At 51.4% G+C, this 229,320-nt stretch overlaps 63 protein-coding genes and 1 non-coding gene across 64 annotated transcripts; 34 read left to right on the top strand and 30 right to left on the bottom strand.

Moving 5' to 3' along the window:
• Positions 1-1,695: 1,695 nt before the first annotated feature.
• On the top strand, positions 1,696-2,764 carry PC9H_010397 (uncharacterized protein; the record flags this gene model as incomplete). Its single annotated transcript, XM_036779890.1, has 4 exons — positions 1,696-1,723; positions 1,792-2,279; positions 2,340-2,654; positions 2,690-2,764. 4 exons carry the CDS (start codon positions 1,696-1,698, stop codon positions 2,762-2,764), a joined length of 906 nt encoding a protein of 301 aa, XP_036627273.1.
• Positions 2,765-14,150: 11,386 nt separating this feature from the next.
• PC9H_010396 (uncharacterized protein) lies at positions 14,151-16,334 on the top strand (the record flags this gene model as incomplete). The annotated part of the gene is made up of 7 exons (XM_036779889.1): positions 14,151-14,402; positions 14,454-14,583; positions 14,633-14,735; positions 14,795-14,937; positions 14,989-15,911; positions 15,976-16,014; positions 16,065-16,334. The coding sequence occupies 7 exons, from the start codon at positions 14,151-14,153 to the stop codon at positions 16,332-16,334; spliced, it is 1,860 nt and encodes a 619-aa protein (XP_036627272.1).
• A 96-nt stretch (positions 16,335-16,430) lies between these two features.
• Positions 16,431-16,898, bottom strand: PC9H_010395 (uncharacterized protein; the record flags this gene model as incomplete). Its single annotated transcript, XM_036779888.1, has 4 exons — positions 16,431-16,483; positions 16,544-16,727; positions 16,780-16,828; positions 16,882-16,898. The coding sequence occupies 4 exons, from the start codon at positions 16,896-16,898 to the stop codon at positions 16,431-16,433; spliced, it is 303 nt and encodes a 100-aa protein (XP_036627271.1).
• Positions 16,899-19,052: 2,154 nt separating this feature from the next.
• Positions 19,053-20,286, bottom strand: PC9H_010394 (uncharacterized protein; the record flags this gene model as incomplete). Its single annotated transcript, XM_036779887.1, has 2 exons — positions 19,053-19,307; positions 19,375-20,286. 2 exons carry the CDS (start codon positions 20,284-20,286, stop codon positions 19,053-19,055), a joined length of 1,167 nt encoding a protein of 388 aa, XP_036627270.1.
• A 1,820-nt stretch (positions 20,287-22,106) lies between these two features.
• Positions 22,107-22,803, bottom strand: APS2 (AP-2 complex subunit sigma; the record flags this gene model as incomplete). The annotated part of the gene is made up of 6 exons (XM_036779886.1): positions 22,107-22,208; positions 22,253-22,305; positions 22,357-22,477; positions 22,538-22,609; positions 22,669-22,728; positions 22,780-22,803. 6 exons carry the CDS (start codon positions 22,801-22,803, stop codon positions 22,107-22,109), a joined length of 432 nt encoding a protein of 143 aa, XP_036627269.1.
• A 1,974-nt stretch (positions 22,804-24,777) lies between these two features.
• On the top strand, positions 24,778-25,084 carry PC9H_010392 (uncharacterized protein; the record flags this gene model as incomplete). The annotated part of the gene is made up of 3 exons (XM_036779885.1): positions 24,778-24,805; positions 24,865-24,929; positions 24,980-25,084. 3 exons carry the CDS (start codon positions 24,778-24,780, stop codon positions 25,082-25,084), a joined length of 198 nt encoding a protein of 65 aa, XP_036627268.1.
• Positions 25,085-25,578: 494 nt separating this feature from the next.
• Positions 25,579-27,276, top strand: GLO3 (ADP-ribosylation factor GTPase activating protein, ER-Golgi transport; the record flags this gene model as incomplete). The annotated part of the gene is made up of 6 exons (XM_036779884.1): positions 25,579-25,647; positions 25,713-25,831; positions 25,889-26,089; positions 26,140-26,781; positions 26,833-27,184; positions 27,241-27,276. 6 exons carry the CDS (start codon positions 25,579-25,581, stop codon positions 27,274-27,276), a joined length of 1,419 nt encoding a protein of 472 aa, XP_036627267.1.
• Positions 27,277-30,078: 2,802 nt separating this feature from the next.
• PC9H_010390 (uncharacterized protein) lies at positions 30,079-30,908 on the bottom strand (the record flags this gene model as incomplete). The annotated part of the gene is made up of 4 exons (XM_036779883.1): positions 30,079-30,165; positions 30,230-30,634; positions 30,693-30,814; positions 30,869-30,908. 4 exons carry the CDS (start codon positions 30,906-30,908, stop codon positions 30,079-30,081), a joined length of 654 nt encoding a protein of 217 aa, XP_036627266.1.
• A 200-nt stretch (positions 30,909-31,108) lies between these two features.
• On the bottom strand, positions 31,109-32,002 carry PC9H_010389 (uncharacterized protein; the record flags this gene model as incomplete). Its single annotated transcript, XM_036779882.1, has 1 exon — positions 31,109-32,002. The coding sequence occupies one exon, from the start codon at positions 32,000-32,002 to the stop codon at positions 31,109-31,111; it is 894 nt and encodes a 297-aa protein (XP_036627265.1).
• A 1,048-nt stretch (positions 32,003-33,050) lies between these two features.
• PC9H_010388 (uncharacterized protein) lies at positions 33,051-35,299 on the top strand (the record flags this gene model as incomplete). Its single annotated transcript, XM_036779881.1, has 9 exons — positions 33,051-33,175; positions 33,233-33,359; positions 33,399-33,501; positions 33,732-33,844; positions 33,896-34,067; positions 34,444-34,577; positions 34,647-34,777; positions 34,826-35,034; positions 35,082-35,299. The coding sequence occupies 9 exons, from the start codon at positions 33,051-33,053 to the stop codon at positions 35,297-35,299; spliced, it is 1,332 nt and encodes a 443-aa protein (XP_036627264.1).
• A 392-nt stretch (positions 35,300-35,691) lies between these two features.
• Positions 35,692-36,616, top strand: PC9H_010387 (uncharacterized protein; the record flags this gene model as incomplete). The annotated part of the gene is made up of 3 exons (XM_036779880.1): positions 35,692-35,811; positions 35,873-36,045; positions 36,097-36,616. 3 exons carry the CDS (start codon positions 35,692-35,694, stop codon positions 36,614-36,616), a joined length of 813 nt encoding a protein of 270 aa, XP_036627263.1.
• Positions 36,617-36,668: 52 nt separating this feature from the next.
• PC9H_010386 (uncharacterized protein) lies at positions 36,669-38,780 on the top strand (the record flags this gene model as incomplete). Its single annotated transcript, XM_036779879.1, has 8 exons — positions 36,669-36,793; positions 36,850-37,194; positions 37,311-37,435; positions 37,499-37,573; positions 37,627-37,769; positions 37,832-38,397; positions 38,452-38,660; positions 38,701-38,780. 8 exons carry the CDS (start codon positions 36,669-36,671, stop codon positions 38,778-38,780), a joined length of 1,668 nt encoding a protein of 555 aa, XP_036627262.1.
• Positions 38,781-39,403: 623 nt separating this feature from the next.
• On the top strand, positions 39,404-40,291 carry CPA1_2 (Multifunctional pyrimidine synthesis protein CAD; the record flags this gene model as incomplete). The annotated part of the gene is made up of 7 exons (XM_036779878.1): positions 39,404-39,453; positions 39,519-39,531; positions 39,593-39,748; positions 39,811-39,886; positions 39,937-40,016; positions 40,075-40,104; positions 40,157-40,291. The coding sequence occupies 7 exons, from the start codon at positions 39,404-39,406 to the stop codon at positions 40,289-40,291; spliced, it is 540 nt and encodes a 179-aa protein (XP_036627261.1).
• An 80-nt stretch (positions 40,292-40,371) lies between these two features.
• On the bottom strand, positions 40,372-41,004 carry PC9H_010384 (uncharacterized protein; the record flags this gene model as incomplete). The annotated part of the gene is made up of 4 exons (XM_036779877.1): positions 40,372-40,474; positions 40,523-40,600; positions 40,650-40,868; positions 40,922-41,004. The coding sequence occupies 4 exons, from the start codon at positions 41,002-41,004 to the stop codon at positions 40,372-40,374; spliced, it is 483 nt and encodes a 160-aa protein (XP_036627260.1).
• Positions 41,005-41,212: 208 nt separating this feature from the next.
• Positions 41,213-41,643, bottom strand: PC9H_010383 (uncharacterized protein; the record flags this gene model as incomplete). The annotated part of the gene is made up of 2 exons (XM_036779876.1): positions 41,213-41,558; positions 41,618-41,643. 2 exons carry the CDS (start codon positions 41,641-41,643, stop codon positions 41,213-41,215), a joined length of 372 nt encoding a protein of 123 aa, XP_036627259.1.
• A 330-nt stretch (positions 41,644-41,973) lies between these two features.
• Positions 41,974-43,973, bottom strand: PC9H_010382 (uncharacterized protein; the record flags this gene model as incomplete). Its single annotated transcript, XM_036779875.1, has 11 exons — positions 41,974-42,210; positions 42,265-42,300; positions 42,359-42,583; positions 42,633-42,731; positions 42,795-42,923; positions 42,971-43,064; positions 43,118-43,150; positions 43,205-43,482; positions 43,533-43,599; positions 43,653-43,716; positions 43,778-43,973. 11 exons carry the CDS (start codon positions 43,971-43,973, stop codon positions 41,974-41,976), a joined length of 1,458 nt encoding a protein of 485 aa, XP_036627258.1.
• A 1,253-nt stretch (positions 43,974-45,226) lies between these two features.
• On the top strand, positions 45,227-48,587 carry PC9H_010381 (uncharacterized protein; the record flags this gene model as incomplete). The annotated part of the gene is made up of 3 exons (XM_036779874.1): positions 45,227-46,397; positions 46,443-46,931; positions 47,005-48,587. 3 exons carry the CDS (start codon positions 45,227-45,229, stop codon positions 48,585-48,587), a joined length of 3,243 nt encoding a protein of 1,080 aa, XP_036627257.1.
• A 1,569-nt stretch (positions 48,588-50,156) lies between these two features.
• Positions 50,157-51,044, bottom strand: PC9H_010380 (uncharacterized protein; the record flags this gene model as incomplete). The annotated part of the gene is made up of 1 exon (XM_036779873.1): positions 50,157-51,044. The coding sequence occupies one exon, from the start codon at positions 51,042-51,044 to the stop codon at positions 50,157-50,159; it is 888 nt and encodes a 295-aa protein (XP_036627256.1).
• A 4,434-nt stretch (positions 51,045-55,478) lies between these two features.
• KEL2_2 (Negative regulator of mitotic exit) lies at positions 55,479-57,920 on the bottom strand (the record flags this gene model as incomplete). The annotated part of the gene is made up of 6 exons (XM_036779872.1): positions 55,479-55,538; positions 55,822-55,888; positions 56,585-56,728; positions 56,865-56,955; positions 57,055-57,210; positions 57,503-57,920. 6 exons carry the CDS (start codon positions 57,918-57,920, stop codon positions 55,479-55,481), a joined length of 936 nt encoding a protein of 311 aa, XP_036627255.1.
• Positions 57,921-58,684: 764 nt separating this feature from the next.
• Positions 58,685-59,111, top strand: PC9H_010378 (uncharacterized protein; the record flags this gene model as incomplete). The annotated part of the gene is made up of 2 exons (XM_036779871.1): positions 58,685-58,757; positions 58,843-59,111. 2 exons carry the CDS (start codon positions 58,685-58,687, stop codon positions 59,109-59,111), a joined length of 342 nt encoding a protein of 113 aa, XP_036627254.1.
• A 617-nt stretch (positions 59,112-59,728) lies between these two features.
• PDI1_4 (protein disulfide-isomerase precursor) lies at positions 59,729-61,469 on the top strand (the record flags this gene model as incomplete). Its single annotated transcript, XM_036779870.1, has 6 exons — positions 59,729-59,883; positions 59,945-60,082; positions 60,134-60,220; positions 60,285-61,037; positions 61,085-61,165; positions 61,226-61,469. The coding sequence occupies 6 exons, from the start codon at positions 59,729-59,731 to the stop codon at positions 61,467-61,469; spliced, it is 1,458 nt and encodes a 485-aa protein (XP_036627253.1).
• Positions 61,470-62,160: 691 nt separating this feature from the next.
• On the top strand, positions 62,161-64,470 carry PC9H_010376 (uncharacterized protein; the record flags this gene model as incomplete). The annotated part of the gene is made up of 4 exons (XM_036779869.1): positions 62,161-62,294; positions 62,349-62,695; positions 62,750-64,124; positions 64,185-64,470. 4 exons carry the CDS (start codon positions 62,161-62,163, stop codon positions 64,468-64,470), a joined length of 2,142 nt encoding a protein of 713 aa, XP_036627252.1.
• Positions 64,471-66,506: 2,036 nt separating this feature from the next.
• Positions 66,507-67,078, top strand: PC9H_010375 (uncharacterized protein; the record flags this gene model as incomplete). The annotated part of the gene is made up of 3 exons (XM_036779868.1): positions 66,507-66,645; positions 66,720-66,868; positions 67,007-67,078. 3 exons carry the CDS (start codon positions 66,507-66,509, stop codon positions 67,076-67,078), a joined length of 360 nt encoding a protein of 119 aa, XP_036627251.1.
• A 539-nt stretch (positions 67,079-67,617) lies between these two features.
• PDI1_3 (protein disulfide-isomerase precursor) lies at positions 67,618-69,440 on the bottom strand (the record flags this gene model as incomplete). Its single annotated transcript, XM_036779867.1, has 6 exons — positions 67,618-67,852; positions 67,927-68,007; positions 68,062-68,871; positions 68,936-68,947; positions 69,079-69,216; positions 69,283-69,440. The coding sequence occupies 6 exons, from the start codon at positions 69,438-69,440 to the stop codon at positions 67,618-67,620; spliced, it is 1,434 nt and encodes a 477-aa protein (XP_036627250.1).
• Positions 69,441-70,405: 965 nt separating this feature from the next.
• On the top strand, positions 70,406-72,551 carry PC9H_010373 (uncharacterized protein; the record flags this gene model as incomplete). Its single annotated transcript, XM_036779866.1, has 6 exons — positions 70,406-70,588; positions 70,639-70,713; positions 70,858-71,129; positions 71,172-71,642; positions 71,685-71,755; positions 71,836-72,551. The coding sequence occupies 6 exons, from the start codon at positions 70,406-70,408 to the stop codon at positions 72,549-72,551; spliced, it is 1,788 nt and encodes a 595-aa protein (XP_036627249.1).
• Positions 72,552-83,568: 11,017 nt separating this feature from the next.
• Positions 83,569-85,598, bottom strand: PC9H_010372 (uncharacterized protein; the record flags this gene model as incomplete). Its single annotated transcript, XM_036779865.1, has 7 exons — positions 83,569-83,691; positions 83,750-83,776; positions 83,829-83,925; positions 83,981-84,307; positions 84,352-84,365; positions 84,424-85,231; positions 85,282-85,598. The coding sequence occupies 7 exons, from the start codon at positions 85,596-85,598 to the stop codon at positions 83,569-83,571; spliced, it is 1,713 nt and encodes a 570-aa protein (XP_036627248.1).
• A 125-nt stretch (positions 85,599-85,723) lies between these two features.
• Positions 85,724-88,849, bottom strand: PC9H_010371 (uncharacterized protein; the record flags this gene model as incomplete). The annotated part of the gene is made up of 3 exons (XM_036779864.1): positions 85,724-88,671; positions 88,726-88,761; positions 88,822-88,849. The coding sequence occupies 3 exons, from the start codon at positions 88,847-88,849 to the stop codon at positions 85,724-85,726; spliced, it is 3,012 nt and encodes a 1,003-aa protein (XP_036627247.1).
• A 582-nt stretch (positions 88,850-89,431) lies between these two features.
• PC9H_010370 (uncharacterized protein) lies at positions 89,432-89,911 on the bottom strand (the record flags this gene model as incomplete). The annotated part of the gene is made up of 2 exons (XM_036779863.1): positions 89,432-89,824; positions 89,894-89,911. 2 exons carry the CDS (start codon positions 89,909-89,911, stop codon positions 89,432-89,434), a joined length of 411 nt encoding a protein of 136 aa, XP_036627246.1.
• Positions 89,912-91,538: 1,627 nt separating this feature from the next.
• Positions 91,539-93,105, top strand: PC9H_010369 (uncharacterized protein; the record flags this gene model as incomplete). Its single annotated transcript, XM_036779862.1, has 4 exons — positions 91,539-92,030; positions 92,124-92,202; positions 92,302-92,427; positions 92,507-93,105. 4 exons carry the CDS (start codon positions 91,539-91,541, stop codon positions 93,103-93,105), a joined length of 1,296 nt encoding a protein of 431 aa, XP_036627245.1.
• A 6,176-nt stretch (positions 93,106-99,281) lies between these two features.
• Positions 99,282-100,958, bottom strand: PC9H_010368 (uncharacterized protein; the record flags this gene model as incomplete). Its single annotated transcript, XM_036779861.1, has 6 exons — positions 99,282-99,610; positions 99,666-99,947; positions 99,997-100,476; positions 100,518-100,646; positions 100,702-100,741; positions 100,854-100,958. The coding sequence occupies 6 exons, from the start codon at positions 100,956-100,958 to the stop codon at positions 99,282-99,284; spliced, it is 1,365 nt and encodes a 454-aa protein (XP_036627244.1).
• A 269-nt stretch (positions 100,959-101,227) lies between these two features.
• On the bottom strand, positions 101,228-101,789 carry PC9H_010367 (uncharacterized protein; the record flags this gene model as incomplete). The annotated part of the gene is made up of 3 exons (XM_036779860.1): positions 101,228-101,299; positions 101,441-101,589; positions 101,651-101,789. The coding sequence occupies 3 exons, from the start codon at positions 101,787-101,789 to the stop codon at positions 101,228-101,230; spliced, it is 360 nt and encodes a 119-aa protein (XP_036627243.1).
• Positions 101,790-109,621: 7,832 nt separating this feature from the next.
• Positions 109,622-110,641, top strand: PC9H_010366 (uncharacterized protein; the record flags this gene model as incomplete). Its single annotated transcript, XM_036779859.1, has 3 exons — positions 109,622-110,163; positions 110,222-110,484; positions 110,538-110,641. The coding sequence occupies 3 exons, from the start codon at positions 109,622-109,624 to the stop codon at positions 110,639-110,641; spliced, it is 909 nt and encodes a 302-aa protein (XP_036627242.1).
• A 497-nt stretch (positions 110,642-111,138) lies between these two features.
• On the bottom strand, positions 111,139-112,908 carry PDI1_2 (protein disulfide-isomerase precursor; the record flags this gene model as incomplete). Its single annotated transcript, XM_036779858.1, has 6 exons — positions 111,139-111,409; positions 111,469-111,549; positions 111,597-112,358; positions 112,414-112,500; positions 112,547-112,684; positions 112,751-112,908. 6 exons carry the CDS (start codon positions 112,906-112,908, stop codon positions 111,139-111,141), a joined length of 1,497 nt encoding a protein of 498 aa, XP_036627241.1.
• Positions 112,909-113,305: 397 nt separating this feature from the next.
• PC9H_010364 (uncharacterized protein) lies at positions 113,306-114,281 on the top strand (the record flags this gene model as incomplete). The annotated part of the gene is made up of 3 exons (XM_036779857.1): positions 113,306-113,337; positions 113,407-114,119; positions 114,184-114,281. The coding sequence occupies 3 exons, from the start codon at positions 113,306-113,308 to the stop codon at positions 114,279-114,281; spliced, it is 843 nt and encodes a 280-aa protein (XP_036627240.1).
• Positions 114,282-116,226: 1,945 nt separating this feature from the next.
• Positions 116,227-117,560, top strand: REX4_3 (3'-5' exonuclease; the record flags this gene model as incomplete). Its single annotated transcript, XM_036779856.1, has 6 exons — positions 116,227-116,265; positions 116,324-116,637; positions 116,697-116,884; positions 117,043-117,131; positions 117,185-117,334; positions 117,399-117,560. 6 exons carry the CDS (start codon positions 116,227-116,229, stop codon positions 117,558-117,560), a joined length of 942 nt encoding a protein of 313 aa, XP_036627239.1.
• A 728-nt stretch (positions 117,561-118,288) lies between these two features.
• On the top strand, positions 118,289-119,903 carry REX4_2 (3'-5' exonuclease; the record flags this gene model as incomplete). The annotated part of the gene is made up of 6 exons (XM_036779855.1): positions 118,289-118,345; positions 118,404-118,669; positions 118,725-118,918; positions 118,982-119,070; positions 119,124-119,273; positions 119,346-119,903. 6 exons carry the CDS (start codon positions 118,289-118,291, stop codon positions 119,901-119,903), a joined length of 1,314 nt encoding a protein of 437 aa, XP_036627238.1.
• Positions 119,904-120,942: 1,039 nt separating this feature from the next.
• Positions 120,943-122,264, top strand: PC9H_010361 (uncharacterized protein; the record flags this gene model as incomplete). Its single annotated transcript, XM_036779854.1, has 4 exons — positions 120,943-121,046; positions 121,103-121,116; positions 121,168-121,619; positions 121,701-122,264. The coding sequence occupies 4 exons, from the start codon at positions 120,943-120,945 to the stop codon at positions 122,262-122,264; spliced, it is 1,134 nt and encodes a 377-aa protein (XP_036627237.1).
• A 6,475-nt stretch (positions 122,265-128,739) lies between these two features.
• PC9H_010360 (uncharacterized protein) lies at positions 128,740-129,366 on the top strand (the record flags this gene model as incomplete). Its single annotated transcript, XM_036779853.1, has 2 exons — positions 128,740-129,108; positions 129,166-129,366. 2 exons carry the CDS (start codon positions 128,740-128,742, stop codon positions 129,364-129,366), a joined length of 570 nt encoding a protein of 189 aa, XP_036627236.1.
• Positions 129,367-137,348: 7,982 nt separating this feature from the next.
• PC9H_010359 (uncharacterized protein) lies at positions 137,349-139,957 on the top strand (the record flags this gene model as incomplete). Its single annotated transcript, XM_036779852.1, has 17 exons — positions 137,349-137,468; positions 137,532-137,572; positions 137,625-137,657; positions 137,718-137,815; positions 137,904-137,911; positions 137,965-137,987; positions 138,046-138,139; positions 138,189-138,218; positions 138,272-138,295; positions 138,347-138,380; positions 138,437-138,551; positions 138,628-138,754; positions 138,863-138,893; positions 138,997-139,061; positions 139,201-139,304; positions 139,380-139,390; positions 139,497-139,957. 17 exons carry the CDS (start codon positions 137,349-137,351, stop codon positions 139,955-139,957), a joined length of 1,419 nt encoding a protein of 472 aa, XP_036627235.1.
• Positions 139,958-140,608: 651 nt separating this feature from the next.
• Positions 140,609-140,680, top strand: PC9H_010358. Its single transcript has one exon. It is a non-coding gene; the product is annotated as a tRNA-Thr (tRNA).
• Positions 140,681-141,398: 718 nt separating this feature from the next.
• Positions 141,399-142,877, top strand: PC9H_010357 (uncharacterized protein; the record flags this gene model as incomplete). The annotated part of the gene is made up of 2 exons (XM_036779851.1): positions 141,399-141,564; positions 141,649-142,877. 2 exons carry the CDS (start codon positions 141,399-141,401, stop codon positions 142,875-142,877), a joined length of 1,395 nt encoding a protein of 464 aa, XP_036627234.1.
• Positions 142,878-143,174: 297 nt separating this feature from the next.
• Positions 143,175-144,565, top strand: HIS1 (ATP phosphoribosyltransferase (ATP-PRTase) (ATP-PRT); the record flags this gene model as incomplete). The annotated part of the gene is made up of 5 exons (XM_036779850.1): positions 143,175-143,207; positions 143,466-143,541; positions 143,594-143,699; positions 143,756-144,126; positions 144,183-144,565. The coding sequence occupies 5 exons, from the start codon at positions 143,175-143,177 to the stop codon at positions 144,563-144,565; spliced, it is 969 nt and encodes a 322-aa protein (XP_036627233.1).
• A 1,468-nt stretch (positions 144,566-146,033) lies between these two features.
• PC9H_010355 (uncharacterized protein) lies at positions 146,034-146,562 on the top strand (the record flags this gene model as incomplete). The annotated part of the gene is made up of 3 exons (XM_036779849.1): positions 146,034-146,202; positions 146,258-146,336; positions 146,385-146,562. 3 exons carry the CDS (start codon positions 146,034-146,036, stop codon positions 146,560-146,562), a joined length of 426 nt encoding a protein of 141 aa, XP_036627232.1.
• A 103-nt stretch (positions 146,563-146,665) lies between these two features.
• On the bottom strand, positions 146,666-147,933 carry PC9H_010354 (uncharacterized protein; the record flags this gene model as incomplete). The annotated part of the gene is made up of 3 exons (XM_036779848.1): positions 146,666-147,211; positions 147,269-147,705; positions 147,765-147,933. The coding sequence occupies 3 exons, from the start codon at positions 147,931-147,933 to the stop codon at positions 146,666-146,668; spliced, it is 1,152 nt and encodes a 383-aa protein (XP_036627231.1).
• A 265-nt stretch (positions 147,934-148,198) lies between these two features.
• DIS3 (exosome catalytic subunit dis3) lies at positions 148,199-152,187 on the bottom strand (the record flags this gene model as incomplete). Its single annotated transcript, XM_036779847.1, has 17 exons — positions 148,199-148,418; positions 148,469-148,733; positions 148,797-148,965; positions 149,022-149,145; positions 149,206-149,475; positions 149,525-149,631; positions 149,685-149,863; positions 149,914-149,982; positions 150,030-150,490; positions 150,547-150,736; positions 150,798-150,948; positions 151,011-151,100; positions 151,148-151,470; positions 151,524-151,579; positions 151,629-151,789; positions 151,842-152,032; positions 152,091-152,187. The coding sequence occupies 17 exons, from the start codon at positions 152,185-152,187 to the stop codon at positions 148,199-148,201; spliced, it is 3,123 nt and encodes a 1,040-aa protein (XP_036627230.1).
• A 991-nt stretch (positions 152,188-153,178) lies between these two features.
• Positions 153,179-155,029, top strand: SUB6_3 (subtilisin-like serine protease; the record flags this gene model as incomplete). The annotated part of the gene is made up of 14 exons (XM_036779846.1): positions 153,179-153,395; positions 153,454-153,562; positions 153,615-153,742; positions 153,794-153,820; positions 153,854-153,870; positions 153,927-153,976; positions 154,028-154,063; positions 154,112-154,148; positions 154,198-154,238; positions 154,299-154,319; positions 154,377-154,491; positions 154,547-154,573; positions 154,633-154,845; positions 154,901-155,029. The coding sequence occupies 14 exons, from the start codon at positions 153,179-153,181 to the stop codon at positions 155,027-155,029; spliced, it is 1,167 nt and encodes a 388-aa protein (XP_036627229.1).
• Positions 155,030-155,909: 880 nt separating this feature from the next.
• TRP4 (anthranilate phosphoribosyltransferase) lies at positions 155,910-157,063 on the bottom strand (the record flags this gene model as incomplete). Its single annotated transcript, XM_036779845.1, has 2 exons — positions 155,910-156,644; positions 156,698-157,063. 2 exons carry the CDS (start codon positions 157,061-157,063, stop codon positions 155,910-155,912), a joined length of 1,101 nt encoding a protein of 366 aa, XP_036627228.1.
• A 1,145-nt stretch (positions 157,064-158,208) lies between these two features.
• Positions 158,209-159,431, bottom strand: PC9H_010350 (uncharacterized protein; the record flags this gene model as incomplete). The annotated part of the gene is made up of 4 exons (XM_036779844.1): positions 158,209-158,524; positions 158,572-158,932; positions 158,982-159,207; positions 159,264-159,431. The coding sequence occupies 4 exons, from the start codon at positions 159,429-159,431 to the stop codon at positions 158,209-158,211; spliced, it is 1,071 nt and encodes a 356-aa protein (XP_036627227.1).
• Positions 159,432-160,184: 753 nt separating this feature from the next.
• Positions 160,185-160,798, top strand: PC9H_010349 (uncharacterized protein; the record flags this gene model as incomplete). Its single annotated transcript, XM_036779843.1, has 3 exons — positions 160,185-160,299; positions 160,386-160,457; positions 160,575-160,798. 3 exons carry the CDS (start codon positions 160,185-160,187, stop codon positions 160,796-160,798), a joined length of 411 nt encoding a protein of 136 aa, XP_036627226.1.
• Positions 160,799-162,982: 2,184 nt separating this feature from the next.
• Positions 162,983-164,044, bottom strand: PC9H_010348 (uncharacterized protein; the record flags this gene model as incomplete). Its single annotated transcript, XM_036779842.1, has 4 exons — positions 162,983-163,192; positions 163,271-163,596; positions 163,673-163,751; positions 163,844-164,044. The coding sequence occupies 4 exons, from the start codon at positions 164,042-164,044 to the stop codon at positions 162,983-162,985; spliced, it is 816 nt and encodes a 271-aa protein (XP_036627225.1).
• A 2,801-nt stretch (positions 164,045-166,845) lies between these two features.
• Positions 166,846-167,237, bottom strand: PC9H_010347 (uncharacterized protein; the record flags this gene model as incomplete). The annotated part of the gene is made up of 2 exons (XM_036779841.1): positions 166,846-167,074; positions 167,125-167,237. 2 exons carry the CDS (start codon positions 167,235-167,237, stop codon positions 166,846-166,848), a joined length of 342 nt encoding a protein of 113 aa, XP_036627224.1.
• A 9,035-nt stretch (positions 167,238-176,272) lies between these two features.
• Positions 176,273-178,299, bottom strand: PC9H_010346 (uncharacterized protein; the record flags this gene model as incomplete). Its single annotated transcript, XM_036779840.1, has 4 exons — positions 176,273-177,743; positions 177,794-178,015; positions 178,071-178,162; positions 178,219-178,299. 4 exons carry the CDS (start codon positions 178,297-178,299, stop codon positions 176,273-176,275), a joined length of 1,866 nt encoding a protein of 621 aa, XP_036627223.1.
• Positions 178,300-178,581: 282 nt separating this feature from the next.
• PC9H_010345 (uncharacterized protein) lies at positions 178,582-180,835 on the bottom strand (the record flags this gene model as incomplete). The annotated part of the gene is made up of 7 exons (XM_036779839.1): positions 178,582-179,613; positions 179,662-179,932; positions 179,982-180,044; positions 180,099-180,228; positions 180,284-180,389; positions 180,445-180,630; positions 180,683-180,835. 7 exons carry the CDS (start codon positions 180,833-180,835, stop codon positions 178,582-178,584), a joined length of 1,941 nt encoding a protein of 646 aa, XP_036627222.1.
• A 350-nt stretch (positions 180,836-181,185) lies between these two features.
• On the top strand, positions 181,186-184,159 carry PC9H_010344 (uncharacterized protein; the record flags this gene model as incomplete). The annotated part of the gene is made up of 9 exons (XM_036779838.1): positions 181,186-181,236; positions 181,274-181,314; positions 181,418-181,505; positions 181,553-181,739; positions 181,791-182,297; positions 182,355-183,142; positions 183,194-183,612; positions 183,657-184,076; positions 184,141-184,159. The coding sequence occupies 9 exons, from the start codon at positions 181,186-181,188 to the stop codon at positions 184,157-184,159; spliced, it is 2,520 nt and encodes an 839-aa protein (XP_036627221.1).
• Positions 184,160-184,568: 409 nt separating this feature from the next.
• Positions 184,569-186,987, bottom strand: PC9H_010343 (uncharacterized protein; the record flags this gene model as incomplete). Its single annotated transcript, XM_036779837.1, has 7 exons — positions 184,569-185,022; positions 185,074-185,282; positions 185,333-185,661; positions 185,729-185,882; positions 185,930-186,450; positions 186,502-186,616; positions 186,670-186,987. The coding sequence occupies 7 exons, from the start codon at positions 186,985-186,987 to the stop codon at positions 184,569-184,571; spliced, it is 2,100 nt and encodes a 699-aa protein (XP_036627220.1).
• Positions 186,988-187,920: 933 nt separating this feature from the next.
• Positions 187,921-189,896, top strand: PC9H_010342 (uncharacterized protein; the record flags this gene model as incomplete). The annotated part of the gene is made up of 9 exons (XM_036779836.1): positions 187,921-188,004; positions 188,061-188,813; positions 188,874-188,942; positions 188,995-189,057; positions 189,231-189,302; positions 189,363-189,578; positions 189,632-189,694; positions 189,748-189,793; positions 189,847-189,896. The coding sequence occupies 9 exons, from the start codon at positions 187,921-187,923 to the stop codon at positions 189,894-189,896; spliced, it is 1,416 nt and encodes a 471-aa protein (XP_036627219.1).
• Positions 189,897-189,924: 28 nt separating this feature from the next.
• On the top strand, positions 189,925-191,572 carry PC9H_010341 (uncharacterized protein; the record flags this gene model as incomplete). Its single annotated transcript, XM_036779835.1, has 6 exons — positions 189,925-190,011; positions 190,065-190,106; positions 190,254-190,307; positions 190,356-190,415; positions 190,575-191,487; positions 191,547-191,572. 6 exons carry the CDS (start codon positions 189,925-189,927, stop codon positions 191,570-191,572), a joined length of 1,182 nt encoding a protein of 393 aa, XP_036627218.1.
• A 4,332-nt stretch (positions 191,573-195,904) lies between these two features.
• PC9H_010340 (uncharacterized protein) lies at positions 195,905-196,562 on the bottom strand (the record flags this gene model as incomplete). Its single annotated transcript, XM_036779834.1, has 5 exons — positions 195,905-195,991; positions 196,051-196,245; positions 196,312-196,388; positions 196,439-196,451; positions 196,509-196,562. The coding sequence occupies 5 exons, from the start codon at positions 196,560-196,562 to the stop codon at positions 195,905-195,907; spliced, it is 426 nt and encodes a 141-aa protein (XP_036627217.1).
• Positions 196,563-197,686: 1,124 nt separating this feature from the next.
• PC9H_010339 (uncharacterized protein) lies at positions 197,687-199,658 on the bottom strand (the record flags this gene model as incomplete). The annotated part of the gene is made up of 10 exons (XM_036779833.1): positions 197,687-197,885; positions 197,944-198,010; positions 198,066-198,122; positions 198,174-198,402; positions 198,453-198,537; positions 198,598-198,794; positions 198,855-199,228; positions 199,279-199,382; positions 199,442-199,544; positions 199,634-199,658. The coding sequence occupies 10 exons, from the start codon at positions 199,656-199,658 to the stop codon at positions 197,687-197,689; spliced, it is 1,440 nt and encodes a 479-aa protein (XP_036627216.1).
• A 1,623-nt stretch (positions 199,659-201,281) lies between these two features.
• On the top strand, positions 201,282-203,753 carry PC9H_010338 (uncharacterized protein; the record flags this gene model as incomplete). Its single annotated transcript, XM_036779832.1, has 6 exons — positions 201,282-201,462; positions 201,513-201,560; positions 201,613-201,693; positions 201,744-201,819; positions 201,867-201,886; positions 202,003-203,753. 6 exons carry the CDS (start codon positions 201,282-201,284, stop codon positions 203,751-203,753), a joined length of 2,157 nt encoding a protein of 718 aa, XP_036627215.1.
• Positions 203,754-209,201: 5,448 nt separating this feature from the next.
• PC9H_010337 (uncharacterized protein) lies at positions 209,202-209,769 on the bottom strand (the record flags this gene model as incomplete). The annotated part of the gene is made up of 4 exons (XM_036779831.1): positions 209,202-209,249; positions 209,305-209,460; positions 209,515-209,595; positions 209,659-209,769. The coding sequence occupies 4 exons, from the start codon at positions 209,767-209,769 to the stop codon at positions 209,202-209,204; spliced, it is 396 nt and encodes a 131-aa protein (XP_036627214.1).
• A 2,841-nt stretch (positions 209,770-212,610) lies between these two features.
• ROT1 (Reversal of tor2 lethality) lies at positions 212,611-213,443 on the top strand (the record flags this gene model as incomplete). Its single annotated transcript, XM_036779830.1, has 4 exons — positions 212,611-212,730; positions 212,789-212,853; positions 212,905-212,954; positions 213,004-213,443. The coding sequence occupies 4 exons, from the start codon at positions 212,611-212,613 to the stop codon at positions 213,441-213,443; spliced, it is 675 nt and encodes a 224-aa protein (XP_036627213.1).
• Positions 213,444-216,015: 2,572 nt separating this feature from the next.
• On the bottom strand, positions 216,016-217,841 carry PRE7 (Proteasome subunit beta type-6; the record flags this gene model as incomplete). Its single annotated transcript, XM_036779829.1, has 6 exons — positions 216,016-216,162; positions 216,411-216,530; positions 217,130-217,236; positions 217,304-217,433; positions 217,487-217,568; positions 217,627-217,841. 6 exons carry the CDS (start codon positions 217,839-217,841, stop codon positions 216,016-216,018), a joined length of 801 nt encoding a protein of 266 aa, XP_036627212.1.
• Positions 217,842-223,646: 5,805 nt separating this feature from the next.
• Positions 223,647-225,254, top strand: PC9H_010334 (uncharacterized protein; the record flags this gene model as incomplete). The annotated part of the gene is made up of 6 exons (XM_036779828.1): positions 223,647-223,703; positions 223,755-223,978; positions 224,027-224,075; positions 224,127-224,186; positions 224,593-224,805; positions 224,886-225,254. The coding sequence occupies 6 exons, from the start codon at positions 223,647-223,649 to the stop codon at positions 225,252-225,254; spliced, it is 972 nt and encodes a 323-aa protein (XP_036627211.1).
• Positions 225,255-229,320: the final 4,066 nt, after the last annotated feature.

Below are 229,320 nucleotides of genomic sequence, written 5' to 3'. Positions count from 1 at the left end.
CGGGTGTTGCGCGTACGCTCGGCCTCCCCGTTCCCAGTGACGCTGGTCGATGGCCTGCGCGAGGGAGCGGAGCCGTGCAAGCGAGCCCGGCTTCGAGTGGTTCAGAAGAGCGTCCTTGATTCTGTCCGGGAGACCCTGGTAGTAACGGTGCTGGAGAGCCGCGGGGCCCCAGGACACCAACGCAGAGTGCTGCTGGAACAACACATTGTACTTACTTATACGTTGCCTGTCCCCCATCTTGAGTTGGTCCAATGCCGCTTCAGCCTCCGCGGTAGCGTCAAACGCACCAAAATTCTCTTGGAGAACTTGAACGAAGGTCGAGTAGCTATGGAGCCATTCGGGATCCGCGGCGTCATCGATCAGCTCGGGCTGAAAGTAGGCGAACGCGTTTCCCTTGAGGTACAAGCAGGCGAACGTCACTTTATCCTCGTCGGAGGCGAGTGCGGGGGTGGCGTTGAAGTAGAGCTTGAGTTGTACGAGGAATGTGTTGAGTTTCAACGGGTCGGACCCGTCGTAAGGGCCGGGGGTGCGGGGTTTGGGACGGGAGGCGGAAGGAGCGGCAGGGGTAGCGGATGACTCACGATTATGGATGTCCTTGATTTCTCTGCTGAGCGTGGATAGCGCGTGAAGGAACGCGTGGTCCGCAGGGCGGAAGTGGTCTTCGGAGCCATTGTCGGAATCCCAGGGGTGCCGCGGTCCGGAACCGTGGAACGAGGGTTGCTTCTCCTCGTCCGCCTGTTCTGACCCATGGTTGCTCGCCGGAAGCGAGGGAGCGCGCTCTTCATTTGAAGGGATCGAGCGGGAATGGATCGGGGACAGGACGTTGAACGGGGGAAAGGACTGGATGGGTTCGGACTTGGGTGTCTCTGGAGGGGGCGCGGGTTGCGGGGCAACTCCCGCGGCGACCGTAGGGGAGCGGAACGGAGGAAACGACGGTGAGGACGTCGCACGCAGACGCGGAACCGCAGGAGCTTTTCCTTTGTTGGCATGGCTGCGCGCGTGGGCCGTGGTGTGTAGCGGAGAGACGAGGGTGGCGGCGGCTTGTTGGCTCACGCGAGTAGGCCGCGATGGGCCCGCTTGAGTGCCACCAGCCATGATGTTGACAAGGACTTGCGGGGACGAGAGCAAGAGCTGGGTTGTGAGTTCGAATATACTGTTAAGAGCCACACTCGCAGGGGGGGGCTCGGGATACGCGGACCCGCGGGTGCGCGGTTCCACGTAGACGCGTGGGGGAAACGGGGGAAACGAGGACGTACGGGCTTGGCTTCAGCTACTGGCTGCGCCTCCCACACTCTTGCGTGCCCTGTATTTCCGGGAGGAGTCCTACGCGGGTACCGAGGGTACGGGCGGAGGCGAAGAGGTGCGACAGGGGAAGAACCCACTAGAGGGGCGAGATGCGAGTGCGGAGAAGGAACTAATATTCAAACTAAGGTAGCTGTATGTACAATACAGGACTATATACTAAGGAACACGCGGTGTCCGCGCGTTCACGAAACAGTAATGAGTTCGGTCGTAGTAACTACAATGTGCTCGAGTATGTACTTAGTCCGTAATCCGGGAAGTCCGCGTGGCCGCGTGTCAGCGCGGCCCGAGCCCATAGTCGGGAAACGCACGTGGGCGCGCCCCTAGTAGCCCCTAAGGGGTTCCTTGGACGCGCCTATAACATCAGCGTTGTCTCTAGTTTGCCTTATGTAGATGCTTGAAATAATGAAGCGACTAGAGTGTGAGTTTATGTTAATTGAGTTGCGCTGCCCTTAAAGAAACACCAAAGTCCTTTGGATTTCCATACAGTGGCTCACATTTTCCAACTCGATATCAACAACGGCGAGGTTACCAACACCCCGGCAGGAACCTCACTATGTACAATTCTCACACAGTCTCGTCTCACTCAGAGGGCTGAGGCCACTGGCACCTTTCAGCTCGCCAGGGCTAACCTATTATTCCTGATCAACCTACCCTTGGATGAGGAGTTATTGACTGCCTGCAACAATGACTTCAAGGAACTCTTTACCTTTCCATCTATACTGCAAACGACAACTGAAGAAGATGGGACCTCCAACGAGTTACTAGGAGAGGTATATTTGGAAGTAGGGAATAGCTGGCGCCTCTTGGGGAAACTATTCCACCAGGGTGGCAAGAATGGAGAGGGCCAACAATCTTGTCGCTGCCTAAGAGGAATCCCTTTCATAATCAGAACGAATAATGCATTCATTGAGGGAAGTAGGGACCCTGTCCTGATGGCGGAGCCAACATGTATTGGACTGGCAGATAAAGGCAAGGTAAGCCCAATTGTGTTCTCTTTTTTGTGCCCTCTCTCCTGACTTTCAATGTGTATACAGACAAGGTTTTTCTTCAAGCACAACTTACATTTCCCTCTTATCCCTGCGCCCATCATTGCCCCTGCGGTCACCTCCACCCCTGCAGTCACCCCCACGCCTGTGGTCACCCCCTCCATCGCCCCCGCCTCCGTCGTCGCTCCTGCACCTGTTCCTACTTGGTCTGAACAAGTAGTGACCATGGTCTGGCGAGACACATACATACCTGGGGATGAAGTCGCTCTCCAAATGCTTCTTAACGGAAGCCACAGCAGCGACGTGGGCTTTTCAGTTGCCTTGGTCATCGGGCTAACCATCTTTCATAGAGAAGATCCAAAGGTAAATGTTTTATCCTTATCTAGAAGTTACTTTAGCTAATGTGTATCAAAGGGATTCCAGGCAAACTTTGCCAGCTTGGGGGCAAACACAATGAAATTTATCATAATTGAGTGCAAAAATCTCAGTTCAATGATACTACTGGATTTTTTTTCACAGTTTTCTCATTTTGACTATCAGACTACTGATCTGACCCGAGTCAGATCGCACATAAGTAAACCGGAAATCAGAAGTGCATTGCACGTCTTCTTGAAAACTATAACTTAGCATCTCATGTACTGCATAATCCATATCCATATCTATCACTAGCAAATGAGATAAGACTTGCACGCACGACTGGTTGTAAACACCAAGATGGTACTGGAAAACTGCATCTAGCGGCGTTGAACCCAACGCCTCATGTCTGTGCGCCTGGCCTGCATCGTTGAAACGCGGGGGTTTGTCATTGCGAGCCTCGTAAATGTTATAGAAGATGTCGAAGGAGCGGAAGCGCATGGTAGGGAATCTTGAAGCAGAACTGTTGAAGTAGTTCCTGAAGATAGTGAAGCGCATCTTGCCTCAATCACGGTCGGCTTCCTTCGTTCCGCCGTCAAGGAGCAGTGTTATGGTCCGATGTTTCTTTCTTTCTTTTCCAACTATCTTTCTTATCTTATCAGGCACATGATGTATTACGACTTACTACTTACGTCATCCGGGCCATCTGACTAATGGTCTCAGTCAGCGCCTCGCTGCTACTGCATGGGCGCAGTCAACAAGCGTCATACCACATGCAGCTGAGCTAAGCATTCCATGGAAAGACGGCAGGATGCAGCATGTAGTTAGACATGAGGATGTAGCATGTACAGTAGTATATAAGTGCCCTAATAGACACCCAGAGACGTTAACTCGTTCTCTTGGGAATACCACTAATACTAGTGCCTAAGTCAGCGTCTTCACTCTCGCTCTCCTCATCTCTTAAAAACTACTACTTCTCTCACTCCTATTCTTGTTGGGTCTGCATACGCCTTGTTGCATATTAGCGTCGCCCTAACAGAAGAACGAGTTACCTTTGTACGCCCGCCCAGCAGTGTTACCTGCGAAGAACCGACGACGAAGCAGGATACGTTTCACCTATCCCATTTCTCTAAATTCCTTAACACTTCTTCCATTTCATTCGATAGCGCCGTTAGCGCTTGATTGTTTATTTCATACCCCTATAGCCGTGCACCCTATTCGAACAACCGACTCTATACTCCAGCGGGGTAACGTTTAGACGACCCTCCGAGTGAGTCTTTAGGTGTTGACTGATCACCAACCCTCGGGGAAGGGTCAACGCGCAGAGTGCTGGGCAGAGAAAGAAGGCCCTACTCTGTTTGTTCAGCAAAACGGTGTACCGCTGTCACACTCAGTGGGGTTTCACTGAAATGTTTTGGATGTAGTCGGATCAGTCTAGATAGATCGGACAGTCACCCAAGTTGCTGCAGGCTGACTGTAAGGGCAACCTCAAGATGGCCGACAGCGCAGGCCTAGCAGAGGGAGAATCCAAAGAAATGAATAAGACTAACTACAATACATGAGAGAGCTGCTCACCTAGCAGAGGGAGAATCCAAAGAGAACAGGATGGGGATTCTCCATGCTAGGAAGCGAAGTATATACTGTAGTAGCGTGGGAGGAATGAAGGGTAACTGTACAGTACACCAGCCACAGGTACGAACGAATATCACAAGGTACGAGGGGGCATGTGATAATGAAGTGGAAGGGGAATGTACAGGAGTCGTGCCAGCGACCTGGGGAAGTGGGGACAAGGAGTAATGAAGTGGGAAAGGAGGATAGAGGTAGCCCGGACGAGCCCCGAAGTGTATCTACGAGTCCGAGCGAGTCTGAAGCGTCTGAAGCGTCCGAGCGAGTCCGAGGCGAGTCCGAAGTGCGGGAAGACTCCGGAGTCACCGGACGGGGCTCGGATGCGAAGGGAGTGAACGGAAGGGAAGCGGAAAGGTAAGGGGACAAAAGGAAAGGAGAGGGAATGAAGGAAAGGGGAAAGGAACGAGGAGGAAGGGGGCAGGACAGGGGGAGTAGGAGAAAATAGGAGTGTCCCCTTACACTGAGGTGTGTTATTGAAAGAATATTCACTGGGATTCTACAAGGTAGTAGAAAGGGAAATAGGGGATGGATAGGGATAGGGGTAGAAAAAGAGTGTAGGCTAGAAGTCAATAATGGCTTCACGAGGATGAGGAAGAAGGATAGAATACTATACAGTACTAAAGATAAGTTGAAATGAAGTATGACAATAAGACTATGATGAGGAAATATTCTTTCCCTAGGATACGTTGTATGACTCCACAATGAGACAAAACTATGAAGCTCTAGATCAGACGTTTCTGCTAGATCACTTCCGAAACTGAAATAACAATAAGACACCCTGCAGAATCGTTCTACAGTCTAAATGTCCAGGTTACGACAAAACAATATGCGGTGGAATCAATACACAGGTATCCAGAATAATGTAGACACAAGCTACCAAATTACTCTGTTCGCTAGTAAAGAATGCTTTCACTGATCTGAGTACTCAATTATCAATATAATCAAGACTACTAATACAATGAGACTATACAGAAGTTCTATATAGAAGCTAGGATAAGGACAAACTTTATCCTACTATGCTGAAGGTATTCATTCTCAGGGAACAGCTAGATCAAAGAGAACTAATAAATTGAACTTCACTTTGCATTGCGTTCGATGATTTGATAATGATTTCTATCTACTACAATTTGGGGGGTATTTATACTCTACGAATACTAAGGCTGTGCAAGGATCAAGAGTAGTAGGCTGTGCAAGGCTGTGCTAAAGCTGTGCTAAAGCTATGCTAAGACAGTGCTTAAAACCTGTTTCATCAGTGCCGAGCCTAAAACCAAGTACTTGCTTTATAATTGCTGAGTAAGGAAGAAATCAAATTCTTCTACATTCCAGAATATTCTTCCAAGTTCTACAGGTTACTGTATTGTCCTACAGTCTCCTATAATCTTCTTCAGCTTGTCTGAGTGAAGTGTAGTAATTGGTTGAATAATCCTGATGTAGGAGTGAAGGATAGGAGTAAAGGGAATTAAAGGGGCTTTGGAAAAGGGTAATGTAAGGTAAAATAAAGTCTGTGACCATAACACAAGATCCATAGGACTTGATTCAACTTGCGAGGTGATGTCTATGGATTATAGCAGTGTATGAAGGAAGGTATAAAACACTAATATTCATGTCACTTACTACAAATCCCAATTTGGAGTATGACACCGCTTCGCCCTTAGTTGCCGACGAACCCTACCTCGTTAATTCCATTTGCTCAGGCACCGGCGCGTGCTAGGTTGAAACTTGGAATTAATTGACAGGAACCACTACATGCCCCCATCCCGCACACACCTCACCCGTTCCCACATCTACACTGTTTTCCCTTACTACCTCATCCCCGACCCGACTCTTAACCGACGAAACCAACGAACCGCCATCCAGGCATTGAAGAGCACCCCACAACTCTTCGAAACTATCATCATCCCGGTCTCCCCATCTAACCTCCGAAAGCCACCCCGTCACACTCCCGCTCGCCACTTCTTTAACGGAAACAATGTCATACTCGACGACAAGACCGATCGCCGTGCAGCCTTACGACAGGCAAAGGAGGCCGGCGCTTCTCGGGAGAGATACGTCAGCGGACGCCGCCGCCGCCGCGGGAACTAGTATTTGGGGAGGAGGAATGGATCCCAACATGCCAGCCACTTTTGTTCCCAACCCACCGACACCACCGCAACAATCGAATGACATGATGGCGGCAATGAGGGAAATGATGGAGAGTATGGAGGCAAGGATGGAGGCCCGGATCCAGCAAGTGCTGAATCAACGAAGCAGACCACCCAGCATGGGTAGTCAAAGGCCGCTTCCCCAAATACCCAGAAGAGCACCGCCACCACCACCCGGACCCTCTTTATCGCCGCCACCCCCAACACCGTTTGCAGACACTCCCGACGCGCCCCAAGCCAGAAATGGCCTGAAAATGGCGCGCCCAGAATCGTTCGACGGAGAAAGGGCAAAGTGCCGGACCTTTATCCGGAATATTGAAGTATACGTATTCGTGAATGCGTACCAGTTTCCCAACGAGGCCACAAAAGTCCTCTTCCTTCTTTCCTACATCCAGGGGAAGAAGGTAGACAACTGGAAGAATACAATGACGGGTAGAGTGCTAGACTGGGTGAGAACGCGAGTGCCGGACGAGCAGGTCTCGAGCCTCCGAAGAATTTGCCGAAGCCTCCAGGAGGCGTTCGGAGACCCGAACCCACGGGACACGGCTATCACGGCCCTGGCCCACCTGCACCAAGGATCGGATACGGCGGAGGACTACGTTATGAAGTTCAATGCCTACAAGGACGACACAGGCTACAACGACGTGGCCTTGGTCGAGCTATTCAAGAGAGGATTGAACACGGGTTTGCTAACCCGGATATACAGTAGGAGGCCCCTACCAGGAAGATGCGAGGAATGGCAGGAAGAGGCCATTGCCTTGGACAGACAGTGGAGAGAGGCTCAGGCCTACGCCAAGGCGGCACCGGCCAAGCCAGCGGCCAAGACGACGACGACGCCACAGAACCAGTGGCGCCCATATTACCAGAAGCAGACGCCGCCCCAAAACCAACAACAGCAGCAGCAACAACCTGCAAAGCCCACACCCCCGGCTCCGCAGATCGCAGCTAGAGACCCGAACGCGATGGACGTGGATAGGTCACAGAGGGGGCCGATCCGTTGCTACAAGTGTGGAGGGTTAGGGCACATGGCCCGAGATTGCAAGAGAAGGTTGGACGTGAGGCAGATGACGTACGAAGATCAGCAGGAGTACTGGCGGGAGGAGCTGACCCGCCAGGGTTTTTCCGGAGGAACCCAGGAGGCGTCGACCTGAGTTCCAAAAATAAGTATGCAGCACTCGTCTCGGAGCCGGACTCCTCTTTTGTCGCTGAATCCCCTGTATCAGTAGTTACGAACAATATATCTATCCCTTCGACATCAGACGAGACACCTAAGACGCAAGAAAAAGAAAAAACAACCAAAGATATCTATGTGCAGAGGTCATTCTCAAGCAAAATTATGTACCAATCTCCATTTCCCTCGAAACACTCGATAGCCTGACAACCTTGAACCCGGAGTCAATGCTAGACTGTGGAGCATCGGATTCATTTATTGACCAGGGATTCGTCAAGAAAAACAACATAAAAACAAAAAAACTAGCAAACCCGGCGGTCATCAGAAATGCGGATGGCATGTCCAATAATGCAGGAAGAGTAACGGAGAAAGTAGAGATACGGATGATGTTCAGAGGACATCTAGAAGTCATGGTGCTCTACGTGACCAACCTAGGAAACGTCGATGTGATCTTAGGGTTGACCTGGCTGAAGAAGCACAACCCGGAGATTGACTGGAAGATGGGAGAAGTAGTCATGTCGCGATGCCCAAGGCAGTGCCTGAACTACCAGGACTGGCAGGGACAGCTTATGCAAGGAGAGCCGTATCCAGGAGAGGACGAATCAGAGGAAGACGTGGAGGAAGCAGGTGAGGTACTAAAACCCAAGCTGGGCTTGAGGAACATATCGGTAGCGGGAGTAAGGCAGTGGAACCGCCTCAGAAGTGGATACCTGCGTGAACTGGACGACTTGACCAACCAATACTACGAGTCGGTCGCCCGGATGTATGTCAACCGGATGTGGAAGACGCACATGCATGTTGAAACCGAAGAGGAAGAGGAGATGCATTTGAAGGCAGTAGGAAAATACGACTATGTTATTGAACACGATCAGGAGAAACTAAGGGAGCAAAAGGAAAAAACGGAAGAAGAGATGGTACCGGACTACTATCACGACTTCATGAAGGTATTTAGGAAACGAGACTCGGAGAGAATGCCGGTGGAGAGACCATGGGACCACGCCATTGAACTCACCCCGGATTTCGAACCGAAGGCCTCTAAGGTTTATCCATTGTCGCCGGTCGAACAACAAGAGCTCAATGATTTCCTTGACGGAAACCTGAAAAAGGGATACATTAGACCCTCAAAGTCCCCACAGACGTCGCCGGTCTTCTTTGTCCAGAAAAAAGACGGAAAAAAACGATTAGTACAGGACTACCGATATTTAAATAAACACACCATGCGGAACACCTATCCTTTGCCGTTAATCTCGCAGTTGGTGGACAAGGTAGCGAAGGCGCGATTATTTACAAAGATGGACCTCCGATGGGGGTACAACAATGTACGAATAAAGGAGGGAGACCAATGGAAGGCCGCCTTTCAGACGCCAAGAGGGGCGTTCGAACCCATGGTCATGTATTTCGGACTTAGCAACTCCCCTTCCACCTTCCAAACCATGATGAACGAACTTTTTAAAGATCTTATCGACGAAGGACTTGTAGTTATATACCTAGACGATTTACTTATCTTCACGAACGACGATGTACAAAAACACCGAGAAGTAGTACGCAGAGCGCTAAAGATTCTCGAGGACAATGATTTATATGTGAAACCAGAGAAGTGCGCGTTCGAAGTAAACGAAGTGGAGTTCCTGGGAGTAGTGGTGAAAGATGGCGAAGTGCAGATGGAGGAAGCAAAAATTGAAGCGGTGAAAAATTGGCCGGTTCCGAAGAACGTGCAACAAGTACAGCAGTTCCTAGGATTTAGCAACTACTATTGACGGTTCATAAAGGACTTCGCCACCGTCGCTCGAACTCACAAAAAAGGAGGAGCAGTTTGTATGGAGCGAAAAGAGGCAGGAAGCTTTTGAAAGGCTCAAAACTCTATTCACGGAGGAACCGATCCTAGTCCTACCAGACACGGATCGAGAAATGAAGATTGAGGCGGACTCGTCCAACTACGCATCGGGAGCAGTGCTCTCCATGCTATGTGGAGACGAAAAATGGAGACCCTGTGCTTTCCTCTCGAAAGGGTTCTCGGAGACGGAGAGAAATTATGATATTCACGACAAAGAGATGCTGGCTATCATTCGTGCCCTGGAGGCATGGAGACACTACCTAGAAGGAAACAGCCGTCAGTTCACCATTTGGACGGACCATAAAAATCTGGAGTACTTCATGACAACCAAAAAGCTGAACAGACGCCAGGCACGTTGGGCATTATACTTGTCAAGGTTTAACTTTATTTTAAAACACAAGCCAGGAGCTTCGAATATGAAGGCAGACGTCCTGTTGAGACGACCGGATCTTGATAGGGGGGAGGATGACAACACGATGGTCCTTTTAAAGCCAGAATATTTTTGAATCAAGGCCATGCAGCAAGGTCATGTCCTAATCGACGGTGCGGAGTCACCCATTCTGTCAAAAATCAGAAAATCAAAAAACTACGATGAATCAGTAGTCAAGGCAGTGACCGAACTAAAGAGGTCGCCAACCAAGGTGCTGAGAGAAGCGGAATGGTCGGAAGAGCAGGATCTCGTACTGTATCACGGAAAGGTGTACGTACCTAAGGATGTCGACATCAGAAGGGAAATCGTAAAATTACACCATGATTCAACGGTCGCAGGACACCCAGGAAGGTGGAAAACCATTGAGCTGGTCTCGCGTAACTATTGGTGGCCGGGAATGAACAGATTCATTGCGGAGTACGTCAAGGGATGCGACCAATGCCAACGAAGCAAGGCCTACTCCCGACAACCGCAAGGCAAGCTTCAACCGAACCCCATTCCATCTGAACCGTGGACAGACATATCCGCGGACTTCATCGTCAAACTTCCCAAGTCGTCTGGATACGATGCGATCCTAGTAGTCGTCGACCGATTCACCAAGATGGTTCGCCTCGTCCCAACAACTGAGGAATTATCAGCCCTTGGGCTGGCTAAATTATACCGGGACAACGTCTGGAAACTTCACGGACTCCCTAACACCATCATATCAGATCGAGGACCCCAGTTCGCATCACAAGTGATGAGAGAACTAAATAATTTATTGGGAATTCAAACAAGGCTGTCCACGGCCTTCCACCCGCAGACGGATGGACAGACGGAGCGAGCGAATCGAGAAATCGAAACCTACCTCCGAATGTTCATCAACCACAGGCAGGACGACTGGGCAGAATGGCTGGCCATCTGCGAGTTCTCACTAAACAACAAAACCCAGACGAGCTCCAGGCAGAGCCCGTTTTACCTTAATTACGGAAAACACCCCCGCATGGGCGTCGAGCCGCGGAAAGAGTCCAAGATGGAGGCGGTGGACGAATTCGCGAAACGAATGAAGCGGACGTGGGAAGAGGCGCGATCCGCATTAGCAAAAGCAGGAGAGGAGATGAAAAAGTATGCGGACCAACGAGTAGGAGACACGCCGGAATACCGAATTGGGGACAAGGCGTTCATCTTTACGGATAACTTAAACACGACCAGGCCGTCGCGCAAACTAGAGCAAAAGAAAATCGGACCATATGAGGTGATTGCGGTGCCAACAAAAAATGCGATAACATTAAAACTCCCAAAAAATTTATCTATCCACCCCACCATTTCCACTCATCGTACTGAGAAGGCGAACCAGCCCACTATCCCAGGGCAACGAGTCCCACCACCGCCACCGGTGCGAGTACGAGGAGAAGAGGAATTCGAGGTCGAGGAGGTGTTGGACAGTCGAATGAGGCGTGGGCGCCTCGAATATTTAATTAGGTGGAAGGGCTACACGACGGAGCACGACTCGTGGGAACCGGAGAGGAATCTTGAGAACGCGCCGGAGCAAATTGAGGCGTTCCGCTCCCGACATTCTGGAGCTCCACGGCGCATCTCTCGAGCTCTCTTTGAACAGCTCGCCTGGAAACCGAAGTATGTATTTACGTCACCAACCTACACCACAAAAACAAAAATATACGAACTGAGTGTGGAGGCGGAAGCCGGCAACGAACAACCCGGCCAGCACCACGACCACCACCATAGCAATGATCCCATTGCATTCGTTGGAACTAAGACTATTCCAGGTGGCGAAGTAGGGGACAGTAGTATTCATATCGAAGAAATAATGTCGTCAAGTGGAATTGACGAGTCGTAAGAGGGGGGTGATGTTATGGTCCGATGTTTCTTTCTTTCTTTTCCAACTATCTTTCTTATCTTATCAGGCACACGATGTATTACGACTTACTACTTACGTCATCCGGGCCGTCTGACTAATGGTCTCAGTCAGCGCCTCGCCGCTGCTGCATGGGCGCAGTCAACAAGCGTCATACCACATGCAGCTGAGCTAAGCATTCCATGGAAAGACGGCAGGATGCAGCATGTAGTTAGACATGAGGACGTAGCATGTACAGTAGTATATAAGTGCCCTAATAGACACCCAGAGACGTTAACTCGTTCTCTTGGGAATACCACTAATACTAGTGCCTAAGTCAGCGTCTTCACTCTCGCTCTCCTCATCTCTTAAAAACTACTACTTCTCTCACTCCTATTCTTGTTGGGTCTGCGTACGCCTTGTTGCGTATTAGCGTCGCCCTAACAAGCAGGGATTTGTGGTGGCTTCGGATGATGTTGTGTGAGAAGGTCACATTGTCTGTGCGGTCTTCGCAGTCGAACTATCCTAAGCAGGACGGGGTGACTCAGAATCCACCAGAACACTCAATACTAGTACAGTACCTACCGTAAAAGCGATCTACCTATGCGAATATGCACGATGTAAGCGTCTCGCATCAAGCCTTTGAATATAAAGACAACTGACCTGCCACCCAGGCTCGATAATATCCAGTTCCGACAGTGTTGTACCTATTGCGTATTGCCTTGGCCCTTGAAGGATGTGGTGCAAAGCTTTGAGATGCAACGCACCTTTGGGGATAGACACAAACATACCCGTATACGCCGTTGGCGCGAGTGCGTTGCTAGTAGTTTTAAGAGATGAGAGGTGAGAAGTGAGAACGAAGACAATGACTTAGGCACTAATACTAGTGGTTATCCCAAGAGAACGAGTTAACGTCTTTGGGTGTTTATTAGGGTACTTATATACTACTATACATGCTACATCCTCATGTCTATCTACATGCTGTATCCTACCGTCTTTCCATGGAACGGTTAGCTCAGCCGCATGAGGTATGACGCGTGTTGACTGCGCCCATGCAGTAGCGGTGAGGCGCTGACTGAGACTATTAGTAAGACAGCCCGGATGATGTAAGTAGCATATTGTAAGTAACTATGCTTAAGTAATACATCACGTGCCCGATAAGATAAGGAAAGATAGTTGAAAAAGAAAGGAAACGTTGGACCATAACAATATCCCCTGATCGTCAAGGATCAGGGGCATTGCTTTTCTCCGACAATTACGGGCGCCTATCGTCTGCTCTATGCTCTACTTCTCTTTGACCTTCGTCCTTCACGTCCAGACCGGGTGTCGGTCGACATCACGGCATTTGGCCGCAAATCAGGATGAAGCAGTATGGATCGCCATTTGGCTTGACTGCGCCGCAAGTAGCCGCGAAGGAAACAAAAAAAAAGACAGACTTCAGTCTCAACGTCCCGGATCCCCACTTGCAGAGCGAATAGGCCAAGGTGGGCGAGTTGTCGGTGTCGAACGCATACACGTGCTAAAATAATGCATCCAGCGCCCTCGCTGTCCGCGAGTATCCACCCCGTAATCTGGCAAAGGTTTATTGAAAGACATCGGTGAACTGAGCATGCCGTACTGTCGACAGTGAGCGACTACAACCCGCCTACTGCTACGCGTCGTGCCTTCTCAAAGTCAATAAAGGGTTGACGTTGAGAGCGATCTCGTTGAAGCCGAGCACGGTACACCATGAAGCAAATCCAATCCGACGTAGGAATCTGGGTGCAGAATGTTGAGAATCACAACTTCACACTACTCAGTACTCAGGGGCTATCAGTGTTCAACTTCGTGACTTCGGTGTTCTCGTATGAACCACGGTCGTTGCTCACTCCGATGGCGCGACGGTATATCCCGAATCACAGTCAATGCAAGTAGACGAGAACTTCACTCGGTACGTTCAACACCCGAGCTGTCTGCTTACTCGCGAGGTTTGTTCACACGATCCCATAGCTTCTCTTCTTTCTCCTAGAAGGCCAAATTGATGGTCGTTGAGTATCAAAAGCAAGCAGCGCGAACAAAGTACTAACGAATATCATGATCAGTTCTGATCGGAACAACCTCATCAATGGACCGCATTGGGCGATGCATACCCTTGTCATTGGACGATGCGCTATCCACTGGCTGCAAGAGCCACTCAATTAGCGAGTCAATTACCCATACCTCAGCGATGGTGAGAACCCGCAGTTGTGATATAAATGATCGAAGTCACGACTCACATCCATGCTTGGAACAGACAATAGATAAACATCACCGCCACATTATCTACCCGACTTCTCCCAACCCTTCTATGGTCTGTTTTCTTCCACGACGACCCGCTCTATAAAGGTGACTCCGGACACGCCTCCAAAACGGCCTTCTACGCACCGAAAAACGTTGTCTTCCAGAATTTCACCCACTGTCCCTAGGGCCTTCAAGCCTAACGAGCGGACGATGTACACCGCCTCCTCAGTCTTCCTCCAGACACTAGCCGATGTCGGCATCACGCACGCATTCGTAAACTGGGGCTCAGACCACCCCGGCATCCTTGAAGATCTCGAGCGCCAGCGTGTCGAGAACGGCCGGACAGCGCTCAAGATCGTCACATGCCCGAACGAGATGGTAGCGCTCAGCGCGGCACAGGGCTACGCACAGGTCTGTGGTAAACCTGCTGCAGTCATCGTGCATGTCGACGTCGGCACTCAGGTGGGTTGCTTGTGCTCATTGGTGCCGAGAGGCTGAGGGTGCCACCCCTAGGCGATGGCAGGGGCGATTCACAATGTGGACAGGGGCCAGACCCCTGTCTTGATCTACGCGGGCGCGTCGCCGTTTAGCATGCATCGCGAACACGAAGGCGCGAGAAACGAGTTCATTATGTGGATGCAAGGTTCTCGCATGACCCCTGTTCCCCTGCTTTGGCTCACATTTCTGATAAGATATCCCGGACCAGGCTGCAATCGTGCGCCAGTACATGCGGAATACGACACAACTACACAGCGGCAAAGATATGCCTTCGGTGATTCGAAGATCTTTACAGATGTAAGCTACCGCCATATATGATCCTTTTCGAACATTTGATGTCTAGTTCTTCTGCTCAGCGCGACAAGCGAGCCGAAAGGACCTGTTTACCTTTGGGCGCGCCGGGAAGTAATGGAAGCCCACATCAATCCTGATGAGATACGTGCAGCACTCGATGCGAAGGTTTGGCCTGCAGTTAGCCCCGCTGCGCTATCCCCCTCCGGTTCGTATACCCAACTCACGAAACCCGCGTACTAATCCGATATGTTTGCAGCCGTATCCACGATATCCTCTGCCCTTCTTTCGGCCAAGACACCTCTGATAATAACATCATATCTCGGTCGCAACAAGAATGCCGTTCCAGTCCTTATGGAGCTGTCCCTCCTGCTCGCCATCCCAGTCGCCCTTTCCTGCCCGTCGGCCGTCAATATCCCCTCCTCCTTCCCCAACACCTCTGTCGTCACGTACCTCTGGAAGGGCACCCACCACCCAGGCCTCGAGACCGCCGACGTCATACTCGTCATACACAGCGATACCCCTTGGATACCCGAAAACACAGCACCCAATGCGGATGCGAGGATTTTCGTGATCGACGGCGGGGACGTGCTGAAGAAGACGTTTGGGTACAACCACTCGACGAATGTGGAGATGGTGTGCAGCGCCGATGCGGAAGTGGCTCTGAAGCAGATTGTAGGTGGGGTGAAGGACGTTGACGAGAAGGCGCACGAAGCCGGCCTGACCAGGACTCTTGGCGGCGAGCTCATCCAACAGCGCGCTGCAAGCCTTGCAGCCGACCATTCGCGAAGGGTGCGCGAGCTAGATATAGAAGAGGATACCTGGCCCGCCGCGAGCGCCGACGGCTCTCCGACTCTCCGCGCCCCAAACGTCATCGGCGTCCTCCGCAAAGCAATCCAGGAAGCAACGCCGAGTCGAGGAGCGAATGTGCTCATCCTAAACGAGGGGATCAGCAATTACCATATCGTCTGGGACCACATGCGCAGCGACGCGCCGGGGAGCCATCTTACCTCTGGCGGCTCGTCGCTGGGCTGGTCTCTCGGCGCGGCGATTGGGGCCATGCTCGCGGAGGAAGCCCACCCCGAAGCGGCGCATGACCTGGTCGCGGTCATCGTCGGCGACGGCTCGTTTCTGTTCTGCGTGCCCAGTTCTACGTACTGGATGGCGCAGAGGCAAAAGACGGTGAGTGGTGGCATGGCGACATTGCTTGGCGGGTCATAGTGCTTATAAGAGCGCCGTATGTCAGCCATATCTGACCATTGTCCTAAATAACGGCGGTTGGAAGGTGCGTGCTGGAACCCACTTCGTCGCGTCATATTGATGTTCGCTCTCTAGTCTCCCAAAATCTCTATGCTTGGTGTTCACCCATCAGGCCATGGAAGTGCCGCTAGCGGTGACAGGCTTAGCGTCGGATTCGGTCCAGTGTGTCCCGACTACTCCCAAGTTGCCGTCGCGGCCTCCGGAGGCTGGGCGTGGGGCAGGAGAGTGGGCTTAGGCGAAGATGGTACCAAGGAGAAGATTGAAAATGTCTTTAGGGAAGCACTGAAAGTTGTGTTGCAAGAGAAGAGATGCGCGATTATTGATTGCGTGATCGAAGCGATTTAATGTTTAGATGTACACTTTCGTGAATCCCGGTTGATCTACATTTGCGTTATTCTACATTATCCCTGTTGTACATAATTATTCGGTCTAGCGATGCAATCAGGGCTCGTTAACGCGCTGCTGCAGCTCGCCTTTCTCGCGGCGGGCTTCGCCTGACAATGGATTGTAAGTAATCTTTGAACTGAGTGTGTACATCGTGAAAATCAACGTACCGGCAGCTTGCTTGGTCTTGTCGCCAGTAAGGGCGCCCACGACGTTGTCTGTGTATCCGCCAGCGCGGTCAACGGTGCCCTCAACGTAGCCCTGCGCCTGTGCGGCCTTGTACTCGGCTTCGCCTGCAGCGTGCTCCTGCTTGCCAGAAGTCTGCCATTCCGTGGAGCCAGTGATGTTGCCGATCTACAAGATATATATGTCAGAGTATACGTGAGCGGCGGGTGGTGGTACTCACGGTCTCGACAATCGTGCCCTTGGTAGAGTGGAACTGGCCGGTGGTCTTACTGCACAGAGAATGTCAGTACACATGGGGATATATTGGGATATCGAAGCTTACTCGGGGGAGTTCGTCATAATGAAAAGGTGTTTGTGAATGGAAGAAGTGGGGATTTCTTGATGAAGAAATTAGAAATTAGATCCACCAGGCGCACTTTTATACGCCTGCCGCGGCTGCGAGGCGTCATAAGGCGTTCGTCCGGGTTGGATGACGTTCGTCGCGCTGAATGATGTCAGTCGACGTCATTGACCTTGCTCGACTTGACAGATTGCCTGTTGCGGTGATCAGGGGCTAGGAGCTAGGGCTTTTATTTGTTTCACCTCACAATTCACTATTCTGCCCCGAGCCAGATAATGGCGTTCTTCTTCGGGCTTACTTACTTGATTTTGATGTGGCCATTAGTATCAGTTGGGCATTCAAGGCGAATCTGGCATTCTTGCATGATTTGTCATTTCTCTGGCTGAAGGACACACACAACGTAAGCCATAAACGTTTAAACAACAAAGCAGGGCATAACACATAAAGGTTAGCTCTGGAAACACACACACAAGACACTTACTTATGTTCCGTTCTTCTTGTACCACTGCTGTAGTGATCCTAGTTAGGTATAGTTGATGCGTCTGCCTCCGGCTAGCCCTAATATCCTTTGTAGACAAGGTTAGTGTGGATTAAAAGAAAATTGACCGTTTGATCTGGCATGAACGTTAGTGTCTGAGCGCGCAGGCGTGTTATCGTTGATGGTGTGGGACAGGCGCAGGATTGGTGAAGGCTGTGGGCAAGCAAGCTGTTTTGCAAAGGGCCGTGGCCTCAGGCCATTCGCTGTCTCAGGTTCAAGGCGGGTGAGAGATGCAGAATTTTTCAGGCAGGAATACACGGGCGCTGGAAATCACCTACGAATTGCGGCCGAATGGAAGCCGTAATTCATCGGTAGGATCGACGGGACGACAAAAGACGCTGACTATCCGTCGGATACAGAGCGCGCGAACACGACGGCGAATACGCTACCGTGCAGGGCAACGGGTAGTGAGAAACTCGGCAAGGCTAGTTATACCGGGCGATCCATGAGCTCGGGAAGTTGAGGCATGCACAAGCATGCACAATATAGTCGACGTGATTGACGTGAGGGGAGTATAAGGGACGCTCATGGCTTCGCTTCGGTGGCCCGACAAGCATTTTTGCGGGGTACTATAGTTATAGGCGAGCTTCTATGAAGGGCCTGGGAGAGGGGCTGTATCGTGCATGTGCACATCGCGGCCCACTCGCGCAAATGATTCATGAACTTGACGCGGCGAGCTTAGTGAAGCGTGGCGTGAGCCCAGGCTGACCCGCCGAAAGCTAACTTTGATAACGGGAAGTGAGGCACATCGTGGTATGTACAGCATGTGTCACCAATCACGCATCAAGCATCCTTCCTCGCTGATGATGTCGAGTCTTTGCCAGGTGACCGTGATGTTTGAACGGCGCCGAGCGCTCGAAGCTGGGCAATTTGGAGGCATCTGAGGTGCTGTAAATCGATTAGAGTTAGCAAGACCAAGAAGTGCGAAGCGGGAAGTAAAGTAAACTGACTAATCGTTCCTGACACCGACGACCAAGGCGAACGCGAGGAAATGAGGCCGGGATATCGAATGCCTGCAATATCCTGTGACCGCCCGTCCGGCTATACGAAGAACGGCATACGCACTCACAGCCTCGTGCCGTATGTACGTGATCGTTCTCTTCATCTGCGTTATCAGCCATTCATCGGTGCAGAAATAGCTAGCGTCTGGAATCAGGATCCATATGTGCTTGCGCTTATGGAGAGAGACTCTCACTCTGCGGCCGCCTTTGCTGGGCAAGCTATATGGGTGAACGAGCAGTTGGGCCGGAGAGATTCTTCCGGGGCTAGGGAGGATGGAGAGCAGCGAGGTGGAGCGGAGAACGGGATATCAGTGTGTATCTAATATCGCAGGTGGAGTACGAGGGCACAGATAATAATAAGACTCATACAGTAGTACATATATATCGTCTGGAGAATTCTTGGGCTACAGCGGGTATGTGGTATGAGAACAGAAGCGCGAAACGAATGACGAGGGTGCGAAAGCTGGGAAACTGTGGTGGCGAGGCGGGTCACATGCATCGCGCGCAGCAAAATAAAGGTTGGAGGTACCATAACCAGTTAGTAAAGGCGACGATGACGAGCCAGAAAGGGAAGGGAAGGGAGAAACGGACCGAGAGAGGGTACTAATCATATCTTATATCTCACTCCATAAGATATCCGTGCTGGTATCGTGGTCCAGCACACACAGGCCGTCGACGACCGAGATCACGGTGCGGTCGAACTCGTACACGAAGACGACGCGTGTAACTGTGGGACAGTACAGCCGGAGCTCCAGGGTCAGCGCGCGGAAGGCTGTCAGCGCGGACGGCGGGGGCTCCCAATGCGTGACTTCCACTTCCACGCACTGCACGCGCGGCAAACGCATCAGCAGCCCGTAAAACTGCAATCGCTTTATACATAGCATGGGAATGGGAGTGAACATACAGCAGCCGTGCGCTGAAAGAGGGTGGACAGACCTCTTGACCGCCTATGGGCAGGACCAGTGTCCCGAGGTACCGCAGCTCGGTGACAGTCGCCCTGGTCCTTATCACGTGCTGCAGGAGATCCATGCTGAAGGTCTCCGTGTATGACGAATCGGCGATATCGAGGGCCTTCAGGCGGCGCGTCGAGAGTTTGATCTTGGAGAAGAGAAGGGACACTTCCGCTTGCTTCTCTTCGAGGCGCGTGCGGGAGAAGCAGGACTTGAGGTGGGTGACAGGGCGACCTGGCACGAGAGCTACAGCAGCTTCGGAGAACGTGCATTCCAGAGTGGACAGCTTGGGAAGCGCAGAGGGGAGAAGACGGATCGGGGAGTCGGTAGATGATACAGTGGGTTGCGGAGCGTGATTGGGGTCTTTATAGTCTAAAATGTAAAGATCGTCCAGGTCGGGCTGTGTGTTCAGAAACGAGACTAGATGCATATCCCAGTCAAGGTCGCAGTGGAAGCTGCGGAGGTGGAAGGTGCAGTTATTGAGTATCCATGCGACGGCGGTGTCCGAGTTGTGGATGTGGATGTTGAGGTACCGAAGGCGGACTGTCTGTCGTAATGCGGGGGCAACTGCCGCCCAGTACTCAGAGACGGACGGCGGTTGGGACGACGCTTCCCCTTCGTCTGACCCTGATTCGCTGGAATCGTCATCGGAACCGCCCTCTTGTTCTCCGGAAAAGGAGATCGTGAGCGCGTCGACCAGTGTAGCGAGATGCGGCTCACGAGCGAGGAGGCCGCACAGAGAGATGGTCGAGCGAACGTTGCGCAGGTACAGCGTATTGTAGAGTGCGCGCTGGGCGACGTACCGAAAGCCTTTGGAGACCCTGCAAAGCATCGCGATGTCGGAGCGATTCCCGACATACTTCACTATATTGCGGTAGGCCTCCAATGACAATTCCATGCACCAGGGATTGGCATAACACTGGAGATACGAATGGGTTGGGCGTTGGGTCGGTGTAGTGGAAGACTTACAGGCACCTTGAGAAGATAACGGATTGGGCCGTCGATGCACCCACTCAACTTTGCAAAGACGGAGAAGCGAATGAGCGAAGGGATGTTCGAGAGGAGGGGCTTATATTAGTTCACGGCGTTCACATAGGAGGAAAAGAACTCACAGTCAAAGGACTTGGTAGATAGCGGTAGACGCGGCGGAAAAGGAAGGCGTTGCAAAATAGTCAATGTCTTCATATGACGGTCCTAACACTATTTATGCAGCGCTAGCCCACACCCCCGGATTTCCTTGGGCAACCGTGGAAACATCCTTCCAAGAGCTCGGAGGCATTTCGGAAGTGAGGGGATCTCCGGTTTATGCAGTCATTATACGCGCCAATTAATTCCCAGCCCTGCTCGGAGGCCATTCTCGGCCACGGCTCTGCTCAACTCTCTTCGTTGTGGTTGACGACGCCTGTCGGGCTTTGATAGCGCGCATTCGATTCCGTTCCTCGTGGGTGCCTCGTGGATGCCATGTGCTGGGTCGGTCTGCCCGGCAAGCAACCCACCCATGGCAACATCGAGAAATTGGATTACAAGAGGAAAAGAAACGCGACGTTGCCGCCCCGGGGCCTATGGCCTCAGGGCAGTCTAACCTCGGGGTCTCTACATAATCAGCTTTCCCAGGTGGAAGAATTAGAGGCGAGGAACCGTACCATCGTGATCCCCTTTACCCGGTCGAGATGTATCGAATGCTCCCCGATCTTCTATATATCTGAGGTGCCTCACGGTGCTTACTGTTGAACGGCGAGCGCTGAAGAACCACCTATTAGCGCCTGACAATATTTTTAGCGTTGAAGCGAATATGATTCCTCTTGGAGAAACTCCTTACAGGCCAGGGGTCATGATCAGTCGCATACCGGATCTACTCACGCCAGGGCAAGCCACTGTACTCCAAATGATGTCGTTGGACCGTAAATTATAACGGGACCGACCATATCGCGGGGCAGCCGCGCTGCATTCTTAAAGTCTGTAATCACTAGCCGGTTTCAATCATTCTGCGTGAGGGGTGAATATTTGAATCCAAGACGCGACCAACGAGTCTTCGCCAGTGTGTAATGCCGGCCTCCATGCGACATGTGGAATGGAGCTGAAAGGAGTCTAAGATTTCCCGGCAAGAATGGGATGATAGTTTGAGTGGAGGGAACTAGGCACGTATACGAAGGCAAAGTCTCGTCCCCTGCAAACCGTATGGGCTGCGGAGGGCGAGATGATCCGCATCATAGGTTGCTATATCAAGATAACCGCAAGATATCAAAGAGAAGAGGTCTTAAACAGCAAAGGCGGCCGGTCTGGATAAGCCTCGGGGGAACAGGTCAATATAAAGTATAGACTAGACACTCAAATTCCCAAACCTTGGCAAGGCTGTCGGACAACGAGGAACCAACTCATCGAAGATAGGCTCTTTCCTTCCATGGATGAGTGGATTGATGACGGAGGAAATACGGCAAGTCAGGCAGCTGCAGAAGCACAAGGAACAAATTCAGAAACATGACATGTTAATGCCGAACGGGTGGGGGTAGAAGCAGTACTTCAGTCGCAGTTATAACGCCGACAACGAATTAAACGTCGACCTAAGAGCTTCGGAACCGGCTGAAAAGAAGTCCTCCGCAAAGTTGCGGTCGTACCTATACAATTACAGCTGGATAGAATGATGACTATGTGGCTTGGGAAAGTCAGGCAAAGGGTGATTTTCCGAGAGATCATATGAGAACTAACCTCTCGTAAAGGCTACTCCAATTTCTCCAACTCTTCGAGTCGCGCCAGCACTACATCCTTGCTTGTCTCTTCTATCTCGCCAGCTAGGAATATTTCGTCGAGTATGGCATATACCTGGACACATTAGCAGGCATCAAAGAATATAATCGGATTCATACTTTGTAGAAGTTGAACACGAGGTCTAGCTCGCACACGTTATCAAAGAAGGTATCTTATTTCGCCGTGAGTCTGAGATAAAGATGAACGGCGAAACACACGCTACCTAATACCTCAACGAAAAGGTGTATCGCCTCGAGATAAGCCAATTCATTGTCGTTCGCATCGACGCAGACGCAAAAGAATAGGCCAGCGTATCGCCGATATACTACCTTGTAATTCCGAAACTGAGGATAAACGTTCTTTAGAGACCAGTCCAGAACGACACGGTAACTCGTAGTACTGACTTCAACAAAGTTGGACTGATATTTCTGATCTCGGGGGGCTATGAGCCGGTGTACCTCTCCACGGAGCCTGACCTAGGCACGAAACGAAGCGACCTCAATCGTAGCAGCAAGTCTGGAAGAGCTTTGCGAACCTTCTCATCGTCGTCGTAGGGAACATACCATTTGGCAAGTCGTGTTTTGCCCTGGCGATTCTGTGCGAGCCTGTGAGCCCCTTTGAATGAGACGAAGAGAAGGAAACTGACCTGTACGAGGATGAAACGTATCATCGTCGTTCATCCAGAACGATCGAGTTTACCTTTTCCACGCGCGGTACCGCGCGGGCGCTATGGCTGTGGACAGGAGTACCCCTTTTCCTTTACGCTTTCAAAAGAACTTATAAATTGCATGAAGAGCCGCAGTTTCTAAGCAACTTTGTTGACAGCACTCGTTCTTTGCACCATTGAAACAAGAGCAGAATCTTGTGTACTTGTACAATATCGTAGAATTCTGCCATTGTGGTGGACCCTGGGTCGGCGGTAATTAACAATATCTATGATTTGTGGGGATCTAATATTACATCTTCCTTGAGGAAGTTAGACATTAAAGGTCCCATGTAGCGAGGGACACAGAGATAGTTGCTACTGAAATTTAGACCCAGCAGGTGAAGCAGGCGTATTTGTTTGTTGTAATCGATGAGCCAGCACGGTCAATCACCCTGTACTGACGGCTTGCCCGCCCAAGAGAACAAGGAGGCCAAAATTCTGTGCCTCTACGCATACCGTAGGTCGAGACCTCGAGTTAAGCACCCACCGATTCAACATCCAGCCTTGTTCCTACGGGACTCCCAGCCCCTTTGTACCTTTTGACTACTTGTCTGGCGCATGAAGGTGACATGCAAGTCCCAGCTCGACGGCCCCAGAAATAAATAGACTAGCATTGGAAATGGTTCAATAACCACGGCATCAATTTCATCTGGGCGTAGTGGGAAAGGACATAGAAGAGTTCCGACTAGTAATAGCACCTGTGAGCGCTCCAGGCATTGTCGCTCTGATTATTAACACTGGCAGTGGGAAAAATACGAATTTCGATCAATTGAGGAACCACTTGGTTTATATGTCTGATGACTGGTGTTAAATGACGGAATCATAGACCTTATTTGTGCAAAGAGCAACCATCGACAACGGACGAGGCATGACAACCGTAATGCACAATTGCTCGCGAAAAGCGCAATAGTGTCCGGCGTACAACGCAGTCCAATTGGAGCGCCAAAGGTCAAACTTGTGACCGAGCCAACCGACAAGGCTGATGAATCAGGAGTTGGGCGCCGGTCGTAAGTAGTGTCAATACATCGGACGGTAGCTGGGAAACCACCACGAAGTAGCCTGATTCAGAATGATTGACAGGTGAAATATGAGTCAATCAAGTGAAGTCATACAGCTGAGATCAAAATGACAGGTGTCGCGCGACGAGCGTGTTGGGCGGGGCACGATGACTGAGTGTGGCCTCGATAATTCGTGACGGCCATGAGTCGTGCAGACATCAGGATCTGTACAACACGAGTTTTATCTCGGTCCGTGAATGATCTCCCTCATTGGCTCGTTCCACGACATCCATGGCACTGGCTGATCAGATTGGCGTCCAGTGGGCACGCGATTTACCTTGATATCGCACCGTCCTCGCCTTCTCGCTAGAACCCGTAGCTTCTAGCAGCAAAGCAGCGGTCTTGCGGCGCTCAACCTGAGCCTGCCTCAGTCATTTCGGGAATATATCGGTCGCACTGGCGTCTTCTTGCATGGCTCTGAGATGACAAAAATATCAAGCTCAGAGGCTAATATGATTTACCCGAACGATCCACTCACCTCCACGGAAGGGTCCTGCTTGATCACTGTCCACAGCGTCCCATTGGGGAAAGCCTCTCGGCATCGTGTTAAAGGCGATATGACGACTAACGCCGGATTCAGAGCATACTATTTTTGGGAACCTATCCAGTCTCAAACGTGAGCAATCCGCCGCGAATCGGCGCCTTTGAGAACCAAGTTACCAGTCAGCTTCGTGTCATTGTCGGATCGATGGAGGTTTCATACAAGCTGCAGGGCTTAACGCTATTGACGGATTGGCCAACGACGAAGTATAAGCTCACAACCGCTACTGTGGCCATTAGCTTCCGAGGGAAGTGGTAAGGCTATAAAAGAGAGGATGATTGTGAGTCGTTCGACCAGCAAGCAACCGTTTGAGGCACTACTAGTCAGATATCAGCATCAATGGCAACGAAGAAAGTACTGAAGACACGTATGTATTCCTTTCGCCCGTCGAGTTCGCCGCCGTCCTTAACGCTTTGGCATGTGTAGCTGGAAGCCCACTAGGTGGTGGCAAGAAGCCCGCCCCAGGCCCAAAGGCTTCACAAACTGGTGTCGTAAGTCGATACTCCGTGCGATGGTCGATAGTCGTTGACGTGAGCTACAGCCAAAGCAGGAAGCCAAAGCAACCGGTGTTTCCCATAGTGCCACGGAAGTACCTGGTAACGCAAAGGCTGGTGGAAAAGCCCCCAAACCGAAAGCAGGGAAATAGAATTTGCAAACCGAGCGCAGGGAGCATATATCCATAGCTTTGTTAACTGCAATGTAATAAGTCATGTGGCTGCTCAGCGCTCAGCGCTCAACGTTCAACTCGCATGCATTTGATCCAGCTAGCCAACGCGAGCACGGTGTTATAAGGAGCAAAGACTATGCAGATCAATTGTGGGATCATGGAGTAGGGTCCTTCAGCATCAGATATATAGAACCTGAAAAATCAATTATGAACCGAGGCTTATCAACCGCAGCCAGTGGTAGAACCTATACTTACGTGATTCACCTGGGATGAATGGGATCGTCGCCATCCTTGCAAGGTAGTTGAAGTTCAAAATACTCCCACGGTCTATGATCAGTCCACGAGGACCTACTATATCTCAGGTGACCTGAAACTGACACGCCGGCGCTCAGGTGGCCACGACGAAACTTTCAATCATCCGCTGCGACGACTCACGACGACTGCGATCCTGTTAATCATCGACATATCACAGAATGGCCGAACCCACAAAGCAGGAAACAGAGCAGGTATTCAAAGTTCTGCGGTCCCAGAAGGGCAACAAGGTTAATATGGGATGAGTACTGAGATTGAGCGTTGATTGCTGATACATTGAATTCGCTCGTGCTAGACATGTTTTGATTGCCAGGCGAGGAATCCAACGTGGTCGAGTGTCACCTTTGGAGTGTACATATGTCTAGATTGCTCAAGCGTGCATCGCAACATGGGTGTGCACATCAGCTTCGTTCGGTGCGTGGTCAATACGCCCCGCCACGCGCAACTGCTAAGCTATAATGGAAATTCTAGTTCGACGAACTTGGACACCTGGCAGCTCAGTCAGCTGCGCAATATGAAGGTTGGAGGGAATACTTCAGCTACGGAGTTCTTCACGAAGCATGGAGGATCATCTTTGCTTACTGAATCTGACACGAAGAAGAAATACTCGAGCCGCATTGCTGAACTATACAAGGAGGAACTGTCTAGACGTGTGAAGGAGGATGCTGCCAAGTATGTGATCACCCAAGCCTACCATCACCCTTCGTTAAATCGTTGTTTAGGCACCCGAAAGGGATCTTTGTAGATGGCGCTGAAACATCGGCCTCCCCAGCCGTTAAAGAAGAGGCTGAGGAGGACTTTTTTACCTCGTGGTCCAAGCCAGCTACCCCCAAGGCCTCCGCGCCGTCGACCCCGCGATCTGGTACTCCTTCGTTAGGTGCGAAGAATGGAACCAGTGCTCCTTCAACAACTGCCCCCGCTGCCCCACGTACAATTACTTCCGCCAATAGGGCCGCCAAGCTAGGCGCAACGCGACTCAACTCTAGTTCCTCCACGACTTCTACAACTTCTACGACGGTCAAGAAGTCCCGGTTGGGTCTTGGCGCGGCTAAGACCAAGCCCGTCGACTTTGCGGAAGCCGAGCGGAAAGCTTTGGAAGAAGCAGAGAGGATCAAACAGCTCGGTTATGACCGACAGAGGGAGGAGGAGGAGGAACGAATCAGAAAAGAAGCTGAAGCAGCTACGGCTGCTTTAGCCGCCAAGGCAGCAGCACTCGAGATCGGATCGAATAAAATCGCTGTTAGTAGCAATGGCAAGGCAGCAACGCCTGCAGCAAAAAACGCAGCTTTCCCAAGATTAGGTTTTGGAGCTATCCCTGGGGCAGCAGCTGCTGCTGCTGTCGCCGCCACAACGTCGAAACCTAGGTACGTGCGATACGTTCGTTTATCGCGATAAGGTTCTGAACACATTTATAGCACTTCCACTATAGTCGACGAATCACCTACTGCGGCACGCGAACGTTTCGGAAATCAGAAATCCATCTCATCGGACATGTATTTCGGGCGCAACGCATATGACCCTGACGCCGTCAGCGAGGCTCAGACTCGTCTTCAAACCTTCCAAGGTGCAACGTCTATCTCTTCCAACCAGTACTTTGGACGGGACGATGAAGACGACTCTGGACTTGATCGTAGCGCCGATGGCAACCTCCTCGGCGATGGCAACCTTGCCAACATCGAAGCAGCAGCGAGGGACGCTGTCGCCAGAGTCCTGGCTAACCCAGACGTTCAGAATGTCGGAGAATCAATCCGTGCTGGCGCCTTGAAGGTATGTTACCATATTGCCTACACTACGTCCTTTCGCTGATTGAGGACGAACTCAAGTTGTCCGACTATCTCGCCCAAATGTCTGAGCGGTAGCTGCTGTTTACCGCATGTTCTACACTTTGATTCAGCTGTTTGCCCCTACACGTAATTTTTGTAATCTGGATTCTGGGTTCAATTTTATGATTCTTTCTTCTATTCTTTTACCCCTCAGCTTATCCGCGTCGGCGCTTTAGACCCTGTTATCTAACTTTTTGAAGTTTAGGATTGAGTTATGGATAACCATTCTACGGGAGGGAAGGCGATATGCCCGTGCATGACGCTCAGCTTATTTCGTCGCACGTATGGGGTGAGCGAACTTGTCTTGGCTTTGAGAGCATCGCGAACATCAAGCTATCTTGCGATCCGTTGAGCGTACGTGGCTCAGCCTCCGGTCACCTTTTATTGACATAGGATCCGGCAGGTGCCTGTTCCACACATTTCCCCAAACCTCGTGGGCGCCGCGTGTAGTGACTCGTGGATGGCTATTCGTTTCACACCCTCGACGTCAGGATGAATGTATCGAACTCCTGCTTTAGATTCCAGGGAATTGGCTGAAAAGTTTACTACTGCTAATTGACCGGGCAGCCCCCTTTGTCGTCACATATACCGATGTTATCCGAACGGTCGAGACGCCTTCCACCCATCTGGAGGAGAGTATCCCAGTATGCGGCGCTGTTGGTTATCAATTTCCGGCTGACATCCCTTGCCTGTCTGGAACTTACAATCACCGGTATACGATCATCGCCTGACCGTGTTGCATCCTACTGACGTCTAGACCACCGTGCTAGCTTCGTTGCCTACGTTTTGGATCTTGCTGGATCTAACGTACGGCAGAATATTACCGATCGCGCACACCACATGCTCGAGGTTTAATCTTCCTCATAAATATGGATCCATCCTCCTATTGGATATAAAGGTTTGTCTAAGCTCAGACCCGCGTCGTGAGCGGCGGCAGGAGTAGCATCCATCGCGGTTAGCAAACATGTTCTCCAGGGTGTAACCGACGTCGCATCTATGGTCGGACACCATAATTGCCAAACCCTGCTCTATCGATAGATAACGTAGTCTTGCTGATGGAGAGACAAAAGCACACTAAGTTACATGCCCCCCGAGCCACCAGGGTCAATCTGGGCCCGCACTCGCACTCTGCCGGGATGGTTACAGGAAATTACTATATGTTCAGACGCCGGGGAGAAGGATGGCAGTACGCAGCGGAGATGGAGAACTGAGATATGTGCCTAAACGGAGAATTTGATGGGTATCCAGCACTGATTAGTTTACCTCATGACATACACACTCAAGTTTTTTTCGTGACTAGGTCCTCCTGTTCATCGTTCCTCCGAGTTTGCGTAGAATGAAGGATAAATCTTGATGCGAAGGGCAACAAAAGCACAGCAAAGACTTGGTGGCACAAATTAAAGGATAAATTATCCGCGTTAGAGCCTCTCGAGGCATGCAGTTACGTTCGCCCCGTATGAAAAATCTAAAAAAACGCCTTGATCATAGCGGGTGGTAACTCGCGGATGGCAGGTGGACTTGACGTACGTACCCTTGAAAGGCTACTCAAACGCTTGAAGGTAACGGAGACTTGCTCCGTCCGTCCTCGGAATCTGTTGGCCAGATAACAGACTGTATTTCCGCATAACCCGGAGGTAGTTGGGCACGACCAAGAGAGGGCTTGCAGAATCATCTGATCACACTAGTTGGTTGCTCGAGAGTAAAATTTACGCTCAATACCGACTCCTTGTGTAAATAATACGCAACGCCTAAGATATAAAAGCAAGGGGTATTGCCTTGTACTTGGTCACAAACGAAAATTCCCCCTCCTGTGAGGTCCGCATTGCCCACCAATCCTACGGCAGCACCCCTCCAACGCATTATTTGCTATGCCACCAGTGTGCCTAGTTGTCCGAGCTCTTTGGAGTCTCCTTCACAAGTACACTGTTCATAGCCACAATAGTGCGTTGGAGCAGTGTGAGCGTTAGATGCGGTCGCTGCGCCGCTCAGTCATGATACGTCTCAGAGATGTTCCTTAGTAGCATTCCCCTCTCATCCCAGCCATACAGCACATGCTTCGAAGTCTTATTGTATATCTCGAGATTCCATAGACCGATATCCGCGTAGAACGATATTCTAATGTTAACGTTACTCCACTCCTCCGTGCACATATCATCTGATGCTGATCTCAAAATTTGCCGTGAAGTACGTAGGTGCCATCCTCCAATGCCCCAGTCATCTTAAAGTAGTATGAAATCGGTCCGGGTATATGGAAACTAACCTCGCACCTACGCAACGTGTCGTGGTTATTGTGATTGCTATTGCTCTATAATAACAGCCATAGCGTCACGATCGTACCAGTGCCATCCCAATGTACACGAGACCTTTGTTGGTGTCTTTGTGTGGCTCAATGGCTGTCATAGAGAGGAGATCGACAACTATTGGACGGGAGAACGTATGCGATCCAGGAATCCGTGTAGATGGAGCCGGGTTGAGCCGGAACCAGTAATGGAATCCGTACTAAGTGTCGGCAGTGTGAGCTGATAATCTTGGCGAGATGCTACAGAATGGAGGCAACATACCTTACCCGTGGACTACTGAAGTAGAGGTGAGATAGACGCGCGGATCTTAGGTATAACGTCAACGCCCTGAGCACGCCTCCGTTGGAAGTGATGAGTAAAGGTATACTGCGGGAGAACTGAGGCCATCATTGGCCGGGAACGCGCGATCATAGCCAATGATAGGCAAAGGACCTAGTCGCCTGACCTTACTTGGTGGATATGTAAGTCGGACAACCGTCGACCAGTAGAAAAATGCATTCATGATATGAGCGCTGACACATCTCCGCGGAAAACATCGTCATTTGAGTAATTCTTCAATAACCCTGTCGTCTGGGATATTCCGTATATTATTTCCGCGGTAGTTGAGTCGTCGGAGAGCATCGACCTTAAGAAAAAAGAACGTAAGTTCACCGACAGCATTATTCTCATTCTGAACGGTTCAAACGTACCACTTTCGCCTTGGGGAAGCCAAGCTCCACGAATCGGTCGACGTGGGTATGTTCTAGTCCTGCTATCGCCACATCATCTCCTGAGTTTAGCTGTTTCGCATCCTTTGATCCCGGACCCCCGGCATATATGTGCGTCCAGTATGTCGCAGTTTCTTCGAAGCTAGCCTTGCTAGTCATGTAGTGCTTAGCGACTTCGGCATCCTGTGGGTCATTCGGCTCGGGCGAGCAGAGCAAACTCTGTAGCGAGATCAATGTCGATTTCAATGTGAGGACAGGGGACCAGGCATCCTTGAGGATATCGAGGCAGATGGCTCCTGAAGCTGACGAGACGTTGGGATGGTACACTTTCGTGATGAATTTCATCTTCACTGGCTGAAATGGATATGACTCCGGTATTACGATATCCTAGGAGCCGAAGCAGGTTGGGATCGAATGCGTGGATCGTGGGTGACATGGTACATACTATCTCAAAGTTACCGCCTTGGTACGGAGTCCCCTCAGGACCAGGGAAAGAGCCTTTGAGATGAAAGGGTGATTCATCGATCGTCTCTATCTTGATACTGGAGGTCTTGTCGTTCTTGCAGTCTAGGGTAAAGGGCCCTTCAGCAAGCGCAAGGTAATTTCCAGTTCAATACTTGCCAGCGATTTCTCTGGTAACGCGTCGTAGGCGAGCATCCATGGTTTTAAGAGGAAGTGCTTAATAGAACGAGAAGATGCCTATGGGCGCTTATTCAAACTGACTAGTGTCGTGTGAGCTTCACCAAGGTACCCCTGAGATACATTGTATTCCCGAGCAAAAAGTTGGGTAAAATTTGAATACATGGACTAAATAACAAGAAAGCACGGAGCGGGGGTTAGACGTATACCTAGAGTAGTAGCTTAAGCTTTGGCAGCCCGAGGTCCGAACACGACGCTGCTTCGACGGTCTGGCTTCTTCGAGCTACTACTTGCACTATTGCTTGCCGTATTGAGCGATCCCATCGGCCCTTTACTACTGGTGGTGGGCGGTTTAGCCTCATTTTGAATGACACTGCTGAAGGAACTGTATTTCGCGGCTCCTGGAAACTCGTGGTGAGCGTAGCTCGGCGGCTCAGAGGTTGTAGGAGAACGATTAATATCCGCGCCAGGTGGTGAAGGCGTACTCGCTGCGGACAATATCGGTGCTGGAGCAGCTGCACCGCGAGTGGGCAGTGTTGCTGCATGCGCGTGTTGTGCACTCGATGGTGGCGTCTGCAACGTGTCTGTGTCTACAGCAGGCAATATGCCGGTCGCCGCGCCGGAGTCTACGTAAGAAACTCGTTGATGGGTTTGTGGAGGTGAAGGCTGAGACCAAGCCGAGGAAGAGGTAGATTCGCTAATCTGTGTCAGCGGCGTTCCATGAGTAAACGGTCTGCTTGAAACAAGCGCTCCGGGGCGAAGATTGTGAGGGGGTGATGTGGAGATAGGGACGTTCATAGATGCGCTGGCCTGGCTTTGGTGGCCTGGGGAACTTCTCGCACCACCCCCAATACCTCCTCCGTACCAAGAACCGTATATTGTCCCACCAAAGTCTGGATTTGTGGTACTCGAGTTAAGTTCGGAAGCATTGATAGGCATCCTGGGTTCGGAAGACGCTGCAGGCATGCGGGCTTGCATCGTAATGGACGGTTCCGTCCTGATGGATTCGATATCGGTTGTAGTAACGCCCGTGTAGGAGTATCCACTCGTCGTCTTCGTGCCGCGATCATACGAACCAGCGGTTGAACGCAACTTGGAACGACGTCTTATAGCCATGTCTTGATTTGATACGGTGCCAGTGCCTTCTATATGAACAAATCGACATTCCAACATCGCAAAGGAATGAGCGGTCCCGCTCTCGCTTACTTAAATGAAAAACTCGCCTCGATCTTTGCCCAACGAGTTCAACGCCGCCCGCCTTCCAAAATAATGACCAAGTAGGAAAGATATGAAGGCAGTGAGCACCAACGCTGTTGCCCCGAAACCAACTGCTAGGCCGAGCGTGAGCTGAGGGTCGGATCGCTTACTGAGCAGATGGGACACTGTAGATGCAGCTTCGTCTACCATGAGGGCTTTCTGCTAAGTGCCGCTATAGTCTGTGCTGGATGAGAGCTTGGAGGGAGGGTGACGACAGCATCAATTCATACGCATTCGCCCGTCAAAAACTAGTACAGCCTCAATGCCTCATGCGTTGATTGGATTCAATACATTTGGAAGCGATTTGGATGTCTGGACTTTTGACGCACAAGTTTGACCCTAGATACAGAACATTGACAGCGACAACGGTGCCTTCAACGTGAACCACTGAGAACGGAAGCTTACGCACCACGTGGTATATAGGAGACATTGCTTCGAACTTGCACCGTGGTTAATCTTCTTCCCCCATGTCAGACAGAGTTTTGACTTCTTTTTTCAGCATACCCCGACCTGGCTCAATTGTATCCCAGGTCCAGCCCCGGGAATCATCATAGTTGGTGCACCAGTTCAACTCTTCTGGTAGGATCAACTTCGTTGGCACTCGTATTGATATTTCGAAGGTTTTTGCCGCGACAACTATAAACCAACCTCTGCAGCCTCGCGTTCTCCACGGGGTACATTGTCATATCTCACGGACTACTCACGCTCTGAACAGCCTCGCCTTCGTCACTTGTGGTTGGTATGTTCCACGGCCTAGCAGGTCCGCGCAACGCAACTCTTTCTTTTTCCTATCAGCATCACGATGGTGAGGGAGATAGTATATATTATAAAGAATCGCAGTCAACCAGTGCGCACTGGCGGTGATCCCAGTGATCCAGACACTGCAGCGCCATGCCAATAATGGACCATGGCCGTTCGCCTGTTCCCTTGTCGCGCGGAGGTCTCTCGGCGGCTCAAGTTCAGCGCCAAGGCTGGTCGAAACAACGTCATTGTATCCGGTTTACCTCGCTCCTTGCTCACAGAATCCGTAAAGTACGTTTTGGAAAGTCTCTTTCCCTTCTTTCTAATCTTGTGAATCGATTTCTCTAGGCTCGAGGCCAATGGCGCCGCAACCATTTCAGAGGTCACCACTTCATCGGTTCCAGTGGACTCAATGGCGCGAAGTAATCCTGATAACTCCCTCAACTTTAGCCGCAGAGAGGCGGCAGAAGCTCTTGTACAGTGATGTAACCGTTCAAGTGCCTTCTTAGATAAGTATATGGAGTCGATCGCCTCACCGGCTAATGTTGCACAAAACGGAGCATCCCTGTTGGAGAAGGCGCTCTCAGAGTTCAGCATTCAAGCGGCTTCTATCGATGGTCAGCTTGCAGATGCAAAGCGTACCCTCAAGTCAATACAGGCACAAATTAGCTCCCTACGGGGCCACGTCGTGTACTCCCCTAATTCGGACGATCTTCAGGAGTTCGAGCATAGCGTGCAGATGACTTTGCTCTCGGAGTCGGAATCGAAACAGAACTCCTCGTGACGTACTGTCGGTGCTGCTCAGGGATAATTCTTGCCACATGCTGACCTCCCCAATCCTATTTAGGTGTCACCGACGCCTCCTTGACCCCGGAGTACGAGTTGCGGGCGAATACCACGTCAGCAGAGAAGCAAGCCACGCTCTTATATAGGGCTTCTATCAAACAAACCACGGGGGAGGTACGTATTTCTTCTTACTCTCCGTACACCTGTCTATTCACCCTCTTCTAGTCCTGGGACGACGTCGCCCTCATTCTAGAGACTGCTACGCCATCGTTTGACACTGATTTACCGACACTAGATCCTTGGATAACAACAGCATCTGATCGCAGGGGATCCCAAACCGACGTCTCCATAATCCCGCCCCCACTACGATCTATCTCAGGCGAAAGGCGTGCCAGGAGTCGGTCAAGGAGTCGGTCAAGAAGCCCGCCGCCTGGTTACCATCGCATGAGAGTCTCGGGAAATCGAAGAGAACGTCCTCGCAGCCCTAGTCTAACACCGTCCCGACCTTCTTGGTACCAGCGCCGGCGAGACTCACAGAAAAGCGTCGCGTCGCGCCGAGTGAATGATTCCAGTTCGTCTAAGACTATGGACGCAATTCCGTTCTCGAACCCTTATCCTTCCTATCCCCTCTCTAATGACAATGCATATGGACCGTATGAATACGACCCCTCTAGACCTCGAAGTCCGTCCAGGACCCGAGGATATCCGATCTCAAAATTCTGCAACAATCATCCGTAGACCCAGGAGCCACTCCGATGACTCTCCATTTACAGATATATACGCTACATATCTCGTACCTGGCAAAGTCAGTGTACCGAACGGCGGGAACAACCTCGACGTCACCATCACGCAACTAGAGCTCGACACCAAACTCACATGGATAACAATTCCTAAGAAGGATGCAAGAGTTCATCTACAGGCAAGCGGGTTCATCAGTCCATCTGAATACGGCCATACTGACGCGCTTTGATTTCAGGCGACTGTCCGAAATGACTCCGAATTTATCTTGATCCCGGGCCGAAATAGTGTCTACGTTGACGGCAATTTCGTCGGTAATGTCTCCCTTCCCATGGTTCACCCTCAAGAAACCTTTGATTGTCCCTTGGGGTTTGTTCTACCGCCATTGCTACACTAGGGGTGCCGACTCACCCTCAGCATCGACACTGCGATTAATGTCAACTATCACCCACAAACCAAGAGGACTTCCAAAGCCGGATTCCTCCAGCGTACCTCAAAGGCAGTCATTCATGAGTACTCTCAACAAGTCACAATCACGAACTCGGGGTCCTCAAGTATTCCCGAACTCATTGTGATAGACCAGATACCCAAAGCCGAAGACCCTCGAATCAACGTTAAGCTGCTGAGTCCGCCCCTTGGCACCCATCGCCACGCTCGAGCTCCTTATCCCTAGCATCACAAAAGCCTTCTAGCAGAATTGATATCGACGAGAACGTTAGCGCTCAGTGGTTTACCGCAAACCCAGGTGCCCCGGAGTTGTCGCCCGCCGATAACGATGGTGTTGATGGTAGACTCTCCTGGCGCTGTTGTGTCCCGCCTCAGCGTAAGGTGCGCTTGCACCTACAGTGGGAAATAAGCGTGCCGTTCAATACGTCTGTTGTTGGTCTGTGACCTTTCTCGATTGGCTAACGTACGCTCCTGTGTTCTGATAACTCACGAGTCGTAGAATATGAATAGTCCGTTCCTGTGTTCGCTGCTATCCCCTATATGACAAATGACAACGTACCTCCTGGTTCAGCACTGCTTCCTTCGCAGACCTCGACGCTAGATGGGAATTCGATTCCCCGTCGAACTCCTATCCGGGAATCAGAAGCTGTCCGAATGTAGGACTCGACGAGCGTCTCGATCCCTTTCAGGTTCAAGATTCCAGTCGCTAGGTTGTTCGATTTCTGCATTAGGTTGAGGCTTCTATTATACTTCATCAATGGACCCACGATGCAGTGCGCGGCACTCTCACATAAGAGGCGTGGCGAAGCTGTTGAGAATACAACCTTTAATTCAGCATGCCCCCTCCAGACCAGCAAGTCGAAATCGATTTCCCTCCTCCTCTCATCCAAGCACCTGCTGTGCCGGTGTTTAACCACGAGAAATACTACCTGGATGATGGGGATTTCTACGTACTGGTAGGCATTGCCGTCCTTGGATAGGGTCTGGCGCTCACGTTTATCGCTTTGTCACGAACAGGTAGAGAACAGCTTGTTTCGTGTCCATGTGCACTTCTTGCAGAGGCATTCAGGCGTGATCAAAGAGGAACTCCAGTCGCCTTGTCCCACCGGAATGCACGAGCACGATGCGTTCGTCTTGAAAGATGTTACTGTGGAAGATTTCGCCCTGCTTCTATGGGTTTTCTACGACAAGTGAGTTGCAATTTGCGGTGAGAGCTGTTTTACTAATAACTGGCTATTTAGGTCGCTCGAACGGCAAGCATCGGGGGACGAATGGCTTCGTATCCTCCTTGCTGCAGAGAGTTTGCGAATGCCGCATGTTCAGAATCTGGCACTCGATAGACTCAAGGGCCTCTCGGTTTCCGCCGATCCCATCTTAATCATCTCCGTCCAACAAAGGTATCGCCATAAGATCAGTCGTGCATGGGCACGAGCCGCATTCGTTCATATTTGTGAACGCCAGGGCCGCCTGACAGTTGAAGAGGGTGAACGCATTGGGATCCTCGCCTCTGTTCTGATCGGGCACGCCCGAGAGGAGGTTCTGCTTCTCAAATCGCAACCTGAAGAGCAGACTGTTCAGAATATTGTCCAGCGCATCATCATTCATGATGACCCTCCGATCGCCCCTCCAAAGTACGAAGTTCTCGACGATTCTAAACCGTTTGAGTGCAATGTAGAAGGCGCAAACGTGGTTGTCTACGTCAGTTACTTCACCGGGCTTCACTCTCATCCATCTAACTTGCGTACAGGCAGGGCAACATAAATTTAGCATCCATCGACATTTTCTAGAACAACAATCACCCGTGATCAGCCAAATGCTTCGTCCAATGACGCCTGGTCAGGATCAACAATGGGACATGATTGAAGGTTCCAACGATACGATCACATTGAATGTCGACAGTTTGCACTTTTCTTGGGTTCTTTGGCTGCTTTACAACGAGTGCGCCGATTATTCTTATTCAATGACCGCAGTCTGATCGCTATCGATTGATCCAGGAGCCTCCTCATAAGCCCGTCCATCGAGCAATGGTCCGCAATCCGTGCTGTTGCGAAGCAATACAAAATGGACTTGATCGGCGCGTATGCGACAAAACGGATGGGAAAGACACTGGATCTGGTTGAGCGCGTCCTATCTATCCAGCGTTTCGGTATGCAGGATCAATGGACCAAAGACACATATGATATATTCTACCAGAGGGAGGAGCCAATATCGGCGGAAGAGGGCGAGCGGTTGGGTTTTAAGACGTGGGCCGAGCTGAATGCGCGAAGAGAACACTTTCTGAGGAACATGTCGACGCAGAAGTCGTCACTATCGGGAAATAAGTTGAAGAAGAAGAAGAAGTGCTCGTGTCGGTGAAAAGTTTGAAGGGACTGTTGTACTTAGTTAGGCCCTAAGTAGATTTAACCAATAAGGATTGAGTCGATTGATGACCAATCAAATTCACACAACTGTACAGTACATCGGATATTGCCGAAACCTTCCAATCAACGGCATTCGAACGTCCCAAATCATCAAGACCGACCTCAAGCTCCTCGACAATGGCCTCCCGCCCAACAGTCAACGTCCGCTCTGCCTCTGGAGGTGGCCGCAATCATGTTCTCGTTCAATGGAGCGTTGCTGATGCACTTTTCACTTTTTGAACAGAGGCTTCATCTTCACTTCCGCTTCCTGCTGTATTGACTGCTCCGATTAGGCTCGATGTCGTCTCGCAGGTTCACAGTGAGTAGATCATATACGTTGCGCAGGGGGAAATCTCTGAAGGTCTTTGTCAGAGAGCATCGCAAAGAACCGCAGGCAAGCATACTCTGTGAGCGAGAAGGCTGGCCACCAAACTAGCGCTGAATCCTGGGGTACTGGTCGCGCTGTTGCCCGTATTCCTCGTGTAGGTGGCGGAGGAACCCACCGATCTGGCCAGGTATGTCTGCCTCTACTGTAGATGGTCTTGCATTCTCAAGACCCCCCCCTCCCCCCCGATAGGCCGCATTCGGTAACATGTGCCGTGGTGGACGCATGTTCGCCCCCACCAAGATCTGGCGCAAATGGCACGTCAAGGTCAACCAGAACCAACGCCGATTTGCCGTAGTTTCTGCCCTCGCCGCTTCTGCCCTCCCTTCTCTCGTCCTTGCTCGTGGCCACCGCATTGAGCAGATCGAAGAAGTCCCCCTCGTCGTCAGCGCTGCCACCGAGTCGTTCAAAAAGACAAAGGAGGCCGTCACACTCCTCAAGGCGCTCCACGCCTACGCCGACGTCGTCAAGGTTTCTAACTCGCGCAAATTGCGCGCAGGCAAGGGCAAGCTCCGCAATCGCCGCCACAGACAGCGCCGCGGCCCCCTTGTCGTGTACAACGAAGACAATGGGATCGTGAAAGCGTTCCGCAACTTGCCCGGTGTAGAGTTGGTGAACGTGAGGAGGCTGAACCTCCTCCAGCTCGCTCCTGGTGGCCATCTCGGCCGATTTGTGATCTGGACCGAAGGTGCATTCGGGCTCCTTGACGAGGTCTACGGAACCTTCGACAAGGCGTCTGTATACAAGAAGGACTACCTGTAAGTCCCAATGTCACTGCCGTTAGGCCTCTTATCTAATTATGCGTCTTCTAGCCTCCCCACTGCCAAAATCTCCAACCCCGATGTCACGCGCCTCATCAACAGCGACGAAATCCAGTCTGTCGTTCGCCCTGCGGGACAGAAGGTCCAAAAGCGCCCTTGGACGCAGAAGAAGAACCCGCTCACGAACAAGACCGTGCTCTTCCGCCTCAACCCCTACGCCAAGACGCTTCGCAAGCAAGAACTGCGTAAGTTCATAACCAGTGATTTTACCGAGTTATGCTGATCTGTGGTGTTTTACAGTCAGGCAAGAGCGCGGGGAGAAGAAGAAGAAAGAGTCTGCCGCCGGCGAGACCTTCTTGCAGACTCTCCACGCTCCTTAATTCTCTCGATTGTTCGTTGTCTAAATGTGACGAAAGTGCGAGGTGTCCATATGCATTACATACATGTCGAGATATGCAAGCAATCCATGATATACGCTTATGCCAACCTACTGCGCTGTTATTTGACTTCTGAGACCGGGGGGCCTCTAAATTCGTGGTTTGTAGCATGAGCAATTGATGCGCCAACGACAGTGCGCCCAACATGATTGTTTGCCGACTAAAAACTTACACGACGCTTCGCGACGCCTCAAGATTCAAACTCGCTAGGGATCAGATTTTAGTATGTGTCCCTTCGGTGCCGCTAATCTGGTCCATTGCTGGTCGTGGCAGCATATGAATCCATGAAACGTCCCTTGAACCCAACGACTATACCCGGAAAAAACAATGAACAGCCTGAATTTCGGGGTGCATTCCGGCGATGTTCATATGCTTTCGTGTCATTTCACGACCTCGTACTTTGTTCGCGCATATGGTTGCGCGCAAGGCACATACCATGTGCACCCCTTTTGGGGTTTGCCCCTAAGACTAATTCACGTGATGCATAGAACTTCGTGATCACACGCGTCCGCTTTTTCAGCCCGACACCTTCCTCAAAATATAAAAGCTCCTTCCAATACTACACCATGGCGTCCTTTCTTCGCAGATTCAGCTCGTCGGCCTCTGTCAAAAATATGTCAGTACTTCCATTGCCAATTCCTCGCGCTTTCATCACTGAATTATTGGGTTTCGTGTGCACAGGTCAAACGTTTTCGTAAGTCTCACAAGAATACGAATGTACCGTTGGGAAAGCGTCTAAACAACCGGATGTACAGTTCGACATTGCAATCGACTCCCAGAATGCGGGGCGCGTAGTTTTCAAGCTGTACGACGACGTTGTGCCCAAGACTGCAAGGAATTTCCGGGAGCTTGCAACGGGCCAGCATGGGTTCGGTTACGCTGGGTCGAGTTTCCACCGTATCATCCCGAATGTACGTACTAGGTGGCTCTGGGATGCGCAATTTGACGGCTGACTTGAGGTTTATGTCTTCAGTTCATGTGCCAGGGTGGTGATTTCACGCGTCACAATGGAACGGGCGGAAAGTCGATTTACGGAGAGAAGTTCGCAGGTGAGTGTTGCTGGATTCAGTGAGTGCGGCAAAGTCCTGACAAGCTCCAGACGAGAACTTCAGCCTTCGCCATACCAAACCTGGCTTGCTTTCCATGGCGAATGCCGGCCCGAACACCAATGGCTCTCAGGTGCGTACCAAGTCTCTTCACGGCTTTAGTCCCTTTCTAATTCCGTATCACCGTACAGTTTTTTATCACCACCGCGGTCACAAGCTGGGTACGTCTCGAATTTCAATTTCTTAATGTCACTGGACTGACCGATCCCCCAGCTTGACGGGCGACACGTCGTTTTCGGCGAGGTTCTTGAAGGAATGGACGTCGTGAAAACGATCGAAAGGGCTGGCACAGCCGCTGGCACGCCCTCGAAAAAGGTCACCATCACCGCCTCCGGTACAGTAGCATGAGGTTTACGGTACATTTATCTAATACTACATACAATACTTAATGAACCGTTGGCGTCGCATCATTCAGTCATCCCTTTTGCTTATGGACCCAGACCGTAGGGCAAGACTGCGTCAGCATTCGATTCTTTTGCGGAGGTACCAACAGGTTGACCTTCAGCAGACGTCGTCGATGTGCCGACCAAACTGGGGTTGGCGTTAGTGGGATGTATAAAGCAAGCAGCATCCAATCACCTCTGCGGTCTCCGGTGGAACATGATAGGCCCTTTGCCAAAGAGGGGGTTCCATCCTTTGATTCCAGTTGTTGGGACGCTGGATCGAGACGTCAAGATGTGCGGTCTTCGATCCCACGGCTTATTACCTTTCCTCTGGTGGATCTCCCTGTGCGACATCCACGCCTTTGTTCTTGGCATCTGCCAGTTTCTTTAACCTAAAGTACCCTCCTTGATCAACAGTGTTGACATAGCAGCATAGGACCAAGTCATACTCCGCCTGGTGCTCAAGAATGGGACGAACCACAGGTCCTATTCCGAACCACGGTTTCCATCCAGGCAGCCCATGGATGAATGGATCGTATTCCCTACACCCCTTAGTATGCTTCATCTTTCTCGGTGAAAGTCCACAATTGCTTACTTTGCAGGAACGGGCAGCGCCACTACGTTGCTGCTCAGGAACGACCAGAGAACAACAGCGAGCACGGGCGACGCTGGTAACATGGCGGTATGTTTCAACAGAATGACCTGGCAAGGTAGCTATTTCATATGCCTGGCAGCTAGCAGGATGCTCTAGTAAGATGTTTCTGGCGTATGGAAGTTCGGCATGCGGCTAACCTTATGTAGGCTGGCTAACCATATTGAAAAGTAGCTGACAGATAGATTGTTTTGTATACTAGTACAACGATGAGTTGGGCAGCGGAAGAGAGCCTCAAGTTTGCTGCGCTTTCCCTTCGACCTTCCCTCCTTCATGTGAGCAAGGCTCTACAAGCGTGTGCCAGTCCGGCGCAGCGTGTTCCGAGGACGGAAGGTGCTCGCTATGAGCGGCTACAGCGATTGGATTGCGCGGTAACGGCACTATGGGCATTCCTGGATTATGCGGCTGAAACGGGGGTTTGGGGAGCGGGTGGAATGTACCAATGTGTCCAGCAGCGCCTGAGCCGGGGTGTCTATGACCGAGGTCGCACAGGTACTCGCTGACTGGATCGTCTTTCGCCTCTACTGGAGCCCCTGCAGTAAATGCTGCGAAGAACATGACAACGCAAAGTGTGAACCATCTGTTCGTATGGGCGACGTATGAGAAACCTGTTGCGAGCTATGCTTTGCAATCACTCACGTTAACTTCACTTGACTCGACAGCATTGTGAACCAGCGACGGGAACAAGTGGTGTGCGTCTGGTGCAGGAACCACGCTGGAGGAAGCGATAGCACTGGTGGTGCCTTACTGGCCCTATTCATGGCTTTTGTAATTATGCTAGCTAGCAATGGTCCTTCAATGATACCTGTCTGCGTGCGTAGGCTGCACTCCTGAAAACTCACCCCCGAGCTAACCGCTGCTCTAAGAGTCGATGGCTAGAATGGTCAAGCTACCGAATGTCGAGGTTTGTCACTGAATTGGCCAATAACGCGTTGAACTTCCTAAACGAAAAGACAAGATTTTATTCACTTTCATATTTTACAAGCCGTGCGTAGTTATGTGGAGCTCAAACTAGAGTTGTTCATAATTTGAGTAAAGAATTGCAGAGCCGCCTGGCCAGCTGGCAGTCCTCCAAACTTATAGGCGGGGACTTCATGGCCTGCACCGTAGATGCGTAGGTAAGAAAATGTTCCGGCGTTCTTGAATTGGCCAGTCGTCTTGCCGCCGACGGCGAATGGTTGGAAGGCTTGTTGTTTGTAGAGAGAAGTGAACTTCGTTTGCAGAGCGTCGACCTAAGTTAATAGAAGACTAAGTAGATGCGGGGAAAGAGGAAAGAGGTGACGGACCATCGCTTCGACACCATTGAAGTTCAAGATGTAATCCTACGTATCAATCGTGAGTAACGTGCTGCCTCGAGAATAGTCGAGCAAGGAGACTCACGGCATCACCATCAAAGATGAGTGTTCTAACTCCAGCGTTGATGACTGTTTCCAAATCAGGACGCGAATTCCTCATCCAATCACCAGTAGCCGCAAAGTTGCTATATACTTTGTTGCTGCTTGTAGTGTAGGTGACCTCGCCTCCAATCTTGGTACGTACAGAGTTCAACCAGGTGGTGAACGAGGGCGGGTATGGGTCGGGATCGGTCGCTAGCACGTAGTAAACCTGTTCATGTATGTCAGAACCTGCTCTTTGGAATAAGGCGTAGCCTCACATCAAAGTTTCCGGCAAGCGGAGAAAGAATGTTGTTGTTGCAGAAGCTCTGCGCTCTGGAGCAAACACTGTTGGTTCCACCAGCGTTGCATTGGGTGATCTGGCAATGAAGAACAGAGTGAGGGTCCACCCCTGTTTAATCAACGATAAGAGGGGCCCCCACCAAGTCACGGCAGCCACCCGATTGCGTCCAGGCAGTGGTAGCGCGGGTAATAGTGGATTGAGATACTAGAGGGTGGTACGGGTTGCTAGCGGCGTATGCCAAGTATCCTGGGTATTGATTAAGGGGGTCCTGGAATAACGTTGGGTCCGCGGATCTGCAAAAGTGGATGAGCTTACTGTTAGGCCATCGCCAACACCTAAGACCTTTAGGTTGAGGGGGAGGCCAGTAACGGTACCCGCTGAGATGGCTGAATTCTGAGCCAAGAAATGACTACGTAAAAGGTGAATGAGAATACAACTGAAGTCAGCAAAGGAGGCACGAACGCAGCGAAGGTGGGTCCGTAGTGTCCACCGTATCTATGATTGACATCTAAGCAGGTTCATTTGTGACGAAAGAAGAACTGAGCCTACGATTCGGTCCAGATAGCCAAGTCCCTCTTTTGCAAAGAGGCAAATCGCGAGTCCTTGAGGAATATTTGAAGGAAGGACCATACGTCCGCGGCAGCTTGTTGACTGGTGCCGACGGTCGTGTCGCCGTGAGAGAAACCAACGCCGACGGGTTGGTCAATGAACAGCAAGTTTGCGTTAGTATTCCATGAGAAAGGATTGTTGATAACAGTCGAAGAATCGTTGGTAATACGGCATGGCCCGTTCTCTTGGAAAAGACCAATCATCGATGAAGATCCAGGCTGGATTGTCAGTCAGCAGAAGTAACAGACAAGTGGGTCGAAATGCATACTCCTCCATTGAACCATAGTGCGAGGGGAGCAGTGTCTGGATTGTTGCGAGCGGCAAAGTACCAGAACCTAGGTCCATTGTGGTTAGCCTTGAAAGAGAGTACGACAAGGAAGCATCTTACCATATACTCTTGGTAGATGTCAAATCGCCGTAACCAGAAGCTTGGTACACTCCCGGGGTCGTTTCTAGGGGAAGATGAAAATATCACCATTTCTCTGCAGTGTAAGGTAGATTGAATAAGCTTACCACAAACACCATGATTCTCAACGATGCGCAACTGGCCGGGGGTGGTGGCAGCTGGCGCTAGGACCGAGTCCGCCTTTTCGGTGAGATTGAAGGTTGCGGGTACGCCACCAATCACGCCGTCGACCACAGGTATCTGTCCTGCATCTGCCAAGGGGATGAGAGCAGGAAGAATCGCTGCCAAAGCACCGAATATCATGGCGAATGAGTTTGAGAACCAGAACGTTCGGGGGTTCAGACCCTTTGACTCAAACTCTTTATCCTGAGCATCGCCTAGCGGAAGTTCCAGCGAAGCACGATTGATAGAACAGAATTCGTAGAAGTGTGCTCTGTCTGACGGTGTGTCCTAATCGGATGATGCGTGCACATGCACACTGGATTCCGTCATGATAAAGCTTGATGAGGACAAGTTCGCGTGTGTGTACTTGTGGCACAATACAACCCTCGTCCCCTCAAGATACAAAGTGCGAGTGCATCTCCTGTACGAAGCCCGAGGGCATACCTAGGAGAAATACATATCTCAGTGTGAGGGAAGCATGCGTGTATCGAGATTTAAAAAAGAAGCAGCACCTAGCGCGCGGAACGGGTGAGCGTTAGTTTGAGATGGCGGGTCTGCTTGATATACTGATAAGTGATCAATGGAGCTTCTGCCGTCGTAGTGTCTGTCTCCTCTGACATGTGGTGTCGGATATACTGAGGAGGAAGAACACAAGAACCACGCAAAGAATTTGTATGACCCACGCTGAGTTCCATAAAAATAGCTTTCATACGGGTGGCTGCAGCATATCTCACTAAGAGCATGTTCGCACTAGATCATATGAGAGGTCCGTGGAAGGCGGGCGAACAGCTAGAGAACCCGTGGTGATAATCAGCAAGCTTGCCATTTATTTACGACGTTTACAGATCTTACCTACTGTCATCGCTGCGGTACTCAAGCTCAAGCTCGGACATCTATCCCGCTTTAGATTAGGCGCCCGTCAACGATGCTCTTCCGTTGGTACTTCAAGAGTTCGCCGTCGTCACCAAACCCTGAACTTTGTAGACGGAGTTAGCTGGGCAGCTTTGTAGTTTGGGGAATACAGGGTCCTGCAACGGCTACAGTACTGCACCATTGCGGCGCGCAAGGTCAAAACGTTGCATAGCTTCGAGCCGTTGCTCTGATCCCTGGAAGATTATCTGACAGATGACAGCCCCGGCATTAGAAAAAAAACACAGCCGATTTGATACGACGTACACAGTCCTTGCTTTGTGAGTGGCAATTGGCCTTTCGGCGCGTCAAAAAGAGTCATCGGACCATTGTCGGACTCAATGTGTTGTCAGGGTTGCGGACTGATCACATGACTTACCATAGCCCTTAGTGTGGGAATATGTGGGAATGCGGGGTAGTTCCGCCCATGGGCTCCCTTCATCCTCCTCTCCTCCATACCACCACCACCACCTTACCACCGTTGAATGGACATTCCAGCGAAAGTCGTAAATTCTCCAAACACCGTAGCTTCGTCGCCGGCAGCCTTATTTCTGAGTGCTTTCTCATCACCATCATCTTCGTCTCTCTCGCTTTCCAATTCCTGGAACACACTCCCTCCGCCTGATTCCCAAGGCCAAGTCATCAATGGATACACTCTGGGCGCCGTTATTGGATACGGCTCGACATCAATAATCCGGTTAGCCACGGCTTCTTCTGGTGGCGTTGTCGCATGCAAGATTGTCAAAACTCAGAACACCCTCGCGTCGAAGAAGTCTGCTTTGAGAAAAGAGGCAGCGATCTGGGCCTCACTCTCTCATGAGCACATTCTACCTCTCTTTTCGTCTCATTTCAGCCCTCTGCCTGCATCAGGTCTATCGTACGCATTCTTCTTTACGTTGTACTGTCCGGCCGGGACCCTGTTTGACATACTGCAGAATGCTAAGAGTCAACGCCGACAGGATGACAGCGCAGCTGGAGGGCTGAATCAAGATGACGCCGGTATGCTCTTTAGACAAGTCGTGCGTGGTCTGCGATATATGCATACTGTCGTTGGTTATGTCCACCGGGATATCAAACTCGAAAACGTGCTGGTTGATGAACAAGGTCATTGCCGCATATCCGATTTTGGGATGGCGAGGCGAATAGGGAGCAGGAGTGGACACGCAGATAATAGTTCTAGTGACGAGAGCGACAATCTGGATGACGAAGAAGACGATCTCGAGAGGGAAGATGCGGGTATAGTCGCCCTCACTCGTACCGCATCTCTCACTATACCCAGCAGCTCACAGATCATTCCGCCCCCTCACTATCACATACTCAATCGCCATCTGTCTCTCAGGCGGAGTTCGCATTCGCTCCATAAATCCAACACTCTTCCCTCCCGCTCACGTCGGCGGACCACTACCGATGTCTCGAGTGATTCGCCTTCACAAGGGAAGGTTCAGCCGGGATCACTGCCATATGCTGCGCCCGAACTCTTGATGCCTCCCTCCCTTTCTCTTCCTTCCGCACAGAGCCATTCGAGACGGCTCCTGGACGGCGTGAATCCCGCCCAAGACATATGGGCTCTAGGAGTTTTGCTCTATGTTTTGCTCACGGGCCGTTTCCCATTTTCAGATGCCTTCGAGCCGCGCTTACAGATGAAAATCCTGAACGGTAAGTTCGCTGTTAATCTATAAACATAAGCTGACATGTTTTTAGGTGCATATGATATTCCACCGGGGATTGGGCGTGCCGCCGAGAATGTGCTGCGTGGTTGCCTATCGAGATCAATTCGATCTCGGTGGACAGTTGACCAGGTGGATGAAGCAGGATGGGGCGTTGGGTGGGGCGTTGAAGGGGATCGTATTCTGGAGGGTGTTGAAGCTGAGAGAATGGATGTCTGTTGGCCAAATGTTACTCCGACTGTCGAGGATGATAGTTGTAGAGGAGATGTGGACACACGCAGACACAGATCGGCAAGCGCTGATAAGCATCCGTTTATATCCCTTGCAGATACGACAGACGACCTTGAGGAGATGAAGAAGCCCATGTTGAAGTCTTCTGAGGTGAGTGGGGATGGAGCGATTGAGCGGACCAGGCCTTGCCTGTCAGCTTTGCATAATTCGATTTTCCGTGGCTCCTCACCGAGTGCGTCAAATCTGAATCCGTCCCCACCAAATACGAGTTCGAGACCGAGGAATCTATGTGGTACGTTACCTCAAGTTTTCAGCAGTCATAGTCGTTTTCTGTAACAGCCTTTCTTTTCAATTTGTGCGTGTAGTTGATATTTTGTCTCCAACGTCCTACCACGGCCAAGAAGATTCCGATTCGGCCTTGGTTGTGTCGCCGCTTCCGACGTCTATAGGCATGTTGTCTCCGCTTACGGAGGGCGTGGAGCAGGACGGCTTCACTTCGAGCGATATCAATTCCAGGCCGCGAAGTACGGTCCATGACGCTCCTCGTACGCCTCGTCGCCGAATTGCATCCCCACTGCCGCTCTCTCCCCTCAAGGGCTTTGTCGCGCCAGTCACATCCCCTGTATCCTCTCTTTCCTTTGCAATTCCGCTCTCCTCATCACGGGAAAGATCTACCTCCCCTTCCCCGGCAACCTCCTCCACTTCTCCCAACAACGAGTTACCGCCGTCTCCGCTGCTCTATAAGGAAGACAATGGGCCACTTCCCGCCCACCTTTCGATATCGAGCACCTCTTCGTCTCCTCACGTTCCCCTAGCAGGATTAGGCTTCCCTCCTGTCACCGTGGAACGGGGCCGGCCGTTACGCAAACACTACGCTGCTTTGTCTCGCTCCCCCAGCCCAAGCGTGCAGCCCAGAACGCCCTTGGACACGGGATTCTCTGCTACGTTCAATGGAGGGCAAGGAAACACTACTCGCCGGTCGAGCGGTAGTGGCGGTAGTGGAACTCGCGCGAGGTCAAGGGCTATGGAGTCTTTAGAAAGTTTGCAGGAGAAGGACGCTTCGAGGGGAAGATCAAAATACGTGAGGTTGCGGCCGCCAGGGGATGTACTAACTTCGTTCGAAAGCGGGATCGAGATCATGTCCAGAAGCGACAGTGGCAGTAGTGATGCTGTTGTTGGGATGGAGCACGATCGGATCCGCCGGCCTCTGGGCATGGATACGGTGAACGAACTGGAAGGCTGGGCAGGAGAAAGAGCCTCGATGGCGGACAGCAAGATGGGCTCTTTGGCAGCAGGGACTACTGCTTACGACCGCCTATTTTCTCCTGAGAGGGGCGTCATCTCGCCTGAGAGAAGTGGAGGGACCTTGGATACCGATGCCTCGTCACCACTATCGAGCGGTCGTTCTGCATCTCCTCGACACCACCATTCTTTCAGTTCTGGTTTTGGGTTCTTCAAAGTCGAACGTGACAAGGGGAGCCGACGTGGACTTGGTGATGACGGCGCCATAATGGCAAAGGGCAACTGGGCATCGAAGGGCAAGGATGCGGAGGCTGATAGGAACTTGGACATCAATGGAATCGTACGGAGTCGGAGAGCGGGGAGCACGCCACCCACGTCGGTTTATTTCGCAAAGGATTCGCACATCCATTCGTTGCATCATTTACGTCCGCAATACGCTCACCCTCACCCTACGACACACCATTGGACTCACTCGCACACCCCTGTGTTCTTAGGGTCCAATCATCCACAGAAGCGCGATCATTTCGGCCTTGGTTTGGCTACGACGCCGATGCCTCTTACGCCCGCTGGTATTCACAGTGGACAGCATACACCTGTTGCGGCAATGAAGAGCGCCCCTGCCCACGCTGTAACGGTGAAAGTGCCCGTTTGGGGGAAGGGGATTGGAGTGAGTGGGATGAGGAGCAGAAGTCTCGGCCCATTATAATCGAGGACCATAGTATTCGATGAAAGGCCAGTTTCTCTATGGAATTTGGGCGAACAGATGAAGAAACGAGCGTAACGCATATGCTCCAGGTCTCAACTTTCGGGGAAAACGCAAGACATTATCGTTAGGGTACCCTTGATTCGGATGATATCCTTGTATCTATATCACTATCACTGCAGCTTTTCCCTACTTCTGTAGTTTTACAGCATCCTGGTTTCTTCTTGCACACTGATCTATGTTGTTTGCATACCCCACATCTATCTTCCTCATATCATTCTCCAATCATCGTTACCTAGTTCATGTATCCCTCCTATCATAGGTATATTAGGTACAATCGGGCCATTTACTATCACACAGTGTCTAGTCTTGACCAACAGTAAACCCGTCACTAATGATATCTTGTTCGGCGTCCTGCGCACTACGCCCATTGTGCGCCTTACTAACGGTTCTTGGAAAGCCAACGGGCTTCAAACGGCTAGACTTACTCATGGCGCCATTGCTTGTGAAAGAGACGTGATTGACCGTGGCAATTGGACCCCAGGTTCCCGTCTGATAGACCCTCCTCTTGGACGATATGATTTGGTTAAGGGATGGGGTGGTCAGCGGGGATCGCTAACGCCATTCTACGCCGGGCTATCGCAATTCAACGATTCCAAATATATACAGTGTTGGACCGGCCAATGGCGCGGTTTTTGGTGCACGTCTGATTGCGACGAATTCCCGTTGCCTGTTCGGGCCAAATGAGTGCTGTTGAGCATGTACAATATAGACACACCTACTGCGAATTTCTCAGATTTTTATCTGGTGGTTAAAGCTATGTTCTGACCTCGTTCACGAAACGGGGCCTTCACCACCCAATGGCGCAGTGACACGGCCGTCACAACTTCCCCAGATGGGTGTTCCCCCGTATTATGTCAGCATGCACACGCTCCTTTCTCCCATCGCGTCGCGGTAGCCCATTATCATCCAAGATGCCTGACGCGGCTCCTGCACTCGGTGAGCATCCAAATTGGCTCGCTTTTGGCTGTTGTATAACCTTACTGTCCTTTCAGATACAATCACTACACATCTCTCCCGGCAATCTGATGCATCTGTGACCTTTGAAATGGAAGAAAGCAGCTCATAATGAAGGAGATGGGTTATCGGAGAGCGCTCCAGGTGCGTGTACTTATTGTATTATCTATCCAGCTCATAATTTTACTGTTAGTAGCCGAAAAAACAGCTTGCGAGGCGGCCTGCAACTGCCACTCACTCGAGGCACAACTTGACATGCAACGGGCATATTCCAGGACAGTCGACGAAGAGCTAGACGATCGCAACGCTGAAATACGCTCCCTGAGAACGCACCTTGAAGACACTCGCTAAGAACTGAATCAGCTGCGCCAACAAGTCATCAAGTGGGGACGAATCCTTGTAGACCATGCGCGTCTGGGCACTGGTCGCGGACATATGGACTCCATCATCACCGACAGTGATTATGACAGCGCGCCGTCCCACTATTGCTCGAGCCCCTTCAGTACACAGGAAGAGTAGTAATGAATTTTTGTTTTAATTATTCTATCTATCCATTCAGTCCTCGTCATCGTCACCATCTGACTCAGAGGTCTCTCCATCGTTATTATCTGCATCTTCTTCCCCATTTGCCCCGTCGTTAGCATCCTCGTTGTCGCTGTTACTAGAGTTTCTTGTGACGAACGTAGGTTGAGGAATAGGTGGAAGGAGACGATCCTTGATTTTTGGTTGTGTCCAGGCAGGTCGACGGTGTTCGCGCTTCGCTAAAGCCTGTTCCTCCTTCCACTCCTCGAGATCAAGCTGGAATTGAGCCCGGATAACCTTATTCTGCGCCTTCCGCTCCTTCTCCAACTCTTTCCATTCCTTCCTTGCCTTGCTTTTCTCTGCCCGTGTCGCTCGGCGCTGCTTCAGTGCTTCCTCTTGATCCTCCGCGGCCTTATGAAAAGCCTCAACACGCCTGAGAAACTCACGTCCTGTGAGTAAGCGAGGAAGGCCATCGCCTACCAGTCTCCCCTTCTTGTTACGCTTTCGACTCTCCTCATGAGCCTCGAGCTGTCCACGGACAACGTCACAGTAAGCACCGTTTAACACCAGCATTGACTGCATTGTAACGAGCTGATCTTTTCGCTCCTCATTTTTCTCGATGAGCTTTCGAAGCGCATTCTGAAGGTCGGCTTCAAGAATTGTCGATGGGATAGGCTCGAGAAGGTCCTTGTATCTTGGTTTCCTGGGTGAAATGGTAATTGATGCATATGGTGCTAGCTGAGACGTCGATTGGATAGGCGATGATGAGACGAGGAATGATGCAGATGTTGAGGCCTGCAGGCTACTGACGACCTCGCGGGTAGGGGTATCAAATGGATTGGGTGTAGTGTTATCAACAGAATCGTGAGTGTCGTCCGATTGACAAAGAGCCTTGGTGCGCTGACAAACACTATACAGCATATTCGTTACAGCGCGAACTGGCGTACTTGGCTCAACAGGCAAATGACCTCGGAAGGATGTTTCTAGGCTAGGCGCCATCATCTCTTGGGTAATAACGCTTCGGTCGAAGGGGTAAACTCCGGTTTTACGAAAGGCTGCTTTGATGTTCTCAGGAGTTAAGGCTCGGATGTGCGCAGCGCCATAAATAGCCAGAAAGTTGCTCTTGTTGAGACGCTGGCGCTTCTCCCGTTCAAACTTCTCCTTCTCCTACCCCCAAAAGGTCTTCAATGGGCCGAAGACAACGACATCAAGGCCCTGATATACATGTGTGGCGTGGGCGGGATAACATAAGATGTGAATCCGATGTTTGCGAGCAAAAAGGAGGAACGCAAGGGTGTAATGTGAGTTGTGGCCATCGACGATGAGTACGCATGTCCGCTCATTAGCTTTGGCCTTTGTCTGCTCATGGAAATCCTTGATAAATTCCACTCCAATCTCACCGTCCGTCCAACCTTTCTTGGAGTGTCCCAAGCTTATACCATAGTGAGCAATTTAATCCTTGTGTACACTGATATGAATTACTCACGAAGCATCAAGAGGGTTATCCTGATTCCATCGGACCTGGTAATGTGTCCCTTTGAATATTACGACGGGCTTGATGGAACTGCCATCAGCGCAGATGGTCACAATGACGGTAGTATTGTCTCGATTGCCATCAGATTGCTGATGTTGTGTTGTTCTGCCAGCCGGCCCAATTACGCGCTGCGTGGAGCCATCAGACGGCTGGAAACCAGATTCGTCGCTGCCATAAAGATTCTCCGGCAGGATGGGCTCAGGTGGTGATGTGGATCTGGAAGCACTGGTTCCCGCTGTTGGCGCTCTTCCTTCTGTGTGCTGTTGATGTTCCTCGTCGTTGTCGTCTAGCAGATCCACCTCCTCAGTCACTCCAGCAACAGCCGATGCTAATAGGTCTTCATCGAACTCATGATCCATCTCGCCATTCAGTGTCTTTTCCAGCAGGTCATACCATGCTTCATTTGTATTGGGGTTCACTGCTCGCCCGCGCTTGTTATCGAGAGAGTGGCTCCAATATCGACAACCGTGTGCGATGTTTTTCGGTGAAGCGATCCGTCCAATTCTTGCCGACTCCGGTTGCGGGAAAGGCATCGCCAAGACGTGCGCAAACAATGCCATCGACATGCTCCTTGAGGCGCCGGTGGGTCAGAGGAAACCCGCGAAGCGCCATTTCTACTGCGAAGCGAATGACGATCTCCACTTCGCCCTCAAGAAGCCAACCTCGCATTGCATTGGACTGGCTCTTGGGGATGCCGCCATTCACAAGCCTTCGTAAAGTTGAAGGCGCGAGTTCCACTCTAGGCTTTTTGGTTTGCCTCTCGTAGTCGTCCGCAATGAGTTGACAGACTTTTTCGTAACCTCGGGGCTTAGGAACATCTGGGGTGGCCTGAAAAGTATCACCATGTTCCTTGCGATAGAATTCCACGGCCTGTTGGTAAAGTTGATCTTTGATCTTCCGCTTTTTTCGTGTCTTTGTTGTCTCTGGCTCTGCGCGGCCGGGCATGGTGAGCGAGGAAGGGATTTTTACGATAGGGGCTACGGGATTGCCATCTTTGGGTTGTGACAGTGACAACGGTGGTCAAGGCTTGGCAACGACTAGTCCCAGCAAAGCTTTGTATCCTCATGTCCACACGAGGTTCCAAACACTGAACCAATGCTGCCAGAAGGTCGTAAATACTCTCCTAGGCTTGCCTGCGGGGTTTTAGTGTGTTACGCTCTTAAACGAAACAGCACGAGACTGATTAGTGGCATGATTCATACCAAATTGGGCCTATCGCTCCAAAAAGATTTTTTTTGCACGCCGTACATACAACAGACATGTATACTATGTTGCACATAGGTTACGGAGATCAATGGCAGTCTTCATAAAAAGTTTCAGAGTTAGATGTGAGGATTTACGGCCGTAGGAGCCGTTCATGCCATTGGCCGGTGCCACACCATTGGCCGGTCCAACACTGTAGGCTGCGAGGTCATGAACTCTCGATCATGAAATACTGGTTCCTCCTATCCTCCTACTACTAGTCTCCTAACCACCACACTCCACCACCCTCATTAACCGACTGATGTTGCCCCACTTCTTCTATCCAAACGACTCACAGAGCGGCTCTAGCCCTCTGTATCCCGGGGTGTACGATGTCCCTACTGGAACAGAGTCGCGTGGTGATAGGGAGCAACGCCGCGACACTCGCACCAGTGGAAAGCAGCGCGGTGTGCAATCAGTTAACACTGCGAACTCAAGTTCCACGCGAATCAGTCCCAAGAGACCCTCTACCTAAACCATTAACTCTGTCTTAGTGAGCACTAGTGCTCAGCCGTAATGGTACGGGTTGTCATTTAAAATTGTCGGACTCGGACTCAGCATCTGTCTCTAGAGTCCGCAGTTGCGGATTCAACTTGGGTGTATCGTGTATCAAGGCTCGAAGTTGTTCATATTTATTTCTGCGGATGTGTATCCAAAATTTCTATTCAAGGCGCTGTATCATGTTGTAATATATAGAGTGTACGTGTATCGATTCACAAGTCGTTATTCGCAGTGATGGATGGAGAGTCAAGCAAGTGGCTTGTGATACAGTGAACGGGAAACAAGTCGAGGAAGAATCCTACGACACGGGCTTGATAATAAATTGTATCTCAAGTAACGCCGTAGAAATCTGAATGGGCGAATCTCCTCTACGTTGCGCTCAAGGGCCCACCGAAACACACCAATATTATTATAGCACCGAGCTAGACGCCAACCAAACACCCTAAGAGTTAGCATACCAAAATTAAGCTTCGCCGAGCCACTGCCATGAACCCGATTTCGCCTGAGACTCCTTCATCAAACCTCCGCCAACTCGCCAACATAATCCTTACAGAATCAGGACGTATCATACCCTACAGTCGACACACTTTACGAGAAAGAAAGCCGGTCTGAAAGATTCACGATCCAGCCAGACGCCGCCGCCGACCTAGCGAGCAAGGAAGCATTCGGGCCTGCAGCTCGTCGCGACCTTAAGCTTCCGTGCCTTGTCTTATTGGATCGCGCGAATGCTGTTCGTGAATTTGTTAGCGAGAGTTTTTCGTGTGCCATAAGGATCGTGGTGGAAGCCAGTCCCAACGGGCTCCATGTCACGGATATTGCATCCAAAGTTGGAGTCGAGCCGATAATCCTAGGTACGCGTCATATGCCTCTCCAGGGTACGCAGGATTTGACCAAGTATGTATCCTCAGGTCGCTCAATTCGCATGTTGGCGACTTACTACGTTTTCCGCGAATTAAGTCATCTTCGCAGTGGCATGGCGGGACCTAAGCAGACGGCCGTGTATCTAGGCGGAGCTAGTCGTCTTCGTGGATAATCGGGTCTCTTCGCTGGTGCATTCAGATTCAGGGAAAGCCAACGTGGACACCTTGTGATCACTCAAGTACGTGTAGGCTTGGCTCTTCTCGTTGATCAAGGTACCTGAGCCGTGTCTGTAGGAAGAAAAGAGAGGGTGGTGCCCAAAGCCACGGCATCACCAACGTACAGAGCGATAAATATACGGAAACCAATGGTATCTCAGCCCTTGTTGAGCAGTGGTCAGCCAAGATGCCACGTCTGTAGGTCTAAACGCGCTCACCTCAGTGATAGCATGGGCGAAGTCTTTCAAACCATCCGCCTACCTCCCCGATATCGTCCTTTCCGATGATTACCCCAAGTCGGCTTTCCAAAAGGCTCTCCGATTCGATGGATCGATGTCTTTGGTGTATGCAAATGGCGATGGTAGCCTGGACGAATCTCCGCGCTCACCAAACTAACCCGAAAGGTAAGGAGTAGGAATAAGACACGGAGTTGTGAGATATATGATTATCTTGCCTTCAGGGCTTGAATGGGAGAAGCTTCAGCCTGGCTGGGTGATAATTGACGTCGGCGGAGGAAACGGCTCTGAAGGATTTGCGATTGCAAAGAGAGTACCCAATGTGCAAGTGATTGTCCAGGATCGAGAACAAGCCATTCAGAACGTTACTATGCCGGTAAGTCATCGGTGATCACCACTGTATTCCTGTACTCTGCATCTGCCTCTAATAACGAGGAGTGCAGACCTTGCAACGCGGACCCGGACAAGAAGGAGCTGCGAGAGTCTGGGCGGGTTAAGTTAAGCTTGAAGGTGCGTCTTCGAACGATAGGGAGCGAAAGGTGTTACGATGAATACACTTAACACGAATCACATTTCTAACTAGGCCAAGACTTTCTTTGAGAACCAACCGAGTCACCTCACACAATGCATAGAAGCGAGTCCCGGTGTTCTTCTTGCGCCTTGTCATGCATGACTGGCCGACCAAAGAGGGCGTCCATATTCTCCGGACACTGCGAGAAGCCGCTTCACCAACGACGAGGCTCGTGATCGTTCTCCAATTTGTCTCCTAGTACGCTGGGTACGCATGCTCGATCCCAAGGCGCTGGGTGAGATCGAAGGAGCGACCCTGATCAAGACTCCAAGCCCGTTACTCGCAAATCTAGGAGAGGCCACCTCGGCCGCCTACATAACTGATTTCACCATGGCAGCGCTGCTCATCCCTCAGGAAAGGACGTTGGGCGAGTTTAAGGGATTGGTCGAGGGATACTATACTTTTTGACTTGAGCAGCCGAGATACTTTCAAGGACAATGTTCAATGTTCGACGTTCAACGGCGAAGTAACGTGGCACGGTGGAACGATGGGTTGTCCGATCTAGTGTACATAATCGTAATCGTAATCGTAATCTCACCTCATCTCGCCTCCTTCCTTCCTCATCCTTCCATACTTCCACGTCGACTCTCCAATATCTCCAATATCTTCAATATCTTCAAGGTTCACCGCCCAGCACTCTCCAGCACAGACAATCCTCTAATCCTCTAAATGATCCCCGTTGAATGTCGCCAGCCCTAACCCCCCGCTCTTTCGCGTTAGGGCGCCTCGCGTGTTTTGAAGTATCGGTTAGAAAGCATCGCCGGTGCCGCCATCGTGCGGCATAGGCGCTTTGTGGTGAGGGGGGTACGTTATGCGTCCTGAACGTACAGAATCCCACAATCAACACTCGTCACCATAGGATTGAACGTCGAACACCCACCCGTATCTAGAACGTGGACGACATCCGTGTCGTCTGCGTCTGCACCTGCACCTGCACCTGCACCTGCCTCTGCACCTGCACCTGCCTCTGCACCTACGCCTGCACCTGCGTGCGACTTCCCCGAGCCTCGCGCGCGCGTCGCAGACCCGCCTAGGGCGACGACCCTGGATCCCACCGACGCCATCGCGTGCCCCCATCGCGCGCGAGGCCCCGGGCCCATATTCCGGAACACGAACCACCGCCGACCTAGAAAGGCAAGCACGCTCGTCAGCACCACCTTAACACCCAACACTCAACACCACATCTTAACACCCAACACCCGAGCGAGCGAGAAATCGCACCAGTTACATTAAGCGCCACAACATCGCCCAGCTCCCCCTCGCTCCCCCCATCCCGCCCATCCCGCCCCCCGACGACGTACATCACATCCCCCACCAAAGACGACGCGTGTCCCGCGCGCGGCGCGGGGATGTAGCCGGTACACGGCAGCGCGGTCCACGTGCGCGAGCGCGTGTCGAATGCCCAGGTGTCGTGGTAGTGGTATGTCCCGTCCGTCCCGCCGAATCTGGGTATTGGTAAGTTGAGAAGTTGATAAGTTGGTTAGTTGATGACATCCAAATTCTGATCAGAATGAATGGGGCAGGGGGGCAGCGGGGCAGAAGGGGAGAGGGGGAGGGGCGGGAGGTAAGAGGCACACGTACACGATGACATTATCGCCGTGCGCAACGCAGGAATGGCCGCTCCGCGGCGCCGGCCTGTCTCCAGCGACAGGTTCGCAGAGCTCCCAGGCAACTATGCACATGCATGCACCAATTTCGATTTCAATTTCGATTTCAATACGACCATCACGTTGGACATTGGGTGGAAGAGCAAAAAAACACTGGGACGCACGTGTGGTGAGGGTGAACACCCAGATATCGTTGAAGAACGCCCCGGTGGCGTGGCCTCCGAACACGAAGAACGACGCGCCGATCGAGGCAGCGGCGTGCCCATACCGCGCGCTGGGGGCAGGGCCGTGGACGGTAGCTCGTGTCCATTCATGGGATACTGAGCAGAAGATCCACGAAACGCAAACGCAAACCCAAACGCATCAACATCAACATCATCGCTCAGAGCGACGAGACGGAGATCAAGGATGGTTTCGCACCTAGATCGAGGAGGTACACCCCACCGTCCAACACTCCTGGTTTTGATGTTGATGTTGGAGACGCTGATAGTATTGCTTGTGACCGTGGTTCCGGGGTATGCGCGGTATCGATGTGCGTCTGTCCGCCCCATATAACGAGTACGGAGGATACGATTGCCCCGGCGTGATTGACGCGCGGGGACGGGACCGCACCCCCAGTCTCGAACAGCGAGGCTGAGATCGAGAGGGTGTCGGTTCCATCGCTGCTGTTGCCGCCATTGCTCTCCGCGAAAGCGGCGCGGAGAAGATAGACGTCGTTTCGAAGGCGCCCGTCTACGAGGCCGCCGAAAAGGTACAGATCGCCATGCGAAGCAGCGACCGAGTGCCCGTAGCGGGGGAAAGGCGAGGGCGACTCGGGCGACTCGGGCGACGCCGATAAAGGTGACGGCGGCGTGGGGGAGCACGCTGGGCCAGGTCTCGAGGTGTTGGTGCTGACAGTGGGCGGGAGGAGTTGGAGGGGGTGGGTTGACCAGGGGTATGGCGCAGGCGTTTGTTCGTGAGCCAAGTCGAGGGAGGTCGGGGTCGGATTCTTCCCGAAGAAGCGGGGGAATAAGTTGGAGATGAAAGACATTTTCTGGCGGTGCAGCGAGCTTTCGGACTAGAGGATATACGTATGTATACGGGGACAGAGATGTAGAAATGGTGCTCGAGTATGACTGGACCGTTAGCGAGTGGTGGAGAGATAAGTGGGAAATGCTATGAGTAAATATATACATACGTACCTTTAACCCAGTTGCCCTTCAGTTTCTGTCCTGTCGCCGCAAAGGCAATTGTGGGATCAATCGATCATATCGGTGGAGCTGCTTGATCGTTGCGAGAACAACGTCCTGCTTCGACCTTGGGACATACGATGACCTATTAATATGACTATGTGTGATGCTGACGACGCCATTGTTGATGAGAGAAAGATCCAGAGGCTACCATTGATCTTACTGTGCTTCCAGAAGTGAAAACCGATTGGTTGAAATGGTTTGATCAGAGTTACACACTTCAGGTCAGCCATCAACAGCATCGACGGCGCCGTAGGGACCACGATACGGCGCGGCCGTAGTATACTCCCCTCAATCAGCGTCACATACATACGGCCGAAAGGATGGAGCACCGTCAGAACGGAGAGCAGAGGCCTGCAATGAGGCGAGAAACAGCGGAATTCTGAGGAGGGAGGAGGTGCGCACGGCGCCGAGTGGCAGAGAACCGAGGGGTATATATAGGGGTACACAGGGGCGGCGTGGTTAACGGATGTTACACGAACGGCATGAACAAGTGCATATAGGTTGTTTCTGAAGGGAATCGATTGCAAGAAAAGGGCGCTGCACGCTAAGTACAAGCAGCACAATGAGGCCTTTCAAGAAGGTCAAGCGGGTCGCGGCGGGTGTCCCACGCCCAAGTACCAACAAACAAATAGCCCGTGCGCGTCACGCGTATCAGCCCCCGCGACGCCGCGATTCTGTCTGAGTCTCTGCTGCGCTGCTCTGATGCGGCACTCTCACCAGCTGCCAAGACCGCTATCGCAAAAAACGCAGCCATCCACCAGCAACAGGCAATGCAAGCCCAACTTTGCGTCATCGATCCACCAGTCATCGTTGTTCAGGCCGCGTCGCCCATTTTGACGCAGAGCTTCTGCGCGCCGCAGGCGGCCTCCGCGAAGAGGCAGGAGCGCGGCCTCCATGTGTGCCCCCAGTTCTTCCAGTCCTCGAAGTCGAGCACGGGGGGAGGCTGGTCCGCGATGCTGAAGGCGCTGTCGGTGCAGAGGGGGGGGTAGTGTTTCGATATAGTCGCATGGGAGGGTGTGAGGGCTCTCGGTAGCCCGAAATATACCGTTCGTGAAGCCAGTGTCGGCAATAGAGATGCGCATTTCTTGGGTCACGAGGAAGGAGAGACGTTCAGTCGAATATTAGAGCTCCGCTGAAGACATTGATCAACATGGACCACTTGTTGGTCGTTCGACTCCATTTCCGGTTTCTGGATGAAGGTACGAGCTCTTGAAGCGGAGGCTTGTCGTCGCCTTCTTCGGTAATTTATGTGGTTGTGAATGTGAAGGCGAGGCTACAGCTGTAGCTGTGATCGTGTCCCCATGCAAATCCGTGCGTGGCATTCGGGATGTGGTCGGACCATGATTACACAAGAGCCAGAGTGATATATACGAGCGTCCTGGTAAGCAGTTGAATTTGGATAGATGTTGTACCAGGAAACGTCGGTTTACTCACTATGGTTGCTTCTCCAAGACTGCAAACCGACCCTCATATTCGGGAATTGTGACCACTACAGGCCAAACGCAGCGAATTCTATGTAAGTGGTCCATAGCGGAGATTGCGGTATGGGGTCGTGAGAGCGCAAGCGCCCAGAGTACTAGAATGCATCTCACTTCGTATCCCAACTATGCACCTTCGTTCTTTATTGTCTCCCGGCGCTGCCCTCGTACTGGTTTCGTTGGCAGCTGTGACATCTGCTTCAGATGTTACTCGCTTGACCGCGCTTTCTTTTGAGAGTATCGTCCCCACAGAACCACTAATTCTTGTCAGATTCTGTACATGGTGCGCCGATCATTGTGATTGACGTTTGAATTTTAATGTTTAACCTCCAGCTTCTCTTTAGGAGCGGCCAGTGCAAGGCTCTGACACCGCACTATGAGCAGGCTGCGACTTCGTTGAAGGCCAGCAATATTAAGATCGCCGACGTCGATTGTTTGGAGGATGCGGATTTCTGCGAGGCGCACGAAGTCCAGAGCTACCCGTGCGTCTGCTTGACCTGTTCACAATTGATACCATTGTCTCACTACAACAGGACGCTGAAGGTATTCCGATATGGTTTGTGGGTCAGCGATTACACCGGACCCCACCAGGCTGATGGTATCATCAGCTACATGCTGGAGTAAGCCCACCGGTCTTGCCATGCATGGGTACTCGTGACCAACCGCTCATTGACACCCTTCCAGGAAATCCTTGCCTGCGGTCTCCGAAGTTACAGCCGCTAACCACCAAGAGTTCCAAGAACAAGCTGGTGATAGCACGAAAGTCGTGGTCATAGCCTATCTCACCTCCCCGACCGAAGCACCCGCAGACACATTCATCGCGGTGGCAGACAACCATCGTGACCATAACTATGTCTTTGGTCTGACCACCGATAACGACGCAATAGACGCGGCGGGCGTAACACCCCCTGCTATTGTGGCTTACCGTAGCTTCGACGATCCCATGACTGAATACCCCCTCCCCGTCTCGGACGCCACAGCCGCTGAATTGAAAGAATGGATATCCGACCTGTCCATCCCCCTCATCGACGAACTCCGCGCCGAAAACTACGCTACATACACCAACAGCCCGAAGCCCCTCGCCTACCTCTTCCTCAATCCCTCCGACGAAAGGAAGGACGCGCATATCGAAAGCATGCGGCCTATAGCGCAGAAGTACAAATCGGAAATCAACTTCGCGTGGATGGATGCCGTTCCAGTTGGGTTTGGCGATCACGCCGGGGCGTTGGATTTCGAGCACGCGGAATGCAGGGAGGTTACGTCCGAGTCCGCGGAGGACTGGCTGCAACAGCTCCTCGAAGGCGAGCTCCCCGAGCCGAAGAGTGCGCCGATCCCCGAGACGCAGGATGGGCTTGTGTTCACCCTGGTGGCCAAGCAATTCGACGAGGTTGTCTTCGATGACTCGAAGGACGTCTTCCTTGCGCTGTACACCACTCAGTACGCACAATTTCGTTTGCACTTTCTGATGCTCATGTTTCTTTCAGGTGTGAGGAGTGCGAGCGCATGAAGCTCGCTTGGGATGCCCTCGCCGAGGAGTACGCGCCCCTCAAGGATACGATCATCATGTACGTACTTTCTATATCTCGACGACCGCCAACTCACCAACTTCACCGACCTTGACTTAGCGCCAAGATGGATATGCAAGAGAACGACCTCCCGGTTTCGGCCCCCTTCGTTGTCAATGGGTTCCCCACCATCGTGTTCAAACCCGCGGGAACGCGCACATTTATCGACTACGATGAAGACCGCAGTCTTGAGGACTTCATCGTGTTCGTTGAGGTGTACACAGGAAATGGTGCTGACATCCCTGAAGTAGAGCCCGTCGTTCCTGAAGAAATAGAAGTTGCGCAGGTGCCGCTGGGTGCTTAGACCCGAGACACGGTGAGAGTGTTGATTGTAGTGATTGGCGGATCCGAGTGCGCCTCATCTTTGTTTATCTCTAAGTTATCTACCAGCCATTTCACGTCGCTCTTTATTTATAGTTGCTACGAGTCTGTATTTCATATGAGCCGCACATCCAGATATACCACACAAAAGTATACTCCGGACTTTCTGCATGCAAGTCTACTTTGCGTTCGTTGAGGACTACGCAGCAAATAGTCTCGAAGCTCTGACTCACAAAGTTGATCCCGTCATTCCCGAAGTCGCGCAGATGCCACTGGGTGGGGCCAGTGCTGAGGAGTGAGGGCATGGATTGTAGTCGTTAGTGACTCCGCATGAACAAGCGTACCCCGTTTTTTGTATTTCAGGGGTACAATTCGAGATGGTGTGAAATTGCTCTTACATATCTTATCTTATCTACAGCACTCACTCGAACATCCATCGTTACTACCAAGTTTACGTCCGTTATGTGTAACTACCACCATTCTGAAGTCCTCAACCCCCCGAACAGTCTGGCGAACTGCACAACGAGCCGCTGGGGCATTCTCGAAGCTCCAGCTTACCACACCCCCTCAAATGCAACGAGGAGGGTAGCCGTTGAACGCATGTAATGTGGGCATGTGGGCACCACATCAACATCCGTAGCCCTCTTCTCCAATACCTGCCTTAATCGACATACATGAGCCTTAGCAAAGAAAAGTTCTACGCACATCGTACCATCCAGGAGTACGCGGAGGCGATACGATGGATCATCTCCGACTTGGGGCACAGTTGGGCGACAAGAGTTTGTCGTAGGACGGCATACGACGCTAGGTAAGTTATCATCCGCCCCGTGCTGCTCGTACTCAAGTTTCTGTAACTCTATAGTTGCCCGCCCTCTCTGTGTTTGCGTTGCTGGGAGAGGCTCTTCGGGCCCCATGGCTGGCTCGCCAAGGCACTCACCTCACCGTCGTACCGCAAGTTAAGGCGAAAGTGTGAATACCAGCAGAGTTTCCAGGAGCTCGAAGGCGCTGACAGGGACGGCTGCCATTGGTGTAGCTTTGTCCTCCGCGAATACCATAACGTGCCACAAGCGGAAACTACCAACATCTCCCAACCCATCAAAATCAAAGTAGAGATCTGGAAGCGAGTGAATATGAATGGCCACCTGCAGTCGCTGAGATTGACTTTCGCCGAAGAGGAACGTCTGGGGTATTTCTTCTACGCTGAGCACGGTATGTTCTGAGACGTTTCCGTCATCAGCTCTGGCTGACGTTGTATGTTCGCAGATGACCCCGCAGCTAGTTTCATCTTTGCAAGAAGCGAAATCCACGACGTGAACTCGCCTCGGGCCCAATCACTGGGCAAGGAGGCCATCGAAAATTGCATACGCAATCACCCTGGTTGTCCACGACTGGCTGCGAATAACCCGCTGCTTCCCACTCGAGTCATTGATTGTCAGGATCCAGCGTATCCGAAGCTGGTCGAAACTGACGGCCGCCACGAGCAGTACATCGCCCTAAGCTACGTTTGGGGAGAACCGCAACCACATAGTACGACTACGGACAATCTTGCAAGTTATCTCAACGGTATTGACGCCCAAAGTCTTCCCAAGACCATCTGCGACGCCATAGCCACGGTTCATGCATTCGGCATGCGATACCTCTGGACAGACACCTTGTGCATCATACAAAATTCCGATAAGGACCAGATTCGCGAGCTGCGTCACATGGCACGAATTTATGCGTCAGCCTATTTCACCATCGTCGCTGGGAGTGCTCGAAAAGTCAGCGAGGGATTCTTACACTCGCGCTCACCGCCATCGCGGGGTGATCCTTCCTTCAAGATCTCTTGTCCTACTCACGCCAAGGCATTTGGGACGTTCTCCCTGGGGCGCGATATCAACTATTATCGTCAAGAACTCCAGGAGTTTTCGACTGACGCTGATCCCGTTCACAGTCGTGGCTGGTGCTTGCAGGAAATTTTCCTCTCGCAGAGAACTCTGGTTTACACATCACGGACTCTGCAATATCATTGTCAGACAGAGGTGATCAACATTGGCCGCTCGGTCTACCAATCCGATCGTTTCTCCGCCACACCCAAATACTGGAGCCTATCGTATCTTGCTGAGCATGACTGGGAGACGCCATTGACCCCAGGGCCGATGCTTGTGGGATCACCGTGGGAGAGATATGCGTCTGGCGTGCTTGAAGGCTGGGCGAAGGTCCTCCGGGAGTACACACGGCGCTCAGTCACCGTGTCCACGGACAAATTCCATGCAATTTCGGCTATCGCAGAGCGCTTCCACCAGTTCCGAAAGAGCCATTACTTAGCGGGATTATGGGAGGACACGCTCCTCTTAGACCTCCTCTGGACAACCGTCACTGACGTGGCATCGAACCGCCCCAAGGACTACAGGGCACCCTCGTGGTCCTGGGCAGCACTCAATAATGAAGTTAAATTGTACGCGATGCTACATTTCAGGGATGTACAGTTCTGCGGTGGTGCGAGATGTGAGGTGGAGCTGAAGACTACGGCGCTTCCCTTTGGGGAGGTGGTGTCGGGGGAGGTGATCTTGCAGGCGTCGATGTTGCCAGTCGTTTTAGGGAACACTATTTCTGATTACGGTGCTCTCAAGCTGGAGCTCTACACAATATGGCCACAGTGCGTTTATACCCCAAAGTTTCGGCGTATTGATTGTTTACTAGTATTCAACCGTTGCAGGACGACGCCGACGACGTACACGCCGATTGGAGACGCGATACTTGATGATTACGAAGACGCAGGACTCGTCGATATATGGGCCGTTCCGATATTCTTCAGCCCTAAGAGGGATCTGGTGGAGGGCTTGCTCCTCGTACCTGTAAGCCCGAGCAACACCGCAGGTGTGACGTATCGACGGATAGGACGATGGTCGGTCCCTCAGTATTTTCCAGAGGATCCGGAACGTGGGTATGCCTATCCGTCGTGCATTCACGATGCTCCGCTTGTCGAGATTGTGATTATCTAGCGAACCTCGGGAGCTTTGTGTTCGGTGCATTCTTGGACTACGAGGAGAGAGTCGTGAAAAGACGGTCGTCAGCGTTTCGTTTGTGTTCCCAAGCGTCATTTGAGACATAGAGAGAAGGGGATGGCCGTATTCAGATCGCCAGTGTCGGATGAGGGGATGTGTGTGTGGGGGGGGGGGCGGCACGAGGAATGGATGCCAGGTGTCAATCTCACCAACTTTTCGAATCAAAAAGCGACCGTCATAACTTTTCAGCCGGCCTATCAACGCCTGGGTCGGCTCGGTGTCCATCGTGCCGGCCTTTCGTACCTCTTCACCCTGTGCTAGCACTCCGTGTTGGAGCGCAATCCGCGATGTCGAAGATGATAAATGAGTCGGGGGCATGACTACTACACGATCTTTCGAATTCCTCCCCCCTCCTCTTCGCTGGCGCTCCCACTTTACCTCTTTGGTAGGTCGGACTCGCGGGGATAGGGTGAGATTCCGCAGGACCATGTATCAGCAACTCGTTCAGCTAGTATTCTCCAACCCACGGATTAGAAACACATGGTTCCTATAATGGGGAAGCTCTCCACCATTCCAGTGGAAGTCAGGCCGTGATAGGAACGCAAACGACGTGCTACGCGACGACACAAGACGCTAGATATGCCCGACACTGGTACTGAATAGTGGTTGTTTGTCTTGACTGGTCGATAAGTTTCGTCTGACGTTCTCAAGAAGCAAGAAATGAGTGCCCTCAGGAGGTATGTCATGCGCGTATTTCACCCGAGCTTCTGAGTTTCCGCTGATTCGTCGATCATCACTGAATCCCTCCTAAAAGCCTTAACCGAGCGTTCCACTGATGTATCACGATCATAGAACCCCCGACAGATGTCAAAATTAGACATCCGTTGATGGAGGAGCGGAGATGGGGAGGAGATACTATCTTTGCCGTTCGGCCTCGCAAGCACACTTCACGCCTCCATCGACTTCAAACTGGTGGGCGGATAGAGAACCAACCGTGCGTACACCCAAATAATTTAGGCATCGAACACGGCCGAAGGACACGACGCTCGACACGGAGAGCGGTGACCATCCCTTGTTCACGCGACATCGTGAAAATGTTACGAGTACCACGGAAGGATGTTTTTGCAGCAATGATCATGCAAAAGATCGGCCGTTTCAGATTGGGGTGAATCGCTAACACACACTGAAGGTCTCTTAATCTCTGATGCATCTAGGAGTGTACCCATAGTGGGTTGCACGCCGATGTCAATATATACTACACGAAGGTGCGCACCTCGTCCACACCTGCGCCATGAGTAGGCTCTCTGGGGAAAACGTCAACATCATGCTCTAGATTTATATCACAGCTCGAGCGAAGGTGTTCAACGGTGAGCCGTTTATATTTCGATGAACTTCGACGCAATCTTTCCTCAGGTTCTAATACGCATGTTCTCAGACCGCAAGGGATGCTAGGAGATATATAGCTGTAAACCACTTCCCTTTGACAGAAAACACGTTTTAGGATGCACTATCACCGGGGCAGTAGAGTCTCGAATACTCCGTCAAGTGTATGTTCAGCTTCTTTACCATTCAAAGTCGGCTGAACCATACAACACATCTTCGATCACATAGATAGGTACCCGCCTGTCGTTTACATTGATATGGACATTCACAGGACGTGATCAATCTTCAGCCTCGACCTCTATAGCCAGACACGATGGCAAGCCTATCACAACTCACCAGCTCGTTCGATCTCGTTCAAGCGATAGCTTCTCCGGCTTTTACGTAGACAGCCTGTCGGCCACCGGCCTATGGCTGAAGGAATAACTCAATTCATGGGTCACAAGGCTGATGAACGATTCGGCGGTGCGTAATAGTAAGAGAAATCGCTGCGTCGAATTCCGCTGAATATTCCTAATAACGGTAGAAGAGCACAAGTGAACTCCGCTGCAGCGTATAAATACAAGCCTCATTCAACCTGGAGAACCCAGTAGCTATACGAACAGTAGCTCTTCTACCCGCTTCAATTCGACTTCTTGCAACGACAAAGGACTATGCGCTTCATCGCATCTACCCTCGTCGCCATCGGCATGTGCGCGACTGTATTCCAGCCTGCCGTTGCAGTGAACCCCGGGAACAACTCTCTCCACATCAACGCTACCGACAACTTCGAAGTCGCCGTCTTGAAAGAATGTATGTGTACAACGTCGTCACTTTGAAGCCTAATCGGTGACTCACTCAGTGCCTATTTCTATCTCTATTCCTAGTCGGCCAAGATGTTTTCGACGGTCTCGCGTCGGATTCGTGCAACGTCTGGAACTGTCTTGGCGAAGTCGCGACGCTGACGCCCTGCCTCTTGAAATGCGTAATCGAGGGCAGTGTTACTTGCGTTATCGGCTGCGTAGGTGCAACCAACGTACGTCCAATGCTGATTTCGCCACACCACACCACACCACACCACACCACCTCCCCTCCCCTCCCCCATTCTCATTTTAAGCTCTACTTACTGCACAACGGCTAACTGGACTCACGGTACACCCGCGCGGACTTACAGATCTGCCCGTGCATCAACTGCTTCCCGAAGAAGATCGTCGATATGCTGCACAAGGTTGGGATCTGTGGTTGAGTCAGGTAAGTACGACACGCCCACTGCCGTCAACGTCGGCTGAATCATGAGTAATGAGTAGGGATAAGGCGGGGTGGTGCGTGGAAGCATTAGTATATGGGTATTATGTAGTGTGGTGGTGTATGTATGCGGTCAGCCGGTGTGGCGACAAGTATGTGCGATGGTATGTGATGTATGATGATACGATTTTATCCCGGGATTGAGAGACGATGCACATGAGTGGCTGGCACATTCAACCGATGGAAACAAAGTAGTAACTACCCTGGTTGAGGTTTGTCGGAGAGAAGTTTGAGTAGGCTTCCGATCCGCGTTTCCTTTGATCTATTATTCAGTTCGTGAAAGGGTCTCTTCGAAGCGATTTCAGAAATTTCGCCGTTCGTAAATTTGTCAAGAAGTACCTCATGACCCGTAGGACGGAACACTGCTGAAATACCCACCCGGAGTCCAGTTTGTAGTGTGAATCGGTGTGCTGCATACTGGTATCAGTTACATCGTAGATAAAGAGCAAAGGGAACGAATATTCAACAGATATCTAGATCTCAACGTTCAACACCCAGGCGGATCTGCCCACCCTCTGCTCCTGCAGGAACAACGGGGGCCAGGCTATTCGCCGCATGCTCCTCGACGAACGCAACAAAGTCCTCGAGGGTGCGCGGGCGCGCGTAGTCGATGAACGTGCGGGTGCCCGCGCGCTTGAACTTGATGGTGGGGAACCCAGCGACGCGGAAGGGGGCCGACGCCGGGAGCTCGTTCGCAGCCATTTCCATCTTGGCGCTTTGAATCAAATCAAGGGACTTCAGCAGGCGGTCTGGCAGGCATAGGCATAGTGATAGACGACAAGTACGTACATGGTGATCCTATCCGTGAGGGCGGCGTACTTCGCGCCGAGGGCATCCCAGGCGGCGTGCATGCGCTTGCAGTGCCCACACCTAAGGAGACCATCAGCATTGGGGGAAAAAAACAGCGCGGAGGAAGCGGTGTACCAAGTGGTGTAAAGCGCAAGGAAGACATCCTTCGAGTCATCGAAGACGATCTCGTCGAATTGCTGGCCGACCAGGGTGAACACGGGCCCGTCCTGCGCCTCGGGGATCGGCGCGCTCTTCAGTGGCGGGTCGAGCTGGCCTTCGAGCAGTTGCCGCACCCAATCCTCCACCGACGCGGGTGTAATGTCCACGCGTTGATCGAGCGCGTATGTCCGCTGCTGCCTGCCGAAGTCTTGGATAACGAACGCAGGCCATTTCGCGTCCTTCAGATTCAGCGCTCTGGCGTGTTCGCGGAACTCGACGGCGTCGATCCACACGAAGTTCACTCTCGACCTGTACTTCCGCGCTACAGGCCGCATCGCTTCGAGGCGCGCGTCTTTCTGTGGGTCAGAGGGATCGAGGAAGAGGGAGGCGAGGTACTTCGGGCTGATGGCGTAGCTGTGGTAGTTTTCGGCGCCGAGTTCGGCGATGAGGGGCACGGAGAGGCCGGTGATCCATTCTTCCAGTTCGGCGGCTGTGGCGCGCGAGACGGGGAGGGGGCATGGGGTCTTGGGGTCGTCGAAGCTGCGGTACGCTACGATAGCAGGGGGTGTGACGCCCGCGGCGGCGATGGCGTCGTCGTCGGTGGAGAGACCGAAGAGATAGCTGCTGTCGCGGAGTTTCTGTGCAACCGCGCCGAACGCGTCTGCAGGGGGTCCAGTCGGGGAGGAGAGATATGCGATGGCGACGGCCTTCTTGTTATGAGCGGCTTGCTGCTGGAACTCTGCGTGGTTCGCGGCTGTGATCTCGGAGACTGCAGGCAAGGATTGGCTGGCGTGTCGGTGAAGAGAATAGTCAGTCACGATTGTCCATGACTGGCCAGCCAGAGGCTTACTCGAGCATGTAGCTGAAGATACCATCAGCCTGGCGTGGGCCCATGTTGGGAGCCATGTCGGAAGATTTTCAGTGTCCTGTTATAGCCATGAATGCGAGTGAGAGGACAGCACCAACGCTGGATGGTAAGCTAAGGAGACGCACGGGTAGCCTCTGGCTTGATGTACCTCGCAGAGATCGGGTTCCTCCACACAGTCAACATCGGCGATCTTGATATTATAGGCCTTCAGCAGCGTCGCGGCCTGCTCGTAGTGCGGTGTCAGAGCCTTGCAGTGGCTGCTCCTGAGAGAAGGTGGGTGTTACACGTAAACGTTAAAACTCAAAAGTCAATCACAATGATCGGCGCACCACGGGGTACAGAATCTAAGGAGAATGAGGGATTCTGAGGGGACGACGGTGTCAAAAGAAGAGGCGGTCAAGCTGATGATATCTGAGGCTGATGAAGCAACGGCCAACGAAACCACCACAAGGGCAGTGCCGGGAGACACTAGAGAACGAGGGTGCATGGTTGTAGGCTTGTAGCAGGATGAAGTCAGGAAAACATAGACTATTGGTACGGGCGTTCCCTTGGGAACACCCGCTCCGTACTCCTGGTGGTAGGCACGAACCAAGCACGAGTTGGTGAACAAGACGTAACATTGCGGTTGTATGAGGCTTTCCAGACGGGGGATGCCAATGACTCACGACTCCAGCAGGGCGCTTACACAGCACCATGGTCATCGAGGCCAGGAACTAGCGGATCAGCACATTCTCGAGCAACAGTAAAACTACAGCAACGCAGACGACTCGAAGATACAGACGCTCTTCTGGATCGACGGTTGCAGTGATACGGTAAATGCTCACTGCACTAGTGTGTCTACCTTTTTCTCGGTCTCCCTGTACGGTTGTCCGTCTGGTCTGTCACAGGGAAAGCAATGGTCAGTGACCCTCTCAGCACGGTTCTTTCTTTCCCGTCGTCTTCCTGGCCTTTCGTTTCTCCAAGTTGTTTGCCTTTCGTCGCCCTCTCTGCAGTCCTGTCTCAATCTACGCGATGCATCTCGATCGCGTCGCGTCACCCTCCCCAACCTCCTTTTCCAGTTTTCGAGTATCGCGCGCTGGTATCTAGGTATATCTCTCCCTTCCAGCTTACTGCAAGGCATAGCATGATAAACCAAGAGTCAAGAATGGCTCGAAACTCTACGAGGCCCGCGTACCAAGGAGCGCCGGAAACTGGAAGCGCTCAGAGATATCATAGATCCTCTCATTCGTGCTGAGTACCAAACCCCCAGGCCAAAGAAGCAGTGTTTTGACATCGGGTCTGATCGTGGTGCGAGATGGGACGCCTTAAGGCTTAGTGCGTGGTACCATATTCAATGTTCTTATAAGCCTGCATTGACTCGTCTCAGAACAGGTCTTTCCTCCAGCCACTCTCGGCGCTAAACATATTATTCGCTCCATCCTGCAATCCTGACTTAACCGCTGGGTCTTAACCATGGGCACGTTATCGCAGCATGATGCTATCGCTGCTCAAGGTACTGCGACCTTAAGATATCATGAAGATACCATTCAGAGAGACGGAAGCACTGCTCTGCAAGACGCTTTTGGTGGCCCTGTTGAGCAAGACGATGTCTTCGTTCAATGGCTCGAGATGTACTCCAATTGGGACATCTATGCGGTGCGCATTCACTTATGATCTCTGGAACTCAGCACTGATGTATTACTTAGGCGGTGAGACTCCATGTCTTCAACTCGCAATTGAAACTCACATCGATGTTGATTTACACCCCCGGCAAACATCTAGTGAGCCCGCTATCAATTTCTATTGTATACACCGCTCTGATAGGTCTTTCAAACAGGTATGATATGTACATATGGGAGTATGTCCAAAACTGCCCCTTCCACCTCTTTGATACAAGACGACAACGGAACGTTACTCGCTGTCAGCTCAAGGATGATATTTCCGCCACCCTTAGGGCCTGGCTCGAAGCCCCCTTGAGCTGTAGCGAAATCATGGACGTCTTATTAGAAACGGAGAAGCAATCATCACGGGGCTTGTATGACTCGGAATGGCAGAAGGAAGCATCGTCCAAAGATATCGAGCGATCGAAGGAATTACTCCGTCCATATATTTCTGCGGCGATGCTGAAGAACCCGATGGCCGATGGCCCAACCGCCTTCGTATTGGGCGTCATTGACGAGCTGCGACAATTCAACTTGTCGTTGTTCCCCCCAACTAGGAGCCAGCGAGGCCATCACAGCCACTCGCGCTTTCGGCGCTATTCCATCAAGCACCGCGTGCTTCACGAGCTAATCGCACAGAAGCGCACGCAGACGCCAACACCGACCATCCGGGAGGTGCGAGAGCAGATCGCGCTGTTCGGCCAGTACGCCATCTTGTCGCACCGCTGGTCCCAGAATGGCCAGGAACTATCCTTCGCGGATGTGCTCGCCGGGTTATCCGATCGAGTTGTGCAGGAAAAGGAGGGATATAAGAAGTTGATGGGGTTTTGCACGGCCGTCAAGTCTATCTACGGGTGCCGCTACGTCTGGATGGACAGTGTGTGCATCAGCGAAGACGACCGGAGTGCCTCAATCCCCCGTATGTTCAGCTGGTATCGCTATGCGTACGTTTGCTTGATCTACTTCGCCACTTCCCCGAAAGTGGCTGAGGATCCGTGGTCCACCAGAGGCTGGACCCTCCAGGAATTTCTCGCAGCACGCAGATTCAGGTGTTTCAAAAACGACTGGTCGCCCGTGATCCTCACACAAAGAAAGTTCCACGCGAACCGCGAAGTAGAGAGAACCGTCGACGATGTGTACAAGAGGCTGCAATCCGTCTCGGGTGAGCTGACTCACATTTACTATTCATGCGGATGCAGAGGGGGGATTTACCTCCATACAAACGAATGAATGAATAAATAGGGCATCTGAACTGGCTTGGGTACACACCGGGGGTCGCCGAGGTCTACCCGCTGTTCAAGGCGATGCGCAACCGGGAGACTACGGTGCCGGAGGACATGGTGTACGCGCTCCTGGCGGCGCTGGACAGCGACTGTGGCGTGGAGTACGGCGAGGGCTTTGACCGGGCCTTCTACCGCCTGCAGGCCGCATGCCTCGCCCGGGGCGGCGAGCGGCGGCTCCTCCTGTGGGACCCGAGCGCCAGCACAAGCCCCAGGCCGTCCCCGTACAACTCGATGCTCGCGGGGGACTTCACGATGTTCGTCCCCCGGCCCGGCGACGACCAGTTCAGGGCGCCGGTTGAGCTGCCGGACGCGTCCATATCCTTTGATGCGCACGGGGCGATGCGCGTGATGGTCACCCTCCACTGGCCGCCGTCTCCCGGTCTGTGGAGAGCTGTTACATTTCCGCTCAATTACGTCACGGGCACTGTGTTTGCGCTGCTTCAGACAGACTCCCATGGGGAAGACGGATATGGTGTGTTGTTGCGGCCTGGCCCTCCCCCCAAAACCGAGAGTCTCACGAATAATGTGCCGGGCGGAGAAGGCCCTGACAGTGACGGGCAGTTTTGGAGGAAAAAGAGAGTGGTGTACAAGCGGATTCAGTATTTTGAATGCAAGCTCTCCGACATAATACCAGCGTATAGCTCGGCGGAGCCGGAATGGGTGTACATCAGGTAGACGAATAAGAATAAGATTGTAGTTGGGTATGAAATCGAGTTTCTTCGTGGGTTACATTCGAGCGAGGGATAGTTGACGTTGAGCATCTATTTAAGTAATTGATCGTGAAAACATCCTGCCACGCACCTTCTCTCGGCGCTCTACCAAGTAAACGTGTGATGTGCATGTTAGTGCTCTATATATCTTCTATATTCTACTCAACGATACTTTGAAGTATGGTTTTAGTGGTGTTCGCGCACACGATCCAAAAGGTGGCACGAAACTCAGAAATCTCGATATCCCGTCCCCGCATAAGCTGCTGCACACTGTTTCGCCCCTCGAAGAACCCCCACCCCATGCCCATGTTATCGTGCTAACGCGTCCCCACTGTTTCTGATCAAACGAACTCACCATTTGTGACAACCTGCGCGCTGTCTGGGGGTGAACCAGGCGAGTTGGGGTACTGAATGGGGGCCCTATTATGTGCTGGTCTCGCCTCATGGAATACCGTCCAGTTTCTACAAACGTGAGTCAAGTGCTTTGCCCTTCGTCCCGGTCTACTGAGTATTCACCTCTACTCGCGCAGGTCACACCCTATGATATCAAGCCTGTTTCACAGGGCGTTGATGTTTGTGTCTGCGTACGCTAGTAGACGCCAAGTCAAGGAATGATTTGGTGCGCCCACGGCGATTCTATAGAGCTCGAGCTCTCGTCGGGCCGTACGGTTCTTTTCGTCTCGTTTTCACCCCCACTCACGCCCGTTTTCGTTTTGGTGCGTCAGATATGTAGGGATATATAAGGTGACATCCCAAGCGGCAACTTATTGCACCTTTCTCAGCCAGCTGAATCGTGATTATTGCAATGAGGAAGTCCCACTCCAGCAAGTGTCGTGACCGTGTCAGGAACTAGGACGATGCTTATGTGCAGCTGCACCGCTGGCTCGCAGTTATCTCATCCTTCCCTGGACAGCTGTTGCCTGGAGCCTCAGGAAAACCCGCGCAAATATGGCATCGAGGTTCCGAGCGTTCACTAATAAGGCGCTGAGAGTCATCACTGACGTCCTCCTCCTCCTAAACGCCTCACTCGACGTTCCCCTGATTTATCATTATCACAGACATAGAACACCCGGAAAGGGCAAGCCTGAACGTCCGCGATGAAGGGGCGGCGACGACGGGAGATACACTCTGTGCCGTTCGGCCCACTCCTCAGCAACACACGCCCTCGTTGTAAGGGGACACTCCTATTTTCCCCTTTTCCCCCTGTCCTGTCCCCTTCCTCCTCGTCCCTTTCCTCTTTCTTTCTTTCCCTTTCCTTTCCTTCCGTCCCCTTTCCTTTCCGCTTCCCTTCCGTTCACCCCCTTCGCATCCGAGCCTCGTCCGGTGACTCCGAAGTCTTCCCGCACTTCGGACGCCTCGGACTCGCTCGGACTCGCTCGGACTCATAGATACACTTCGGGGCTCGTCCAGGCTACCTCCATCTTCCTTTCCCACTTCGTTATTCCTTGTCCCCACTCCCCCAGGTCGCTGGCACGGCTCCTGTACATTCCCCTTCCACTTCATTATCACATGCCCCCTCGTACCTTGTGATATTCGTTCGTACCTGTGGCTGGTGTACTGTACAGTTACCCTTCATTCCTCCCACGCTACTACAGTATATACTTCGCTTCCTGGCATGGAGAATCCCCATCCTGTTCTCTTTGGATTCTCCCTCTGCTAGGTGAGCAGCTCTCTCATGTATTGTAGTTAGTCTTATTCATTTCTTTGGATTCTCCCTCTGCTAGGCCTGCGCTGTCGGCCATCTTGAGGTTGCCCTTACACTCGTGGATGGGCAGGTGCCCGTGGCCAAGGGGTCTAATCGTCGCGCGCAACGACTACCGCGCCCTATATCATACGCATCATACGCAGGGGCGATTCCAGCCTACCTCTTGAGGCCCCCAATCCTCAGCCATCCCCGCGACGCGACGAAAGTGTTGCGGGCACCGCGGAAGCGGTATGCAGTATTTGGCAGCAGGATCGCCTGTCAGCTCGACCATCCACATCGCGGGGGCTCAGTGCTCATGCTGGTATACCCTGCTACTTCCCCAAATCTTCGATGCATGGGCGAGCGCCTCCCACCCACGACGGCGGTGATACACCGAGCCTCTTCATACTGCATACTGCATACTGCATACTGCATTTGCATCCACATAGGTACGTATCTCGTCGGCCATGACACCTGCTTCGTGTTCAGGCTCTACTCTATGAGAAAAGTGACAAACATACTCTAGATGTATATCACTGCCTGAACAAAAAACAAAAAAGACGACTCGAAGCTATTCGACGGTTCGTTCTTTATGTTCTATGTTCTGATGACCTTCGCCTTCGCCTTCGCCGCCCGTCCAGCCTTCTCCTCGTGCTCTCCATCACATGCTATCGAGCCACGAGGGACATCTGCGGGCCCTCCTGCTAAACCTAAACGCACTGGTCTGGGTACACAAGGCATGCTTTAGGGCGTGCTATTCGCGGGCCAAAGTCTCGAATCCTGCGCCCCATCGTACGTCCAGCTTCTTCACCATTCCGAAGTCGGCTAAACTAAACCGTAAACTGTTGCGCATGCACCTCCACATGACCATGACCATCAGGACATGAGTCAGACACGCAGTCCGCAGTAGAACTTCATAGAAGTATCTTACTAATGACGTGAGTCATACCGACTCATACCAAGTCATACTGACTAGGTATTGACTGCGCATCTATTTATATCTTAGGTAGATAGTAGTATATAAGGAGCCTGTATCCGTCTACAATCTACCAAGTGCTCTACCAGAGAACTTACCTAAGTGTGTGCATCAAGACTACCTAGCTACAAGTAGTACTAGTTTTATAACCAGTGAGTAGACACTAGTCTTTCACTCAGCGCACACTCGTCCTCCCCGTTAGGGTTGATGGACAAATGCTCGCTCAACAGGTTATGGGCCCTGGAGACGCCCATTGGTGGACCCTGCACTCCTAGGAAACTAGCGGCAGGTACACACCGGTGGTGACTATGTCAGCCATAACCTAACCCTGGGTATAAGCTAGCATGGCGTTGCTATTAATGCCGCCTATATGCTCGCACCCCAGATCTCTTGATGAGATCTGAAGGGGTTAAAGCCACCTGGTGCAATGTGTTTCAGCTTGACGCGTTACACAACTCACCCCCGGAATAGCTATTTATTTATTTATGCTATATCCGCGGAAAAAGGGACTTTTGTTGAGAGCTTCTTTCGATTGCTCTCTATGGATCGAAGTTCAGTTCGCTGACATGTTTTTCCGTTCGCAGGCTTACCAACCTCAAACCGAACAAACAATGTCGAACCAAACTGAGAACCATACCCAGACCCTTAAGGTCTTGACCGGTTCCAACTGGAACGCCTGGGAGGGCCCCATGACTGCATTCCTGAAGTCTAAAGGACTTTGGATGTATGTCGATGGAAGCTACCCGCTTCCTTCCCCAAAGGACGCTTCCTCTTCCACCGCAGATGAAGTAAAACTCATCCGCGAATGGAAAAAGGAAGACGGCATGGCCCTCGGCTATATTACTTTATATATAGCCGTGAATCTCAATACCCATGTGAAGGACACTTCCAAGGAAACTTGGAAGAGTCTCAAGGACACGTACGCAGGCACTAATACTGCCGCTGCGTTTGAATGGTTGAAGCAGATCATGAATTTCAAGATCAGCTCCCATTCAGCCCCACATGCGGATATTGCTAAGTTTCAGACCGCACAGGCAAAACTAAAGGAGTTGAATCAACCCATATCGAGTCAACTCCTCGCCCTGATCATGCTCTCGGCTCTGCCCAAAGAGTATGAATCAGTTGCCCAGGCCCAGATTAACAAGAAATTGGAAAATCTGGACCTCGATGAACTCATTGCGTACATCGAAGCCGAATGGCAGCGCAGACAGCTGAACAAACTGCAGCAGCCAAGGCAGGGCAACGCGAATAAACTTTCTGCTGTAAAAGGAAAAGGCAAAGCACCTCAATTCCAGCAGCAGAAACAGCAAGGCAACAAAAATGCCGAGGCTGGCCCCTCTAAGCTTCCGCAGTCTGATGGACAGCAGAAGAAGAGGAAGCGTGTTCGCAAGGGCACCAAAAGTCAAGGACATACGCATGCTCACGCTGCTATTCCTGACTTGCCTAGCGGTGGATTCGCCCAGATGCTCAATATGAGCAGGCTTCCAATAGTCGAGGATCAGAGGCAATTCCCACCTCTCTCGACTGATCCAGCTCGCCGCTTGATCAATAGGATCGTGGCACCTCAACCGCAACAATGGTATGAAAGAACCACACCTAGTGCGGGTTCATCAAACCAGTCGGTCCCCCAATTCGAATTCCGAGTTGGTACTCCACCACGTGAACTGGTTGGACTAAACGGACCTGAGTTGACAGCTGATAAACGCCCGTCCGTCTTGATCTCCGGAAGTACAGCAAAAGCTGTTAAACTTGCCAGACTTCACCAGATTCCTAAGCCGAAGTTTTTCAACAATAGGCATAAGGAAGAAACACCCCAAAAGTATCAAGGCACTAACAAGCCTACATACCGAGGTGGTGATTACGAGACGCACCACAAGACGAGACAACTTCTCGACTTGATGCCTGGGATTCCCCAGAGTGCGGAACGTATCAGAAGACTGGAAAAGATAGCCGGAAAGCTTCCGGAACTATCCAACTCCGACATGGTAGAGAAATCTTCTCCCAAAATTGTCGAGATTCCAGATACTCCTTCTGATGGTGAAGATGAAGAGATGGAGACCACGCCTAGAAAACGGCATCGGTCCGCCACTCCCTACCCTGAACAGGATGTGGAGATGGAATCCATCTTTGGCGACTCGAAAGAACCGAGTCCAGAACCTAACTTCTTGGATGTTGCACTCCAAGAAGAAGACAGGTACGAAACCCTTAACCAGCTCTTTCCATATTCGGAAGACGTTCTAATGAAACTTTTACTCCAGTGCTCCCTTCTATTACGAAGAGCCCGCCGAAGGCCCCGCGCCTATGTAAATGTACCATTAGATACATTAGATTTGTCTCGCGCCATTGATCGCTGTAGACAATTTAATGATTTGTATGCCAATAATGTATACAACGTTTCCGATATCGAAATTGAAGCTGCACCAGACATGGATTGGTGGTTACACGACTCAGGTTGCTCACAACATGTGACTGGTAATAAGTCTGACTTCGTCGACTTTACTGCTTTCAAAACTAAGGATCACATCCATGTGAAAACAGCCAGCACACCTGCTTTCATTACTGGAGTCGGAACGATTTTACTCAAGTACGAACAACTCCGAAATGACAGGAAAGGCAACCTCGTGAGACTATTCAAAACCATGAGGCTTTACCCGGCATATTACATGCCATCCCTCGGTTCCACTCGATTGTTGTCCACTGGTACCATCTTAATGAATCCAGAAGTGACACTCGAAGGAAACCGTGATGTTTTGCAGTACATCAATAAAACACTGCACGATCGGATATTCTTAACTGGATACCACCGTGGTCTAGAAGACCAGTGCTATTGGACTAGAGCGTCTTCCACAAATCTCCAGTCTCGAAATGGGTCACATTCAACATCGTTTGACTGTACTCCGATAGCATTGAATAGTGTAACCTTTGACACTTGGCATCGTCAATTAGGACATCCGTCCAAAGACGTATTACGCCAGTTCAGGAAGCACACTGAGAATTTCCCAGAGTTGAAATTCCCTGAACGTGAGAAACCATGTGATGGCTGCGCTAAAGGCAAAATGCCTGCAGACACGTTTCCACAATCAGAATCGAGAGCCCAGGAACTCTTTGAGAAAATCCATTCGGACCTCAAAGAATTTCCTGTGATATCGTACCATAAATATAGGTACTATATCTCATTCTTTGATGACTTCTCCTCACATGGCTGGATTCGCTTATTAAAGCACAAATCCGAAGCTGTAAAAGCAGCTCGTGATTTTATCGCCATGGTGAAAACCCAACACGGTACTACCATTAAAACTTGGATGTCCGATGCAGGGGGAGAATATAAATCTAAAGAATTTGATGAATTGCTCGCGAGTAATGGAATTCTCACTCGACAATCAGTCGCCCACACACCACAACAAAACGGGCGTGCTGAGCGATTTAATCGCACCATCATGGATAAGGCTGAAGCAATGCGTCATCATGCTTGCTTACCAAATTCCTGGTGGGAATTCTCAGTCGAGTATGCGGTACATATCTATAACCGCACACCTATACGGAGATTAAAATGGAAAACTCCATTTGAAACTCTGTATAAGAAAGCTCCTGACGTAACTCATCTCCGAGTTCTCGGATGTGGCGCATATGTATACCTACCTGATGCAGTTAGAAATAACAAATTACACCCGAAAGCCGAATTAATGATATTCATTGGCTTTACGGAAGGCATCAAAGGATACAAATTTATGCGTATCCACAATAATAGCATCTTTCATAGTACCAAAGCAATTTGGGATGAAGATCTATTACCGAAGTGTCCTACGGCTAACAAGCCTAAAGATTACACACACGGTGACCATCATAGTGATGATGACGATCAACCAGACCATGGTAATGGACCAACGGGTGGTGGAGGATCACCTCCAACGGAACCCGATGACGATGATGATAACAATCATGACCATCTTCGTCACGATCCCCCCCGTTCTCCTTCCCCTAATCAAGACGGTCCAGAGGATGATCAACCTCGAGATCGCTCCCCTTCACCTGCGGGACCTCCAATAGACCCGGAAAGAATGAACTTCAATCCGAGGCGTGAGGACAATGAGGAATTTAGAAATTTGCCACGACGCAATCCTCACAGGTTGAAGAGGAATCATAACAAACGAGACAATGTGTATAACGATCCGGGAGACACATGTCTACCATCGGAAATACAAAGAGACATCAATAGGGATAGGACTTGGCGACGACAAGTTGGGGACAATGAACCAGGTAGCTCCCGGTTGCCCACTAGTACGTCACGCAGGAGAACCCGAGCTCCTCGCAACCAAGAACCTACCAGTAGCATCCCTAAAGAGGAATACCCTCCGTCCGATCCTAATGTCGATAAAGACTGGGATATGTCTGGTTCTGATGCGAACTTAATCCGCATTACTCAGGAAGGGGGAGTAAGTCTGATGAATTTCCTGCTTTCTAAAGCGGTTGAAGATTCTGAGACAGAGGATGGATCTGCGTCAAACCTGATGACAAACAGTTCAGATCCTAAACCCGATAACGTCCGGGAATGGACATACCATGACATCATGCGTTTACCGCCTGATCAACGAAAACCATGGATTGATGCTTGCCATGAAGAGCTCAAATCGCTCCGTGAGCGTCAGGTTTTCAGTCTGGCACGACTCCCTAAAGGTCGAAAGGCTATCAAATGCCGATGGGTCTTTGACATTAAGTCAGATGGCCGCAAGAAAGCTAGGCTTGTTGCCAAAGGCTTCTCACAACGAGAGGGAATTGATTTCAATGAAATCTTCTCACCAGTTGTTCGATACGAGACATTCCGCATGCTTCTTGCACTCTCTGTGCTTGAAAAATGGCATATAGAAGGCTTAGACGTAAAAACTGCCTTTCTGTATGGGAAACTCGATGAGGAGCTATATATGGAACAGCCGGAAGGCTTCAGAGTCCCGGGCAAAGAAGACTATGTCCTCCGCCTATGGCGTGCCCTCTATGGACTCAAACAAGCAGCTCTTTCCTGGTGGAAAGAACTCTCCAAGTCAATGGAAGAGCTTGGATTCAAACGTGCATCCACTGATAGTGGTGTATTCATTTACCATCACAAAGGCTTGATTGTAATTGCAATTGTCTATGTTGATGATGCACTATTTTGTGGCTCTAACCGGCAGCTTGTGTTAAAACTAAAAGCCGCGTTTATGAAGCGATGGGAATGTCGCGATCTCGGCGAAGCCAAAGAATTCCTTCGAATGCGAATTCTGAGGAAGGGCTCCAAGATCTACATAGATCAAGAAGCCTACTTGCAAAAAGTTCTCAGGAGATTTAATCTCTCGAACGGCAAGACCGCCCGGACTCCACTTCCCATGGGATACAAACCGCAACCCTACAAGGGAACTGTGGACCCCGCGCTTCGATCAAAGTTCTAACAGGTCATCGGATCTCTGTTGTACATTATGCTAGGAACTCGCCCCGATATTTCCTATGCAGTAATTAAGTTATCCCAGCAAAGTGCCAATCCATCCAAGGATCACCTTGAAAAGGCATTTTACATTTTGCGCTACCTCGCAGGGACTCCATATTACTCCCTTTGCTTTGAGGATGAACAAGAGGGATTGCTTGCGTACACAGATTCGGACTGGTCTAGTCCACGATCCACGACTGGGTACTTTGCTCAATTAGCCGGTGGTATTATTTCTTGGCAATCACATGCTCAGAAAACCACCGCGCTATCATCCACTGAGGCCGAATATATGGCACTGTCCGACACTTGTCGACAAATCATGTGGATAAAGAATCTCTTCAAAGAGATTGGAATGGACATCAGTCGTATACCTATTTACGCTGATAACCAGGGTGCAATTTTCATTGCATCAAACCCTGTGTCTGATAGACGAACTAAACATATTGATATCCGCTATCATTACATTCGTGATCGCGTGGAAGCCAATGACGTTCAATTATTTTTCGTCAATGGTGCAGAAAATCCTGCAGATATGTTTACCAAAAATCTTGGTTATCAAAAGTTCGAGCTATTCAGGTCCATGCTCGGAATCAAATTCTTTGATTCCACACAATCCGCTTCGAAGTTCAGAGGAACATCTTAGCGAGGGGGAGTGTTGCGCATGCACCTCCACATGACCATGACCATCAGGACATGAGTCAGACACGCAGTCCGCAGTAGAACTTCATAGAAGTATCTTACTAATGACGTGAGTCATACCGACTCATACCAAGTCATACTGACTAGGTATTGACTGCGCATCTATTTATATCTTAGGTAGATAGTAGTATATAAGGAGCCTGTATCCGTCTACAATCTACCAAGTGCTCTACCAGAGAACTTACCTAAGTGTGTGCATCAAGACTACCTAGCTACAAGTAGTACTAGTTTTATAACCAGTGAGTAGACACTAGTCTTTCACTCAGCGCACGCTCGTCCTCCCCGTTAGGGTTGATGGACAAATGCTCGCTCAACATAAACCGTATACCTGCCCTTCGGCCATACAGATATGCACCCGCCTGTCGTTCCCAATAACGCAAACAGTCACAGATGCAAGCTTTGACGTCCAGCATCAGACACGGGGGCGAGGGCCCTCGCGATGCACCGTTCTCCCATCCTGCTATCCTGTTGAAGCAGAGACTTCTTCCTCGACAGGTCGGCTGGCATGGTCGCTAAACTCAATCTCAATTCAGTGTATGGGAGGCCGTGCCAAACGCACGGTTGGACGGCCCGATATCGCGATGCCAAACGGTTTTACTCGATCTTTGTGAATTGTGAATTGGTGAATATTTGCGATAGCGAGAGAAGTTGAAGGAGCGCGGGCGGGTTAGGGTCCGCTGCAGCGTATAAATGCAGATGTTGTTCAGCTGGAATGCACGGCAGCTACAGTCGCATATACGTAGCTCGTCTTCACATCCTCTTCCTCTTCCTCTTCGACTCCAACTTCAACTTCAACCTCAACCTCAACCTCAACCTCAACTTCAACCTCACCGACAAAGAAACATGCGTTTCATTCCATCCGTCCTCGTCGCCGCCGCCGCATGTGCGATCGTGTTCCAGCCTGCCGGTGCGGTGAACCCAGGAAACGACTCCCTGCACATCAACGTCACCGACGCCTTCGAAGCCACCATCCTGAAAGAATGTACGTGCCCCTCCGGAAATCTAGGAATGCGCTCTGACTTTGCCGACTGCTCACTTCATACTGCCCACTTCATACTGCACGCTGCATGCCGTGTGCTTGGACTGCTACCTGCTCACCTGCTACCTGCTACCTGCTACCTTCCACCTTCCACCTCCCCCCTCCCCCTCCCACCGTCCAGTCGGCCAGGACATCTTCGACGGCCTCGCCACGGAATCGTGCAACGTCCTCCGCTGTTTCGGCGTAGTCACGCACCTGGTCCCCTGCCTCGCGAAAGGCCTCGCGCCGGGGCAGGCTCGCCTGCGTTCTTTCCTGCGTAGGAACGACCGACGTACGTCCTATCTTAAAATGCCGTGAAATGCCCGTTCCTTCTTTTCTCTTTTCTGCATGGCACGGGAGTCTATACACTTACTGACTCAACGCAACGCAACGCAACGCAACGCAATGCACGGTGTGGTGTGCGCCCGTCTGTACAGGTCTGCCCCTGCATCGACTGTTTCCCGGACCCCATCATCGCCTACCTCCGCAAATTCGGCATCTGCGTACACGGTAAGCACGCCCCGCCCCATACACATACACATACGCGTCTATCGCAGTTGGCTGAGTCGAATTACGCATGTGACGTTGAGGGCAGGGCCGTTTGTTGCGATGGGATGGAGTGGATTGTGATGTGATGGTATGTGATGTTACGCATCTGGTGCAAAGTTATGTTGGGAATGTTGGCGGTATCAGGTATCAGCCGCGTAAGGCGTAAGGCGCAAGGCGATGCGATGCGATGCGATGCGATGAGAATTGCAGGACGCTGGAGGCGCTGGAGCCTGAGGCCCAGTCAAAAATCCCTAGGCTGGGATTGGTTGGGATTGGTTGGGATCAGTGTAGTGTCAAGCGCTGACCGAAACCGATGGTGGCTCCTCTAATGGGCTCTCAGCCGATGACGTTGGATGTTGCGGCCGGTTTGTATCAGTTTCTATTAGCATACCTTTGTACCGCTAGCTACAGCCAATAGAAACCTTTTACTCGCTCATATCAAGCTGAAGAATAATGAGACGATGATTTATTGGGTACGGTAGGTTTGTACCAGTTACTGTAGGGCATTACCGGTAATTATTGTAGTACGTGAAAGCCAGGCATCCAGCTTGTTCCCCGCCACACTTCCCTTCCATTTCACTGCCTACAATCACTCAATTGTCTATTCACTGGTCGTTGACGCCATGACGACGGAGTCGTTGGCATCAGGTGCGGCTGTGGAACCTTTCATAGCCGTGACATTGATTTTTGCTGCGCTGTTCATGTTCTCTTTATTGGATTTCTTCTGGTAGAATAGATAGGTCAGGGCATAGCAGGAAGGTAAGAGTAGCTGCATCACATACCAGTTCTTTCTCTTGAAGCCGATATCGCTGAGGTGGTCGTGGTTACTACAGGGCAACTTGATGGATTGAATAAACCTACCTGCCGCTCTACCTCTGTTAGCGCCTTATAATAGCCCTCGAATTCGCCTTTCGTTCCATTGGGATGCGACGCATTCCATTCCCTTCCACATATAGACCTAGTACAGAAGGTATGAAATGAGTCAACTGGTAGTGTGATTGAGACGAACGTACTTCGCTGTATTGCTAGTCTTGTTTGGCACGAAGAGCTGCGCACTCGCTGGCTGGCGCTTCGGAGCAGATCGTGTCGCCATGCTTGCCTGATCCGCCGCTCGGGAGGTGGAGGCGACAACTGGTGCCAAAGGTTCTGTTCCGGGGGGAGCAACTGGAGCAAGGTCTGCAAGGTCTGCGATGGCAATGGAATCGGTTGCAATTGGGGCATGCACACGCTCGGGAGAGGGTTGGGAGATGCTGGAGGGAGTTTTCGTTGTCGAGCTGGTAGGTGGTATGATGCTGGGCTCGTCTGTCGTCTTGGTAGCCGTAGACATGCGAAGGCGGGCCCTAGAAGATGTTAGTTCAGGAGAAATGCAGGCAATGTCACGTACAATGGATTGATGAGCTAAGGAAACGAGAACCTCAGTGAGAGTACAAGCGGCGATTGAGATTAATTAACTTACCTTTAGTGGGGCCCTTTCCTTGCCCTTGCTAGTGCTACTAGTATCATCCATTCGTCCTGCGCTGGGGGTGGGGGCAGACGGGGTCTCGGCAGAGAGACGCGGCCGCTTTGGAGAAGGTCCCTTGGGCCCCGTGTTCGGACTTGCGCGTTTCGCAGGAGGCTCGAGTTCGTTATCGGAGATTTCGATCGGTTCGTCCATGTACTCGAGTGTGAGCTCGGGGGAGTCCTCCTTGACTGCTGCTGTAGCCACGACCTCAGTTAGTAAGCGTTCCGTTTTGATGTCCATCTTTGAGTCACGGCTGGCTGGCTTCTTGAGATATGTTGAGCACGTCTGCTTCCAGAGTTCGTCAGCCTTCCAGTGATGCTCGCATAGCCGAAGGAACCAGAAGTCGGCCTCAACAGAGGTGCGAAACCGTTTGATGATGTCCAAGTTTGTGTCTCGAAAGTTTGTCACCTTGATGCCAGAATCTTCTAGAGCTTTCCAGAATGCGAATGCATGGTTATAGAGGCGTGAGCGTAAGGACTTGCTTATTTGAGTACCAGTGTCGTCCTCCAGATACATCGTAGTTTTCTTGCTGTCTTCTTTTTGCCGCAGTGTAGTGTCTTCCTTGTCACGCTTCTGGTATTCAGTTTGCCGCCAGTATCTTACATTCGGGTAATCCTTTTGAAGAAGCTGTGGAAGCGCGAGAGTCGGAGAGACACCAGAGACTGGTGCGGCAAAGCCTGTTGTTGGTATGGGTAATCCTGGGGGGGGCGTTACGAATTGGAGGAGTTGCGGAACAGCTTGAATGAGTGCAATATATGCGTCACTACAGGGCAAATTTGTCACTGGTATAGTAAGCTTAATGTCTTTACACACCGTAGGACCATATATTGCGCATTACAAACCCTTGCTTCTTGCTCCAGCTCCATGCAGCGGCGCATATAGTCCACCTGTCCTCCCATTAGGCCCGAGTTCGATGCCAGAGGTCGATAGGCAGTTTCAGCCACCCCAAGAGACGGATCTAATGGGAACGTCACTTCGAGATCTTGAGTTGAAGCCATAGATGGGCCGTTAGGTGAATATGGCAATGTTCCAGCCAGTTGCAATCCAGTCGGGCGCAGAGAACCAGATCCGAGTGTCCGTTGACCATGCTGATATGGAGAATGAGAGAAGCTGTGGCCAAAGCCCGACATACTAAGATATTATTGGAAGACAGTGTGAAGTGTGGTGATGGTGAGAGTGAAGATACTCAGGAAACGCGAGGCCAAACTCAACCATGGCTGTGTGAACTTCTATATATGGCATGTTGTATTCACTACTACTCTTCGTTGTCATCGTCTTCACTGGTATCTACGATGGCGACATTGTGACTGAGCTGCTCTACCATAAAATATTTCCCTGGTTTCATCAAATGTCCCTCCGCAAGGTCGATAACCGGCTTCCATTTATATGGCACCATTCTGATGACTGACTCCACTGATTTTGCATCAACGACGCAAATAGCTGTTCCCGCGGCGGGGAAATCACACACCCACAATAAATTGGATGAGTCTTCGAGTATGGTGGGATCTGGAGTTCCATATAGAGTCACCATTGCGAGGGAAAGGGTGAGGCCGTTCACATGAAACTTGAAGTAGTACATCACCTCCGCAATTTGAACAATGCTGTTGGTGATCAGCTTGACATTGCGAGAACGACGTGGGATTTTGGAGGTAAACTGCTCTACCCAGAGCGAGCGTGCTGTGTGCCCATTCGGTAGTCGTAATCGAGCCCATCGGATGACTCGGAGTTCCTGGATATTGTCGTGATCAGGTTGTATATGATCTAAGTAAGTGCGAAGGGCCGAGGCTTCGTGTGAATCCGGATGCAAGAGATGAGATGTGTCTTCAGTTTTGTGAAGCAGTGTATAGCCGTCACCAATATCTTGACCTAGATGTGATGGACCAGTTTCACTTTTGACGAATCCAGGGACCAGCGCACGAAACGCATTGAGTTGGCACCGTAGAAGACTGCGTTGAGCCAAATTTGCGTAAGGATTTTGATGCTGTCGGATTTCGGCACCTAGATTACCAATTGTCCTTTCTAGAACCCACTGCGCTAGTAGGGCATTCGGTCCCAGGCGATGGGTTTCAGGTCCTCGGTGGAGAAGAAAATGGATAGACGGCCGAATAAAGTGTAATCGGTCCATGCGGCGTTGATAGTAAAGCAACTCGAAGTCCTGGCAGTAGTCGATAAGCAGCTTGTCCGCCGTTGATACAGCTTCTGAAGAGATAGAGCGCTGCGAGAGAAGGTGAAGTGCACGGACAAGTTTGCAGAAGTGTTTCCAGAAAGCATGTGGTAGAACACCGTGAAGGAGGGCTGGACAAAGTGCGTAGACGTAAACAAGGTACTCCGAAGCCTTGAAACCACTTGATATCTTCTTTTCGGGATTCCGTGGTGGTCGCTCGATGCAATTAGGAAGATAGGGCCTTGCATCAGCAACAAGCTCGCCATGTTGTACCCAGGTATCTTTATCATGAAGGACAGCCCACTCCCAGTTCATGACACTGTCCGATGTGCTAACAAGGTCACTTTCACCGCGAAAAAGTCCGATGAGAAGGTCAGGTAGATTGAGCCCGTCGAGATGCATCATATCACCAGTGAAGCAAAAGGGTGGAGGGAACACAAGCTCGATGCCGAAAAAGATGGAGACACCAGATAATCCAGAATCACGACGGCGACGCTCAAATTGAGTCGGATTGGGCGAGGTGATAACAGAGCGGAGATTGTCAAGGAATTGTGCTGCTGAACCGTTGGGAAGTGCTGCTATGCTTACATCGCCATGAGAATTTGCAGGAAGACGACCATTGGGGCGAAGGAGAGCAATAAAGTAGTGGGGTGCACCTGGTTTGTGCCGTCCAGGAAGACCACAGAAGATTCGGCATGGGAATCTACCAAGATGGCCAACCCAGCGGGCGAGTTTAGCCAGTGCCACCGAATCGGCAGTGACAAAGACAAGGCGTAGTCGAGAGGAGCTTAACCGGCGCTGGCCACCATCCCAAATGCGAAGCCCACCTTCGTTTTGAATCGCGGCAAGGTGATAAAGTGATGGGAAGACGAAGGAATCTATGTTCTTCGGGGAGTCGGGCCCAGGAATCGATCCAGCAGGAAGAACGTAGCGAACCTTGTACCGCTTGTTTGGATCAAGGTTGAGGATAACCCAAATGTACAGCCAGCAGTCTGATTGCTTCATGCGGTAGAGCTGGGCGCTGTCCATGGAGAAAATCAGCAGAGTATCGTCGTTGGTAATGTCGCCGTTGATGACAGCCTCGAGATAATCGCTGCCGCACAGGAAATCATCATATACATCCAGTTTTCCACCGTTCTGACGAAGCCTTTCAAGCAGCTCGTCGGTACGCCGTTGCCGGTATCGCATATCATTTGCGCCTTCTTCCGAAGCCCATTGCGCTTGAATTTGTGGACCAATGGGATATGTGGTGAATGTCTTGAATGGATCGTGATAATGGTTTCGACGAGGATGTAGGCACTGGGGGCATTCTTCAAGCAACTTGTATAGACCTGTATAGGCGATGCAGCCGTTCGTGCACATGTCGTGCTTTATGGCATAGACGCCGCTGATGCGTTCCAGCTGGCGCTTGAGCTGATCCGCTGAAAGCATCTTGGTATCATCTGTATTGCGTTCGATAGCGGCGCAATTCCTTATATAAACAGCCTGCGCTGCTGTGATGTTTGCCAAGAAGACATCCAAAGAGAACCGTAGGTTTTTGTCGAAATCTTCTTGGTTAACTGGCTGGGGATTTCGAAGGGCATCCAGTTGAGATGCTGTGAGACCAGAGTTATCCAGGGTGGCTTCACGAAGGAGTTTCAGCCATTCCAGCGACTGCTGAATATCAGGAATTTGAGATGTGGCAGGAAGTCCAGATCCTCGGTCCAAAGTATCAGCAGGTGGAGGAGAACGAGGCGGCAAACGAGGCGGCGAACGAGGTGGCGAACGAGGCGGCGAACGAGGCGGCGGTCCAGGAGATCGTGAATTAGGCGGCAATCCAGGCGGTGGTGAACGAGGTGGAAATTCAGGGGGCGGTCCAGGTGGTGCCGGTGAACGAGGTGGCGAACGGGGCGAAGAGGGACGAGGCAATCCAGGCGGCAATCCAGGGGGAGTACGAGGAGGAGGAGACCCTGGATTTCGAGAGCCAGATGGACCTGCTGTTGCTTCGTTCACTTCAAATCGACGTCGCTTTGCTGCGGGCTGTTCTGAACCATCCTGATCTAGCAATAATCCCAATCAGTATTGTCCAAACGAAACCGTGCGCATACACGTACCTCGAGACTGGGGAGCAACCCGTGCTATTGTTTCAGCTTCACGAAACTCACAATGTCGGGTGTAAGTTGAGGATGAAACTTCTTTACCTCCCTTACATCGGTGCTCACATGTACACACAATCATTTGTGTAGCTGAATGAGGTTGATTTGACACATTGCCAATCGACACGGCAGTATGTACTTGCTAACCTGCTACAACCGATGACGCCTGGTACCAACCGTGTGAACTTTTCACAACCGACGGCAGCTTCCCGACTTTTGACTGGGCCTGAGGGGCCGGACGTCGGACGCATCCGCGCACCAGCATCAACACCCTCTCGCCGCTCAGGTGGCATGTGCCAAAAAAGCTGCAACAAGCTGCAAGTGGCAAGTTGCATGTTGCATGTTGCATCTGGTCCCTGGTTGGCCGGCCAGCGTCACTCGTAGCTCGTAGCTCGTACTAGCACAAGCTGGGAGAAATGAGTATACGAGTAGACCCCCGACCTCTGGCCTATGAATATCGAGACGGCCATAAAAAATAAAATACCGACACGCGGTCCCGACTCCCGACTCCCGACTCCCGACTCCCGACGCCACCGCCAACAGCCAACAGCGTGCATATCCAAGTCGGGTATTCATACGCATATGTAGGTGATGTAGGTGTCCCGAGTCCGAGTCCGAGTCCAAGTCCAAGGATGCTGCACTGCTACACTGCTACGCTACTGCACTACTGCACTACCGCACTGCTGCGCGATATCGTGTCGTGTCGTGTCGTGTCGTGTCGTACACAGATAGCATCTGCGGCCCGACGCAGCACAACCCCAACCTTTGCGAGGGTCGGCGCGGTACCGCGGCAGGCCTGGCGCGCGGTACCGTACTCGTCCGACTTCCCGTGCGCGTGAATATCGATATCGATATCGTACGCTCGCGTACGAGGACTCCCTGGCAGCGGTCCTGAGCAGCGGCGGCGGGGGGGGGGGTCGATGCAGATGGCCGGAGGTGCCTTGGCCTTGGGATTGGCCTTGGGATTGGGATCGTCTATATTTATCCAGGTGGTGGTGTAGAAGTAGCTGGTAGGGAGCTCAGATGGTGTAGGGACTGTGCTGTGCTGGAGTGTAGTCTGTATCATTAGGGCGACGTGTCGTCAAGCAGCCGTTGCATCTCGTCGCCGCACCGCACCGTACCGTACCTGGGCAGGTGCTGACATTGCGCAATGTCATGACATGAGGAGGTATGCAGATAAGTAGCAGCAGATGCCGATACGGATACGGTCCAGGATAGTCCTGCGACCATGTGGAGTGATTAATGATTGACGATCAATGAGGGCCGGGTGCAGAAGTAGGGTTAACAGTGCCGTTACTATACTGCATACTGCATTCTGCATTCTGCGTTCTGCGTTCTGCATACGACGGTGACCATGCTGCGTATGCTGCAGCACATCCTGCACGATACACGATACTTACCGATACGATGGTAGAGATGCGTCGTACGATTCACACTGGGTCACCGTCTGCAAAGTCTTTATTTGCCTTTGTTACTTTTCAAGCTCTGTTTCTGCCAAATCAAGCGCTACACTGGAGAGCTCGCGGTCGGGCACAAGGCCGAAGCAGGACCATGGCGACATCCGTGTGTACGCCACAGACATCGTCACGCCTGCTTGATCAAAATTCGAAAGCACAGCTTCATCAATAATCGTTAATAGCCGTCAGCAAGGCCACTCAAGGGGTACTTGGTACTTGTTTGCACGTGTTGTTGCAAGAGACGTCAGAGAAACGAACGTGCAACACTGCAAGATATGGACATACCGACGACGTCCGAACGCCAACGACATAGCAAGTATCCCAACGACATACGTGCCCGAGCGTCGGTGTATGCGCGTCAAGCTCAAGCCCTGAACAAGGTCGATGGCGCCATCCACCGTTACGCCGCAGCCATCATCGAGCCTGTTCGAAACTGCAAAACTTCACTTTCATCAACGTCAATAGACGTTAGTGCGCCTTGGGATGCGCACGGGATCTCAGGAATCAGTACTTGCAAGGGACAGGGGATCATTGAGGGGCACCGCCGCACCGGTCGTCGCTCGCGTGTGTCCAGGTGTTGGGCTGTCGACGTCGTTGTTATTGAAGGAGGTTTTGATCGCCGGATGGACTGGCATCACTACAACGTGTTTCAGCAAAGACTAACCTGATCGCCCAGGTACGTTGTCTTCGTCTTTGCGTTTCGGATCGGTGGCCCTTCCCTCCTCGTTCATTCCGCCTCGTCTCCCTCTGCGCTCGTTCCCATTCCTCAGTTGCTGATTCCACTCGCCGATTCCCATGCCTGACGTCTCCTCAACAGCTTGTAATTGCACCCACATGCACACTCACTGCGAAATAAACATATGATAACGAGATAGCCCAGCGCAATCAATAGTGCTAATGGCTGGTGCGCCACTATTCCGAGTCGACATCTCCTCCATGGCGATCAACCCATCATCGTCTGCCAGTGGCGTCCTCCCCTCTCACATGTCTCCTCCACATCCACCGAGACCCTGCACCTCACATAACAATCCGTGCCTTCTTCCCAACCAGCCACCCCAGAGCCCAGCCCGTGCTCGCCATCCGACCGCCAACTCCCTTATCTCCAGGAACTGCATGCACGACTCTGCCAATCCCATATGAATCCCGTCCTCATAAGCACCCCTCGAGTATCCCATTGACACCCCCCCTCCCCCTCCCCAACCTCCAACTTCCGTCCTCGCATCCCCTTGGATCTGCGTTGGACGCCCCGCCCCGCGCCAGGGATACCTCCGTGTACATATTGCATATCACCTAGCGCGCCTCTAACCACCCACGATGGCCGACTTCCCCATCGACACCGCCCAGATCGTCGCCCTCTTCCTCGAGTCCGTCCTCTACGGCGTCTACCTCGTCACATTCGTCGCCTGCCTCCGCGTCCTCCTCATCGCCCCCGCCGCCGCCGCCGCCTCCCACCCCGCCTACCCCTCCCTCCACCTCCCCCCGCCCAGCCACCACACCCACAGCGCGAGCCCCTACAACGGCTACGCGACCTCCTTCTCGCTGCGCGACTACTTCAAGCCCCTGCGCCACATCAACACCCCCATGCTCCTCGCCGCGCTCCTCATGCTCGTCTTCGCGACCCTCGACGTCGCGTTCGGCCTCCACAACAATATCCTGGCGTTCGTGAAGACGCCGCCCGTGGTGATTGGCGCGGATGGCGCGGAGGAGGGCGGCCCCGAGGCGGTGTTCGACGATATTGGACGGTGGACGAACGTGATGAAGATGGTGAACTATGTCGCGCAGACGTTTGTGGGAGATAGCATTTTGGTGCGTACGTGCACATGCCCGCGTTCTTCTTTCGTCTCCCTCCACACTGTCCATCCGAGTATGCGTGTGCTCACATGTATTGTTGATGTATAGCTCTACCGCTGTTTCGTCGTCTACGACCGCAACTGGTGGGTCGTCGCCTTCCCCATCCTGCTCTGGCTCGGCACGACCGGTAAGCCATCTCCCTCCCTCCCTCCCCCCTCCCCCCTCCCTCCCCTCCCCCCCTCGGGAAACTCGTATACTAATGGATATGGGTATGGGAAATGTCCAGCCTGCGGCATAATGACCTCCTACTCCGAAGCGGCCGTCGGCGTCGGCACGCTCGACCAGTCTGTCATCAAGCCCTTTATCACGAGCATGCTCGTCCTCACCCTCGCCACTAACATGCTAACCACCGGTGCGTACCCCCCTTTCCCCTTTCCCCCTTTCCCTACTCCCTTCTCCCTTCTCCCTCCCCATACTGACCCCCCCCTCAGGCCTCATCGTCCTGCGCATCTGGAAAGTCGACACGCGCGCGTCGCACTTCCGGCCGACCGCCTCGCACGCCTTGCCGCGCGCGCCGCCCTCGCCCCTCGCGCGCGTCATGCGCGTGCTCATCGAGTCCGGGCTCATCTACACCACGACGATCCTCGTGCTCTTCGGCACGTACCTCGCGGGCTCGAACGCGATCCTGGCGCTCTCGAACGCGGTCGTGCAGATTATTGGGGTGACGTTTAATCTTATTATTATTAGTACGGATCGTGCGCGCCGGCATGGGGCGGGGACTAGCGGCGCGGGCGGGGGCGGGGAGAGCACGGGGGAGTATTTGGAGCATGCGGGCGGGGGCGGGGGCGGGGGAGGAGGGGGGAGGTCGCATGCGCTGCAGTCGATCAACCCGACCGTGTCGGCGGGCCTGCCGATGCATATGCTGAATATCCACACGGAGGTGTCGGTGCAGCGCCACCGCGACCCGATACCGGACAGCCGCCGCGGGGGGGATATAGAGATGGATATTGCGAGCTCGATATCGACGAGCAAGCAGCTGGAGCAGGAGCGCGAGGAGGAGGAGGAGCTGGAGAAGGGGAGGGGGTGGTGACCGTGTGTGACCGTGTGTGATGAGCGTGTGATGAGGTGAGGTGTGCTGGGTGATTCCCCCCTCTACCTTCATTCACCTTCTGCATTCCTGAATCCTGCACTCCGCTGCTAGCTGCTATAGGGTGGCGGGAGGAGTCGATTTGTTCATATCCTGTGGGCTTGCTTGGGTTTAATGGCGCCATACTACACCTACCACCTAACTGTTGTCGTGTAGTCAAAACTGTAAACTAACATCATATATCGTATGTCGTATACCATTAACCATTAACATTAACATTACTCTTAACGCTTAACGTTTAACCATCACGCATTACGATTACGCATTATACATATATATATCATGTCATATCATGGCTTCGAACCACGAGAATGAATGAACATTGGCGGTGACGTTGATGATAGGGTCTACAAGTGGACATCTATCGATTCGAATGTGGGGGACCGGCCCGAGGGGCTGAAAATCGGGAAATCTAGTACAGGAGGCAGGAGATGGGAGGGTCACCTTCAATCCGAAACACCAACTCTAAGCTCTTCTCCCCTACATCGACTCGACGATTCGACAGGCGCCAGACAACAGACAAAAGCGTACATATGTGGCTGGTCACTGGTGGCTGGGAAGACGCTGCGGCTAGTGGCTAGTTGTTGCTGAAACAAGTTGAGCATCGCGCATCGACATCTTGAAATCTTGAATCGTTGATGCGGCATTGATGGTTTTGGTTTTGCGCTGTTTTGCCGCTTGCGGCGTCCTTGTTTTTCTGACAGTGACGGAATTGGATTTGTTTTGTTTTGTTTTGTTTTGTTTTGTACGGCCGACTGCCGACTGCCGATCTAAGTAGAGTCCTTCAACGACGAGCGACTACCGGTGCCCTCAATACCCCTTGAGCGGTCTCGTGGACGCCCAAGACCAAGACAGCGAAAGCGTACTAACGTCTATTAACGATTGATGCATATGCATATGAAGCTGTACTGTAAGTAATTTTGATCAAGCTTGCTGGTGACTGGATGACTGTGGCGTACGGACGGATGGCGCCGTGGCCTTGCTTCGGCCTTGTACCCGACCACGAGCTCTCGAGACTCGAGTATGGCACTTGGACTGAGGGTTATGTTATTGGGAGAAGCGGAGGCGCGGATTGTGTATGGGTTATCGTGTCGAGATGGGCTGTTTCTTCCGTTGACGTTGCCCCCGGGGCTGCTCGAGCTTCCAAAAGTACTGTAACAGTGGCAAATAGCTCCTTCAGACGGCCACCTAGTGCGAGTCGTACCATCTCTACCATCGTCGGGTCGCATCGTGTAGGATTAGCTGCAGCATAAGCAGTGTGTTGCTGTCGTATGCAGTATACAATACAGTGACATCGCTGCTAACCCTCCTTCTGCACCCGGCCCTCATTAATCATTAATCATTCCACATGGTACGCTGCATATCTTCTGATGTTATGACATCGTAGCACCTGGTCAGGTACGACGGCGAGATTGCAACGACGGCTACTTGACAACACATCGCCATAATGATACCGTCCTCTTGCGAATTGAATAGCGACGGAAGGGCACTGCGGTTTGCGGGTCGGCACCTGAGGTATGTGCCTATCTATAGGATCCCTCGTGGCCTCCTCGTGGACTTCGCGATGACCTACCGAATTCAGGTCCCACCAGGCCCCCCACCGAAATCGCAGTGTGCGGATAGTGGTGATAGCTGCTCATGGGCACCCGAACACTTGCCTTGCTTGTGCTCGTGAATATCACTCATCGGTTTGTAAGTATACCAAGACACAGCCACAGCGGCAGCCCGCTCGCGCCTGCGGCGACAAGATTTGGGGGGAGTGGTTAGGAAGGGTTGGGAGTGGTATGATATCGGGCTCGTGTCGCGATAAGATCGACACCGGTACCGGCGTACGTGCCATGCCCAGCAGTGCCAAATGCCATCGCCCTACCGGCTACTACTGCACCACTTCGATAAATACAGACAATCCTAATTCAAGGTACCTCCGGCCATCGACCCTCAGGCCAGCTCAGGACCTCGGTCAGGGAGTCCTTGTACTCAGTATGCACGGGAAAGTCGGACGAGTACGGTACCGCGCGACAGTCCTATGTGCCGACCCTCGCAAAGGTGGGTGTGAAGCATCGGGACCGCAGATGCTACGCCATATTGCGGCATCCGTGGACATCCTAAATACCGGATATTCACAGCTGTTGTCGCCGGTCGATGGGCATGACCTTCCTCTTCTCGACTTCAACGCTCTGCGTACGCCCGGACATGACCCCGGTGCCGGTGTATGTACGTACCCCGACCCATACGCTCGAATGTGTACTTACTTGGGAGTAGAAGACATGGAATCCGAAGGAACACTCGGCACCCGCCCTTCTATTCAGTATTCACGGGGCGGCTGGGGTGGGTGCGGCACCGCGCGTACGTTGTGGATCCCTTCTCACCCCGCTTTGGCCTCTTTCAGGTGGTAGTGGTGCATCGGGACTGCGTGTGATTATTCAGTTTTATTGTTCATGAGGCCAGAGGTCTATATTTCTGCCTGCTTTAGTGACTAGGAACCAAATGCAACTTGCACATGTCACCCGAGAGTGTGTTGATAACTGGTGCCGCAGATGCGTCCTACCTCCCCAGCATCCTATGGGAGCTGTCTGTTTCCTACAATTCTCATCGCCTTGCGCGACTGATACCCGCGACACATCTCCTAACTTTGCGTCAGACCCGTAACATCATAATTCATAGGTTAATATACACTGTGCATCGTTTTCACCTCGCCGGTGGACCCCATTGCAAATCATCGGACGACATACCACTAGGACTTCAATATTAACAATTTGTCTTACCCTTAACCTGTATAATCCCAACTCGGCTAAATTCAATGGATGTGTGCGTTTCGTGCTTACCATGTACGCAGATGCCAAATTTGTGGAGGTAATCGATGATGGCTTTCGGAAAGCAGTCGATGCATGGGCAGACCTATAAAGGGCGTACACCATGCATTTAGTCAGTAAGTGCGTAGACTTCCGTGTCATGTAGAGAAAGGAATGGGTACTAGGGGGAGGAGGTACCTAAAGACATTTGAAGTTACGACGTACGTCAACAGTTCCTACGCAGGCAAGAATGCAGGAAACCCCTTGTCCCGTTTCCAGGCATTTCATGAGGCAAGGGATAAGGTGTGTGATTACGCCGAAACAGCGGAAAACGTTACACGATTCTGTCGCAAGGCTGTTGAAGACATCCTGGCCGACTGAAATATAAGCAAGAAGATATACGTGGTCCGGGCATGCAGTCAGCAAATTGAAAGAGTACTCCTAAATCGGTTACGTACATTCTTTCAGGATTGCGGCCTCGAAGGCGTCTGTAACGTTGATGTGCAGGGAGTTGTTTCCTGGATTCACTGCAACGGCAGGCTTGAACACGATCGCACATGCGGCGGCGGCGGCGAGGATGGATGCAATGAAACGCATAGCCCTTTGTCGTTGAAGCTGGAGTCGAAGTTGGAGAGGATTCGAAGACGAGCTATGAGAGTTTAGCTGCTGTGCATTCCAGGCTGAACTAAGGCTGTATTTATACGCTGCAGCGGAGTTCACCCGCGCTCTTTCTGTCGCTATTGCTATTGCGAGTATTTAGCGATTCGCAAAGATCGAGTAAACAAACTGTTTGGTGTTGCGATTTCGGACCGTCCAATCGTGCGTTTGGCACGGTACTTCCATAGATTGACTTGAGTTTAGCTACCATACCAGCCAAAGGCCGGTGGCCGACCTGTCAGTAAAGAAGCCCTTGCTTGAACAGGATGAGAAAACGGTGAATCGCGATGGGCCTCGCTCCAGTGTCTGATGCTGGATGTTAAAGCTCTCGCCTTGTGACTGTTCATGTCATAGCGGCCAATAGACGGGTACCTATCTATGTGGTCGAAGGTCAGTTATACGGTTTAGCCGCCTTCAGAATGGTCAAGAAGCTGAACATACAATCGAGAACGAGCATTCGAGACTTTGGCCCCGTAATAGCACTCCCTGAAACACGTCTTCCGTCCCCAGAGATCCCTCGCGGTACGATAGCATGTGATGGGGTGTGCGGGGAAAAGATTGGGCGGCGAAGGCGAAGGTCATCAGAACAAAATTAATGAACCGTTGAAGTTGTCTTTTTCGTTCAAGCAGTGATATAGATCTAAAGTATGTTTGTCATTTTTCTCATAGAGCTGGCACACTAGGTAGGCGTGGAAGAGATACGTACCGATGTGTGCGTATGAACCGACTCGGAGTATGACCGCCGTCGTGGGTGGCAGGTGCGCACTCCTTGTTACATCGAAGATTTGGGGAAGTACTAGCCTGAGCACCAGAGTCCCCAGGATTTGGAACCGTCAATGTTGTGGATGATAGATGATCTCTGCTGCCAAAGTCCTGCTTCCGTGGTACCCGTGACATTATCGTGAACGCCTGATGTTTGAGGATCTCGCTGGAGTGATCCTTTCGCGTGACATGAGGTGGCGTCGTAGTAGTTGCGCGATAACATGGTACGTTGGGGTTTGAGCGTCATAGTGTGCTGTACCCATCTACACATGAGGCCTGAGGTGCGAGGCCGAGCGGCGAAGATTGTATCTCCCTGTCATCTCTGCCCCTTCATCAACGGACGTTCAAGTTTTCCTTTGCTGGGGTGTTCTATCTTTGTGATAAATCAATAACATCAATTGAGGCCTTTAGGAGGGATTCAGTGATCAGGGTCTTATCAGTGAAAGCTCAGAACCTCGATACCATATTCGCGTGGGTCTTCCAGGCAACAGTCGGCCAGTCAAGGCTGAGATAACTGCGAGCCAGCGGTGCAGCTGCACATAGGCATCGTCGTGTAACGTGTCGTGCTAGTTCCTGACACGGCCACGACACTTTCTGGAGCGGGTCTTCGTCATTGCAATAATCACGATTCAGCTAGTTGGTGGATGTGAACTGAGAAATGTGCAATAAGTTGCCGCTTGGCACGTCACCTTATCTATCCCTACATATCTGACGCCCCAAAACGAAAACGGGCGCGAATGGGGGGTGAAACGAGACGAAAAGGATCGTGCGGCCTGGCGAGAGCTCGAGCTCTATAGAATCGCCGTGCTCGCAGATCAATGCCCCGACTTTGGCGCCCACTAGCATACGCAGATACAAGAGTCAAAGCCTTGTGGAAAGGCCTGATATCATAGGGTGTGGCCTACTGAAGTAGGTACGTGTACTCAGTGAATCAGACTGCAAGCAAGGACGGATCGCTCACCTCGCGTTTGTGGACGACGTTCTATGAGGCGAAACCAGCACACGCTCGAGCCCCCATTTAATACCCTACCTCGCCTGCTATACCCCCAGACAGCGCGCAGACAAGTTAAAACAAATGGTTGATTCACTTAATCAGAAACAGTGGGGACGCGTTAGCACGATGAATGGGCACGGGGGTCCCGCTCTCAAGAAGGACCGGGAGATTTACGGGATCGTGCACGCGAACACCGCTCGATTCCTACAACTATGCTTAGTCTCGTTGAGTAGATACTAGAGGATATATAGAGCACTAACATGTACATCACACCTGTAGAGTCGATGTTTACTTGGTTCCGAATGAAAGAGCGCCGAGAAGAGGTGGCCCTGCCAGGTGTGTGGCAGGGCGTTCTCACGATCAATTATCTAAAATGCTCAACTACCCCTCGCTCGAACGTTTTCGTGTCACAGCTGGATGCATTGGACGGCGACCACGCCTCGACTAGACAACTCACTGGCAGAAATCCACGAAGGAACTTGATTTCATACCCAACTACAATCTTATCTGTCTACCTAATGTACACCCATTCCGGCTCTGTCGAGCTATACGCTGGTATTAGGTCAGAGAACTTGCATTCGAAATATTGAATTCGTTCGTATACCACACTCTCTTCCCTCCAGAATTTCCCTTCGCCGTCAAAGCCTTCTCCTCCAGGTACATTAGTTGTGAGACTCTCAGTAGGTTTGGGAAGGTTTGAGGGAGGCGGAATTCGCCGTAATAAAACACCATACCCGTCTTCCCGGCGGGAGTTTTCCTGAAGCAATGCAAACACAGTGCCCGTGATGTAATCGATAGGAAAAGTAAAAACTTTCCAAAGCCCAGAAGACGGCGGCCAATGAAGGGTAACCATGATGCGCATCACCCCATGCGCATCAAAGGATATGGATGGGTCTGGAAGCTGAATCGGTGCTCTAAAACTGGTTGTCACCATCTATGGGGATGAACATCTTGAAGTCCCCTGCGAGCATCGAGTTATACGGGGATGACCTTGGGTTTGTGCTTGCACTCGGGTCCCACAGGAGTAACCGTCGTTCACCCCCTTGGGAGAGGCATTCGACCTGAAGGCGATAGAATGCCTTATCAAAGCCTTCGCCGTACTCCACGCCAAAGTTGCTGTCAAGAGCCGCCAAGAGCGAGTACACCATGTCCTCTGGCACTGTAGTCTCCCGGTTGCGCATCGCTTTGAATAACGGGTAAACCTCACTGATCCCCGGTTTGTACCCAAGCCAATTCAGATATCCTATTTGTTTATATGGAAGTAAATTCCTCTTCCGCATAAATGTGATTCAGCTCACCTGAAACGGATTGAAGCCTTCTGTATACATCGTCCGCTCCGCCTACTTCTCGGTTCGCGTGGAACTTCCTTTGTGTAAGGATTACAGGGGACCAGTCACTTTTGAAACATCTGAATCTGTCTGCTGCAAGAAATTCTTGTAGGGTCCAGCCTCTGGTGGACCAGGGATCCTCGACCACTTTCGGGGAAGTGGCGAAGTAAATCATGCAAACGTACGCCCAGCGATACCAACTGAACATACGGGGGATCGAGGCATTTTCGATCGTCTTCGCTGATGCATAGACTATCCATCCAAACGTAACGGCATCCATAGATAGACTTGACGGTCGTACAAAACCTCATCAACTTCTTATATTCCTCCTTTTCTTGGATATTTGGATCGGATGAGCCGGTGAGCACATCCGCGAAGGATAATTCCTGGCCATCTTGGCACCAACGATGCGACAAGATGGCATACTGGCCGAATAGCGCAATCTGCTCTTGCACCTCCTGAATAGTCGGCAGTGATGTCTGTGTGCGTTTCTTTCTGATTAGCTCGCGAAGCACACGGTGTTTGATGGAATAGCGTCGAAAGCGTGATCGGCCGTGATGGCTTCGTTGGCTCCTAGATGGGGAGAACAACGACATGTTGAAGTCTCGTAGCTCATCAATGACACCCGATACGAAGGCGGTTTGGCCATCGACCAACGGATTCTTCAGCATCGCCGCAGATATATATGGACGAAGTAATTCCTTCGATTCCTCGATATCTTTGAACGACGCTTCCCTCTGCCATTCCGAGTCGTACGAGCCCCATGATGATTGCTTCTCCCCTTGTATGTAATATGTAATAAGACGTTCATGATTTCGTTACAGCTCAACGGAACTTCGAGCCAGGTCCTGAGGATGGCTGAAATATCGTCCTTGACCTGACAACGAGCGTCTTGTATCAAAGAGGTGGATGGGGCAGTTTTTGACGTACTCCCATATGTACACATCATACCTATCAGCAATGTCTATCAGAGCGGCGAATACAAGAAAAAGCGAAGCGGGCTCACTAGATGTTTCCCGGGAGTTGAAGACAGGGAGTCTCACCGCCTGAGTAATACATCAGTGATGAGTTCCAGAGATCATAAGTGATTGCGCACCGCAAAGATATCCCAATTGGAGTACATCTCGAGCCACTGAACGAAGACGTCATCCCGCTCACCGGGGCCGCTAGACTCGTCTTTCCGAGCAGTGCTTCCGTCTCTCTGAATGGTATCTTTTTCCTGCGGAACTCGCTGTAAAATGGCGCTTTCGTCAGGCCATCCATTGACGAGTACGAGTTTCGCTTTGACCTTGCTTTGAATGTGCTAGCCACTCGTGTGTATCGTCTCCCAATCCAGGGATAAAATTGTATCATCATAAACCATATATCATCGCACACACTTGTCACCACATCGGCCGACCGCGCATACACATCACCAGACTACATAATACCAGGCTTCCAATCGCAACAACCCGTCTTATTTCTACACTCATGATTCAGTCGACATTGACGGCAGTGGGAGTGTCGTACTTACCGCGTACGAAGGTCCCGACTCAACCACAGATACCAAACTTGTGGAGCATATCGACGATCTTCTTCGGGAAGCAGTTGATGCACGGGCAGATCTGTAAGTCCGCGCGGGTGTACCGTGAGTCCAGTTAGCCGTTGCGCAGTAAGTAGGGCTTGAAAATGAGAATGAGGGAGGAGGGAGGGGAGGTGGTGTGGTGTGGTGTGGTGTGGTGTGGCGAAATCAGCATTGGACGTACGTTGGTTGCACCTACGCAGCCGATAACGCAAGTAACGCTGCCCTCGATTACGCATTTCAAGAGGCAGGGCGTCAGCGTCGCGACTTCGCCAAGACAGTTCCACACGTTGCACGAATCCGACGCAAGACCGTCGAAAACATCTTGGCCGACTGGAAATAGAAAGAGGAACTGAGCATCACCGATTGGACCTCAAAGTCGTTGCATACATACATTCTTTCAAGACGGCGACTTCAAAGTTGTCGGTAGCGTTGATGTGGAGAGAGTTGTTCCCGGGGTTCACCGCAGCGGCAGGCTGGAATACAGTCGCGCACATGCCGATGGCGACGAGGGTAGATGCGATGAAGCGCATAATCCTTTGTCGTTGCAAGAAGTCAAATTGAAGCGGGTAGAAGAGCTACTGTTCGAATAGCTACTGAGTTCTCCAGCTTGAATGGGGCTTGTATTTATACGCTGCAGCGGAGTTCACTTGTGCTCTTCTACCGTTATTAGGAATATTCAGCGAAATTCGACGCAGTGATTTCTGTTACTATTACGCACCGCCGAATCATTCATCAGCCTTGTGACCCATGAATTGAGTTATTCCTTCAGCCATAGGCCGGTGGCTGACAGGCTGTCTACGCAGAAGCCGGAGAAGCTATCGCTTGAACGAGATCGAACGAGCTGGTGAGTCGTGATAGGCTTGCCATCGTGTCTAGCGATACAGGTCGGGGCTGAAGCGCTGAAGATTGATCACGTCTTGTGAATGCCCATATCATTGTAAACGACAGGCGGGTACCTATCTACGTGATCGAAGGTGTGTTGTATGGTTCAGCCGGCTTTGAATGGTAAAGAAGCTGAACATACACTCGACGAGCATTCGAGACTCTGCTGCCCCGGTGATAGTGCATCCTAAAACATGTTTTCTGTCTCAGGGGGGTGGTTTACAGCTATATATCTCCTAGGTATCGCTTGCGGTCTGAGAACATGCGTATGAGAACCTGAGGAAAGATTGCGTCACGTCAAAGTCGAAGTTCATCGAAATATACACGGCCCACCGTTGGACACCTTCGCTCAAGTTGTGATATAAATCTAGAGCATGATGCTGGGGGTTTCCCCAGAGAGCCTACTCATGGCGCAGGTGTGGACGAGGTGCGCACCTTCGTGTAGTATATGTTGACATCGGCGCGCAACCCACTATAGGTACACTCCTGGATGCATCAGGGATTAAGAGACCTTCAGTGTGTGTTAGCGATTCTCCCCAATCTGTAACGGCCGATCTTTTGCTGATCACTGCTGCAAAAACATCCTTCCGTGGTACTCGTAACATTTTCACGATGTCGCGTGAACAAGGGATAGCTACCGCTCTCCGTGTCGAGCGTCGTGGACTTCGGCGGTGTTCGATGTCTAGATTACTTGGGAGTACGCACGGTTGGTTCTCTATCCGCCCACCAGCTTGAAGTCGATGGAGGCGTGAGGTGTGCTTGCGAGGCCGAGCGGCAAAGATAGTATCTCCTCCCCGTCTCCGCCCCTCCATCAACGGATGTCTAATTTTGACATCTGTCGGGGGTTCTATGATCGTGATACATCAGCGGAACGCTCGGTTAAGGCTTTTAGGAGGGATTCAGTGATGATCGACGAATCAGCGGAAACTCAGAAGCTCGGATGAAATACGCGCATGACATACCTCCTGAGGGCACTCAATTCTTGCTTCTTGAGAACGTCAGGCGAAACTTATCGACCAGTCAAGACAGACAACCACTATTCAGTACCAGCGTTGGGCATATCTAGCGTCTTGTGTCGTCGCGTAGCATGTCGTTTCCGATCCTATCACGGCCTGACTTCTCCTGGAACGGTGCAGAGCTTCCCCATTATAGGAACCATGTGTTTCTAATCCGTGGGTTGGAGAATATTAGCTGAACGAGTTGCTGATACATGGTCCCATGGAATCTCACCCTATCCCCGCGAGTTCGACCGACCAAAGAGGTAAAGTGGGAGCGCCAGCGATGAGGAGGGGCGAGGAATTCGAAAGATCGTGTAGTAGTCATGCCCCCGACTCGTTTATCATCTTCGACATCGCGGATTGCGCTCCAGCACGGAGTGCTAGCAAAGGGTGAAGAGGTACGAAAGGCCGGCACGATGGACACCGAGCCGACCCAGGCGTTGATAGGCCGGCTGAAAAGTTACGACAGGCTTTTCGATTCGAAAAGTTGATGAGATTGACACCTGGGATCCATTCCTCATGCCCTTCCACATCCCTCATCTTACACTGGCGATCCGAATACGGCCACCTCCTCCTCTCTATGTCTCATATGACGCTCCGGAACACAAACGAAATGCTGATGCGCGCCTTTTCACGACTCCTCGTAGTCCAAGAACGCAAGGTTCGCTAGATAATTGCAATCTAGACAAGCGGAGCATCGTGAATGTACGACGGATAAGCAGATGCAAGGAGCAAACCCTCCACCAGATCCCTCTTAGGGCTGAAGAATATCCGAACGGCCCATATATCGACGAGTCCTGCGTCTTCGTAATCATCAAGTACAGTCGACTCTGTCATAACCCATGACCCTCGGTGGACGTGCTGGGCTATGGGTTTTGAGAGAGTATGGGTTAACTCAAAGCGCCTATTTGGGCGTCTAAGAAAAATCGCCGTCGAATTAGTCGGTGGATTTATTTACAGGACTACAGCTGTAACTATAATATATACGACAAGGAAAGATTAAAGCAAGACTAAAGTCTACTATAGTTAGAGAGGAAAGCCATGAAAATGTCAAATGCTAGCAAAGTAGTCGGAAATCTTTGTTGCTTTCATGGTGCGAGAAACCTTGTATCGAGTCTGTATGCCGAACGACGCGAGGGAGTCCTCCAATCTACGGAAAAGCGGAGAATCGAGGTCACTAATATATCTACGAAGAACCGACGCGGCCATGACCTCCGTAATAGGCTTCTTTTGCTGAATGCGAGTTTGAAGTTCCTCTTTCTGATTCCTAGTGGCACGTTGGAGGATTTCTAGCCTCCTTTACAGGGAGCTCAATCATGTAGAGTGTGGGCTCAAAAGTGAAAAAATAATGGTTTTTAGTTTCATAATTCAACTGCTTACAACGAATCTATATTATTAAAACACAACGGTCCATAATGTTATGTAATCAAATTTAATGTTACATAATCAAAAAAGAGCGCTCACCTCAGTGCTTCACAGAGCCTCACAGGGGGACAGGGGATAGATAGGGAATAGGGAACAAGGAGTACCAGACTGAACTCTGGACTGTTAATGCTACCAGATCATGATAAGGGTAGCCATAAAGGCATCATGTCTTCACTCCCTCTGCATAACATACTTTAACAAATAAGCTTCAAGTACTCAGATTAAGCAATTCATCAAAACATTGAAGCAGGATATCAACAAAATGTAGACTGTAGGATTATGCAGTTAGTATTCAATTGGAGCTTTGATCATTTATCTACAGCTGTGATTAATGTCTGAGATTGGTTGTGGGATATCTTAGTTATTATTTTTTAGCCAAAGGTCTGTACCTATGGGAGTAGCAAACTAAGCTATACAGAACTACAAGTAAGAGATATGACTAATAAGAAGGGATTAGCATACCTGAGACATGTCCTTGCATGCATGCAAGTTTCATGGCAGATTTACTGTATTGAATACAGAGTGTTGGTAGGGGTGCTCACTAAATGAGGGTTCTGGGACACAGTGGCTGTAGATAACCATGGGGAGTGCTCTGGCAAGCATGATCAATGACAACCAATACCTCTCAATGTAAATCAGGGTGAAAAGTCTACTAATGTATTGAATATGAATCTTTTAGATAGACATATGTTATTGAGATCAGAACAGTGGCTGGGATTAGTAAGGGCACACCAGAAGGCTGTGGATGAACAGGAAATAGGAAATAGGAGAGGAACTACTTAACTGTAAATGACCACAACTTATTGTAAGTATACTTCAGAGCTTTTGCATAGGATATTTCAATTATCAGTCAAGTTGAGGGATCAGAATCAACTCTTCCCATTGAATCTCAAGACTCATGGTAAGTAAGCTGCTTATGTAGCAGAACATTTTTAAGATAGTCAGAAAACAGGGGGGCAGGGGTGGTGAGAGCTCATGATCAAATAACTTGGATTTTGATGGTAATGGGGTGGGATAGGAGTATGGTATTCAAGTATAGGAGGAGACCAGGGAGTATGAGTAGAAGAGGAGAGGAGAGATAGAGGAGAGAAAGGGAGTATGGAGGAGAGGGGAGGAAGTTGGAAGTTAGATGAGAATATTAGTACCCATTTACACATCTGTACAGTAAACCTCTCAGAGTGACTTACAACTTAACTATGATTTTGTGGTAGTACAATTGGAAGGTTTTACAATGTAACAATTGCATGATTAGGGGTTGTCAGAATTAGTGTAATGGTTGAAACAAAACAGTCAAAACACTACACCAGATATGCTGAGTTCCCCAAGCTGTTTGCCACCTGAAACTGTCACTGCAGAGAATGAACTTTTGAAGAATGCACTGTGGCAAGCAGGTCTTTGTTGTTCCATTTGTTTTCACCGTATATCACATCTGGCCTGTATACATACTCACTGAGTCACCAATCTACACCACCGTGGATGTCACATTGTTATTGCTTTCAGCCACAGCTTACATAAAGCTATTTACTTTTGAATTACACCATATGGTATGCTATGGACTTACAAGCCTGCCCCTAAGCTGGAATTAGTGCTTATTCTTTTGTTTCAGTTTGTTAAGAGCCACACTTGCAGAGAGACTCGGGATGCACGGACTGCAGGTGCGCAGTTCCACATAGAGGCACAGGGGGAAACAAGAGAGCAAGGATGTACGGGCTTGGCTTCAGCTACTGGCTGCGCCTCCCACACTCTTGCGTGCCCTGTATTTCCAGAGGAGGTCTGTAAGGGCAACCTCAAGATGGCCACACAGTGCAAGCCTAGCAGAGGGAGAATCCAAAGTAATGAATAAGACTAACTACAATACATGAGAGAGCTGCTCACCTAGCAGAGGGAGAATCCAAAGAGAACAGGATAAGGATTCTCCATGCTAGGAAGCGAAGTATATACTGTAGTAGCGTGGAAGGAATGAAGGGTAACTGTACAGTACACCAGCCACAGGTCCGAACAAGTATCACAAGGTACGAGGGGGCATGTGATAATGAAGTGGAAGGAGAATGTACAGGAGTCGTGCCGGCGATCTGGGGAAGTGGGAACAAGGAATAACGAAGTGGAAGAGGAGGACAGAGGTAGCCCGGATGAGCCCCGAAGTGTATCTACAAGTCCGAGCGAGTCCGAAGCGTCCGAGCGAGTCCGAGGCGAGTCCGAAGTGCGGGAAGACTCCGGAGTCACCGGACAAAGCTTGGATGCGAAAGGAGTGAGTGGAAAGGAAGTGGAAAGGAAAGGGGACAAAGGGAATGTATGTAAGAGTCCGTGGGATGAAGGAAGGGAGAAAGGAATGAGGAGGAAGGGAGGGGGACAGGGGAATAGGAGAAAATAGGAGTGTCCCCTTACAAGGTCCTACGCAGGTACCGAGGGTACAGGCAGAGGCGAGGGATGCGAAGGAGAGACCTCAGTAGAGGCGGAGGTGCAAGTACGGAAAGGAACTAATATTCGAACTAAAGGTAACTGCATGTACGGTACAGGAAATATATACTGGGGAACACGCGGTGTCTGCGTGTTCACAAAACAGCAATGAGTCCAGTAGGAATAAGTACAGCATGCTCAAATATGTACAAATCCAAAGTCCGTGACATGTCCGTGTAGCCACGTGTATGCGCAGCCTGAGTCCATAGCCAGAACACCCATTAGTAGCCCCTAAGGGGCCTCCTGGATGTGCCTATAACATGGTTGCATTATTGGGGTGTCAGAGCTGAATCCTTTGTATTGGTGGAATCATAATGTTTTGACCATTTTGTTTTGACTGTTACACCAACTCTGACATCCCCTATTATGAAGCTGTGCAATTTTGAGAGGATGCAAGTATGTTGGACTCTTTTCTGAGTTCCCAAATCTCCAAATCTCCAAGTTCCATGAAAGTGTTACTGAGCAAATAGAACAGGTAAACATCAGGACTGTATAGCATGTATCAGCCCTTAGGGTAGCTTAGTTGTAACGGGCCATGGTCAGTTGCCAGGGGCTGCATAGCAAAAGCTGTCACAGTGGTTTGGAATAATACTGGAGAACACTCTGACCATTGTTGATAACAATGACTGATATCCCTTAGAGCAATTTAGGGGCATGAAGGGTAGATATGTATGTTAGCTGAAGCTTTCATGTAATACTTCCAGGCAAAGTGAGTGGTTAGCAGATTAGATGTATAGTAAAGATGAGGGATTATGAAAAGTCATATTCACATATAAACTCTGCCCCAATGACTCCCAACCCCTTTTTTTCTATAAATCTGAGGAAAACTGTGTGATAAATGAAGTGACTACCATCCCTGATTCAATGGGAGCACAAAAACAGGGGAGGGTGGAAGGGATTGTCACGCGCCAAAGGTGCAGGATGTAACAGGCGACTTCCGAGGTCCGCAAGACAGAGAAGAGAGCTGAGAGACGGTGAGTGAACTGAAACCTGTGTTGACGAGATGAAGGTACAGGAGTTGAGCGGTGGAGTACAAGTACAATATACGGGAAACGCCAACATGAGTCCGTAGTGGTAACAACTACAAGCATAGTGCATAAGAGATACAGGTGAGTGCATAGTAATCTACAAAAGGCCGTGAACTAAGTAGAATGTCCATAAATAGCTAGAACAGCCGTGACCACAAAGGGCCTGACCCTCACACAGGACATCAACAAGATTTTAAGATGTATTCAATGAATGGTATTACGAAGCCACAGTCCCTGATTTGAGTTGTCTACATTATATCTATCATAGAAGCCTGAGTCTCATGCGTGACGAAGTCACGGGCCTGAAACTTGTTTAATTAAATATAAGACAAAAATTACATATACATATGGGTTTTGACATCCCCAAAAAGTATGGGTTATCAGGTATCGCAGAGATATGGGATTTCCCTGCGAACCAACTTGGTGGATGGGAAAATGTATGGGTTTCGGCAGAGTATGGGTTATGACGGTCATGGGTTACGACAGAGTCGACTGTATCGCGTCTCCAGTCGGCGTGTACGTCGTTGGCGTCGTCCTGCAACTGTAGATACTAGTGAACAATCAATACGCCGAATTTTGGGGGTATAAACGCACTATGGCCATAAGAAATGGTGTTCCCTAAAACGACTGGCAACCGGCAACATTGACGCCTGCAAGACCACCTCCCCTGGCACCGCCTCCCCAAAGGGAAGTGCCGCAGTCTTCAGCTCCACCTCACATCTCGCACCACCGCAGAACCGTACATCCCTGAAATGTAGCACCGCGTACACTTTGACTTCATTATTGAGCGCTGACTAGGACCACGAGGGTGCCCTGTAGTCCTTGGGGCGGTTTGATGCCACGTCAGTGACGGTTGTCCAGAGGAGGCCTAAGAGGAGCGTGTCCTCCCATAATACCGCTAAGTAACGGCTCTTCCTGAACTGGTGGAAGCGCTCCGTAATAGCCGAAGTTGTCCGTGGACACGGTGATCGAATGACGTGTGTACTTCCGGAGGACCTTCGCCCAGCCTTCAAGCACGCCAGACGCATACCTCTCCTACGGGGAACCCGCAAGCGTCGGCCCCGGAGCCAATGGCGTCTTCCAGTCACGCTCACCGAGATACGTTCTGAGCTTCCTTGCGCCCAGTAAATCCACGTTGATAACATCAAGATCTGAGTTAGTCGAGGAGGCTAGTTCTCTGATCAGCGAATAGTTCGTTTGCAGGGCTCCACCGGCGTGGGCTTTACGAGGGAAACGGGTTGACGGTGCATTGTGATTGGGATCAATGGGCGGTTTAGGAAAGTTGGCTTGGTCCACACAAGCCGTGGATACAGTACTGGATGGCGTGAAGTAGTAGGGGTCGTTATGAAATCCGGCACGGTATAGCCTTCCGTCAAAGGATTCAATATGCTCCATGAACTTCACCCGCAAAACCGAATCTGTGGCAATTTTTAGGAAACAGATTGCCGTATACAAGATGTTGGCCTTGGGATTGGTGGAATTGTCATCAGATGCGTAAAGGCGCGATACATAGAGCCGTTTGCGGTGAAGGGGATGTCGGAACACGAATGAACTTCAACACTCTCCTTCCACATGACCCAAGAAATGCGCATCTGTGTTGCCGACACTGGCTTCATGAACGGTATACTTCGGGCTACCGAGAGCCCTCACACCCTCCCATGCAACTACATTGAAACATTATCCCCCCTCTGTAACGACAGCGCCTTCAGTGTCGCGGACCAACCTCCTGCTGAGCTCGACTTCGAGGAGTGGAAGAAATGGGGTCATACATGGAAGACGCGATCATGCCTCTTTGCGGAGGCTTCTTGCGGCACGCAGAAGTTATGCATCAAAATGGCGATCAACCTCGAGAAGGAGCAATACAAAGACGACCCAGAGGATTGTCTCGAGCCATCCAACGTCGCCGTTGCCCAATGTCTCTTGAACGAGTGGAGCTTCTACAACGACCGTCTCCGAGACCTGCAGGGCACTCTGGTTCCGCGCCATTATGGCCTGTGGACGTGCCATTCGTCGTGGGGCGGGGTCGTCCTATTCTCAATTTTCGAATGGGCGGGTGTATCTGCGTATCGACTCTTGCGACAGGACTGGAAAGACAGGGACACGATGGACTATCGGTACGTCTTTAACTTATCTCTTGTCAGCATCCCTCTTGGCCAACGGTGGTCTTCGTAGCCTCGAGTGTGTTAGTGCTATCCGCGATCTCCACCTCAGTGGAATCCTGCATGGTCAGCTAGTCGGCTTCAATGGAATCCGGCATATTCTCTTTGATCCGGATACCAAGAAAGCCCGACTTATCGACTTCAGCCACGCCAAAGTCGGCCACAAGTGTGAGAGATCTACCTTCCCTACGGCGAGGGGCGACTACTGCGACCCGGGCTGCTGCATGGAGATTGGATGGGTGTGTCGCAATCTGAATATATGGAGCCCATATCACTGTGCGTCCGCAAACGCTGCCGCTAGTTTCATCGCTAATGTTCTTGCGCATCAGTCGCTTTCGGACCCGCCGACGAGGAAGTTGCATGCGGCCCTGACGTCGCGCCTACATCCGGCCAACATGCACCCCACTCCCCTCATATCGCAGCGTCCGGTTAGACGTTGATTCCGCAGCCTTCGGCCCCGATGCCACACAATCTGCCATGATCTCGTATACCCTCCAGTTTGTACACGGCTACAGTCAAATTGTCTTTTTTTTCTTTTCTTGAGGGTGATTGTACAGGCCTATAGTAGCTTATAGACCTGCGGCGCATGCGGATTCATCAACGACTACAATCCGTGCCCCCGCTCCTCAGGCCTCAGCACCCAGTGGTATCTGCGCGACTTCGGGAATGGCGGGATCGACCTTGTGGGCCGGAGCTTCAAGACTATTTGCCGCGTAGTCCTCAACGAACGCAACAAAGTAGACCTGGTCCAGGGTATACTTTTGTGTGGTATATCCGAACGTGGAGTTCATATGATCATGAAATACAGACTCGTAGCAACTATAAATAAAGAGCGACGTGGAATAGCCGTAGATAACTTAGAGATAGACGAAGATGAGGCGCACACGGATCCACCAATGACTACACTCAACACTCAACACTCACCGTGTCTCAGGCCTCAGATCTCAGATCTCCGGTCTCAGCACCCAGCAGCACCTGCACAACGTCTCCACCTCCAGAAACGACGGGCTCCTCCTCGGGGACCTCAGCCCCATTTCCCGTGTACATCTCAACGAACACGATGAACTCCTCCAGCGTGCGGTCCTCGTCGTATTCGATGAACGTGCGCGTGCCTGCGGGTTTGAACACGATGGTGGGGAACCCGGTGACAGCGAAGGGGGCCGAGGGCGGGAGGTCGTTCGCCTGCATATCCATCTTGGCGCTAAGTCAGGTCGTTGGAGTTGGTTAGTCGGCAGTCATCGAGATATAGAAAGTACGTACATGGTGACCGTATCCTTGAGGGGCGCGTACTCCTCGGCGAGGGCTTCCCAAGCGGGCTTCATGCGCTCGCACTCCTCACACCTGAAAGAAACATGAGCATCAGAAAGTGCAAACGAAATTGTGCGTACTGAGTGGTGTACAGCTCAAGGAAGACGTCCTTCGAGTCATCGAAGACAACCTCGTCGAATTGCTTGGCCACCAGCGTGAACACCAGCTCCTCCTGCGTCTCGGGGATCGGCGCGCTCTTCGGCTCGGGGGGCCCGCCTTCGAGGAGCTGCTGCAGCCAGCCCTCCGCCGACGCTGACGTCACGAATTCCCTGCATTCCGCGTGCTCGAAATCCAACGCCCCGGCGTGATCGCCAAACCCAACTGGAACGGCATCCATCCACGCGAAGTTGAGTTCCGATTTGTACTTCTGCGCTATGGGCCGCATGCTTTCGACATGCGCGTCCTTCCTTTCGTCGGACGCGTGGGGATCGAGGAAGAGGTAGGCGAGGGGCTTCGGGCTGTTCGCGTACGCAGCGTAGTTTTCGGCGCGGAGTTCGTCGATGAGGGGGGTGGACAGGTCGGATATCCATTCTTCCAATTCGGCGGCTGTGGCGCCCGAGACGGGGAGGGGGTATTCGGTTATGGGATCGTCGAAGCTGCGGTAAGCCACGATAGCGGGCGGTGTTACACCCGCTGCGTCTATTGCATCGCTATCGGTGGTCAGGCCAAAGACATAATTCTGGTCACGATGGTTGTCTGCGACCGCGATGAATGTCTCTGCGGGTGCTTCAGTCGGGGAGCTGAGATAGGCTATGACCACGACTTTCGTGCTATCGCCAGCCTGTTCTTGGAACGCTTGGTGGTTTTCGGCTGTGACTTTGGAGACTGCTGGCAGGAATTGCCTGGAGGGGTGGAGTCAATGAACGGAGTCGTCGGTGGCGAGGCTGGTGGGCTTACTCGAGCATGTAGCTGATGATACCCTCAGCGTGGTGGGGTCCGGTGTAATCGCCGACCCAGGAACCATGTCGGAAGACCTTCAGCGTCCTGTTGTAGTGAGAGGACGATGTCAGTTGTGAGTAAGCAGACGCACGGGTAGCCCTGGACTCTGTGCGCCTCGCAGAAATCTGCTTCCTCCGAACAATCGACGTCGGCGATCTTAATATTGTTGGCCTTCAACGAAGTCGCAGCCTGCTCGTAGTGCGGTGTCAGGGCCTTGCAATGGCTACTCCTAAAGTAAAGAGAAGCTGGAGGTTAAACGTTAAAATTCAAATGTCAATCACAATGATCGGCATACCGAGGGGCGCAGAATTTGACAAGAATGAGTGGTTCTGTGGGGACGATACTCTCAAAAGAAAGCGCGGTCAGGCGAATAACGTCTGAAGTAGATGATGCAGCCGCCAACGAAACCAGTACGAGGGCAGCGCCGGGAGACAATAGCGAACGAAGGTGCATAGTTAGGATGAGAGGTTGGATGCCGCGCTCTCACGACCAAGTTACCACACCCGGAACTTGCTAACGGCGGTATCATCAGGCCTTCCCGTAGCAGACATTACTCGCTCCTCAACCAAAGCGATTATGCCCCGTTTGAACTCTGTTGCTGCACATTCCATGCGCCTTGGTGAATGCTCAAGCGCTCATCGACATCACCGGGGATTTCGGATCCTTCAGATTAACTCAACTTCTTAGAGTAGAGATTGCCGCTTAGTGTTATAAGAACACCTATGTCTGGCCCGTACGGCGCCCTTCTTGCTTCCCAACCCCCCCCTTTTTGCGCCATGAAGTCCGCCGTGTTTCTCTGGTTCACCGTGGCCTTCTGCCTCGCAAGCCTTGCGTGGGCATTACCACCTCCATGGAAGGACGTGGTGAGGATACCAATGCGTTGTAAGCGTCCCAATCTCCCCTCCGTGTTTGAACAACATACCCACCTATTTCTATCATTTCCATCAAAAGGGTTGGCGATGTCGAAAGGTCAGTCTCTCTGTTGTCTAGCACCGGCACTATCTGGATCGACGTCTACACAATTAGCTTCAACCCTGGACCAGGCGGCCGACATCCGGGCTACGGTGCACCAAGCCAAGCCATCCCTCCACAAATACGCAGACGACCTCTTCGACACCGCCGCAAAACCACCGAGGACGTCGCAGCCCGCGTGAACCTCATCAGCGCCCTCCTCCGCGCTGTCAAGGACGACATCACAGCATTCCGCAAGTCCCTCCGCGTCCCATCCCCAGCGGACGGCGGATCGCGGGTGAATGCTAGCTCGGAGGGGCCGTCTCTGGGCCAGGTATCGAACGATATCGACGGGGCGTTCGAGGAGATCCTCAAGCGCGTGCACGAGGCGTTCCCCGCACCCGACGAAGCCGCGCACCACGCCGCCCGCCAGCGCCTCATCAGTCACATCTTAGAGGGCGCAGAAATCGAGCTCATCAAGATCCTATGCGCAAAGCACAACCTCGTAGGCGAAGACGCCCTCCGCACGTTCTGGCGCGGCGTCAGCCCGGTCATCGAGAGCGCTGTCGTCACGACGGGGGACCTGGCCGAGCAGCACCCGAAGCTGGCCGCATTCGTCATTGCGGGGGTGATCGCCATGCTCATCCCCGAGTCGTGGTTCGCCAAACCGCTGCTGCGCCTCATCGGGTTCGGGCCTGTAGGCCCTGCGAAAGGTGCGCACGTACTTGCACTTCTGTGTTTGTTGTGTTGATGACTTGCGGTTTCGGGTCCGGGTAGGCTCCCCCGCGGCCTGGGCGCAGCGCGTCTTCTACGGCGCAAACGTCCACACAAAATCCGTGTTTGCGAGCCTTCAGCGCGTCGCTAGCAGGCTATGAGAGCTAGGGACCCCCGATTTTTATCAAGCTTGGAACTCGCCCCGAGCACGCTCATTGTGCTGCATGTACTTAGCGTGCAGCGCCCTTTTCTTGCTATTTATTCCCCTCAGAAACAACCTGTATGTACTCGCCCATGCCGTTCGTGTAACATCCGTTAACCACGCCGCCCCTGTGGATCCCTATATATACCCCTCAATTCTCTGCCAGTGCGCACCTTCTCCCTCCTCAGAATTCCGCTGTTTCTCGCCTCTGCTCTCCGTTCTGCGGTGTTCCATCCGCTCGGCAGTATGCATGTGACGCTGATTGAGAGGAGTATACTACGGCCGCGCCGTATCGTCGTCCTTTCCTTATGGCGTCGTTGATGCTGTTGATGGCTACTAACCTGAAGTGCGCAACTCTGATATCATTAAACCATTTCAGCCAATCGGTTTTAAATTTCACTTCTGGAAGCTTCCAGCACAGTAAGGTCGGTGGTAGCCTCGGGATCTTTCGTATTACAAGGATCTTTCTCTCACCAACAATGGCGCCGTCAGCATCATGATCACGCATAGGCATATTATGGAACGTGGAGCGCGATCACTAGCAATGGGTCATCATGTGTCCCCGAGTTGAAGTGGGACGTTGTACTCGCAACGATCAAGCCCCACCGATGTGGTCGATTGATCACACAATTGCCTGACGCACATCAATACCGAGCAGACTCCGGAAGCACAGTCACAATCAAAACTACCAGCGTCTTCAGCACCAACATCATATCCAGAAATGCTGAACGATGGGGTGTACCTCCCCAATCTAGGTGCGAAACAATCCTTGATCTTCGTCGCTCTGGAACTCTGGTCGACGATGATGGGCGTTTCGTAGATCTTCTGGGCAGTATCTCATGCATGGACACAAGCTACCGTCCACGGCCTTGCCCCCGGTGCGCGGTATGGGCACGCTGCTGCCTCGATCGGCGCGTCGTCCTTTGTGTTTGGAGGCCAGGCCAGTGGGGTGTTCTTCAACGATATTTGGGTGTTCAGCCTCAATACATGTGAGTCCCGAGTGCATCCGTCTTCCAACCAATGTGATGGTCGTGTTGAAATTGGTTTATAGTATGCGCATTGCGTCCGGTCTCGTCGATAGGGGCATATGGCGACCAGCCTAGTGTGCAGCCGGCTGGCTGCAGTCCTGGGCAAGGGGTGGTTTGCGGAACACCGGCGTAGGTTGGCCACCAGCGTACTTGTGAGGGTTTGAATATCCGGATTGAGCACTGGTGAACGGCAGGGCGTCGTTGTTGACCCAGGATGGAACGGCGACACTGGTCTTCGATGTAGAAGTCGGTGCCAGAAACCAAAGGCTGACGGGCTGCGCCGCGGTGTCGATGATGCAGAGTGTTCACTACTTGCGACGGGCTGAGCTGGTAGGATCGTTAGTGTGGTCCTCCATAATCGCCGCCACGGGTCCAGAAATCTTGGGATGAACGTCGCAATCGGCAAACCGATGAAGGTTATTGCCATCTATACATATGAAGCAGGTTGATTAGATGTCCGTTTTGACGTCGACGCTGTACACCCTGCCATCGCCGCAGTGGGAGAAATAGGCGATATTGTCGTAGACGATTGCAGCGCCTCCGCCGTACTCGTGGACCCCTGCAGGTTTATGGATTCCTCGATAAGGTCAAGAAGCGAATAATAAAGCGAGCAACCTTCTGTACATGGATGTTGCGTGGATGGCAAGACTGAACTGAACGACGCATCCTATTAACGAAACTGAGGGACGTGTGGTATCGGAAAGCGCAAGGAGAATGGTGCTTGCATTATTATAATGGCTTTGAAGCCGTAGGTGTACATGGGAGCACCGAGTGGCGCGGCTGGCCGAGTGATTGGATTAAAGAAGATTGTGCAAAAACGCAGTGAGCGCGGGAAATTATATTCGCACAGTTACACCTTCCTGCCAACCGTCAACCATGCGCCTCAAGACATCATCGTCTCCGCATCCCAACAAGGTATGATATGCACGACGACATGGTGGATGGCTGGATCCACTGACCGCTCACCACAAAGCCTGACAAGCGCAAGAAGCGCAAGGATCGCGAGGACGACCAAGTCGAACCCAAGTTTCCCAAGCGCCGCAAATGCCGAAAGACTGTAGACGATGATGGACATCGACCCCTACTAGCACCGCCTGAGGCTGGTCCGAGTCGTATCCCTCTTGCTCCCACATCAGCCGATGAAATAGATCCACATGGACGAGTAAATTCCCCACTGCCTGCTCCGATCAATCCTTCTCCAAAGGCTCCAAAGGGCGCGGAGAGTTTGAAGTCTACATTACAGGCCATGGTCGAGGGAAACATATCGTACCGGTACAAAGAGAAACTGTGAGTACAGATGGCCTTGGCCATTGGTCTGCAGCGCTAATCAGAAATCCGAGTCACAGGTTCACCAAGTATCTTGCTCTCGACTGCGAGATGGTCAGCGTTGGGGCCAAGGGCGCACAGCCGTTGGTGGCGCGGGTCAGCATAGTCAACTACTACGGCGCGGTGCTGCTGGACGAGCTCGTTCGGGAGCGCGTCGTTGGTTATCGCGCTCGACATAGCGGTATAAGCAGACGCGACTTGGTCAAAGGTATGATTTACTTCCTCCGCCCCTAGGCTGTCGGGCTAGTTCTGTCGTTTCGAGCAACTTCTTGTTGGGAGGAAAAAGATTGAAAAGATCGTACTCGAAATAACCTGCGTCACCTGGCGCTGTACTAATTGGATTGACGCTGATTGTGACCGTTTCAGCTAAATCGTTCGACGAGATCCAGAGCCAGGTAGCAAAGCTGTTGAGGGACAACGTCGTCGTCGGGCATGCTGTTCTTAATGACTTGAAAGTGCGCCCTTACTTCGCCCCGCCATCCTTGCTCTCAATTAACCTCTCTTCTAGGCGCTATCCCTCGAACACCCGCAAACCCAGACCCTGGATACACAATTCTGCGCATGGCGCCACAAAGTCTCTACGGCCAAACACATTGCCCTCCGGGATCTCGTAACGCAGGAACTCGGGTTCACGATGGGCAGCGGGGCGCATTCTTCTGTGAGCTGGCCCGTCGACTGGGACTGGGGGCTCTCTAAGCTGATGATGGCGATGCCGGTTGCAGGTTACCGACGCGCGCGCGGCGATGGCCGTCTTCCGTCTCCACCAGCGGAAGTGGGGGAGGTACTTGCGCGCCGCTGCGGCGTCGAGGAAGCGTCGGAACAAGAGTAAGCGGAAACTGCAGACAGTGGACTGGGAGCGGTATTGCGACGAGTGGGGTTGGTAGGAAATTGCCAGCAGTATCTGACGTCTACTTGCTGCGGTCTACCAAGTCCATGCTCGACTGCGGTACTCTGCCGACGTTTGATCACCTCGTTTGTACTACCACACACATTTTGCTATCTTGTACAGTATCCTTGTTCCTGGTCCCCCCTATCGTTCTGTATGTGAACATTGATCTATACGTCGTACATTTGCTCCCTCCACAGGACATTTTTGGTCGCTTTTCTTTTGCTTTCTGTTGCCCACTTGCACTATTACTCTGCCGCCTTGTATCCTTGATACCTTTACGCATGTCGTCCTGGACGTTCCTGCTATGCCCTGTACAGTTCTGCCTTCCAGCTCCATTCATTGCTCGATATCACAATAACGAGGACAGGAGCAATTATGCCAAAGCGTCTGGTCACTGCGAATTTGCTAGCCTGACTCGCGGAAATGGTATCTTTTACAAAGGAAGACGAGCGCATCCTCATACAGCTATGTAAAAGAGACATCGTACCTCGTCATGGAGTACATCTCGTGCAAGACAACATGGACACCAGGATCGAGCACGCGTTGGCATGGCCCTCCTCCTTTCGAAGCGACAATTTGGGGCCCGTAGGAGGGAGGTATATTATACATGGATTCGTCAACGACCGTGACGGAGAAGCGCTCTATCTTCAAGTCGCGGAAAGTTACGTGAACTGATTGTGAAAACATGCTCACACGGTTACGACTTCCCTCCAGCCATCGATCATGCCCAAAAATCGCTGTAAGAACAAATCGCCATCGCATCGGGTATCCCCCAAGAAGGTATGATATGGGTAATGGGACGGCGGGTGGCTGGATCCATTGACCACTCATTACGAAGCCTGCAAAGCACAAGGATCGCGAGGACGAACAAGTGGAACCCAAATTTCTTAAGCGTAAAGGGCAAAACAGCACAGACGATGATGGATCTCAAGCTCTACCGGCACTACCTGAAGCTGGACCGAGCCGTATCCCTCTGGATTCCACAGTACCTAATCCAGTAGATCCAGATGGACCGCCTGCTCCGATACAGCCTTCCAGGAATTTGAAGTCTACATTGCAAGCCATGGTGGAGGGAAACGTATCGTACTCATACAAAGAGAGACAGTGAGCATGCACAGTGTTCGTCGTTAACTTCTGAAGCGCAAATCGGCGATCGCAGACCGAGCAAGTATCTTGCTCTCGACTGCGAGATGGTCGGCGTTGGGCCCAGGGGCAAGCGATCGTCGGTGGCGCGGGTCAGCGTAATCAACTATCACGGCGCGGTGCAGCTGGACGAGTTTGTGCGGCAGAAAGAGCGCGTCGTTGATTACCGCACGAAACATAGCGGTGTACGCCAACGCGATCTCGTCAATGGTATGGCTTATGTCCTTCATTTGTATGTGGACACGCGCTGATCAGTAATTGTGACCGTTCCAGCCAAATCGTTCGACGAGATTCAGAGCCGGGTTGCGAGCCTATTGAAGGACAGGGTTTTACTCGGGCATGCTGTGTTCAACGACTTGAAGGTGCGTCCTTGCTTCAAGCTGTCGTCTTTGCGTTCTCCTGACCTTTCTTCCAGGCGCTATCCCTCGAACACCCACCAGCCCAGACTCTGGACACGCAATCCTATGCATGGAAATTCAAAGTAGCCAAGGTCGAATGCATCGCTCTTCGGCATCTCGTCAAACAGGAACTCGGGCTAACAATCCAGGACGGGGAGCATTCCTCTGTGAGTCACGCTCATCTGAGCCGTCGGGCTTAGACTCTCGAGTCGAACTGACTACGGTGATGCCTGTGATAGGTCACTGATGCTCGCGCCACGATGGCCATCTTCCGTCTCCACGAGCGGGAGTGGGAGAAAGCCATAAGCTCAGCTGCAGCGCCGAACACAAACACGAATAAGAAGAAACGGAAATTAGGCTCGGAGGAACAACATGACCCGCAATCCCCAGTGGAGTTGGCGCGGGGTGGTGGCGGGCTGAATGCGAACAAGACTCAGGATAAGAACAAGAATAAGAAGGGTAAGAAGGGTAAGAAGAATATCAAGAACAAGAAACCGGACGCGCAGCCTCGATTGGCCTGCGCATGGGGCAGGCCCGAACCCGGACCGCCACTGGGTTTGGGATCGGTATGGACTTGGGACCCCGAACCAGGACCGCCACTGGGTTTGGGATCGGTATGGGCTTGGGACCCCGAACCAGATGTGTGGGCGGGATGGGACGAACCGCCCCAATCACGATCGGGGTTGGGGTGGGGTGGAGGTGGAGGAGTACTATCAGAGGATCGGGGGTGTGCGTGGGATGGTGATGATGATATAGAGCACTGGGGTCGCGACGCCAGTAAAGGATGGAGTTGGTAGGAGGTCATCTAGACAGCGACGGCCTCCCAAATTCAAGTTTGCAGTGACTCGCCTCAGGCCTCCGAGCTCCAGCACTGGGCAGTAATCAACTCATCCATCATCCATCGTTCAATATTCAACATTCAATATCCATATCCACCACCGCTCGGGAATCGTCAACCAACGCTATCGCCCAGTTGCCTGCGTACTATGATACATTGTATCACTCCCCCACACTTTCGCCGCCATGGATATTCGAACGTTTGTATTACCACGTCTCGTTCCTCGTCCCTCAGCGTCATTCGTACCACCACGCATGTCATTTGCCATCTGGACCAATATTGCTTTCGAATTTCGGAGTTCTCCCCTGGCTTCCGCTCCGTCGTGCACCATACCACTTTTCCTACCTTCGCCGGATGTTTTTGCTATCTTGTACAGTATCGCGCTATCGCTTTGCTTTGCTAAATTTGTTTTGCTTTCTGTTGTACACCCTGGTCCCCCTCTTCAAGTGACTTTGGACCAACACAGTTAAGCCCTCGCTCAAGGCCTGAATCCCTCGCATCGCGTGGCATGCTCTGATAATCCACTGGCAGTTTCGCATCAAGACAACTTTTCCGAACTACTCAGTAAACGCCCTGCCCATCCGCAGGTTGGTTAGATGAAATGAAAGCAACCAATCACCGTGATCGTTGCTCCTTTGCTCCTCCAGCGTACGCGAAAGGGATAGTACTGTGCCTGTAGGTGTGTCTTCTACATAGCTACCTCCTGCACCTCGTCTACTAGCTTCGCAGTGTGATCCGCAGCCTCGTGGTCATAGAGCCCGAAGACTTCCGAGTCGCCACTTGCTCGATTGTCGATTGTATCGAGGAAGTGGAAATTGGCTATGCATTTCCTCGTCGCAACGGCCCAGCCTTTTGCGTACCCAACGGGGGCATCATGCCGCGGACGAGTGAGCCCCATTTAAATAGCCTTTCTCCCCACAAGACCCCAGCCCACAACACCCTTTCCCTCTTCCACCGACAATAACAGTGTTGCCCTGCTCATAATATCAGACCACTAAATGCCCTTACCCATCCCCCGAAGCATCCAGGATGGACTCCTGGAGCGCGTGCAAACCATCGACAGGCCCGCGCCCTCTATCACCACCAACGAATCCAAAGTCAGGTCACAAACATAGAATATATAGGATCATACAACTGGCTGGATCGTAAATCACCTAGCCTTATCATCCCAGGTGTGCTCCATCGTTTGTTTCTAGGGCCGAACATCTAATGTCGACCTCCAGGATCCCCGAATGAATGGGTAGATAAGAAGACACCTTTCACCCTTGGGCATGATACCGGCATCGTTGTCGCAGACCAAAATGCCTACCGTGTCCCAGATACACCCCTCCTTCCCCTCTTTGTTGCCGTGAACGTAAAATCCAGCCTTGATACCGCTTCCTCTCACAATTCCCCCTCTGGCGCTAGTCCACCCCACTTTGACCGGCCCTCCAACGACTTCATAACCGACCGCAACAACCTACGCAAGCTCCTCCGCTGGATCAACAACTCCCCAGACTCGGATTTCCGGATTGACGTGCAGCTGGCAGGCAAGAAAACCATTTTAATGTCTCGCTATACGACGAACGTGCGGGAGAAGGCTGCGTATGGCTTCGGCCACAGTTTCGAGAAGGCGTGCACGAAACCCGCCGCGCAGTGCGAAGGCGGTGTGAGTCATCACCGGATCATCAGATACGTGAGTGGAGATTGAGGGTGCCACACTGTTTTTCTATTTTATGATTAGTGCCAATTACTGATTGGCTGACAATTTGTGAAGGACATGAACGGACTGAAGATGATCGTGCGGTATGAAGTTGACGGGTACCTGCCTGATACCAGTCCATACACGCATTCCTGGCGCCAAGCTGCGTCCGCCACTGCCCCCACTGCCGTCAACAACCTCCCAGATACCCCCGCCAGCGTCAAGTTCACTGCGGCCACCCCAGAGTCTACACCCCCCGAATTCAAACCCAAAGCCGAACCCGTGCTACACGCCGGGCTCACCGTCTACCCAGGCGGATCGTGGTCGGTCCCCCAGTCCTCCATCCTCGAGATGAAGACCCGCTCCCAGCGCAACTTCGACATGATAAATTGGTCGGAGCTGCACGGGCAGCTCTACGTCTCGCAGACGCTCCACTGCTTCATCGGGATCCATCAGCGGGGAACGTTCACCACCCTTGTGCGGCAGAACCTGCGGTCGGCGGCGATGGAGAGGGTGAGGGCTTCCGAGCAGCCGAAGCTGAAGGCGCTGAGGTGGGTGCTGGCAGGATCTGTTGGTCAAGAGGGGAGGGAATGCCCGGGTGAGCCTAGTTTCGGAAGCGGGAGTGTTGGGGGTTTATGAGTGCAAGACCGACGGGGATTGTCTGCCTAAAGAGATCATGGAGTATTTTGATTCGGATCAATAATTTCTAACTTGGTGTTGTATCCTATATCAACGTTATACAGTTTTTTTTGCAAATGACTGCACACTTGGCGGTGTCATCTTTACTGAAGGTCTGAGTCCAATTATGTGATTGATAGCGAAACCAGCCACCAGATGACCTCCTCCCCTGAGGACGTTACTTATTGATGGTGTGACGGAGCGTGCTCGCGTTTGCCTTGACTTCCATCCACTCGATCGTTTTGACAAGTATCTGTTGAGCATACTGCAGTGGGACTGGAATCCCTATCCGCTTCGATCCTGTCTCGTGGGAGACATCGACACTTGCGATCAACGATGCCATTCAGAGCGTGAAGGGTGTCTTTGACGCGTTTCTTGCCACTCCCGTGAGTATTGTGGTTGGTTTATGGAAATCGAGACTTAACGCATGTGGTCTGACACGGATTCTCACAACTCATGAGGATAAGACTTACAAGGAGAATTCACGCCGACGTGAGTCGTGCACATTGTTGACTGACTATGCTTGGGCCTGGACTGGAAGTTTAAGTCCAATTATATCATCGATAGTAAATCTGGAGTCTTGAGTGCTTAAGCTTGAGCTTGATTCGTATAACACTCTTGGGGAATCGTGCGTAGTGGTACTTAAGACCTCCCCACGCGAAAGCGGGGTAGGTATTAGATTAATAGCCACCGGGCGGCCTCCTCCCCGGAGGATATTAATGAAGGGATGACGGAGCTTACATGGATCTGCGTGCTCGCGTTCGGCCTCGACCTCCACGCTTCATGCATCATCCTCGAGCTTCAGGATGTCTGATGCCGCTTTCCTTGCCACTCCCATGAGCGTTATCCTTGGTATGCGGGGATGGAGTGGGTGGTCCGATTCGGATTCGCATTGTACAAGTGCGTACGTGTACACAGCCTTATATGAAAGATTGAAGCGAGATTAACCAGAGAGGAAAAGATTGGGGATAATTAAGGAGAGGACTTACGAGAACTAAGGAGGCGACACGCTGAGAGGGGAAGAAAGGAATACCCGAAGGAAGAGGTCCAGCGGCGATTGGTTGCTCTGGATGCTGATGATTGGACATCGGATTGTCACGATGCCTCCACTGATCTCATAAGAATAAATGAAAAACAAGGTCAGCCGTGCACAGCTATTCAGCCATGGATGAATATTATAGCCTGTAGCCCATAGCTGTACACATATTTTTATCTTTGACCCGTATGGGCCTAGTGGCTGATCCGGTTGATAATAGGTACTTAATGGTCAGAGAGGGTTGACGTTGAATTCAGGTACCTACGTGAATATGGTTTCCTACCCCGGAATCTTTTATGCAATTTACTTCCGTCGCGACCCCTTTGGCCGCGCCCATGCGAGGAGCGGGAGAACGATTGACGTGCTGCGCTCGAGTGGCGGGTCTGGATGGCAACGTGTAAGTATATCATTGATAGTGACATCAAATCTGGAGTACGAGTCCCGACAGCTTGAGCTTGTCGTTTGGGTATACAAAGAACCCCAGACGAGACCCGGGGGGGGGGTGAGATAGGTGAACTGATCAAACAGACGTGTAAACGCCGGAGAACGATGATGAGGGAGCTTGCCTGAGTCTACGCCCGACTCGAATCCGACGCCGCGAGGGCACAAAGCTTGAAGTATCACCCTCGGCCTTCCGGCTTCAACTGTTGTTCTTGCCGCTCCCCTTTCGCTGCCCTCGCGTTATCCCTTGTTTTCTGAAGGATAAGCCGGAACTCGATATGGGTGGTCTGATACAGATCCATGAGACACTGACCCACATTGCGCGAGTATGTTGGTGGTACTCGAACGCAGCTCTACATGGAGCCTTATACCTGATATATTGGAGAGATTAGAGAGTGATTGGGGAGAGAAGAGAGGATTAGGAATAATTAAGGAGAGGGCTTACGAGAGGGCTTACGAGAGGGCTGACAGGATTTGTGCAGAATCCAGGGTTCCAGCGGACAGAAGCTATCAGACATCATGATGACAGAAGGCACTAACTATAAAGAGAGACCCAGCGTCCATTGGGGTCTATTCTAAGCGCCGCGCATTGAACAGCCTACGTTGGACGGATTGGATTGCCAGAGAATGCGACATCCAGAACGCAATATCGATGCCGTGCCAATACACATGCAGATGGCCGAACGATATCACGGTTCTCCCGTCGATGTTGCGAAAAAACAAAGCTTACCGTACACAGCTCTTCAACCATGTGTGATGTATTTATGGCATCAGCGCTATAGCCTATAGGTCCATAGCTGTACGCATATTTTTGTCTTTGAACCTTATGGGTGGGACCTGGATGGTAGTGGTAAGAGAGGTCGTCTCGTTAACGTTGAATTAATGTGCCTACCCCGGCACTATGCCATATGATTCACTTCCGTCAGGGCTTTGCAAGAATCCAGCATCCACGCGAGCAGGAATGGCGAGCGATGAGCGTAATTTTTTACTGCCGACCGCTCGAGTGACGAGTTGGACTGTGAAGAATAAGTATAGCATAAGCACGAGTACAATTATACCGTTGATAGTGAATCTGGAGTCTTATGAGCTTGAGCTTGCCATTTGCGCGAATCCTGAGATGTTGTTGACGGAGCTTACCTGAATCTACGCCGACTTCGTGCAAAAGCTAGAAGTATTACCCTCGGCTTGAAAAATCTTTCAAAATCGGCTTGCATTGTCCTCCCATCATCCTTGTTTTCTATAGCCTCGGCGCTGGGTTATGATGTAGATCAAGACACGTTTACGATACGAGAGAGTAAGGCGAGGATTGGGGTGAATTCAGGGGCGGGTAAGAAGAGATTAAGGAGAGAGAAGCAATCACGCACAAGAAACGAGACATCACAATGATAGAGGGGAATACCCATAGGTCCGGTGGCGCATCTGATGATTTGTTTTAGCTGCTTTTTTTGACGGACTGTTGATTGGAACTGAAGCCGCGAATGCACAGAGATGTCAGCGTCGTGTAAATAGTGCAAGCCAGACGGTCGGTGAATATCATGTTTGATGTTGGATCGCGACCCAGAATCTGTAGTCAAGAAAGCTTGAACTTGGGCCCGCCGTATACCCACAATTATCGATAGTACCCAAGGTCAAGCCCTAAGATAAGACCTCGACTCGAACGAGGAGGAGATCGATCGAGAGTAGTACAAACTGGCCAGCCGGTGACGGACTCACCGGATAATGCTAACATTCGAAGAAGTGTACCTGAATCTACGTCCGACCCGATGCTCGATGTAAAGCTTGAAGTATCACCCTCGCCGTGTTCCATTCCTTTATCCCTTGCCTTCCCTTCGAGAATCGACGCGCCACGCGTGGCGCTGGTCTGATGCAGTTGCACATCGCACGAGGTACGTTGATGATACGCATACGTTGTTAGCCTTATACAAGAGATTAGATGGAGATTGAGGAGAGACGAGAGGATTAGGCATAATTCAGGGGAGTTACGAGAGCACTTACGAGACAACGGCCTGAGGAGAGGTCGACATAGAAAGCCTGAGCGACCGTAACGGAGGTTCGACGCGCCGGGAGGGGCTGCGATACTCACGATCGGCTTCTCGTTCAACTTCTAGCTGTTGATGCTGATTCGATTGCCCGAAGATCGTGCTATCGGGTACATATTTATGGTAGACGGCCGTGTTCGGCTTCTAACACATATCTGATATCGCTGTTGATCTCGTGAGTAAAAATGAATGAATGAATATTGAAATATAGGAAGCGAAAGACAAAGGCAGCCGTACACAGCAAGCCAACCACGCGTCGCGCGTTTATGGCATCCACAGCCGATAAGCCTTTGCGGTGCACTTATTCGATTTTGCACACGCATCCATATGTTCGTCTTGGAGCTATATGGGCCCTGTGCAATGATGGTAAGAAACGATGGACGCATTAACGTGGAATTCGAAGTTGATGTGCCTACCACAGACTGGTGCCCGCGTGCTACGAGCAAAAGCGCAGCGCCCTATTTACACATCCATCTGTAAGGCGACGTATACGAAGGCAACGGCAAGATCATTTTACTGTTTGACTAACTGAGCTCGATCGACGCGTCCTGACAGCTTAGGCTTAGGCTTGCTAAGACCTGGGGCACGGAGCTTACCTGAATCCAGAATCAATATCTGAATCCTTTGTGAACCTCCTCGACGTCTACGCTCGGCTCGATCCAAAGCTAGAGGCATGATTCTCGGCCTTCGTAAGCTTCCGTATCCCATCGACGTTCCTTTGCTTTGCTTTTTGAAGGTTCCTTTCAAGGACTTGCGCGTTGGACTCGCGTCAACGCGCCACGCGTGTCTGACGCGGGTCCACGTTGTACAGAGTACCTTGATGGTACGCGTACGTGTACGCCACCTTATACATAGCCATATGCCAGAGATCAGGAGATTTCGGAGATTGGAGAGAGATCAAGAGAGATCGAAGGTGAGGAGGGGATCAGGCATAATTCAGGAGGGGGCTGACGAGAGTTACGAGAGTCAGCACGAGAGAATGAGTAGGTATTAAGGGGAAAGAGGAGAGGATTATGGAGAGCACTTACGAGACGGTAGGTAGAATGAGCAGAAATTAGGGCGAATTAAGGGCTCCAGGCGACAGAAGCGGTGCCAACGGGAGATGCGGTGACGAGATGGTAAAGGAACGACCATAGAAGAAAGAAGGAGAGTGAACGTCCATCGGCGGTTTGCTGGTGATATCATGATAGAAGTAAGATCTGAATTGATTTTCGTTGATCAGAATCTGTAATCTGCATCCCCTTCGATGCAGCTGTGCTCTGCTCGGCGCTCGGCGCTCGGCACAACTGCAGGCGCACGTAGCGGCCTTGTATGATTACCCTCGGCCTTTACAGCTCCCATCGGCTTCCACCTCTCGTTATCCTTTGTTCCGGGGTCGGAGTGCCTGTGTCTGTGAAGTGACATCGTGGCTGGGATCTGAGAACTCGAGCCATACATTCAACATCAACGACAACGCTAGTGTGGCTGAAATTAAGGAGAGAGTATGGAAGCGCTGCCAGCGAGGTAGCACGGAGTGCGACAGGGGCGACAGGGGCGAGATCGTCGAGCGAACAGAGGAACGACCGTACAGCAGAGGGAGAAAAGAGGTCCAGCCAGTGGCCATTGGCTGTTGACGTTGATTGGACTGCTCGAGAGCTCGAGCAAGCGACATCCCGATGTTGTCGCCGCGTAAGAGTAAGAGCACACGCAAACGGCCGAGCGAATGTCATAGCCCGAATGGCTGATATCATATCATGATTTACCGGCGCTCACCAGAAAAAGGAAAAGAAGATATCCTTCGGAAGGAACGAGTGAGTGATAAATGAGAAACGCGAAACGTGAAGCCGGAGACACGGATTTGGGCAAGCATTGCCGAACGCAGCATCCACTCATCCCTACTATAGACATCTATAGCTTCTTTAGACCTAGATGATAGTTAGCACATATTTTTGAAGCGTACTCCGTACGGCTGGGACCTGGGCTAGATGCTGAATGGTGATTTAGTGATACATGTTCCATGATGAGAGTGTGAAGGCGCACGCCACTGATGGAAGATGGGATCCTGCCAACGTCCTGGGACACGGAGGTTGCCAGTGGGTCTTTGGGAGAAGCTGGAAGGCTCCTAAAGATTGTCACCGCGGTCCATGAGCCATGCATCGGTGGTCAGTATCTCGGAGAGCAATCTCATGAGCATTGTTCTGGAAGAGGGGAAGAAGGATCGAAGTCCCGGTGCCCCGACGGAGCTACTTGGCCAATGGCTGACGTTATACCGCACCCGCCGAGGCTCGGAGTCAACAGACATTGATTAATGCATAATGATCCCCTTGTACTCTAAACGTCAACGTCGAGCGTTTCAAGCTCCCAAGAAAAAGAAAGAAAGCGCACTAGCGCTTCCTCGCTGGCCTTCGAATTCCCGCCTGCTTCCTGCCCTTGTCCTTGTATTATTTTCGCGACGGGCCAATCAGCGCTGGGCACACTGGCATGAACTGGCTGGGAGGGTGACAGGAGCTGAGATGACAGGAGTATAGTAGCGTGTTAGCGATTCCGTGCCGCTCCAACAGCGCACGAAAGGACTCGGGTCTAGGCCCTGATGGAGGGTGCCCCCTTGGCGTGCCTTGCTCTCCCAGCGGGTCGTGATTCGAGGACTCGGACACTCTCGCTTAGCGTTTACGCGCATCGAGACTCCAGAACTCACGAAAGGGTGCTTCTCCCCGGCGGGCGCTAAACCATGATCAACAGCCACACCCAAAACTCCACACAAATCATAAATCATAAATAATGCATAATGGATATGTATCCTCGCTCCAAAGCCGGGGGACGGGGGCCTATTTAATAGCGTTTGCGAGACGAGCTTGGTTAGTGCCGACTTGCGTCTTGCTGATTGGTGCTATATCTGCAACCGTGCCTGTCTCCGTCCCTGTACCCCGCCTTCACCTTCGCCATGATTCGCTTCGACACTCTCCCTCCCGAGGTCATGCAGGCTATGTGCACCCCGATGCACCAGATCCTCCCCCCTGCGCCCTCTCCCTCCCCGTCGGGATCGTCGGCGGCGACGACCGGCGCACTCTACGTCGGCTCCATCTCCGCGCTGTCTGACAAAGACTATCTCCTCGCGCACCACATCACCCACCTCGTCCAGGTCCTCGATGCCCCGTGGATCCCCCTCTCTGAGAAGGACGGGTTCAACTGCTATCGCATCCAGATCCTCGATGCTTCGAGCGTGGATCTGCGACCGCACCTAGAGGCCGTTTGTGAGCATATCGAGGCGGCGTTGAGGAGCGGGCGGAATGTCTTGATACACTGTCAGCAGGTTCGTGATCGTATCTTTCCTCCACCTCCATACCCACACCGACATCTATATCTATAGGGCGTATCCCGCTCCCCGGCCATCGCCATAGCGTACCTCATCCGCAACCTCGGCATGACCTACGACGCAGCGCACGCCCTCCTCAAGCGCAAACGCGCCTGCATCAAGCCGAACTCTGGCTTCGTCAGGGCCCTCCAGGAATGGGAGGGCATCTGTGGCAGACAGCGCAGGCCGAGCAACGTCAGGAGGTTCACCACTTAAGCTCCGGCGTCGTCAATGGGACTTGGATTTGGACTGGACTTGGTGAGCACATTCCATATTTCTGCAGCGCGATGGTCGGTTGAGTTGACCGTGCAGCAGTAGCCTCCTCGCTGTCGTCGTAACGATTCGTATCATCGGAAGAAAGCCGCCTCCCCGTCCCGCCTCCCGAACTGTGACGTCATCGATCACCATCGTCGACCCGTCCCGACTCCCCGCCTTCCTATCCCCTCCTTCTCCACCTTCCCTCCCTTCTTTTCCGTCGTCGTCCCCTTTCGTCTCTCTCCTCGCTGTCTACGCGTCGTTACGATCCAACTCAGTCCAATCCAGTTCAGTCCAACGCAACTCAGACTAACATATGCACTAAACACTAAACACGCTCGTTACGGTTCGTTTTATTAAGTATCTAGGACTCTTCACTCGCTTCCATCTACATTCGTTCTATGTGTCTTCTTGCTTGTACTCGTTCCTGTTCCTCGTCGTCGATGCAGATATTTTTCTCGTTTTTCTCGATCCCGTGTATACTCTATAGCTCTGTATTATAATCCACTTCGCTTCTTTCTTCTCCTTCTCCACTTTCAATCGTTGTCTGCACTGTCTTCTTCCTTATTTAAATATCCGCCGCTCCTTCGTTTACTCCTTCGCCCAATTTTGACTCCACGTCCGTACAAGCTATCCGTTTGTCTGTTTGCCTATTTACTGTATCTATTCGTCTTTCCCGTTGCCCCTTTCGCTTGTTTACTGTATCTTTTCCGTCATCCAATTATTGTTATCGAAATTTGTTCAACTTCCTGCGTTTGCTTGCTACATATACAAGAGTCACTGGCACGCATACCCAACCTCTCGCTGTTTATTGGTATCACTCGTGTTTATGTTTATGGAATATTATATTTTCTGTCTCTACCCCCATACTTATCCCCATTCTTATTCCTTGATTCCTTGAGCCCAGCACTTCGGGCCATGCGCTTCTCGAGACCCTCCACGTTACTCTACAGCTTCTCCAGGAACAAATTCGATATGGCGAGGCCGTCATCATGACGGCTCGGTATCACACGAGCTGTTCTCTTGATGCTTCCTCCTCCGTTCTCGAGTATTTTTCTGTTCCGGATGATGGCACGTCTTAGCTTCCCCACATATGAAAAGTCACGTATACGTAGAAGAGTGACCAAAGATCATGCATTATGCATTATGGATCAAGGCACCGACGGTGACTTACCGTCATTCCATATTCCATAATGATGTAGGAAGTCGCTAGTCAGCCTTCGATATCGATCGGTGCTCGCGTTCTCAGAAATCAGAATCAGCGTCACGCGGGACGCGCGTTGTATTTCGTATTTCGGTGGTGGTTCTGCGCTCTTGGTATGCCACGTTCTTGCTTTGTTTTTCGACATATTGTGATTGAGAGACACCATTCTGCGTGCTTCAGAACCTGCGGACGCGTCATGATGTTAACAGCCAGGCACGCAATCTGAGGCCCCGCGACTCGGACGATCTAAGGGAGAACAGGTGAAAAGACTTTAGTGGCATGTCGTATGTAATACCGTACTCGTAGGAGCTGAGGTGTAGAAGGTGTAGACGCAATCAGCATGTACTACCACGCAGATGAAGAGAGTTAAGCAGAGGATAGGAGCGTATAGGGGATAGGGAAGCGAACAGGGGCTACTACTCACAGATACCTTCTGATCAAGGCACCATTTGCTGCTGACTTTCCGAATACTACCAGCATAATAGTATTTCCATTTCGATAGTCATGCCCGCTCACTAATAACTCAGACCTGAGTCCTGAGGCCGAAATGCTCAATTTGTTTCCGATTACAATGATCATCATTTTCAAAGCCTCCGAAATGAATTCCATTTACTTCACTATTCCATCTATCCATTCCGTCCGTCCATGCTTCCGTCCTTTCTGTCGCCCGTCAAACAGCGTACCTATGTCCTACAAACCAGCAAATTCAATGCAGATCAGTCAAGCGGTGGACACGGTGCCTGGGCGCTGAGCCCTATTGTACCATTCGACGTCGCGTACCTGACTGACCCAACACTTACCGCTTATGTTCAAGGAAGTATCCATATATGTTATATAGGGTGCACGTTTTAGCATGTCTTAATGACAGTCAATGTGCCTTAAGTACCCCAGATCCCGACATGTTGGCATCTCGCGTGGTCCACGGGGGAAGTAAGGGGGAAGTAACATATAATAAAGCGATCGAGCTCGTTTACTTCCACCGTGGTCCTGGTGCTCGATCGCCTGTGTTGTGCGCGCCACGGCACCTATGATCAAGAGATCAGGAAACGCTCCACGGATGCTTAACGCAGAATAAGGCCATACCGTACACGTGCATACGCATGGCGCAGAAGGGTATGGGTATGGGTCTCCTGCAAATTTTCGCTCTTGATTCTCCTGATTCTCCTCGGCAGTTAGCAGGAAGACGTGTCGTTTGGACCCCGCGAGGGTGACGGTCGATTGATGTTGATTCACGGCGAGGACCAAGGGATACCAAGTAAGTCAAGCGTTGACCACGCGCGCGAAACGGCTTGATGACGGCGAGGTCGCTCAACGGTTTTGGAACTTGGAACTTATGTTCTGATCGAGATTTAAAAGTCAGAGCAAACGCTCCAAGCGTTGAGGATCCTTAACGCAGAATAAAGGCAGGTGTACTAGAACTGGAACATACCGTAAGCATGACATCAAGTCCGACGGGCGGCATCATGCATGTCACGGCTCTCTTGAATTTCTCTGGTTTCTTCTCAACTCTCTCTCTCTTCGGCATTCGGCAGGAAGGCAGGGAGACAGGGAGGCGGCTGGAGGCGGCGTCGTTTGCACTGCCTCACACCCGCGATAGCCACGACCTGCGAACGATGACGGTCAAGCAACTGTCATTGACGTTTATATTGACTCGCGGTACCACACCAAGGAGAACCAAGCGAACCGCCGTCGGACTAGCGATCGGTGAACCACCGATGAATCGATGACGGCTTGCTGACGGCGTCCATAGCAGGCCACCCAATCTTCAAAGGCCGTGTTATTCCCCGTCATTCCCCGCTCTTCTTCGATATTCGCTGCTATCCCTGCATGTTATCGCTGTTCTTATTCCCCGTTCGTCACAAAGCACCGGAATGAACAGGGTAAGAGCGTGAGGATTGAAGACCATGGGTATCGGCGAGTCGGCTGCTGCTATTTGGCGCGCGGGGGTGGAGCGAGTGCATGTGGTCAAATCCACGCATAACAGATAACGAAGGTTTTAAGCATCGAACAAGGCGCCTCGAGGGCGAGGGCTCGTCACTGTGGGATGGCTAGCAAGTCTTGGGAAGGTAAGTGAGCCGTGTACATCACCATCACCAGACGGGAAGCGTACGGAGTCGGAAATTGGACGGAATGATACTAGTCGAGCTCGGCTCAGTGCTCGCTTTACTCGCGGTGTGGAGTGGGAGGACTCCGTAGATTTTGAGTGACTTGTTGTATTTACTATTCTTGTATTCAAAATTCGCGCCCCCGTTGCGGCACACGGGGAGTTCCGATTGGGTTCTTGAAGCTTGAGTCTTTGAGTTCTTGGTCCTCGGACTCGGTCAACTTGGGTGTGGTACGTGTATGGTGGGTGTGTCCTTGATTGAGGATTCCTGTATTCGTGTTGGGAGAAGGTAGGAGGTGAGCCCCGGCCGGTCATGAATCGTCATGACACTGCAGAGTGTATGCTCGAGCGAGCTGAGTAGAGTTCATACGAGGTTGAAACACTCACAGACCGCAGGATAAAGAAATGCTTTGGGGGGGAACCCCACCGGCCGCCACCTGGGACCCAGTCCTAACCTCCGACAGGATCCCATCTTCTTCTATCAGCCTGATAGAAGAAGATTAGTATCACCCTCATCACGCATCATGTATCACCAACTATCCCAGCTCCCAGCCGTACGGCGTACGCTTCAAACATACGTGTACAGCTATTATCTGGGTCTAACTATTGGATTCCGGCGTGGTTGGTTAAGAGTATCGACTATCATACTCTCGAAGAGAGGCTGGTTTATCACCCTGGCCATTGGCCTGGCTTGCGTTTGGGCGGAGTGACGAGTCGTCGGCGCGTACAGAGCACGGGACCGGGCGCCTTTTCCGAGTTTTCGTTCTCTCGTACTTCGCGCCACGGCTTACAGCTTATTTTGACACTACTCGTACAGATGCATGCAAGGCTCGATATTTGTGCCTGGGAATCCTTGCTTCGCGCCTTTCCGACTTCGCGTTGTCGTTTCTCACCTCACTCATTTCTTCAAAAATCTTTTTTCTGGCTAGTGTTCATCAATCCTGGATCGTGCCACGATCATCGTGATATAATAAGAGATCATGAGAAGTGCTCGGTCGTTCCGAGCAGTTATTACACAATGAGGCCATCAGGCTTCTTCGGGCTCTCGCCAACCATCGTCAGCCAATCGCCGCTAGCTGGACCCATTCACTCCCTCTAACTATGGTCGTTCTTCAAGCTTTCTATATCTGTCGCCAACCGCCACTTCGCGTGCTCGTCCTCTCGCTAGCCGCGCTTCTCTCTCCAGGGGCCCTTAATTCCCTCGTAGCTCTCTCTCGTCCTCTCCTCGCTCCTGAATATCTGCCTGGTTCTCCCAAATATTTTTGCAACTTTCGTAAGTGCTGTCCTGAATCATCCCTAATACTCCCCTCTCCCCTGAATCTCTCTTTCTGATATCTTGTATAAGGCTGCGTATGTGTGCGTAACATCAATGTGCCTTGCATAACGTGCATCCGTGACTTGTGAATCCGTATCAGACCCCCCGCATCGAGTCTCGAGTTCTGGAAAAGATCGCGCGGAAGATAGCGAAAGGGCCAAAAGCTGTTGAAGCCGGAAGGTCAAGGGTAATCCTTCAAGCTCTGCCTTCACTGCAGTAGACCGTCGAGTCGCGTGTAGATCCAGCCAAGCTCTTCTGAACAGGTCACATTAGCGTCCTACGGCGGCCCAGTGCCCGTTGCGCCCCTCTTAATCAACTAACCTACCCCGCAATTGCGTTCGAGGTCCAGTCTTAGGTGCTATCTCTCTTTCTCGCGTGCGAATGGATAGCAAGCTCAAGCTCAAGGTTTCAGGGCTCCCGAATAACCATCAGTGTTATAATTGGACTCGAACTTCGCAATCGAAACCCATGACTTGAGCGCAGTCGACAACTCTCTCATCTTGCCGCCCGCGTGGGCGTAGGCGTTGGATTCTCTCGACTGGCCTTCTGTAGGTCGCCCATGGAGTCAGCGGTAGGGGTATTGATCATGTCAATGATATACCCTACTAATACTATGACATCAATAACACTGTCATATACTATTTACGCGACACTGACATCTCTATCCTCGAATTTAGTTCTAACTAGGGTCAAGTCAACACCTGGAACAACTAATCGCCGTTGGATCTATCGTTTTCTCTTTGATCTTTCCTTTCCTTCAACGTGTCTCTCGTGAGTCGTGATTGCTTCTATCTCCTGAATTATCCTTAATCCTCCCGTCTCTCCTTATTCTTTCGCAGACGTGCCTTGTGGATCCGTGGTCGAGTCGCGAGCCTTCCAAAGGAAATGAACGGCTACGAAAGCTGTTCAAACCCTAAAGCCAGTGGTAACATATACGGCTTTGCGTCGTAGATTCAGGTAAGCTGCATCATTATGAAGAGAAGAGAAGGTAGACCAGTGGCTAATCAATCTGCCTACACCGCGTTCGCGTTCTTGTTCAAGGTCCCACGTCCCATTCATCGGATTCGTCTGCAAATAGCAAGCTCAAGGTTTCAGAACTCTAGATTCACTGCCAACGGCATAATTGCACCTTAGAACTACACTTCGCAGCCCACGCTTGTCACCCAAGCTCAGCCAACAGCACTCATCCCTCATTGCTCATCGCTCGCTATGCGCATAGATTGTCATCCTCCTTGTCCTACGGAAGTCGACGTAAATAGGACACTCTCTGGTTGCGTGGCTTGCACGTGTGCACCGATCAGCGGCAGGCACATTAATTATGAACTTGACGCCAACGCGTCGGCACTCTCATATCATTACCATCCAGGGCCATACGGTTCGAAGGTAAAAATATGTGTACAGCTATGGACCTTGCATGCTATAGACGCGCGACGCATGGCTGGATAGCTGTGTACGGCCATCTTTGTTCCTCGCTTCCTATCTCTCGTGTCCTCTTACGCGACGAGATCTCCGAAGGAATCGTGACACGATATCAGATCTCCGGCCGTTCGTGTGTAGTATTTAGGCGGCATCGATATCGCGCTGAATTCAATCAACAAGAACAGATAACCGAGGCAGGGCCCCTCGAAATCCCTCTTCGGTCATTCCTCATGTAGATCTATCACCACCGGTTGTTTCCCGTGTTCGCGCTCTCGCTGGTACCGCTTCTGTCTCCTGGCCCCCTTGGATTTCCCTAATCACTCCGCAATCTCTCGTAATTATCGTAAGCATTCTCCTGAATTAATCCTAATTCTCTCCTCTCTGCTCAATCTCTGCTCAATCTCTCCTTATCCACTCGCATAAGGCTACGTATATGTACGAATAGCATCAACGTACCTTGTGTACTATGGCTCCGTATCTCGTGGCTCCGTATCAGACCACCCGCCTCTAGTCGAGAGTCCCCAAGAAAACAAGGGATAGTTGAGGCGGCACGTCGAGGGCAATAGAACAATATCTATACGTCACATTCAGCTCGCCATCGACCTGTAGCATGGACGTCAAGGAGAGCTCCGCCGAGCCGAGCGTAGCTTGAGGTAAGCCGCTCTGTCATTAACGTTCTTCAGAGCAGAGGTCACCCTGTGGCTAATTGACCTACCTACCCCGTGGTCTCGCTTTAGGTCTCATTTTATGTGCTACTCATTTTGTGCAATAGCCCCGAATTCATCCTTATATAGGCGGATAACGTTCAGGCCCAAGCTTTCAAGGCTAAATTCGTTATCAATACTCTCAATGATTTGGTTCTCATATCTTTTGTAGTCTAGGGTCAAACTCATTCAGCAACGGCTCTCGCGTCGGCGTGTATTCTCCTTCGTGAGTCTCCCCATGGATTGTGATGGAAGTACACGCAAATATGACGAAAGGCGCAGGGCACAGGACGTACTTCCCACATCGCCGAATAGCTGTGTACAGCTATCCTTGTTTCTCGCTTAGATCTCACTTACGCGACATCGACCACCTTGATCTTCGGGTTACAAGTCATTGCAGGCCTCACTGCGGCGCATGCCAATGCATATATTGCGGGCCATGCAGGTGAGGTTCCCAATGATCTCCCTGGAAAACGTAGGAAGGTCGCCGAATTGGTTGGTGTATCAGTCTCATTACTTAGGCAAAGGTTTGGCCAGGTTTAGCTCAAGCCCTCCCCCTTGTACATCATCTCTTTGTGGTATCCTACTTCATGTATCTCCCTGCCTTTTCACATCGCCATCTACCTGTGTAACTTGTGGTCTGACCTGGATTTACTCTTCCCTATGTCTCGACTTCACTAGCCCCCAAAACGGACACTTTGTCAAGCAATACATATAAAAGGTTGACAGCTTTCACTATGCCAATACCCACATATCCAGTAACCCCGGTACACCGAGGTACTTATGAACAGCCTCTCCTCCGTCGCTGACACTTGTTGAGTACAAGTTCAAAGAGGGGCAGAGGGGCAGAGGTAGAGCCACAAGATTGCAAGGCAAGCACCGGCTGCCAAGTAATCGAACCCAAGAGCCCGAGCTGAACGACAAGCACGCGATTTACGCCTTCACCGATCATATTGCGGGTTGAGCAGGACGCCCCGACTCTTGCGCAGCGGCTGAGCTATGAGCGAAACATTTGAAGTTTGAACATAGTTGAGTTTAACAAGGTGTTGAGTCGGAGGGCGCGTCGAGGCGCGATCGTTTGGGCAAAGCAATCGTTGGCCCGGAGGCAATGCCTCGAACAGATCACGTGTGCCACCAACTTGTGTCTCAAGGCTGTACCTTACGCGACGTCTTATTCTTCCTGCTCATCACCACATCATGACATGCGCTGCAGAAAATGCTGCCAGCGTCGACCAGTCGCACTTCTGGGACGGTGAAAACCTCAACTGGGAGGCGCACAGGATCGGGTGGGCCATTGCTGGCGGATGTGCCGTCCTGGTGAGTCGCGCACTAAACTGTGTTCCTTATCATATAACCCTGAATATCTGGATACTCTCGTAGACGTTGATCATCACGACGCTCTCGGTCGGCCAGCATTGTCGGTGCGTAGCCTCGTCTCCTGCGGAATTCCGCTGACCGGGTGATCCGCTGCAGGAGCTACACGAATCCCGCTGAACAGAGACAAATGTACGCCCCGCCCATCCTCTGCTACCGTGGTTTCAGCCCCAACGTTCACCCTCCATATAGACTACGAATCTTGTACATGCCTGCAATATACGCAATCATTTCGTTCTTTTCATATCGCTTTTTTCGGAGTTACACATACTATTCGTTGGTCGAAATCGGTGCGTGCGCTTCACTCTCTGCATCTGCGGACCCACAGCTGATCGACATTGTGGCCTGCTCTATGCGTGCTCCTGGACGAATCAACAGCCTATGAGGTACGCCGTGATCGCCGAATGCTGCCCTTGTTGAACGTCCCACCGTGTATCAGGCCATCACCCTCAGTGCATTCTTGTTCGTCGTGTTTCGCCTTCTGCGCCGCTCGACACTCAATACCCTATCCCGTGACCAGGTTATTGATCATAGAATACGTCGCAGCCACTGCGTCGGGGCACGACGCGCACGCCGCCATCGAGCGCAAGGACAAGTCCCCTCTTCCTATTCCCGTGCGTCCATAAATCACTCCTCGGCTGCATACTGAGGATTGCTTGACAGTTCTGCTGCTGGCGGTACAGACCGACCAAGGTGGGCCCGTACTCCCCCTGCTGCTTTTTCAATGTCTCAAACATCATCAACAGGCCTACTTCATGTACACAGTCAAAGTGCGTCTCCCTACGCGTGGTTTCCACGTTCACTGATGTGTCCTTTCGCAGTGGTCCGTCCTGCAGTACGTGATCATAAGACCAGGTATGCACTCTCCGACGCGCTGGAGTGTCGACTGATATGAGCCCGCGCTCCCGCAGCATGCTCGGTAGCAGGTATCATCTGCGAGAAGATGGGCGTCCTCTGCGAGGCGGAGGGCTTCGACCCGCGCTACGCCCGCGTCTACATCGAGGCCATCAACTTCGTCAGCATCAGGTACGTCCCCCTCCGCATCCGCATCCGCGTTTCGTGCGTGCGTGCGTGGCGCAAGCTCACGCGCATTACGGGGTAGTGTCGCGCTGTACGGGCTCCTGCTGTTCTACGACCTGATGAAGGACGAGCTGCACGGGCGCCGCCCGCTCGCGAAGTTCCTGAGTATCAAGCTCATCGTGATGTTCACGTTCTACCAGTCATTCGTTGTATGTGTTCCTTCCTCCCTCCGTCCTCCGTGCTTCTCTGCATGCCGTGCACCGTAATGCGTTGTTACTGACCTTCTCCATGCATGTGCACCCCGGACGTATCGACAGTTCACTGCTCTGGAAGGGCACGTCATACACGGTGAGTACAATCTTCCTCCTCCATCCACCCATTCCATTCGCTGTGAATATTCTTGTTTGGGTATGATCCATTGAACTCGCTTAACACTGTTTGTTGGATGCAGAAACGCAGTATTGGACGGTGTCGAATATCAAGAATGGCCTGAACGCGTTGGCGATTTGCATCGAGGTGCGTTGTACCCCGTCATCACGCACCATCACATCAACCCCATCCACCCATCCATCCACCCCCCTCCGCATCACATCTCCGTACCTTCTCTTCCATCCACATCATCTCCCCGCCGTCAGATACTGACCTCCAACCGCAGATGGTCTTCTTCTCCATCCTCATGTGGTGGGCCTACACCCCAAAAGAGTACAAGCGCAAAACGGGCGAGCCTCCGACGAGCGTGTGGCGCCCGCTGTGGGATAGGTCAGTCTCCCCCTTCCCTCCCTCCCTCTCTCCGTGAAGAAACAGAACTGACGGTTGACCATTTTGTTCGTGTAGCATCAACCTGTGTGAGTGTTCATCTATCATATCATATCATTTATATCATCCCATCGCACTACCCCTCGCCTCGCTACGCCATTCACACTCACACTGACCCCCTTTTCTCTCCCCCAGCCGACTTCGCCGCCGAGATCAGCGGCTCCTTCCGCTTCTTCATCGAGTACCTGCGCGGGAAGCCGCACACGCGCGGGCACGGGCACCGCGCGCTGAACACGTCGGGGCGCCCAAAGATGGACTTTGGGGAGGCGTTCGGGGTGCGCCCGGGCGTGTACCCTGTGTATCCCGTCGCGGCGCCGATGGATACTGGTTTGGGAGGTGCAGGTGGTTTGGCTGGCTCTGGGGGCGGGGATGGTTATGGCGGAGGCGCGGGTGGTACGGCGGGTGGGGCAGGTGGGTATGGGTACGGGGGAAGGGGGAACGGAAGGGGGAGAGGAGGAGGAGGAGAGGAGGACGCGTACGCGTATGGGTATGGTGGGTATGGGGGAGACCCCGACTCGGATGCGGATAATATACGGCTGTCGCCGTATACGTACGCCGGGGTGCCAAATGCGTCCAGCCCGAACGTGCGGACGTAGCGCGTTCAAGTGCGTTTGCGTTTGCGTTCGGTTGGTGTTAGGTATTCGTTACGATGGTGTTGGGGGCGCGGGCGCCCCAATGATCGTCTATCGTCTACGCAATCCGAGTATATATCTATACATCGCTCTACCTACCTACCCACCTACCTCTCTACGTACCTATCTCTCCGCGACACATCTCTCTCTCCATTCTCCGCCTCCCCCCTCCTCTTCCTATCTCTCACATATCTCTGCGTATCTCTCCCTCCCTCCCTCTATCCGCATACCGATCTCCGCGCATATCATATCCATATCCACATACCTTATATACCCTCTAGTCCTGCCCTGTTCTATTCTATTGCATTGCCGTCTGTGCTGTCCGTGAATCGTGATGTTGTCGCCGCTCGTTACAGTTTGTTATTTTGTGAATAGATGTCCGTTCCTTTTCTCCTTTCTCCTTCCTCCTTTCTCCTTTTCGCCTGCTGAATCGTGGATGATGGATGTCTGGGGTTGCCAGGCAAAGTTAGAGGAGGCAGACGAGTAGCGGAAGCGTGTAAAAATAGACTTGCTGAAAGACGCAGTGGTGGGCAGAGGGATGGATTGAATCGTTGATGGAGGTGCACCGCGTAGACGACGGGAGACTAAACTAGAGACGGCAGAGTAACAAGCACCGCCTCGGTGGCTCAGTGGTAAAGCGTCGCACTCGTAATGCGAAGATCCCCTGTTCGATCCAGGGTCGAGGCATGTAGGATGTTTGATCTTCGTTTTTTTCTTTTGGTTTTTAGGTTTTTATTTTTTGGCGGTTTTGTGGGTTTTGTGTGGAGGTTGGAGACGTTGTAAAGGTGTGTTCTCCTTCTTCCCTATTATCGCTTTCTGGCCGCGCCGATAGAGCTATATAGCTATATCCTCCATCCAGCGTGCCCGAATAGCCTCTTCTTGCTGCATGGCCTTGTCCTTGTATCTGCGCGTTCCCGTACGTACTCTGTCCACCTCCCGCGTGTAAGTACACGCATACCTTCGTTCCTTCGCGTTCACTGTAGTACGTACTCACTGTGTTATTCATGCGACGCGAAAGTTACGGCTGAATCTTCGATATTCGATATTCAGTCGGCTGACTAGGGACTCCCACAAATGCGCTCTCAGATCTCAGCGCTCAGCTCTACGGCCTTGCTATTCGCTATCTGCTCGACAAATCGCGATATCATCGAACTTCGCAGACTCGGTACGATGCGCAATGCGTCGTGTCGCGGGCGTATCGCCACGACTTGGCTGGTACATCATGGGTTATATATACATCGAGCGCTGGGGAGTCGGGACCCACACTCGGACCATATCTAGTGAGCTTGTTCTGAAATGAACTATTTCGAGGAGCCCAGTTAACCTTTCTTCCCACAAGACACGCTTGGTGTCGCCTCCACCATCGATAACACAGCACTGCCTGTGCCTTGGTAACTCGTAGCGAATGTCCTTACCTGCCGCGCGAAGTATCAAAGACGGGCTGCTGCAGCGCGTGCAGACCATCGCCAGACCATCCGCGGACGCCGCACCCGATGTCGAGGTAACGAACGTCGAATACATCGGGTCGTACAACTGGCTGGATCGCAAACTACCGAGCCTCATCGTCCCTGGTGCGTCCCATATTGTGTATATATATCGTTTTTGGGTGTAGAGGGGTATAGAGGGAGAAAGAATTTAACCATGCAGACGCACAGGATCGCCGAAGGAATGGGTGAACAAGCGGATGCCGTTTACGCTCGGGCGTGATGTCGGCATCGTCGTCGCAGACCAGAACGGCTATCGCGTGCCCGACGCAGTCCTCCTCCCCCTCTTCGTCGCCGTCAACATAAAATCCAGCCTTGACGCCGCCCTAGATGCCCCCACCCTCGATGCCCCCACCCCCGATGTCGACCCCTCCCTGCTGACGTCGAAGCCGAAGCCGGCCTTCGACTGGCCCGCACACGACGTCATCACCGACCGCAACAGCCTGCGCAAGCTCCTCCGCTGGATCGTCGCCGCCGAGGACGCCCCCAATTCGGACTTCCGCATCGACGCGCAGCTGGCGGGGCCGAAGACCGTCCTGCTCTGCCGCTACTCGACGAACGTGCGGGAGATGGCCGGGAACGGCTTCGGCCATAACTACGAGCAGGCGTGCACACAGGCGGCCCCGCAGTGCGAAGAGGGCGTCGGGCATCATAGGATTATCCGCTATGTGAGTAAGACTGAGGCGGGCCTTGCTGTGTGTCTGGTTAATGTAACTATAACTGATGTGGTGGTGGGAATTTTTCTTTTGAAGGATATGAATGGGCTGAAGATGATCGTGCGTTATGAAGTTGATGCGTACGTACCCGATGGTGCGCTACCCGATACCAGCCCTCCCGAGCGTTCCTGGCGCAAAGGCCCGTCCGCCAACACTCCCGCGAGCGTCGACGACCTCGCAGACACACTCGCAAACGTCAAGCTCGCGCCCACTACCCCCGCCCCCTCCCCCAAAGCGGCCCTCCCCCCAGACAAAGCCTCCTTCCACTCCGGGCTCACCGTCTACCCCGGCGGCTCGTGGTCCACGCCCCAGTCCGCCATCGTCGAGCTCACGACGCGCTCGCAGCGCAACTTCGAGACCATGAGCTGGACGGACCTGTACACGCAGCTCTTCGTGTCGCAGACGCCGCACTGCTTCGTCGGGATCCACAGGCAGGGCACGTTCACCCGCCTCGTGCGCGAGAACCTGCGGTCGGTGGCGATGGAGCGCGTGCGGCGGGCCGAGCAGCCGCGGCTGAAGGCGCTGCGGTGGGTGCTGGGGGCCATCCAGGATTTGCTGGTCGAGAGAGGCGGGAGTTCGCGGGTGAGCTTGGTTTCGGAGGCGGGGATCTTGGGGGTGTATGAGTGCGAGAATGAGGAGGATGTTCTGCCCGAAGAGATCATGGAGTATTTTGACGAGGAGTGAGCATTGAGCATCCCTGGTTCGGCATTGTAGTTGTATCACGTGGTTAGAGAAAGTGTAGCCTCCTATGGTTGTGGATTTGGTCGCAGAGTTCGTGGAAAGTCCTGCCGTCTGAGGACTATTTATGATGAGTAGCTTAGGTGCAGATCTTCCAGTCTTTCTCGCGCCGGCGGCATAACCAAGGGCACATCGAACCGCGAAGGTACATAAACTTTCTGTGTGAAGTCAGGTTTAACATGCGTTTTGGGCGAGCGTGCCCTCGATTCACCCCCGTATGTGTAGTTATAGTTCATTTACACAATGCGCCGGGCTCACTGCGCTGCAAAGGTGCCGGTGAGGCCTCGGCGCTTGTGCCCCTATCTTGTCCAGTCACGAAATAATTCCGACAAAAAACAAACATGGTGCCAACCTTCCGATTCCCGAGCTTGAGCCTGTCCACCTTTCACCGTGCTACAATTCAAGATTCACATCGCTTCGTCTCTGGTGGTTCTATTGGGGTGCCGATAAGCCCACATAAGTATCCGCAACCCCTAGATCCTCAAAGGTAGAATCATGAGTGCGAGCTCTTATCCTGTATATACCCCTAGCCAGGAAAACTTATCTCCGCTCACAGTCTTGGACCCAGCTGCGCTGGATGGCAGGTTGCTTTTCGCGATCCCGAAGAAAGGTGAGCCGATATTTCTGCTCGAGCTGAATCTATCCTGTTTGACGAGGCACAGGGCGCCTGCATGAAAAATGCGTGTCCTTGTTAGCTGGCGCCGATATACAGTTTCGGAGGCACGATCGCCTGGATGTTTGCATCGTCAAGAACCACCCGATCGCACTGTGAGTACCACGGTATACTTAATCGGCGAAGATCAGAATTTTGAACGGGAATGCAGCGTCTTCCTCCCTGCGTCCGATATCCCCTCATTCGTGGGTAAGGGGAACGTCGATCTGGGCATTACGGGCCACGACGTGATCCTCGAGTCGCAGATGGAGCAACACGTCACCGAGGCGCTGCGTCTCGGCTTCGGCAGGTGCGCTTTGCAGGTGCAGGCCCCCGAGGCGTCGACGAATATCCGGAGCGTCGACGATCTCGCGGGGAAGAGGATCGTCACGAGCTTCGAGTGGCTGGCGGGCAAGTATTTCAAGGACCTCGATGAGAGACTGGGTCTCCAGGGCGAGAATGCCACGCAGATTGAGTACGTCGGGGGGAGCGTCGAAGCTGCTTGCTCGTTGGGACTTGCGGACGGGATCGTCGATCTCGTTGGTATGTCCCCCGTTCACGAGACTGGGCAAATATATGGATTTAATATGGACTTGCAGAGTCGGGCGATACAATGCGTGCTGCGGGACTTCACGCAATAGCTACGGTTCTGGAGACGGAGGCGGTTCTCATCAAGTCCTCCACGCCAAAGCACCCACACCTCTTACCCCTCATCGAGGTTATCACTTCCCGCATCCAGGGGGTCATCGCCGCCAGCAAATATGTCGTTTGCGAATACAATATCCATCGCTCTAAGCTTCCTGAGGCGACTGTTCTCACTCCCGGCCGACGCGCGCCGACGATATCTCCCCTGGAAGAAGAGGGCTGGGTCGCCGTCAGCGCTATGGTGGAGAAGTCCAAGGTGGCAGACATCATGGACGAGCTGAAAAAGATTGGTGCGGAAGATATTCTGATATTTAACCTAGACAATTGTCGTGTTTGAAGTTTTGATGGAATGGCGGATTTGAATTTTAGATGCGAAGTCCAGCAGATGGGAAGGCGGCGCCTCGTGTTATCTTATCTTATCTCCTTATTCCCAACAATGTTGATGTCGCGAGTAAAACCTCACAGGACTCTGTGCCGCCTCCCACGACAGTCGCACCCTCGAAATTCGTTTTGACTCGTTTCCATCACCCGGTACAAGAACAAATGGACTTACTTGTCGGTGGTATGCAGCGGATCTTCCAGCTAGCCTCCATAGCCTTTTGGAATGAGGCAACCAGTGCTGGCCAGTCTCCGTATGCATATCCCCATCTACTATCCCCCCTACATCGGCCGTCGGCGCTCCCGCGCTGCTCCGCTGAACGACTACAGACCCATGTGTTGTGGCGAGGTTCACAAACGATGCCTCCCATAGCATGTCATCGGCGGCTCTAGGATAGAACAATCGCATTCAACTTACACGCGTCTTCAAATCATCGCATGGCTTTTGGCCTTCAGAATGAATCTCTCCACCCAGGCGCTCATTGAACATTTGAATGCCAACTTTTAGGCTACCCACGTTTGTTCGTTCGTGAGAGCGTCACGCCCATGCACCCCCGTTGTCGCTTGCCTGCTGAATCGGATCATGGGGATAGCTTCTTCTTTTACTCACTGCTCGTGACATGGCAAATACCCTAAACGCGCTATTTTCGCCGCGCTGTGAATGCCCCGATTGTTACCAACAACTCAATATCAGCAAGATTTGTCGTCTCGGTCATTTGCCGTGCCTATTACTGTGCTCGAAGTTAACGCAAGCACGGCAGAAGTTCAGTGTTCGTTATGATCCAGCATCATTCCTAACCACTTCCCATCTTTTCCCACTCGGTCCCGTCAAGTAAGCGTCCACTTGCCTTTATACAGTCCTTACCGAGCTTGAGTTCGATTGCATCAGACAGCTGCGAGCTTCTCTTTCGGAGTTATTCTGTGCCTTTCCCAAGGAGAATCCGTTTGCGCCCTTTCTGCGAAACAAGCCCTGATTGTTTTGATATGTAGAGCATAATCATACCGCCCCCATAGGTCAAGTAAACAGCCCTTCCGTCGTATGCAGCAAAGTTTCTCTCACTGTTTGCCGTGCTGATCGCCTATATAGGTAGGCTTTTCGGTCTTGGCTAAGTATTTTTAGCCCTTCAGGCAACTCAATATCCCACTTGACTTCATTTCATTCGTAATGGCCGTCGTCTGAAGAAATAGGCGGCGTCATATACGATGTTCTGACCAATGGCTGCGGATGCGGACCATGAGGTGTTTCTGCCTGATCTCTCACAGCGCCTTCCTGACGCGGTTGAACGGCCCCCAACGGCAAGCAAGGGATTGTATACGACGCGCTACATCTCCAGGTATAAAAGCTGCCCATGGCGAGCCTCTATCAGCATCAGCATTCCAGCTTGATATCGACTTAGTTCTTCAAAGTCATCCTCTCAACTTTCACAATGCGCTTCACCTCCATCGTCGCCGCTGCTCTCGCTGTTGTGCCCAGCGCCCTCGCTGCCAACTTCGCCGTCAACGTTGGCCAAGGCAACACCTTTGCCTTCAACCCGACATCGATCACGGGTGCCGTCGCTGGTGACACCATCACTTTCACGTTCATGTCCAGGAACCGTAAGCCGCTTCAGCCAAATGGTTGTGCGATCCAGCTCACGATTTCGCCTCCCAGACTCTGCGACCACGACCACTTTCACTACTCCCTGCCCACCCCCCGCTGGTGGTGTCCCAGGAGGCTTCGACACTGGATTGTAAGTTCGCCTGCCGCATGTTATTTCACAACGCTGATCAGTCATTAGCCTCTCTGCTACCGGCACCACCCAACCTCAAGCTGTTGTGACTCTCGCCTCTGGCAACACCCAGTGGGTCGCCTGCCGCCAGGCTGGTGGCGCTCACTGCAGGATGGGTATGACCTTCGCTGTCAACCCGACTGCCGAGCAGACTTACGAGCAGTTCTTGGCCAACGCCCGAGGATAGTAGATTCTGCCTTAGCATGAGGCTTAAACGTCCCCCATATATTATTTAAATAAGCAAATGTTATGAGTAGCTCCGTGGTTCAGACAAAAAATTGATTATGATGCTATACCTCGAATAAGTTATTTGTGGCTGTCATAACACTTTCTGGTATCAAAGCACCCGACATTCTGTAGTGCAGCCCTAGGTCACCGCCTTGACATACCAAGCTCATATGTCTTCCTCGGTCCCCTCGTTTAATGACTTCTCCCCTTATCAACTTTAGCAACTTCGGAAGCTTTTGTAAAGCCTCTGCATTCCTCCTATGAATGCCTCGCGCCACTAGTGAATCCAAGGTGTCATGCTGAACTTCTGTGATTGTTCCGTTGTCGTGGAAAGCGCGGTAGCTATGCGGGGTCTGGGAGAGGAATAGCTGAGGGTAATCCTTCTTCCATTTCGGATAGTTCAACGCTTTGGTGGTTTTGAGCTCCACGAGGGATGACTGGGGTACTTCCCAAGAGCCGCCGGATCTGATCTTCAGATCATAACCAGATAGTCGAAGCTCTTCTGGTGCTGCAGTACAGTCGCTCTTGGCATCAGGCTTGGTGGCGTCGGGATCTTGCAGGTAAGCATCCACCTCGAAACGGACTACCATCTTCAACCCCGCCATGTCCTATTAGGGTGAGACTATGTCAGCTTGACTATATATCTCCGGCAACGACACACTCACATATGAAACGATTCGGTGGTGGGTTGTTGTATTCTCACAGCCTTCCGCCGGCCTTGTAAACATGTCTTCGAAGCTGGATCCAAACGATCGGGGGTAGTGGGTGTTGTTCATCTCATACCTGCTAAGAACGATGGTCTCCGATCCTAGACGTTGCATATCGATCCTGAAAGGTGGGCCTTTCTTGGTGCATGCCCAACTATGCAGTCGCCGAAGGAGAGAGCGATCGGTGATGAAGTGGAACGATGTCCAGTCGAACGGCTCCTCATAGATCTGAGACCCGCGAATTCTAGCAAGATTCACGGCAACAAAGAGCGGCAACATATGAGGCGAAAACATCTCATTCCGTCCTGACCCTTGGCTGGGCCCCTCGCCATCAGCTATCAATTGTATAGATCCTGGGGTGATAGAGTTGATGTCCTGGAGGACGTTAGGGGACCCTGGCAAAGTGGGTAATGCTTAGCGCCGGGGAACATATGAGATAGGATGTGGTCCACACCTGGGATGATGATAGTCGATCCTTGATCATGGAGCCAATTGTAGGATGAGAGGTATTTGCAGTCGCTGATTTGAATGTCTCCTTCTTCAACCACTGCCTCTACCTTGCGATGTTTGATCGTCCAGCAGCAAGGTGCCAAACCTGACAGAAGATGGTACTGTATCGGCATGGAGGATGGCGGAGTAAGCGTCGAAGTGTATAACAAAGCTTATATCTGATCCACTGTGGTAAGGTTACCTAAGTCCATTATCGACAGTGTGGGCGCGCCAGAGCGCCGGCGGAATAGTGCTCTCGATCTGTAGTCCCCTGCATATATAGATGAACAAACAGTAATCCTCTGAATCGAAACGCCGGGGACAATAATAAAGACTCAAATTCTCATGACAGGGAACAGCGGTGTGGTGGAACACAAAAGAACCTTCAAACTATGCATCCTACAAGGCACTCGAATCCACGGGACGAACTAGAGTCATCTTCACTTTCCCTCGCTGCGTGTTTTTGTCTTTCTCTACCTCTATGCGAACGGTTACTTTATCAAAGACGCCTATATCAACGTTCCCCGTTCCTCGTGAATCCGGTATTGATATCGTGTAATTGTCCGCATCAAAATTTGTAGCGTCGCGTTTGAACATGACGATGCCTTCGATACCCAGCCTGAGGGAGCACGAGTCAGAAACACCCCGCAGTCAAAGGAGATACCATACTTGTTGACGAAGACGCCGACGCCATTCCTGAACGTTCTTATCACAAATGCTTCTTCCTGAACGCCCGCTTCGTCGGGGGCTTCACCTCGCTGTTTCAACGCGAGACCGACATAGAACTCGACACTAGCCCGACTGGCCATCTGCGCCATGCGATGCCTTCGGTTTACTACATCTAGTATTCTGTCGACATTTTGAGCGGAATGCAGTGATGGGTGGAGCGTGGTGTAGCCGATCGCTGCAGCCAATTGACGATGCGCGAGAACATCTAGTAATAACGGACATGTAAGTATATGTGAGCAGTATTGCGACAAAGCAAGGTCGAACATACCGGCATAACGACGGATAGGACTGGTGAAGTGAGTGTAGATGGGACTTGCGAGACCGTAGTGACCAAAGGTATCTCTACTCACGCTGCCCGAGCAGAAGTATTCCGCAGACAGCATGCATCGAGTCGCCATGATGCGCACTAGAGTGTTGAAAGCAGGTTCAGATGGATCCTAGGCAGACACGTTCAGTGGGTTTGTCAGAGCACTACGGGACGCAGAGTACTGACGAGACAAAGATCCAACGACGCCGCGAGAGAACCGGAACTTGAGACATCGAGACTCAGACCCTTGCGCTTCATGAGGATATCCTGGAGCTTCTCGAAGTTCCCCTTAGGTGGAGGCATGTGCCGCCTTCACCCAACAACAACGTCAGAATAAATACATAAAAGAGAAGCTAGAAGTTTGACCTACCGTAGGACGGCTGTCTGGGGGAAAGTTTCCTGTATTTTCTGCGCCACACTGACATTAGCGAGTAACATAAACTCCTCGACCAAGCTATTCGTTTCTCTCAGCTCTTTTTGTTCCACGTCGATGGGGTCGGAAGATTCGGCGCTGTCGAGGTGGATCTTCACCTCTGGGGAGGCGAGGTTCAAAGCGCCTGCGGCCATCCTCTTCGCCTTTAGCTTGATCGCTAGTGAATTGAGTAGGCGGATGCCAGTCGTGAGCTCGTCTTGGAGATGTCTGTGAAATGTAAGTCTACATGGGCAATGGACAGTGCAAGCTAACTGACGGGTCGTCTTTCCTGATCTGCGCCTCTTCGTATGTGAAGGCAGCCTTGGACGCGATGACTGACTTCGTGAACCTGACGTTCACGATATCGGCGTCCGGGGTCAATTCCTACAGATATCAATGGGTCAACAGGGGAGTAGACTACTCGCGCAAAGGCTTACCCAGATCGCCGAGAAAGCCAGCCTTTCGACGTGTGGGCGTAGGGAGCATAGGTTGGTGCCCAAAAGGGCAGGCAACATGTCCACTCGCTTGTCGACGAGGTAGACGGTGGTACCCCTCGATGCCGCCTCGGTATCCATGGGTGTATCAGGGAGAACGAAGTTAGATACATCGGCAATATCTGCTCCATAGTCAGAGTTGGAAAAGCAAGCAAGAAAGGCGGGTACGTACGAACGCCAGCCTCGATGTTGCCATTCGGAAGATGTCGCGCATGAAGAGCATCGTCGATATCCTGGCAACCTAAGGGGCGGATGGGTGGCAGCAGAAGGCAAAGAGAGGAAACGTACCAGGAGGATCGATGCTGCAAATGATCATGTCCCTCAGATCTTCCCTGTCTCTCCATATAGTCTTCGCCTTCACATCAACATCACCGTGGTCCGGCCTAGGTTTCGGCGGCACGACCCACTTATCATCCTCTTCCGGCAAGCACTCCATGACCCTCTTTCCGAACGGCGCATAAACCACTCCGAACTCCAGCATCAGACTCTCCTGCTCCGTGTCTTTATCACCGACGGCGCCGAGCCGGCGAACGAGGTGGCCTTCGGGGTTGCGCTTGTTGATGGGCCAGGTGTCGATGGCGACGAGGAGCTTCTGGCCGATGAGGGAGGGGGCTTGGCGCGTACGGATGCGGATGCGGGGGAGGAGTGGGGATGCGGGGATGGCGAGGAGGGGTGTCAGGCCGCGCGAGGTGGACGTTCCAGACGCCAAGGCCGGAGGAAGGGTGATGGGGTCGATGTGACACACGACACTGGCGCGGAGGAGATGTTAGATGATAGGTCCACACAGAGGTGAGAGGATACGTACGGACGCCAGTTCCGCTTGATGATACCGATGACTCTGCCGGTTGGCTGCCTCTCTTGCTGTCTTTTGAGGCGTTCCTCCTCCTGCTTTGCCTCGAGCCTCGATTTCCGCCGCTCCCTCTCTATGACATCGTCTTCCATCTCTTCGCCTTCTTCGTCCTCTTCATCCCCCGCGTCGTCGTCTTTCAAGGTGGCTAAAAGAAAGTCAGCGTCACCTCCAGAAAAGGGTTCCGACTGTGAGGGGTGGATACGTACCATCCCTTTCAACAACCTCGTCTCCTGGCGCTCTCCATTCGCTCTCGGGAAACACTTCGATGCACACCATATCACCCTGCACGGCTCGGTTCATATTCATCCTCCCGATGATTAGCACTGGCTTTTGGAATGCCGGGACTGATACGGTGCTCTATGTGGGTAAGGTAGTGAGCAAGCGGCTGTAGTCTCCGTAGGTGATTGACAATTACCAACCTCGAGATAATTATACTGGTTAGCGTTGAAATGGCCTTGATGAAGAGTTTTGGCTTTAATGCCGGCGAGGAGAATAGAAGCAGGGAGGTGCTAGATGATCGTCAGACAGGATCCCACCAGCAAAAGAACGCACGCACTTCCTCATAGACCTCTTTTCTAGCCGCTTCGGCCTCAGTTGGTTGGATCTCTCTATCCTCCTTCCCTTCATCGTCTTCGTCAACCCCGGTGGCTGCTAGAAGATCCATAAGCTGCGTCGCGTCTTTCGCGCCCTCGATATACCGGCGAAGAGAGGAGCAAGGGGTCTTCTCCTTCTCCGCCTTGCGCCGATTGGCCACATCGTTGGTAATGAGGACTACCGTCGGCGCTGGCGGGCTGCTGCGAGACTTTGAACGTGTCGAAGTGGTAGCGCGGCAATGAGTTTGTATGTGCTCGTTATACCATGATGTCGCCTTCCTAATTCCTTTGACATCGGTGAGCCGCGTTGCAAGCCCTTGGCCAACTCGAAGAACGTACCTCTATCGTTTCGATCATTCGGCGTCTCTTCCTCCTCTCTGACGACAGCCGTTTCGCTACTCCGATGTCAAGACGGCAAAGAAGAGTCAAGGTGAGCGAGCTCACGATCTGAACTCGTTGTAGAAAACCCATATCTTCTTTTCGTCGCCATGGATCAAGGACTTCAACCGATTGAACAGAGGGAGTGATCGATGTCGAATTTCTTCCATCACAGTCTGTAAAACGATGATCGGAGCACGAAACAAGGAGGATTCGAGTAGATCCATCTGAAAGAACATAAGCGGGAGTGCACGCAAGTCATGTAATGCGGTCACCCACCTGAGCCAGGAAGATATTCGTGTCGGGCAGCACGAAATGGCCATCGGGGTAAGATGAGTGAGATTTGTCGCCGAATTGTGGAAGTTCCGCGGACGTAGATGAACCTTCAGAGAAATGGTCTAGCTGCGAGCATGCCGAGCAGTGCTGCACTCCGCAGCTCACATCGGTGCGCAAATAACGCTCCCGGAGAACTATTGATTGTAACAACCGTCAGTATCTTGTAAACTAGCTAAAACGCATTTCGTTCACCTTTGATAACTTTCCCCCTCGCGGTCTTCCTGAAGAATTTGCGCTGGGTGATGACTGCCTCTGCCTGGGGTCGCTTTCGAATTGTGATCTCGGGCATTCTAATCGCAAGCGGCAAAAGACAGAGAACAAGCGGAACTGATACGATTGGTCAGTTATTGATCACATGATTCACAGTTGTCTTCAGGGGGTTTGGCCTCTCCGCATGGCTTCCAGCGATGAACTTGCATTCCTTATCGCAACAAACCATCATATTTGCCCCAAATATGCATCTGAAGCAAAGTGCTGCGTCCTCTCCATTTTCAATGGTAATTCCGATGCTCCGAAGGGTCCTTCGATGTTGCACGAAACGTTGGGATGCATTTGATCCCCCAGCCTAGTGCCACAGAGGCAGCGACGATGGCATCTTCAAGCACTTCAAAGTGTACTGCAGCGTTTCGGTGAGGCTATCATAAACACTGAGCCTTGTGGCATGCCTGGAGGATTAACGATCTTGTAGCCATTTTGGCATCGAAGCAGTCGTCAGACCAGCCATGTGTCCTGAATCCTGATATGTTGCACGCGTGTTGTCTTCGATCAAAATACTTACTATATCCTGACGCTATGTTATCCCCGTACAGGCCTGACGCAAGTTTCTTGACTGTGCGGGTCGCTATCAGCGAACTTCCACACGGTATTGCTACTAGAAGACCGCTTCTCAAAAGAGGCTTCCCAAGGAACCATACCTGAGATCTGCCTGCAAGCTTATATTTGCGACATCCATCCCTTATATTGCTCTAGAGACCCTGTCAAACGCGATGTCCACCTGTCTGCTTGCTCTCTTCGCCACAGGCCTCATGAAGTTCGCAGACCAACGTACCACCTGCTTCTCTTCGCCCCCGGATGCTGAGCATACTTCCAGTTCTCAAGTTCTTCCTATCACAGCGGTGAAAGTATTCCTAGCCCCTCGCCCCCGCATGCTCCATCACTTGGCTCAGAAGCCCACACTCGCAATGCCTTTGTTTAAATAGCCCCCGAAATCCCCTTTTTTTCTTCAGTGTTCAGCAACAGCCTCTTCACTTCAATCGCAACTTCGCCTTCTTCTTGCCACAATGCGTTTGCTCTCCAGCGTGCTCACCTTCTTCGTGCTTTGCGCGCCGATCTTGGCCGTCCCGACTACGCTTAAGAGCGTCGAGTCATTCGCTGGCGAACGCAACCACGGAAGCTACATCATCAAGCTGAAGCCTGGCGTCGCGAAGAACAATATCCTCAAGTCGCTCGGCGAGAAGGCCACTCACCAGTGGGATGCTGCCTTGAACGGCTTTGCTGGTCTGCAATTTTGTGTCCCAGTTCCCGGTATACGGTGCTGACGCTGGTCTTTGAACAGGAAAGTTCTCCGACAGAGCGTTGAAATTTTTACGCGCCTCTCCCCTCGTTGAGTCTATCTCAGAGGATGGCATCATGCACATTTTCCAGGACTCAGACGTCGTCACCCAGTACGCCCAATCAGCTCTTATTACGCCCGCAGGCTAACGCACAATGGGATAGAACCGATGCACCCTGGGGCCTTGCCCGAATTAGCTCTCCGACTACCGTTGAGGGACCCGCGGCAGGTCTCAATTTTACGTACACCTATGCGCCACCTGCAGGTGAGGGCGTTGACGTCTACGTTGTTGGTGCGTATTTCACTTTGGCCTCGGTGTTAGCCGACTAACCTCGATAAATAGACACCGGTAAGATCTTCCAAGACTTCGGTAAATGAGACTAAAGTGCACTTTTTCGTGCAGGTGTCTTCACCAATCATGTGAGTTGGTGTCATTCTGGGGACTTGGAAGGGTTTGTTGATGCGATTTTCAATAGACACAATTCGGAGGTCGTGCCCGATGGGGTGCCACCTTCGGTTCGTACAAGTGAGTACAACGAGGAGCATATGCATTCCCCTCCTTACCTCCTGCATCAAGGGATGCCGACGGTCATGGCCATGGCACACACTGCGCGTGAGTACTCCTCCTGCGCATTGCGGTCAGGCATTGATGCCCCGATAGCGGTACTGTCGCCGGGTCTACCTACGGCGTCGCCAAGGTTAGTCCATCTCTCCAATGGGGCCGTATAAACACTCAACGTGATGTAGGCTGCCAACATCATCGCCGTCAAAGTTCTCAGTGATGGAGGGTTCGTATCGCTGCGCTCACAGCTAATAAAATCACTGATTTCAGTGCAATGATAATATAGAAGTGGAAGTGTTGCTGATATGTACGTTGCCCGAATGATTCGCACTGTCGGCCGCGATTCTCATCCCATGCGGCATAGCGTATCTGGCCTCAACTATGTCCTCGACTCCTACCAGGCCTCCGGCCGCCCAACCATCGTGAGCATGAGTCTGGGTGGTGGCAGGTCTACTCCTCTAGACAACGCCGTGGCAACTGTACGTCCTACCATCCAGGCAGTATCCTGTTGGCTTACGAGCCATTCTTCAATAGCTCACAGCCGGCGGCGTCCACGTCGTCGTACGTTGACATCTCGTTCAGAAGGAGGCTTTCTTTGATTGATCATTTGATATACCTAGATCGCCGCTGGTAACTCCAACACCGATGCTGCTAACACCTCCCCTGCTCGCGCACCCTCCGCTATCACCGTCGGTGCTTCCAACATCGCCGACGCCCGCGCCTCCTTCTCTAACTACGGCGCCGTCGTCGACGTCTTCGCACCCGGCCAAGACGTCATCAGCTCGTGGATCGGCAGCGACGACGCTACCAACAAGATCTCCGGCACCAGCATGGTGAGCCTATACCCCAATTCTTCGCCTGCAGAGACCTGTATTGATGCTTGTGAAGGCCACACCTCACGTCGCCGGCTTGGTCGCGTATCTGATCAGTGTCCACGGAAACAAGACCCCCGCTGAGATCGAAGCTTTGGTCGTGGAATTGTCTTCCAAAGACGCCCTCACCGGCATCCGTGAGTAGTCACCATCATCCATGTGTTGCACTAAGATGAAACTCACGCCGTGTCTTGCAGCTTCCGGCACCGCGAATAGAATTGCCCAGAACGGCATCGCTGCCTCCGCCGTCCTTTGAACATCCCCGTCCGAATATCTAAGCGCAGCGCAGAGGCTTGATGCCCATGCCCATGCCCAAATTGTACATATTTCGCATTTCAAGTGTAGTCGACATACGCGAGGTCCTGTGTATCTCTGCGTAGACAAATTTCAATGTGTTTGACAGAACTTTGAGGCCGGTACTTCGCGAGCCGATGTGGGTCTACAAATAATCAAGATTCAAGACACCAACATTGAATATCCGTGCACGCAACCATTCACCCCGCTGTACACTGGGTGAAGAACTCGTAAGCCACTGACTAGATAGGCTCTTCCACCAAGACCCATATTGGACACCCTCCCACAAATGGCCTGCACACTGTAGTAAAACCGCATTAAATGTAGCGGTGTGTGTACCACCCCAGGTCGCACCGACGGTAGGGAGTGAGTCAGGTTTTAGAAGATTTTGACGTTCCTATCTGATATTAGAGCCTTGTCCGTTAAGTCGCTGACTAGTGTGTCTTCTTCAACTATCTCCTCAGCCAGGTTGTTTCACCCCAGTGTACAATTGGGGACGAAAGCTGGACGCATCGAGGAGTGGGATCTGGGAATGAAGACAGCCCCGTCAATATTAACCTTTCCTATTCCGCAGTATCGCCGCTCATGTGAACGCCTCCAGTGAGGTTTTGATTGATTCTTGGATCTACCAGGATAGTGGACGACTAAACTATATACATCAGTGTTCGAATTTTCTTCAAGTCTGCGCGAAGGTGTGAGTCAGTCTCTGTGCAGAGTATGATAGAATAGGCTTACCAAACGTCTGATGTTGGTAACGGCGGTAGGGCTTTGCCTGCATCGCGGAATAAGGCGAGAGCCTCCCATGCTTTCCCCGACTTTATACTCGTCATTGCCAGTTCAGTACCATGCTTCAGATCCTGCGCAAGACCAGCAACGAACAGTAACGCAGACGCGTTCATGCATACCCACTCCAGCAGAGGGACCAACTCCGATGGAACTTCATCGCCGGCGTTCAGCAACTTCTTGAAAGTGGCCGCATTCTCGTCTGGGCCGCCTCCCGCGACTGTTGATAGCGGGTGTCTCTTCAGCCCGAAGTCCTCGGGCGTGAGCGTTTTCTCGGTTACCTGGCCGTCTATGAGTTCCCAGGCCCATGTGGGGCCGGCGCAGCTGATCTCATCGAGACCTTCGTACCCACACACCACGAGCGCACGCTCGACGCCGCCGTCTCGGAGAGATTGCGCAAATGTGGCGCCGATTTCTTTCTCGGCGACGCCGAGGACCATTCCCCGGGGGCGGGCGGGGTTGATGAGGGGGCCGAGGACGTTGAACATGGTGCGGAAGGGTAGGGCCTTGCGGTACGGCGCGATGGAGGCGAGGGCAGGGTGATAATGGGGAGCGAGAATGAAGGTGAAAGGGACGCGCGGGATGGGCATGGGAGTCCCGGGCGTTGGGGCCACGAAGAGACAATCGAGGGCCTCCAGCAAATCTGCAGAACCGGACGATGAAGTAGAAGCCCGGCTGCCATGCTGAAAGAAAGATAAGATAAGGGATCGGAAATTCGAATCAGCAAAGCGCGTACCTTGATCACCCGAGCCCCCGCGCCAGCAGCCACGATGCCCGCTGTGGTGCTGACATTGAACAGGTTGTACCCATCGCCGCCAGTACCCACGATATCCACCACGAAGTCGCCCTCCGCGTCTTGGACGGCGGCCTTTAAGGCGCGATCGCGGAGAACTTGGGCAGCTGCAGCGAGGGACTCTGGTCTCCTTTCAACACGGTTGACGTGTAACGCTGTCAGAAAGGCACCGATTTGGGCTGGGTGCAGAGCGTCGGGGGTGAAGAGGAGGTCGAGCGCCTTCCGCAGATCATCCGCGCTAAAATACTCTGGCGTCTGCACCAGCTTGTTCAGCAGCGGTTTGAAGGAAGCTGCCGGGGCGGAGTCCATGGGAGTTCAGCTGCGTGTTGGATAAGGCAAATACGCAGAATGAGGCCTGCACTTTATTAGAGGGGCAGCACTGGAATAGAATGATTTCAATCACACACCTACCTTCCTGTGTATACGGGGAGCTGCTTTTGGTATCGTGTATGGTCGCAGGCATGTCAAATATTCCCATCTTGTATGGAGGGCGATATTGGGTGGCCGGAAGAAGGTTGTTCGTGGCGGGGAGATAGGATCAATGTGGGAGTCGAGATGCGTTGGCCACCGGTCAACAACTGAAAACATAGCCGAACATTATCCGCACTCACTTTAGCGCGCCTGACATCGTACATCCAGCGGTCGACTTTGTGCATATCCATCGTTGTGGGTGAGTGAGTTGGATATTTACCCTAGTACACTGAATTTATAGCTTAGCTTCAAAGCTCCCGACGAACAGGGACCTCGGGCTTGATTGATGTATTGATGAACGTCATGAGCTTGCTGAACCGAGACATGAGGAGACCTCAGACAACGGCTATGCCTCTGATCCGTGCTCGTGGCGCAATTGAAGAGAGGCACCGTTAAAGAGGAGGCTCATACCCTGGCGAGTCGGCTATGATCCAGAGTATATGTTCCTAGCAGTCCGGAGATGTAGATAAATTCTATAATTGAATCGTGTACGTGAAGAAGGGGAATGAACAACGGTGCATATATTAGGATAGTGGCTCGATTATGGGTACATAACTGGCAGGACCCGAGTTAACTGACTCATCACGAGTACAAGTACTCGGGACGTTTCACGTCTTGGGAGGCAAAGCGAGTTCCATACGAATATCTAGATACGTAAGGACAAGCGGCAGAGCGGTATAGCTCGCTTGAAGACAAGACAAGGATCGGTGCAGTGATCTTGACTCAAGGGATGTTCGTACATCAGCGGCGATTGCGCTACGCTTCGATAGAGTCGCCGGTCTACACGGAGAAAGGACTCCGAGTTCAGGACTCGTCGATTGTATCGAAAGAGTAGCCAGAGAGAGCGCTGCCGCGTGTTGCCGTCGACCATTAACCCAAAAGTCGAGTTGACGGAGTGGTTCAGTGGTCAAACGGGCGGCGGTGTACGTAAGAGCGAGCAGGAGTGCAACGAGTCTCCGATTGTAGCGAACGATAGACACCGGCTACTGCTGCCCTCCTCGTACACGGGCCACAATCGCGGAGACGACGTTGTGGGGGTCGTTCCGTTGCACGTTTACGCCAATAATCTCGTCCATCGCGTTCTCAGGAAACCCAAGTCCCTCCAACGCGTCCTCTGGATGAGTGGACACTGCAACCGAGGCAAGTTTACGCGTCGTTGGTTCGAAAATCAATCCGATGGTGAGATCGAACGGGGGAGATGAGTCAATGCGATATTGGAGCCGGAGCTCGTTATCGGAGATGCTCTCAGCGGCGACGAGGCCGTGGATGGAGCGGTGGAGCGCCAGTGAAGACGTGTACCTACTCACGCCCGATTAATAGACAGTTTCGTGATGGAAGGTGTTAACACGTACCAATCATACAGCGACACCAACAAACGCTCATTCTGCGCATCCGCGGCAGCTCTGTCCTTGATCTTCCGCACCGCGTGCTCCGTCTCGGCCCTCTCCATCCGCAGCCTCTCAGCCTCGCTCGTGCCGGCTCTGATTCGCTCTTTGACCTTGTGCATCTGGCGCTGGGCCTCCTCGAGTTCGTCGTTGAGGGTTTGCATCTCAGCCACTTGATCGACGAGTTTCTGGTCTGCGAGGGGGATGGTGAGGCGCGGGTGGGGGTGGGTTTGACGGAGGCGGATCAGATCGAGCCGAGCGTCGATGATTTTCTGCGATAGCGCGGAAGCGCGCATAGTCAAGTTCTGAGCCTTGTCGTATTCTGCACAAGACATGAGAAGTGAGCAGGAACGATCACAAGTTGGGCTCACCTTGCTCAACGGTGGGTGCCAGCTCCCGGATGTTCTTCTGCGTCTGGTAGAGACTCTCCTTCGCGGATTTCAGTTGGTGTTTCATCTTCTCGTTGGAAGCAAATAGCGCTTTGTTGTCATCGGCGGTTACGATGGGCGCATCGTCGATGTCGCTCACGATGGTCTTCACATACTTGTCCTTCGCGTTCTGCTCCAGATACGCGAACTTTAACTTGCGAAGAAAGGCCTATTGGGTTCATTAATGAGCATAATCGTACGTGGCTTAGTGCAACAGCATCTTACCGTCTGCGCGGCTAGATCTGACGCGACGAGTGCTGGGTCTTTTGCATCTGCGGATTCGTCTTCGGGCGAGTTGAATTGTTCGACGCTCTTGACAATGTTGAGCTGAGAAGACGCCGCTGCGAATTGAGCCGCAAGGGCCTCGATATCTTCCGGTCTGAAAGTCGACATAATGGCGGAGGACAATGACTGGAACAAATCAACTGAATCTGATCGCGACGCGCCGTATCACGTGCGGTTATCTCCTGAGCTCATTATAGGGGTGACGGTGCCAGATGAGCTCCGAATTTTGTAGCTATTCTAGCCTCGGTACGTCCTCATCTGAACTCCATGTTCCACTTACTGTAATGGCAGTATACTTGTTTTAGATATTCTACCGCAGTGACCCGTTCGAGGGAACTAAGCCGCTCTTGCCGGCTACTCAACTCTTCGTGAGAGTTGCCACCCGCCTAGACCTTTGTTACGAGGAACGTTTCTTCCTCGAGGATGCCGTAAAAGAAGCGTGCATTGGTTCACAAGCATAGAGCTACGCTCGTGCTGGTGGATATTCGTGTTTTATTCACAGGAACTTATTTTGTAGCTGACCTTCGAAGCGCCAGGTGGGAATCGCGACGGAGGGGTGAAATTTGTCGCAAGTCAAATTATCATTGCAATTGTACGGAGTAACAGAAACAATTTTTTTCGATGGTTTAACGTAGGTGTCAAACTCCTTTCGTGACGCGATCTTGAAGAACAATTTCTGTACTGTGAGTTCTCGCGCGTGGCCCCTAGTCCAGCCCCCTGAGACCCTAGCGGAGGCCAATAGCCGAAGAACGTGCGTGAAAGTGAATCATTCACGCTTTGCGACTGCAAGACGTTGCCTTGGGCCAATTGTTGAGCCCGGCGCTTCGGCACTCCCCACCATCGTCGGATACGAGCAGCGGAATGAACACCAAAGGGCGCGCCACGCCACGCATCGTCTGCTGCGCCATCCCCATCGCAAGGTCGGCGGGCAAGGTCCTTGTGGTCACCAGCAGAAAACGGCCAAATAATTGGGTCCGTGAGTAGCGGTTTTCACCTCGTCGTCTGCGCCGAGTACTCAACGACGTGGTTTTTATCATTTTTCAACGCCTATCTTGCATTCAGTACCAAAAGGCGGGTGGGAGCCGTCGGATGGTGTATTGGAGGCTGCTGCGTTACGGGAAGCCTTGGAAGAAGGTCTCACCCTTTGTCCCTCTCTCCGTCTCCTCACCTCCTGATCTCTCGTCCTCTTTGCGCCTCCCTTTTGCAAACCGTCCTGGTCTTTACGCATCACCGGCATTCTGATTCACGAAGCCGGGGCCCGTGGCGAAATAACGCGCTTCGTCAAGACAATATACTCGCCGTCGGCGACCTATCACTTCTACGAGTTGGATGTGTCGACGCTTGACTCTGATTGGCTGGAGGCCAGGGAACGGAGAAGAGAGTGGGTGGATTACGCGGAGGCCATCAAGCGCCTGGAATGGAAGCAAGAGCTGTCGGAAGGCTTGAAGATGTCGACGTTGGCCCCGCGCCGTTAGTCCCAGTCCCCAGACGGTCATTGAGCGAGTCTCGTCCGTGACATCTCCTTTATTTCCCTGCTGACTTGACGTCCTTTCTCCGCAGCTCAGTGGCCTGACCTCCCTTCGCCGTTCGTACTCTACAATAACTTAGACGTAGTTATATCTTATTAGTCCGTTCCAGAAAATCCAAGCGGATTCTTCGAGTATCGCGTGCGGGGGTGTCGGATTTGGTGGCTGAAGAAAGTCCCTCGCGACCAGCTCGCAGCTTGCGTGTATCCGGTACCTGATGGTTTTTGATAGGCTCGGCTACACGGGTGAACTGCGTCGGTGTGTAAAGTTCGGATTTCTCTGCTTCACGTGCGAGCGCTTACGTTAATCTTAGCGCCGAAACGTGGCTCACATCACTTTGACAATTCTGTCTACCGATGGTCGTTTACTCGGCTATGTTTCGCCGCGAGGCATCACCATACGAACAACTTGGCAAGCTGGAGATGCCTCCCTTAGGCACCCAAGTAACCGGGAAACGCTCGCGCTTGAAGACTTTGGGTTGAAGAGACACGTCCGTTGTCGGTGGCGCAGATGAGAATACCGCCACTATCAAGAAGTTACTGGACCCCCACGAATATATTCCATGGGAATCGATCCCTCTGCTAGAGTGGGTGTGCATCAACGCCTCCGCGTTACAGTTCGCTGATGCTGATCTTGTGCAGGATTCGGAGTATGGTGCCGAGTTGGCAATCTCGAGGGTAAAGTCGCGGAAAGCATGGGTGCTCTCGCCTTATTCTGTGGCGCAGTGGAATCCCTACCGCCGTTATCACGTTCGGTACGCGCGTTTGGCGCAGTCACCGACACACAAAAACTGACTCGCCCTTCATCGAACACTGATGTATTTAGTTTAGTTGTGCGCTGTTCTGGTAAATCCAAGCACCTCCCAAAAGCTTATCTCATGAGCGGCGATACTGCGGGATAGGAAAAGTTCATATTGACGACACTGTCTTCCTTCATTCTCAGATCCCGGTCCCCGACGCACTACGCAGTATGCCTTTCTTTCCAGGTATAAATCTTCTTGACTGGGTTAATACGAATGTAGACAGCCGTGGAAGAAGTCGTACAGATCAACGCCTCCGTGGACAAGATTTTGATATCAGATATGAACACGCAAAGCTCCTTGGATGTGTTTGTTCACCATTTTCGTCCACCATTATGGGGTTACGAAAAGGGGGACGAGCTCATCCAAAACATTATTTTCTATATGTTTCACAGCCATCAGTAGTCGTCGACACTTGATGAAAGATTTCCTCAGGCGTCGGGCAATTTTCAAATTCTGGGGTAACAAGTGCGCCGATATCTGGCGGTATTCATTCTACGTCTGCCAAAAACATCGGCTGCATACGACGCACAGCAGTCATCCGGGCATAAGAGTTCAACGTTCATCTTGAGAACAGCAAAGCCCGTTCTTGCCGAAGCGCTGAAATAAACGCACGGCGCTGTACTCCAATTTGGCAAGCACCACATCTTGTGCACCTTCATCAACCATAAAGCCTTCCGACAGCGTCGCGAATGAGGAGCAAATCGCGCCCAAACGCCATCGAGGCTATGGCTGCTGTTGGGTGGTTACGCCCTTTATACCCTTCGTATAGGCAGCAGACTCAAATTCCTGAATCCTCCTGGTTCCACTCGATCGAATGCCTTCTCAGTTACCGCTCGATGAGGCGCTTTTGCTGGGGCTTTGGAGGGTATAACGTTCAATGCCATAGCTGTTCGTATAAAGCTTCGTATGATCAGGGATTCCACTACCCACTCGCAGGTTGATCCCGTGCAGACGATTGGAAGTATGCCCATGAAACGGATCACGGTAGACACCATCACGGAGATAGATATAGGTGCGGGAGAAGCGAAAGCGAGAGAGGGAACTACATAATCCACGATTGTCGCCAGCTTCCAAAACTATACGTACACCGCGATCGTCCAAGTGCCCCGTAGGGCTTCGAAACAATGACAAGCCCTTGTACCCAGCGATGGATTGGACATCAAACCCGCGAACGCATTATCCGCGATCCCAGGCTCTCTCAGGTGTAAGAAAGATATAGTACGATTGTGAGCCTTTGGATATGGGGATGTACTGGTACAAATTTGACTAATGAACGTCTGGAGTGAATGGGGGATGTTGCGAGCTGGGAGCAGAACTGAGGGGCTAGTATCCTAAACTGGTGACCCATGCAGACTCTCCTTCGCGGCTGAATCTGCATCTGCATCATCCTCCACTTGGGTAGTGATATCAATTTTGATACGCTTCATAGGGAGACTCCCAATGGTCTGAACGACGGGCGATCCTGGTTGAGAAGACGAGTTGTGGCTGTTGCCAATCGCGCGAAGCTTAATCCGTATGCTTATCGCGTTGAATGTAATCCCCTGGAATCCGCAGCCGCCCGTCAGAACCATTCTGTCCAAAACGCCCCTCGAAGGTTAAGCTTGGAAAAGACGACTCACCACTATCGGTGCGATCAGCAGCTGCGGTATACGTTGGGCGCTGTTGTTGCTGGAGTACAGCGCGAGCAGCACGATTTCTACGACAAGCTGCAGGGCCGCCGATTCGATGAGTATGCGCAAAATTGGTATCAAGGCGCTTTCGGTTCGGTATTTCGCTGATTTTGACGATGTTCGGTAGATGCGGAATGCCATAAGGCCGGTGGTGATGATGTTTTGGACGACGGCGATTGAGTAGAACGCCTTTATCCATGACTGGAGATGGCTTTCAAAAACGTAGAGCGTCGGGTCGATTTGCGCGAATAGAGCGCAGACGGTATATCCTGAGACTAAGGAGGGTGAGGCGTCGTTAGAACTCAGCGGGACGGAGATGGCTTGGAGCGCCACTGGGCGGTGGGCACCTACCAATGCTAGCGGTCAGGAGCATCAGCGGGAGCGCGATTACTCGCCAGTCTTTATTCCACAGGATAAAGCACCTATATATCTGAGAAAACAGAGACAATTGAGTACGGCAACATCACAAGAGAGAACGACCTGCACCACACAGGTGTGGAAGATCAAACATTGTGTACTTACCGCTGCCGCGCCGCCCAAGATCTCTTGCGTTGCATATAGAGTGTTTGTCACGACATCGTCCCAGCGCCTCAGGTTGTTTATATACCCAATCGCACCACCCTCATCTCCAACATGGTTGACGAAGCCGTAGAATACGTGATATCCGTTCATGGCGAAGTGCCATGTCGATATGAAGAACATGACCCAAGAGAACCCGAACATAACCTTCGAGGGTCCATGGTTCAACGGGGACTAGCCAGGGCGAATACACGTCGTACACACCTTGCCATGGATGTCGCTGCGGTGCCCGCTCCCAAAGGTGAACAATAGTGTTCCGCAGAAGAGACAGAGAAAGAACCCTGTTTTTACGAGTTAGGTGCTAGGATGTGAAGCTTAAGACGTCTAATCGCTGGTGATCCAACGGTCAGACGTTCATTTGGAGGTCTGACCATATGCAAGAGACTACATGGAACCAATCAGACCACGGCAATGACTGTAATTCTGTGCACGGACCTCTAGCCAGACAGCGAGCAGGAACACTTGATTGAACGATACCTGCTCGGACATAGTAAATGGGGGGAAGCCTCAGGCCGTCCCACAACCATGCGCATGGCTAGTATAAGAGCATTCGTGGAGAGTACCCAATTTACCCAATTTATCCCTCGTGAAAACGTAGGAAGGCATCTTTAATTTTCGGCGCTGATGAAGAACTTTCAGCCACATTGGCAGTTTACCGGTTTGATGCTATCTCCTGCGAAGTACTTACTTTCTCGTCAGTTATGGCCAATGGCGACGGCGAATTTTTTGTCTCACAGTTGTCCTGTCATGAGAGTTGAATCTAAGCGCCCAAACTCTGATCCTTCTTTCCTTCTTCGCAACTTCTTCGTCTACATTCCTTCCGACTTGAGGCCTTGAGGCTTCTGGCTTACGAGAGTACCTTGCCGTACAAACCTGTCTTTCAGCCTGACGACTCTCGGTGCTCTACAACGAGAGCGACTCGGAGCTGGACCACAGAGTACTAGCAGTTCGTCGACGCGATGCGACTTCCAAGTTAGCGTACCTGGAGACGTGTTGATGATTGATCCAACAACTCATCACCGCTGCTGTCGGATAATCAGCTGAGCGAGTACTTCGTTATCTGATGCCTTCCCCCATGCCACACCGGGCAACCTCAGCTTGCTCTTCCGACCAACTCTTCATTGCGCAAGGTAAGGTCGATTATCAAATCCTCCGGCCATCTCGCGTTCAGATAGGAACCATTCCTGATGTATATTCATTGAAGGTGCAGTGTTCCCAGGGTAAGACGTGCTGTATCATGTTGTCCTGACGCCTGTTACATGTAGACCTACGGTGGTTTGGTGCTGCCTTGGACGTCGCATTCATAATGGGCGTCATTTGACTGACATATCCTGTGTTAGAGCCACCATTTTGACATGTACGTCTGCCATTACTTCAACAGCACATCGGGCCTGTATATGTTCCAATCACAATCACAAGAACTTCCACCGCGCGCTCTGGTTGAATTCTGACGTGACGGCATCATTATCAGATTCAGGAGACAAAATGGAGTACCCATGGTACTATTGATGATCACACATATGGGTCTGTTTCTCTGAGTCCCCGCTGATCACGCTAGCGAATTGTGGCACACGGTCGAAGTAAATAAATCAAGCCCCGTATGCGACCCCCCTTCGCCCATACCCACTTCCGCTCAGGCCCATGGCGGACTCTATCGAGTTATACGACGTCCATCGTCAACACTGGACATCGAAACGAAGCCGTATATTCGTGCGGAACACATGCACGCTTAATCCCGTACATATTTTCCCAACGCTAGACGTACCAGGGAGCCCTCCTTCCCATCATCATCGTTCCCCGTCTGCGTCGCGATGTCTGGCTTGATGATAGCCATAGCCCTCGACTAGAGCTAGAGCACGGCGATCTCCCTATGGACATTGAAGGAAGGGATCAAATGATACCCCACTCCTTGATATATCTCTAGAAACGGCCGTAAGTTCTCTAGTATACGATCCATTCATTTAATACCTCATAGGTGATAGATGGTCAAGCCACAGCGGATTCGAAATGATATGAAGCAGCTCCAGTTTCAGCAACGACGGATTGCATGAATCAGAGAGCGGAGCCTTACAGCGAGTATCGCGGGGGAAGTTGGTAAGAGTCATCTTTGTCCTATGCCCCAGACCCCAAACGCCTTGCGAGTCAGTGATCGTCCCCCGCCCGCTCGTGGAATTCCTTTGCGATGGAGCATGTTACATTCTTTGTTTGATATTCAGCAAGTACAAGAAATTAGGTATCTACAGCGACATCAAGTAAGTAAGAAGTAAATAGTATTGAATGGGGTGTCCTGAACGAAAAGAAGTCGAAGATGAAAGCCACGCATGAATGAGATATCAAACTGTGGCAGGGAGTCGATCGTTCGAGCCTCCGTGCAGGGCAGGCTTTCCATCTGTATCGTCTTCTATCTCCCTGCTGATGTCTACCACTGCGGGCAAATGCCCATAAAAGCACGAGTGATACGGAGATGGTACTGTGAGGGTAAAACAACACACTTCTGCTTATTCCCACCGTAGATACTGTAGAGTAATTCAGTTTATTGTTCAAAATATATATTATCATATCAATCCAAGTTGTAATTTAAATATTTCTCAAGTATTGGCACTGGTATTATGGGGGAATAAATGAGATTAATACCAGCCTTCCACCTACAAAAATAACATGATGATCTTGAAGATGTTATTCTAAAAATCACCACAGTTAGTATTCAGATTATCATGAGCCCTTTATCTGTCGGAGATAACCTGATGATATTCTAAATATCATTCCCGATATAGTTAACGTATCCCTGATAGCGTGTATTTAGGATGTAAACTACGATATCTCCCGCATATCGACGAAGGCAGTATTCTAAGTATCATAGGAGATCTTACGTTGAAAATATACTAGAATGTATTCACAATAATGTACATAGGTTGTATGATGAATTTATAGCTGCAAGCCAAGTGCTACAAGAAAAAAAGACAAATGGTGTACGCGATCAATACATGGAAAGGATCAATTTCCATGTAATCCTGCGGGTTGAACGGCACTACCTGGTGCCCAAACCCGCGTCGGGATACCAGATTGTCGTCGTCGTCGTCGATCGTGATGGTTAGAATCCAATCGCCGCCGTTTTGGCCGCGAAAAACGTGGATAGATGACGATAATGCGCCTGCAGGCGTCACGGAAGCGTCGCTACAAATTGGTGTGCGTTAGCGTAGTAGAAAAGAATACAGAACACTTACACGATGACAACGTTGTCCATAGGGCGAAGGACGCCGAAATTGCGTACCAGGACCTCTACAAAGGCCAGCCAGGCGACAGGGCGTGGAGTGTTAGGCGAATACCAAGCTCGCATGTTTGTTTTTTTTGAGATGCTGGGTTGAAATGTGTTAGAAAATGAGGTTGAGAGTGGTGCACCACTTACTTTGTACTGATGATGATGGTGGTGAGAGGTGGGCACGATGACGGCGTCGAACTCGCGCGCCAAAGCTGGCGGGACTGCTTACGGCGTCGAACTCTCGCGCCAAAGTTGGCGGGACTGCTTACGGCGTCAACGTCCTGATTATGCGCACTTCACTATCCGTACGTCCCTCTCTCTTTATGTTCCTCTTCCTCTCTCTTCTCTCCCTACACTCTATCCGCGTATCCGTAATCCTCGTCGTCTTCATGGTCTCGCACTCGCATTCCAGTCGCCGTGTTCGACTCGCCAATCGCCACAACGCTCAACGTTAACGTTCGTGCAACTCGACTGGGGGTGTATCGAAAGGAACACGAACACGACGACGGTGGTGATGTGGTGGTGATCGCGATGATGCGCGTTCTCGTTCATCGGTGCGTATTCCCTTCGTTGGGCGTCGAGTTTCTTCTCGTTGGTTTCTTTCTATCCGCGCTGGTTCGTCGGTCCTCGTACCGTTTACCATTCGTCCTCAATCATTTGTCGTTCACCTGTCCACCCGTTATATCGTCGTTTGCTTCTAGTCTCTCCATCGAGGTCTTGTGGTTTCGTTGGTTTCGTGGTTTCGTGGTTTCGTGGTTTCGTGGTTTCGTGGTTTCGGATCGTGTTATCCATCTCCTCACCACCTCTCCTCCTCCTCCTCCACCTCGTCGTCGTCGTCGTCGAGTTATCGTCGTCGTCGTCGAGTTATCGTCGTCGTCGTCGAGTTATCGTCGTCGTCGTCGAGTTATCGTCGTCGTCGTCGAGTTATCGTCGTCGTTCTCGTTCGCATCCACGGTTACATAGGCGTTTCATTTCGTTTGCGATCTACTCCCCTTGCTGATTTCCTTTCCTTCGTTCCAGAACCCAGCGGCGCCGTGTTCGCATCTACGTAAACGTTAGCTTCGGCGTATGCAATCGTGCTCGCGAGGTAATATATTGCGATAAGGCTAGTCGTCATCGTCTTTGCGGTATTGTTCATTTACTAACTGACACGCGTACTCCTCCCCGTTCGTCGTTCTCACCCGCGTCTGCTTCTCCTGCACGCATTCACCCATCAGTAGGTGCGGGGATATCGATGGCGGCTAGAGATGGAAGGCGTGGAGAGCGGCGTGGAGAGAGGAGGAGGATGTGGGGAAGGATGTAGCCCATTTTGTAACGATTGGGGATCCTTCGTGGTGCGAGAGTCGTCCAAATCATAGCCCCGTCTTCGTGATTGTCGTGGCTCGTCGAAGCGCGCCATTAGGTGCTCGCTTGCACCGGTACCTTCAGCACAGATAAGATGCCATCAGAGGACATGGATAGTATCCTAATTAGTCAAATCAACACCAACGCAGTCAGCACAACACGTATTCAGAGCGTGAACTGACCTCGATAGCGAGACCCCCCGAGTTCAACCAGTCTCGATGGCAAGGTTGTCGACATCACCCCATGCGGCACTCGCCAAATTTCGAAACTGCGACTGATCAACTGCGCTTGAGCGCTTGCTCTGGCTGCATTACTGCTTTTGGTAGCATGCACATGGACTACCATCTTTGGCAATGTATGTCCAGGAACGTTTACGAACGGACTTCCTTGGAGACCTTGTAATGCAAGAGCCGTCGTGTATGATTCAAATAATTCGGTATCAAGATACATTGGTAAAGGATCCCATAACGTGGCATTATTTACTAATGGTACTACCCAAGATATTTCCATTCATCCCAGAGATCTTCGTACCTGCCAATAGCGAGATGCTTCCAACCATCTGGCAGGTCTTGACTATACGCATTCTGCGGTTTTTGATTGCCGAAACGGTCATAGGCGTCGTCAGATACACATGACTCGTCTTTGTCTCTGTCTTCACCCATAAAGTGGCCACTGGCACCCGCAGCATCGACTTCTTTACCCGTAACGAGCAGGTCCTGTGAGAAGATAGCCAAATCCCCAGCTGCGTCGTATGATTCCACTGGAATGGGTGAGATGGGTACGATGTTGATCATCCGGGCTGAGTCAACAATATGCTCAAAGTCAACTGGAGTGAGCAACTCGACGAGAGAAGCGATCCAGAGTTTTCGGCGGTTGGAACAGTTTCCCCAATTTCGAGGGAAATAGGTCCCTTCATCCCCTTTGCGACCTTGCGAGTACAGGCTGAGGGCCGAATGCACCTAGTATAACTGATATCAGTTGCCAGTTTATCTCATAAGGCCATCGAGACCTACCGCGTAGACAGATGTAATCAGTTCCCCCCGATCTTGCTCTTCCATATAGAGCGGTAGGCAGTCATATGGACGTTGTGATATATAGGCTGAGTATGTCGCTAATATCATGGGCGACTGAAGGAATCCCTGAGGACCGGCTACTCATCAGTACGTAGTCACTCCTTTCGCAAAATGAGAATTTACGCACCTTCCTTCGACGATAGGCTTGGTCCACCTCGCGGAACATATAGGGAGGAAATAATCTTCCTTCGCCAAGTATGTGGTGTATCCACTGTACAATGTCATCTGAGTCGCGTTCCGACACTAAGACTTGAACGGCAGCAATGGCCGCCATCTTGACATATTCTAAGTTAACAACAGGCGGCTGTCTCCATGATTGATTATGAGTGACACTCGCTAGGAACAGATACACGCACGGGATCGCTCAATGTCTCAAGAGTCGTCAGAGTGTGGCTTGAACCCCGGGGCAACCCGATAGATGCGTTCTGAACGATCGTGTCAATGCTCATATAGAACATGGATGTACTCATGCCGCAGATGATGGGTTGAAGTTTCCGGAGGGCGTGTACGTGTATCGCGAGCCGCGCCTTCTTCAGTCTCTTTGAATCGGCACCTAATATATGAATGAGCTAAACCCACAAGCACAGTGTTTAGAGCTTACATCGACACTTGACAGCGATGCAACGGTTGCGATGATCACTAAGACCCTTGTAGGCTTTAGGCGGGAGCAACATGGCAAACACAGATTGCGGGGGAAAGATGAATGTAAGGAAGATAATCCAAAGCACCGAGAATGCTTGCGAGTATTATCACTGTGGTACGTACACATCATGATGTCCTTGAGGTTGTAAGCCCTGCAGGTGTACCATAAATCATCGTGATGTCCTTGAGGTTGAAAGCCCTGCAGGCGTACCATCAATGAAAACCTGGCGGTGATGGAATGTATCGATAAGAGTTGAACTATACACATGTGACGGGGGTGAAATACGGGAAATTTCAAAAGCTATCTAACGGCTGCAATGCGTCGAGTACCAATGCCAAGGTTGACAAAGACAACCGCATTTCCTTAGAAGTCTCAGAGTAAATGTGAGTTCACCATTTCCAGAGTTGTGGGCGCCTCGGTCTCCAGCCGGCTGGAGAGCGCGAACGACTTTGTTTGCACTTCAAGCAAGCCCTCTTCTACGCAGCGAATGAGGTACTTGATGGTGGGGGTGTCGAAGGCGTCATCAACCACCACCATCATCATGTGGTCTGCGAGATAGGTGGATTGAGAATGGGCGTGAAAATATAGTAAACCCAAATCTAAGAAATCACCTTCATCGACGAGGGACACTGCAAGCTACCACATCAGCGACAGCGATGGCATTGAGAACCACTACGCAGCGACATACCTCGCCTATCCTTTCGGCGGCGTCGCTTGATGATCTGTTGATATCGCTTGCATCGCTTGCACGAACGACCTGGCAGAGAGAGAGTCTTCAGTTTCTCTATAGAGCGAGCCTAAAATGCCAACGCACGAGGGGAGATATGCAACATTCCTTGAGAACACTATAGCTAGTGGAGAAGGGAGTGTTGACGGACTACATTTATATAATCCTGACAAGATCTGTCCTGAATTGTTTCCAGACCAGGTAAAGGCGAGGTGTGAATCGGGAGTATTAGCGAATCTACATTAAGTAGATCGTGCTCGAATGTTTGGGCATCTTGAGCGACAATCGATGAGGCGACTGCATTCAGATATTTTACTGATAAGCTGCGTGGGGACCGCCGCTATCATTTACGATTAAGGTATTTACCACCACGTTTGTGGCTAGAGATTGGAGCTCAGACTGTGTTGGAAGGTACCAAACTTCGAATAGAACGAAGGTGATGATGATCGATGATATGCTATCCCTGCGCTCTCCCCGTGAGCCCCAGCTTATGTCACAATTCGTGCGTGATGGTTCGAAGTGGGGCAGAGGTTTATGTCTTGCCTTGCTTGGAGACGAAAGCGATTACCAAGGCGTCGAAGGGTGCGGAAATTAGGAAAACTCAGACGATTGCCTCAGCTATATACAGGTCGAAAGGTTAGCAACAAAAAGAGAGAGGCGCGATACATCACATACCCGATTCAGTGGCAAGGCATGGACAAGCTCTTGACCAGTCTCCGCTCCCATACTTGTCAAAGCACAATGCGAGACAATGGCCGGTGGCGGGATGACATGGTAATCATTAACATTCCGGAAGCACAGGAAACCTCCAGCGAATCCATATTGTCTGTATGGGTCAAGGGCCGAATCGACTGGTTGGAAGGACCGAATACCCAAGAAGATACCGGTGAACAGCGGCGTGGTGTACTGAAATACCCTTTCTACGACACCAGCGAGTATAGGTGTGTCTGCATCGACAGTGGTTGCTGCAGGATGAAAGACGACCAGACTATTTCGGATTTTGGAGGTACCAGCACAACCGTATGATATGCCATGAAGCAGAATTTCGTCATAGAATGAAGGATTGCGGTCGACTAACACAGTGGCCGAGAGCTGACTGCATAGCTTTTGATAGTAACAGTCGTCCAAACGTGTGAGTTCTACCTCGAGACCTAATTTAATCTCTGAACTAGGCTCAAACTCGCCGAAACGAGCAAGACGCCATGTGTCCTCTCGGCTGAACTTGGCCAGAATGTCGACAATTCCAGATACTTTATTGCGTAGAGCGGTATCATCTGCCAAAAGGGCAGAGAGATTGGCATTACGTGCGGACGTCATCATCATCGTCGACTCTAGCTGGCCACCTGTGGATGAGATTAGCTGGGCCTATTTACGCTGTTGACATGGGTAACTCACCTGGCTTTCGGTTTGTGTTCATGCGATGAAGAAAATTGATATAGCGCTCGTAATATGGAGAGCTGTGTGAGTGGACAGGCCCAAAGTCCTCTAGCATCCTCCCGACATGAAGGGCAGCGTGATGAATGGGTTTGATGGACACATCTGGGTAGAGTTGGTGGGCTTGTTGCATGTAACGCGTAATGTGGAAGTCATAGGTAGCAATCTGTTCCTTTGAAGTCGTTCGCATATTGGCTGTTATGACCGCCGTAACGAGGTCCATGAAGTTTGCCAATATTTCTCTCATTCGACCCTCGGAGGCGTGCCACATACGGATCAAGGTAATGGGTAGATGGACTGTGCAGAGCATGCGGGTTTGGCTTGCGTTCAAGTCTGTCAGCGAGGTCCAATCACGGGGGACACGAGAAACCCAAGTAGGAAGCATTGTGCGCTCCATATCTTGCCAAATCTCTTTCATGATATCGATGCCTAATACCGATGTTCTCTTTGCGTCCCTTTCAGGAAGTAGGGAAGCAAGGTGAGGTATTACGGTTTCATCCGTAACGGCCTGTCGGGATACGTTAGATTGAAATCATATTAAGCGGGGAAACTTAAATCCCTTCTCGATGATAGCATCTACCAAAGGCAGTTTCACATTACGCCCAATGGAAGGTACAGAAGAAGGATCGATATCAATCAAGTGGCAAATACGGCGGAGGACGTCAATAGTCGATCGTTGGGAGACATGCTCGCGGGATGGACCACTCGCATCTGAGGCCAGGTATGTCAAAATCTTCCGTATGGAGCTATGGAGCTTTGTATCTTGTGTGAGCGACGGGTTCGATGGTTCTACATTTTCAGCACCCAGTATCTCGTCTACCATTTGACCAGGATCGGGGGTTTCAACTCTGATTACGCCTTCCACAGGCATGGGGCCAATTTCGTTTGGCGGCAGGTCTTCGTCATCTGAGTTGGATAGCCACATATTTAAGGGTTCATCGGTGGTGACAGCTTGAATTGGGACTTGCTTTTGCAAGAATCTGTGAACAGAAGAGTGCAACACGTCCGCTCGCTGAGACGACATGTCAGTTGCACAGTGTTGCGCTGGGAATGTATCTACTGACCCATCGAACTATATTTCGCGCTAAGATCCACCGAGTCCCGATTACTTCAGTATGAGTGTCGCCCAGGATGGTATTCTCTACGCATACCACATAGAGAATAGCGCGGTGAAATTCTAGTAGTTTGTAGAGGAGGTCTTGAGGATTGTCCGCGATCAATTTATTGCAGGCAGGTAATTTGGCGACGTAGGTTTTTGGGATGGTCATTTTGTCATTGACAATCGCGGTGTGAGATGCGCCGTCTCCCCCCGGATGCTTGAGGTCGATTCGGAACATATCGCGGAGGTGGCCCTTGAGGAGGTTGATATCAAGCGTGTGCATGGTGTCGATGACGATGAATCGAATGGGATCCCAATAAGGAAGATCGAAAAGGGGGGACCAACGCTGGCCATATGCATCGAAAATTTGGCTTTGATGAGCCGTACATCGTGCATTTTTCCAAAGGTTGGCAAAAAAGAGTACTTGTCGTCGATCTTTCAGCGGCCATTTCGATGGATCAAGAATATCCATGTCATCGTGATCGATATCACAGATAGTGCAGAGGTTATGGGCCATGGCGGCGGGTTTCCCTGCGATCTGCCGAGCTGCAAGCATATCACATATGAGGGGAATGAGCAACGCAAGATAATGTCGCCCATTGGGCGAACACCTCGTCCGCGAAAAAGAGACGCCAGGGTTCCAAAACGGTTTGAACTCGTCGACCACAAGCTGAATATATGGATTGATATGGGTGGTGTCAGGTTTAGTTGGGCCGGGGATGATGCCTACTAGGTATATATTTTCGGGGAGATATCTCAGGTGAGGCGGAAAATTGTAACAAATTATCCAGATGCCAGTGGCGGAAGTGGGAGTCTGTCCTGGCTTGGCGGCATTGGGCTCAAAACTATCGACCGATAGACCGAACACCAGACGTCCCTCGGTGAGGGAGGGAGATAAAAATGGGCGACCCTCATGGTCTTTGAGCTGCTGAAAGACATCGGCTAACCAAATATCCGAGGTAGGACGTGTGTCGTTTAGCCCGGCGGGATAACTGTCCAGTAGTTCTTCAACGTCTTTACGAGATAAAAGCCTCCCCAGCCAATGTTTGAAATCCTGATGCTGATATGTAAGACGTGGCTCTATCCTAGGGCGGCCTCCAACAAGAGACTCTTTCCATAATGGCTGGTTGCAGGTCGAGCTATGCGGAGTTTCACGGCTGATGCAGTGAGTAGGGTTTTTGTTGTTTGGGTCATGTGGATAGACGGTATGGCACGTCAGGCAAGACACATAAGTTCGAAGAACGGGGTCTATGTGCAGAGATTTCGTAGCCGTTCGAGGATCTTTGGCTAACGAGTCAACGACCGAACGAAGTGCACCAGATGAGAGTAGCAGATCCTGATTCCCTGCAATTTGCAAGCGAAGCGCTTTTCTTGACATAAAATGAAAGTTTTGCATGATGGCCGAGAGTGTGTACGCAACCTGCTGGACAGGGTCGGGGGGAATTACAGTTTCGAAGTAGACATCTCATCAAAGGAACTCGTGAGCCAATGTCAGGTAGAGTACGGATGGAATTTACCAGTGTTGATTACTGGTCGACCGTTACGGTCGACCGTGTTCCTGTTTCGTTGTTGCGACCAATGAAGCTCTTTCTCGCGATCTAGTTGATGCAAGTAGTCCTCGAGTGAGGAAATGAGTGCGTTGACTTCTTGGGATTCTGCGAGGAGAGATGCCTTCGAGAGTAGATGGGCAACGCGGAGTTCGGAGTGGAGGAAGGCTGTATTAGATCGCTTATGTGTTTGCAGAGCATGTATACCCGTATTGGGCTGCCGTGGATCCATATGGAGAGCATATTCACCTAACGTAGTCGCCCGGGGATCGTTGATGAAGACTAAAGGATTGTTAAGTGAAGAAGACGGCAGAGCCGCCATTGCTGCGACTTCTTGCTGCGCTAGGAGTAGCCAACCACCAACTTCTTCCGGAGCAGATGCAACCGGGATGGCGACATCTTCAGACTCGATGTGGAGACGTTTGTCGTCCCGGCCGTGATTATCTCGGGTAGAGCGAGACACTGATTTACCTCCCATGAAACTGTGAGTCTGAGGATCCCATTTTGCGCAGTGACTACGGCAATGGCAAGTGACGTATTTCATCTTTTGAGGTTGAGAGAAAGATAAATTGCTTGCGCTTGGTCTTGGCTATAGAGTACACCGTAAGGACTGTCGATTGGGGGTTCGAAATCTGTACTCTTCCGATGTGAGAAGAGGATGAAAGGCGGCGATCAGAGTATTATATGAGCGATATGAGAGAGGATTCGATTGAGACACCTTTGTGCTGTGATCCAAGAGTGTCGTCCAGCCTGCTTCGAATGTCGTGAAACCTGCGTACAGCCGCGCTCCTAATTCTTCCGTCTTGATGACTCAGGATGAAGTGGTACTCTCTCAAGTCTGTACATCGAGACACTAATGAGCACCACACATTTCTTCCGTCTCGATAACGAGACCAACTCGAGGTCTTGACATGTGGCAGCGGCACTTCAAACTTCTGCATTGCCAAAAGTGGTAGTTCAAATAGACGTGATTGGTGCATTGCCAAACGTGGTAGTTCAAATAGACACGTGTCTATGTGAACTACCACTTTTGGCAATGCAGAAGTTTGAACTACGGTTAGTCTCACACACGAGACGACTATGATATTTTCGGTGAATTCTCATCAACCTACTACCAGGGATAACTAGACACTAATTTAGACATAGGAAGAATACGAAGTCCACAATATCAATCGAATCTCTATGAAAACGGGGCTTGCATACGTAGAAGTTCTCTTGCGTACTGGAGAATATTATACATGTAAATTCATAGTCTGTAAGTATCCTGGGTTTTCGCTGTTACCCAACCAGGCTTACCAGCACTAGTACGTCTACTGAGGAAATGATCGCTCACAATGGCCTTAGCTGGGTGCGGCACCAAGTGCAACGAGTCCAATTGATCGCTGTTGAAATCATGGGTTATGTCATGCCAGGTACCCTCTTCCTTCAACATCCATACAGTTTCCGCAACGGTGGATGGCCCCAGCGGGCCTGTTGTTATGATGAACAGATCTCCAGCCAGCTTGTTCCAGTTTGAAGGGAGTATGGGGCGGGAAATGACAACCGGGACGTAGGATTGCCGGTCACAGTGAATATAACGCGCCTTCACGCGGTAGCCCTCTTTTATCGGTTTCTCATTATTTTTCATTGTGAGGGAGGCGACGGTAATCGGCTGATCATTGTTATTATAAAGGACGAGCGTGTTTGAGACATTATTGATCTCAAACGATGACGATTTCGACGACCGTTGATTCTGTGTGGGGGGTGTAGAGAGTGTTTCGCCTCGAGGCTGTGGTGGGGGAGCACTGATATGGCGACGCGGGGTGCTGATGGACTCATATGGGGTAGTTTGTATTGGCATCGCTGGCGGGGGGGCGCTTGTATGACGAGGCGCCTGCCAAGTAGCATTCGGCGCTGAGGGAGGGGGACTGTAGTAACGAGTGGCCGAGTGCGGTGGGGCGGATACATCAACGCTATAGTACCCCTGACTCTGGGACGGTGGGCCAACATGTATGCTGTCACCTGGGTAGTATTGCCATCCATGAGGCGGCTCATTTTGAGGGATCGCGCTCGGGGCTTCGGGCGCTGCATAGGTATAAGTCGCAGGCACGGGAGGCGGATGAGGCGGCTCATTTTGAGGGATCGCGCTCAGGGCTTCGGGCGCTGCATAGGTATAAGCCGCAGGCACGGGAGGCGGGGGTACTTGTGAGATATTTGGTCTCTGCATTTGTGATGTAGGCCCCTGAAATGGGGGATAATGTGGGAGGGACGATGGGATGGGTGCTTGTGCAATCGGAATGTGAGAACGCGCGTCATGTGGTATCGCACTAACGCCATTATAGTCGGTCGAGACGTGAGGTGGGGGGGGAGCTGAAGCAGCTGGTGGGACGGTGGCTTGTACCGTCGGGACTTTCGATGAAATCGCGGGCTGGGGTGTGGTATTAGTTGCGACATGTGAAGGAGCTCGAGGATCCTGTGACCCATGAAGGGGGGGATCATGTTGAGCAGAGCTCTCAGCTGAGGGTTGTAGGGGGATCGGGACGGGCATGGGTGGCTGCATGGGCTGGTTTTCCGTCTTTTGCGGGACTTGAGAATCCGTCAGTTCAGTGGTTTGGAGGGAAATATGCGACGACGGTGGCTCGTTTTTTACACGGACATCTTTTGCAGAATTGGTGGTATCGGACGGTGTCCCAAAGACATCATCATCAGGGGGTGCCTGGGAGAACCTGACACTCTTCCTGTAGAGACACGTAAGATAATGCTGATGTACTTAGAGAGTACTTAGTACTTTGCGACGAAGAGAAGCTCACGAAGGTGCTTTGCGGGTTCCTGGAGTGTTTGAGTGTTGCCGTCGGTCACCAACAACGAGAGGGCATTAAGAGCCTTGTTTTCGAACATGTCCGCATCCGTAACGTCGCACAGTTGTCGGGTGCAGTTCTCGACCATCTCGCGGTTATTCTCAGAATATAAACTGAGGAAATTGATGATCTTTTTCACCCTAGGACTGAGTCTGCGCATTTACCTCTCAACAGTCATGGACGCCAGAAGGTTCAATCGCAACTTACTGTACTCGTGGTGTTTCAGGGTAAGCCCCTGGAACGGATGGAGTCTTTGGGACATCTTTAACAGTTAAGCTCGTAAAATGTTGAGCCAAAATCTAAGACATATGGTTTAGTCAGCCGGGCAAGTATCAGATCTCTGAAGGACACGTACATCAATATCCACATCATAGGCATCACGGTCTGAGAGCGGATGTGCGGCCCAAGGAACATCGTAGGGTAACTGTGCAGGCATTAATGAGATGAGGCGGGTTCGCTTGAGTGGTGCTATCGATTGCGAATAGATTATATTCTACATGCATGAATTGGAATGTCACGGCGTCTATGGGGCATGTAACGTAACTATCACCTCGAGGGACTGTTCGTCCCGTAGATTACAGGACCTTCCAGTAGGAGTAAATATAAATAGTAATGTCGAGAGGAAACTGTGGGTATGTTACGTGCGAGATCCGATTTCGAGATCAGAAAGATCTATATCTACTCATCTTTAATCTCGGGAGAACTAGGGGAAGAAGAACTAAGGGGAAGTGGAGGCAGGCTGGTCGGATGGTTTGGGTGCGGTTGAGAAGTAGCCTGCAAAGGTTGCGAAATGACCCGCAAACCAATCACCGATGGCAGCGTGGTTATAGAGAAGAGCCATGATAACGAGAGTGGCCGTGATTCCTAAGATGACGCCAAAGACCAACTCCCCAATCCCAGCGCGACCGCTACCAGTCTTCTCAGTCTGCATATCACGGAGAATCGTGACCGTGGCAACAGGGGGGGGCGTACCGATTGTACTGACGGCTGGGTCCGTAGCGTGATCGGATGGAACATGCGGTGGAAGGTGTTGGTCAGGGGACGGGGCCAAGGGGAGCTCTGTGTAATTGGGGTCGTCCCGTGCAGCAAGGCCAGTGCCGATGTCACTGTCAGACGGGGGTGATGCATATAGCGATTCTGTTTCAGAGGGTCCTCTAATGGGTGAGGATAACGGCGATGATGCAGAAGTATTCAGGGGTACTGGTGAAAGGTTCGATTTGGGGAGCGACTCCGAGGGCGACTCTGAGGGCAAATCCAAGCTTAAGTGCGTATTCAGGGGTACTGGTGAAAGGTTCGATTTGGGGAGCGACTCCGAGGGCGACTCTGAGGGCAAATCCAAGGGAGATTCCGATGCCAAAGAAGACTCCGACGCCAACGAAGATTCTGACGCCAAGGGAGACTCCGACAAGAGTGACTCTGACGCAGGCTCTGATGGCGACTCTGGTAACGGAGCCAGCGGGTTGGGCACTGGAGGGAATTGGAGCGCGGGAGGAGGACTGAGTGAAGCAAAAACCGCGGATGATAAGTTGCTGACTACCGACGAGATCGCTGAGGCGCTTCCCTCGCTGGAATGAAAATACATAGTACCCATGGCCGCAAGCAAAACAAGAGCGGCATATTTCCAGATTGATCTGGACCTGGTGTTCGGCAGGACTGTCTCCGTGAAATGTAACACGTCGCAAAACGGAGAGAATGTATTGCCATCGCTGGTCACGACGTGGGTGTGGCGCCCGCCCATGCGTGCGACATCCTGAGTTCAAGTCATATTTTGCATGTACAGTGAAAAGATATAGCTTACCAGTCGAGCAAGCATATACGTGGCTCTCGCTGTCGCCTTCATTTCAAAGGTTTCGCCGGAAGTCCCGTTCGCAAATAGAAGACCCCCAGTCGAGCTACCGCAGACAAATGTATCGCGATCGACATACGTAATATCAACTGCGGCAGAGAACTTCCGTGCAGCGAATACAGTAGAGATATGGCCGAGATTGGGTAGGGTATATGTTTCCGCGCCCTTCGTAGCATGCAGAATAGTGATCTTCGTATGTTGGGGAGAAATTGCTCCTGCAAGGCTGTTGAAAATGTTACTAGTAGGACCGCACGGATTGGTTGTAAACTCACATCATATCATTGCAGGAGGTAAACAACTTCCAGCGTATTTCATACGAGTGAAGATCGTAGGCACTAAGGATTCCGACATGAGTTCCATTTCGTCGTCAATGATCACGAAGAACCCACATGGCCGCCGGCAGAACCCCAGGCTCGGAGACCATAAATATTACAACGACGCAAGTCACGTCAAGGATAAGCCGAATTGGGCGAGACTCAGGGGGCATTGGAATGGTTGAGTGCGCCCGAGTTCCCTGGCCTGGTGATATATCAGTATATACATCTATTTGTAAGGAGGGAGGTTCATCGCTTACGGACAACCGCTAACGAGGTCCCAAACAACAGAAAAATATCAGTTCCAGACGGCGGGAGGGCGACGTCGTGAATTGCCCCTCCGAAAGTCAGAAATGAAGATGGGTCCTGTTCAAGTTGACATTATTCCAAGTACTTCAATCTCTTACTGAAGGGAACGAACCTCGTGGCCGGTGTCGTGGACATCGATTCGTAGCTTATAACCAATGAGATCCCCGTTCGCAAACCCAACATATAGTTCGTTCGGTTGTTGTGGATTCCAAGCCAGGGCTCTGATGGCGACTGATTGGCGACCGCGCCTTACCATTTTCTTGCGGAATATCTCCAGGTTTTTATTCATCCAGTGGATCTGTAGAACGAACGAATTAAAAACGTTGCTCACGTCCGGGTGCGACACTCACTGTCAAGACTCCCTTCGTGTCGCCTACTGCCAGCATTTCGTGTGGGTGGGGGGATATCTTGAGTGAGCTCACGCAGGCGGCGGCGGAGCGGGTTTGCACTCGTTTCAGGGTGAGCGCACCAGAGAAAGCATAGATGGATTCGTCGACAGGCATAGCAATTGGGATTCGAGATTGCAGAGTAAACAAGGTACTATGAACGTTAACGGAATCAAAGCTAGCAATGAGGTTATATACGCAGAACGCGTACAATAGCTTCCAGCCTCGTTTTCTCGAGGATATGGGTTAGACGTACGTATAAACGACTCACTTTCTTGAATTTTCGATATCGAGATATCCATATATCCATTAAGATACACGAACCTCGGGCTCTTTTCGAAAGTAAAAACAGGGCTTCTCGACAACGAGAATTGCATATTGGGCGCATGCTCACGTCGTATTGGGCATGGTATACAGCAGGCCTTGAGGCCTGCTGTATACCATGTCAAAGACCTGGCGCACTTAATATGATCAAGTTGCCGGACACAGGGATGCGTGGTGCCGTCCACGGTGCATTGGTGCGTCCGACTGATGGTGGCTGGAAAGGTTTCACAGCACGTGGAAACTGTCGAATTCCCAACGAGGTTAAGTATTAGGTATGTAGAATATTAATAATGTCTCGCTGTCGAGATAATGCCCATGGGCACGCTGTCGTGCTGAAATAAATGGGTTATGTGCTGTGGGTTATGTGCTGTGCAGGGAACTTCGCCCTCTCATTGACCATCCGCTTCTGGCACCATCGACTTTGGAAAAGTCCAATTCATGGACATTAATAGTCAGAGGAGTCGTGCGTTTAGTGTGAAATTGGCGCAATTGCATGCTCAATTCACATAGATTCGGCAACTCCGCCAGAAATCGCCAGTGGGCCTCCGACCACAAGCTACATACACTCTCGTCAGAGTCGAAGCCAAAGTGCTACCTCAAGTCGAAACCGAAGCCGTAGTCAGGGTGCAGGTCGAAGCGCCGCTACCGGACGCTTTGTTCCATACTCGCGCTCTGAAGGCCGAGATCCCAAAAGTGGGTACAAAGCCAGTGAAGCCCTTGAGCCACTCTTGACTCTTCTATTTTTAAGGTGTCACAAATCCTGGGGACAGACCAATAGCTCCGTTACCAAACACGCATCTTCTACGAGCCCTAGCTGAGCGTCAACGCTCAAAGTCAAGGACAAGAACACCTATATCAATCCCCCCCCGGCTTCTAAGAGATCGTCAGCCTCCCAGAAACGACCCAAGATCAAATCCTCCAGCGGGTGACTTCGAAGTACCAAATACTTTGCAGAGCCAAGCCGACAACACCCAACAAGGTCTTGAGGGAGCTGCTAGCACCTTGGAAACCCCTCCGTTACCATCGACAAGTCAGCCTCCAGATTCCGGTTTCCCAGGTAGTGATCACGAAACTCAACCTACGAGCTCTTCGGATCCAGCCGTCAGTGACACCAGAGGTCAGAATAGTGATAGTCCGAGAATAGTGAACCCCCCTCGTAGTTTCGCTCTGTCGGCTATGCGAACAACTATCGAGGAAGACGCTTCTCAAACTGATGATACTCTACCTCGAGGAGACTCCAATCAACGTGGGCAGAGTATGTATGACCTCATGTCGTCCCCACGTTAGATCGCAGCTGACAGGGTCTTTCCAGATACAGCCGCTTCTAGCCACATTTTAGGACATTTGCTCACGACTCCGATCACCATTGCGCAAGTTCTGACGTCGTTCTATCGAGGGCGGCCAATGCAACGGGCAGTTACTCTTGCTCCAGATGCACTCGATGGTCAGGTTGTATCTGAGCATATAGAGGGACGATGGTATCATGACCTCGATAATGTGGCAACGTACATTGGTGAAGACTCCGGGGGTCGCGGTCGTGAATCACCTACTCCTGGACATGTTCACGATATCGTTCTTTCTCAACCCCTCTATGAGAGGGAACTATCCCCTTTGTCTCTCATGGATTGCGATACTGCTCCTCTCGGCAACGATGATCACGTACCTTTTGAGACGACCGGAATTCATGATATCGTAGCGAGGAACCCCATCTACTCACCGCGCGAGTCTCAGCCTAGTACTCCTCGTCCACCCCCCCTACCCGAAGGGCTCAGTCCATTGCAATGGTATCTTCCGAACGACCCACTTTATCGGGAGGCACCCCCTCGAAATGAAAATCACCAAGTGCTACGCATGGACCCAATAGGTCGTCTGTGCGATCAGGTCTCAGGATTAGCGCAAGTGATACAAACGGATCGTCAGCAGCTTGGGGATCAGATCCAAGGCTTGGTGGACGCTGTGCAGTCAGACCGTCGACGGTTTCAAGACCAGATCGAAGCACTTGAACAAAGCCCTCTTCGAGGTGATGGTTCGCGGCGCAAAGGTAAACCCAAGAGAACCAGCAACCCGAAGCGGAGGCCAGGGGACGGGGTCCTTCTAGCAGTAAGTTAATTCGGTTACGACTATCTATTTTCGATACTATCTTCGTTCTAGGCCCAGGTTCGGTCTTACTTCACTTATCTCGTTGGTGGATCACATCGTTTGCTGGAGGTCTCTGTCAGCATAGAAGAAGCCGACAACTACGCGATTCTGTGGAACACAGATAACGGCTTGTCTGCGCCGGACTGTTGCGATAAAGATAATTTTAGGTATGATGTTCTAGGTTCTCCCAAGTCTCCGTGGAATAAGTCCGCAGCGCGAGTGTTTGTCAAAGCCTTTGAAGAATGGGCAGGGGTGGAGCTTGACCAAGAAACCACGATGGAAGCCGTTGCCACTTGGATCAAGTCTTTGCGACAGGCACGCCGCCAGTCACTTCTATCCCGTACCCAACAGGAGAAAGAAAAAGGCAGGGCAAGGCGCCAAGGAAGGAAGCGTTCGGTTGAGTGTTTCTTTGACCTCCACCGCGTCTTTGAGTCCTTATTTTCTTGTATTAATAGCTTTTTCAAATGCGACTTAGTGCTGCTCAGCAACACCCACTACTTCGCCAACACGTACCTTTACTTGAACGATTGGGGGTGGACGGCATGTCTAGTGATGAATCAGATGTCGATGAACCCGGTGATGGCGGATCGCGGGCTAAGCGTCCTATATACCAGGTTATCACCCCCGCGTGGAGAGCGACAGAGGTCGGAGATTGGCTGGAAGGGTTTGACAGTGTTTATTCCCTCTTACGTCGCTCGAAGCAGGACCTACGAGGACAGTATCTGCGACTGCGAGGCAGGATCCCGGTGGTAGTGGATGACAAGGCCAAGCCAGTCCCATCGCTACCCAGGAATGCCTACCATAGCTCCTGGATCAGTCTACAGAGACAACCTGAATTTTGCCTCAAGCCAGTCGATCAAGATTATCCATTCTGGCATGAAAATGGTTTGATTAGGTATGTCTGGTGTTTTTCCACCGAAATCTCAACTGATAATTGACGATTTACTGTACTATCCTAGTTCCCTCCAAATTGGCTGAATCGTCGGTATTTGGCTGTAAATCCCTCAAGTTCTATGACCGGTCTGGTACCGCCTTCTACCGTACTTCAGCTACACATTTTTGTTGCACCGTACTTATTTATCCCTCACCTTGTACTTCATATGTACTCTCTGAACCATATCAATATTATAGCGCCTCTTTGACGACCCTGTGGCCTAACGGAACCTGATCATCGCTGTAGATCTCGGTTGTTACTACCGCCGGATAAATGGACCCACAACCCCCTTTTGGAATTTTAATTCGCGGACCCACAACTCAACAACTCTAATCTAAATGATATGACGTGTCCGATCAAGATTACAAGGCGCAATCTCATGTAGTGAATCTATGACGAACCCTAAGTTATAATTAAAGTTCGAATATAAAACCAGCCCCGCGCTCCAGACCGCTAAGTACCAAAAAAAGGGCATCTCTTCCGCAAAACAGCACCAGGACAATCTGGGTACTTTTGTTGACATGTCACGCAGGTCCTCTCCTTACGCTTGCCTAAGACACTAGTGCGAAATATGGCGGTGAAAGTTGGCGCGACGGTAAACATTGGCTGCGAGAGCCCGGGTAGTGCGACTGTTGCAGGAATAGGCATCGCAGGTGGGACGTTTTCATTTGCAACGTCGGCTGGACAAGTCCGGCACTGCTGGTCAGCTGGAGTGTCCGCTGTTGGCTGAATATCCTCGAGTGTGGTATCAGAATGGACTTCTCCAAAGCAGAGAGACTCCATGGGGGGAACACCGTGCTCATTATCAGCATCATGTTGCGCGGACATGCTCTGACAAGGCTTGGGAACAGTGCCGGTTGCCATCGCCGCGTGGGTTGTAACGCCAATCCTTGGGACAGACGGAAGCCTAGATAATGCTCTTATCGTAGTCCTAACCCCCAAGAAGAGAGCTCCGCACCTGGGAAGTATGGGGGCCTGTGCCTCACAGTATATTGTCTCGTAAAATGTTAGTGCCATCCAGCTGTGTATGAGCAGGTTGTAGAGCTCTAACGTGTCGGTGGCTTGGCTACAAGATCGAAACATCCTATCGACTTCGAAACAACGTTCGAGGCTCTGGGGTGACAAGAAGTCCATCGCAACTTTGACGCAAGGCGTGATGTTTGAAACCTGTAAGAATATATTAGGGCAGTCGTGACTCGTTGAGGCGGACACCGTACCTGGTGTGCGCATCCAGCTGGAATATAAACCACGTCTCTAAAAGACTGGTGAAATGTGAACGGAACAATCTTGTAGTTGACTCTGAGAACTTCAAGGTGATCCGGTGTTAGGTAGACATGGTAGGCGTTAACTGAATCTCCTGCTCGACATTTTTTCAGCTTTTTGAACCGGGACTTGATGAAGGAACCGAGTAGTTTAGTATCCTCCGCTGTGAATATTTCCCACCGAGCTTCACCATCGATGTTTGCCATGATGTTTACGGCATCCGAAATATCCATGTGCAGACGTGTACTGCCGTGCTGACGGCGATCTTGCCGACTTGCCATCGCTGCGTAAATTTTTGGTCCTGTGGCTCGTTAATTATGTGAGTCTGGAAACTAATTGACTTGGCTCACCGAGGTCAGGCATGCAAGAATAGTTGATGGGGAAATAGTTTGCAATATTTAAGGGGCCACTGTCGCTGCAATACTCGCACACCGGGACGGCTGAATTGAAATCGCGTCCCAGATCTGATGACTTCAATTTCAATGTAGTGTCAGGGGGATAGTCCTAAAGAATTTTCAGGCCATGGCTGGGAGGCGCGGGGGAATTCCTACCTTGAGTTTGAGTATACGCCCTTGACGACGTGGAAGCTTTACTCGAAGGAATTCATCAACCAGACATTCCTCCTTGTAACCCCGATCCTCACAATCGACTACGGTGCATTTGTCGCTACCAAAGAGGGTGGCAAGAGATATTGGTGACCAGTCACATTGTAGATCTCCTCCAAGTTTGACGACTAGCGGGACACCCATCGACCAAAATGAATTGAACTCGCCTAGTGAGCACTGGCCGTGGAGAGTCGGGACTACACGTTTAATTGGGTCGATTGTGTTCTCGAGGATAGAGTCTAACCCAGGATCTTTCCCATCATGCGACCGAGGAAGAACAACAGGTAGCAAGGAGAAGTCGAGGAGCTGACGTTCAAAATCCCGGAGCTCCTCTGGTTCCATGGCAGATGCCAGGACATTATCGGCGGCACAGCACCCCCCCGTCATTCTAGGGCATTGTAGACAAGAGAATGAACCACAGGTCTTGCAAATCCAGGACACAAGATCTAAAGGCCAGTCGCAAATATCTAGGGATTTCAATTAGTGTCAATAATCGTGCGCAGTACTCTTATGTCTACCGCATATATCCTTATAATGGGCTGATCTTGACATCGGAATAACTGGCCCTTGGTAGCTATTGAGGGCTTGAGAGCTTCGCTTCACCTCAGGAAGGAGTACTCTCGCAATGGAGGCCTTATCGAGGATGAGCGTGGAGTATACTAGTAGCAAGGGAATATGAATCTCACTTTCAAATAATTGACATCTTGCCTCGATATCCGAGGGGTAAAGGACTTTGCGTAGAGGAAGTCCGGGGTAGTCGAATCAGCTTTCTTCCAATGGGTATATCTACCCCCAAGCAAATCAGCACCGACACGCGCAGCGGACAGTGCTATTCGTCTGAAATTTTTGAAGCGGCAAAGGTCTTGATCGCCCTTGTGACATTCAAGGCAACTTGACAGAGGGTGCGCATACTTCTCTACGAAAGTGATGCAATCTACATCTTGCAGAGTATAGACATTTTCCTCGATATTGAGGTAATCTTCCCTGTCGGAGTCGAGTTCCATAACGAGGGCTACGGTGTAGTAAGGACAGGCTACTATATTAGGGAGTCCAACAACACCGAAGTGACCGAGTCTCGCTTAAGGTTGGAGCACTATATTAGGAAGTGCAACATAACGTGCAACAGTAACACACAGGTACCTCACTATTAATATTGTGCTACCACCTGCTACGTCGTCGCAAACCCTCTCTTTCACAGATCCTAGCACGTTTTTGGGCCCTCACATACTTCTGAATGTCAGTGAATGCACTACCACGAGCGTCACGGAAGCGGAGTCTCATGGGTTGCCCGTCGCATCTAGGGGAAGAATACGCCTCGTGTGAGGCCTATCTCAGCCATATCTCTACTTGTTGGGGCGCAAATGAAAGAGGGTTACGAGGTAGCCAAGTCTCGACCAAAAGAGGAGGTCATTGAACGACGTAAGGGGATTGCAGAAGAGTTTGGGGCCGACTTCGAATGTTAGTGAGTATATAGGCATCTCCTCATGAGAAGCAGTACCTAATCTACTCCTTTTCCTCATTTGTATTTCAGTTCGTTTGGGCGAACCCACACAGACTTATAGCTGCATTCTATCGTTTTTGCCCTTGTTCACACTCATTTCTTGTTCCTACTCAATCTCCGCGCGTTATTATCGATCTTTCGCCTGTCACGTTCGACTCCACCTCTGAACATCACCGAAGTAGTAGAGCTTTGCCCGACTTTGAATATAGCATCCAACCGGATCCATATACATTTACGCACCATTTATATTTCCTCGAATAATTGCTTGCGCTCGCGATTGTACCACGTGGGTAGTCATCATAATAGTAAAATACCACAGACCCCTCCCTTTGTGTGGAGTTCCCTTTGTCTACAAGGCTCCTCTCGTCCAAGCTCTGCTCTCGTTCAAGCTCTTTCATACCACCATCTCGCACAATCCTTGCTACTTCCCTATTCAATGGCTGCCTCTACCGTTGGCGAAGCAGTCATGATCGCTGTGGCTATGGCGGCTACGCAGTACCTCCCTTCGACATCTCGAACAGTACGTGCACATGTTGACTCTGCCTGATTCCCCTTCTTACAATGATGATTTTGTAGCCTCCTACAGCAACAAGAAATACCAACCAGCCGTCTGGTGACATTTCTGAGGGACGAGACACCTCAGTGCCTCCCATTGCCACTCACGCCACCGACTTATCCTCGCATTTCGAGGTCTCCGAGACAGAGTTATCAACTGGATGCCCAACCAACCAGCCGTCTGGTGACATTTCTGAGGGGCGAGACGCCTCAGTGCCTCCCATTGCCACTCACGCCACCGACTTATCTTCGCATTTTGAGGTCTTTGAGGCGGAATTATCAACCGACTGCCAGACCAACCTGCCGTCTGGTGACGTTTCTGGGGGACGAGACGCCTCAGTGCCTCCCATTGCCACTCACGCCACCGACTTATCCTCGCATTTCGAGGGCTCCGATCCTTCTGTTCCCACTTCGCCATGGACTAGTCCTATATATGAAAAATCCTGCCTCACCTCGAATTCCGAAATAGTCGTTACAAACTGCCCACCACCACTCGCTCAATCGAGTTATCACTTAGATCCTGCATCGTCTTCGCCACAGACCGATCTTGCATTGGATTATGGGGCCGTTGGAAGTTGCCCAGAGCTTCACGGGACCCCGACAGAATCTACCATAGATCCCGAACGCGACATTCTTGTATCAGCTTTATCGCAGCTTTCCCTTCACCCTACCTTCCAGCCGCGGCCGCGGGCATCGTGTATAGATCACGCAGACCCGTATTGTGCTACCGGTTCGAGCGTTGGAGTCGCGCCCCAATGTCGGTTGGCTGCTCAGGTCAGAGAATTTCGCATTCCGTCGTCTTTTACTTCATGGAGTATTGTCCATCTACACTAGGCTATTGGGATCGAACTAGAGAGTCTGAGTAAAAAGGTCCGGGTGGGGAAAACCCTCCTCGCAAACGTAGTGGGTATTCTCAGAATATACTACTCTGCGGCTGTTACTGACTAACGTGCAGAAGTCCACATTCCACACTTATCGGAAAAAAGTCCAACGGCAGAAACGGGCTATGAGGCACGCTGTAAGTTCCTCCGAGAATCATTTGCCTCCTAGTTCTAACTCGGACGCAGGTATCTACGCTTCAATTACGTGGAGTGCGCTTAGCAGCGCAGAACTATGAACTCAAGATCGAGGCTCGTTTTGTTCTCGATGCTCTGCCTGGCTGCCACTTATACTTGATGTCTTATTCATCAGAATCAATGTAGACATAACTTGGAATCGATGAATCGCGAACTCAAGAGAGGACTAGAAGACACTCAGCAACAGGTCCGTCATATAGCTGTTACATTTCTCAAAACTGATCAACTAACCCTCAATACCCCGAAGCTCGGGAATATGATCAAATCACAAAAGGCTGTAATCGAGGCCCATCTCAGTACCCTCAAGTCCTCGCACAACGAGGAGCTCGCAAGAGCGAAAGATGACGCCGAGAAAAAGGTTTGTCAATGCCTCACAGTGGACATTCTGCCTGACCTTTTTATGCTCAAGCTCGTCAGCCTGCGATGCCAGATAGAAACATTGAAGCATGCGGCATTGGACCAGGTTTGCTTCTCACTTCATTCGTTGGGCTTTTTTAACATTTAATGTCTTTAAAGTCCATAGCTTTAGAGACGTGCAACCAGGAGCTTGTCCGGACCAAGGATGACGCCAAGCAAGAGGTTGGTCGTTGCCTCATGACAGAAACTGTCCTGACCTCCTTCAAGCTCATTAGCCTGTGGTGCCAGATAGAGACACTGAAACATGGGGCATTGGACAAGGTTTGTTTCTCGCCTCATCCGCTTGGTGTCGTTAGCATTTACTGTCATTCAAGTCTGCAGCTTTAGAGATATGCAATCGGGAGCTCATCCGGACCAAGGATGACGCCGAGTAAGAGGTTGGTCATTGCTTCATGACGGAAACTGCTGTCCTGACCTCCTTCAAGCTCATCGGCCTTCGAGGTCAGATAGAGTCGCTGAAGTATGCAGCGTCGAATGAGGTTTGCCTCCCGCTGTACTCGCCTGGTTACGTTGACCATGACGCGGAATTTAGCTGCACGAAATCATTCATACACACGAACGGAAGGAAGCCCTAGTGAGTCAAACGTCTTTCATTGTTTTCCATCTGAATTCTCCAGATAAGCATGCATTTTCAGACAGAAATGGACATACAGAGGCGAATAGTCCAAACCGAGGTCAAGGTTCTCTTTTTTGTATAAAATTTTTCTTATCCCCCGTTCAGGCCTTGCAGCATGTTGCAGCAATGCAAGCGGAATTCGGAATCCTAACCAAGGAGGTGGGTGCATAGAAAAAGCCAGGATAACGTCTTCTTACCGTGAATAAGCTCCAAGCGCGTTATCATGAAGTGCCATTAGTCCCGGTGATACAAAGACTTCATTCCCAGGTGAGTTTACGTGTCTCCCAAATGAAACACAGCTGAAGAATCACGGTGATAGATTCTAGAGCTTTCCTCAGCTCTGCAATGGGGAGGTCCAATACAAAGTCCATATCAGGTCGGTTTCGTCCCAAGCCCACACCCAAGTCGACCTTAACATCGATGTAGGTTGCCGCAGAACACGGGATGGCCGCGAGAGGTGCACAGTCACAGGGTCACTCCCATTTTCAATGCACACAGATACCCGATGTCGAAGCGAGAGTCGTCCAAACGGACTCTCGGCAAACTTTATCCAAGGGCATTCAAGTGCGGTGCACTCGAAACGGAGAAACTCAAACAGAGCATTTGCCAAAGTCGGACAAGAGCGTCCAGCTGCGTTGCATGCGTACAGGCCAAGCACAGACGGAGGCTCAACCTACATCTGACAAGAGTGTCCAGCTGCGTTTCATGCGCACTGGCCAAGCGCAGGCAAAATCTTCACCACCGTCGCACATAGTACAAACGCAGACCGAGCCTCCTCAAGCATCTACGCGCTTAGAGGCCGAGTCCGGTCGTGAGGCTTTGTCCTCGCCGGTTCCTGCTCAGGAAGCTTTGACCCCGATGACTCCCACAAGAATGGCGTCAACGTCGGCGTCGACGACTTCGTTCACTTTCAGGATGACCGGATCTCCTAGTTGTAGCATAATGCGCTCTGGACGACCAAATTCTCCTCGGAGACCTAGAGAAACCATTTCTCGCGGAACGTCAATTGAGCCTGTCGCCGGAGCCCCTGATGCGGGTATGAGGAAACGGGGACGTTCTGCCTCGAATAGCCCCGAAGGGGATACCCATGGCAAAAGGCGGAAGCCCAGTGAAGACAGCGGAGATCTTGATGACCCATTTGAAGATACCCAACCAGAAACACGACCTTTGACATCGGCAGATGTGAAGGAACTTACCGCCAAACAGATAAACCATTTGCTTGCTGCCCTCAGAAAAGTCGGCGTGAAGTTTCCCAACACAAAGTCACCCAAAGTGGAAACTCGACGCAGGTGGTTGTTCGATGCCCTCGCCGGTGTCATACTCCAAATTGGGATTTGTAGTAAGTGACATGAATATTAGTGTTTTATACCTTCCTTCATACACTGCTATAATCCATAGACATCACCTCGCAAGTTGCAAGTTGAATCAAGTCCTATGGATCTTGTGTTATGGTCATAGACTTTATTTTACCTTACATTACCCTTTTCCAAAGCCCCTTTAATTCCCTTTACTCCTATCCTTCACTCCTACATCAGGATTATTCAACCAATTACTACACTTCACTCAGACAAGCTGAAGAAGATTATAGGAGACTGTAGGACAATACGGTAACCTGTAGAACTTGGAAGAATATTCTGGAACGTAGAAGAATTTGATTTCTTCCTTACTAAGCAATTATAAAGCAAGTACTTGGTTTTAGGCTCGGCACTGATGAAATAGGTTTTGAGCACTGCCTTAGCATAGCTTTAGCACTGCCTTGGCATAGCTTTAGCACAGCCTTGCACAGCCTACTACTCTTGATCCTTGCACAGCCTTAGTATTCGTAGAGTATAAATACCCCCCAAATTGTAGTAGATAGATAGGCAACGCAGCGCAATGCAATATAATGCAATGCAATACAATGTGAAGTGAAGTTCAATTTATTAGTTCTCTTTGATCTAGCTGTTCCCTGAGAATGAATTCCTTCAGCATAGTAGGATAAAGTTTGTCCTTATCCTAGCCTCTATATAGAACTTCTGTATAGTCTCATTGTATTAGTAGTCTTGATTATATTGATAATTGAGTACTCAGATCAGTGAAAGCATTCTTTACTAGAAAACAGAGTAATTTGGTAGCTTGTGTCTACATTATTCTGGATACCTGTGTATTGATTCCACCACATATTGTTTTGTCGTAACCTGGACATTTAGACTGTAGAACGATTCTGCAGGGTGTCTTATTGTTATTTCAGTTTCGGAAGTGATCTAGCAGAAACGTCTGATCTAGAGCTTCATAGTTTTGTCTCATTGCGGAGTCATACAACGTATCCTAGGGAAAGAATATTTCCTCATCATAGTCTTATTGTCATACTTCATTTCAACTTATCTTTGGTACTGTATAGCATTCTATCCTTATTCCTCATCCTCGTGAAGCCATTATTGACTTCTAGCCTACACTCTTTTTCTACCCCTATCCCTATCCATCCCCTATTTCCCTTTCTACTACCTTGTAGAATCCCAGTGAATATTCTTTCAATAACACACCTCAGCCTGCAGCAACTTGGGTGACTGTCCGATCTATCTAGACTGATCCGACTACATCCAAAACATTTCAGTGAAACCCCACTGAGTGTGACACCGGGCCCATCACGATCACTATTTTCGAGGCTCTGACGTTGCCTGAGACGGACATTGTTCAAAAATAGTACATCATTATATTTTTTATTTACTCAGAGGTGCAGCCAAGCTGCCCCGATGTTAGGACAATTCGCATTACCAAAAGAGGTAGTTCATCGCTAGTTGTCCAGACACATGCATTGCCAAAGATGGTAGTCCATGTGCATGCTACCAAAAGCAGTAATGCAGCCAGAGCAAGCGCTCAAGCGCAGTTGATCAGTCGCAGTTTCGAAATTCGGCGAGTGCCGCATGGGGTGATGTCGACAACCTTGCCATCGAGACTGGTTGAACTCGGGGGGTCTCGCTATCGAGGTCAGTTCACGCTCTGAATACGTGTTGTGCTGACTGCGTTGGTGTTGATTTGACTAATTAGGATACTATCCATGTCCTCTGATGGCATCTTATCTGTGCTGAAGGTACCGGTGCAAGCGAGCACCTAATGGCGCGCTTCGACGAGCCACGACAATCACGAAGACGGGGCTATGATTTGGACGACTCTCGCACCACGAAGGATCCCCAATCGTTACAAAATGGGCTACATCCTTCCCCACATCCTCCTCCTCTCTCCACGCCGCTCTCCACGCCTTCCATCTCTAGCCGCCATCGATATCCCCGCACCTACGATGGGTGAATGCGTGCAGGAGAAGCAGACGCGGGTGAGAACGACGAACGGGGAGGAGTACGCGTGTCAGTTAGTAAATGAACAATACCGCAAAGACGATGACGACTAGCCTTATCGCAATATATTACCTCGCGAGCACGATTGCATACGCCGAAGCTAACGTTTACGTAGATGCGAACACGGCGCCGCTGGGTTCTGGAACGAAGGAAAGGAAATCAGCAAGGGGAGTAGATCGCAAACGAAATGAAACGCCTATGTAACCGTGGATGCGAACGAGAACGACGACGATAACTCGACGACGACGACGACGAGGTGGAGGAGGAGGAGGAGAGGTGGTGAGGAGATGGATAACACGATCCGAAACCACGAAACCACGAAACCACGAAACCAACGAAACCACAAGACCTCGATGGAGAGACTAGAAGCAAACGACGATATAACGGGTGGACAGGTGAACGACGAATGATTGAGGACGAATGGTAAACGGTACGAGGACCGACGAACCAGCGCGGATAGAAAGAAACCAACGAGAAGAAACTCGACGCCCAACGAAGGGAATACGCACCGATGAACGAGAACGCGCATCATCGCGATCACCATCACATCACCACCGTCGTCGTGTTCGTGTTCCTTTCGATACACCCCCAGTCGAGTTGCACGAACGTTAACGTTGAGCGTTGTGGCGATTGGCGAGTCGAACACGGCGACTGGAATGCGAGTGCGAGACCATGAAGACGACGAGGATTACGGATACGCGGATAGAGTGTAGGGAGAGAAGAGAGAGGAAGAGGAACATAAAGAGAGAGGGACGTACGGATAGTGAAGTGCGCATAATCAGGACGTTGACGCCGTAAGCAGTCCCGCCAGCTTTGGCGCGCGAGTTCGACGCCGTCATCGTGCCCACCTCTCACCACCATCATCATCAGTACAAAGTAAGTGGTGCACCACTCTCAACCTCATTTTCTAACACATTTCAACCCAGCATCTCAAAAAAACAAACATGCGAGCTTGGTATTCGCCTAACACTCCACGCCCTGTCGCCTGGCTGGCCTTTGTAGAGGTCCTGGTACGCAATTTCGGCGTCCTTCGCCCTATGGACAACGTTGTCATCGTGTAAGTGTTCTGTATTCTTTTCTACTACGCTAACGCACACCAATTTGTAGCGACGCTTCCGTGACGCCTGCAGGCGCATTATCGTCATCTATCCACGTTTTTCGCGGCCAAAACGGCGGCGATTGGATTCTAACCATCACGATCGACGACGACGACGACAATCTGGTATCCCGACGCGGGTTTGGGCACCAGGTAGTGCCGTTCAACCCGCAGGATTACATGGAAATTGATCCTTTCCATGTATTGATCGCGTACACCATTTGTCTTTTTTTCTTGTAGCACTTGGCTTGCAGCTATAAATTCATCATACAACCTATGTACATTATTGTGAATACATTCTAGTATATTTTCAACGTAAGATCTCCTATGATACTTAGAATACTGCCTTCGTCGATATGCGGGAGATATCGTAGTTTACATCCTAAATACACGCTATCAGGGATACGTTAACTATATCGGGAATGATATTTAGAATATCATCAGGTTATCTCCGACAGATAAAGGGCTCATGATAATCTGAATACTAACTGTGGTGATTTTTAGAATAACATCTTCAAGATCATCATGTTATTTTTGTAGGTGGAAGGCTGGTATTAATCTCATTTATTCCCCCATAATACCAGTGCCAATACTTGAGAAATATTTAAATTACAACTTGGATTGATATGATAATATATATTTTGAACAATAAACTGAATTACTCTACAGTATCTACGGTGGGAATAAGCAGAAGTGTGTTGTTTTACCCTCACAGTACCATCTCCGTATCACTCGTGCTTTTATGGGCATTTGCCCGCAGTGTACCCTGATGCGCCTCATAGGTAGATGCCCAATTGTCTGTACTGGATCCGATGATGAGAATATCGATGGGCTGTTGCTATTTTGTATTCCACGGAGTTTGAGACGAATTGTTATCGCGTTGAATGTAATCCCCTCCATTGAGGAAGTGTGGTTAGATCTAGCAGATTTATATCGCGGGAGTGTTCGAAGCGACTCACCACAGCCGGAGTCACTAGCTCTAACAATATATCCTGCGCATCTACCCTTTGGGAGTAAAGGGCAAGGAGAAGTATCTCAACGAACAGCTGTAACGCTGCCGATTCGATGAGGATGCGCACAATCGGAAGCAGTACATTCTTTTCCGTTTTGTATTTCGCGGACTTCATAGACGTTCTCCACGGGCGGAATGCGAGTAGGGAAGTTGTTATGATGTTCTGGGCGACGGCGAGGGAGTAGAATGAGTAGATCCAAGAGCTGAGAGGTTTGGCGAATATGGACGGGTTCGTCTTAGCGTGAGTGAATTGGAAACAAATTCCGTATCCTGATACTGAGTCACGTCATGATGGTGTGTAGTTCGCTGTACGAAATTACTCACTGGCACTACCGACAAGGAGCAAGAGGGGTACCGCGATGACCCGCCAGCGGCTGTTCCAGACGATAAAGCAGCGATATATCTAGAACGCGGGGTGCTCATGAGTATGAAAGTAACCATCAAGACTATCCCAATTCGTACTGCTGCCGCGCCACCTAGAAGTTCTTGCGTCACGTAGAGTGTATCTTTGAAGACTTGATCCCATCTCGTAAGGCTATCAAGGTACGCAAACACATCGTCGGAATGCACGGAGAATCCTTGCAGTACGCGCCATCCATTCATAGACATGTGCGTTGTGGAAATCACAAACATGACGAAAGATATGCAGAACATGATCTAGAGATGGTACAATTGCAAGTCATTGGGTATTAAAGACGAAGCTTCGAGTGTACCGATACTTACCTTGTTGTGATTATCGCTCCGGTGTTTGCTACCAAGCGTGAATAGCATTGTACCGCAGAACAGGCAAAGGAATAGGCCTGTTGAACTTAGTCAGCGTTGTGCTAGCACGCCCATTAATAAATCAGACCATAAGCGATAGCCTAGGGGATGGAAACATCAGCTACACGACGAGAAGAGTGGGCTGAACTACTATTCACCTCAAACCAAGCCGCGAGCAAGAATATCTGTTCTCGCGTTAATTGGGCAGACATACGAGCTGGGGGAGGGGGACGTTTCGTGATCGAAGAAACTTATGCTAGCGCGCATTAAGTACATCATGCAGCAGCGGCGAACTCGCGATAGTGATGCATCAAATGTTAGACGGCAGCTTGGAATTCGAAGCTCGATTATTGAAGCCCTTGGGCACCGTCAATTGACAATTGCCAGCGTTCAATGATGAAAGCGGTGGGAGGTTCGTGTCTTCTATCATTTGATTCCCGTTATGCAATACCCAGCGTTAAATGAATCGAGAAACTTTGGAGAAAGTTTGCAGATCACGAGTGAGACAGCGGTGCTGAGCCTGTGATGCCGACCCACAAGTGGTCAATAGGTACAGGATATTTCCCACAACATCACGGCGCCTACTCGATATGGTGGCTCAGCAAAGAAAAGGCAATACGTACCTGGCGTGCTCTCTCCACAAATGGTTTATCTAAATGATAACATTGAATTGATGCCATTGATTGCCCAGCGGGTCCCAAACCTATACAACAAAATCAAAACAGCATCTACTCACGAGCCACGGCCATTGCTGTAGCCGCCAGCACTCGCAGAATCACCAGTGCAGCGCTCCTAAATAATCAACGGATGTGAACATGCATGCCAATGGTTGATCAACGGATCAACGTAACCTTGTAGGGATATTTTAAGCGTGGCAGAACTGAGTGAATTGTCTCCATCGAGTCCATCATGCGACGCTTGTAGATATCAACCTTCTCCTGACCCATGGCTGCTGACAATCGTTCTTCGAGAGAAGTCATTCGCGACGGATCTTTATGGGCAACGAAATATGTCAAAGCGCCATCAGCTTCAACGGCGACTGCGAACTACCAAAGACCATCAAACTCAGGCGACCGCGCCTTGATGCCAACACTGCGTATAACATAGACAAGCGTGTGCTTGTACACTTGAATTCCAATTACCACAGTACCCTGAAGCTAGCAGTGTCTTCCAAAAGATGGGCTTATGCACGAATCCTGGCGACAATATGGCGGTCAGTTAGTCTATTCTTCTCTGGTACATCGCGTAAGAACAAGAGCGGCGGTCAAAACATACGAAAAGCAGAGTCTTTGCGATAGTCAATAACAAAATTACCAACACCAGACACAAGCCCCATTTATGCCGCGATCGGGTCCAGGATAGCAGACATCGAAGGGCTGTAGAGGTACTCTCCCCCTCGGGAGAGGATGAAGCTCATGTAAGTGGAATTCTGATCGGGGTGCTTGTAGTCAATTCCAGAGGAGAAGACGGGGTTCGCGCCGTTCTGGCCGATGATGGGGTCGTATCCGGGAGTCTTATCCTTGAGGAAGGGGAAGCTAGAGTCGATATGTGAGCAAATCTCGCGTTGGAGGGGATAATCTAGAACAAGCGTACTGAATGTTGTTGGCCCAGACAACCTGTTGAAAGCGGAACCCAAGGCCTATATCGCTCTGATAGGATACTAGGGCCATTGTCAGAAGGCAACCGTTCCATTCACAAACGAGCAGGCTACGCACCAAATGCGAATCCGCGTTCAAGCGTGGTTGTCTTCTTTTCCCGCTCCGCATCAGTGACTACAGAGAGAAATGAGTTTCACAGACGTAGCCCATGATCCATTCCCGTACCTTCATCGCCGTAAGGAAGACCTGCCCGCATTATCTGGTTGAAGATGTTGAGGTTAGCCTGGTCCGCACGGGGTCGGGCTTTGCGGATGTGCGAAGAGAAGGGGCAGCGCGATTGGTTAGCAAAGATATTGAATGGCGGTGGGTGGTTATAGTCAAAGTCATTGTTGCGGCGAGAATTGGAGCCAATGGCGGGGACGTCGTGATCGGGGGCAAGGTCGAGAGGCGTCCCCTATGTACCAGAGTAAGTACCCGTTCCATAAGCAGATGAACGTAACGAACACTCTTCCAGCGGCCGAACATTCGGGCACCAAGAAGCTCGGCGCGTTCTTGCTTGGTCCTTGTTTCATCTGGTATAGCCGATGCCCTGTAGTGATGATGATCCAAGTCAGTAGCCTCAAATTGCGAGTGGATAAAGCAGACATACATCTGAAGAAGGTGCTCATCGAACTCAGGGACGAATTGCTGTAGTTGTCGAAATGCCATGAATGAACCCCATTTCATCCACGAAGGCCGAGTAAGTGCAAGAAGGTCGCCTAACTCGCCAGTCAGAATAGTCCCAGGCAAAACGAGGGATTGCCCAGGGAGGATGCTAGTAGCAAATCCGCCAATAGCTGGCTGGGACTGAGTTCGAATGCGAATCGGTTAGTCAATCGGGACAAGGCCCACGATGAAATCACGTACAATGCCATCGAGGTATCCGAAGTGTTCGTGGCCAGCAAACGCACCCGGTCGATGCGCGCCCTTGAGTCTGTGGACTTCCACGATTGAGGTGCCCAGAAAACCTAGAATTCGAGCAAGCAAGGCGTCGACAGTTGCCCAGTCGTTGGAGGCGATGAGGAATGCGCCATGGGTCTGGTCCTTCAAAAGGGCGGGAACCCAGTTTGTGGGAGGGTCGTTGTCACCAAGGGCGGAAGCGTCCGCGACTTGACCCATGTTGAAGAATTTGTCGAGAGTATCTCCGTGGACATTGAGTTTTTTGAGGCCCTTGGATGTCCATGCCACGTTCAGTAACGCGCTTGTTTGTGGGCAAGTACCGCAGATAAGCTGCGCAGTTGCTAAACAAAGGGTCAGAACCATGCAAAAGTGGGATAAACAAGGGGTTTACTGGTAATATGCGGGTAAATATCTTTCGCAAGGACTTGCTTGAACCTTCGGGTGTCTTTGATTGTGTAGAAAAAGAAGAGCTCCTTCGGTTTCTTCATACCAATTCTTCGATCGGGTGAGTTCTTATATCTTACGAGCTCCACAAAGAAGCACGAAAGGCTTACAAGATGTCTCCTTGAATCTGATGCAGCGGCATGAATGTTCCATTAGTGACATTCAGGAACTGTATGACTTCCAGTGAAGGCAACCCGCCTTGGCCGGGATAGTCTAGGGAAGATGAGCATCCGACTTTCGGGGAAAGGGCCTTGACTTGCCGTGTAAAAATCCCAAGGCGTAAGGAACGAGAGACGCTATACCGACGCTCAAAGTGCCCCAAAGCATGGTGATACTTCGAAGGAAACAGTGTTCGCTCCACCCCCTTCGTTTCTTTAAAGCGAGTAATTTATGAACGTGGGACCTGTTATCGCTTTGAATTCGCTGCGTGATGCTATTGTTCAAGCTTATTAAATAGGTTCGGTTGGTTTGCGCTCCCCCGAGCAGCCCCCAACTTCCCAAGTCCGAAATGGTGCGAGTTAACTGCTCGTCGGCTGGGGTGGGAGATCATCGAGCATATCCCAGCAGATTTCAACGTCTGGTTTGCGCGCGGTATGTTAAATTATGGATAAACTGAATAGATGAATTCAAAAGCTACATATTAGCGATCCATCGCAACTACGTCGTCGTTCCGATGAACGAAGTTATACTCACCCGTGTCTCTGTTTTGGCAAGTCGTCAATTTCCACATGGAAAGGCATATTGGATAGGCACCACGCGAGGCGACTGTCGAGTTCGAAACCGAGAAATGCTGGAGCAAGGTTCAAGCTAAGCCTGACGCTGAAGCATAGCAATTCCCACACTCACCAGAGAGTTTCCACGATCAGTATATCCGCTTAGTGCAGATTACTTGTACCTCGTCGCCTCTCTCATTTATGCCTGTTTCTCCGATTGTCATAAATTTTGGGACTTACGAGGCGTAGGTGGCGCGACGACTTCGTCTGTTAATGTGGCGACCGCTTTTTACGATACCGAGATTGACCGCGAAGGATAGACAGAAGGTAAAGAAACTTGGAAGGTTCAGGGGCCAGACACTGATACCTCGACATCGAAGCCAGCGATAACCGACTAGCGACAACCAACTCAAGAATGCATCGAAAGCGACGAAACGGACCTCTCCTTTGGACCAGAACTCGCATTCCTTTATGCCATCGAACCAAATACGGAGCAGGTGGGGACTAACTGATGAACTCGGAATCCAAGAACGCCCACAACTTGAAGAACAAAGATTGTGGCTACTAATTGAACGGCGTGAGTGCGTAGGCTACAACTTCGGGAATATGTTGCCAATGTCTCGACTTTGATAGGTGCGGCAACCGGGATCGAAGAACTACACACAAACTCGGTGACACAAGCACTTTGCACCAGCTTCGTTGCAGGCCCTCCTCGTCCCGTTCCTGATCACCGACAAGCGATGTGTAACATGCCAGACCGCACCTAGAAATCGCGCAGGAGGTCATCGCAAGCGCTCCTCCTCTTCGACCGTCACATTTAAATACTACACCCTAAGCGCCTTACACGAATCAGCCGCTGTCGCCGTAAAACCCTCGATACAACCTACATTCATCGGTAACGGATCATCTGCCATCAAGTATGCTTGATTATAGCTGATAGGGACTCGTGTGTATGACGGCCGATCATGATACGAACAATATCTGTTGTGATACCAATTTCTTGCGCATTCCGGCATTCCTTCGTAGCTGAGATGGTATCTTGTATGGGCACCCATCTACGTCGTGTTGTAGAGTGTACTCTTTGTGCAGAAAAACGATATATTGTTGACTTCCACAGGGACTTCTCACGATCAGATTTGCTATTGACTGTGAGAATTTAATCCGAGTGGCGACGTTCCTTGTAATCATGAAGTTCGGAAAGGTTGACTCGCGACCTCCACTTGCCAAACTATAAACGATGGAAAGCGACTACTCCGACCTCACCGACCTCGACGATTTTGAGGAGGACGCAGACTATGGCAAGAGCAAGAAGACCAAGACCAGCAAAACCGGTAAAGGAGCAGCAGTGGGTGGCTATCGCATCCGACACGCCCTGAAAGTTCCTCGTGCCACGACGTATACCGCACAAGCTCTCTATGGTGCGTTTCTGCTCGCTTCTGCATCCATGTTCATCCTAAAAAGACGACAGATCAGATCCATAGCTCGGATATCAACTTGGAGCCGGAATACCAGCGGGGTGCGTCAGGACACAAGTTACTCCTCCTTGAGGCTGATGCAGTGTCCGACAGCCGTCGTTTGGCCAGAAAGCAAGCAGATCGGTCTCATAGACTCTGTGTTCCGCAACTTCTATATCCCACCCGTTATATTTGGTGTGTCTCATCACATCAGTTATAGTGCCTCTCTGACGATGCACGTGCAGCCGTCACTCCGTACGAAGATGGATCAGAGTCAAAGACGTGTATAGATGGCAAGCAGCGCCTCACATCCATCCACAGGTGCGCCTGCTTCGTATCCCCAGAACTCCGTGCTAACTTGACTCAAGATTCATGGACGGTCTCGTACGTCAGATCGTCTACGTGTCATCTCTTTCGACCTACTGACGCTTCATACGCTTCCCAGATCCCTCGTCAGTTCACCACCATTCTCCACGAACCGACATTGACATATGACATCCGTAGATCGCGACCCCCACACCGGCGAGAAGCTCTGGTACAAGGACGCCTCTGCACCCGGCGCCTCGACAAAAACACGCAAGAAGCTGCTCCCCGAAAAATACCGCCGGCTGTTCTCCAACAAACAGATTGTGTGCGTCGAGTACGCGGACATCACGTCGTCTGACGAACGCGAGATTTTCCAGCGCGTGCAGCTCGGTATGGCGCTGACGCCGGCCGAGAAGCTGCAGGTCATCAACACATCGAGAGCGTCGTACGTGAGGGATTTGTTGAAGGACTATGTGGACGATGAGGAGAGGGGGCTGGCCGGAGATGATTTAGATTGGGATCGGAGTCGAGGGGCTGATTTTCGGTGTCTGGCTCAGACGGTGCATCTGATCACGAAATGGAAAGAGGTGACCACGGTCGCGTCGATTCCTCAGCTGGAGAAGTGGCTGTCGTCGTCTGAGCCGCTCGAGGACGCCTTGCAGCAAAGGATTAGGGACGTGTACGATTTGTTCCGCGACCTCGTGCACGACGCGAAGTTGAACAAGGTGTTTAAGAAGCCGACGAAGATCAGTCCGGTGGAGTTCGTTATAATACCTGTGCTGATATCGGCGTGCGGAGAGCGCATGGGGATGGCCCAGCTGTCAGCGGCTATTGGAAAGATGCGCGACGAGGTGAGGAAGGCGCATGTCGACATTCGCATGAACAGCCGCGTGTCGAAATGGATGCTCGAATACGTCGAGAAGTTGGCTCAGGAGACGAAAGGCAAAGTGAGCGACGGGCTATCGGCGATGGCAGAGAAACGGGCCGCGGCTGCAGCATCGGGAGGAGGAGGAGGAGGAGGAGGAGGAGGGAAACGCAAACGACAGGAGGTCGACGACGATTCGGGTTCGGAGACCGAGTACAAGCCGCGCAAAACGGGGAACCCTGGCTCGAATTCCAATCAAACTGAGCAGCCTAACGGCAAAGTAGCTGCCCCTCCCGTAGCAGCACCTGCGCCCAAGAAGGACCCAGCGCCAACGTCGACGTCGACTACGAGTGGCGCACCTACGACGGCCTCCCGACGCGTCGACCGTTTAGCCGCGGTTCGTATGGCGAAAGAAATGGCTGCTAACACGCGGAATATCAGCGCCAAAGCCGTTGCGAATGGTTCCAACAACGCCCCCACGAACATCGCCAATACCCCTACCAATACGAACACATCCAACACAAGCACTACCACGAACACCACCCATACGCCGTTATCGCAAGTACCTCCTCACCCAATGCAGCAGCCGACCGCTTCCCAAATGATGTCGATGCCCATGCCACCATACGCCTCTCCGCTACCCATGTCGCCCAACCCGCAGGCTATGTCTATCCCTATGCCCATGATGCCCCCGGGTGTGATCAATTCGAGTCTGATCTCGCAGCTTTGGGGACAGTTTCAGCAGCAGCCGATGGCGGCGTTCAACCCAGCATTGATGTCACTCCAGCCTCAGGATAGTAAGAGCCTGGGCAGTGCGCCGCCGCCATCGCAGCACCAACAACCACACCAGTCGCAGCAACAGCCACCGCTTCAGCGACAGCCAAACGCACCGCAAACACACCCGCTACCACCTCATCCACAGCAAGGAGAGTATAGGTATGGTCCGAACGTCAGTAGTAATACGGATCCCCCTCGAGGGCCGAGGGGTTCGACCGTTGTTGGAGGCCAACAAGGACATTTCAAAGGACCGGTAGATTCGGGATGGGGTTCGAGAGGCGGCGGCGGCGGCGGCGGCGGGAGGTAGATAAATCGAACCTGGAGGACAACGTTATATCTAATCCCATGACATCGCACTTTCTGCTTACTTGCATTTGACATCTGGCTATCGCTTATCCGTGTTTTGCGTATATTTTTCCCGTCCCTCGTCAGCGATTGGTAAATTATCTATACATACGTCCATATTCATGTTATTGTTGCGCCTGTGTAGGCCCTATCTGCTAGCCAAGCTACCAACCACCTGTCTACCGACTGACATGCATTACATATATGCCTATTCGCAGTACGCACATTGAATACCCTTCAGCTACATAAATACAGGTTGGACAGACCTCTAGCTTTATGTTATCTTTACCCTGTAGCGATGTATAATTATATTGATTTATCTCTAGTGCCGAATCATACTACATGAGAGGATGTAGTCGCCGAGGCGCAACCACTCTATTGAGGCGGCGTTCCGACTCGCTCCCGTCGCTGCAAAAGTCGGACAATGAACCTGAACTTCTTTCTCTCTGCCCATTTCGTTTTTACGGGACTTCGTCGGATTGTCGAGAACTCGCACTCGCCGTTAAAACCTCTAGGACCTTTCAAGGAAACCGATACAACCCAATACCTTCGGAGCTCCAGGCTCCCTACAAATCGTGCGTCGTCCAATTTTCCACATGAATTACATCCGTTCGCCCACCTCCAATTCGCTTCACGGCACTGCTAAAGCCTCCATTGTCTCGCTCACCTCACCTCACGCTTTATCAATTCACCCTTTCCTCTATCCTCCCAGTTAATATGAATTGCATCCGTTCTCTCCCAGGCACTCGCCGCTTTTAGCGGAAATACATACCACCCAGGGCGAGCCCTCTTCAGAAGAGCGGTCATTAATTCTGTAATTAATCCCAGCGTCCTCTAGACTCTACCCCTCCATCTTTGGCCTTTCGCGCGGGGTAAGTATTAATATTCAACCTTGATAACACGATATGAACATCTATTCATCCTGAACCTCATCCTGCGGACGCCATATACCAGTAAGTAACTCTGATCCTCGGGCAGGAGAAGCTCAGCTGACCGTATCTCATGGCTTCGTGGGGATGGTAGACGGCGGCGCGTACGTACATAGTCTTCGTCTGCGTTGATCGGAGGCCCTGGAAGGTCCAGGAAAGCGCTCCATGGTCCACTCTGACCGCACGAATCGCGATTCTATCACATCCTTCTTCAAGACTACCACCGCGTTACATCACATACAGCATGTCAACGGCTGTATCAAAGCACCTTGGTTTGGTTCGTTATCTTTTCGGCTACTTTCGTCAACACCATATTGGCAAAGATTCTTCCTTTTTCTATGTCGCTCCGGCCGGCAAGAGGACAATGGTCAAATGGAGCTTCTCTCTCTATTCGGGTCGGTCTTGAGCATTGAACGGCGAATTAAAAGCACGATATCTGTACCCTGGTTGTCGCCTACTCCAAGCCGTCGCCAACGAAGGACAGAGATTGGATTCAGATGACCTGAATCCCATCAGGCTGGCGGGGGTGACAATGTGGATGTCAACGTATGCGGACTTGGTGTCGATCCGTTGGGATTCGAGTGAGCGTAGCGATGCCCCAGGATTTCGAAGGCTGTCCCCGCAATCGTCATTTCGGTCCGTACAGTGCGTGCAAACAAACCGAGAGATTGTGATTGCGGGTTGCTGGGCGTTAGACATAAGCCTCCTGGGTACTCATCGCCGCACGTTGCGCAAGAATTCGAACGCTGCATCACGTCTTGACTTATCCTTATCTCCTCTGGCACCCGGATTGAATGACCAATACTCCTACCTCCCGATGTAAAACCGCGAACGGCATGGACAGACACGCAGGGGCCTGCTCAATATTTATGCTGACTTCCAAGCGGCTCGCCATCCCTACTCGGATATGTCGTCGGCGATACCGACCCCGCGTCTGAATCGCGTCTGAACCTCGGCGTGGCTGGTTAAATAGGTATTCCTCCTCCCAACGAGGAGACTTCTTATTTTCCCGTCTCGAGGTCCTTGATGTTGACGTGTTTGAGCATTCAATTCTTTGCGGAGCAAGCTATCCTCGTGGTAAATTACCTCAGATTCACTTCTTCCCTTCACGGAATTGCTACACCTCGACGATTCGATCTTCGTCTCTTTCAATTGATTCTGTCGCGTGTCTCCTAACGCCTGGTAGGTTCATACTACGGACCAAGTATAATTATTTCACCGTTCGCTTTCGTTATGAAAGTGACATCTCGATGTCGAGGGTGGTTGAATGTAACTCGGAGAAACTACGGAGTTGCTCAAACCGATCAACGGCTCGACAACGACGGGTTTCGGGATACATTGGCCTACTGTTTTTTCATACTTGATGCATCGACGCCTTTGCACGCTGGGAATGATCGGTGAGCCGTGGAACCGCTCAGAACTTGTGTTGGTACGTCCGAATAGCGCCCAAACATCGAAGGGGCGTACAATTGAAGGGTGCAGCAAGTTGCCCTACCGCCTAATGACACCCTAGGACCTTAGGACCGGAAATTCCACGGTACATAAACTTCAGGATACAGTAAGACTTGGCGCCAAATTCATTTTTACATTTTCTCTTGGAAGGAGAGTGTCTAATAAGGGAGGGGTTGTTCTCGCAGCGGAGGGCCGCACACCCAGAACTATCAGTGGTAGTCGAGCAACTAACGCCGATAAGTATGTTGGGGTCCCGGAAAATGATATTCAGAAAACTGGGGATGCTGCTCCAGCGGGCGGAAATAGCCTGTCAACAATAGCGACGTGAGCGAAAGATAACACGAACGGGAAGCGAAGAATACGCACTTCCACAGCACTATTTTGGAATTGGAGAGAGCAGGTATATTGTGAGGCGGGAATGGACGCCGCAGTTGCAGTCCATGACATATCCAATAGGAGAATGATTAGTAGTTGCTCTTGAAACGTTGCTGACTCGGGGTTAACCTGAATTCGTTATAAAAGTATGTAGTGTCGCGAGTGAGCAAGAGGGTGATCGGACGGAGGGGTTAGGTATCGAGAGAAATCGCGCTGAGGGGGCGGTGGCGTGTTGGAATTACGGAGGATGGCCGTAAACCACTGCGGCATTGAACATCCGCCAACTACGTTGGAACAAGAGGTTGGAGCGCTTGATACAAAGCCCCGATGGGCGACAACAATAACGTTATGTTCGCACACGATCTCCTGCGTCTACCTAGCTGCTCGGATCCCCGAGACATTTGATCGCCGGACAAATCGAACAGCATATCAAAGAAAAACATCACATGTTGATGTGGTTTACCATCGGATACGAGAAAGACAATGAGGGAGTGAGCGAAGGTGGCGTAGATAAATGTGAATGATATCGACGTTATTGGGAGACGCTGAATTGCGGCCGGCGCATTAAGTTGTCTGAGCCGTGGAGGTTGCGTGAAAGTTAAGAGTAAGTATGAATTCTTTCGGGCTGGCAAACACGGCGCCTGGCCGGTCCATCCCTGAGCAGCTATTGGATTCGAGAATCTGACTTGGAAACGAAGTTGAACTCGAAAGAAAGCCCAACGCACACGTGATAGGTAGAGGACTAGGGACTTGACAGGGGTCTTGTTGCCAAACTGCGCTACCTACTCTGCAGGTAGAAGGAAGACGGCTATACAGCACTTATGCGTAGCTCTATGTACTAGACAAACTCTCTGTAACGCTAATCATAGCTTAAATCATAAATAATCAACAAACATCATCAAATGAAACTTGCGAGAAGCCGTGCAGCCGCACTGAGAAGTAAGTGAAGCAACATATTGAGGTAATGAACTATACCCGAGACTTTACCATTTTGATGCAGAGACACTTGACGTGTTTCATGAGCTCGGAGGACGACTAGATGGCCTGGGAGTTGTAATTTTCTAGCGACCGTTGACTGTACCTACTATCATACCATTCGAAGACCATTCCACACTCTGAGAAGATAGGTAATTTATGCTCGCGTCAAGTATCATTCAGATAGAATACATATCTTGAATCGAAGTAAACGTTTATATTAGCAGCTACGAAAGCCTATGAAAACCCGCAGTACAACAGAATCTTAGATGGTCACAATGGCGGTGGCGCACCGGAATTTAGAGGACAACGGGAACACAACCGATCGAAATCGTCCCGCTGTAGACGTAATCAAATGTCGGAATGCAATCTATGTAGCCAGCCGCAAAGCCATAGCTTACCATGTTATTTTCGCAGCAGACGACTGTGCCACTGCAAGCGCCAATGCCGGTGTCGATGACAGAAATAGGGGAGCAACCAATGCCACTACGTCCTTTGATAGGTTCGAGATTAATGCCCAGTAGACCAAGGAGAATGGTTGCGGCTGTGGAATTGGCCTGTCACCAGCCGTGACATGAGGAGAAGATAATATCAAGTAAAAGGACTAAGTACCTCTATCGTAGACAAGCAGCATTGGATAGGGTGAGTCCCGAACCCTACAAAAGAGAGAAATCAGCCCTTGCTGTGAGAAACGTTACCGATCATGACTGACCTGGGGGGCGGCGAAAGGAGCGAATGCGACGAGTGCGATGAAGGAAGAAGAGAGGCAAAAGAGCATCATGTTAGTCAGACTTATAGGTCAACTGAGGAACCTTGATCCTAATCGCGAGGTATTTATACTCTTGTGACTTGAAGAACGGCATTAATGCCTTAATGCATTGAACAACAGAAAGCGGAATGGTCGCTGTCCCAACACGTGGAATCGTGAATAAGTAAGAGGGGGATCGAACGGAGGGATCATGATAATGACAGAAGCAGGATGAGGAGGTGGTGGCGTGTTGGAATTATGGGGAACGCCCACCGAGAGAACATTGGGCCTGCTGGTCGGGAGCGGTTGATACTACAATACGGAGGCTGGGAATCCCATCGCTCCGATGAACAACAACATAACGTTATGACCGCAGATGATCTCCCTCTTCCCTGTGTCTTTTCGATTCACATTAGAATGGGAGGCGACGCGAAACGGCAAGGTATACAATCGGAGGTCAAATCGAAGCCACAGACCCTGGCGCTCGTCGAGTCTTGTCCCCAGAATCGATTGACGGTGTCTCTTTCGGGGGTGGGAGGTCGGACTGCGTTTGGACTGCGTGGTGCTTGGCGTTTAAGTACTAAGTCTTCAACCAACCTTCCGGAAAGGGAGATCTGCAGACCGAGCGCTTATTGAACAATGAACGAGGCTGTAAATTAATTTTGGTGCACAGGGGCTAAAGGATGAAAATTGACTGCGGCAAAAGCAATCCAGTGTTGGCGGTGGGGACACTGTGCCCTTCAGCTGTACGATCACTTAGCAATGGAGACTATAGTAAGGGAAACACGTATATTTTGGCACAAACCAGATTTCGAAACAACTAAACATTCGAACACAAAAGCTAACAAAGTCTCAATATTCGTAGAGATAACGATGTTTGGGGCCCGTGGCGACTACGAACCGTCGCTGGGGTTGGAAGCATGGTACCCTTCTAGAGGCCGATGTTAATGGGGGTGCAGCCGATTGCAATCAATCCGTTCTAAACAAAACAAATATTCAGAACCGATTCCCTCGGAGAGAAAAGTTATGCCTACGAAGTTATTGTTCTCACAGCAGACGGTCTGCGCGTCGCAGGAGATACCACCGATGCCAATGACGGAGATAGGGCTGCAAGCGAGGCCAATAGGGACGACACCTTGGAGAACTATGCCGAGCAATCCAAACAGGCCCGTGAAGACGGGTGCATCACTCTGTATTTATCCACGATGTGAGTAGTGGTAACGACAGAAGGCAGCGCAATGTACCCTCTGGACAGAATTGCAGCATTGGATGTTGTTAGTGTTGCACTGGTTCGGGGAAATGGGCGTCGACGATGGCTTTGTAGTCTATGAACAAGGAGGGCAATAATCAATAGATGCTCTAGGAAACGTTGTTGGGCTGGAACTGACCACGGTCACCGTCGTGGTGGGATTGGTGCGGCGTTCCACACTGGGAATGGCAGCGGTAAGTGTGGTGAACGCCACCATTGCGATGAACAACGAAGAGGTGCGGGAGAACATTATACTGGACGATTGCTTGGTTGTTGCAGTGGTAGTTAGACTTGTAGAAGCTTAACTGAGGAAACTTGGTACGAACGGGAGGTATTTATACGTTTGAAGAGCTCGCCAGAAAAGGCAAGCAGTATCATGAGTTCCATCCTTGTTCGCAAAGTAGTGTTGAATAACAGAGTACGAAATAGCTGTCACCTAATTTAGATCCCCCATTCAAACAAGTGGAGTCGTGAGGGAGAGGATGACGGCTGGATTCTATTGGACGGCTGACATGAAAATCGTCATAAACGTATGATGCCCGCCGAGCGGTAAAAAAAAGAGGTTCATTGAACGACGGCGCCTCAAAAGCGAGGTACTCTGGGTGTTGAATATCGGTATCGTCGCGTGCGCCACAGCAGCGACGGTGAACGCCATCCTAAAGGACTGTAGGAGGGTGGCACCTGAAGCTGGGACCTGGGCACTCTGCGAATTGCAAGGCTCCGATGAACCAAAAACATAACGTTATGTCCGCATATGATCTCCGCTTCCAAGTATTGATAGGCAGCTGTCGAGAGGGATCAGATCGTGGTCTAATCGCCAAATAAGTTGAAAAGCAACTTTAGAAGTAGCGCATGCTGTTGTGTTTCCCGAAGCCGAGATTCATGTTGCGGGGCGCCGACACGCGTATCAGAAAGCGAAGGTGATGCCTCCCATGGCTTCCTTGCAATTCTGGGCCGTGGGCTTATGGATCTCTCTGGGCACTACGAAGCTTTCGTCCGTCGTAGACACGGGTGTAATGATGCCTAAGTTCAAAATTCAGCACTCCGTGAGCAAATCCTTCGAGGAAGAGACAAGGAGAACACGACAACATCTACCGCGCAGAATTCCGCAAGCATCGGTTGAAGCACACGGCGAAGCCGCGCTTCAACAGCTGTGCAATTATGACCACAGGGATGGCATAGCACTCGTTCCATTCACAACTTTTTTATTGCCGTAACGATTAATTTGTTCACATGTGGAGCCGGGGAGTATACAATCATGGTATCTTTATTCACCGATCATTCCTGATTGCCCTATTACAACAGAGAACGAAGAGCCCACCATCGGGAAGGGAAGGTCTATCAGCGAGAAGGGGTTCAGAGGCAAGACTCACGCGTCATGCGCGCGTGTAGTGAAGCCTGAACTTGAGGCTTGGAGTCTAGAGGAAGAGAGATGATCAGGAGAGGCCGAGGCAGCCAATAAAGACGCACGTACAATATGGGGGCGCCAGACTTTTGCTTTTAGTCGGACAAGCGGTCATCATGTGGCGCAACATGGACTAAATATAGTTGACCCGTCACAGCTGCGCAACCAATGAGATGGTCAGAATAGTTTCCACAGGCCATATACAAAGAGATGCAGCAAGATGCGTGGCAAACGTAACGAATCTGCGCGCGTGTCAGGAGTGGAGAGATAACTGCCTCAATTACGGCGTGGACTTTGATATATTGAGGGGCAGACGAAGCAAAGAACTCACTGTGTAATTAATCGAGGTGTTCGGGCTCTAGATCTCGAAGATGTGGACCGTAAGACGCTGTAATGCAGAGAAGGGGGTGGAACGCGAAGCGCGCCAAGCTACAATTGGAGGAGGTTGACGCGGGGGGTGGGGAGCGAGCCGCCAAATCGGCGAGACTACAACCCCACAGTAACAATGTAGCGGCTCATTGGATTGGCTCAGTCCACCCGCAATAATCACCGTGCAAACGGCGCCTAGTCGCCTCCGAGAGGGTTCGGGCTGAGTGGGAGATAGAAAACGGACAGCGGCGCAAGTCAAGCTCGAGATCGATGCCAATGATGGTGGCTTGCGCCGGTCAAGATGCACTGAATCAACTGTGGTTGACACTGGAATTTTCGCCTCCTTATTAGACTGGATTGATGTTTGAGAGAAGCGGAAATCGGACATACTTCGATCACGATAGCTTCGCACCGATGGCGCCCGCCTTTGCCGTACAAGATGTGGGAACGTTATTCAATGCAGACTATAGCGAAGATATGTCGCAGTAACTAATCAACAGCTTCCATCTCCATCTAAGAGTATCGAGCAGTTAGATCGATGAAAACAAATCGAAGACAAAGAAGCTTGAGCAATTCAGAAGGAAGGCAACGGCAATATCCACTTATTTTTGCGCTCTCGGATACGTGAGTCTCTGGGACCCAATTACATCCGTGATATTTTCATCTGGTACATGTATAAAAAACTTTCGAACAAGAGAAGATGCTTACCGACTTTGCCTTCGTTGTCAGAAATGAACGTAACGCTCAACAACCAAGCATTCTCAAGTCAATCTAGTTGCGATCCTAGTCAGCGTACGAAGTTCCAAGGAGTGATTCGACCAAAAAAAGTCAGAAGGAAGGCAACGGAAAAATCCACATGGTTTTGCGCTCTCGGAATGACAGTCTTTCGACATTTACATCCGCAATGGTTTCATCAAGAATTTATCTGGAGACGTTGCTTACCTTCTCGACACCGCCTGGGTCATCAGGATCTTCATGGTCAACGACGGACACGGTGGTAGGTGGTAAAGACCGTGAATTGGAAAATAATAAGCGCTGTCGTCCAAGCGCCCGGGGAGAAGAAGCCTTGGCCATGCAGAAGCAAACAAGCGTCAACAAACTCCACTCGTTTTCACACCGCCAGCCACCTCGACGACGTTCGCCGCTTTCACCCTTCATCGACCCTCTTCTCCTCGTCGTACTCACCTCTAATTCACCCACCGTACTCGCAAGGGGCACTCTTAGAAGGAATTGCTCGAGCGTCAGGTTGAAATCGACGCTACATCATATCAGGCCCGAAGACCCCCTCCCATCCGCAACGCCAACCCTACAACAACAATGTTCAGTACACTCGTTTACACTCTCCTGATTCCCGCTTTGGCCGCGCAAGCCCAAGTGGCGACACCGAATCTCGTTGGAACATGGACTTCGCAAAGCAGAGCGGTGTCCACCGGCCCTGTGCGTCGTTTGCTTAGGGTTCAGATTAGAAGTGGCGAGTTCTCATATTCCTTTACAGGGCTTCGCGAATCCCGCCAATATGACTTTTGAATACCCAAAGAACACTGGTGTCTCGTTCTCCTTGTACGTTCCGCTGGACAAGTTTCCGCATTTGCGCTGACATGTCTGTTTCAGCTCTGACGACAACCACTACGAAATTGCACGATATAGATTCAAATCAAACGGTAGGCCTACTGGTCGTACTTTTCTACCTGTCACTGACCGTTCCCGTAGGCTCGGAACCCAATTGCATCACTGGGATCATGCAATGGGTGCATGGCACGTACGAGCTGCCGGCGAATGGTTCAATTGTCATGACGCCTTTCGGGGACGGTTACCAACAAATCCAGGACCCATGCGCAGCGCAATCGAACTTCATCGAAATCTACAACTTCACCGAGATCTACAGCCAATATCGACAATTCCAAGACGCTACGCAAGGCCTGAAACTGCACCTGTTCGAGTTCGACGGCACACCTGTGGCTCCGTTGTTCCTTCTTTCGCAGACCCCAACGATGCTTCCTACCCGCCTACTGCGGAACGTCACTACAGGAAGTCCCGTGATAGAGAGACGGTCAAACGGTGCTCTGCAGGGCGCTGGGTCGGACATCCGTACGATCGGAGGTGTTGTTGGGGCCGCTGCTCTAAGCACGGTTGCCTCCTTGTTCCTGTAAAGGGCGTGCGTGCATTCCACAGGCCATGCCTTTCGTCCGTCGTTGATCGCGATTCTGTAGTCGTCACTTTAATCGTGCATACCATCTTAGTTCTTCAATAGTCAATCCAGACAATGCATGTGGGTAGCTTATATGTGCAAAGGCTGGCCTACCTTTTTCTTGACATTTCTTGGACCGTGGACCGCTCCATATAACTTTATTGCGCGCCCTTCTCGTATCACTCCACCCGTGTACTGTTCCCATCATTATCATGATACCCTTCGGACTGCAGTGATATGAAATACGGCGCTCTTTAGCCACCTTTTAGTTAATTTTCTTCATGTTTCCCCGTCTTAGGACTTTACTGGCCGGGGGGCTTTCTGCACTTTATGCGCTAGTTCCTCTCCTTTCTCTCGTTTAGATTTCTTGTCGCTATCAGTTTCAGTAGATCAGATGGATGAAATGACATGACCACTGTTATCATGATACGTTCATGCGCTAATGTGTTCGCCGATCGATATGCCGTTGATGGGATGGAATCCGGCGGCGCCTCTGCTTGAAAGATCATGACCCCCGAGTTGCACTGGGTGGTATCGCATACATGTACCCGACGAATGTCAACGGTCACACATTATGGAAACTGGCTCGCACTGACGTCGATACTACGACGACTGTAACGCTCCGTAACGAAGCCGCGAGACACATCAGTGACAGTAACCAGGAGCCTGAGTATAGATGCAAGTAGAATGCGTCGTCGTAAAGGCCGTTTAATCCGAGATCGTGGCGCTCTGGCAGCCATTTGGGAGTCTGGATCAGCATCGTGAATACTACGGGTGCGAATTTCGTTCGCCTTAACGCCGGCTCCAAGGAAGGTAGGCAACCATCACAAGGCGAGGGCCGCTGCCCGGAGATTCCTCTATGCTGGTACGAGGCGTTGACCAAGCCTTGTGTAGGATTTCCATTGGGTATGTTGGCCGACACATTGGCAGTGCTCCCGAGCCTTGGCCGAACTAGGTTGCCCAGCATTTTGGGAGACTAGGAGCCCCTCAGATGCTGCCAAATGGCATTGTACCTCGTAGTCCGTAGATCCAGATGTTCAAGCCTCGAGAGCTGAGATTACTCGCACCGGGCAATAGTGTTCGATGGAATTCTATCACGATTAGCCGTTTTGTCGGCGATATGCTTTGTTATCTTCTAGTTATCTTGCGCATTGTAAGCGAGGCCGCGATAAGCACTCTTTAATCATTAAGCAACGTTGCTGAGAAAGAACACCATAGCATAGACAGTAGCTTATGAGAACGCACCCAAGTAGGCAGACTCTACTCCGTCAGACGAGGCGCGTCTGACATCGGGGACTCGAAATCCATCCCCATTCACTTTGAGATCGATCGAGAGTCTCGCATTTCAGCTTGCTTTTGATGTCGACACTGATGTCCGAGTCAATTAAGTGAGGGGTGGTTCGAATGTTGCCGTCGAAAGTCTTCGCATTCTGTGATTCGGATAAGTATAACCAGACGATTGGTCATTGACATGGCTGGCCTGCATCGTGCGTGTTGCTCGTGTCCTTGGTCCAGCTTCGGTCGCGGCTAGCCTCGCAAGTACTGGCCTGTAGGCCGCCCCCGGTCGGACCACGCCGCATCCTGCTTCACCGTGTGGCGCCGGCAAGACCGTCCAACTTGAGATCCATACCCTTCGGTGCATTTTACAGCTCGTTTGACTTGCGTTTGACGTCGGTACTGACGTTACGGGTTGCTTAGTGCGTGCTAGTTACGGACCACGACTCGGATGTGCGCGCTGGGCATGTCGGGGGTCGCGTGTCCGTCGCGTGTCGTGTGGTCCCCGACTGCACGTTCCGTCTCTCAGGTCAAGTCAGGTGAGCAGCGCACGCCGGGAGGGTGCAGATGGCATCATGGCACGGGCAGTGGCGCGAGATCGTCAGCGCTTTCGATTCTCGGAGGCTTTCGATCTTGGATGGAGCCGTGACTAGGTTCGCTCTATTGTGACCGAGCGCCTGCTGGCCGTCGCGCGCAAGGCTTCACTGCTCTACCCAGAGACCAAGGCGTATACATGCATCATGAGCATGGTGGAGTGCGGGACAGCAGCCACCTCATCTGACTGCGATTGATTTATCGCAAGCGTGTGCGCAAAGCATGGTCTGAGAAACGAAACATTGACATCTATGCAGGCGCTACCTACTACCTATGGCAAAAATGCGAAATGTACGATGTATGCATGCAGGTGGTAGCGAACGGGAGCGAACGGGAGCTAGGGGGAAGAGGGGAGCAAGAATATATTGAGTACTGAGACCTATTGCACACAAGTCCGCATGACACGATGAACACGATGAACAAAAAGGCGCGATCGGAGATGGATGGCGATTGGGAGAGGCGGGGGGAGAGGGAGAGGATGTGTAGAGTGCTACATGATGTGATGCATGGGCGTTATACGGATGCGAGAGCAGCTGAAAGAAGCTGAGAGACGTCGGCAGGATACGGTACGGAGGTACGGACGTGCGGAGTAAGGAGATACGGGGTAAGGGTAAGCGATAAGTACAGGTAAGGAAGAGGGAGAGGGAGAAATTTTGACGATCAGATCAGTCTTTCTTCAGCTCCCGCTGGATGATGAATACGCGCTCGCCGTCGTTCGTGACGGTGGTTTCTTGTATGCCGCGGATGCCCTCGAGGGCCTGTGTCGACGCGCCCTTCGCGAGGACAACGTAGATCTCGAGGCCGTCGCCGACCTGTCGTAGAGTAAGAGGGTGAGTCCACGTGTACACAGATACTCGCAACGGCCATATCGGCGAAATGAGGTGAAGAGGGGTAGAGAATGAAGATATACGGGTATGGGCCGCTGGTGAAAATAGAAAAAAGCGATGGAACAGGTTGGCGAGGCCAAGGGAACGCCCATAACGGATAACACGGATAACGGAGAAAATGGGATGGAACAATCAAAGGATAACGCAGATAAAGGGTAGAGGGATCAACTGACCTCGATGTGTCGCTCCGTGGCGCCCGTAAACGAGTCGATGACCAGTTTGAGGACGGTAGGGAGGGGAAGGTGCGTGGGATGTGACGTGCCCGGTGCGGGTGTCTGGTTCTTGAAGTAGATCTGCACCGTTGGAATGCCAGGTAACGCCGGAGGAATGTGGGCAAGCAAGCGCGTGATGGGGGACAACACAGAGAAATGCCACATAAAATATCGAGTAAACCCCGGACACGGATGAGTGACGAAGAGATAAAGTAGTAGAAAAGGAAAAGGACAAGGACAAGCGAAAAATACCAAATGGCGAAAGAAGGCGAAGACCCGAGAGGCGACGACGCGCGCCAGAGAAAGCGAGAAGAGAAACCCCGAACAAAGTGGGCAGGCAGAACAGCGCGAAGGCGTAGGATTCCATGACAATACAATCGGGATCGGAGATCGGCGTGAGTCCAAAAAAGGGAAAGATGATGGTAGACATAAAAAGGAAAAGAGAGAACAGAAATAGCGAATAGCCCCGGGGACCGGAGGGGCGCGGGATAATCGTCGGGGAAGGGTCGGGATCCCAGTTTAATGTCGCGATTCACGACGATTGGGGTATATAAGTGGACCACAAATCAATTGAATGAGAGCACGGGGTATGGGAGAGTGCAATGGAGGTAGGAAATAACGTGATTTGGGATGGAAATGGTTAGAGAGATGTGGCATTGCCGGGGACACGGGAGACTCGCCTGATTGTCTAGGAAGGGTTGTACGAGGGACTGGGCCGCGCCCGCCGCACGGCAGGCCTCACGCTCATACGAGCCTACCGGGTCGAATGAATAGACGGCGCCAGAGCCTGCAGAACGATAGTCGATCGCTTAGACATGGTGGTTACAAACAGATATGATGCTGGGAATGCGTACCGTCTTCTTCTATGCCGCCTAGGATGTTGTATACATAGTACGGGAAGAATCGACGCGCGTATAACATCGTTTGGATCAAGCGCGCGATTGCACGGAGAGGCATATCCTTTGCGTGGGCATGGCGGTACCACTTAATCGACAAAGGTGAATAACCTACGATCTTGTAGTAACGGAGAATCTCACCTCAAGACGCTGTCTGACTTTCTTCACGAACATATTGCCGTCTGCGGCGAACCCATTTACCGCGAGGACAGCACGATCGGTTCTGCGATTCCCATCATCGTGAATGGCGCCGCCGATGTGAAAGGAGAAGGAGAACGTACAATCTGAAAACCTTTGGCGCGTATCTCGTCTGGATGCTGTACCCCTCGCTCTGTCGCGTGTCGCCTGCTATCACACTAAAGTCTTTGCCTGCGATGGCGAGGATTGTTCCTCCGTTCTCGGTGTAGGGGTTGAACTGGCGTTGCTGTGGGCCCTGCTCTGTCTGCATGTGGGGGTGCGGCAGGCCGTGGGGTTGGGTTGAGAGCATGGCAGGCATTCCTTGACAAGTTCGACTGTGGAAATGTCAGAAAAGGCGGAGGAGGGGGTACGGAGGATCGGGGGCAGAAGAAAGAGAGCGACGGGATATATACTCACAGTTTTGGATGGGTCGATGAGATTACGCGGCCTCGCAGGACCCTACTGACCGTGGGAACAACCTGCCATTTCCTATTACTCCGAGCTTTCTCAGTTGGATGAGAGTCACTTCATTCGCGACGCCAAAACACTCCGTCGCGCATTCGGGTCCCTTTTTCCACACGAGAAAAGAAGCGTTCGCTGTATTTCATCTCCACGTCGCTGGGCTCCCTGCCGGCCTGCGACTTTTTGTATCTCTGCACAAAGACACCCATGCTTCTATCAAGCAATGGCAGATGTACCGACGACTCGCCGACGCTGCGTTCCGCGTGGGTGCCCGATGCCTCACTTTTGGCTGCATGCTGTAATCCACGCAGACCCATGGGTACACGTCCAGTACACAACAGGAAACATTCAATGAATACTCTGGACTCCCGCGCGGTCTTCTTGCTCTATCTATCTGCAAGCTCTATTTTAAGCCGCCGTTCCAGAACGACTGTCCTGTCCTGGACGCCTCAGGTACGCAATACGCACATTCACGCACTTAGCTGGCGTGGAAAGCTAGGGTGCGAGCTGCCTGAGCTGGGAACTGGGTCGCGAGATAGACAAAGATAGATTTAAAGCCCGTGGTGCCGACGCTTTTACCCCTTGTCGATTGAATATTGATTGCGCAAATCGGATGGTGGGGAGAGGGGGACTCAAGTCGACCATTGACCCTCGGAATTCCGATCTGCCGCACATATCAGACCACCACGGCCGGTCCTGCGTACGGTGCCCCATGTGCATGTGTATCCATCTCATGCAACGCCAGTCAGTTTCCTAGAGAGCCCACACCGTGGTGGCGTGGGCGAGGACTCGCATCCTGGTCAATGTCTTCACACCTCTCTTCGCGATTAATCTCTGATCGTCTTGTCACCCTAAATCCGCGATGTCGCTTCCAAAGTTAGGTTTGCTTTGTCCCCTTCTTCTTTCTGCACCCCTTCTTTCTGTAACCGGGAACCCAGACGTTCGAGGTTCGACGGCGAAACCACTTTCTATATTCTCATATTCCATGTTGTCGTATTCAAAGCTTACACGTTACACATCCGACTCCCGACTCCCGACAGGGAGATCACCCATCACCAGCTGCAGTAGAGTTGAGTCGAGTCGCGGTCCATACACACGCCCTTCCAGCGCAGGATATCCTTCCTTCTCCGACACACACACGCACGTCAAATAGGTGAATTGCGAATTCTGCCATCCATGTTGATGGTTGATGATGGTTTTCCGCCGGATATGTTGGTGTCGCCAGATGTGTTGATGATCGACGGTGGGATGTGGGCACATCACGATTCGCTGCTGTTCCTTCCTTTGAAGGGCTTCCTCGTATGATTTTCTCTCTTCTTCATGCCCGCACTGTCGGCGCGCTGCTGACATCCAAACAGGACCTCGCATCCAGTCGCCAGCAGGGAGGGTTGTTCACTATTCAGTCGCTTCAATATCAGATATACGTCTGTATCGCTTGCCGGATATTTCTGGATGACAACGTGCGTACGCACGTTCAGAACCCTTCCTTACTCGCCTCATTGTTCGTTCATTGCATGTGTAATCTCTTCATCCTTACTACAGTGGAGCGACGCGCAGTACTGCCTCCAGCACTATTTTCAGTCTATCTTTAACAAATCGCCGATATCGTATCGCTTCACATCCACTGATTATCATTTGACACCCCTTCCCAGGTACAATAACGCAATAACGACATGGAAACAACCACCTTAGCCAATTATCTGCGAGGCTTATCTCTCGCATTCACTGATTCACTGATTCACTGATTCAGCCTCAGCATCTCCATCGAGATCGCCTTGATCGCTCAGTCAACCACAACAACGCCCTATCTTCCCTGCCCTCTTTGTCAACCAATTCGCCGCCGGCCCTCCACGAAGATTCGAACTAGCAAACGAACGAAATATACCCAAAGCAGATCAAAAGCAGACAGGTCCCACAGCCCTTTGGGAATCCTGCTTGCCTTGATGCTTTTGACGTCGGGCATCACATTACCTGCCCAGAGACAGCACCATCAATCCCACCGGTCCACCGGGTCCAATTCTGATTCTGATTCGGCGAGAGCCTATCCTATCGTAGGCCGGGACAGCTCTAAAGGAGCCACAGATTCTGTACTACACCACGGCGTCGCCTTGCGCGACCCGCGATAATGGAGGTATTTGGCTCATCATCGGAGAATCAATCGGGGCGACGCCTGGTGGGAGGGAGAGATACCACCATCTAGACACTGGACACTCGGCAGGGTCGATCTCTGAGGTCCTTGTTGCGCGGACCAGGGAACTGCGGTTGTGCGCGACACAAGCTTTTGACAGAATCTTCAAGAATGAGCGCCTCGACTGGTAACGTTACCACACATTGAATCCCTGACGGACTCCATCTATGCACGTTTCGCCGTCGCATATCATCTGCCCAGCGACTCGAACACCAATTCTCGTCATTTCGCCATCCCTGCAGTGGTCGGGGTCCGTTTCGACCGTCTTGACGGGGTGAGCAGGTGCTCTTCTCTTCTCATGGTGTATCTATACATGGGTACTGACTGTGTTCGCCGCTTGCTTAGCTTTACGATATCAGTATACGGCAACGGCGAAGCTTATTGAAGCGTCAAGTCGTAGAGCCCTTAGCAGGCACCAATTGAAGAGATCTCGGAGGCAATCTCAGCCTGCGATCAAGCCACGGCCAGCTGGTCACCTGTCCTCGCATATAAACCACAGATATCGGGCCCGAGGGGGAACCCCTCTCCAGGATGTTGACGACGGTGCAGGTCGTTGACGTTATGCAAAGAAGACGCCCTTAAATTTCATTATGGCGGCGCCCTGTTCAATTTTGACCTTCCATTTTATTTTATGTGCGTCTCCGCGATCCTTACTGAACCTCCTAACGACACCAGCTTATACCGTTTTCCCAGGAGATCGCCGTCTAATTTCTTGTTTCCCCGCGTTCGCTTATAGATTCTATCCTATTCTATCCCGCCCTTTCTTGGTGTCTGGCCGTTTGTTATCTAGGCTTGGGCTTATTGGGCGTGCAATAAGCACCGTCTATCGCGCAATATCCCGCGTGCCAGTGCCGCTGGGAGTTGCCGTGCAAGACTATCTGCGGGACGGGCCATTGACTATCGACTAGTCCGTCAAAGTGCACGATAGATAAGTGATAGTGTTTCCCAAGGTATACTCCGAGACCGCAGCAGGCTATTTACGCTCTACTCCATGTTGACTGTTGCTTGCTTGCTAGTATCCAAGGCGTTGTTCCTTGTTAGGAGGAGGCCAACGGACCGTCCCTGATGCACCCTCAGGTGCGGATGCCGTCAGTTATGGCGACATCGTGGAACGCCACGTTCTGGTCTATCGTGGTCAGGTGTCGCTCCTACTACCGCGTCCGAAGAAGGTAAGATAATTGCCTTAATTATGCTGAAGGACGGAAGACTTACTGATTTCCTTCGCGGGCAAAGAGCGCTGTGTGTCTCTTCGTCACGGATTGCCTCTCACCTCGGTTACACAGGTCAGTCAGTATCAGGCTATCGTAGACGGCGTTTGGGATATACGTACTCGTGGACAGGAAGCAATGCAATAGCCATACTGCAACCGTGGCCACTCCACCATTCATATTCGGTATCCATTGTTCAGTGTCCGGCTCCATTGGGCGAGATAGCCGCTGCAAGCTCTTCGAACACTGTGGGTCGCCGCAGCATCATTTTGGATATTATTCGGACTAATCGACTCCAATGCAATAGCGGGGTGACGCTGGATGTCTACATCCACGTCTCTGGCTCGTCACACCGACATCATGCTTCAGTGAGAATAATGGTGTATTCACCTATGGTCCCAGGACTTACTTCGCCTTCCCAATTCCCAGTGTTTGTTGATATGTTACTTTGGTCGTTTCGCAGCCTCGCGTGTCTGGATTAATTGCCATTGAACGGATCTCACGGCTACTCTAGCAACCAACCCCGATACTCAATTGGCCGTGCGAAGAGACATTGCTGCCTATCAATACCCGCAAGCCGGTCGCTGACATCCGTATGTTGCATAACTTTATGTCGAAGCCTCGTGCACCCCAGACTCGGTGTATTCTGCCGCATTTTGTGAATCGGATTTACACGATTACACGAAAAAGTTGAAAACAGGAGGATGATCGGCATTCGTTGCTTGAATGTAGTTCCGGTCGGCCGTGCTCAGCGTGACTTTCATGGACGGCTTCACAGAGGGCTTGCTACAACGCCCTCTCGAACCCACGGCAGCTCCGAGGATAGCGTCACAAGGTCAGGACAACCGACAAGTCCATTCATTCATATTCATTGGCACAACGCGCGAGGACGACATTTCGGGATCCACGCACGACACGCCAACAACCTCACTCGTAGCTTTCACGTCGTTGAAACGCGGTCGGCTCATGTACCCGTGACTACCCCTTCCCGCTCGTTCAGCTCACCGTCCACAGATAATCGCGAGGACTATCGCCTTGCTTTCTGTCGATATCTAACGTCAGCTGATCTGATTTGGGGTGCCAAACTCACACCGCCACCACGCTGGGAGTGGCTGCTCACATGGCTGGGCTTTCTTTCAATTGCGTGCGTATTCGATTGCCGCTTTGAAATGAGACTATCGCCATGCGCTCGGTGTGCCCCTGGATGCGCTTCTTTCGTTCACACTCCTCCTCTATCTCGACACGATCAAGACCAGGTACCATAGAAGACTCGGCATAATGACCTTCTCAAACCGTTGATGACGCGCGAAACCTTCAGAGAGCTCTTTGCTGTGTCTACCCACGCCCAGGGCCCACGGGTAAGTTCTTCTGCCTGGTGGCTTGCGTTCATATTGGCTATGAGCTGGTCAAATCAGCGCGCTGGGTGGAAGACCGCCAACGCTCTCATCGGCGAGTTATCTTGACAGCGACAGAGTTATCTCTATGTCAATCCGTGTGTTTCTCCGGCTCGTGCTTCCTCGCCCACCGAGTTCTTCCTGCAAGCATGAGATACTGGGGGTACCCCCCAAATCATTGCTCTACACGTCTAACTATTCACGCGTTCCGCAGATATATGAAGCCAGAAGTTCCCATAGAAGTTGCCCGGCAGCGGCGCAGGGGTTTGTAAGTCAAGACGATATTTTTGTGTTTGTCCGTATCTGTCGTCCTCGCCATGTTGTATGAAAACGGACACCCTTTGACTTGAACTGGCGGTGCAGAAGCACTCTTTAGGGATCGTCTACATTAATCTGCTCTCCTGAACCAGCCCGACCTATTTTACGGCGTTGATGGGCTATTAATGAGTAAATGAGTTCCTAAGATGTCCCTATGATTCCTGATATACAGGCTATAGACTTTGATCTGACTAGTTTACTCTAGAAGTTATGTCCATTAATTCGCTACCTCCTGTTCTCTCCTGTTCTCTCCTGTTGATGAACAGGGAGCCCACGTGCACGCGAAGTCCATTATTCCCGCAGCTCAAGTCACCGACTTCACTGTCTGATCATTATACACGCCGTCTCCTCCACCATTTGTAACAATACGACGCACTAAACGAGGCTTGGATTTGCTTTACCATTCTACTGGCTTATTGTAAGACTCAATCAACGCCAACTACGGCCTCCAATACGCCAACGATCACGATGATTGACGAGGTTAGTGTATAACGCGAGGCCTTGGCCATATTCTTACGGTTTCTAAGGCTGGTGTATCTGGATAAAACGGCGACATGAATTTGCGTTCTTGGCTAGCTTCTACAGAAAAGAAGCTAACGCATGCAAACCCTGTAAGTACCAAATCGTAGTCCGAACCCTGCTCTTTCTTACCTTGGTCGAAGGATACTCTGAAGGGCACACAGAATACGTTAGAACAGATTTTCGTCAAGATCATATCGGCTTCTGCACCTTACACACCGCCAGGTCGCGCAGTTCGTCAGTTGGTCGCACAATGTCTAATTAAGGTATATCGGCGAGGGGAGACTCGGACGCTCTTTGATACGCTCCAGGCGTTGATGAAGATAGTTGGCGATTTCAAAGCGATAGAAAAGGACACTGTCAAAGTGTGAGTCCCTATTCCGATCCCCTCGAATACTTATTGATACTGGTGTAGTGCTGCATTTTCGTGTATCGGCGACTTAATGTATGAGTTCGGGACCCAGGTACGCCCTCTAACTCTTCTTGGCACGCTTCCGGTCTACATGGGAGCTTAGGTTATGTTCTTCATGGCTGAGATATCAATGGTAACTCTGAGAATGGCGAAGTCTTCAAACGTGAGTTCTCCCACAACCCGTTCGATAGGAAATCAAAACTCATTCCAAAGTCTCCTCTCCTTCGATACCACGCGCTGGTCGCCCTCCGGAAATCGCTAAACTCAGCGAAGCGCGCCGTGACAGATGCGTCTGCCAAAGACATCATCAAACAAATGGGAAATGGACTGACGGACAAGTGTATGCCTGTGCAGCGAGCATCCGCCGAAGTACAATCGTGCTGGTCTCTTCGCTATTTGACTCCGAACGAAAGTAGGTCCTCATCGCTATGTATTCAGCCGACGGTCTTCCCTCTTCAAGCGACGTCGATACCATTATCACGCTATGCGTAAAGAACTTGGACAGCGTAGACCAGGTTACCCGATGTACCCTCGCCCAACTAGTGGGACATCTTCTAGCTTCTACGCAGATCGAGCGTACCGTCGTAATCCAAGAACCTGCTGCAAAAGGCGTTAAGAAAGCTGGACAGGCTCTCGGCGATGATCCGCTCTCTCCTGCAGGCGGAACGAGCACGGAAATAAAGAAACCGATGTTCTCGCCGGCAGAGATGCTGGCCCACCTGGGCATTTCACCAAGACCCTTACATCATCTTCTGGCCCCGCCGCTCGCAAAACACGCGTCGGTATCTTCGACTTCTATTTCGCTCTCATCACGAAACTGGGGGCATCATTCGTCGAAAGCAACTATGCCCTCGTCGTACAGCATTTCATGAATGACATCGTGGCCAACCCTCTGCTTCACAAGAACGTTCACGCCAACAACCTGAACGGCGGCAGTACCCTGCGTTACGAGACCTTGTTGATTAGGAATGCGGTTGGGATTTTGGTTCGGGATGTAATCGGTGTGCGGATGCTCAGCAAACAAGGTCAAATCGGAGCGATGCAAGAACTCTCCAACTCGTATTTAAAGCGCTGGCCGGCAATGATGCCAGGTCAAGTCGCGCCGTCGTCGACTATACTCGTTGTTGCCCTGCGAGAGGTAGCGGGGTTGCTGCAGCAGTTAGGGAACGCCCCACCGCCTGTTCAAGACGCTGTTTCCGAGCCACTGGTGACACTCCTCACTCATCCTTGATCAGGGAGAGCGGTGGCGTTTCGGATACGCATGTTGTAGGAGCTGGTGAAGTGTGCGAGGATATACGCAAGTGTAGCTGAGGAACATCGTAAGTCAACGTATCGTATATCGCGTGTGCATAAGGCTAAACTCCCTTTGTTTTACTCCAAATAGGAGACCGTGTTCTAGGCGTTTTCTTCCAATACTCCTTACCCTGTCGAACGACGAGGAAGCTACTAACACCACTGGTAGCGCCGCATCACCGTCATTGTCAATACACGCATCGAGCATCGCCCAAATATTGAGCTTTGCGGCATTATCTCCGATGGCTTTTAAGCAAGCTGCCGCGAAATTGGACCCCGGGGCCCGAGAGTCCCTTGAACAAGCTGTTAGGAAGGCGGTAGGGAAGACCGCTGCTCAGGGGCCGGGACAAGGAACGGGACAAGGGGGTAAACTGCAGATATCGTTGAGGGCGTTTTGAGGGGCTGAGTCGTCTCGTTTGTTATAGTTTGGAGCTGTATTTGTATATCTAAACTTAGATCTGTCAAGTACTTCGGATTTCTTATTATACTCTTTGGAGACAAACTGAAGCGGCTACCATCGCCAGTCATCATATTGTGTGAGAGGGAGGAACGACGATAACAGTCGTCGAATCACCTACCCACCCCGAACTCACCACCGACTCGGAGGCCTCGATTTACAGTTTGCGAGTTATGAATAGCTGCCCGCCAGAACTCCATTCTTACATCGTTCGCCTGGCTAGCGCCGACGACGGCAACACGGTTCGCGCCCTGCTTCGAGTTTCGCGGTGTAACCATGCCATTGCGATACCGTTTATCTACCAGTCGATGGGGCTCGACGGAACGGACAGAATATCGATAGTAGCGGCTACTTTGGGGAAGATGCCTTCCCACGGACGCAGAATCCGCTCCACCTTCATCTTCTAAGTGTGAGCGAGAGGATACAGACCCCGCGGTGGAGACCGCCATGATTAAAACCCTGCACTTCGCAGCTCCAACATTAGAATCCCTGACTTTCCTCGCCACGACGCCGTGCACTAGTACCAGTCTAATATCCTAACTGTTCCAGCTCTCGTTCCCGAGAGTACTTGAACTCACTGTGCATGAACACTACCCGTTTCCCAATACGCCGGAGTCGATGCCGGTGCTCCAGCGACTACATCACTCGGGGAACCGCAACCCCCATGGGTTACTCCAGCTCGGCGGGATCGAAGCTTCGTGTTCATCAATATTGCATCTACGTATATCTGGCGTAGAAAGAGCCGTGGCATTCGCTAACGAGCTTGATAGTCTTCTCCAGCGATCACCGTCGCCACATGATTGTATTGTGAGTGGGCACCAAGTGTTCTTCCCAACGACATTGCCAAAGAAGCTGAGGATCTTGATGGTACAACCAGCCCCAGTATCGGCCAAGTCCATTCAGAGTGCTAGGCTCACCAAGGATATGATGTGCGTCTTGAGAGCTTTAGATCGACGAGTGAGAGGCGAGGATGGAGGCGTTGCTTTCCGTTTGTTAGATGAACAAGACGCGGGTGATGAGCCGAGGCGAAAAGGTTGAAGCCCGACTGGGTGGACAGATTGGGTGGCGGCGAGGTTGCTGTGCACCCAGAAGTTGATATCGGTGTAGAATAGAGCCGTACTATCCCGGCAACCGATTGGACAATGACACACCATGCTTTGAAGCTTTGGCGCTGACACCCTGTAGTAGAGCCTTCGCCTTGCCTTGGCCAAGACAGGTAGGGAACGTGTTAAATTGTGTCGAGTTGCGGTTGAGCTAATCATCAAGCACCAAGTTAAAGGCTTTCTAAAAGTCCTTCTAGGTGTCAGCCTAGGTCGTCCGGATCGTTCAGGGCGTGCTGCTTAAGAGCTTGAAAGAGGGAAGTGATGGTCCTCATTCGCGGAATGCTGGCTTGAGACACGAACCCTCGTTGTTCATAAGGATTTCGAGTACGTGGAGCAGTCGTTCGAGCACCAGGCTTCAACGTAGCGTCGTATCGTTTTGGGGGAATCCCATTAGGTAGATCTTATCGAAGTCACTGTATCCCCGAAGATGAAGTCAAAACCGCGAAACCGGATGAACGAAGTACCACGCACCTGTGGTCTCCGTTTGCCACAATCCAACCGAGCCTATCTATATTATCCGACGGATTACAGGGTGTAATCGGTCGACCTTCTCCGTTCGCGGCGCAACAACTTCACACACCTCCGTTAGGGTGTTCTGATGAAGAATCACCTTGTCGCGCCGAGTTGCGCCGCTTCCCCACGCTCCAGTGCCCCCTTCTTCGTCGAGAATCTCGCTGAGCGCAGCGAAGCAACCGTCGCTCCCCGACCCAGGGTTAGGTGACGAAATATGTCCGGGCATGTTAGGAGAGTATACTGATAAAATTCCTACGGAGATAGCTGCCCTCCTCCTTGTGCTGTAGCTCAAATACCGTTTCGGTACGAGGAGAAGAGGGTGCCAACGGCCAGGATGTTGGCGCGACTCGGCGCAACAAGTACCCATCTCTAGGTATACCCTCAAGGTATATGGGACAACTTGTTGCGCCGTGTTGCGCCGCTTCCTCATCATCCAGCAGCACGTTTACTACCTGCAAAACTACCATACTGGCCCCAGCCACTTCAAACAGTGGCGCAACTCGGCGCAACAGCTCCCCAAACCTCCCCATATATATTCCCCAGGACTGGGTCGTTGTTGCGCCGAGTTGCGCCACCATCTGAGGAAGCTGTGGAATTATCTTTGTGTTTTATTTAATGTGCCCCTGTTCCCTCTTTCCCCTGACCTGCCTATTCAGGCAGCTGAGTGTTCGCATTTTCTCACAGTTACAATACATCACAACTCCGACCTCACTACTAAATTAGTTTCTCACAGTCAGTAGCCCACATTAGGGACTTCAAATTCCGCTCTAATGACACTTTTTGTAATGAAACATGGTCAGAACCTGCTCCAATTGCTTAGGTATATAGAGGAATGTTGTTCAGAATAATAAAAAGCATAAGATGCAAAAGCTCCGAAGTAGTTAGGGCCATTTTAAGACAGTCAAAAGCTGGAAAAATGCGAACTTAAACAGCAAATACAGGGTTAGTGACTCAGGATTTGATTTTCATGACTTGCTTGAGGGTAGAAAAGTGTTCAGAATGCGAAATTACATGAGATACAATTGACAGTATATAGCTAGCATATTTGATGGACAAGCTACAGTCTCCAAAATGCGAAATTAGCAGGAAGAATGAGCTGTACTGCCTCAGGATTTGATTTACAGGTCTTGTTTGAGTGGACAAAGTTGTTCAGAATGTAAAGAAACATAAATCCGATGTGGGGGGCAATTTGTAGCAACAGGTATTGCCATTTAAATTGAGCAAAAATGCGAAGTACAGCCAGAAGGTGACTCCTAGCCCCCCTAGATCATGTGCTTACAGAAAACCTCTGAAGTATTCTGTAAGCACATGACCCAGGGGAGCTAGGGGACATTCCCACAGGCAAAGAACAACAAAATTCGCTCAGAGGGCCTTTTTTTTGTGAATACAAAGGCAGAACTTGTCCCAAATACTTAGGTATATAGAGTAAAGTTGCTCAGAATAATGAAATACATAAAATACAGAAACTTCGGAGCTATTGGGGACAATTTGAGGTGGGAAAAAGGTGCAAAAATGCGAACTTTACCATCCACTAGAGGAATACTGAGCCAAGGATTAATTTTCATGACTTGCTTGAGTGACAAAGAGTGTTCAGAATGCGAAATTACATAGGCTACAACTGAGCCAACATCACTAGCACTCATTGTTGCTAAGTTAGACAGGCAAAAATGCGAAGTTCAGCAAGAAATCATGCAATACTGGCTCAGGAATTCATTCTCAGGACTTGCTTGATTGAAGGAAGTTGTTTAAAATGTAGAAAAACATAAACATGAATTGGTCCGAGATTAGGGTTAGGGTTAGGGTTAGGGTTAGGGTTAGGGTTAGGGTTAGGGTTAGGGTTAGGGTTAGGGTTAGGGTTAGGGTTAGGGTTAGGGTTAGGGTTAGGGTTAGGGTTAGGGTTAGGGTTAGGGTTAGGGTTAGGGTTAGGGTTA

Source organism: Pleurotus ostreatus, assembly GCF_014466165.1.
Source record: "Pleurotus ostreatus strain PC9 chromosome Unknown scaffold_8, whole genome shotgun sequence".
In the NCBI taxonomy this organism is placed as follows: Eukaryota; Fungi; Basidiomycota; class Agaricomycetes; order Agaricales; family Pleurotaceae; genus Pleurotus; species Pleurotus ostreatus.
This window is presented reverse-complemented; position numbering and strand designations above follow the sequence as displayed.